The sequence below is a fragment of the Schistocerca cancellata genome, chromosome 6, assembly GCF_023864275.1.
Source record: "Schistocerca cancellata isolate TAMUIC-IGC-003103 chromosome 6, iqSchCanc2.1, whole genome shotgun sequence".
Classification (NCBI taxonomy): domain Eukaryota; kingdom Metazoa; phylum Arthropoda; class Insecta; order Orthoptera; family Acrididae; genus Schistocerca; species Schistocerca cancellata.
The window spans coordinates 692,189,455-692,477,812 of NC_064631.1; the positions used below are offsets into that span (position 1 = coordinate 692,189,455).

At 40.4% G+C, this 288,358-nt stretch overlaps 1 protein-coding gene and 1 non-coding gene across 3 annotated transcripts; both read right to left on the reverse strand.

Moving 5' to 3' along the window:
• Positions 1 to 56,389: 56,389 nt before the first annotated feature.
• On the reverse strand, positions 56,390 to 223,879 carry LOC126190870 (solute carrier family 35 member F5). 2 transcript variants are annotated; one of them, XM_049931469.1, is made up of 11 exons: positions 223,219 to 223,879; positions 213,823 to 213,907; positions 164,819 to 164,956; positions 152,775 to 152,831; positions 145,504 to 145,614; positions 127,803 to 127,955; positions 102,496 to 102,678; positions 98,915 to 99,068; positions 95,310 to 95,469; positions 72,508 to 72,750; positions 56,390 to 60,004 (listed from the first exon to the last, which is right to left on the reverse strand). In XM_049931469.1, the coding sequence occupies exons 3-11, from the start codon at positions 164,894 to 164,896 to the stop codon at positions 59,935 to 59,937; spliced, it is 1,209 nt and encodes a 402-aa protein (XP_049787426.1). In that variant the 5' UTR covers positions 164,897 to 164,956; positions 213,823 to 213,907; positions 223,219 to 223,879; the 3' UTR covers positions 56,390 to 59,934. The 2 variants fall into 2 exon arrangements, with proteins under 2 accessions (XP_049787426.1, XP_049787425.1); XM_049931468.1 differs by lacking the exon at positions 213,823 to 213,907 and having other exon boundaries at positions 56,391 to 60,004.
• Trnar-gcg (transfer RNA arginine (anticodon GCG)) lies at positions 185,233 to 185,312 on the reverse strand. Its single transcript is given in 2 exon segments — positions 185,233 to 185,267; positions 185,275 to 185,312. It is a non-coding gene; the product is annotated as a tRNA-Arg (tRNA).
• Positions 223,880 to 288,358: the final 64,479 nt, after the last annotated feature.

The window sequence follows — 288,358 nt, forward strand, 5'->3', positions numbered from 1 at the left end:
AACTCGGCCTCCTACTTATTTGCATTTTGTAACGAGCTGAAAACACCCACGCGTTTTGTGCCTCTAAGCAGTGAGACACAATAACTTCAGTTTTCGAAAATTTCACTACGTCATCACCCGACTGAAGAGCATGTTCCGCCATGGCTGACTTGTCTGTTTTCCCTAGTCGACAAAGACTTTTATGTTCCTTCAACCGTGTACTCACACTTCTCTTTGTAGTTCCAATGTAGACCCTACCACATGTAGACGGAATCTTTATTCACCACTTGCAGACAGAGGGGGACGTTTATCCTTAACGGAACGAAGTCCTTGTCCTATTTTCTTAGTCGGTCTGAAATTCGCCCGAACGTTATGTTTCCTTAAAATCTTGCCGATCTGATCCGTTACTTTTTTTATGAAGCGTAAGAGAAACCGTGTTCTTCCATCGCTGTGTCCCATCGCTGACCTTAGGCCTCCTGTTATTCGGTCGGAAAACTCTATTTATTTCCTTACTGGAGTACCCATTCTTCTCAAAAGCCTGCTTTAGATGTCTTAACTCGGCGTCCAGGTATTCCGGTGCACAATCAGGAGCACCTCCGAAGATGTTCAACGTAGCTTCGGACGAAACGTCAGAGGTAGAAGAGTTCCATGTACCACGGCCATACAACTCGGAAGAATTTTCGGCAACTGACTCATGAACTGTTTTGTTTTGCTTGCATTGAAATTGTATATCCCGAAGGACATTGATTATTTGCATGTGACCATTTGCTTCCGTCTCACCTTTGTGAACACGCAAAGTTAAATATTCTCAGTTTAACTTACTGTAATAAACTCCATTAATACGATTTGCTTGAATTGTTGTATAGCGATCCGACCAAACAGCTTCCTGTTGTTGTTGTTGTGGTTTTCAGTCCTGAGACTGGTTTGATGCAGACCTCCATGCTACTCTATCCTGTGCAAGCTTCTTCGTCTCCCAGTACCTACTGCAACCTACATCCTTCTGAATCTGCTTAGTGTATTCATCTCTTGGTCTCCCTCTACGATATTTACCCTCCACGCTGTCCTCCAATACTAAATTGGTGATCCCTTGATGCCTCAGAACATGTCCTACCAACCGATCCCTTCTTCTGGTCAAGTTGTGCCACAAACTTCTCTTCTCCCCAATCCTATTCAATACTTCCTCATTAGTTATGTGGTCTACCCATCTAATCTTCAGCATTCTTCTGTAGCACCACATTTCGAAAGCTTCTACTCCCTTCTTGTCCAAACTATTTATTGTCCATGTTTCACTTCCATACATGGCTACACTCCATACAAATACTTTCAGAAATGACTTCCTGACACTTAAATCTATACTCGATGTTAACAAATTTCTCTTCTTCAGAAACGCTTTCCTTGCCATTGCCAGTCTACATTTTATATCCTCTCTACTTCGACCATCATCAGTTATTTTGCTCCCCAAATAGCAAAACTCCTTTACTACTTTAAGTGTCTCATTTCCTAATCTAATACCCTCAGCATCACCCGACTTAATTCGACTACATTCCATTATCCTCGTTTTGCTTTTGTTGATGTTCATCTTATATCCTCCCTTCAAGACACCATCCATTCCGTTGAACTGCTCTTCCAAGTCCTTTGCTGTCTCTGACAGAATTACAATGTCATCGGCGAACCTCAAAGTCTTTATTTCTTCTCCATGGATTTTAATACCTACTCCGAATTTTTCTTTTGTTTCCTTTACTGCTTGCTCAATATACAGATTGAATAACATCGGGGAGAGGCTACAACCCTGTCTCACTCCCTTCCCAACCGCTGCTTCCCTTTCATGTCCCTCGACGCTTATAACTGCCATCTGGTTTCTGTACAAACTGTAAATAGCCTTTCGCTCCCTGTATTTTACCCCTGCCACCTTTAGAATTTGAAAGAGAGTATTCCAGTCAACATTCTCAAAAGCTTTCTCTAAGTCTGCAAATGCTAGAAACGTAGGTTTGCCTTTCCTTAATCTTTCTTCTAAGATAAGTCGTAAGGTCAGTATTGCCTCACGTGTTCCAGTATTTCTACGGAATCCAAACTGATCTTCCCCGAGGTCGGCTTCTACTAGTTTTTCCATTCGTCTGTAAAGAATTCGTGTTAGTATTTTGCAGCTGTGGCTTATTAAACTGATTGTTCGGTAATTTTCACATCTTGTGGCGAAATAAATAAAAAAACATTTGAATTTTATTGTGTTTTTTAACTTTATAATTTTTGAAAGGCTTTTTGACGGATCGTATTGACTGGCTTGAATGCGGACAAATACAGTGCTGCGTGAAATATGCCTGTAAAATAATTTACCATTCCGCTTAATTACATTTTGAATTCTACATCATTGTTGATTTAATCAGAGTCTCACCTTAGACGTAGAATTAGTCCTTCTGCCACAATATTAATTCATCAGTCGCCATCGAAGTTCTTCTCTTTGTTGACCGTGCGTATCTTCCTAAGTCGGCATCGGTTCACTTCACGAAGACGGTGGAAACCAAGGAATACAATGCTACGTTGCTTTAAATAATTTTCGTAACACTTCGATACTTCTCACTATTTTTATTCACAAGACAATAAGACTTGCTCTGCTCGTCGCACAAACCATAATTACTAACTACATGGCTGCCTTTCTCACAGTCCAAAAATCACGTCCATCCTCCACGAGGCAACAATCGAAAGTGTCCCTTAGCTCCTTGGAGTATGAAACAAAAGAGAATCCAATGTGAACTTTACGAAGATTATAATCTACATGCCTCTTGATTTAATCTTTGGCGCAGCTTTTAAGGTATTGTATGTCTCTGCGTCGGAATGTGTCATTACAACTGCCCCCCTACTGTATACTGTCACTAGAAAATTTTATTTGGTTGACAGGATACAGTAGCCGACCTTGCAATTGCTAGGTTTGGGGTCTTTTATTTACAAACTTCATTTTTATTGTCTCATTTTCATGGCACTGTGAATTCTTTGGTATTACTGAGTGTGTGTCAGTTTTTGGTATACTTATGCTAATATTTACAAACCTTAATCCTAATATACAAAGTTTTGGTTAACATTGAGAAAACATCATGTGGTAAAGTTTGTACAATAAAATATACAATGAATACAACGTTATTTACAAATGTTTCCTTCCTCATCAGAGGTGAAAATTAAGTCCTTGTATTGCTTTCTGTATTTATTCTGGGGCTACGAGCTTTGTTCGCTAGACCCAGTGTTGAATATGGGCGGGTGATACGCGCGCCTGATTGTTTGGTCGTCCGTTAGCGGGCGACGTTGGTTGAATGCGCGCGCCAGTGCACTGAATATACACCGACGTGAGGGTACCGTCAAGACTTCCGAACCTCAGTATGCGTGTGCTTTTTGTAGTTCCTTCCAGTACTTAGACTGGATACGACGAGGTACATTGGAATATGTGCCCCGAAGAACACACCACACTATGTGCGAGGTGGAGGACGATCCCGTCGATGCCGCTCCAGGTAAGAAGCGTACCATGTCAAACTTGTTTGGCATTGTCCTTTCCTATTGTGACGCCATGGGTCGTTTGACGATACTAGCTTCAATTTTTCTATGTCACTTGTTTAGGCTCGCTGACACTTGCAACGTAGCACTACTTTGCACAATTTTAATTTCTACACACGCCACTTTAACCGCGAGTATTGCGATCGAAACTTCCTTTTTCACTACACTTTTTTCTTCGCATTAACCCCTTTTACCTATTGTACCGAGATTCATTCCCCTCAATATTTCTGGTCAATGTACATAAATATTCACAAATTTGTAAGTCACGGGACTTGGCATGAAATACAAAATACATCACATACAATGGAATAACATAAAACACATACAATACATTAGTTACATTAATTACAGGAAAAAACTATCGACTAAAATTGAAAAAAGTTTTGACCACTCATAGTGGCTTCTTCGTCTTGGATTTTACTGACACACACCTTTTTCCATTAATCAGTTAGAAGGAACAAGTCCTTTGTTTTCTTTCTTGAACTCGAGTGTAAGTTAAGGTTTACCTTCGTTACGTATTCTTCATACGCAACGACATGCCTCAGCATGCAGAGAACACACCTGTAGCCGCTCCACTGCAGCTTGGGAAGGGAATTTTCTACCTTCTACTTAGGGTAATGGCAACGACTACGTGTATGCTACGGTTTTTACCTATAAAATCTGAAAATGCACGAAATAATAATTTATATGTAGCATAACCCTAATATGTACAGTGTTTTGTGCTTAAGCACGTTCTGGTGTGCTTGAAAATCATTACCTCTAATAAAATTTCCTACATTAACATGGACATATAAACATAAAATTTTGAAGTTCAGGGTGTAACTACTATTAATATGTACAGTGTTTCATAATAGCGGCACGCCCTTGTGTGCGTGTATCATCTTCAATTAAAGTGCGCTTATAGGCGTCTTGTGTTATCATGGGAGAAAAAATACAGACATTTTAATGCATCGGTTGTCATGAAAATCTATGTACACGAATAATCCGACTTTCATAGCTTCAGTGCAGCATGAAATTCTGTATGACGTTTTTTTTTTTTTTTTTTCATAGTTTATTTTATAGACGATTCCTTTGCTTACAGGTCGTCGATCACACTACTTATCTGTTTCTCGTACAGCGGCGATATCATTTTCATTCTTTGTGACTGTAAATCGTGATATGTATGTAAGATATAATTTTAACGTGATTTATCATTTCATGTTTCAACTGTGTAAAGTAATCCATACCTTCCTTCTGCATACATGAGTGAAGAATCGCTAATGTTGCACTTTGTATCAGGTTTTTCGCATTTTCTCGTAAACTCGTATAGTCTTACGGTTTTAATTGTTTCTTGACGTTAGGTATACCTGTTTATACGAGGTTGTCTTAAGAGTTTAATTTTCCTTATACACTTCTACGTTGGTTAAGTTCCGTACATGTACAGAGCTTCTTTCGCCTTTCACACATTCATACATACGTCTATACACACAAAAAATATCTACCACTATATTATACACTTTGCTGGTGGGGCCCTTTTTCGGTACCCTGCACCATTCCTTCAATATTCCAAAATAATTCAGGGTGTGCTGAGCATCGTCCCTTATACTAATAATACTTACAACTAAATATTTCTTCTTACATACATAACTGCCTTACGGTCCATTAATGCGCAATCATTCCATATTTTCCTCCTTTACACTTTAGCCTTCGTACACGTAACCTCGTGTATAGCTTATATATTCTACAAAGTTGTTTGCTGAGTGCTTTAGGTGTTTCCTAACGTTAATGTGTGTGTCTCTCTCTATAAACCCTAGGTATTTGTTTTGAGGGCAATTCAGTTCGTTACTCACGTTGCATAGATCTGTTTATTATTTTCCTATTTTAAAGCTTGTGTCATTCTCTTCCTTAGCCACAAAGAATAACGCGTTTGCCTTGTTGTTCATTCTGAAAATCGCTCGCTACTGTGTAATGTAAATGTATGCGTTATCTCCTTTCTTTCCTCTTTGCTGCTTTCTCCCTATATGTAATGGTGTGTTGTTCTCGTGTACATAGCCTTTCTTCCGGTTATCTGTCTGCATTATTTATTTTTTTTTATTTTTTTTTCTCCTTCTGTACAAGCTAAGATTTTTTTACTCAGTATAATATAATATTACAATACCGTCCATGACCAGTATGTACTTGTATGTTCACTTTTATTACGTAGTACCAGCTTATAATTAAATTTTCTAAACTACTATTTACAAGACTTGTGTACCAGTTTCTTTCTTGTTTTTGAATGGCTTTCATCACTGTGTCTCATAGTAAGAGTGGTCTCAAAACCTTTAAACGTTCCGCGCAAGCGCGCTTATGTACCACGACTGGACTGTAGGCGCGGGAAAAACTCTGCATTGTTGGTGAACATTATTCGTGATAGCCACCATCGTGTAATAGAGTCACGTGACGCCTGGACTCGACCGCGCATGCGCCTTCGCTCTTTGTATACACTCAGCTGATCGGACAGGGAAGGGGGAAGATTTCTCCCCGGCTCGCTGCCTACAGCGCGGCCAATGACCTCGTCTTGACATGCAGCTATCGCGTGCTTATCACCTGAGCGTTGGATTGCAACTTCGACGCGTGGCTTGTTGCTCGTCTCAAGCGAACAAACCCTGGCCTTCGCGTTAATTTGGCTTCGTTCCTCTCTCTTAAATAATTGAGTTAGACTACAAAAGTACCGTATGGTTTATTTTATAGTGTTAAAGACTCACAGTAACACATGTTTCATTAGGTGTGGTTAACTATGCGTTTTTTAGCTGGCATATGCCCCCAGTTGATTACTAGTTTCGCTGTTTAATTGAAACTTCAGTTATGTTTTCTAGTTTAATGCATGTTTTTCACAAACTGACAGTCCTTTGTTTTCGTGTTCGTAAGTTTCTTAGGTTAATGACAGCAATTTTACTATATGATCCAAGGTTGTATAATTTCAATTTTGCTAAAATAATATATAACCTTTAATGAAAAAATTCCTTGATATCCTTGTGGGGGTATAACCCTTTCACCTTGCCCGTTCGTGTGTTACCTAACAGATAACATCCTGGGTGGGGTTTGTCTATTATAATGAAAGGGCCATCATACAACAACTGCCACTTTTTGTTTAATGCCTTAATTTTAGAGGATTTTGGGTGGGTACGTAATAGTACCTCCTGTCCAATGTTAAATTCTGTAACCTTTCTTATCTTTTTGTTGAATTGTTTTTTCCTTATTTCTGCTTGTTCTTCCATCTGTAGTAATGCTTGACGTACCTTTTCGTCTAGTGTTATTTCCTTTGTGGCTAATTTAGGTAAAGGTTTAGCCCATTCGTCAAGTTCTGTGCCTTGAAACATTAACTCTGTAGGTGTAAAGCCTGTTGAAGTATGAATTAAATTATTTACAATATGCTGAAAGGGGGCTATGTATTCCACCCACTTTGTCTGTTTATTTGGTATATAAGTTCTTATAAAGCGATTAAATTCTTTAAAATTTCTCTCAACCGGGCTCGATCCTGGGTGAAATTTGGATACCAATATATGTTTTATGTTTTGAGATTCGAGAAATGTTTTCTATTTATTACTAGTGAAGTTTGTTGCATTATCAGTTAATATAATTTTCGGTTTTCCCACTAGTGGTATGTAGTCTTCTGTCATGCGTTTGATTATTGATCCCGACAGTACTGCTTTTATAGCATACATTTTTAAATACTTTGTGAAGACATCATAAAATGCGATCACATATCTAACTCCTCCCCTAGCTCGTGGATATGGTCCTGCTGCGTCCACGGAAACTAGTTCTCTTGGTCTAGTTGGAATGATAGGGTGTAATACGTCCAAACAAGATCTATTAAGATGTTTAACCTTCTGACATATTGTACACTTTTTTTATTATTTGTTCAATCCTGCGTCTGAGGTTCGGGAAGTAACAATACGTTGATATTTTCGCTGTACATTTTGATACCCCATAGTGTCCCCATACTCTATGTGTGTGTCTTATTAAATTGTCAATGTATTCTTCCGGGATGCAGACACACCAGGTGTTGGATTGTGGATTGCGCCTGTAGAAAAGAACATCGTTTGACATTGTGTAATATTGTTTCAGTGTACTATTGTCATCTGCCTGCAGTTTTTGTATAACTTGTCTCCATCTATTGTCTTCCTTTTGTAGTTTGCTCATGTCCTTACACATCTTTCTGTAATATGGTTGAAATGTGCCATCATGCATCAGAAAAACTCTAAAATCAGAAGTCTGTTCGATCAATTCATTGAACTCGCTCAAACCTTGTGGCAAGCGCGATAATGCGTCGGCTATTACATTCTGTTCACTCTTGATATAAACTATCTCGAAATCAAATTCCTGGAGGAATAAACACCAACGTGCAATCCGTTTGTGCAACAATTTGCATGTGAGTAAAAACGATAATGCTTGATGGTCACAAAACACTCGTGTATGCCTTCCCCAGAGATAGTACTGGAACTTGCGGAAAGCCCACACTACAGCTAACGCTTCAAGTTCAGTTGCCGAATAGGCTCTTTCACATTCAGTTAACGTTCTACTGGCAAAACTAATTATGTTTACTTTTTGTTTTCCATTATCATCTACTAATTGGAACAGACAAGAGCCTAATCCCTGACATGAGGCGTCCGTGCTCAAACAAAAGTTGTAGTTCATGTTAGGATGCTTCAGAATGGGTGCGTTTATGAGTGCCTGTTTGATTTTTTCGAAATCTTCCTCACATTTTTCTGTCCACAACCATGTGTGGTTTTTCCTTAAAAGGTTGAGTAGGGAATCACTATTCAGTAACTGTTTGGGCACGAATTTTCGAAAAAATGACGTGAGCCCCAGAAAAGCTTTCAATTGTTTACGTGTTTGTGGTGAGGGGAAATATTTTATGGCATCAAGCTTTTTTGGATCTGGTAAAATTCCGCCTAGTGAAATAATGTGGCCTAAAAATTTTATTCGATCCCTTCCGAATTCGGACTTCTTAAAATTTGCTGTGACGTCATATTCTCGGAACTTTTGGAACACTTTGTGTACCAATTCTACATGCTCTTGCCAGGTCTCCGTGGCTATCAAGAGATCGTCTACATACAACGTCACTTTGCTAATCAGTTCTGGACCCAATACTCTGTCTAAAGCCTCTATAAACACCCCAGCACTCACGTTGAGTCCAAATGGCAGTACTTGGAATTGATAGCTTCTGCCAGCATGAATGAACGCAGTATATTTTCTGCTATCACTATGTAGGGCTATTTGCCAATACGAAGCCTTCATGTCAATGGATGTTAAATACTTCACTCCATGAAATTTAAGCAATTGCTCATCTAAGTTCTCCGGCCTAGTGCGTATTGGTACAATGATCTTATTAATTTCCCGCGCATCAAGTACTAATCTGACTGACCCGTCAGGTTTGCTGACAGCTAGGATGGGACTGCAGTACGGTGAATGCGAAGGTTCTATCACCTTCCATAGAACCATTCTATCTATTTCTTTGCGAACCGCTTCCTTCTTTGCCCATGGTATCGCATATGATTTATGGCAGTAAGTTTTATGTGGGTAGACTTCCATTTTGTATTCATACTTTTTGATTATTGTCGGCTGTTTTCTAAAAATGTCTCGGTATTCATAAATAAGATCTGCTAGTTCATTTTGTTGAGTTTCTGAAAGACAAGTGGATTTTCCTACCTTCTCGTGGGCGGCCTGTTCGTTAATTATTTCCGTGTCTAATTGTTCGGGGAAAGGAATATCTATCAATAAAACTTGTGAGTAAACTAATTTTACTTCAGCTTGTTTCTGTAATTGGCCATTACGATCTATTGTTGACTTTACAAGATTAACCTTCACACTACGACTACCCACTCGGAAATAGCAAACTCCACTGCCTATGTCGATGTTTACTTTATGCTGCCGGAAAACTTCCATACCTAAAATACAATTGACGATTAACTTGTCAACGATTAAGAATGTACAGTTTATCGTGACATCGCTAATGGTAACAGGTATTTGCGTCTGCCACTTAATACTTTTTGACTTGTTACCTACAGCTGTCAAGATTTTACAATTTTCCGTTGGCAACACTGGTACTTGTAATGCTGTCGAAACCTCTTTAAATAAACTGTTAGAAATAATATTCGTAGATGCGCCTGTATCTAAAATTACGTTGGTAATTATAGTTCCTATCTTTGCTGTTATTACAGCCTGCACGAGGTCACTTACCTTGTCTGGTGCTTTCATCTCTTCTTCACATAGATCATCTTCTACGGTCGCATCCTGATCATATCTTAAAAATAATTGTCTAAGATGTAATGTGTGCTTGTTTGTGCCCCCTGTTGTCAAATCGGTCGGCCGGTGGGGGCTCATTACGACCGATTGTTGTTTACTGGGGGAGACAACGGCGTTGCTTCAGTACTGTCCGTTACATCTACAAAGTGTACTGAGTGGTTATTCTGTCGCCAATTAGTTTCCGGACCGCTGCGTGCAACATTTTCTTGCGACCGGCCGTCGCTATTCCTCCTTGGTCTGTCATTCCTATTACTGTAACTATTGTAATTTTCATTTGTGTGCCGCCTTTCATCACGCGGGCCTGACCAATCATTCACGTGATTTCTATCATTTCCATACCGCCGTGGACCGTAATCTGTACTATACCTTCGGTCTTCACGTCTCTGTGGCGCCGAATTCCTCCGATTTCCGTAATTCCAGGTTCCATTATTTGGCCTTGTCGCATACGGATGCCAGCTGTGTTGGTTTTGTCCATTGCCATTAAAATGATTCCCGTTACCGTTGTTTTGATTGGTTACGGAGTGTTCATTCCGATTACTTGTGCTCGGCTCTTCTTCGTATATTAGATCAATTGAGTCAAGCACGGAAAGAAAGTATTCAAGGTCGTTCTCCGGTATGGTTACCAATTTTTCGCGTAAGTTCGCGGGTAGTCTGTTTTTCAGAATTTTGAGAACGTCTACGTGCGGTATTGGATTATTCCAATAGCGCGTCTTATTCAAGTACTTTTCGAAATACTTTCTCAACCCGCCGTTTTTGAGGTTGAACGGTTGTGGGTTGAATACCTCACGGCGCAGTCTTTCTTGGATCCCAGCAAACCAATATTTCTCCAAGAAAGCCCGTTCAAATTGTTCGTAGGTGACGCACTGTTCAGCTATGTCTGTGGCCCACAAAAGTGCGTCGCCTTGTGTGAAGCCTACTACAAATCTAATCTTCTGTGCCTCAGTCCAGTTTCTTGGTAAGACATTTTTAAATGCTCTTACAAATACGACTGGATGAGTTTTTCTGGACTCTGTGGAGAAAACTGGAAACTGTCTATGTTTCAACAGGCTCTCATCGACTAGAATCGTCGAGATGCAAGGCGACACGCCTACTGCCTGTTGCAGCACCGCGTTTGGCGAATAGCCATTGTTTGCCTGCGCCGGTGCGTGCACATACGCCGAACTGGGCGCGTGATGTTCTGCGTTATTGACATCGTAATCTGGCACGGGTGAATAAGTGTCAGGCTGCCTGTTGCTTGACGTAGGCAAATCATTTGAAACATTTAGTCTACCAGCAATTTCCTTACGTATTCTGTCCTCGGCTACTTTGATTTCATTACCTAATTTTTCAAAAAGTTTTGTTTCCCGGTCAGTTATTGATTCATTTACATTACCGTTTTCTAAAGTTTCATTTATTTTGATAATGTCCGCGTTGATACGTCGAGTCTCCTGTTTCAGAAAACCGACTTCTTCGTTAACTTTATTAACTTGGTCAGGTATTTCTTCACATGCGGACTGTACTCTTGTTAAATTTAATTGAATAGCCTGTACGTTTTCATGTATTTCTTTTTGTACGGTTTGTGTTTGATTGTGTGTTTCTACTATTTCTGACAGTTCCTGTTCCTGTTTGTTTGTAAGATCTGACAATTTCTTTTCTAAGTCATTTGCTAATACATTGTATACACTATTGACGGTTTTGATGACTTTGTCTTCGATCTTTTGATCGATTTCATTGGTGAGTTTATTTAAGCGTTGATCGAAATGTCTGTGCATGTTTTCAAATTGCGTGTTTACACTTGAAAACTGCTGTTGGAACCCAATTTCCATGTTTGACAATTTTGTGTTTGTCATGTTGTGGCTGATTTCTAGATTCGCCAGTTTTGTGTTCGTTGTGTTGTGGCTGATCTTTAAATCAGATAATTGCTCGCTCACGTTTGACATCAGACTATATAATGCCTCAAGCGTAACTGACGAAGCTTGTGTGTTTGTATTTATGCCATTATTTGTAGCCATTGTTTCTCTACCACGATCTGATTGAATCGAAACCGGGCTAGGTTCACTGATTTCACGCGAAATATTTTCATCTGATCTGGTAATCGATGCTTCATCGACTGTGCACAAGGTTTCATTTGCAAGTGGTTCATTATTGTTAATCCCTGTGGAGTGCAATTGAATCGTATTTACTTCTACATTATGTTGTGCTGAAAAACTAATTGCGTCATCATTTACGTCACTATTGTCAGAATCGGTGACGTGTCCATGAACATTTGTCAAATTAAAGTTCTCCGATTCCATTGTGGAGATATTATTTTTATCTGTACTTTACTGTTAATCTGAATCTTTAAATTCTCTCGCAGTTGAATTAATAGAAATATCTCGCGATTGTTATTTGTTGCGCGTCGGAAATTTACAAGATGTCGCACTACGTCTTCTAATTCTGCGATTGTTGAACATAAAAAAGTAATTATCAAAGTGTAATTGTGTTTTGCCACAAACACTACCAGGATTTTAATATGGAAAGGAAAAGGTTCTGCTTTAAGTGGAGCTAAGCCAAGGTGCAGCCACTGCATGCGTTTGCGCTTTCCTACCTTAATTCCGGCTGAGCTGCGTCACTCACGATTACGTTAGTTTTGTAAATCCTTGTCCTTGTTCCTTCTGGTTATTGTGCCATCTGTTTATACAGTTAACATTGTTTCACCTTATTCGTCATTTTCCATGTGCGTCATGTAACAGAGAAACAGTAATTAGTACAAGTACATTTGTAGCACAACAATGAAGTACTTACTCTTTATTCCACCAGCACTGTCCCTGTCAGCGGTCGCCAGTGTGGCGAAATAAATAAAAAAACATTTGAATTTTATTGTGTTTTTTAACTTTATAATTTTTGAAAGGCTTTTTGACGGATCGTATTGACTGGCTTGAATGCGGACAAATGTAGTGCTGCGTGATATATTCCTGTAAAATAATTTACCATTCCGCTTAATTACATTTTGAATTCTACGTCATTGTTGATTTAATCAGAGTCTCACCTTAGACGTAGAATTAGTCCTTCTGCCACAATATTAATTCATCAGTCACCATCGAAGTTCTTCTCTTTGTTGACCGTGCGTATCTTCCTAAGTCGGCATCGGTTCACTTCACGAAGACGGTGGAAACCAAGGAATACAATGCTACGTTGCTTTAAATAATTTTCGTAACACTTCGATACTTCTCACTATTTTTATTCACAAGACAATAAGACTTGCTCTGCTCGTCGCACAAACCATAATTACTAACTACATGGCTGCCTTTCTCACAGTCCAAAAATCACGTCCATCCTCCACGAGGCAACAATCGAAAGTGTCCCTTAGCTCCTTGGAGTATGAAACAAAAGAGAATCCAATGTGAACTTTACGAAGATTATAATCTACATGCCTCTTGATTTAATCTTTGGCGCAGCTTTTAAGGTATTGTATGTCTCTGCGTCGGAATGTGTCATTACAATCTGTCAACACCTGCTTTCTTTGGGATTGGAATTATTATATTCTTCTTGAAGTCTGAGGGTATTTCGCCTGTTTCATACGTCTTGCTCACCAGATGGTAGAGTTTTGTCAGGACTGGCTCTCCCAAGGCTGTCAGTAGTTCCAATGGAATGTTGTCTACTCCCGGGGCCTTGTTTCGACTCAGGTCTTTCAGTGCTCTGTCAAACTCTTCACGCAGTATCGTATCTCCCATTTCATCTTCATCTACATCCTCTTTTATTTCCATAATATTGTCCTCAAGTACATCGCCCTTGTATAGACCCTCTATATACTCCTTCCACCTTTCTGCTTTCCCTTCCTTGCTTAGAACTGGGTTTCCATCTGAGCTCTTGATGTTCAAACAGCTTCCTAGGCACCCTATATTAGACGAGTGGGCACACAAATTCTGTCCCGGGCGGTAGTGGGGTGGCGGCAGGAAGGACATCCGGCTGTCTCTCAAAATTAACCGTGCCAAATCGATTAATCACCATGTCGCACCTGCGCCTATGCAGGACAAAGGCACAAGAAATACAAGATGAAGATTGAGTCAACATAGATACCCCTAGAGGTCGTCGTCTGTGGAACCCCATTTTCAACAATGTGCGCTGAACAGAGTACTCCGAAACATTTCTAGTAATAGACGGCAAATCATCGAGTAAAACTCAAGTGATATCAAGTGTTCCCCAGGGAAACGTCCTGGGACCTCTGCTGTTCCTGATCTATATAAATGACCTGGGTGACAATCTGAGCAGTTCTCTTAGGTTGTTCGCAGATGATGCTGTAATTTACCGTCTAGTAAGGTCATCCGAAGACCAGTATCAGTTGCAAAGCGATTTAGAAAAAGATTGCTGTACGGTGTGGCAGGTGGCAGTTGACGCTAAATAACGAAAAGTGTGAGGTGATCCACATGAGTTCCAAAAGAAATCCGTTGGAATTCGATTACTCGATAAATAGTAGAATTCTCAAGGCTGTCAATTCAACTAAATACCTGGGTGTTAAAATTACGAACAACTTCAGTTGGAAAGACCACATAGATAATATTGTGGGGAAGGCTAGCCAAAGGTTGCGTTTCATTGGCAGGATACTTAGAAGATGCAACAAGTCCACTAAAGAGACAGCTTACACTACGCTCGTACGTCCTCTGTTAGAATATTGCTGCGCGGTGTGGGATCCTTACCAGGTGGGATTGACGGAACATCGAAAGGGTGCAAAAAAGGGCAGCTCGTTTTGTATTATCACGTAATAGGGGAGACAGTTTGGCAGATATGATACGCGAGTTGGGATGGAAGTCATTAAAGCAAAGTCGTTTTTCGTCGCGGCGAGATCTATTTACGAAATTTCAGTCACCAACTTTCTCTTCCGAATGCGAAAATATTTTGTTGAGCCCAACCTACATAGGTAGGAATGATCATCAAAATAAAATAAGAGAAATCAGAGCTCGAACAGAAAGGTTTAGGTGTTCGTTTTTCCTGCGCGCTGTTCGGGAGTGGAATGGCAGAGAGATAGCATGATTGTGGTTCGATGAACCCTCTGCCAAGCACTTAAATGTGAATTGCAGAGTAATCATGTAGATGCAGATGTAGATGTAGATGTAGATGCGCCAGCATTGTACTCCCTCGTCATATCTGCCACATATACACTCCTGGAAATGGAAAAAAGAACACATTGACACCGGTGTGTCAGACCCACCATACTTGCTCCGGACACTGCGAGAGGGCTGTACAAAAATGATCACACGCACGGCACAGCGGACACACCAGGAACCACGGTGTTGGCCGTCGAATGGCGCTAGCTGCGCAGCATTTGTGCACCGCCGCCGTCAGTGTCAGCCAGTTTGCCGTGGCATACGGAGCTCCATCGCAGTCTTTAACACTGGTAGCATGCCGCGACAGCGTGGACGTGAACCGTATTTGCAGTTGACGGACTTTGAGCGAGGGCGTATAGTGGGCATGCGGGAGGCCGGGTGGACGTACCGCCGAATTGCTCAACACGTGGGGCGTGAGGTCTCCACAGTACATCGATGTTGTCGCCAGTGGTCGGCGGAAGGTGCACGTGCCCGTCGACCTGGGACCGGACCGCAGCGACGCACGGATGCACGCCAAGACCGTAGGATCCTACGCAGTGCCGTAGGGGACCGCACCGCCACTTCACAGCAAATTAGGGACACTGTTGCTCCTGGGGTATCGGCGAGGACCATTCGCAACCGTCTCCATGAAGCTGGGCTACGGTCCCGCACACCGTTAGGCCGTCTTCCGCTCACGCCCCAACATCGTGCAGCCCGCCTCCAGCGGTGTAGCGACAGGCGTGAATGGAGGGACGAATGGAGACGTGTCGTCTTCAGCGATGAGAGTCGCTTCTGCCTCGGTGCCAATGATGGTCGTATGCGTGTTTGGCGCCGTGCAGGTGAGCGCCACAATCAGGACTGCATACGACCGAGGCACACAGGGCCAACACCCGGCATCATGGTGTGGGGAGCGATCTCCTACACTGGCCGTACACCACTGGTGATCGTCGAGGGGACACTGAATAGTGCACGGTACATCCAAACCGTCATCGAACCCATCGTTCTACCATTCTTAGACCGGCAAGGGAACTTGCTGTTCCAACAGGACAATGCACGTCCGCATGTATCCCGTGCCACCCAACGTGCTCTAGAAGGTGTAAGTCAACTACCCTGGCCAGCAAGATCTCCGGATCTGTCCCCCATTGAGCATGTTTGGGACTGGATGAAGCGTCGTCTCACGCGGTCTGCACGTCCAGCACGAACGCTGGTCCAACTGAGGCGCCAGGTGGAAATGGCATGGCAAGCCGTTCCACAGGACTACATCCAGCATCTCTACGATCGTCTCCATGGGAGAATAGCATCCTGCATTGCTGCGAAAGGTGGATATACACTGTACTAGTGCCGACATTGTGCATGCTCTGTTGCCTGTGTCTATGTGCCTGTGGTTCTGTCAGTGTGATCATGTGATGTATCTGACCCCAGGAATGTGTCAATAAAGTTTCCCCTTCCTGGGACAATGAATTCACGGTGTTCTTATTTCAATTTCCAGGAGTGTAGTTACCTATACTGCTTTCACAGCAGGGAAGGCTAATCACATTCTGTGATGAGCCGTTGACGTCCAGCACCTTGACGCCTACTCGTGGTTTCGCCGTTCTTCATTAATGCTCACGACAGTTAGATGTCAACCGCCGATCTACTTCGCTGTTTTCTAAAAGTTGGCTCCCCGGCGCCAGGCCAGAACAATCTGGTCTTTGTCAAAGTCGCGTACGTCAGTGTATTCCCTATTTGTCTCCCGTAGCGCCGCTAGGCTGACTCCCATTCGTTTCTGCTACACTTTTGGACAATCAGCGTCAGAGTAATTTGTAAGGTGGCAGTTCTTGTTCCAGCAGCACTGCAGGAGGGTACAGAGTTCGTTTGAGAATTATTTTTACGAGCTTCAAACTGAAACGACTTATTTTCATTTATCTATGTGCTTCGTAGCTTAATTCGTAATTCTCTTGAGTGTTTGTCTGCTTACTAGGCATGGTCCGATGTTTTAATAACTCTGTAGGGTATAGTTCCATAGTTTTTAGGATGAATAGGGACTGTGTTCGTATGCAGGCTGAGTTTGTGGCTCTCCACCCACAGCTCCAAGTGGTGCTGGCTCTGGCCATACAGCTTGAGGCTGTTGCCAATAGGCATCAATGTGGGACGCCGGAAGTGAGGATCCAAGGGACGTCCAGTGCATCCCTCATGTCCTCCGACGGGTGTGCTACTGTGGTGCGCTCTTTACTGCCCACGTTGATGTTGATCTGTTACCAGTGGTCAAGCGGGAGGTGGTTCCACGGTGTGGCAGGCAGCCACACACTTTTTCAGCCGGCCGATCGTAAGGCCTCTCCTATTTGTCTGACAAACGGGTTTCAGGCGTTATCTGTGGCTGACAGAGATCCTGAGCCAGATGCAGTCGCTTGTCCTTTTTCAGAGAACGGGATTACTGATTGTTAGGAGCTCGGATCTCTAATGTTAGACGCACAATGCGGTTCCTTAGAAATATGACTGCCGAGGAGGGGAAGAAGTTCAGTGTGCACTCTATTCGTAAACTGGAGGAGAGTCATTCCAGAGGTCGAACAGGTCCTTCCGTGTGGCACGAAGAGCACATGACGCAACCAACCACAGGTGGAGGCTGATATTGGTACTAATGATGTTCGTCGCTTTGGATCGGAAGAGATTCTCTCTGCCGGCCGGAGTGACCGAGCGGTTCTAGGCGCTACAGTCTGGAACCGTGCGACCGCTACGGTCGCAGATTCGAATCCTGCCTCGGGCATGGATGTGTGTGTTGTCCTTAGGTTAGTTAGGTTTAAGTAGTTCTAAGTTCTAGCGGACTGATGACCTCAGAGGTTTAGTCCCATAGTGCTCAGAGCCATTTGAACCATTTTTGAGATTCTCTCTGGTTTTGGGTGGCTACCTGGGCGAGCCGTGTTGGGAACGAACAACAGCTCTAAGAACGACACCGCAAATAGAAAGTACTGAAGGTCAAATCGTTACAGGTACAGAAAGCTCGCTAAAGTCGGAGACAAGTTGAGCCAAAATTTTTACAAAGAACCTAAAGGTGCTCAGAAACAAGAGACTGAACTCTGTTGGTGAGGGCGTTTTTATTGCTGCTAAGCACAGGCGTCATCGGCGCCGAGTTATTGGGGTTAGCGAGTGGAGGTGGGAGACGGCTCAATAGGTCGGGTATAGGTCACAAAGGTCTAAACGGGATATCCCCTCGAAAGAAGTTGAAAAAATTAGGTCCTAACACCACTTTTTGGAGCATTCTGGGTGCATCAGACCATGTATTTCAATGGCACTCAAAACCCGTAAATCGTGCCACATTTAGCCTGAACTAAAAGGTATTTTGCAATTACTGAGTATAAAAAGTTGCATAATGTTAACATTTAAATTTATGACAGTGTGTGTATGATTATTATGTAGTATATCTTAAGCTCCTGTGGAAACTATTTCAAGCTGAATAGTTTTTTAATCTAAATTTGTAAGTAGGCTGTTTAGGTTTTTATGTTGGTAACGCCATGTACCGCTCTATATGAAAATCACTGACTGTGCTGTGTGCAATCTGTGGCTGGTTTGCATTGTTGGAATTTGCTATTGTAGTGTTAGGCAGTTGGCTGTTAACAGCGTGTAGCGTTGCGCAGTTGGAGGTGAGCCGCCAGCAGTGGTGGATGTGGGGAGAGAAATGGCGGAGTTTTGAGAGCGGATGATCTGGACGTGTGTCCATCAGAGACAGTAAATTTGTAAGACTGTATGTCATGAACTGCTATATATATTATGACTTTTGAACACTATTAAGGTAAATACATTGTTTATTCTTTATCAAAATCTTTCATTTGCTAACTATGCCTATCAGTAGTTAGTGCCTTCAGTAGTTTGAATCTTTTATTTAGCTGGCAGTAGTGGCGCTTGCTGTATTGCAGTAGTTCGAGTAACGAAGATTTTTGTGAGGTAAGTGATTCATGAAAGGTATAGGTTATTGTTAGTCAGGGCCATTCTTTTCTAGGGACTTTCGAAAGTCAGATTGCGTTGCGCTAAAAATATTGTGTGTCAGTTTAATGTTGATCAGAATAGGTAAAGAGCGAAATGTCTGAGTACGTTCAGTTTTGCTCAGCTGTTTGAAAATCAAATAGCGTAAGAGTTTTATCAGCACAGTAATTCACATATTTTTCTAAGGGGACGTTTTAAATTCTGCTTGATTTTTATTGTAAATGTAAATAAATAGCATATTACATACACGATTTTATCTAATTTATTTTTCCAAACATTAAAGATGCATTTAAAAGCACAAACGGAAAACTATGAAAATTTGGAGCAAAAATGAAGGTAGTGCAAAAGTCAGAAACTATAATTAAATACGGTGTCAAGAGCATAAGATGAAATAGTGTCACGAAGTTCGTCCTATAATAATGCAAATATGTTTCGCCTGCTCTCAGAAATGGGTAAAATATTATAGAAACAAACTGCCTATTTGCTTCTGTCTCGGGTTCTTCGGCCGACGTTCGTCTGATGGTTTTCCTGACGTTTCGCCAGCACGAGTGGCTGGCATTGTCAAAGCTTCACCCTCCATTGCCGGTGGTGAACTGGAGCCGAGCTAGCGGCCGCAGACTATATGTACCTGGCGCGCCAACGTCCGAGGGCTTCTCCGCAGTCATTTCCGGTGCCGTTCTCCTCTTGCTACCTGCGACGGTCGTTCGCTGCAGTACGGGAAGCCAGGATCCGTTTACCTTAAGGCTTTCCTCTTTCTTGTTGAAGCTATTCCCGTGTTTGTGTATTTCTACAGCTTCTCTAAACAAGCGGGTGAGATAGTGCTTCTCTATAGCCAGAACTTCCATGTCGGCGAATTTTATTACATGGTCGGTCTCACTCAGTGCGTGCTCTGCCACGGCCGATTTCTCCACCTCCCCCAGCCTGCAATGTCGCTTATGTTCTTTGATCCTGGTGTTAATCGTCCAGTCACTCCGACATAAACTTTTCCTCATGTGCATGGTAAGCGTATATTCCCGACATTGCAAGTGGCTCCCTTTTATCCTTTGCCGATCTAAGACATTCTTTGATCTTCCTTGTCGGTTTGAAAATTGTCTTTACGCCATGTTTGTGCAGTATACGGCCGAATCTGTCCGTCACTCTGGGAATGTATGGCAGAAAGACCGTACCCGACATTTCTTTCCCTGATTTCTTACGTCGTCGAGTGTTTGGCTGTGTTACACTTCTAATATAATTAGAGGAATACCCATTGCTCCTCAGAACACTTTCCAGATGTTGCATTTCGCGTTTGAGGTGCTGTGGCTCACATATTCGTCCTGCTCTCGTTACGAGTGTATGAATCATGCCTCTTTTCTGGCTCGGGTGGTGGTTTTACAGTTTGTGCAGGTATCGGTCCGTGTGTGTCGGTTTTCGGTACACGCTATGCCCCAGGTTTTCGCCGTCCCTTGTGACCATCACATCTAGAAACTGTAGTTTTTTGTCCTTTTCTACTTCCATAGCAAATTTTATGATGGTGTGGAGGCTGTTCAAGTGTCTTAGGAAGTCACCGAGCTGTTCTTCACCATGGCTCCTCACAACGAAAGTATCATCGACGTATCTGTACCACACCTTAGGTTTACAAGTCACCGAGTCCCGATATACAGGGCTATTACAAATGATTGAAGCGATTTCATAAATTCACTGTAGCTCCATTCATTGACATATGGTCACGACACACTACAGATACGTAGAAAAACTCATAAAGTTTTGTTCGGCTGAAGCCGCATTTCAGGTTTCTGCCGTCAGAGCGCTCGAGAGCGCAGTGAGACAAAATGGCGACAGGAGTCGAGAAAGCGTATGTCGTGCTTGAAATGCACTCACATCAGTCAGTCATAACAGTGCAACGACACTTCAGCACGAAGTTCAACAAAGGTCCACCAACTGCTAACTCCATTCGGCGATGGTATGCGCAGTTTAAAGCTTCTGGATGCCTCTGTAAGGGGAAATCAACGGGTCGGCCTGCAGTGAGCGAAGAAACGGTTGAACGCATGCGGGCAAGTTTCACGCGTAGCCCGCGGAAAATTGGCTCATGCCACATCTGGAGACCGACAGCGCCGACTTCATCTTTCAACAGGATGGTGTTCCATCGCACTTCCATCATGATGTTCGGCATTTCTTAAATAGGAGATTGGAAAACCGATGGATCGGTCGTGGTGGAGATCATGATCAGCAATTCGTGTCATGGCCTCCACACTCTCCCGACTTAACCCCATGCGATTTCTTTCTGTGGGGTTATGTGAAAGATTCAGTGTTTAAACCTCCTCTACCAAGGAACGTGCCAGAACTGCGAGCTCGTATCAACGATGCTTTCGAACTCATTGATGAGGACATGCTGCGCCGAGTGTGGGAGGAATTGATTATCAGCTTGATGTCTGCCGAATCACTAAAGGGGCACATATCGAACATTTGTGAATGCCTAAAAAAACTTTTTGAGTTTTTGTATGTGTGTGCAAAGCATTGTGAAAATATCTCAAATAATAAAGTTATTGTAGAGCTGTGAAATCGCTTCAATCATTTGTAATAACTCTGTATTGGGGTGGATGGCAACCCTATGTAGAGCACACCAGAGAACTACGTTGAATTAAGTTTATTCATGAAAGTATATCTCAACTAAATGGAATGTGGTCCTACAATATCCAATTAAAATACAGACAGGAAATAACCTTATCAACTGCAGTACAGTTGCGTTGAGAATGTTACGAGAATTGTAGCAGAATCCCGGAGCTAAATAGTCATCCAAGATGCGCGAAAACTAAGTCAGTTTCGTGAGCACAATACGTGAAATATTCATCAGCTCAAAATAGTTCAGAGTTCAACGTCGTAATTTATAAACTGACACAACCGAAGTAACGAATAGAGTCTCACAGTCTGTCTGTTCTCAGTTTCGTAACACAATCGGGAAAAGAGCGTTGTAGCGAAAGTTCACTGCCTAGAATCAATCACCCATACGACCGAATCATGCACATTGCCACAGCCAGGTCTGCCGTGTTCCATATCATTCCCTTGAGCACACCACTCAAAAAGCATCTCACTCGACTTGATTCCAGTAATGTTCCGTCACTTCCGTTGTCCCCACGAAAATTACATCGTTCTTATGTTCTACAGACATGATGTGACTCAACTTCACCATTTTGTGCACTGATCTATTAGAACAATGTTAAATAAAGAGTGTTATAAACATTTGCTCACACTCGGATAGTTTACAATAATTATAAATAATAGTTTACGCATAAGTAAATAAGCTAACACTCTTTGCACAAGTGCATTCACGTTAAATGACAACAGATTGTCGTTAAATACTGTTCAAACAATAATTAATCCCTACTTGACAGAATTGTCTTTTGGTTCTCTTTCCAATAGTTGTGTCAACTAACACATGAAACAGACCACTTCTTAAATTACCAAGATTTTGTATTAGCAGTTATAATCAATAATTAAATAAACATCTGGAAAAAATAGTAGCATATTCATTACATAAATATACTAGTGCGACAAGATACAAGATATTCATGCTGCATTCATTCGCTGTGTAATTGTGGAGACTATGATGTTCTGCCAAACATTTAATTCTTGATTTGCGTGGCCATAATGTACGTAGTTGCTTTATAATTCTTGAGGGTATTATTGTTCTACCGTTGCAACTACAAAAATGCGTGATTTTTTCCACCAGACGTGTTTCGCTTTATTGAGGCAAAGCATCGTCAGTGGTGGTGATTTTCGGTTGATTTCTCGCTTACATCGGGAAATGCCGTCTGCTAGCACATCGTTGTGTTTCTGCGTTGGGCACTGATAATTTTGCTCTAATTTTTAGTTTTTCTGGAATACTATGCATTTCTTATGTTTTTTCACAAGACACTTGTATGTACACCACACAGGTGCACCGTTCTCCTCTAACTCACACTCCATAAGTGGATAGCAGTGTGATGTGTTGTCATCCAGCAGAACATGCGAAGTGGTAATTAAAAGTAACACCAGAACTACAGAGCACAGGAAAAGCGCATCTGTGAGCGACAATTGCATCACACGTGTGGAAGTATTAATAGACCCTTATAAAACTTTCATGCAAGACGCACTTAAAAATTTGCCATCATTGGGGTATGAACCCAGGAGCTAACGTTCTCCCAACTTTCCCACGGAAGATATGTATTAGTTACTCACAGTTATGCTTTTCCATAGCTCTGGCGTTACTTTTAATTAAAGTTTACGATCAATCTGCTGAACGACAGCACGCAGTACGAACTAAATCGAAGCTTCGGGTGGTACACTATCGACACACTAACACATCAAAAAAAGGTTTTGCATCACCTCGGTTCCGAGAGTTCCGGAACCTATACAGAAAATTGAAACAGAGATCAACATAAACATCATTTCTTCCTTTTTTATTGATCATGAAAACCACACACTGCATTTGTACCACCATACAGCGAGACCTTCAGAGGTGATGGTCCAGATTGCTGTGCACACCAGTACCTCTAATACCCAGTAGCACGTCCTCTTGCATTGATGCATGCCTGTATTCGTTGTGGCATACTAACCACAACTTCATCAAGGCACTGTTGGTCCAGATTGTCCCAGTCCTCGACGGCGATTCGGCGTAGATCCCTGAGAGTGGTTGGTGGGTCCATAAACAGCCCTTTTTAATCTATCCCAGGCATGTTCGATAGGTTTCATGTCTGGAGAACGTGCTGGCCACTCTAGTCGAGCGATGTCGATATCCTGAAGGAAGTCATTCGTAAGATGTGCACGATGGGGGCACGAATTGTCGTCCATGAAGATGAATGCCTCGCCAATATGCTGCCGACATGGTTGCACTATTGGTCGGAGGACGGCATTCACGTATCGTACAGCCGTTACGGCGCCTTCCATGACCACCAGCGACGTACGTCGGCCCCACATAATGCCATCCTATAACAGCAGGGAACCTCCACTTTGCTGCACGCGCTGGACAGTGTGTCTAAGGCGTTCAGCCTGACCGTGTTGCTTGCAAACACATTGAAAGACATGCACTTCATTCACCATTCAGTGCTCGTATTTCGTATTTCTTATCCCAGCATTCTGGTATTCAGTAATGTAATAATTCAGGCCCTGTTAATAATTTCTGTGGGTTGCCTAATTTATTTGACGATGTTTACAGTTTGTCTCACACTGATCTGTGAGAGAAGCTTGGCGCTAGGAATTTTCTTTATTTATGGGCGAGGGCAGCAGTCTTCCTAGCAGCCATGATGGCTTCCCGTTTCCCATCCTTTTTCCGATCGCCAGGGCAGCACGTGGTGTCGTTTGAACATTCAGTAGTGGCCAAAGTTTCTCCTGTTCTCAGTTCCCCAACCTGCCTTACCAACCTTGTAACTGCTATTTCTGCTCGATTTTAACGTCGTGAGGTCGCCTCCCTGTGACATTCCGACCCTCTGGTTGGCCAGTTCAGGTGCGCGTCCGTTTTTCGCGGGTGGGCGCCAACCGCCCTCTGCGGGTGGATAGTGGACAAAGGGGCAGTGGGCAGTTCTAGTGTGACCGTGCCTGAGGATGGAGGTTCTGCTTCCAGAAGGGGAAGTTTCGGTAAGCATGAGTGCCGACGTGCATGTTGTTGGGAGCATCTGTACCGCACCGCATGGCGTTGTGATTGCAAAGATGGTCCTCGCCATGGACGTCGGGAGTGAAGTTGCGCATCATGCACCCTATTGCGCACAGTTTAAGTCGTAACACGACGTCCTGTGTTTGTAGTGTAGTTGTTGTTACCATTGTCCAATGATTCTTTTGCAGCAGCTGTCCATGCTAGTTATCTTGTGCGAGTCTTTGTATGTTGTCGTAACTACTGCTCCCTAGCTCGACTCGAACCAGCTTGGTGTATTGGCGCCTTCGCCATCGCCCTCAATTTTTATCCTTCGCACGCATCCCTCCATTACCAAATTAACTATTCTGCGATGCCTCAGGGTGTATTCTATCAAATGATACCTTCATGCAGTCAAGTTGCCCCATGAACTTCTTTTTCACCCATTTCGATTCACTGCCACTTAATTAGTTACCTGATACACTCGTATAATATCCTGAACCGTTCACGAAAAACAGGCATGTTAAATTTTAAGTTGCGTATCCACTGAGCAGGGCAGAGGCCCGCGGCAACGTTCGCAGCTGTAATACCATGTTGTAGCCTAAGGCAGCCGTGATCCGAAATTTAGCGGTGTATTCGTCCGGCGGCAAGGAGATAGACTTCTCTGCTTGTGCAGTCGAAATGGAACTTCTGCTGTACGTCTGTGGCAGAAATTAACAGCGAGAAGTGCTGAGAGGTCCACAAAACAAAAGAGGGGTAGCGGAACCCAAAGAAAGGAGACTGCCACAACAAAAGTAGGAGTGAGGACTCATGGACGGACTAAGCAGAGAAATGAAAATGCCAGTTCAGGGTCTGAAACAGAAAGTGGCATCTTTATTGTCTTGCTACAGAAGAGAGAAGAATCTTTCCATCCCCGTAATCGCTTCTCGAAATTTGGTGTCAATTTTTCTTGTTTTCGACTCGTTCATCGCGTTTAATTGTACGAAACTGTGCAAAGGCAATCGAGTAAAATTTTTAATTGCATCTTCCACCACTTCGAAATTCGTGTATTGCAAATGGTTCATATGGCTCTGAGCACTATGCGACTTAACTTCTGAGGTCATCAGTCGCCTAGAACTTAGAACTAATTAAACCTAACTAAGCTAAGGACATCACACACATCCATGCCCGAGGCTGGATTCGAACCTGCGACCGGAGCGGTCGCTCGGCTCCAGACTGTAGCGCCTGGACCCGCACGGCCACCGTATATTGCATTAAGCATGTTTAGATACTGCATTCTTTGGCGATACAGTTCTCTCACCCACGAACGCACTTTTCATTCCAGTTTCCTTTTGCTACCGATGTTGTACATCAATGTGGAGACAGCTGCTGTATTTGTCATATTCATGGTGTTCTCGCCCGCACTGAGTAACCAGTGATTAGTGAAGATGCACAGGTTTGGCACGCACGAACAGTTACATGTGGCAACCATGCCCAGTCGATTCGCAGCATTGTGCTACTCATTGTACGAGGGCTAACCATAAGGCTTCTCTTTTCACCTCAGAGAGATCAAGTTGTGACAATGAAACCTGGTACAGGTGACTGTCCTTTCTCTAGCTTTTCACCCTTCAATGCGACACATTTTTCGTAACGATGGATGACCTGATGCAGAACTTTCTTGTAGATTTTCGCAGTCTGGTTGTTCAGAAAACGTTTCACCCCAAAAATCACCTTGTCGTGATTCTGAAAATGCCTGCCATGTAATGATTTCTTCGTCCCAGGAAAGAAGAAGAAGCCACTGGGCAGAGTCCACGCAGAATACCTGGCCGGTAGGTGCACAGACGGCAGGGAATGCGTGGGTAGGGCGGTAGAGGTGGGGGCTGCCAGAAGACGCTATAGGGAAATTGCCGAGAGCTAGAAGGGAAGTGCCATTCTAAACTGAAGCCTACTCTCACAATTTTTGTAAATAGTAAGCAGGGTTTAACATTTTTTTAATTGTTAAGGATAATAAGTAGCCGTCTCTTCATGTAAGAATAGATGATGAATGCAGCTAGCCGCTAACTTTGTGTAATGTCTTGTCTGTATAGACGTGTATCTGTTGCCTTTAAGATCCCTTCACCTTCACACATAAATCTATACAGTAAAGTAAGGGCCTCCCATTTGTCGGCTGATCCGTGATAAGACAGGCGAAAAGTTAGACTAATGGAGGATTATTAGTATTTTCTCTATTTTCATTCGCTCTCTCTCTTTCTCTCCTTTATCTATGTACAGTTTTTAATATAATATTTCATTACGTGAAACCAGCCAAATAGAATCTTTGGTGGAGTCCTTCGTCTTGGTAATCAGCGGCTGGCTTGCTGTAAGAGATCTTTACATTTATTATTACTGTTAAGCACTGCATTCAGTCGGGAGAATCAATCGTGTGGACAATTTGTTCCTTTTACGAAAGATTGCGAATTCCAGATGTGTACGAAGCCTTTTTGGACGATTTAACACAGACTCAGTGATTGCAGGCTCTCTTCGACACAGCTGAAACTTCCCCACTAATTACAGGGCCAACGTGATCATCAAATGATTCAGAAAAAAACTCATTCGTTCATTCACTCCAGAACAAAAAAGTCACAAACCTTATTTATGAAGGGAATTGTGTATTCAATCCATCTCCATTACATGTCCAGATCTCCGGTGATTCCACGTCTTAATTATTTTCCATTTACAATCTCTTTCTCTTCAAACAAACCGCTAGCGGCACAAATGTTAATTGGCTCGCTTTAGCGAGAAGAAAAGCAAAATATGTATCTCTCAGAAACACGTCAATCCCTCAACAGATACTACAGAAGCTGTCCTAGTTACCACTCTAACAACCATGGAGAATCCATATATGCATCTCTGTTATTCCAAAGAATAAACGTACTAGAAAATAGTTTGGCGTCGACGAGCTGTCGCCGCATATATTACGAGAAAATCAGATCAGATACTTTTCCAAAGTGAATGAATGTGGATGGTTTGATTGACAATGATTAATTGGTGCGTGGTAGAGGGTATTTTCTGTGGGGACATTACAAGGGCCTCACCGTGCCCACACTTACATGGTGACCATTTAAAAAGATCTGTCACCTCTGCTTTAGTTAGTTTCTAAAAAGTATTCCGACGAAAATGCAGCGATTTATTTTCACCTTGCTTGTTAACCATTTGTAACTTTCAGAGAAGCGTTGTGATTGGGGAACTGAGAGTAAAACCTACACATTTCTCTTGTTGCCATGTTAAAATTTGCTTCTTTTGCCAAAACACAACGGAGTTTAGACAGCCTCATCTCACTAACGTGTTGTGCAGACGCAATTGCGAGAGAATTCTGAGCAAATGATTTATTAAGTGAGGAACTGGGGAAAAGTTACGTCAGTATCTCATGAAAAAACACATCTTCGGTACAAAACAATCGTGTAACATCTTCACTTATGTTGTTCCAAAACCCATAGCATTTCTTGTTTCACCAGCTGTCAATGGCCCTTAAAAATTACATTCTTTCATCGAAAAAGTCTATAGTTAGTGAATAACAGGGTAGATAATGAAGTTTTTCATAGTAACCATATGGCAGTATACTCTCCTCTTAGCGTGCTGTCATTCACCAAACTCTCATTTCCACTGACGCAGCGCAATCGCAAATGAGTGTGCTACGTCAGATCAGTTTTCTTGAGATTGGTGACAAACTGAGATCACCTAAGGAAAACTCAGTATGTTAGCTAAATTTCATACGCAGCAACATATTATGAAATGAGCATCAAATGCAAAATCATAGCGACCCCTATTTTTCATTGCAAACTTTGCAGTGTGTTGCTTTCATGTAAATATCACAGCAAATCAAGTGTGGTCTTAGAAAGATCAGCCAATAAAATATTTGTGGACATTAATCACTGGTTCCTAGCCAATTCTTTGTCACCAAACTATGAAAAAACACACTACATGCAGTTCAGAACTTGTAAGGGGTGTCCCAAGAGTATATGTCTAACATACGATGACAAGAAGATAGAAGAAGTGGACAGTGTTAAATTCTTGGGATTACAGCTTGATAATAAATTCAACTGGGAGGAGCACACCACAGAACTGCTGAAGCGTCTTAACAAATCTCTGTTTGCAATGCGAATTTTGTCAGACACAGGGGATATAAAAATGAAAAATCTGGCATACTATGCTTACTTTCATTCCATAATGTCATATGGGATTATTTTTTGGGGTAATTCATCAAGCCAAGCTAAAGTTTTCCGGGCACAAAAACGTGCAGTAAGAATTATATGTGGTGTGAACTCAAGAACATCCTGTAGAAGCCTGTTTAGGGAACTAGGGATACTAACTACAGCTTCGCAATATGTTTATTCCTTAATGAAATTTGTCATTAAAAATATATCACTTTTTGAAACCAACAGCTCAATTCATGGAATCAATACTAGAAATAAGAATAATCTTCACAAGGATTTAAAGTCACTTAGTCTTGTACAAAAAGGTGTGCATTATTCAGGAACACACATTTTCAATAACTTGCCAGCAGCCATCAAAAGCTTAACAACCAATGAAATTCAGTTTAAGAGAAGCCTAAAAGATTTATTGGTGGCCAACTCCTTCTACTCCATTGATGAATTTCTTAGTAAAACCAACTGATTTGTATATAAGTACAACATAACTTCTGCACAATTTCAGTGCAGTAATGTGTTCATTGAAAATTTGTGTGTGTGTGTGTGTGTGTGTGTGTGTGTGTGTGTGTGTGTAAGTATAATCTAACTTCTGCACCATTTCAGTGCAGTAATGTGTTCATTGTAAATAAGTATTACAGTAGTTGTTTACATGTTTATTACCTTATAAATAAATAAAAAACTTTTTTATTTTAAATTCAGTGCATTAGTATTTGTAAAATGACTCTTAGTGTTCATTAAAAAATGACGATCATTCCACTTGGGACCTGTGGAATGGTACATTGGCTTATTTGTTTTAGTTGTAAATATTTGTCATGTATTCTTGTTTTTCTGACATGTTCCACATCCTGGAGGACCTCCTCACTACGGATCAATTGGAATGAAAGTAAATCTAATCTAATCTAAAAGCAACAATGACCATTAATGAATGATGATGGGCACATCAAAATGAACCCGACATATAAAGCTGCAAGTAAAGCAAACATATTTTTTTACGAAATAGTTTCTGTAAAATCGTTTGAGAAAGACTGCAGGGCGTGCGCCTCGATTCTGTCAATGGCGACCGACCGAAATGTGGCACACAGTGTCGGCCTCCCTTTCGGAACAAATGAAGCTCAGCGCACTGGACGAAAATTGGTCGCTGCACATCAGCCACCATATCGTGCACAGACTCTACCATATCGGGAGGATACGTGAGGCAAGTCAAAATTTTGTAGTCCATAGAAGCAGCTCGTGTGACTGTGCTGTATGCAAAAGGAACTGTGAAGCAAATGCAGTCTTCGACAGCTCCCCTCGATAGTCTGTCTCGGTAGCCTCCCTTAAACCCGTCGGGATATTTCGGTAATTTGCTCATGTGACAATTCGTTCCCAAGGAACATGATCTGTTCACTCCACAGCAGTCCCAAAAAAACATTCACCATCCACTTGCCCGAAATGGTTGGATCTTCATCTTTTTCGTAGGTAGTGCATCAACATGTTTCCCCTGGTTGTTTTGCTCCTTTGCCTCGGAGTCACGATACTCACCCAGCACTGATCGATGGCGGTTATATGGCTAAAGAAGTCAGGTGGATAGTCCTGACACAACTGCAACATTTGTGCTGCTGCCTGGTTCGCCTGTGAGACTGTGGGGAAGCAGCATACTCAGGCCTTATAAACTTCTCATCAGTCTTTCCATTGTGTGCCAGCCTAGTCCGTTGTAACTAGCTCTGGCATCATAAATATTGCGCAATACTTTAAAATGAAGTAAATAACCTGAAACGTTTCTAGCATGTCAGGAGTAATACAAAATCAATATGTGTTGGATATCAGTTCAATAACTTTAACCATTTTCGAAATTTGGATGTTTTTCTGTAAAAATCATTGACGCAACAGAAAAGAGCTAGAAACTTAAAAATTTATATTTAGATTCCTTTCGCATAATAATTTAGTAGAAAAAGTATTCTGGATCTCACAAATTAAAATTTTAGTTGAAATTCATGATTTTCTGGTTTTTGTCTTAGAAATTAAGGAAGCAAGATAGATTAAGTAGGCGAATAAATAAAGCTAGGGTGTGTAAATTTTAGTAGAAGGGAGATCCGCTACAATCATAAAAATGTGAGAAGTTTCAACAGAATTACTATAAAACTATAGCTATAGCGTATCTCCAAAGGGCAAGTTCAGAGCTCGTCTACTGCGTGTAGTGTAATTAAATTAATTATCTCGCCCAAAATATTTGACTTAGCCACGTCAGACTTTTATTATGATTACTTACCTGTGTGCTGATTGCACATTTAAATTGAGAGCTTCATCGGCCATCAGCAAAGGAAGCAATGATTTATTCGATAACTTAAAGTGTTGCATTACTAGTCCAGCGGCTAGTCGGGAGAGCAGATTTGATCAGGCGTTCCCTTAGCCGTCCGCATTGTGGCTTTATATGTAAGAACGCTGCGCGAGAAAAGGAAGGCCCCAGTTCTCTCCAGAGGCTGATTAGCGCACCATCTGTGTCGGGAGTCGCGTCGCGTCGGTATCGTTGATATAAACAGCCTTGGATGCAGTAATAAGTTACTCGGGATATGCGTAACCATGAAATCGTTTTCTAGTGAAGTGTTAATTTTGGGATGACGTTAATGATCTATCTTTAGTTTGCGTATGTCGTATTTTCACGTGCCGCCGCAGGACAGACATTCTACTATTATTAGCGTGGCGTTTGATGAACATTATCATCAAATTATGGCGAGCATTCACTTAAACATTTAATTTGAACAGTTATAGTGGCATCAGCGCATTAGACTCTGAACTGTTCTGGTAGTTGTATTGTGTGGATTCTTTTTGGTCTGTGACTTTCAGAATATAGTGAACATTTTAGAGAGAATGGTTTTTGATTATGAATCCCAGACAGTCTCATAATTCCTCAGAGCTATAAGCTGTAGCAATAAACGTATTTCTCAGATGAAGTGGGCACTAGGAATTCTAATTACAGGCTTCACGTTTTGCTAATCGCTTTCTGGTTGCCAATATTGTAGTTAGAGAGCCAGTGTTGAGAACGGCAAACAACAGCATTAAATAAATAATAGGAACATTAACAATTATTCCACTCGCCGCCCCACAAGACGTCGAAAACTGATGCATGACTGATATTCACTTTTTCCACTATCGCCTCGAATGTGACACGCCAGTCTCTGAGCACAATGACCAGTACCTCTCTTGCAATCCAACGTTCTTCACACAGAGATGACTTGCCATCTCATTCATCATAATTCAGACATATCTGAGCACTCTGGAACCGTATGCGCCGTCTGACCACTGTGTCATGATGGTGCATTGTCATCACTCATTTCGGTCAACTCAAAGTTTATCAGTGTGCTGCGCCATTTTATTTTGTTCGTATAGTGGCGTGCTCCAATACTATAGTACGGGAATTTCAATGAGTACTAGGGCTGCAGGCAGATAGCAGCACTGAAACAAAAAATTAATAGTTTGTTCGCACGGCCAGCTTGCGCTGCAGCTATTAAACTCAATTATTGTTGGTTTGTCCGCCTTGCGCTTACTGCAATTAATTAAAGGCAATTTTACATCAGACGCGCTTCCCCTCTACTTGCAAGGCATTTTCAGTGACTGTTCTGGAAATATGGGTAAATATGTTTGTATATTTTGGTTGTCATAGATTTAAAGCAGTGTTTCTTTACGAAGTTGCTTACAGTGTAAGTACGTTTTCTCTGAGTTTTGCTCACATATTCTGCAAACTACTGGGTCTTCCTGTATTGTTAGCAGAGCTTGAGGTCGAAGGAAACTTTGTTGTAGACGCACCTGACAGCTTTTTCGTCTTCTTTTGAAAGCGCTTGCTCTTACGCTGCACTGGCGTTATTTGCACTTTGCCTCACTTTAGAAATACAACTGCAGTTACATGTGTTCACACTCAGCACAGCATTACAGTGTTTATGGTTGTTCATTTAGTTCTCGTCTAAGTTGTGAGCGTTGCCAACCTGTGAATCAACTTTAACTAATAAATAATTCTAGTTCTTGTACAGACACAATTTTTTAACCACGAAATAATTCGTGTTCGTGTTCACACACACAAACATGAATTACGTATTAGCTTCATAAAGTCGAAAGTTGGCGCAGCTGACAACCTGCACGAAAAACAAATGAACAAACATAAACATCGGCGAAGACATGAAGACATGTAACTGCAGTTCTATTTTTAAAGTGAGGTGAAGTGCAAATGTCGCCATTCCAATGTAAGAGGAAGTTTTTTTTTTTTTTTTTTTTTTTTAAAAAGGCCAAAAGCTGCCAAGTATATATGTACAATGAAGTTTATTTCGACCTCAACCTGCGCTAACAACGAAGGAAGAAGCAGTGGTGTGCAGAATATGTGAGCATGAGGCAGAAATGTCGTAAATAAATTGTATGCCATCTTTACAAAGGAACACTGTTCTTAATCTGTAACAACCAGAACGTACAAACTTTTCCAGAATGACCACTGAAGATGCTTTGTAAATAAAAGCGAGACGCATCTGATGTAAAATTGTCTTTAATTAATTTTAGTGATCTCAAGACGGAGAAATCGATAATACTTGAGACACATAATTGATTAAGTCAGTCTGTTTTTTTCCGAAATGATGGTGCAGACTTCGTGACTATTCCTCGTGTGAACTATCATATAGAAACAACGATTTTGTTTGGGAATGTCACTTTTAGACGGGGGTAAAGTCGCGAACGACTTGAAGTAGAGATTACTTTCTGTCCGAGGAGAAGTGCGTACTAGCGCTGTGAGTCGACTTCGTTGCGTGAGCGGGGCAGTCAAACTGCGGTGCCTCGTGCGAAGCGACAGCGACGGTTGTACCGGCGATCAATACCCAATAAGCGGCGCGCTGCTGACGCAAACGTATTTACCGCGGCGGCCGGAACACGCCCGTCCGGCGTGGCGTTCTCCTCCCCCCCGACTAGAGTCGCAGCAGACAACCGTCTGCACTACCACCAGAGTCACGGCTCACCCGTGGCTCGTAGAGGGAGTCCGGGAAGAAGGAAGAAATGAGCTCCAGAAATCTGAAAACAAAATCCTTTTTTGTCTTCAGACCGGCTGTTTAGTCCAACAGGTCACGGTGGTAAACTGCTGACCAAAATAATGAACGGAATGAAAAAGAGAAAAATTAAATACTGATGTACGTGCTGAACTTGATCAGGATGGGAAAATGACTGGGAAGCAGGGCGTCGGTGGTGTTAGGAGAAAATGTTCAAAAGCAGAGACTGTTTCCAGTCACCAGGGGAGGTTTTATTGGTCCAAAAGCATACGTCTAAGGGATACACTACTCAAACTCGCTACGGCAACAGGAGGCTGCCGCAGTTATATTGAGACAGCCCTCGAAGGAAGGAACTAGTGAACACATCTTGTGGCCGATCGAGCTGGCAGGTGAGTGAGTGTCCTCAATACTGATTCATTCTCACCAACCCATCTGGCGCTTCGCCAATTGACCGACCCTCCTCCTGTCCCCCCCCCCCCCCCCCCCAGTCCTCCTATAGGTGGGCAGAGGGTGCTCAGTGGGCGTCCCTCCGTCAGCGGTACTACTGTGGGACTATGTTAGCGTGGACTGAAAGTGGATGTTAGGCAAAACATCCCTACTGTGCCGACCCTAGCTCAGCCACTGTCTTACCAAAGAGGCAGTACCCTGTATCATATGAAAGATAATTAAAATGGAAAATTCGAAAATAATTGAAAACCTGTTTTTCTTATCAATAAAACAGTTCGTCATGCACACTGGACGAAGATCGGTTTGCTTTCAGCGTGGGAAAAGATAGCCGATATACAATTCTGACATAGCACTTGCTAATGGAAGGTACAATATCAGCTGTCAGCTAGGTTATAGGGGCTGTTTGTTTGAAGGCTATACTGTGCATTGCATGCAAACGTCACTGTCATCTGATAATTTTTGTTAACCTTTTGTATTATAATTTGTTGGTAATTCAGTGTTGAATGAATGTATCTAGTTTAGGTATGTTTCTCTGGGTTTGTGTCCACAGTCTGTCCATGACAGAACTTTGCGTATATAAGTTTTTGTCCAATAGTATTACCACGACTGCTTAATTTAAACCTTTCTAAAGCTGCACAAGTCAACTGTTGGCTATATGTTTGTGAAGTGAAAATGCAAAAGAGCAACCACAACTAAACCAAGACTGTGCAGACCTCATGTACTGACGGACAGGGACTGCCGAGCATTGAAGATGGTTGTTGTAAAAAAAATCACATAAAATCAGTGAAAACGTCATGAGTTCCGAAGTGCTACCAGCAGTCCAGCTAACACAATGACTGTATGTACAGAGTTAAAATTAATGAGGTACAATGACCCAACAGCTCCTCCTAAGCCACACATTTCTGTAGTCAGTGCTAAGTGACACTAGAGGTGGTGTAAAGAGTGAAGGCACTGGACAGTAACTGACTGGAAACTAGTGATTTGGAGTGACGAATCTCTCTATACCCTCTGGCAGTCTGATGGAAGGGTTCTGGTTTGGTGATTGCCGGGAGAACATTACCTGTCATCATGTGTAGTGCCAACAGTAAGGTGCAGAGGAGGTGGGGTTATGGTATGGTGGAGTTTTTTATGGTTAGGGGGTTGTCTCCTGACTGCACTTAAGAAAGCATTAAATGCAGAAGGATATGAAGACATTTTACAGTATTGTGTACAATAGAGGAACAGTTCAGAGATGGCGTTTGTTTGTATCAGCATGACTGTGTGCCCTGTCAAAGCAGAATCTGTGAATCAGTGGTTTGTTGATAGTAACATTCCTGAAATGAACTGGCCTACCCAGAGTGCCAGCCTGAGTCTAATGGAACACCTTTGGGATTAGTTAGAATGTCAATTTCACTCCAGACCGCTCTTGAATAAAAATGGGCTGCCATTCCTCCACAGACATTCAAACATTTCACTGAAAGTGTCTCTAGCAGTGTTCAAGCTGCCATAAAGGTGTTAGGTTGACACATCCCACCTAATGTCCACTAACACGTGTCCAGAGTGTTTTCATCAGGTGGTGTATAACAAGGAAAAATTGGATTGGTTGTGTAAGCTTTTATGGTTCTAGAGAAAACTTTTGACGTGTAAGTTGTAATTAAATGTAAATGTGCCTCAGAACCTTGGGCCCAAAGTACTGTGACAGATTAACAATCCACAACATCTACAAAACACAAATGGGAATAATAAAAATGCCCTGTCACAAAAGAAAAGTTCCAGGTTATGATTATTGTAAAGCACAGTTGAGGCTGATCACTGCTGTTCAGCTCTTACATTGAAGAACCAATGAGGGAAGCAAAAGAAACTTTTGGAATAGGAATTAAAGTGCAAGGGGAACTGATGGCAATGTTGACTAGCTACACCCGGTACCAAATTTGAGGTGCCTGAAAATACCAACCGACTGAAAATGAGCCTGTAACATTCCTCTCGTCTGTTTCTCGCAGCTTCCATAGTGACGCAGCAAGTCCTACTTTTGGCCACAGCCAGGAGTTCGCACACTCAATAACATGAATGTGAGACAAATCACGCAACATACTGCACCGCGTATCTGGAAATGTTGTTGGCAGACCGAGATTAATTCCCTCTAGTATGTAAAATCAGTATAATTAAGGAAGGTCAGCCTGACTTTTGCCCACAAGACTCCAAAGTCAATAATTAAAACTCATTTAGCAATGCAGCTACTTTCATAAAGATTCAGAGATCCAACCACAGGACTTGAATATGTTCACTTCTGACAGCTCATGCCCAACTGGCCCATAATAACTGTTGTCAATAGTCTCCACATGACAAAACAGCAATACAGTTAAATGACAAGGTCTCACAAAAACATCACACCCAAAGTTATGTGCCATAGCTTCAGTTACATGTGTTGAGGTCCCCACAGCAATCACCCATTTGGTCCCCCTCTCCCTTCCATCTACAATTTGCTACAACCATCCAGCACTGCTAGCTTCTTATAGACAGGCACATCATCAGTGACTTTGAGCAGTTAAGTGATACATACTGCAATGCTTTCAGTGACTGTGATCTCACACACAAGAATTATTGGGTGACTGGCGAAGTCTTCCAGTGCCTTCTCAGAGAAATACACTCCTACATAATCCATGCTTACACTTCCTTATGTGTTGTCATCTCCCACCCACATTGTTATGTAATTTTATTCGACAGCTTGTGCTTACATAGTTTATTTGACTTGTGTGCTATGTAATTTAATGTATAACTTACACTACTCAATCATGTGGTGTCTCTCGCTCTTATATGTAGCACTTGAACATGTCTCAGTATAGAATGTTGATGCATCACTTGAACAGGCACACAGTTACATCCTTTGAACATATATAATTATACAATAAAACATATGAAAATGAGTGTCTTCTCACACTGATTACTATCCTCCATCTAAAGCATTCTAACATCAATATTATAACATTTATCAATAAAAACATGAGTGGTGCCATCATGCACTACTTGACAATGAATAAAATGTATGTATGTATGTATGTATGTATGTGTGTGTGTGTGTGTGTGTGTGTGTGTGTGTGATCAAAAAGGTATACAAATTTGTATTTTTTGTATTTTTCCTTGTAATACACTCAGTTCATAGTTAAGACACACCAAATTTAAATCTTGGCTAATTTACATAATGGCCTGCTTTAGTCAACAACATAATTCATAATATGGCATATGAATATTATTTAGAACTAATATTAAACATAGTTGGGGAACCACTGGAAGGTATAAGGGCACATATGCTAAAGTCATGCCATGAGAGTCTGTGGATTATGCTGAGTTTAGGTTCATCTGATTGAAACATAATAATTAAAATTGTCTCTAATCTAGTGTTGTTTGACATGCCAAAGAAGAGTGTAGCTGCAATAGTTTGCTAGTAGTTTAAAATGTTTGTTAAATCATAGTTTTTTAAAAATTCTTTGTTACTCATGAACTAGAGGTCATACAGTAAAGTGCAGGACTTCATTGTACTCATGAAATTAAGATGCACAATTTGATATCATCATTTACTTTTAGGCTCCATTAGATACAATCTTTGTATTTTTCATGTATTTTGAAGCTATATTCAGTAATCGGAAAGCAACACTCACTTGACCACCAGCATGCATGTCTCCCTAACTCTTGGGTTTTACTTATTATTTCCTGTTGCCTAATTAATTTGAGCAGGTGCTAAGTGCAAAGAGCTGGGCTGTCATGCCCCATTGTGGCTTGGCCACATTTTAGCCAAGACCAAATCAAGCCCACAAATTCACAATGCATGAATCAAAATTGTAATGATCTCCCTTTGTACCAAAAGATGGGGAATCCCAACCTCTGGCACTAATTTGTGCAAGCACAGAAGTGGTGCCTGATTAAGATGGATGAGGATGCAGGCATCTGAAGGGAGTTTAGAATGAAAAAAATTAAATAAAGTGAATTAGGTTATATTTTAAAAGTTCCAGGTACATAAGGGATTATGTGGGCTGCACTCTAAGGCTGTCTGCCAGTCTATGTGGTAATAGTGTGTGTAGACACAGGATGAGAGAGGAAACAGTTCACACTTGAATTAGCTGGTGCCCAGTCAAGGAAAACAGTGCCAGAGAGAGGCGGCCTAAGCCACACACTTGATAAGAAGGCTAAATGACAAGAGAACAGAGGCAGATTGCATAAAGCTATCTGCTCTGTAGCAGAACTGAAGTGCAACTGAGTGACCAAACTGGCTCTTCTCCCCAAGAAGTGGCCTGTAAACAACACATGACTGCTTTTTCATGTTTCCCATTGTTTTCCTACAGACATTGCTCACAAAAGTGTGGCCGTGTGGCTTGTCAGCAACCCTAATTAGAATTGATTGTTTCTGTCTCTACTTCCAATTACTCATATTGTCATAAATTGGTTCAACTGTCTGAAAACACAATCAGTGTGATTTGCTTCTATGTTAAATTTGGAAATGAATATCTGCAGATGATATGTGATAGAATTCCATTTATTACAAGTGAATTGTTTTCCATTATCTGACTGTGTGGCATCAAGGTTTGCCCACAGTGATCGCAAATGTACCTGATAATTGTTGTGCTGACAGTTTTCTTCAATGCATACAGTTTTGTGTGTTTTGTGAAATATCACAGACCACAAGCACACACTTCACGCCTTCTCTTGCTTTAGGTAAAGGTCTATGTAAGTCAACTACTATAATTTCCAACAGTTTTCTCTGTATAATCAGATATAATTCACCTTTTCCACATTTACTGAGTTCTTTAGTTTTCTGGCAAATGACACATTCTTTGCATGTAGCTGAAATAACAATACTCAGCTAACTTTTTTGTATATTTAACCACACCAAAGTGCCCCCAGCTATAATGACAGCTCTGAGTCACATGGAATGTCTAACAACCAATTATCATTATTATAAAGTCATGTAGCAGTCGATGACTCAGTTTGTCCTCACTCCTCAGTAGAAATTTATCTTTTACTTCTTGTCACTGCAGATCCTGTTCTTGCAACTCAGCCATGTTATACCACATGTCCAAAAAAATATTTATGATTTCACTACTTCTTGATCAGCTGAATCTTGATGTTTGGGTTGGGTTCAGAATTTACAGGCACATGGTTCCAACCTTCAGGTAACTGTGATAAGGAGTCTGCAATTACGTTTTGTTCTCCCTTGGTGTAAACTATTTCTACACCTTCTTCTTGAAGAGAAAGTGTTCATCTAGCAAGTTGGAGGTGGACCAGCTTACAACTCAAAAGAAACTTTAAAGCTTTATGATCCATGAAGACATTAGTGTGACATCCATATAGATAGTAATGAAAGTGGTGCACTGACCGTACAATTATAAGTGCTTCTAATTCAGCCACACAATAGGCCCATTCAAATACACTCCTGGAAATTGAAATAAGAACACCGTGAATTCATTGTCCCAGGAAGGGGAAACTTTATTGACACATTCCTGGGGTCAGATACATCACATGATCACACTGACAGAACCACAGGCACATAGACACAGGCGACAGAGCATGCACAATGTCGGCACTAGTACAGTGTATATCCACCTTTCGCAGCAATGCAGGCTGCTATTCTCCCATGGAGACGATCGTAGAGATGCTGGATGTAGTCCTGTGGAACGGCTTGCCATGCCATTTCCACCTGGGGCCTCAGTTGGACCAGCGTTTGTGCTGGACATGCAGACCGCGTGAGACGACGCTTCATCCAGTCCCAAACATGCTCAATGGGGGACAGATCCGGAGATCTTGCTGGCCAGGGTAGTTGGCTTACACCTTCTAGAGCACGTTGGGTGGCACGGGATACATGCGGATGTGCATTGTCCTGTTGGAACAGCAAGTTCCCTTGCCGGTCTAGGAATGGTAGAACGATGGGTTCAATGACGGTTTGGATGTACCGTGCACTGTCCCCTCGACGATCACCAGTGGTGTACGGCCAGTGTAGGAGATCGCTCCCCACACCATGGTGCCGGGTGTTGGCCCTGTGTGCCTCGGTCATATGCAGTCCTGATTGTGGCGCTCACCTGCACGGCGCCAAACACGCATACGACCATCATTGGCACCAAGGCAGAAGCGACTCTCATCGCTGAAGATGACACGTCTCCATTCGTCCCTCCATTCACGCCTGTCGCGACACCACTGGAGGTGGGCTGCACGATGTTGGGGCGTGAGCGGAAGACGGCCAACGGTGTGCGGGACCGTAGCCCAGCTTCATGAAGACGGTTGTGAATGGTCCTCGCCGATACCCCAGGAGCAACAGTGTCCCTAATTTGCTGGGAAGTGGCGGTGCGGTCCCCTACGGCACTGCGTAGGATCCTACGGTCTTGGCGTGCATCCGTGCGTTGCTGCGGTCCGGTCCCAGGTCGACGGGCACGTGCACCTTCCGCCGACCACTGGCGACAACATCGATGTACTGTGGAGACCTCACGCCCCACGTGTTGAGCAATTCGGCGGTACGTCCACCCGGCCTCCCGCATGCCCACTATATGCCCTCGCTCAAAGTCCGTCAACTGCACATACGGTTCACGTCCACACTGTCGCGGCATGCTACCAGTGTTAAAGACTGCGATGGAGCTCCGTATGCCACGGCAAACTGGCTGACACTGACGGCGGCGGTGCACAAATGCTGCGCAGCTAGCGCCATTCGACGGCCAACACCGCGGTTCCTGGTGTGTCCACTGTGCCGTGCGTGTGATCATTGCTTGTACAGCCCTCTCGCAGTGTCCGGAGCAAGTAATGGTGGGTCTGACACACCGGTGTCAATGTGTCCTTTTTTCCATTTCCAGGAGTGTATGTTTGCAACTTGGCTAATAAATCATATCATACAAAGAATAAGCTTTCCATTAAGTTCTTGGATTTAAAATAGCTAACATCCCAAGCCAATTCTTGAAGAATCTGTCATGGTTCCAAGTGCTGTATGCACATTGGGATCGTACAATGTTCTGTAATTACTCAATTCCCTCTTGATATCTTCAAAAGTTTGTTGACATCTCTTGATCTATTTCCATGCAGTGTACTTCTTGGTTAACTTTCTAAGCACTTCACTGTTTAATGAGTAGGTGTTCACATACTGCTGATAAAAATTATTGAACCCAAGGAATGATTTCCATTGCTTCTTGTTGTACAGTCTTTGAAAATTTCTAATGGCACACCTTTTCTGGCTCAAATACAGTTCCACCCATGGTTACTAAATATTGCACATCATTTGTACCAAATTTGGATTTGGTGAGGCTTACTGTTACTTTAGTATTGTGAAATACTTGCAGTACTCTCTTGATTAGTTCTAAGTGTTCTTCTCTAGTTTGTGCTGTGATTAACAAATCAAGCAAGTAAACATTAACTTTCTCCAGTATGTCATCTCCTAAAACATGTGCTAATGGAGCAATGAAAATTTCTCCAGACAAATTCAAACCAAATGGTAGAACTTGAAATTCATAGCTGTGAGCCAGAAATCTGAATGCAGTATATGTCCTTGAATCCTTCCTTGAAGCTATCTGCCACTAAAACGAATGTAAATCAATATTTATAAAATACTTCATTCCATAAAATTTTTGTATTCAGTCGTCTAAGTTTTTTGGTCTAGTCCATATTGTGATCAAAACTTTCTTGAGTGCTGTACCCAATGGCATTTGAAGATTTATTCTTCTCTGGCTTCTACATTATTTAGTAACAGTCTGTTCTAACATCTGGCATATTGCCTTAGTTATGTCATTTCGTCTGTTGTAGGAACTGGCTAAGTTGGAATGTTAAAAGATTCATGGGATTTAATTCAAATTAACATTCATACCCTCGGATGACATCTGGTCGTCCTGAAAAACATCTGATTATTCAACATGTGCATACTTAAAGAGAATGGTTTTAAGATCTTCCCGGCTTACTAAGAATTCAGATTCATGCACATAGTCAGCAGTTGCCTTCATGGCATCTGACCTCAATTCACACTTCCCTGCAAATTGATGTGGTGGCCTGTCATTAGTACCTAGCACTCGTACAGTCAGTGATTCATTCTTCTTCATTGATCACCCATCCTACTGACCAAATCAACATCCACTACTGCTCTCTTAATTTTCATTTGCAAATTTTCTCCAGCAAACCCGATTATTCTTCTAACAGTCTGCAAAAAATTGACCACTAGTAAACAAACACTAGATTCTCCATTACAGTTGAACCTCGATTATCTGATCTTTGATTAACTGAATCATTGGATTATCGGAACATGTGTCCGGCCATCTATCTGCACTCTGCACCAGACAGTTTGCTGATGTAGACTGACTTTACTCCTGCCACAACAGGTACCCATCTGCCATGCTCCTCATGGATGTTCATTGCTCAGTGGACAGGCAACTGTATTGCCAAACTGTTCGCTTTACTATGAATTGTAATCTACTGTTTTATTATAATCTTTCTAAGTTTATTGCAGTATTTCTTTCAATTTGAAAGTTGCAGTGTAGTTGTATACAGTTTATTGAGTTGTGATTAAGATAATAAGGGATTCTGAAAGGCTAAAAATCGCTACAAATTAGAAAAGGAAACATGTGCATAATCGCATAGAAACTAAGCGTTATGTAAAGACTTGTATGAGTCAGTTACTATATAAGCCTCTGGAATGACTTTTGGAGTGACAACCATTAAATTGTGGAACAAGAACTGAAAAGATCTTGAAGGCTTTTGTTAAATGTATATGGTGAAAATTCTTTAAAAACTAGAAAAGCATTAAAAAACCAAAACTTGACCTTTTGGAGACCACTGTGTGAGTTTGATTTTGTCAGGACAGACATAAGGGGGTCCCCACTTTCAGGCGCTATCATAAATGAAAAATGGGAAAAAAAGAACTTCTCCATTTCACCAAAAACTGGAGGTGAAGACAACGAATTCCAAACAAATGAAGGCTGGCTTCACAAGTGGAAAAATTCATCACAACAACAGGCAAGTTGCTGTTTCAGTTGGAAAACTTCCTGCTGATTTAGTCACATTTATCTTGTTTTGCAGCAGCATAATTCCAATCCCAAAGAAAGCAGGTGTTGACAGATGTGAAAATTACCGAACTATCAGTTTAATAACTCACGGCTGCAAAATACTAACGCCAATTCTTTACAGGCGAATGGAAAAACTGGTAGAAGCCGACATCGGAGAAGATCAGTTTGGATTCCGTAGAAATATTGGAACACATGAGGCAATACTGACCTTACGACTTATCTTAGAAGAAAGATTAAGGAAAGGCAAACCTACATTTCTAGCATTTGTAGACTTAGAGAAAGCTTTTGACAATGTTGACTGGAATTACTGTCTTCCAAATTCTAAAGGTGGCAGGGGTAAAATACAGGGAGCGAAAGGCTATTTACAATTTGTACAGAAACCAGATGGCAGTTATAAGAGTCGAGGGGCATGAAAGGGAAGCAGTGGTTGGGAAGGGAGTGAGACAGGGTTGTAGCCTCACCCTGATGCTATGCAATCTGTATATTGAGCAAGCAGTAAAGGAAACAAACGAAATATTCGGAGTAGGTATTAAAATCCATGGAAAAGAAATAAAAACTTTGAGGTTCGCCGATGACATTGTAATTCTGTCAGCGACAGTAAAGGACTTGGAAGAGCAGTTGAACGGAATGGACAGTGTCTTGAAAGGAGGATCTATGATGAACATCAACAAAAGCAAAACAAGGATAATGGAATGTAGTCGAATTGCGTCAGGTGATGCTGAGGAAATTAGATTAGGAAATGAGACACTTAAAGTAGTAAGGGAGTTTTGCTATTTGGGGAGCAAAATAACTGATGATGGTCGAAGTGGAGAGGATATAAAATGTAGACTGGCAATGGCAAGGAAAGCGTTTCTGAAGAAGAGAAATTTTTAACATCGAGTATAGATTTAAGTGTCAGGAAGTCGTTTCTGAAAGTATTTGTATGGAGTGTAGCCATGTATGGAAGTGAAACATGGACGATAAATAGTTCGGACAGGAGGAGAATAGAAGCTTTCGGAATGTGGTGCTACAGAAGAACGCTAAAGATTAGATGGGTAGATCACATAACTAATGGAGAGGTACTGAATAGAATTGGGGAGAAGAGGAGTTTGTGGCACAACTTTACGAGAAGAAGGGACCAGTTGGTAGGACATGTTCTGAGGCATCAAGGGATCACAAATTTAGCATTAGAGGGCAGTGTGGAGGGTAAAAATTGTAGAGGGAGACTAAGAGATGAATACACTAAGCAGATTCAGAAGGATGTAGGTTGCAGTAGGCACTGGGAGATGAAGAAACTTGCACAGGATAGGGTAGCATAGAGAGCTGCATCAAACCAGTCTCAGGACTGAAGACCACAAAAACAACAATGTTGAGCAAGAGGAGTCAGATGATGACGAAGAGCTCTGCAGCAAGGGATATGTTCAAGATAGCCCTCAGACATTTGGAACAACAGCCAACCGCTACAGTCAAGGACATATTGTGAGCAAAGAAGTGATGTGTGAAACCACATAGTCAAGGTTTAAGAACTTGAAACAGAAAAACATTTTGCCCTTATCTACATAGATTTTCAGTGTATAATATGTTTGTTTTCCTTTCTCTTTATTAGACATGTATTTTTTTTTTTTTACTTAATTTTGATTTATAGCATCATTTTGAGCTCAGCCAATGACTAAATGCTTGTTTTGTTCTCCTCTGGTTCCCCAACTTCTTTAGTGTTCTGACCATCCCCTGGTCCCAAAAGTGGCACTTAATCAAGTTTTTTGTTGGCATAAAATGTTAAGTAAAGGCAGAACGAATGTTGAAGATGAAGACCGCTGTGGACAACCATCAACCTCACGGACATATGTCAACTTGGCAAGGGTATGTGAACTCGTACGATCTGATCAAAGATTATCTGTGAAAGTGATTGCAGAAGAACTGAACATCAATTGAGAAATGGTTTGTCTAATAATGACTGAAGATCTTGGTATGAGAAAGATTTGTGCAAAAATGGTCCCCAAAAATCTCACATCACAACAGCGAAAAACACGGAAAAATGTGGCAGCCATTCTGTTAGAGCAAACAGAAATCAATCCAGAATTGTTGAGTTGTGTTATCACCAAAGTTTGCAGTGGTCCTCGAAGGGATCACCCTGACCAAAAAAAAGCTGCATGTCAGGGTCAAAAGTGAAATGCATGTTTGTGTGCTTCTTGGATTCCAAGGGAATTGTTCATAAAGAGTGGGTGCCTCCTGGACAAACAGTTAGTCAATATTACTACAAAGAAATTTTAGAAAGACTTCATAAAAGAGTTCTTCGTGTCCGTGCCAACATTGCTGATAATTGGATTCTGCATCACGATAACGCGCCATTCCATACTGCTCTGTCAGTACAGCAATTTTTAACCTCAAAACAAATTTCAGTACCACCTTATTCACCAGATATAGCTCCATGTGACTTTTTTCTATTTCCAAGAGTCAAAACAGTGGTCAAGGGACACCATTTTCAAATAACACAAGATGTCCAAAAAACTGTGACGAGGATATTACAGAAGATGAATTCCAGAAATGTTACCATCAATGGCAGAAGCGCTGGAAAAAGTGTGTGCAACCAGAAGGGAACTACTTTGAAGGAGACAAAACTAAACTTGAGTAAAACGGTAAGCAACATTTTTTTCTTTTTCACATCGGTCAGATAACTTTATTGTCGCACCTTGTGGCACCACATGTAGCTGAGCATAAGAAGCTTGATTTCAATGGCTGCTTCACCACCCAAGCCACCTTGATCCTCCCCTCCACCACCAAATTTTCTGAACTGCACAGATAGGAGTTATCCGTACAACATATTCTCTGCTCCCGTAATTATCCCAGCCTCAACCTATGGTAATGTACTGTCCTCACATCCTCCACCTAGCAGTTTCCATCCCCTCTGTCCTTTCATCTCCTCCCCATTCTCATCTCCCAGTCTCCATGTTCTCCACCCTCTGCCAACACACCCACCCATCTTTCCCCACTCCTCCCCATTTCACTCCCCTCCCCCCCCCCCCCCCTCCTCCCTGCTCACTGCCTCCTGACACTGCATATGTTGGCATTCTAGTCCCTGCACACTCCGCCAGACAGCATTCCTCTGTCCCCCCACCTGTTGTTCTACTTTTCTACTTTATAATCTAGCACCATATCAGCCACACTATACTTTCCAAACACCTTTCCAGCCCTTATGAATTGTGAATAACATTACTGCTTCCCTGCTAGTCTTCCTCTTGCACTTGGAAGTAATGGTTTGATGTTTGTTAGTCACACATCACATTTAGTTAAAAATCCCAGCAAAGTCTTGTCTGATTCAGTGGTTCAGGCACTTGATCCATTAGAACTTGCATTTTAACATCAGCCAACATCACTTTGTATCTGATACAGTTACGAGTTTTTTTTATATTTCCTCAAAATAGTTTCCAGCACTTCCCTGCTAAATTTTTTCCAATATTGTTATTTTTGATGCAGAATTACCCATGTGTAGTGGAATATGGTAGTTTTGTCTTGCTATCATGTCCCATCTTCCAATACTAAAAGCTCATATATGTGGTTTCATCCCTCTCCTTTAACTATCTAGTGCTTAAATTAAATGTCCTATTGCAAATTCCGATTACTACCTCTGTACAATATAGACATCCTGTATTCCCATTTCATATCCAGATTTTTACATTTTTTCCATATTCTGTGCATAAATGGACAAGAATATTTGTGCTCTTTTGCTTATTCTACTAATTACTCCATGACTACCTACATTCATTAGTACTTTTTTGTATGTTAATAATGCAAATACAGTCCAGCTACAGCTGTCAATGCTTTGTTTACACAATATAAATATTTTTGGATTAAAGGAGGCCACTCACTGAAAAGCACAAGCTATGAGTCATTGATAGGCACACAGAAAATAAATAACTAAATAAACACACACACACACACACACACACACACACACACACACAAAAACACACACGCATGTGCACCTATACCCCTACATGTTGCCAGCTGGCCAAATAGTGTCACCCACCGTTGCATTCTGTGGGCTACGTTGTGATGTGGGTTGTGTCGAGTGGGGTGGGTAGAGAGAAAGAGAGGCAGGAGGCAGGGAGAGGGATTCGAGATGGGTGACTAGCAGCTCGGAGGGAGGCAGCCAGTTTGCTGACTAGAAATGCGTGAGGGAGGGGTGGCAGGTTCACGGGCAATACATTTGATGCACAGTTGTCAGAGTGGTCAGGAGAGGTGCATGCTGAAGGTGACACCAGGATGTGAATTCGAAATGGGTGACAGAACTGAAAAGTTGAAACTACTGCTTGGAGAGAGTGGGGACTGTAGGTTACAGGAGATTGACGATTACGGAAGTGAACAATGCGTTGCAAGGAAACTTCCATCTCCTTAGCTCAGAGAAGGGGGAGGAACCAGATGACTTGGATTGTGAAGCAACCACTGAAATTGAGCATATTGTGCTCAGCTGTATGTTCTGCCACCAAGTTGTCAACTTTGTTCTTGACCCCAGGAGCGGCAAGGAGGAAGGGCCACTGGCAAAGAGAACATGACACCAAGCAGTAGCTGCACTAATTATGGCTGACTGATGGCAGACAGGACACGGAGAAGGATAAGACGAAAGGAACCTACACAAACAACAAAGTGTAAAATGGAAATCTTTGCCACAATGACGTCAACAGCCAAGAGCAAAAAGAGAGACAATCCAAATCGTGACCAGAGAGAAAGACTTAAGTGCTAAGTGAGGTTGTTATTCAACAGTCCTTAGTGCAGTGATGATAGCAACTGACAGTATCAGATGCAAGTACAGACCTGACTGCTGACTGTTTGTTGGGCGGCCATGAGGAACACTATTGGCCAGTGTATTCACATAGCGAGATGAGTGGTGGGCTCTTGCCATGAGTACAGTGCTGTGGCGAGACTGTGCCCTCTAATGGCCAACTAGGTCTGTTATAAGGGCCATCTAGGTCCATTACCTCACAGACCAATATCCCTAACATCAGATTGCTTCAGAATTCTTGAACATACTCTCAGTTCAAATATAACAAATTTTCTTGACATCAAGAAGCCTATGTCCATGAATCAACATGGTTTTAGAAAGCACTGCTTGTGCAAAACTCAGCTTGTCCTTTTCTCACATGATATACCGCGAACTGTGGATGAAGGGCAACAGGCAGATTCCGTATTTCTAGATTTCCAGAAAGCATTTGACCCGGTGCCCCATTGCAGGCTGTTAAAGAGGTTAGAGCATATGAAATAGGTTCACAAAAATGTCAGTGGCTCAAAGACTTCTTAAGTTACAGAACCCAGTATTTTGCCCTCGATGGTAAATGTTTATCAGAGACAAGGGCATCATCATGAATGCCCTGGGGAAGTGTGATAGGACTGCTATTATCCTTTATATACATAAATGATTTGGCTGACTGGGTGGGCATCCATCTGCAGTTGTTTGCTGATGATGCTGTGCTGTATGGAAGGTGTCAAAATTGGGTGATATTAGAAGGATACAAGATCACATGGCCAAAATTTCTAGTTGGAGTGATAACGGCAGCTAAATAAATGTAGTAAAAATGTAAGTTAATGCAGATATGTAGGAAAATCAAATCTGTAATGTTCGGATACAGCATTACTAGTGACCTGCTTGACACAGTCACAGCATTTAAATATCTGGGCATAATGTTGCAAATTGATATGAAATGGAACGAGTATGTGAGGATTGTAATAGGAAAGGAAAGCGGTTGATTTCAGTTTATTCGGAGGATTCTAGGTCAGATTAAAGGAAGACATCGAAGCATTTCAGAAATGGGCTACTAGGTTTGTTACTGGTAGGTTCGAGCAACACGCAAGTGTTATGGAGATGCTTCGGGAACTCAAATGGGAATCCCTGGAGGAAAGGCGATGTTCCTTTGACGAACACTCTTGAGAAAATTTAGAGAACCTGCACTTGAAGCTGACTACAGAACGATTCTGTTGATTCCAAGATACTTTACACCTAAGGATCAATAAAGATAAGGTATTGAGAAACTGGGCATATAGACAGTCATTTCTCCCTCATCCTATTTACATGTGGAACAGGAAAGGAAATGACTAGTAGTGGTTCAGGGTGCCCTCCGTTAAGGTGGATTGCAGAGTATCAATGTAGATGTAACTGTAGACTGCCTCCAGCATTCAACTTCCGGAGCCAGATATCAGATCATTCCCCCTCCCCTCCCACCCAAAAGGGCAGCGGCAAGGAGAGTGGAATGGAGGCAAGTGCAAAGACTCTGTACTCCCAACCATTGGCTACAGGAAGAGAGGATGTTGGGTGGCGTCCATTGCGACATGGGTGTGGAAGGGATCACCAGTGCAACAGTATTTAGACCAACATAACCTTTTGCCCATGGGTCTCAACCACTGTGGCTGGCGGTCAAGCCTCAGTTTTGGGCCCACACAGCTATGATGGGGCATAACAGTCGGAGGGACACGAGTGGGGCTCTGAACAGGGTGGAATCAGAAGATGAAGGAGAGGCCACGGCTGTCGCTCGCTGAGGAGCTCGGCAGGGCTACAATTGTCAATCAGTGTGGTTTGATAAATACTCAAAAACAGGGTGAGGGCTGATGTAGAGCCAAAGAATTCGAGAGGTTTTTCTCATTTGCTGCTTAAAGGTCTGATCGAGACTTCCACTTCATCATTTAAGGACAAATCGAATGCAGAGCTGCAAGTATTTTTTGTGCCATTGGCCTCGCAGGTATCTTGGAAGGTGGACGCTGTGCATTGTGGCTCATTATTGGAGACCAATGTGCAAAGCAACACTTTACTGGCCAAACCCTGCACCAAGGCATGATGATGGTGTCAGTTGTGGTGGACACAATGCATACAACATATGAGTACTTTGAGTAAGCATCCACAAAATTAGCAACCACATTGATCCCAAAAATGGACCGAGCGAGGTGGCGCAGTGGTTAGCACACTGGACTCGCATTCGGGAGGACGACGGTTCAATCCCGTCTCCGGCCATCCTGATTTAGGTTTTCCGTGATTTCCCTAAATCATTTCAGGCAAATGCCGGGATGGTTCCTTTGAAAGGGCACGGCCGATTTCCTTCCCAATCCTTCCCTAACCCGAGCTTGCGCTCCGTCTCTAATGACCTCGTTGTCGACGGGACGTTAAACACTAGCCACCACCACCACCACCACCACCACCACCCAAAAATGGGCTCACAAAATTAAGATGGATGCAATCAATACATAACACTGATTCTATCATAAATTCACAGGTCACCAATGTGGCGTGTTTGGGCTTCACTGTAGAGCTTCTGCTGTAGTATTGTTGTTTGTGTTTATTATACACTCCTGGAAATGGAAAAAAGAACACATTGACACCAGTGTGTCAGACCCACCATACTTGCTCCGGACACTGCGGGAGAGCTGTACAAGCAATGATCACACGCACGGCACAGCAGACACACCAGGAACCGCGGTGTTGGCCGTCGAATGGCGCTAGCTGCGCAGCATTTGTGTACCGCCGCCGTCAGTGTCAGCCAGTTTGCCGTGGCATACGGAGCTCCATCGCAGTCTTTAACACTGGTAGCATGCCGCGACAGCGTGGACGTGAACCGTATGTGCAGTTGACGGACTTTGAGCGAGGGCGTATAGTGGGCATCCGGGAGGCCGGGTGGACGTACCGCCGAATTGCTCAACACGTGGGGCGTGAGGTCTCCACAGTACATCGATGTTGTCGCCAGTGGTCGGCGGAAGGTGCACGTGCCCGTCGACCTGGGACCGGACCGCAGCGACGCACGGATGCACGCCAAGACCGTAGGATCCTACGCAGTGCTGTAGGGGACCGCACCGCCACTTCCCAGCAAATTAGGGACACTGTTGCTCCTGGGGTATCGGCGAGGACCATTCGCAACCGTCTCCATGAAGCTGGGCTACGGTCCCGCACACCGTTAGGCCGTCTTCTGCTCACGCCCCAACATCGTGCAGCCCGCCTCCAGTGGTGTCGCGACAGGCGTGAATGGAGGGACGAATGGAGACGTGTCGTCTTCAGCGATGAGAGTCGCTTCTGCCTTGGTGCCAATGATGGTCGTATGCGTGTTTGGCGCCGTGCAGGTGAGCGCCACAATCAGGACTGCATACGACCGAGGCACACAGGGCCAACACCCGGCATCATGGTGTGGGGAGCGATCTCCTACACTGGCCGTACACCACTGGTGATCGTCGAGGGGACACTGAATAGTGCACGGTACATCCAAACCGTCATCGAACCCATCGTTCTACCATTCCTAGACCGGCAAGGGAACTTGCTGTTCCAACAGGACAATGCACGTCCGCATGTATCCCGTGCCACCCAACGTGCTCTAGAAGGTGTAAGTCAACTACCCTGGCCAGCAAGATCTCCGGATCTGTCCCCCATTGAGCATGTTTGGGACTGGATGAAGCGTCGTCTCACGCGGTCTGCACGTCCAGCACGAACGCTGGTCCAACTGAGGCGCCAGGTGGAAATGGCATGGCAAGCCGTTCCACAGGACTACATCCAGCATCTCTACGATCGTCTCCATGGGAGAATAGCAGCCTGCATTGCTGCGAAAGGTGGATATACACTGTACTAGTGCCGACATTGTGCATGCTCTGTTGCCTGTGTCTATGTGCCTGTGGTTCTGTCAGTGTGATCATGTGATGTATCTGACCCCAGGAATGTGTCAATAAAGTTTCCCCTTCCTGGGACAATGAATTCACGGTGTTCTTATTTCAATTTCCAGGAGTGTATCTTATGTTACATTGCAGTTGTCTGATCTAGCACCTGCAGCTATGGTTTTGGGAGGAAAAAAAAAAAATATATCCAGCACAGAAAATATGAACTTATTTCATCATAGATTAAACAGTGAAGTGGGCTAGAGATCACAGTATTTCATGTTCTCAAAGTTTTGCTACTTTCTTGGAACACTTCCTACAAGTTTTAATTAAACTTTCCCCCTTATTGAACATCATAAAAAAGTAGGAAATAAAGTAAAGTGGATTTCTGAAGGAAGAAAAATCTCTAGTGCAAGAAAAAGACAGCTGCATAGGCAACTAAAACATAACAAAAGTCCTAGTTTTGTTACTTATGTAAAAATTACCAAAGTTGTTGTCACTATCACAACAGAGTATTTCAGATATCAGTCTCCGAAAGCCATTTTCCAAGAGAGTTATATGATTCCCTGCAGAAACTGTTAAATACTGTACATATATATGACTTATCAGTAACAGAAACATTTTTACTACATACTGACTTCATATTCTCGACCTTGTGCTGCTGACCAGACATTTCCTTCACGACTGACCATACGGTTTTCATTTTATCTGTGAAGTAGCTATACTATTTGTTTACCACATACTCTTTGCGTTCCTAATAGCATTTTTAAATACCTTACAGTACTGTTTGTAATGAGCTACTGTAGCTTGATTGTGACTTAACATTTTCATGTTATTCCCACTATCCCACTAGTCAGCCACACAGGCTGTCCTTTACTGCCGGTACTCTGTTTCTAATGGAAAGCAAGTTTCAAAGAGCATGAGAAAGGTGTCAAGGAACGTAATATATTAGTCATCTATGTCATCAGCACAACAAACATCCTGCCACTCTCTGTTCCCTAATGAGGTTTAAAAACCTCTCTATTGCCTTTCGGTTAACTTTTCTACATAGTTTTTCACTATATAAAACTTTGTTTAAGTACACAACTCTTTTAGTGTTTAAAGTGTGTGGAACATGGTCTGAAAAGCCTTTCACCCTTTTACTAACAGAATGCCCATCTAGTAACAAAGAATGAAATCAAATATTGTCTATGGTTGTTGCTGTAGGCCCTGCAACCTTGTTGGAAAAAATCAAATATATATCAACAGATCATATGAATGTAGGAGACCTCCGAACATCCTTTTTCTTGCACACTCATAAACAAAATTAATATTGAAGTCACCCCATACAACTAATTTTTTGTACTTCCTATAAAGTGAACAAGTCAGAGTTTGGAGACCTATAAATAACTATAATTAAAAGTTTAGTTTCACTAAATTCAAGTGCCCCTGCACAACATTCAGGTACCTACTGTCCAGTGCAGTGCTTTGATACATCTACGGACTCAGGTGGAATACTGTTTTTATTTTTATTTATTTTTATTTTTTTGATTATGTACATGGCCACTCCCCCATTCCACAAAGAAATCCTTGAAAAGCAAACAGCTAATCTGTATTCTGGTAAAGGAAGCCTCTGAACTGCCATTTATTTAGGTGGTGCTCTGATATACCAATATAATCAGAGTCAACATCTGTAAGTGGTTCACTAATTTTACCTCCAATATATCTTAAATTAAAAACAATAATGTTGGACTTGTGAGTCCACCTTGATACAAAACATTTTTTGTTATTTATTTACTTACTTATTCCCCAAACTAGTTTCAGCAGCAAATACTGACATCTTCATTGGGTTTTTTAAATCTTAAACATGCAGAAAATAGCATAGTTATAAAACACTGTTCACACATTATTACATTTGTCTGTCTGTTTTGTAAATATCGTTTTCTGTGGATACTTGTATACTACCTTGTTTATTGAACATTACAGCCTGGTTTTAAAAATTGTTGACACTTTTTGCATCATATTTTCTGTGCATTTTCTGTTGCCATTTATATTTTGATGAAATATGCTAATTCCCTCTTTACTTAGATATCTGAACTCCTTTGAGGGTGGTTCTCATGTTAGAGAGACTTCCTTTAAGCAGGGATATCTATCAGCCGAATTCAGTCTAAAAATGTTTCAGCTCTAATGCCCACTACTACAGGAATTTTCCCAAGAGTGATCCCACCACCACCCACAGTACTGTCACCTATAAGCTTTGCCAACCTCCCATTCCCATACCTACTGAGGTGCAGACCATGTCTAATGAAACCTGATCTGTTTAAAGACTCAACTGACACCCACTGCCATGCCCTCCACCACCAGCGTCTTCTCAATCCCCATGTTAACATGCCTAACAGCAGCATTAAGACGAGGCCAATCATGACGCTGAAATAATTGCATGAGGTGCACATTTGCGCCACCAGTCTGAGCAGCTATCTCTTCCAAGTCACCACCTACATCATACTCCCCGTCCCTATCAAGACTATTCCCAGTTCCATCCACAATCACTACCTGATCCTCTTTCAAAAAGTCTGTACATAACTCCCCTATGTTAAAGTCACCTGAGCCAATCCTACACTAGCCTTCACAATGCTGGTGACCTGGTACTCACTCCCCAACATTTCCTGCAGCTGCTGGCTTACACCTTTGCCATGTGGACTGCCTAATAGCAGAACCTCCTTCTACCTATTTGAAACTTCAACTGTCTTAAAGTCCTTAACTATTGAAGTCTACTGCATGTTTTCCACACCTATAGCTACAAGAGGCTCCTCTCCACTGAAGTCTGACAGTTGGTCAAACTGTTACGCAAAGTACAACTGTCTGAGTATCTCCTCCTCCTAGTAGCCTTCTTACAAACTACCAGTTCCATTTCCCAGAACCCTTCTCACTCTTCATCCTATCTAGTTCTTCCTTTGCATTTTGTAACTGCACTTGAAGGGCACAGATCTCATACTCCTGCTCCTCTATGAACTTATTTCTGCTACAAATTCTGCATTTACAGGAGAGGACCTCGCTAGAATGCCCACTGGCTTCCCCATTTCATTCCTCCTGGCTCCCCCATTTCATTCCTCCAACGAAAATACTTTGAACAAATTTCACACTGTAACCTGCTACTAACAAACCTATGACAAAGCCCACACTTCTCACTCAAGGTAAAATGTTAATAATTGCTGAAAAAACTAAATGTCTGTATTATCTAAGTTCAGTTACTACAGTAGAACGATTTAAAGAACTAACAACAGTGACCTCAAATTTCACTCTAGCATCTTCTTCTATCAATACTACTAAACCACAACTAGCATCTTCTTCTATCAATACTACTAAACCACAACTGATATCAATACTACAAAAACTTCACAAAACCATAAAATCAGGTATCCACTGGAACACTCAATAAACCCAAACACAGTGAGTGAAAGTTTTAACTAAAATATTTCACTAGAAACAGCAAGCAACAACAGCTGAAAACTGCCATACTAAATTTAATAAATGACTACAATGCACCAACAACTTTATAAAACACAGTGAGCAAAAGGTTCTGTCATTTCACCAGAAACAGAATAAGACACCATTGAAAACTACTAAATTAATAACTGAATACAGTGTATTAAAAACTTTGTCAGTACTTAACTTTAGAACTGCTGTAGCTGCAACTGCATGCTGTGAAATGTAGACACGCTGCGGAGATATCAATGAACAACTGAAAACTACTAAATTTAATAACTGAATACAGTGCACAGACAACTTTATCTTTGTTCTTACAATTTAAATGGATAGACAAAAAAATCTACCCACCAAGCGGCAGCAGAATGTACACATAAAAGATGGTTGCAACTGGCAAGCTTTCGGAACCAGTGGCTCCTTCTTTAGGCAGATGAGATGAAGGGGAAGGAAGAGGGGTGAAGGAGAAGGACTGGAAAGGTCTAGGAAAATGGGTAGATTTCGGGAAAGTCACCCAGAGCCGCATGTCGGGGGAGACTTATCGTGTGGGGTGAGAAGGAAAGACTCTCCTCCTCATTCCGTGCCTGAAGAAGGAGCCACTGTATGCCCAATTACATTATTGCTCTCCTAATTTTTTTTCTAAATAAATTAGAAGTCCATATGACTGAAAATTCAGATACTTACTTGTGCAAGATGATTTTTTTATACATTTGAAAATTGTCCTGATTTTGTTTAAAAATAGTAAGAGAACCTTGGCATGATTGATTGGTCAAGTTGCTTACTCTCATGACAGAATTTACTGGTTGCAGAGGTGCATGTAATTAAATGTCGTGCTATATGGCAGAGTGAGACACTATGTTGACAACAGAGTGAGACACTGTGTTGACAATCAACAGTCATATTCAATTAAAAATGAACCTGTAAATTGTGGTTATGGTTCCACATCAGCTGTAGAATATTTCAGAACAAATGCAATTTGCAAATTCATTCCTAATTAAACATCCTTGCAACATTTTTATTACAATGTGTGTTCACAAACATTCCATGCTATACAACTACACTTTTTATATAAATTAACTGGTTCAAAAATGTATTAGACATCGAGGTGCCTAGTGACCAGTTGCCAATGTGGAAGTGGACAGCCTTGCAAAGTAAAAAACACAATTCAGCCCTTAGCTTTCAGAATTTTTCATTTAGTTTTTGCTACAGGAGAATAAGAAACACAAGAAACAGGAAAAATGGATGACATACCGATGTTGGAGGGAGGAAAAATACTTTTCCAATACTGGTTTAAGGGAACAAAAATTAAAGGGAAGGAAAAAGTAAACTTCTGGACTTCAAAAGAAATATACCACAGACACAAATATTGTCAACAGCAGTTTATGATCATGAACATAAAGAAACAAAAAATGCAACATAGTTTAAGAAATGGAATGTATGTTCATCACAAGTGATATTTCCCACAAGCAAATATATAATTATAAGTTGCATTATTGTAGCTCATAACATTAAAGAAAAAGAAAAAAAAAATACCGTTTTGGATGATTTAAGTACAAAGAGCATTCTGATATTCAAAACAAAGGGCTCTCTTGTGGATTTACTCAAAAGTATGAGTAAAATGAATTTTCCTCAACTTGCAAGTTATTAACTGTCGTTTTTCATTCAGTTTAGCTTATACAAAATTCAGAACTGATCAGCAGTGCAAATAAGAAAAAAAAATTACAACATATTTGAAGTTTTTCACAGCTGAATCCATCATTAATAGATATATTTGGCTACCAAAAACAAGAAAGCTTCAACAGTATCTGTGAAAGGAACCAGTTTGTGTATGAATAATATGACATAAAAACTTTAAAAAGTTCCTACAACATGCTCTTTCTTAAATTCTAAAAAATGCACTGCTCGAAAATGTTTATTCATCTGACCTCCACATTTTTCATCTCATCTGAGAAACAAAACCCATATACTCACACATTTAAAAGATTTCATCTTTAAGTGTATCCACATTAAGCCCTTGCAGTCTATAATACATTCATCCAAAAACATACACTCAGACTCTATATAAAAAATAACCACTTATAAGAGAAAACTTAACAAGTTGTGACTAGAACAAGCTGCAGTGCAAGCAAAAAATATCAAAGCATGACAATTCAAAAGTGTGCAAAAATAAAAATGTACTGGCATTAAAAGCTAGTTATAGTGCATTTAAATGCAACATCCACTGATTACAACAAAATGCTGACTTTCATGAGCATTCACAAATACATCACTTGATCTACCAATAGAAATTAACTTAGCTTCCTATTAATGAATTTATTAAAATACTATTAAAAAGAACACTATGAGCAAACACAATTCTTGTGCCCATGAGATAACTGTCACTGAGAATAAGTTACAGATTCCTATACTCTACTGTACACTTGAGTGACAGCTGCAACCTCTTCTGGAGTAAAATTGCTATAGCACTCCAACATTCTGATTATCACATCAAAAAATGTATTTTAGAAACTGTCTATGGAAGAGAATCTTCTAGTTCTTTATTAGTCTGCATCTGACAAACAGGAGTACAGTTGCACAGGAAAAATGTCTGCATGCACCCAATCACATTTATAACATTTCCAATTGCAGATGTCTAAAGTATTCCTTTCAAAATATACACACACCATTTTCTAAATCTTTTACACACACTACTTCAATTGACATGTGGCTCCTATTTGTTGTCAACAAATAATATGTTAAATGAGAAGGTTTTAAATAATTACTGTGCCATTTTTAAGAAGAGTGAAGTAGTATAGACATCTGCTATGCATTTGTATTTCCCTGTGTGCCTTGTCTTGAGGGCTTCAATAACAACAAAATGAATAAAATCAGATGGCAACCAATTCACATCTGGAATTTGTCACTGTCATATATGAAATACAATTTCAGGCTTTGCCAATGAAACATAAAACAAAGTATTCTAAGGACTGCATAAAACTAATTCAGCAACAATGAAAAAAAATAAAACTAAACCAAAATGGTATCAAACATTACTGCATAATCCCATGCACCAGTCAAAAGAATAAAATGAGATTTCCAGAAAAATGTCACTGAGTAACTGAAACCCACTGCATGCCAAGAACAGACAGGTCATTTAGTATTACCAGAATTTTTTGAAAGTTTTTTTTTCCACATAGTTTTGTCAGTCACATATACAATTTATATCACTTGAACAGAGAAATTTTGTATCGCGACAGTAGGAATAATTGTGCTTGCTGAACATAAAATGTCTTTGCTAAACAAAATGTTTTTGTGCAGTAAAAAACTCATGCAATTGACAGATAAAAATGTTACTTGATTGTAATACAAAAGTATGGAAAAATGAATCCATCAAATATGTTTGTAAGAACAAAAAATGTTCACATGGGAATAAAGATAATGACATGATAAATATCTGCCACAAGAAACATCTTTTGAACTATAATTACACCAAAGACTATACAGAAAAAAATATGTATTTTACAATACTTAAAAAGACATTATACCAGACACAACAGCATTAAGAGATAATAGGAAACAATGAAAGAAATAAGCAAGGGATGAGTCACAAGTTTGTCTGTCACAGTTCACTTTCTGTTCATGTAGTATTTGCTCGTTTTTAAGGTAAAATAAAAACTGGCTGAATTATTTAGTTCCCTGATGTTCATTAAACTTAAATTTCTATCAGTTTCTATTCATGTCTACCATAATGTAATAACATGCAGGTAAAAAGTAACAGAAGTCATTACTGATATTCTTTTGAAGGGTGTTAGAGAACTGGACAAGAACAACAGATTTTGTACCTCAAGTAAATTTAAATAACAGTTATAAAAGATAGATTAAATGTGTAGCACTGAAAGAGCTCAGAACAGTGCTCTAGGATCAAACAAATTATGACTTGTGAAGTATGATCTAAAACATATGAAAATGTGGTTACGTAGAAATCGGATTAAACTGGCAAATGCAGTGTAATGACATCACCTTATTTTATGTTCAAAATGCCATAAAATTTAAAGAAAAGAAATCCGATAGATACTGAGACAATAACTGTGTGTTTTATCTTCTGTATACTTTTATTCACACCAATTTTAACATTTTAAGTGAAAGAAAAACTTATTCACAGTATGTTCACAATGGTAAGTATTTATTGTGACATGTCTATAACATTTATATAAATAGCTTTCTAAATAAGATGCCATCTCTCCTTTTTTGAGAATCATAGCCTTAAAATCTTTAATATGGGTTTCAGCAGTGTAAGGTTTCCTTTCTGAGCTCCACTTTCTTGACAAAATGCAGGTTAATGCCTTTTCCAGATCTGCATTGGATTCATTCCCATAACAGAACAACATGATGTATGAAGAAAATTACAGACTGAGGACAATGACAGCATCAACTCTATGGCCAGTTACATGCTCCCACTTAAGAATTCATTCTAAAAGTCAAAAATCACACACAAAAATTACAAATTCTTCACTCAAATTATGCAACTTGGAATCATATGTACCGAAACATGTACATGCTGTCTGAAGTAAACATTTAGTTACTCTAAACAATTAACATTAAGGTACTAAAATATCACTTTCAATAGTTGTTTGTATTTGTGCGAAGAATAAATGCCACATGTGGAGCTTGAAATATCCACACCTAAAACTATTTAATACCACTTCAATGATAAAACAGATATTACACTTCTGTAAAGTTAAACAGGTTTCAAGGGAATGGTTTGCCTACACTGAAAATATGTGTTTTTTTTTTTTTAATATTTGCAGTCTTTAATGTTGACCTGTATCTCAGAATTTTCGAATGTGAAGCAGGAACTATAGTATTTGTAGCATATAAGAATACTTCTGTACAGAAAATGTGACCCGCATCTACGTTTGACTGTCATCACGCTTCGTGGTCAGCTGAGTTAATTCCAATCAAAGACTCGGTTTGCTCATCTTCACAGTCAGTAGTCCTGAAAATAATGAAATCATTAGGGTAAAATGAAAATATACCAAGCAGTCAACAAGGCTGTGAAGCAAAATAAAAGAATAGGTTCTTTTATGTAGTGATGTGTTAGTACCAAACAACAAAATTGAGAGAACATTTCAAAATGTTAAAAGTTTGAGACCCAAAGAGGCTCAATTCACACACTATTTTTTTAGTTCTCATCAATGGGGAGAACCCTCAAAAATATAAAACTATATGTATAGAAATACTGCTCTAATGAACAGTGTTTGTAGACTACACTAGCTGTACACAACTTAACATTATTCATTGGTGACCCTTTAGGCTTTTAATAATGAGAAATATCTTTGACTGAGTGGCTACACACCAAGCAGTGGCAGAACATACACATAAAAGACAGTTGTAACTAGAAAGCTTTCAGAGCCAGTGGCTCTTCCTTCAGGCACAGGATGAGAAGGAAAGAGTCTTTCCTTCTCACCCCACAAGGTAAGTCTCCCCCGACCCATGGCTCTGGATGAGTTTCCCAAAATCTACCCCTTTCTCTAGGCCTCTACAGTCCTTTTCCTTCACCCCTCTTCCTTCCCCTTCAACCCTTCTCCCTGAAGAAGGAGCCACTGTGTGATGAAGCAAGCTGGGATATTTTTTCTTCCCCTCTTGTTCTGCCATCTGCTGCCTTAAATTTTTTATTAAACTAATTACCATTGGAAATGCCGTGTGGCTAGGGCCTCCCGTCAGGTAGACCGTTCGCCTGGTGCAAGTCTTTCGAGGTGATGCCACTTCGGCAACTTGCGTGTCGATGGCGATGATATGAGAATGATAAGGACAACACAACACACAGTCCCTGAACGGAGAAAATCGCCTACCCAACCGGGAATCGAACCCGGGCCATTAAGTATGACATTCTGTCGCGCTGAGCACTCAGCTACCAGGGGCGGACACTAATTACCATTAACAAACATGTATATAATCTACTTTTTCATAAAGAGAAAGGTTGGCCCTCAGTTTTAAAGAATATAACAGCAGATCTAATTTTGTGCTTAGTTTTATGTATGCAATTGATTTGCTAATTTACTTTGTCTATGCCTAGTTAGTATCGTTTTTTATAGGGCAAAATCAGTTTTCATAACTTAAATTCTATTGCTGACATATAGCCAAACATAAATTCTGAAATGATTGTAAACAATTGGAAGACGAAATGCTAGTATTCTTAAAGTATCTATTTAACTCTAGTCGGAAACATGTTAGCAAAACCAGCCCTTAATCCATTCCAAAGTAATTTCCAATTTTGTCAAAAGTATTGTTTGCGTAACTATATATGTTAATTTCAACATTTTAACAATTAGTTCGGCCTAAACCTTGTATTAGAAGAAACTGTTAAAAGGAATGACTTTTTTGATGTATTCAGTTAATTTTGTGAGTTAAGTTTTACTTGTAATTTCAGTAAATTTAACTTCGAACAATGTGTAGTTTCAGCACCTATTATTGCGAGGATGTATAAGGGTCCGGTTTTTGGTCACGAACCAGTCAGTCCAAGGTCGAGTTTCAGACGAGGAACCTGTGTTGGTTAGAATGACAACAATGCATCAACTTAACAGTGAAATAAGTGTTACACCAATAGGCTGTGTGTTAAAGCAATGACAGTGACTGTTCAATTTATTTGAAACACAGGTAACTGTGTGGTTAGGATTTTACAGCTCGCAGATTTACAACAGTAAACTATTGTAGCAGTATGTGGATGTTTGCCTGCAAACTATTAATGAGGCTTATGGAAAGTTAAACAATAGTGCACTGGCCCTATGAAATGTGTATATGGGGGATTGTGAAAAACGAAAGTAAACATCTGCAAAACGCAACTGTGCAGCTGTCGGCTACATTCTTTACCGTAGTCAGTGTCCAAATTAGAAACCCCATTTTTCAGCCAGAGTAGCAATGCAGTTCATTGACACCAAGGACAACAAACGAAGAAAATAAAGCAGGCAAACCGCTACAACTGGCTCTGAAAGCTTGCTGGTTATAACCATCTTTTGTGTGTATATTCTGTAGCCGCTTGGTGAATAGATTTTTTTATCTATCCAATTAAATTGTTTTAACATACCATTTCAGTTTCATGCTGTGTATACGTGTCTCTAGACTCACATTTTAGTATCCAGAGATTGATAAATTTGATTGTGACTGCATTATATTTGTGCTCAATAGCATGAATGTTGACTGTAGTGTATAATAATTTACTCTTATTAGTTGCCCATGCTTTAATACTGTTACTAAACAAACTTCAGTCCTGTAACTGCTCGTGTGTGAGATGGTGGTCTCTCTTTACTGATGAAGGCTGTGCCCGAAAGCTCTATGTAAGTGTCTTAAGTGTCCCTGTCTGCAGTTTCACATGCCTTCTTTACAGTAAGAAGCAATCTGTCTTTTCCTACATTGTTAATAGTCTTACCTGGAGCCTCCACTAGTTGATTTATCTTGGTAACATATTTGAATGATTAACATTGCAAGATCACAGGTTAATGTAAATGTGAGATAAGTTATTGCAAATGTGGAATGATGGTACATTAATAACTGGTGTGCAACTGTCAGAATGTTCAATGCAAGCACGCAAACACGCATCGTATTCTACAGGTGCCAGATGTCAGTTTGTGGGATGAAGCTCCATGCCTGCTGCACTTGGTCAGTCAATACAGAGACGGTTAATGCTGTTTGTGGATGATGCTGGAGTTGTCGCACAATGATATCTGATATATGCTCAATTGGAGACTGATCTGGTGATCGAGCAGACCAGGGCAACATGTCAACACTCGGTAGTGTGTGTTGAGTTACAACAGCGGTATGTGCATTAGTATTATCCTATTAGAACATGCCCCCTGGAAAGCTGTTCTTGAATGGCAGCATAATAGGTCAAATCAACAGACTGATGTACAAATCTGCAGTCCGAGTGCATGGGATAATCACGAGACTGCTTCTGCTATCATACGAAATTGCACCCCAGACCATAACTGCCGGTATAGATCCAATGTGTCTAGCACACAAATATGTTGGCTACAGGCCTTCAACTGGTCTCCTCCTAACCAATATATGGCCATCACTGGCTCCTATGCTGAAACAGCTTTCATCAGAAAACACAACAGACCTCCATCCCTCCCTGCAATGAGCTCTCGCCTGACACCATTGAAGTCGCAAATGGTGCCGATTTCGGGTCAGTGGCAGACACACTACATGCTGTCTGGCTTAGGGTTGTCCATGAAATAACCAATTGTAACTGCTGCTGCAGATGTAGTAAGATGCATCGAAGTCATATGCTGAACACAATGGTCTTCCCTTTAGGTAGTGCCACGTGCTGTCTGGAACCATGTCCTCTTGTGACTGTATTCTCCAATGAGTACCAGTGCCAGCAACCATTTACTGATTTACTGTGGTTACATTCTTCCATGTCTTTTTTCTGGGGTATCACAGAAGGAACATCCACCTTTCCATAGCCATATTACACAACCTCGTTCAAACTCAATGAGGAGGAGTGGGTGCAGATCACCTCCTGTTCCGCCTCCACCCGTGTCGCACAACCCACAATTCCAGCTCATGCAAGTTACCCGGCTGCAGCTGCAGAGTGCACTTTCTGGTACGTGTGCACCATCTTCTATCATTTGGAGCCACTCAGTTGCTGCATCTGTGACCAGCATCTGTGACTGCTCTGTATTGGTGACATCATCAAAGAATCCGTAGAAATACGACTGGCGGAAAATCTGTTAAACCGTGACAGCGGCTACCAGCTGGACAGTGCATGGAATCCCATCAACTCCACGATTTGCTCAAATCGAAGACGACAGAGTGCGTCGACGGCCGTGGCAAACAGCAACGCAGAGGGCGACCGAGTTCCGCTATTCCACCAGCGAGGGCGCTGCCGGCGGGCAGTGTTGGTTCAACTATCAAGTTTTCGACGCATGCGCAGAATAGTTACAGTACGCTATATATTGCGGAGCGGAGAACGTTATTGCCAGTCTGCGACTGCTCACCTGAAGATGACTGGCAGGTGCCCAGTTGAAATATCGTGCGAAGTATTGAACAACAACCGGCTGCAAGCCCGAAATTTGTTTGAACAATCATCAATCCTGTTTGCACTCTATGGCGCAGCTAGAAGTGGATGCCGGGCAGAGTGGTGCTCCACATTACTAACATCTCAGCCCTGGCTTGGCTGCAGATGGCAATTGAAGTGGGCTGCCTTCTGCTTCTGTGTACCTAATAGAGTAATACTCATTGGCAAGTGAACACAGCTTTGAACTGCTTGTAGTTGTGATAACGCCCTACATTACATTTTTCTCGCCATGTGTTCTCCAACATAGTTTGGACATGTTGTTTCCTTCTCCCGCAGCAGTGAATAACACTGGTTCACATGGCCGCCAGCACACTTCACACAGATGTTAAGCGTCAAGAAGTGACATGCCCAGTGCCCTGACACCTCAAGCATTAAGGTGACCCTCGCCTTGACTTGAAGGTATCCACAGTGACCACCATCTTAGCCACCAGTGAGAGGTGAAACAACTTCAAACTTTCAGAGTTGTTCTTGGTGACAGCTAGCAGGAGGAGTCCATTTTCACTTGTGTTCAGGAATTTCATGGGCACCCTGAACCAAGGTCTTCCAATTCTTGTTTACAATTATCAGATGCTGCAAAACACAACCTCAATCATTGTGTCTGGGTGCGTGGTGTGCGTGTAAAACAGCCACTTGTGCGCACCCACTTCACTCATCACATGCCTCTAGTTGTCGCATTGCGGAACTTGAATCACACCAGGTTTTTCCAGTAGATTTCAAATTGGAGTCTTCCTTGACCTACTGTGAGATGGTCTGCAGAAAACTGCAGTAGTAATTTAGTACCTGAACAACGACATGTGGCAGTCTCGGCTCCTTCCATACCAAAGGTTGTTGGCTGAGGGAGTTAGCTCAATTTTCAGACTGTTAGTATTACAAGAAGTGAATAAAACTGAAAATTTTGAGTCTAAAATGTATGAAAATGAGGAGGTGGTTCAAGTAAATTTATTCTATCAAAAACACTAGAGGGTTATGAAATAAAAGCAATTAACTTCTGATCTGTTTAACTGAATTGCAGCCTGCAAATTATTTAGAAGTAATGTGTGTTTCTAAACATCATCTGACCACTGATACAGGAATGCTGACTATGGATGGATACAACTTGTCATCCAGTTATTGCAGTTTGAGTATGGAGAAAGTAGGTGTTGCTACTCTCATTCTGAAGGGATAAAAATATAAAAGTGCTGATACTATTAGATTTTTTGATCAGCATTTTGAAGCTTTTGCTGCGCAAGTAGATTTTCATGGAAAGTTAAGTAATGTGTGACTTGAGAAAAATGTTTCTCAATGTAGCCCTTCAGTCTCATGCAAAGGGGAGAAAGAAACAGTAGCTACTAGTATTTGGTGTTTGATGCAAAGGATAAAGGAACGTTCGTTTCAGCAACTTTGTAACAACTAATTAAAATAAATTACCTCTCCAAAGATCATGGTTCGCATTACAAGACTTCTCACACAGCCAACACTGTCAAATCTTAATTGAAATAGGGACAAATATCCCACTCATTTCATCCTTCCCAGGACCTAGATGGAACTTCAGGAAAGCAAAGTGGGATGTATTTCCTAAAAATCTGGACAAATGGCTTGGTTGGATTCCCCCAAAAGCAAAAAACTATGAGAGGCTTGTTGGAGCTATGATAAGTGCAGCAAAGAAAGCAATCCCTAGGGGCTACCGGAAGCAATATATTCCAGACTGGGATGAAACTACTGAGAAACAGTATGACGGATTTCTAAAAAGCAGGGAGCCAGAAACAGCAGATAACCCACTTCATAACCTCAACCCAGCCAGACGAATTAGGTGGAGTGAGACTGTTGAGTCACTCAATTTTCAAACATTAATCAGAAAAGCATGGTCATTAATAAGGAAGTTGTATGGAAACAAAGTTAAAAGTAAGGAACAACACTCAAATATCAGCTAACAGTGTTGCTTCATATCTACTGTCTACATCAAGAGCACCGAGGGATAAACTCATACAAGACATATCAGACGCAAACTTACATTGCTCAAAAAGGACACGAAGGAACAATTTGACTTCTCAAGAACTTTCTCCATACCTGAAATATGTGCTGCTCTTAGAACTCCAAAACCCAGAAAGCTACCAGGAAGTGACAGAATCCACTCAGAATTTCTTCTGCATAGTGGGAACTATGCAAAAAGATGCCTGGTAGATTTCTTCTCTGATATTATGATGTCTGGTTCAGTCCCAAAAAAATGAAGCAATCAAAGATCATAGCAATACTCAAGCCCGGCAACCCACCAGCGCAGACTAATAACTACTGCCCAGTCGCACTGTTGAGCATTAGTTATAAGTTCCTTGAGATAATTCTACAAAATCCAATTAGTCCAGTAATCTTACAGAGCCTTCCTCTTGAGCAAGCTGTATTCCATCCAGGATGGAGCTGCATTGATCAAGTCTTATCTTTAACAACATTTATTGAAGCAGGATACCAAATAAAGCAGAAAACATCAGTTGCTTTTGTCACTCTAAGTGGAGCATATGATACAGGTTGGAGGCATGGACTGCTTTATAAATTATTGCAACTCATCCCATGCAAATGGACAACAAAAATAATTGACAACATGTTAACTGGAAAGTCATTTACTGTAACTACAGAAAAAGACACTAGCTGCCCAAAAGAATTGAATAATGGTTTGCCACAGGGCTCCACCCTTGTTCCTCTCTTGTTTAATTTATATATATCTGATATCCCTCCAACATAGTCCAGAAAGTTTGGCTGGGCAGATGAGTGAGCAGTAGCTACCTAACACCAAACTTTTGAAAGAACTGAAGTAATCCTAACTTCGGATCTACTTATCATAAGCCACTCTTTCCACAAATGGAGGTTACAACCAAACTCAAAACAGAAGTTTCATGTTTTCATCCGTCCAATAGATTGACAAACAGAGCCCTCAATATCTACTTTGAAGAAGATAAACTTCATCATAATATGCACTCAAAATAACTTGGGATCACGTTAGATAGGACACTTTCTTTTAAGAGCACTTGACACAAACATCTACTAAGCTCAAAACCAGAAACAACATTCTCCATAAACTCTGCGGCTCTTGTTGGGGATCATCAGCACACACTCTCCTGGGTATCAGCACTCTGTTTGGTATACTCAGCAGCAGAGTACTGTGCGCCTGTCTGGCTTAATAGTCCACACGCAGACAGAAGAGCACACTACTGCATGAATACCAGATTTCTAATAACACTGACCTTCCAATAGTGGACGGCGTATTCCCTTCAGAGTGAAAAAGACTAAGGTCAAGACATCTTACTTTCATCATAGCCAGGACTCTTATGGAAACTGAATTCAGTCCCATCAATGAATGGAACCGCTGATGACAACAAACTGTTCCCCATAATGCCTGAAGCTGCCCTGTATCCAGAAGAAACCCAGCCTCCGGAAATTTGGACTATCTTGAACCACATCCGAACGGACCATGGACGATGTGCAGACACTCTCTGCAAGTGAGGGAAATTTTCATCACCATCCCGTGACTGCGGTGCAGAACAACAGACAGTTTCTCATGTCCCACATGTGCCTACAGGGGTCCTTTTCAAGATTTCCTCACAGGGACGAGTGAGGTTATAAATACACAAAAGATCTTGATATCCATCTATAGCTGCTGCTATTTGTGGTATTTTATGCTGGAGAGCTGTGCTTAAATGTTGATGTTGTAATCTTTATATATGTATTTCCATACAATAAATAAATAAACTAGTGCTTGTAACTGTCAAATGTTATTCTTTTGTCATTTTTGTAAGTAAAGCAAAGTAGGGATTTGATCTTTAAAAATGATGTAATTAAGATATGTTTAGTGATACGAGGGGCATTTAAAAAGTCCATGCAAAAATAAAAACTACTTACGTGTTTGGGGTAAACCTTTTTTTTTATTTTTTGACAGTCTCATTTTAGACTTACACACTTCATCCTACACTGTTCTAATTTGTTGATCCCTTTCAAATAATAAGAATTGTCCAAGTTAGCAAAATAGCTATTAGTTGCTGCAATCACCACCTCATTTGAATAAAATCTTTTTCATGCCAGCCATTTCTTCAAATTGGGGAACAAATAGTAGTCCGAGGGAGCCAATTCTGGAGAATAGGGTGGGTGATGTGAAACAAGTTGGAATCCTATTTCCAGTAATTTTGTGACCACAACTGCTGAGGTGTGTGCTGGAGCATTGTCGTGATGGAAAAGGACTTTTTGCGGTCCAATCGCCAGCGTTTTTCTTGCAGCTCGGTTTTGAAACGGTCCAGTAACGATGAATAATATGGACCTGTAACAATTTTACCATTTTCCAGATAGCCAATGAGGATTATCCCTTGCAAATCCGAGAAGACAGTCGCCATAACCTTTCTGGCCGAAGGAATGGTCTTCGCCTTTTTTGGTGCCGATTCTCTCTTGGTAACCCATTGTTTTGATTGTTGTTTGGTCTCAGGAGTATAGTAATGTAGCCATGTTTCATACACAGTGACAAAACAACGCTTAAAGTCCTGCGGATTCTTCCTGAACAGCTGCACACCAACCCTGTACCACTTCACACGATTCCGTTTTTGGTCAAGTGTGAGCAATCGCGGAACCCATCTTGCGGATAGCTTTCTCATGTCCAAATGTTTATGCAAAATATTATGTACCCATTCATTTGAGATGCTCACAGCACTAGCAATCTCACACACCTTAACTCTTCTGTCATCCATCACCATATTATGGATTTTATCAATGATTTCTGGAGTCATAACCTCCACAGGGTGTCCAGAATGTTCAGCATCACTTGTGCCCATACAGCCACTCAGAAAATTTTGAAACCACTTATAAACTGTTCTAATTGAAGGTGCAGAATCACCTTAATGTTTATCAAGATTCCCTTTAGTCTCCTGAGGCAGTTTACCTTTCATAAAATAATATTTAATCACCACAGGAAATTCTTTTTCGTCCCTTTTTTGACGATCACTCGACTTCCTTGATTCACACGAATGCCAAACACAAAGAAATACACCAATATGGCTGAAACTTGGTGTGCGTTCTTTCCAAAGATGCTACTAACTGAAAATGACCTTGATACACGCCGGTGGTGCCATCACTCGGACTTTGCACGGACTTTTCAAACGATGCTCGTATAATGAGATATTTTAAGTAATAGTAAGACAATATTGAAGTTAGTAATGAGTATGAGACATATTAAAGTAATGTAGTGATGTTTAGACTACTTGTCAGGGACCCTGTCTTGGTAGTATTTAATTTTTGTGAATACATTTGTTAGTTAGCACTGGTAAATTGTAAGATACAACTGAGTAACAAAGAGAATGTTCGCTAAACTTTTGTAGGTTTATGTAAAAGTATGGCACTGAAGATAAATATATTTGGTATTTTCAGAAATATAGTAGTGATGCTGAATAGTGGATGAAGGTTCTTTAGGAGCGCAAAATGAAAAAAAAAAACCGAATATTTAACAATTAATAAGGCTATTCTACTATGAATTTGTTTTCTGAACACTGAAGTGCTTACCTTCCGTATAATGTGAACTTCTCAGAAGATAAGTGGTTACGAAAATGTTTGTGTGTTCTGTGAGTAATTAGTCTAATTAAATAGAAAAATGAAAATGAAACCTAATAGAAATTAAGAATTGCTTTCAGTGAAGATGGTGTAACCTTGAAAATTAATTAACTTCCTTTGATTTAGTAATTATCTATTTTGAATATAGCTTCCATAGATTTCGTTTAAATGTCAATCCAAGAGCTTCTCAACACACTGTGTCATTTTGAGAAACAGACTGCGGAAAAGAAACTACACAAAGTGTTGTGACTAAATGGAACATCTATAGAGTACGTATGGAGTTAATAAACTGAGCCACACATTAGTCTAAAAAAAACTGTGTCAACTACTCTAAAGACCAGTGCAAAATTTTTCTTAATTTTTTTTGTGAAAAATATAATTAAATTTAGAAAATTTTCAAGACTTCTTAAAATTAACTAAGCAAACTGTATATCTATGTATAAATTTGTAACTGATGTTTTCAGACTTTGTAACTTTTATTTTGTATGAGAATCATAAGCTTTGCCCTATTTGATTCATAAATTCACTTCATTATTCTAAATTCGAGTATATTTAGTGATATGTGATAACTTGTGATTTTATATGTTTTGACTGTACTGTGTATTTTTTGTGAGTAATTTTTCCTTTACATTGCCTTACCCAGTTCTATTTCAATATCTGTTTGTACAATTCAATGGGTGGTGATGTAACAGAGCAATCCCAATGTCAATACTTTTTTTCTCTTTCTTTTCTGATTTCTTTTCATTTATGGTGCATATATGATAGTTAGGTGAAATAACTAATTTCTTTTTCAAGCAGTATTTCAACAAACTTCATTATTCACTGTATAATTTACTAAATGCTGATGACAATAGTATAAGTGCTTCTTAGGGAAACATTTTATTTGAAGAAATGTTAAAAAATTTCTATACTGCAAGCCATGTGAACATCAAAATTCTATTATGCTATTTTTTTCTCTACTGTAACATATTTGAAAGCCCATACTCTTCTTCTTGTTAATATTTCAAAAGTTATTTGTACTCAAAATTTTCTTGTTCCAGAATGTTCCGATCTTAAAAGTAATTCTTTCCTAAATTGAGTTCCATAATTATGCAGCCATGATTTTTCTGTTTTTGAAAATGTGTACTTTTACTACAATAACCTCTCAGTTTGCTAACTGTTCAAATCAGAAAACTTCACTTACTCATAATTTCTTAAGAAACTTTGGGAACCCCCATTCACAGTACGACTTCACTGCCATAAAGCAGTTCCTGTTATCTTCACATTTTCTTAATGTACAACAGTTCATTAAACAAACTTACTTCACTGTTTATTGTATTTTTGTCACTTTTAATTTTCCTTTCCTTTATATTAATTTAAAAAAAGGAATAGCTTAGTACTTTACCAATTTGTATTTTCCGTAATACACACATCTACAAGGGTATACTGAAAAATAATGCCACAGAATTTCTTACGTGAAAACTCTCTACGCTTTTTAAATAAAACAAACTTTATTAACAAGCTATAACTTTATTCTTCATGTCTACATTTTTATTTCTTAACATTGTCACTATGACAACAAACATATATCTCTCAATGAGAGACCAGTTTGCTGAAACCGTCATCATAAAATCTTTGACTAGGTTGACAGAGCCGCAACCTCACACCTGCTTCTGCCGCTTCATCACTATCAAACTGAAGTCTTCAAAGGTGTTCTTTAAGTTTCGGAAGCAAATGAAAATTGGATGTAACAAGTTGGGACTGTGTGGAGGATGATTAATGACAATGAACCCAAGGCATCAGATTGTTGCAGTACTCGTGTGTGGTCTGGCATTATGATGCTATAGGAGAGAGTACTCCACATGTGGACAGTTAGAAACTCAATTACAGCAAGCTGCTTCTCATGCAATGACATAGTTGCATTACACACTGCAATGTTACATGCTACAATTCGGAAGCCTCTAGTGGCAGAGGGTTGCAACTTGTGTCAACAAAGTTAGAAAGTCGACCAAGTAATATGCATGACATTTAATACCTCAACTGATATTGAGAACAGAATAAAAAAATTCAGAGACATTACTTTTCAGTACGCTCGCATATAAAGAGGCTTCGCTTATAAGGCCAGAGTCGGTGGTGGGCTAGCGTTTGACTAGTTCAGACAGTATGTTATTTGTTTTATTCTACAATGGAAAATCCAGGATGGAATATAACAGTACTATGAAAAGAATAGTTGCTACTCACCACATAGCAGCCCAATAGTCAAAATGTATAATCACTAAGTCAGTTGCAAATGGAATGTCACAGTGTATTGCTAGTATGTGACAATCTGCTTGTGAGTCTCCAAGATGTACAGTCATTTTTTCAATTATTGCCACTTGAGAAATTTTTGAAACATCTTTGAGTAGATGTACTGACCTGTGTTGAAGTATTTATTATCCTATATTTTACAAAGTTGATCATTGAAATTCCTGTGTTACAACAAATGTGGTACAAAATGAAAACTTCTGCAGTGTTGTGTGTGTATCATTTAATAACATTTCAAATTACCGTAAGCAACCACAGGAAAAAGATGACAGCAGAAATTCCACAAGATTTATGAAGCAGATGCAAATGGAGCATGTTGGTAAGTTCATAGGATGTGCTGTTATGAAACTTCTGGACAGATTAAAACTGTGTGCAGGACTAGAACTTGAAACCAGAACCTCACCTTTTCCTGACAACATTCTTACCAACTGAGATATCTAGGCAAAACGCATGATTTGCCCTCGCAGACCCTCCAGTAGTAACCCCGTAAGTGGTCAACAGATATTAACTCAAGATCGCAATATAAATTTCAGCTGCAATGTACTTCATAGCTTTAAATTACTGATTGAGTTTATTCTACTCACCTCGATCTCGTACGTTTACAAACAATAGCGTGACACCGTTTGGCACCATCGAGGACGGGATCCCAATTGTCGTAGTGAGCGAGCAGAGCAACGGCACAGAATGCTACGAACATGGGCACAGTGCCAAGATAAAATGTATATGGGTAGTGCACACGTTTCATTACTACATCGGCAAGCATTGTCATCGGGATGGTCAAACTGATGGCCACTGTAGCAATTAATGACGATGTCAGGAAACAGCCCCTGTAAAAAATGGTACAAGTGTGTGTAAAATCACTGCATTGTTTGCATATGTGATGCTTAAATTACAATTGTGATCGCTGTGGAACACATGGTATAACAACTATATGAGCCCCAATAATAACTTATTATTATGAGGAATTCATAGGACACTATTTGGTAACTTTCTAAGGCACTGACAACCACTTACAAATGCAATATCTGTTTCATAATTTCATACTTTTTTAAGAGATTTGAACAGATATAAAGTGGATGACATTTCCTTTGTTTTAACACATCTGGTGAAATTGGACAACATTACAAATGCAGTTTATTATTGTTCCATGTAGTTTCCTTTATAAGCAATGTAAGCTCGTTCGTTGAGTTATTCTCTTTTTAACATTACTTCAACAGGTCAAACATGTTCAAGTGATGGGGAGGGAGGACAGGAGGGACAGATGTTTGTAGTGTCACAAATTAGTCAATTGGTGCTGGTAACACAGCTCTCTTTTCTGAATGTGTGTTAGGACATAAACATTAATGTTTTAATGTATTTTAAATACTTACATTTCAACAGAGTCATGTAACTGTTTTTTTCTTTGTTTATGTGGAAATGACTTGAATCATGATAATGCAGTATCATCTTTTTTTCTTTGAGATTGACGTTTACTACAGCAGACAACACACTATTGTAGGTGATAGCCAGTGACAATGAGAAGATTCAATTTCCAATTGAATTTATTGCTCGTAACATGTAATTTTACACGCATGTACATTTTCTACTAAGTATAAAGTTTTTATGTTTACAGTTTTTTAGTTTACATTATTTCTTATTACATTGTAATTCGTGATAAATTCAAGTTGTAAGAGCATTTTTCAATAAGCCACTGCTTGACAAACTTTTCAAAAGTATCCCCTATCAATATCTTAACTTCATTTGGTAACAAGTTATTAAAAACAGGTCCTCTGACAGAGGCTTTTCGCTGTTAGAGTTAATCTTCTGTTAACCATATGAAAATATTTTCTAAGCCTTGTTCCGTAGTTGTGAATATCCGTGTTTCTTTTGTGATCTTCTCTCACTAGCATTATAGTTTCTAGTATATACATGGCATAAACTGTAAAAATATTGTGTCTAATGAACAGGGGTTTGCAAGAAATTCCTGGTTTTAATTTTGCTATGATCCTTAAGGATCGCTTCTGCAGTATGTAAACTCTTTTCATATTAGTTTGGCATGTCCCACCCCACAATAATATTCCATAAGACAAGAAAGGATATACTAATCCATAATATACAGTCCTTAGGGTTTCATAATTAAGGTGTGGTGATAATCTTCTTAATACACATAGACTGTGTGTTATTTTTTTTACAGACATAATCAGCTTGCTGCTTCCATGAAAGTCGATCATCTATGCACAAACCCAAGAATTTACAATCTGTACAAGTTTTTGTTAGAATTTCATCAATCACAGTATTTTGTCTGTTTGGACCACTTGATTTAAGATGAATAATATTAGTTTTTCTATGTTTACTTCTAGGTTCTCCCTTTCAAAGTGAGCTCTTGCCTTTTCAATAAAGTAACGTATCTCTTCAACTACGCTGGGCTCATTGTCTACACAGCAGACACCGGATGTATCGTCTGCATACATAGTGATCAATTGCTTATTGTCAAGAAACACTGGAAAATCATGTACTGTGCATATCAATAAGACTGGATCTAAAAGAGAGCCCTGAGGAACACCAAAATGTACATTTCTTATACTTGACCTTCTCCTCTCCAGTATATCTCCATTAGAGTACATAATCTCCATGCACTGTTGTCTACCCTTTAAATATGTTTCTAGCAACTGCACAAGTTTTCCAGTGACACCACTCTTCGAAGTTTTTGATAAGAGCACGTCATGATATACTCTTTCAAAAGCCCTTGAGAGGTTCAGGAATACTTCTGCTGCTTGGGATTTTTCATTTATTTTTTCTAGTAAATTATGGACAAATTGTACTGCTGCTAATGTGGTACTTTGACCTCTTCTGAAACCATGCTGGAAATCACTTAATTTGTCAGCATTGTTATAATGTTCCAAGATTTTTTAAAAATATTATTTTTTCTATCAGTCTGCTGAAAGTTGAGATTAGGACAACAGGTCTGTAGTTCTGTACTGTCAAGACATCATATTTTCTTTATTGTAAAAATAAAATGAAAATAATATCTGTTAAAAAGACACAGACTGATGTATTAAAGCTGGTGTGAGCAATTCCCTGTAATGGAGATTACTAAACTACAATACACTACAAGTCACATGAAGGAAAATATTTAGACACAGAGTTCTTATTTATGAAGATGAAAAATGAATATGGTGCTTCACATAACTAATTTGGATCAAATACACATTTACCATTTGGATACACAATCTAAGTACATCAGTATATCCACTCTTGTCACTCTGCTACTTTCAATACTTAAGTCCCCAAAGCCAACGTAACATAATTTCCCTTTTATGTTAAACAGTCAACTGGAGATGGGCATAGGCTTGAAATCAGTTTATATATGTTGTTGTTGTGGTCTTCAGTCCTGAGACTGGTTTGATGCAGCTCTCCATGCTACTCTATCCTGCACAAACTTCTTTATCTCCCAGTACCTACTGCAACCTACATCCTTCTGAATCTGCTTAGTGTACTCATTTCTTGGTCTCCCTCTACGATTTTTACCCTCCATACTGCCCTCCAGTACTAAATTGGTGATCCCTTGATGCCTCAGAACATGTCCTACCAACCGATCCCTTCTCCTGGTCAAGTTGTGCCACAAACTCCTCTTCTCCCCAATTCTATTCAATACCTCCTCATTAGTTATGTGATCTACCCATCTAATATTCAGCATTCTTCTGTAGCACCACATTTTGAAAGCTTCTATTCTCTTCTTGTCTAAACTATTTATCATCCATGTTTCACTTCCATACATGGCTACACTCCATACAAATACTTTCAGAAACAACTTCCTGACACGTAAATCTATAATCGATGTTAACAAATTTCTCTTCTTCACAAACGCTTTCCTTGCCATTGCCAGTCTACATTTTATATCCTCTCTACTTCGACCATCATAGTTATTTTGCTCCCCAAATAGCAAAACTCCTTTACTGCTCTAAGTGTCTCATTTCCTAATATAATTCCCTCAGCATCACCCGACGCAATTCGACTACATTCCATTACCCTTGTTTTGCTTTCATTAATGTTCATCTTATTCCCTCCTTTCAAGACACTGTCCATTCCATTCAACTGCTCTTCCAAGTCCTTTGCTGTCTCTGACAGAATTACAATGTCATCGGCGAACCTCAAAGTTTTTATTTCTTCTCCGTGGATTTTAATACCTACTCCGAATTTTTGTTTCCTTTACTGCTTGCTCAATATACAGATTGAGTAGCGTCAGGGAGAGGCTACAACCCTGTCTCACTCCCTTCCCAACCACTGCTTCCCTTTCATGCCCCTCGACTCATATAACTGCCATCTGGTATCTGTACAAATTGTAAATAGCCTTTCGCTCCCTGTATTTTACCCCTGTCACCTTCAGAATTTGAAAGAGAGTATTCCAGTCAACAATGTCAAATGCTTTCTCTAAGTCTACAAATGCTAGAAACGTAGGTTTGCCTTTCCTTAATCTTTCTTCTAAGATAAGTCATATGGTCAGTATTGCCTCACGTGTTCCAACATTTCTAAGGAATCCAAACTGATCTTCCCCGACATCAGCTTCTACCAGTTTTTCCATTCATCTGTAAAGAATTCGTGTTAGTATTTTGCAACTGTGACTTATTAAACTGATAGTTTGATAATTTTCACATCTGTCAACACCTGCGTTTTTTTGGGATTGGAATTATGATATTCTTCTTGAAGTCTGAGGGAATTTCGCCTGTCTCATGCATCTTGCTCACCAGATGGTAGAGTTTTGTCAGGACTGGCTCTCCCAAGGCTGTCAGTAGTTCTAATGGAATGTTGTCTACTCCCGATGCCTTGTTTGACTTAGGTCTTTCAGTCAGTGTTCTGTCAAACTCTTCACGCAGTATTGTATCTCCCATGTCATCTTCATCTACCTCCTCTTCCATTTCCATAATATAGTCCTCAAGAACATCGCCCGTTTTATATATATAAAACAAGCCACCATTGATTGTGACTGGTAGTGGATTTCCTTCAAAATTGCCCTCTAAAGGAACAGTCACAGAGTTTAAGAACAACCATTATGGACAAAGTTGACTAAAATGGATGTCATAAAATTTGAAACAAAGAAATGAAATATATATAAAATGACTGAATTGAAACTGAAGACATCATTATCCACAAAGAATGTATTTTATGCACTTTGTTACAGAAATTAGCGACAATTATTTGATTTTAAACAGTTATAATTTTTTTTACTGTGATGGAAATTTATTCATTCTGGCAAGTTTTCTTTCTTCCATATTAAATAACATGAAACAAATTTACAAATTCAATCTTTTTTTTTAAAAAAAAAGTGTACTGAGATAATTCATTTCAAAGGTGGATAATCGCATTTTGATGTGAATTCCTACAACTTGTATCATTTTACGTGCATTATGGATACACCCACTTAAACTTCAAAAAGCAGTATTAATTCATTATAAATACAGAGAGAGAGAGAGAGAGAGAGAGAGAGAGAGAGAACATTAAGGCAATCAGTGTAAACACAACAGGACATAAAAGGTGTCCAGTAAATTTCATTGCATTTATTTTAGTCTACTGGAATCAAATGCTACAATATGTGGTTTTCACACTGTCCAAAAGACTGCAATGCTATGTTACTGTCAGAGTAATCTGGAGTTTTGACAACCAAATTTGCCTCTTGGACTGGAGGGCTTATATCTTTTTTCTATAATGGCCTGCTGTTCTTTGTGGATCCAAATCTTGTTGCACATTACAGTTTGATTAAGAAGTGCTACTTCTTCCTCAAAGTGATTTATACATCACTGTCAGATATCTTTCTGAAAATCATTCTGTCCTCTTGTATGAAGAAATGCAATCCACCAACAGTAAATTTGTAGTATTTCAATGCCTCAACAGTTTTTTCCACCTCAGGTGGGATCTTGACACAGTTTTAAAATTTGCCATCCTCCTGAATGTCATAAACAACTAGAATGTGTCATCAATTTGATCTTCTGCAGCATGACACCTAATGCAAATATTTTGGCCCAACCAAACAAATGGCTTTTGACAAGGTAACAGTGATAAACCGTGCTCAGAGATTTTTGGTTGGTTGAGACTGAAACTTCCTGGCAGATTAAGACTGTGTGCCGGACCGAGACTCGAACTCGGGACCTTTGCCTTTCGCGGGCAAGTGCTCTACCAGCTGAGCTACCCAAGCATGATTCACGCCCCATCCTCAAAGCTTTACTTCTGCCAGCACCTCGTCTCTACTGGCAGAAGTAAAGCTGTGAGGACGAGGTGTGAGTCGTGCTTGGGTAGCTCAGATGGTAGAGCACTTGCCCGCGAAAGGCAAAGGTCCCGAGTTTGAGTCTCGTTCAGGCACACAGTTTTAATCTGCCACGAAGTTTCATATCAGCGCACACTCCGCTGCGGAGTGAAAATCTCATTCTGGTTGAGGTTGTTGATAAGAAACTTTATGGTTATTCTTTTCATATCATCATCAATATGCATGTTATAACAACATCACTGATTGGAAACAAAAGTACATATACGTAATTATTGAAATTATATAGGCATTAAGCGGACTAGACTACATACAAATGTTGGAAGACTCAATCCAATTAAGTGCCTCATTGGATGCTTCATGCAACATACAATCACCAGTAATCTTTATTTTAGTTTCCATTGCCAACTTTAGCCCATATAAACAGATACTTGTCAGAATTTAATTTCTTCTTTCTTCTGGTACTCAACACAAATGGCATAGATGGAACAAGCGTACCATATGGAACTTTAGCCAAGAGTCCTGTTGTCTCTGCTATACTCCATGTCTTCCAACATAAAATGTTGGCATCTGGAAAGGCTTCAAGGCCACCATAATCACAATGGTTGCCCCACACTACAGCAAGTGTCAGCCATGTACTACCTCCAAAAAGAGCCTGTACATCACATGTGAAGTTCAGACGGAGGCCTCTAAAGACATTAGGGCCTCCAATTAACTGTTGCTTATTGAACTGTCCAGCCAGATCAATGTCTATTGCCTTCAAAGCACGATAAACAGGAACACTGTGCCGCAAGCGCCATGCACGTCGCCGAGGCATTGCTGTGGCATGTTAATACAGCAATGCCTCGGCGACGTGCTTGGCGACGTCGCTTGCGGCGCAGCGTTCCTGTTTATCGTGCTTTGAAGGCAATAGACATTGATCTGGCTGGACAGTTCAATAAACAACAGTTAATTGGAGGCCCTAATGTGTTTAGAGGCCTCCGTCTGAACTTTACATGTGATGTACAGGCTCTTTTTGGAGGTAGTACATGGCTCACACTTACTGTAGTGTGGGGCAATCACTGTGACTACAGTGTTCTTGAAGCATTTCCAGATGCAAATATTCTCTGTTGGAGAACGTGGAGTATAGCAGAGACAACAGGACTCTTGGCTAAGGTACCGTATGGTACGCTTGTTCCCAGTATGCCATTTGTATTGACTACCAGAAGAAAGAAGAAATTGAATGCTGACGAGTACCTCTTCATATGGGCTAAAGCTGGCAATGGAAATTGTAAAATAAAAATAATTGGTGACTGTATGTTGTATTATAGACAATCAAGATTGATCCACTTACCCGAGTTTTGTTTTGTTTTAGGACGCAAAAACAAATAAGGCCATTCACACCCACATCAGAAATGTAAAACACAAATATGAAAAAGGAGTTAAAAGTGACTACACATTAAGCCAAATTCATGGAAGGAAAGACAACTAAAAACAGGAATTTTCTCTTGGAGAAATGTCCATAAAATAGATTATAGAGACAACCGAGGTCCTAAACTAAAGATTAAATGTCCTTTGCTTGATTGCTATGACAGATTAAAAGTAAAACGTGGTCAACAGGATGCGCATTATTTGCTAAAACTGCCAAAAACTCAGATGGCAAACATAAATTAGAACATAAGTGATTAAGTGGGGTATACAAAATCACCTGTTCTGATTGTGAAAAATTTTACATTGGTCAGTCAGGCAGAGACATATCAACTAGGCTGGCTGAACATGAACGCAGCTGGAGGTTGCAGAATTCAGACTCTGCATTTGCTGAGCATGTACTGAGTGAGGGTCACAACTACCAGCCAGTGTCCCATGTACTTCACTTAGCAAACAAAGGCCATAAACTAACCTGCTGGAAGCCCTGGAAATTAACAAACATCTTGCTCACAGTCCAGATCTCATCCTAAATAACGGATGGCTAACTCAACACTTCCCCTCTCCTAAACTTCATATAATCATCTTTGTTGTTCATTACTTCCCACACTCTCTCTTCCTACATATTCCCATTTTCCTGTAGTCATTAAGTTGTTTTATTTGTTGCAGTTGTCTTTGTATTCCACATATGCTGTAGTTTCAATAGTTAAGGGTTTGCTTTTAACTTGTACTTGTATTACTGTCCATGTTTAACTCCCCTTGTAGTTGTCTCATCAAATACTGTTCATATTTTACTTTGCTCATTTATTTAATGTAAACTGGTATACAGCCACTGCTTTGATTATAATGTTAATGTTAAAATGCAGTACCACCACACTCTCAAACTGTAGGTTCCCTCAAACACCTCAATTTTCCTGCATTTATTAATTTCTGTTTATCGTATTGATATGGCAGTTCCTCGTGTAATCTGTATTTACATTGACAACTGTCTCTTCTTTTTTAATTGGTTGTGTACCACTCTCCATGTTTCATACCTCTTGATGCAGCCTTGCCTAGTACTAATTTTATCTTATTTCAATAGTTTTGTTTATCAATAGAAACTGTTATGTAGGCATGCTATTCTTATTTTGTGCTAAAGGTTTTCCTGTCAACTCCATTGTTATTTATGTACTGTTCAGTTTTTACTATTTCATTGCAAAGATGTTTCTACTTCACACTAGATGTGTTACTTCTCTTCCAATGTTGTCTGCTAACATTTAACTTCTTTGGTGATAATACTCAGTAAATGCCTGAAGATGGCCTTGTAAGCCGAAAACTGGTTAGCAATAAAAATAATATTGTAGAACAAAAGCAAACTGGTGCTTTTCATTTATTATGATAAAAAAAAGGGCATTATGTCAGAAAATGGCAAACCATCAAAGGTTGATGACAATGAGCACAAAGTGGTGGGGGATCACCACTTAACAAAATGCTGATGACTAAAATTGCAGTGCCCAATACAGAACCTAGCTAAAATGATCTCCTCGTGGTGAGAGGGCTGAGAGAAGATCATCCAGGCTGCTGGGAGACGTTTAATTCCCTGGAGTGTGTTCCCATGAAGGGAAGACCACAGTGGTGATGCCAAAGTGACACCATGTGGTGACAGGTGGCGACACAGAGATCATCAGAGGGAATGGAAGAACTAGTAGGCCAAGATATGAGGACTACAGACTTGACAGCAGTATCAGTTGCCTCATTTCCCATCAGACCGATGTGACCGGGACCCACATAACATCACAAGGCTCCATCAAGATTGAGTAAGTGAAAGCTTTCCTGGACCCCTTTCACTAAGGGATGGACAGTGTACAGAACACAGACACTGCTTTGAGGGGCAATGAGGGAATCAGAGCAAGTGACAATCAAAACTCCTATGTTGCCAGATGTACTGCATGGTCTGATACAGGGCGAATAGCTCTGTTGTAAATATTGAGCAGTGTTCTGGAAGCTGATACCGAAAATATACGGGGCGTTTAAAAAGAAATGAGCCGGAGGCATAATTATAGAAACCGGTACCTGTATGTTAGAAGTATTGACCCTGGCTGTTGAGACACTTGTCCCACTGTGACAAAAGGAAGTGAATGTCTGTCTCATAAAATTCCCGGGGCTGCGATGTGAACCAGTTCCACACGTACAGCTGGACGTCGTCATCCACACGAGTGCAGGAAAGGTTACGCTGACATTGTCCTTTCACCAAGATGGCCCCCTTCTGATTCACTTCCTGCAGCACGAGACAACAGTGAATGCCCAGAGTTACTCACAAACCTTGACCACCATTTGCCAAGCGATCAAATCAGAACGACCAGGCAATCTCACCTGTGGGGTCATTCTGCAAGTTTGCAAAACTTACAGTGATAGAACGAGTCTGGAGTAGTGTCCTTAGGAGGCAAATGAAGTCTAAGATCAATACGGGCTGCTGCACGAGGTCAAGGTGGAGAAGTGTTCACACCCATTGGGAAATTGGCAGACAGCATGAAGTTAAGGTGCTGGAGCAATAGCCAAAAGCAAACTCCAGGAGGTAACAGAGAAGAGGGACGTGCCTCATACTGGTGGTCAAAGGAATCATCAAAGAAGCTGGCACAGGATGGGTGGCTGGGCATGGCAGACAAACAGCACACATGTACGCTGAGAAGAACAGCCAATTGGTATGTGAGTGGTAGTTTGGCAGCTTCTGCATACAGCCTCTCAACAGAGCTACAGTAGAACCCCTTTAATCCATCACCTTCGGGACCGGGACCATGGTCGGAACGAAAAAAAGGTCGGATTATCCAAAAAAATGTAATATTTATTGCAAAAAATATAAAAAGACATTTAGGACAAAAAATTAAACGATATAAGAACTAAAATACGTCTCCAGTAATATAAAAATATGTTTTTTTTACACAGTGTTAAACAATATATTAACTAAAAAACGTCTACACACTATAGTATGTATTGGTTTTAAAAGGAAAACGACAAACAAATTACAGTCTGTACTGTACCTAATAACGTATAAACGTTATATACTGTAAACTAAAAAATGTTTATAACACTGTATATAAAAAAAGACATTTTTTACAAGGAAATAAACTACTGTGTGTATAAACTAAGAAATGATTTTACTGTATGCATTGTTTTTACAGTAAAAACGAAAACAAATTACTTGGAAAAAAAGTCAGTGATACATTTTTGTTTAGCAGATGTTATTCTAGATTTAGCTGCAGTGTCCCTCCATTTTTTTATCCACAAAACGTCCATTGAAATTGAAGTTGGATTCTGCTCGATGTATTGAAGGGCGACGTCAAAAGGGTTTTTTGCATCGTTGTGTGAAATCCGGGTGGGGGGTTGTCTTCGCCATCCAAGCCCTCATTCACAGTTTCCTAGCTAACAGCGGCAACAATATGGTCGTCATTGAGCTCTTCAAAAGTATCACAGTCGTCGTCACATTCATTGATCCACTCTTCAACTTCATTGGCAGGGACGTTCGGCTCCAGAGTTTGTAGATCTTTAATGATTTCCAGTGTGTCGTAGTTTTGCTCATCTTCGGTATGCTCATTTTCAGTCATAACTTGTGGCCAAAGCTTACGCCACGATTTCCGCAGTGTGTCAGGTTTCAGTTCATCCCATGCTGCAGCGATTGTGTAGATACCATCTTTGATGTTCAGGGATTTTATTGCCTCGAATAAGTTATGACCTCCTTCAGATTTTTCCAAGGTTCAGCTGATATACTTTCTGCGATATCGCGTTTTTAACCATTCGATAACGCCCTGATACATTGGTTGGATGAGTGAGGTCACATTAGGAGGCAGGAAGAGAGCTTTTATGTCCCCTTTCATCAAATCTTCCACAGATGGATGTGATGGTGTGTTATCCAACAGCAGTAGAGCATGAACAGGCAGATTTTTGTTTCAAATCTTTTTCGACCGATGGCACAAACTCGTCGAAAAACCAGGATTTAAAAAATTTGCAGTCCATTCAAGCAGATTTATGATTGCGGTAATAAACCGGCAAGGAAGATAAGTTTATATTTTTGAATGCCTTTGGCTTCTTAGATTTGCCAATGACAAACAAGGAGAGCTTGTGGGTACTATCTGTGTTGCTACAAGGAATGACTGTTATTCTATTTTATAAGTTTTGTTCCTACCACGGATTCATTTGAAGCTGCGAGCGTTTTTGTTTGCAACATTTTAAAGTTCAGCCCTGTCTCGTCGATGTTATACACTTGGCAGGGTAACAGTTCATTTTCTCCTATAATTTCTTGAAACTTAACAGAAAACTCCGTAGCAGTTGCAGCATCGGCAGATAGTTTTTCACAGGAAATAAAAACAAATCGGACACCATGACGAGTTTTACAACCATCAATCCAGCCTTCACTAGCAGCAAATTTACTTTCAGCTTCCAGTTTTTGTGCAAAACTATCGCTTTTTCTTTGAGTATTGGCCCGGATATTGGATTTCCTTACCTTCTTTCGGAACAAAACCACATCCACAATACATTATCAAGCAGTTCAAGTTCAGGCTTTTTTAATGTTTTACGATTCTTCAGAGTGTTTTCACCATCAGTCAAAACTGTATAGTATTCAATGTCTTTCCGATTCTTCCTCCAATCCTTAATTGTCGTAACACCTACATTCAGTTCCTTTGCAATTTTTTGGAGCGATTCTCCTTTGTGCAGTCTTTGAAGCCCTGCTAATTTTTCATTTAGTGAAAGAGTTACATGTTTACGTTTGAATCCAGACATGTTGAAAAACAGACAACTGTACACACAATGATTACTGTATTACTGTACAGTAATAATTACTGTAGAGAACACGGAATAAAGCAAACAACGAAGTTTTTTAATCCCAACAAAGGATAAAAATGCACAATAACGTACAGTATAACAATATGCACAGTGGTAGACACCGCAACAAAGGCCCGACAGGCGTCCAGCCAGTGACAAGTCGGCACAGGCTCGCAAGCCTGAGCATGGTCGGACTAACCGGGGTGACGGACCATCCAAGGTCGAATTAGAGGGGTTCTACTGTAGAGTAAAAGGCACCAGTAGGCAAACGGGTGCCTCAATGTTGGATAGTACTGAGAAGGTGTAAGATGGGCAGATGTGCAGATGCATAAATGAAACACCCAGAGTCTAGTTTCGTATGGACAAGGGAATGGTACACACAGAGGAGGGTGGTCTGATCTACTACCCAGGAAATACCACTCAGGACACGTAGGACACTGAGGGACGGGTTCAGCGGGCAGCCAGTTAAGACAAGTGAGAGGACCAAGAAAGTTTCCTATTGAGCATGAGCCCTAGGAATATCATAGTTTCAGCAAATGGAAGAGTAACAGGCCCAAGGTGTAAAGACGGTGGAAGAAACCCATTGCACTGCAAGAAATTTGTACAAAAAGTTTTCCAGTAGAAAAGTGAAAGCCATTGTCGATGCTCCATGAGTAAAGATGATCAAGACAGCACTGAAGTCTTTGGAGAACTGCAATAGATCGCAAAATCATCAATGAAAAGGGAGCCAGACATGCCCAGTGGGAGACAGGCCATAACAGGGTTAATGGCAACAGCAAAGAAGACAACACTCAGGACAGAACCCTGAGGCACAACGGTTTCCTGGATAAGGTGTCCGACAAGGCAGAACCCACATGTACTTCGAAAACTCTGTCTTTTACAAATTCCTGAAGGAAACACGCAGGTGGTCTCAGAGGCCCCACGTGTAGAGAGTACGAAGGATACCAATCCTCCAGCATGTGTCATAGGCTTTCTCCAAGTCAGAAAACATGGCCACAGTCTGGTATCTCTGCAGAAAAAATTAATGACATGGGCTGATTAATTGACTTGATGGTCAACTGCAGAACGGCACACTGAAAATCCACATCATGCACTGGTTAGTAAATTGTAAGACTCGAGCCACCGTACCAGCAAGGCAGGAATCATACATTCCATCAACTTGCAAACACAGCTGTTGAGAGAAATGGGGCAGCAGCTAGAAGAAAGGTGTTTGTCCTTACCGGGCTTTGGTATGGGTATGACATGGCTTCACACCAGTGTCTGAAAAACGTGCTCTCTGCCATATGCGATTGTACATACGAAGGAGAAAGTGCTTGCCCACAAGAGAAAGGTGCTGCAGCTTCTGAATGTGAACATTGTTGGCCCTGGGGTGGAGGATCAGAATGAACTGAGATCATGATCTAGTTCCCTCACAGTAAAAGCAGCATTGTAGCACTCACAATTCTGAGAACAGAAGGGTATCGCCTGAGTCTCCTCCACTCATTTCCAATGGAGGAAGGCAGTGTGATAGTGAGTGGAGCTCAAAATCTCCGCAAAATAGCAGCCCAAGGTGTTGGAGATTTCAACAGGGTCCACTGTGACATCACTTGCTATGGTCAGGCCAGAAACTGGGGAATCGACCTTAGTCCCAGAGAGCTGTCGGACATTGGCTCGCACGACGGAAGAGGGAGTGCAACTGTTAAAAGAACTAGTAAATGAAACCCAACTAGATTTTTTGCTATCCTGAAGAGTGCAGTGACAATACACTCACAACTATTTATAACGAATTCAGTTCATCATTGTAGGATGACGGTTAAAAATACAGAGTAAGTGTCCATGCGCAAATTGCATAGTGGCATGCCTCAGTTCACAAAGGCACTGGGACACAGTGCAGTAAAGATGAAGTGTGAGGAATGGAACATTTTGCAGCAGTAAGGATAATGTTAGTAAGGTATTCTACCTGGTCATCACAACTGGGGAAAAGTTATTTGTCAAAGGTCGCCAGGGAGGAGTAAAGTCTCCAGTTGGCCTTAAAATGCAGCCATTTGGGTTTGCACATAGGTGGGGTAGGAGTCAGCAAACGGTTAGCATACAGGAAATGGTCGCTCCTGTATATGTCAGAGAGAACAGACCACTTGAAATGATGGGCAAGCTGGGCATTGCAGAACAAGAGGTCCAGGTGGGAATAGGTGTGCATGGAGTCTGAAAGACATGTGGGTGCTCCAGTTTTAAGGCAGATGAGGTTGAGTTGATTGAGAAGGGCAGCCAAGAGGGTACCTTTCTGACAGGTTCTGGGAGAGCCCTGAAGGGGATGGTGCAGATTCAAGTCACTGAGCTCAAAAAGGGATGAGGGAATTGTCGAATATTAATAAGCCATGGATGTCTACCCTGGTGACGCAAAATGACGGAGGTATGTAAATATTAAGGCAAAAGGTGAAGCGAGGAAGGAATATGGGAGTTGTCGGCATTCTCCCTAGGTTGGTCTGCTGTGTCCATGGCACAAAAACGGTTGGGGGTGTGCACTGGTGACATGGAGGTCAGCCGTGTGTGGGTGTCAAGCGGTGACACCATTGAAAAGGATCTCCGAGTCAGGGAAGGAGAAGATCGTTTTGCCTTTGTTTGATTTCTTGAAGCCTTTGTGGACGGCAGATGACGAATCAGATGTTCGTTGGCTGGAGGGACGTAAAATGTCTTCGCAGGAGCTGATTGTGTACCAGGTGATTTCACCACATGAGGTAAAAATTTGGTGGGTTGTTGGACAGCTGGAGGAGGAGGAGATGGGAATGCTACCATGACACTGTGTGAATTGACAACCGCAGTGCTGAATTTGAAATCACATGTCTGCATGGCTATGTCCTTTGTGGAGCAAGTTGTTGTAAGAACAATATTATAAAAAACTTACTGGCAGATTAAAACTGTGTGCCGGACCGAGACTCGAACTCAGGACCTTTGCCTTTTGCGGGCAAGTGCTCTACCAACTGAGCTACCCAAGCACGACTCCCGCCCCGTCCTCACAGCTTTACTTCTGCCAGTACCTTGTCTCCTACCTTCCAAACTTTACAGAAGCTCTCCTGCGAACCTTGCAGAACTAGCACTCCTGAAAGAAAGAAAGAAAGAATACTGCGGAGACATGGCTTAGCCACAGCCTGGGGGATGTTTCCAGAATGAGATTTTCACTCTGCAGCAGAGTGTGCACTGATATGAAACTGAGTTTCATGCGTTTTACTATCTGGTACTTACAATACTGTTTCCAGAATGAGATTTTCACTCTGCAGTGGACTGTGCACTGATACGAAACTGAGTTTCGTATCAGCGCACACTCTGCTGCAGAGTGAAAATCTCATTCTGGAAACAGTATTGTAAGTACCAGATAGTAAGACGCATTGACACAGCAGGAAGGAGGAGGTGGACAATTAGGTCACAAATTTGGTCGGGTGTCCACAGGACAATCGAGTGAAGTTGTAACAATGACACTGGTAGCAGTGCAGGGTTCAGACTGTACAGTTGAACTACGATAACTTCACAGCCTGCTTTGATCTTTGATGGAAGCACTACTCTATCGAATGTGAGAAGAAGAGTGCATGTGGGCACTAAGGATGCATCTACCTTTTTCAGCATCTGATGGACTGCAGTAATGCCCTGATCAGAGATGTAAGTTGGGTTTCTGCCTCAGTCACACCACCGAGCAGCCTAGTGTAAATAAAACCATGCAAAAAATTCAGCATTTTATGGGCCTTGACATGAACAGGATAGCCATGGAGGAGCGAAGCTGCAAGCAGTTGTGCTGTGAATCACAAGTAGTCCCCAAAACCAAAAATCCATTGTGTAGACAAGAGCAGGATTCCTCAGGGGTGGCAGCTGCATCAACACCTTTCTGAATAATAAACAGATTATTGTTGCAAAGGACTGACCCTCTCCAGTACGTCAAATGACGTGGAACCGAAATGCAGCTGGGACAATCTTTGAATTGTTAGCTTCATTCTGATTCACATCTAGAAGATGTAGACTGAGAAGATCTTTGGCTCATTGCGAGAAAATACTCCATGACTGCCAGTGTTTCCGATTGCATGCTCCTTCCAACTGGGGGTTCCCCTCAGAGGGCAGCTCACCTGCCTTAGGTGGTTGTTCACACCTCAGGTCACACCTCCCGAACACCTGACAGAGGGACCAATTGGCAATTTGGTGGGAAGGTAACAGCTCAGGCAGTCACCCCTCCCTGGGCCTGGCCTGTACCAAGGGGTACGTACGAACCCTACCTGTTGATCTGGGGGCTGGGAATTATGCATTACCCAGTCACCTGTTCTGATGTCAGCCTACTAAAAATGCAGAACACATTCCCAAAAGTATCCCAGACATGTTCCCCAAGGGAGGGGAAAAAGAAAAGCAAGAGGATAGACATGCAGCACAAAAGGGAAAAGATGCTGCAAATGCTGGGGTCCCATGGTAGCCAAGCATGAACTTGTGAAGGAGTGGTGAGCCCCATATGGGAATCTAGACTCTTGATACCAACAAAAAAACATCTGTTAGTTAACTGATTTGCAACATGGCTCACTGTCTGAGTATCGTCCACCTCCGTAGCATAGCGGTAGCGTTACCGCCTACCACGCTAGGGGCCTGGATTCGATTCCCGGCAGGGGACTGGGTGTTGTGTGTCCATCATCATTGACTTGCAAGTCGCCGATGTGGCGTCACCTAAAAAGGACTTGCAATACGGCGGTTGAAGTCCCCCTAAATGGGCCTCCCGGCCAACAATGCCATACGATCATTTCATTTTGTCCGAGTATCACTGCAGACACACAGGCTGTCAATGCAAAAGCACCACTTACGCATGTTGTATTCTCGAATATGGAATCTACTGAGTTGCACACAAACCTTCCTAAGATTATGAAAGCCTGTAACTTCACCAATAGGTTCGCCAATAAGTTCGTGATTCCAGGTTTCTGTAGCTTGCCACTCATGTTTCCATTCAGCATCACAGTTGAATCCAGTGGAGAAAATTTGGACTACTCCATCTTCCAGTGATTCTGAAATTGAGGCATTTCCTAGGCAGTGAGAGTAAATCTTCGTGAAGAGGGATTGAGTCATTTTTAGAAACTAGATGACAAAGGTTGTAGAGAGCAGCATTTTGACAAAGGAGAGCTGGACAGATGTTTGAGAGTATTGGTAGCCAGCATGTGGGTGTGGATGTGACTGTGCCATTAATAGTTGTTGAAGCAACATTCAAATGAACATCAGCTTTCTTCATATGGGCACTGTGCAGCCGAACTGATGCAAAATAATATGCTGCAGAATACACCAAAACAAGTGATGCTCCATGGACAACAAAACTGATTTATTTGCTCCCCGTGTACTGCCTGCCATTTGCTTCACCAGGTCCATTCATGTTTGTAACTTCTTAGCTGTGCTGGAAAGCTGTTTATGGTTTGTCAGAATTCTGTCTAATGTGATGTCAAGGTATTTTGGCCTTTTGTTGTACCTAACTAGGCCAAGGGGAGTGAACCATCGGATAATCTTTGCCGATGCAAGATAACTGAGGAATGGAAAAGATTTAGAAACATTAGTTTTAAGCAGTCATGGCTTAAAATATGAACTGTCATGGCTTAAAATGTTCAGAAAGGTGTGATGAGGCTGTTTTTTAGACGTTCTTCATATTCAGAAAGATCTTCACTCTGATATGAGAGGTCATGGTCACCTGCATACTGGAATTTCCAGCAGGTCAAGTTCAAGAGGTCTGCTGCGTGGAGATTAAGTAACAACTGAGCAAAAACAGAGCCTTGAAGAAAACCATCATTGAGTACATGCTATCTCATCTGCTCTTCTTTTCACCTTGATGTGCCTGAAACTGCCAATGCTCAACTTTCTGCTTAAGAAGTTACCTATAGAGTTTCATGGTATTGTTTTCAGACATTTTAGTATTAGACTCTTGTGCCACACCATGTCATAAGTTGCTGGAAGATCAATGAACCCTATCCTGGTCTTGACTTTCTTCTGGTAGCCAGTTTCTATGTGACAAGAGAAGGAGACCACTTGCTGACAAGCAGCTTCTACGAGGTCTTACTCCAACTTGTTCAGGTGGTACCACAAAATTAACTTGGTCGTGTATTCCAGCTAAGAACTTTCTTTCCAAGAGTTCACAAGCACAGCTAAATTAAGATACTGGACAAAATGTTCTGTAGCTTTTCCTTCATTCTCTGTTTTGTTTTTAATAGCAGTAACTTCAGCTGTCTTAAATTTTATTGGTAATGTTCCCGTGAGAAGAATTTCATTAAGAAGGCACACTAGTCATTCTCACATTGTATCAGCACTGTGCACCAAAAATTTAGGATAGAGCATATTCAAATAACAGTAATGCACCAGCATATCTGTTACCCTCCACAAGTCCAAACTGAAAATAAGTGACTAAAACTGAGTGAGCTCATAAACACACTGATGTGTGCATTACTGTGATTCTTCAGTTTCTCCCAGCGTACTTTATGTTGAAATAGTTCAGAGGTGGACTGCCGGATGTCAGTGTCCAATGGACACAATATTTTGGCCAAACAAATGTGTTGTCACCTAGAGGTGCACTGATGAACTGATTGATTGGGAGCCAGCACAGCAATTTTATCTCTCTCCCTCCCTCCCCCCCTCTCCCCTTTCTGATCAGTCACTCCATCGGCTATCCACGAAAAGCTTTTATCTCCTCCCATTCCCCCTCTCTCTCTCTCTCTGATCGACCACTCCATCAGCCATTGACAACCATCCCCATTGCTCCTGCCAGCCCAGTGTCCCGTCCTATGTATGTGCCCAGGTGAGCGTGCTGGCGGCACCTCTGCTGTCCCTCTGTCTGCCCCCCCCCCCCCCCAAACCCCCTCCCGCCCGAGTCAGTTCGTTGTCTAGTATCTCATTCCTCTTCTTCACCATTCTAATAGCAGGGTCCCACGCATTGCTAAGTACATACCCAATATCATGATTTATCAGTGGTTCCCTCACTTGAATCTCAATAGATTCCTTTATGACACAGTCATAATTTGGATGTCTGTGTCAGAACCTTAGTGTGGTTATAGTCCATTCCATGCAGTTCTATCAAGCAATGTTCTGCAACTGCTGACTTGTTAGGCTGCTGTAATCTGGTATGGCTTTGGTGTTCTCAGCAACAATCTTTGACAGTATGCACCATCTGACTTATGTAAGCCTTTCCACATTGACTGGGTATCTGAGAGACCCAGGATTTCCTGTAGTCCAAGGTCATGTTTCACACCACCAAGTAGTGCCTGTGTTTTGGCTGGTGGGTGGAAGACCATCTTCTCCTGGTGTTTCCAAAGAATTTGTCTTATCTTGATGGATAATGCACCACAGAAAGGACACACTACATATGAACTATATAAAAATTCTGGATGTACATTGTAGTCAAAATAATATCATGTGTTGTTAACAAAGTAAAATCTGTGTGGCAGAAGTGAAACCTATTTTCTTAGCTCATAAATGAGTAATGCTGGCATGCCATAGCATGCATTATGCACAGTGGTCATTCATCCACAAAGTAAAAATATAAATTAATACTATTAGTAGAAAAGAGAAAATACTGCAACAAGCAGTTATTAAATATGTTATATTAAAGTTTGCCTTTGGAGTATTATAACCTCGTTTTCAATGCAAACAATTCATTTGGATTTGTACAAGTTGTGTATAAACACCTAGTCAGAGTGATATCCCACTGACAATCATACAAAAGAGTATAATAAGGCGAAAAACTGATGGCCATTTAAAAAATTCTTAAAATTCATTATGTTGGCACATACACTATCCGATCAGAAGTGAGTGGACATCTCCTAGTGAAAATTAATATGGGATGTGCCCACCCTTTGCCTTTGTGACAGCTTGAATTCTGCTGCGAAAACTTTCAGTGAGTTGTCTGAATGTCTGAGGAAGAATCGAGCCCTTTCTCCCTCGAGTGCCGATACCAGAGAAGGTAGTTGTTTGATGCAGGGGTCTGGAGCGAAAGTGGTTTCTAACTCATCACATAGGTGTTCCACTGGGTTCAGGTTGAGGCTTTGGCAGGCCATTCCATTTCAGGAATGTTATTGTGCACAAATGACTGCCTCACAGATGCTGCTTGATTGTATCACCATTGAAATGCTGATACAATCAATCATTGTGTCCAAAGTGTTCCTCTGTGTACACAGTACACAATGCAGTAAAATGTGTTCATATCTTTCCATATGCAGAGTTTTCTTAAGACCAATATGGGGACCACACCCCAACCACAAAAAACACCCCCATACCATAAAATAACCCCCTCTGTACATAACTGTTGGCACTACATGTGACGGCAGCTAATATTCTCCAGGCATATGCCTAACCAATAGCCTTCCATCAGATTGTCACAGCTTGTAGTGTGTTTCATCACTCCAAGTAATTTATTTCCATCCACCCACTGTACAGTAATATTGCTTCTTTATTCCACCACAAGTATCACTTAGCACTGACTACAGAAATATGAGGCTTATGGGGGAGAGGCATGAGCATTGCACCCCCTTCTTTTTAACTACCTACGGACAGTCACTGTGCTAGCTGAACCACTGGTAGCACTTTCAAACTCACATGGGTTCCCTTCTGCTGATTTTCTGTGATGTTTTGCAGTGCCCTCCACAATACACAATAGTTGCTGACTATCAGGAGATGAGGTCTGCCTGACCTTGGTTTAGCTGTGGATGGTCCTTCACATTTCCACTTCACAGTTACAACTCTGTCAACTTGGGCAGCTTTAGAAGGACAGCAATGCCCTTGACGGATTTGTTGCTCAGGTGATATCCAATGGCTAGGCCACATTCAAAGTCACTGAGCTCTCCCGGCTGACCCAGTCTACAGTTACTGCTTCTCTACTGATAACACAATACTCTCCACCTCCTTTTATAGTGCTAGGTCCACCTCTCGTGACATTTAGAGGTTAATTTTGCATTAGATAGGTGTGTCCAGATGCTTTTGAACAGATAATTTACAAATAATAGGTAATGTTTAAGTCTCCCATTTACTGTCACAAAAAACCCAAGATGTTACTATTGGATTCTAATGCACGTACACCTTTTTAAGCAATCCAGTGTTGACTAGCCACTAGTTATAACCAATAGTGAGAATAAACAAAATTTTATCATCCTGACAATCTTGAACTGCTCTCTAATGTTCAGCTGGCTGGATTGTCAGTTTGGGGTGATCCTTTGGCAGACTGACTCATTGAAATCCTGAGTCAAACCTGATGATTGAATGTTTCCCTTTTGGTGCCACGTTATACATCACCACCTTGTATATGGCAACATCTGTATGGCACCACCCAGCTGAATATCCAAGAGCACTTAAAGAATAAATTGAATTTCAACTGGACTTGCAACGTGATTACAATATTTATTCATTGAAGACATGAAGTCTGTAAATGAGTCCACAATCATTTTTTGGCACTTTATTTTTACAAGTCCATCTTGATCACACAGATTTCTTACATTTTATTACTGGTTTCGGCTACTGCCATCTTCATATGATTAAAATATTCTGATGTAAATCATCGTCAAGTTAAACAATGACAATGATTTACATCAGAAAATTTTACATCAGAAGATGGCAGTAGCCATATGTACCATGTACTCGCATATTTAACTTGACAATGATTTACATCAGAATATTTTAATCATCTGAAGATGGCAGTAGCCGAAACGAGTAATAAAATGTAAGAAATCTGTGTGATCAAGATGGACTTGCAAAAATAAAGTGATTACAATATACTCCTTCAGTTGTGGAATGCCCTTAAGCCTCACCACAATAATAATCAATAATCAAAAATCAAACTGAAGTTAAAATTTCTTACTTGTTTGAACGCAGGTGTTTGAAAATATACAGTACCTGAACTATAACATCATGCTGTTGGGGCATTTGGACACAAGTAAAAACACCTGTTATGTTCACTGTATGTTCATCGAAGTTGGAGGTTTCATTTTGGAAGGTGTCTGATCAGTTTGGTTTCAGTTTCCACAACTTTTTAGTGGCAGTTTATTGTACTACTATGACAGCATTAAGTTGACCATTTGGCAAGGACAACTGCTGTAACCATGTTGTATACCTCATTGTTGATGTGTGTCCCACCCAACTAAAGGCACACCATTCTGTACTGCTCCTTGTCCTTCTCCCTCTTCCATGCAGCCCCCACCCTTTCCATATTCCTCTTCTACTTCCCTCTCCTCAGTCTCAGCAACTGTACACACATAGCAGACACTACTGAAACTGTGTGCAAGAGCACAAGCCTGCAACTTTGTATTTTTTGGGCAGTTCTCTTACTGACTGAGCTAGCAAGACAAAACTCATAACATGATGTCACTGCTTCAGTTTTGCTGGTACCTATTGCTTCATTGTTTGTGGCTTCATCATTTATCTATCGTATCTTTACTTTCTGGAGTGATAGTCTAGCAGAGTAAACAGAAGAGCTTCTGTGAATTTAGGAACTGGGAGAGAGAGATCAGCAGGATTGAAGCTGTGAGGGCAGGTCATGTATTGTGCCCTGATAACTCAGTAGAAGCATTGCCTGTGAAAGACAGGTACTGGGTTCAAGTCTTGGTCTGTAAATCAATTTTAATTTATCAGCAAGGCACCTCCCCCCCCCCCCCCCTCCCACACACACACACACACACACACACACACACAGTGCATTTTAATGCCATCCCAGTACATCAGACGATTTAACATACAGCATATTATAACTATTGTTACAGTTTTAAATGTTAATTTCATTCTACCACTTCATAATCCCATATTTCATTATTCTGCTTTGTTTCTTTTTCAATAAGTGCTTTGTATACCATGGGGTATTTTTTGACAAGTCACTAGCACCTGCCTATCAAAATTTAAAGAGAGAATTTATGTACTATTTATACCTAAGAGACTTAGATATACTGCACTATTTTCAATTGTGCAATAAAGAATGCAAATGCATTAGGTTTCACTTACCACAGCCATAAGACTTCAGACAGAACAGTCCCAATGAGACCATTTATCAAAAGAAATGTCCACTGTGGTTTAGATGGCCACTCAAACAATTCCCAATGGCAGTAGTGGAACAGGAAGAAAAGTGGCCACAAGAAGAGGAGATTGAACAGCCCCACGAAACCTAGAGAGTGACAGCATTATGTCAAGAATCAATATGAATTTATGAAAATGAAGTAATTCGATTGGTAGCATGAGATACATATAACAGTGAATCTCTCTTAAGGTGCACTGGATATATGAACTCTTGGAAATAAAATCACATACTCATATACGAACCTATGCTTTTCATAATTTTACACATTATCGTTCATTTCTTGAATTGCTATTAGCGAATGCACATCCTTTATAACAACTTATACGTTAGTGGACATCTTATCTGACACAGCTACTTTTACAAGTCTCCAAAGAGCAGTCAGCACATTATGATTAAAATAGAATTTCCCCATCAGTATGTTTACAGTCAAATGCAACATACTACTTGAATGATACTGAACTAGCATGTAACAATAATCTACAGTCTGATTACACCACAACAAGCACAATACATGCAATTTATAGTGCCAAGAACACACAAAATAGATAGTACCAGTATGATTAATGAATACAAATAGTACAGTTTAATGTCTGACCTAATAATACTGTCCAGTTTATTATTATTTTCAATTAATAAATCACAAAACATTTCTGTTTTTCTTTGAAATGTGCTTTATAGCTACTACTGGACACCATCCCTATTCGTGGTTACAAAGTAGTGCAATAAAGGATACAATGTTTAATTCAACTATCAAAATGATGTTGCACAGATTGTCCGAAAATATGAACAAACACCACATCAATGATTTAACTTCAGCCTGAGTTATGAGAGCAGAAAACAGAATACGTATTTGTCAAAATTATGATTTGCCAAATAATTAATTAGGGCTGCACGAACAACTATAGGGTCAACTGTGAAACTAAATTTAAAAAAAATTAATACCTGCAGCTTTTGAATGCTGGCTTCTAGCACCTGCCCCATGAATATACTTTTTAAAACCACCGTGCAGGTGAACACTAACCGAGACCCCTGGTCACGATACAAAAGGAGACGGCATGGAGTAACAATGGAAAGGAACAGTTCAGGTTCAACATGCTAACAAGGAGGTCCTCAACGATTGAATCGACTTTTTGAAACTATCTATAAGTGAAAAAAAAAATATTTTTTTTCGAATTTCACATATGCTCTACAGCTTTAAAAAGAGCTCTTGTACAGACTGGTTGCATAGAGTAATGGTTGTAGTATAAGCTTCATATGTGGATTCAAGTCTCGCCAGGTGCTTTGAAATTTTTTATTTTGAAATCTTTATCGAAATGACTTTGATCAATGTTTTTAGACACTTTAATTACTGTACAAATTTTCTCAACTGCTCTAATTTTTTTCTTTGCATCTTTATTCTTCCAGGACAAATATCCGTGCATGTGAATTTATTATATAATTATTTTTATTTATCTACCATAATTTTTAAACATTTGAAAATGCCAATCTACTGGTTAAAAAACAAAAGACAAAATAATGTTATCTATATGTTCAATTGTGTCAAAAATGTAATTTTCATTACAAAATGTACATTGTGTTGTATGGTAATCGTCATACAAACATTTACAACATATACTTATATTCCATGGACAAAATAACACAGATGAAAATTTAAACAAAAGAAAGGAATACAAGTAAAACATAAAACAATATTCATCAAAATTAGCAACAGAAATACTGAATAATGAATGCAGTAACATGGACGAAACTATAGGGTGATGACACAGAAGAAATTAAACTAATGTTAATGCATGGAAAAAATTCAAATCCCAAGTGGAAAAATAATTATAAACAAAAAATGAGAGCAATTGAAAAAGTTCATAGTGTTTAAAATCACGTGACAAAGGAACAGAAATAAAAAATGTTACATTTAAACAAATTAATTGAATAAAAATATGAGGGTCCACAAGGGCAAATGGTCACAGGGTGTGATATCTGGGACCTTAACCTAGAAAACCATGTACATGGTTTCAAGCAGTCAATCCCACCACTCTGGCTCTCTCCTTATAAGTAATGAAAAGATGAACCTAATCATTAGATAAATGATAAGGGTTTCACCTGGAAAGAAATCACAAACTGGAGAATGCACCAACCTCAATGAAATTAGGCCTACGGAAATGAATTTAACGAATTTTGCTGTAGGAATGGACAGAAATGAGCTAAAGTGGGGGGGGGGGGGGGGGGGGGGGAGGGGGAGGAATTAGGCATGACAGTGTATCAGTAGGGAGTATGCTTCTTTGTGTGTGTGTGTGTGTGTGTGTGTGTGTGTGTGCACGTGTGCATATGTAGCAGAGCTACCATGTTTGTATGTGCCCACAATTACATGGTAAAAGCAGTCCCCCAATTTCTTGGTGTAGCAACATGGACAGCCTGACATGTTCACAATGAATTGCGTATCACTCGCACCCATATAACATGCGGTAACAACAGTGGTTATAAAAATGATCATAATTAATTCTGACACATTTACTCATGTTGAGGGAGAAAATGTAGAGTATACCTCTATTAACAGGGTTAGAGATCAAAATGGCTCAACCAATTATCCAACTGAATTTTTAAGCTCTTTTAGTGAGCTTGGCCTTCCATCACGCAAATTGAAAAATGGCATCCCAATTGATCTGTGCAAAATTTAAGCCCACCAAAATTGTGTAATGGTACTTCACTCCAACATAACACTAAGAAACCAGAAACCATGACAGGAAGTCGTGCAGGCAATCAAGCTTTTATATCCCAAATATCACTTATTTCTAACAGTTTGCTATTTCAGTTCAAACTTGTACAATTCCTGGGGAGCTTATGTTATTCCTTGCCCATACAGAAAGCACAAGGTCAGATGCTGCTTGTTGTGGGTGAGGACTTTAGTGTCAGTCACTTTTCATATGGACAGCTCTACATGGGTCTCTTTTGTGTTAGTGAAGCAAACAAACTCTTTGTTCATGTTCCCAATCATACTACTTCAAAAACTGTGTACAAAGGAGCTTTATACATCAAAAATAAATGACATGTATGAAGTCTTGGGCATAACTATAAATAAATACCCAGGCAATGTTGGGCTTCATAGCTAAAAACAATGCACTCTATGTGCAACAAACTTTGCTTTTTACACGCATTTATTCTTAATCGTAAGCCCATCAGTGAATGACCATCTAAATCTTAGCATACTGCAGTTCATATATAAATCTTAGTTTGCTGTCATATTGTTTTCATAAGGAATTCTAATTCATAAAATCACAAAGACTTTTATCATGCCTTAACAAATCATAGTTCATCATGCAGAAAGTGCTGTTAACTGTCCAAAAGGCCTGTATCTCTACTACTCCACCTAACAACAGCCTTAATTCATTGTTCAACAACTACCAATTATTTAAAATGGTGGAAATTAAGTCCTTGCACAAGTTCCACTGTTTGAATAGCACATCCAATTACTATTCAGCTCACCACCCTGCATCAAAACCGCTTAAAATAGTAACACATTGCCACAAACAAAACACACCAAAAAATATAGGTATATCCATCTTATCTTCATGATCAACTTTTCGCCTGAGGAAGACGAGGTACATGGCATAGAAGAATGCGCTGACCAATGCCAGTATGGCCCCCGTGGGTAGCTTTGGTTCTAGACTCAGGTCAGACAGGCTAACCACCACCTGAAACAAGAAAAATATTTTATGCTACAACATGATGAAGCAAGTATTATCTTCCATAGTGCACAACTAATTACAAATAACAAAAACTATTCAGTTGTTCCATCTGACAGATAGATCAGACCAGAACACATACCAACATCTTTTCCATGTAGCAGCCTGCTAAAAGTTTTAAATAAATAAGCAATTTACATCATGGTTTAGTGGAAGAGATGCCCATCTACACTGGTGCTTTACACTGTTAGTTGGCTGCCTAGTACTGATCATAAAAAGTAACAAAATCATTCCATATCAAACTCCTCTTTTCCCACTGATGTTCACCATGTGTTTGGGTGTTTATTGCACTTACTTCCTCTTTTGGTCATCCCTCACAACTACATCCATTCCATCTTTTGTGACCTCCTCCTGCCTATGAAGTACAGTCAAACTTTTTTCAGTTCATACCTTCCTTTGTCCCTATACTTTGTTTCTGCCATCCACAAATCATCCAGTTCTTATCTTTCTGTCATGTTGCTGGGCCTATTAGAGCTTCACCAGAGCCTTGGTTTGCCAGCAGATTTCAGCATTACTGTAGGGCATTCGCAGCTACTTTAGTGACCATGGCCCTACAACAGACAACATGCCTTTGCCTGTCTCCCACAGCTTGGATGAGAAGTTGGACTCTGGGAGGAACTTAAAATGTTCTGTGAAACTGAAATCTCAAAGCAGTGAAGCTGCACTCCATACCTGTCCTGAATCAAACATTGCTCATGAAGAGCAAACCATTACCAACTTCGTCTTATGCTGGCTCCATATATTCACAAGTGACAGAAAATGTTTAATGTAACAAAAAATACCACACAACCTCCACAATGTTGCTGATGTTGTTCAGTGCAACCACATACAAATGTTGCCCATTTTCTTTCTATACATAATTAATGTTGTCATCAGCATGCACTGCAATACATAGCTTGACACTGAGAAGCACAAGAGCCATGTTAACAGTGTTGAAGTGTTTATTGCCCATAATATATATGCCAATTATGTTATCTCTAAACGAAAACTGAAATGACAGAAACAGAAAATTATGATCTTTGTCTCCCCTCGTTCTTGCAACAGGTGAATCCTTCTTAATTTGGGTTCTGAATAACCTGCCCCTTCTTTACAACTTCCTCCAACCTATCACTCTTTCCTCCCTGAGGAAGAAGTTAACAGTTGTTAAAGCTAGATATTCTTTTTCTACCTTTAACTCTATCTATTGGCAATAACTAAATAAAAAAGTCTCCTCACCAAGCAGTGGCAGGAGAACACACAAACAGAAAGGTTTAACTTTTACAAGCTTTCAGATCCAATGGCTCCTTCTTCTGACATAAAAGTTGAAGAGGACGGAAGAGAGGTGAAGGAAAAGGACTGGAGAGGTTTAGGGAAAGGGGTGCAGTCCAGAAAAGTCACCCAAAATCCTGGGTCAGGGGAGACTTGTCACTTCTGCCAGGAGGAGGAGCCACTGCCTACAAGCTTGAAAAGTTAAACTTTTCTGTGTATCGCTGCTTGGTGAGTAGATTTTTAATTTTTCCATTTACATTATATTGTCAATGATTGATTATTTTCATTGTTATATTGGCAAAAACTGGAATTTTGTCTCCTGAAGAAATGTGTTGGCCAGCCATTCTGTCTCCTTGTCACTTACAATTTATGATGTTGAACAAATCTATACGAATGAAGAAGTTCTATGTCACTTAGATAATTTCACACACTTTGTTATATTACATTATAGAAACGAAGTGCACTTACAGTAGGACGGAATTGTGGCATGAAGCACAGAAAATAATCTTGTGTAGCAGACATCTTGTATAAAATATCTATTCTTTTTTGTATGTGTCACCCAGATCTCTAAATATCAACACAACTATTATGCCAACATACTCTCAATAATCCTACTTGTTTTGATGGAAACTGTATGCCAATCGCCATTTGTTGTGCTTTTTTGTTATTCCAAAATGTAATATTTCTTGTTTATGAATCACAATTCCATTCCTGTGGACAGAGAGACTGTTCTCTTGCTAGATGACTCTTACTACACTTTGTTTGGAATTTTGGAATTATTAGCTGATGACCACCATCCATGTAGAAGTGTCATTTTTTATTTTTCTGAGGCAGCATTATATGCAAGTGAGAGAGAGAGAGAGAGAGAGAGAGAGAGAGAGAGAGAGAGAGACTGTAGGAAAAACTGCAGAGGATCAATTCCTACTGCACAGACCTAGTTTGACCACAACAATATCACTATCAAGTGTTCTGCATAAATAAGTGGAATGATTCACAATTGTGTCATTATATGACTAGTGACAACAAGAAGGATGCATCTGTGAATTCCACCTGAGGTTTGTTAAGATGGACGACAACATTACGGAGAGGTTCGACCAACTCTTTGGACAGATGCTACAATTAAGGAAAGGCTCAACCAAATCTACGGACAGATGCTACAAGAGAAGTGTTCTGCACCGTGTAGGCATTTACTTTTAAAAATCCTGAGAGTGTACTTTCAAATAAAAGCTAAACGACACATTACCCCACATACCTTGCGAAATGGCCATGTAGATAAAATCAGAGAAATTTGAGATGAAAAAGGTCCTTGACATTTGTGCTTTCCTTCTGCATTTAGTAAAGCGAACAGAAAAGAAATGAAATGATGGTGGTACATAAAGTGAACTCTGGCACATACTATGAGATAGGATGTTGTCTGTTGGAACTATGTTTACGGACTTTGGGTGACATACATTTAGTGGTTTTTCTCATGTTTTGATAGGACGAGTGACTAGCATTGTCTGAGATTCATCCTTTACTGCTGGTGGAATACTGGTCACTACCAAATATGATCAGTGAATCTTTGACAATGCCAGCCCCTCGTGCTGACAAAATATCACATAAGCCACTTAGTGTCTGTCAGCCAATGATACTAATCTGAGAGCCAACAGGTACCATGTCAAGAAGTGGCCGTGAAGGTCTCAACAACTTTAGTATTTAAAATGATATCTAACATGTGTCCACAATGCTGTTCGAGTTTATTCAAAGAATGTATGCTTCTGTTCTTGTGGAGACATCTTCAAATTCACGAGCATGTTGACCTTTTCACAGTGCCTCTAATGTAATACATATAACTTCTAATTTCTATAAATAAATATTAAATCTAGTTTACAGTCTGTATGTTAATGACAGTGTACTATGCACCTTATTTCCAAAACGTTTTGCATTGTAATGTTCTTCACTGACTATGAGCAGTTACTCATAAACAGGAGTTGTGAATCTAACGACACACAATCATAACTTAAGGGTGTGCAACTGCTGCCCAACATAAATCTGTCAACTTCATGTTATTACACAATAGTTAGTTGTGCTGGAGTAACATAGTGTTAGATATAAAAAGACAGGTGCATTATTTCATTAGGGTACTCACAAGACCAGTAATGCTGATGGTAACAGCAACCAGCTTGGAAAGTGTGAAACGGTCACCAAGATTGGAAGGAAATAGAGCTGCCAATATCAGAGTGAAGAGACTCGATGTTGATGATAGGACTGCCACCATTCCAGCTTCTGTTTCAGCCAGTGACACTTGGTATGTGTAATTGGCCAAGAACCACTAAAAAAATTTATTTAACATATACACCAGTTTATTTAACATATACATCAGTTTATTTAACGTATGCATCACTTTAGAAATTAAGGTTTCCAGTTCTAGATAAACTATACTAATATTATACTGTATTTTGTATTGGTTAAAAAAATAGTATTTTTAGATGTATGTATGGTAAGTTCTGGCAGAATGTAAATAATTTAGGAGTGATGTTAACAAATCACCCACTAGCTGTCAGGTAAATCCTATTTTGAGTTGGAGTGCACACACACACACACACACACACACACACACACACTATCTCTCTGTACATGTATTCACAAAGTCGGGATTGTGTATTCGTCCAGAATGATGTAGTTGTTTTGTGTGTGTGTGTGTGTGTGTGTGTGTGTGTGTGTGTGTGTGTGGGTGGGTGTTTATGTGCGAGTGCAGACACATCTACTCCATCTCAAAAATGGTTGTCTGAAAGCTAGTGTTTCTGTCTTCTTTATGTGACTGTTGACAACTCCACATCTCTACTACCTGGTAATTTGCGACCTTTGCACCTAAATTATTTATAAAATAGTATTTTCTAAGGACAAAAGGAAAAGAAAATTATTACTGAAATAGAAGAGATGAAAGCAAGAAAGTTTCCCCTTGAATGGAAACTTGAGGATGCAATGTTTTGTAACATACCTGTTTTTGACTTTGTTAAATCGGAAGACAGGCAATCTTTTACATTAAAATGTGTGGATAAAACTCCTACATCAAGATCACTAAAACAGCGTTACTGATTACTAATATCAGCTCATTGCTGAGTCATCTTCACATTAATAAAAATGATTAATTAATTAAGGGTGTATCAGCTTCGGTCATTACACATCATCAATATCTGTTGAGCTGAATCACACTTGTTGTCATGTACACACTAAGAATCACTCTTGTTGTCATGTACACACTAAAGTAGGTCACCATGGTTACATAATTTACTACTTTAGAGACTCATCTCAACAGATTATGCTGATGTGTAATGTCTGGTAGCTGAAACAAACTGAATTTAGTAATAATTTTTGTTGATCTGAAGACAGCTGGCCAATGAGCTGAAACTAGTAATCAATAAAGAAATTTTAGCAATCTTGACACAAGATTTTTATCCATACATTTACAAAAGCTAACGTTATGTTTCATAAGTTTCTATTATTTCATGCCTTGTAAAATAATATTTTGGGATATATGATGCAGAAACAGAAATATTTTATACAAGAATAACTACTGTTACAATTCTGTATTTGTCTAATAACTGAATACCTTCAGGGACACTATCAAGATATATGGAAAACCTAGAAACTTATGTCAGTTTCTATGTTTGGTTTGGTTACAGGGAAAGTGAATCGAGAAATCAGAAGAATGGATTGCCACAATGTAGCTATTTTCTATATGCCAATGATTTTATCCTCCCCAAACAGGATCAAACATTTAAACAGATTTAAGATAAATAAGCTTACAGAAGCCTGGGCTGTTATGTTAACACAGTTCACTGGCATATATGTACTGCAATGGGACCAAACCCTTCAAAGACTTTAGTATGTGTCTTCAATATGGGTTCAAGATCAACATAACAAAATGTTAATGTCTTTTGATACATTGTTGTTCCATTGTAGCATCTGGTCAAATATTTACCAACGAAAATCGCCAAACAGCTGTACATTTTGGAAGTTATTTTGTTTAAAAAAACCTGTTTCAGTGTCTTAATAATGCCATCTTCAGGTCCCAATGCACTCAGATTACAGACAATCAGATGTGTCAGTACTTTCATGCTGGAGCCACAACAACAAATGTTTGTGTGTCACTGGTGGGCCAGCTGCTATAACAAACTTATACACTCAGGTATCTTTAAATAGGAGTTATCTACAAGAACCACTGTGAGTGTACAGCCAAAAAGGCTGCAGCACAAAGCAATATCCTGAGAAAACTGTTGTGTAGCACACAGGGTACAAACTTTCTTGTTCTCAATGTGACAGCCAACAGTTTGTGTTTGTCTGTAGCCAATCTGCCCATGTGGAGAAAGTGGGTGACATCCTTAATTACACGTAACACACAACAACTGGTGGAACGAATATCACACCTTTTGACAAGGTGTACAAAGCAGCAGGCACTTCTGCTCTGATAGCGCAGTATGTAGCTTGTGAATAACAGTGATAAATTGAAGCAGACCCTTGATGAAAGACGTGATTTATGGAGCAAAGGAGATGATGAGCTCAATTCAATTCAATTTTTATTATCTTATAACATGCCTTATACAATCAAAGATTGTGACATAGGTGACTTGTCAGTTTTACACTATATATAACAGTGCTAAAAATAGACAATAAACTAATAATATATAATGGTGTAACATCTTCAAAGAGGTATTTTAATTACAATTATAATGCATTGTTGCCATTCATGAAATCTTCTGCACTATAGTAACATTTACCTTTCAGATATTTTTTCCAGGTCTCTTTTGGTACCTTTTACATTTGGGTCATCCATATCTTTCCATATTTTATTTACAAATTTCATGCCCATATAGTATGGTGTTTTTTCATATGATTTTAAATGGTGGGTAGGTAACATGTAGCTAATTCTATATCTATGAATATAATAGAGGGAAACATTCCACGTGGGAAAAATATATTTAAAAAGAAAGATGATGAGACTTACCCAACAAAAGCGCTGGCAGGTCGATAGACACACAAATAAACACAAACATACACACAAAACTCTAGCTTTCGCAACCAAAGGTTGCCTCGTCAGGAAAGAGGGAAGGAGAAGGAAAGACAAAAGGATATGGGTTTTAAGGGAGAGGGTAAGGAGTCATTCCAATCCCGGGAGCGGAAAGACTTACCTTAGGGGGAAAAAAGGACAGGTATACACTCGTGTATGGATGTATGTATGGATGGATATGTGTGTGTGTGCGAGTGTATACCTGTCCTTTTTTCCCCCTAAGGTAAGTCTTTCCGCTCCCGGGATTGGAATGACTCCTTACCCTCTCCCTTAAAACCCATATCCTTTTGTCTTTCCTTCTCCTTCCCTCTTTCCTGACGAGGCAACCTTTGGTTGCGAAAGCTAGAGTTTTGTGTGTATGTTTGTGTTTATTTGTGTGTCTATCGACCTGCCAGTGCTTTTGTTGGGTAAGTCTCATCATCTTTCTTTTTAAATATAATTCTATATCTAGTATCATATTGATGCAAGAAGAAGTTGCCCTCAAAAAGTTGTGGGTTTCTTTTCGTGAAAGTGAGAGTTTCATAGATGTATATGCTTGGAATGCTCATTAGATCTAGTTTTACAAATAAAGGTTTGCAATGTTTCTTTGGTTTTGCTCCCACCATTGCTCGGATGATTCTTTTTTGTAGTCTAAAAGCTCTAAGTAAATTTGTTTTTTCAGACCCCCAGAAAATTATACTGTACCTAGTGACTGTAACAAAATATGCATTATATACAGTTTTTCTTACAGCTAAATCAGTAATACTATACAAGATATTCATAATATATACAAGGCTATTCAGTCAACCCAGTATGTTGTCCACATGGTGACTCCATAACAGGTTTTTATTGACTAACACGCCAAGGAATTTGACACAGTCTGCAGTCTCTAATTTTTTGTCCATATACTTTATTTCACTTATAGACTGTGCAGATTGTTTTGTGGTAAAATGAACAATTTCTGTTTTTGTAAAATTTAATGTCAAGTTATTGATTTTGACCCATGCCTCCACTTCCCCAAGTGTTTGTTCAATATGACGAATTTGGTCTACCTCATTTTTACAACAGACTACAGCTGTTGAGTCATCTGCATAGAGGATAGTATCAGACTGGACCTGACATGGCATATCATTAATATAATATAGAAAAAGCAGTGTCCCTAATACTGAACCTTGTGGAACACCTAATTGAGTGTTTTTCCAGCCAGAGAGAAATTTATTGCCGTTGACGTTAATAAGTACTCTTTGTTTTCTGTTTGCCAAGTATGATGACATCCAGCTAAGAGATTTGCCTTGAAAACCATAGCGTGCCAAGTTTTGGAGAAGCAGGTCATGATTTACTGTGTCGAAGGCTTTGGACAGGTACAAAAGATGCCTGACACATACATTCTATCATCAAGACATCTGCTGACTTTTGTGACTAATTCATTTATTGCATGGATTGTGCTGTGGCCTTTTCTGAAACCATATTGATTGCCTAAGATAATGCTGTTAGATGAATTGTGATTTTCAATCTGATCACATGCAGCTCTTTCAAATATTTTTGAGAAAATTGGTAACAGTGAGATTGGCCTATAGTTTCCCCAATTCATCTTGTTTGCCTTTTTTTATGTATGGGCCAAACTTCTGCATATTTTAATTGATCTGGGAAACATCCCTTATCAAAAGATTGGTTGATTATGAAAGAGAGTGGATATGCAATACTGTGACGGACTATTTTTATTATTTCAGTGGGGACCTCATCCCACCCCGCAGATTTTGAATTTTTTAGGGACATTATGCAGTTGATGACATCTGAGATGGAAACATGAGAAAACTTAAAACATGGGCAATTGCTATCTGTCATATTGGGCTTTTGTTTTTGGTGGTGAACGGTCACCAAATTTGTTACAGTTCATGAAAAAGTCATTGAATGATTCACAAATGGCACTGGGTTCTGTAACAGCTCTACCATATATCACTATTTTAGAAGGGCATTTTCTCTCTGCCTCACTGCCAACTTCGCTTCTTATAACAGACCAAATAGCTTTTGATTTGTTTTTTGCATTTGAAATGAAGTTGTTATTTGTAGTACGTTTTGCTAGTTTAACTATTTTGTCAATTTTTTTTTTTTTTTTTATATGTGCTTACATACTTAAGAAATTGAGAGCTAACAAGAATTAAACTTCCATGGAAAACTTTGAGAATGCTCAATCAGCTAACAGTCAGTGTGGCAGTAGTGAAGACCAGCCAAACAAGATGAGTACTCAGGCATGAGGATGACAGCCTCAGTGGCTGCTGTCATACTTCAGAGAGCCCTGCTTGCTCATTCCAGTGTACTCTTTAAGCTCTGTGGGAAGCATGTACTAGAGGTATAGCTCAATATTAGGTCAAAAAAACAGTAAAAGTTGATTTCTGGGCACAAAGCAGCAAGGAAAAAAGGAAGCAATCCATCCCGTATATTTGCTGTGGTGTTCACAGAAAGCAACAGAAATGTCCAACAGAAGTGCAAAGCAGCCTTGTGCAATCCTCCCTGTCAAAACAGGGCAGTATTGTACTACAATTTACTATGTAGTGAATCACGTGTTGTACATTTGTTTTATATGATGAAACTTTTACAGGTAGGGCTTTCCAAAAGTGAATAAAAATGTTGTCCTGTACACTACTGTATTGCACTTTACTCAAACAAATTGAAGACTTCATCTGCAGAGTGATGTTCTACGGATGAACATATATAAATTACAGAGTGTACTACAATCACTGTCAATTACTGTGGACCAGAAAGGTGTTCATTATTCAGGAATACATATTTTCAATAACTTGTCAGCAGTTACAAATGGTTTAGCTACTAATAAAATTAGTTTAAGAGGATCCTAAACTATTTATTTGTGGTCAATACCTTCTACTCTACTGGCAAATTTCTTAGAAGAGCCAGTTAATGTATACAATAATATCAAATATGAATGTTACATAAAATCTAACTTTTTCACATCTTCACTGCAATAATCTGATCAACATAAATAAATATCTTAACTGATTTTCTGTTTGGTGATGCTTGGCCACAATAGCCTACAAATTACTGTCTGCAGTCCAGTGTATTGTAAACGGTGGATCAAAAAATAAAGCTTCCTATGTCATACAAAATTTAATAATGAGCATATAACAGCAGAATTAGTACAGATCATAACCTGAACAGTCCTCTACTCGATAATACTGTTCAAGATATCCACTATACTCTTGTACACATTTGCGCCATCATTTAACCCAGTTTGGAAAAATTCATAGTTTTGCTTCTTGACCCACAATTTTAAAGCTGTTTTAGTGTCATCCATGGAGAAAGTGTATGAGGCCACTGTAAAGGACATCAACACTCAAGGACATACTCATGAAGCAATTCAAGGAGACTGATGAGATCACAATCAACATCTTTAAAATCATTCTGAGAAAAATCAGTCAAGAAGCAAAATCCTGAATTTTTTCAAACTGGTTTTGATGCCTGGGTTTAACAATTGCACAAATGTGTATAAATGCAAGGTGATTATGTTGAACAGTAGTACTGTGTGGAAGACCGTTCGCTCTATGATCTGCACAAATTCCACTGTTATATGTTTATTATTAAATTTTTTATGGCACAAGAGGCATTACCTTTTGATCCATCACTGTACATTTACAAGTTCTGAGAAAAGTTTGTTATTCCCTATTAAATAAAAATGTGCTTAAGATTTTTTGACTTGTTCCACATCAACTAAGACCGACTTAAGATCTGTGGAAGATACATTAGCATATTTCTCTTCTTGTAACAATGAATATGTTTTCTTGTTTTATGACACATCCTACATTGTTGAGAACCTTCTCCTCACTATGGATCTATGGAACAAAAACCACATCCAGTTGAATCTTAAGTAACGAGTCCTATTTTAAATGGAATAAAACATTCGTAAATCATGTGCATAACCCTTCTTTTGGTCACTGGAGGGCAGCACTGGAAGATGAGAAAAAATTATTGACTGGTTACTACTGAAAGATTGGTATTGTGACTAGGAGATTCAAGAGAGATGAAAAAGCAGGTTCTTGGTTCAAAGTTAAAAGACATGCACGTGAGGTATCTAGGGCATGATTTGAAGTGTTTTTGAATCATTATTTGGTTTTGCGTGTGTTTATGTTTTTGAAGGAAGTAGTTTAATTTTTGAATGTTAAATACTGCCATCATATTCATAGACATTAATTACTAACAAAATCAAAGAAATGAAAATCACTGCTGGCAATCAGACAGATTTTTCTTGTGTGTGATAAAATTTCCTTCACATTACTGATGACATAGAACTAATAATTACCAATTTTGAAAGCTCATGACCAGTCATTTATTATGCATACTATTTCCATTACTTTTTCAAAAGAACCAGTAACTGAAGAAAATAGAAACATACACAGGCAGGAGAGGTTTTTGAGTAGTTTGTGATGTGTGTTGGTTATTGGTTATATTTGTATGAAGAGTAATTTTCAGCAAATTTTTAACAAAAGTTTCACTGAATGAAGTGTATTTTGTCATATTTTCCTGTGTCTACATTAAAATTTGAAAGTGAGAATATTTGTCACTTCTGGACAACAAAAGTTGGTTTCTGAGTTGGAGTATCATATAAATCAATTGAATTCTTTTTACCACCATTGACAGTGCACCATGTATTCCATTACAAGTTGAACAGCGTAAAATGGAGATAGAACATAGATTTAAGACAGAGCATATACAATGATCACCATGTGTACACTTAGAGGTATCTCTTATTCTATTTATTTTAAAATGAGGAAGCTATTTTTTTTAATACTTTTGTTGGCTGTTTTCTCTTGAATTTTATCAGATAAAGCATCTAAACATAATAAAGTACTCATTGAGCAAAATCAGCAATATTAATATTATTTACAATTACATATAGTCCTGCATCTTACTGAGATGCCTTAAAATTGTTTTGACTTCTTAAACTCTCATCCCAGCACACATATGCCTTAACATTACTTGCCTTAATGTTATATGTGGGGTTTTGGAGAGGGTCTATGTATTTTGAAGCAAAAGGCAAGAAATTAGAAATCCCTGTAAATTCAGAACAGAATTAATATGTGTTTTCTTAGCCATTCCTTCGAAAAATACAAGATTATCTAACTGGAATGATTAGCCCATATATTATTACGACACAAATCAGTGATGGTGACACCACTGTTTTTACTGTGTGGGCAACAAGGGATAAATGTTCATACTGATGGTGACGCATTCTATTCATAAGGCAGGTCCATCAATGGAATTTCATATTTTAATGTTTTTATGATAGTTATGTTTCACAGGGTGTATATGTGGACAAGGAAAAAAAAAACCTGGATTTTTCCCAGATCTCACGGTTAAAAATACACTTTTTTGTGGGTGAAAATACTCTTTTTCCGTGTTAAGTGACAGTATACCTTCTCTTGGAACCGCAAAACTTATCAATCCTTTGAATAGTTAAGGGTTTATACAATGGCTCACAACTTCCTGGCACTTTAGGAAACGAACAACAGGAAAAAAAAAATGCTTTTTGGAAAGATTTTTGATGTGTAGCAACATGTATGCTGCATATTTTTGTATTATGAAAGTATATAGTTGAATTCCACCAAACACAGAATGTTAGTTTCCAAAGTATCAAAATCGAGATTGTGATGTGCTTTCGAAAGCCAGTCGTAGCTCATGTCACATGACTCGCCAGCTGATGATAGCAGATATTCGCCACATTTACATGGGGCTTTCATAACTGGATTTTGTAAACCAATTTCCCAATACCGCTTCTGGGTGGTCATGTAAACACTTCAAAATCAATTCTGGAAATCAGCTTCTGGTTGCCAGTTTTCCAGTTCCGCAATCAATTTTTGCTCTCTTGTAAATGCAGCCAGTATTGAAGTGTGCTTGGGCTGTCAGGTTTCATCTTGTTTTTAATATTTTTGGCTAATACTGATGAAGTGGCTTTATTACAGCAATTTCTGAAATTTGATTTTCGTCTTTTGGAAGATGTGTCGCAAGTAAACATAGAGATTCAGAGTACATGATACGTGATGTAGTCAGCCAATACCAACATCACTGTTAAGTAGTGTGAACACACAAACAGGAAAAGTTAATGGTTTAAATTAATGTACATAGTGTAGCTACAAGAAAATCTAAGCTCTCACATATAATATCTGTCATTTTTGGGTGTGTTACACTTCGATACATCACACAAATGTTCCAGTACAATTTTAAGCAATGACATAAATGTCTGGTCTTCTGGGCTCGAAATTCTTCTAGGTGGCTGGCCCTCCAAGTGTTAAGCTTTAAATGAGAGTCAAACATTGTGTGATTTAAGAAATTCAAAGCAAGTTCACATGCATAATGTAATTCATGTTGTGTAAAATGAAATGTACTTTGAAAGTAACACTTTTCAAACCACCAATCGCAATATTTTCCCACGACCTGTTAGAATTCATTTCAGCAGTTGTCATAGGGGGCCAGAAAATGGTGTAACTGTGTGTGTGTGTGTGTGTGTGTGTGTGTGTGTGTGTGTGTGTGTGTGTGCAGCTACAATGATGTAGGTAGCCCATTATGATCGTACGTTAAGAGATCTTACATTACATCATAAATGAAACAGGACATCAGAGGATACTACAAGAGCATCGGAATTTTGTAAACCATATTAAAATGCATGATTCAGCTTAAAAGGCACATTTGTATGTCCAGATTCACAAAGAAATAGGGGTTTTTGGGATGAAAATTTTCTTGGAGTATCAGTTCTGTTAGTATCTCATGTTTAGTTTTTTATTATGGCATAATGCCATACATCCCAGAAGATAAAAATGTGCACTCGAAATTCTGCAAACAGTTGGCACCATCCAATACTGTTTCAAATAAATTGACTGCCTCTGCAGAAAATATTAATGAAAGCCATTTTTTTAAGCAAACCAACAAAAATAACTTAATTGTTCTGCAAGGCAATTAATGTCTGACTACCAAAATCCTGGAAATAAAATGAAATCAGAAAACTGAAACTAATAACATATTTTAGCCTTCCGCAATTGTGTGAATGTATTTTAAATCGCTTTATAGCTCCTGGCTAAAGAAATATATTTTGATTTCATTTGGCTTGATAGCTGTAAACAAAGAGGAAACAGCAAAATCACCAAACTTAAACATGGATCAAGTGGAGACTACTCCTCATCCCATTTCAGCTCAGACTGCTCTGCACATGCGCGAATCTGACAGCTTGGGCGTGCCAGAAAAATTTTTCCAGTTAGCATCTGGCTGCTTCTTGCTATTGCTGATACAACTAAGAACCCCACTGTAAGCAGCCAAAAGCAGGAGAAGGTACTGCTCAAATGCAACAATACTGCACATGCGCATAAGCCCGCTGGTAACTGCTCAGACAAACGTAATGTAAACCGTTGTGATGTAACGCTCATCAGAAGCAGTTTGTTGTTATGAAGTATTTCATAGTCTTTGCCCTAAAGCCTTTGACACATTTTGCTGTTGGCAGACGCCTGTGTGTGCACTATGTTTTGTTGTTCTGAATGGTGCATGTCCTTTGCAACTTAAGTTTTATTTTGTCCCCCCCCCATTTATGTTTTATTGCTGCAGTATTATTTTGCAGTAGTGGGTCAAAGTAAAATTCTTTGTTAGAGTATCAGTTCTACCAGTCAAAAATCACAAAAATTTAACTGAAAACTAAATCAATGAAAATCCCCAGAATTCTAAAAAATTCCCAGGGTTTCCCGGTTTTCTCCTGAATGAAAAAATTCCCGGGTTTTTCCAATATTTCCCAATTGTCCCTAGGTCTACACACCCTGGGTTCACTATAAACTTCTCAAAAATAAAGCTTTGCACCCACCTATCTCCCTCCCTTAAAACTCTTTCCCAATACACTTTTGATCACAGTAAATCACTACATATCAACAAGTGTATAACAGAGGTACAAAAAAAAAACTCCATTTTCAGTTCAGTTCAATAGAATATGGTGGTGTCCAATTAGGAATTAACCAATTTGGCTATTGACACTCTTCAGTTTGTCAGCATGCCTTAAAGGGTTATTTCAAGTTTAGACCATCTTTACTGAAAGTAGGGAAGGTGCCTGCCAAATTGGCCTACACCACTGTGATGTCTTTGAATATTCAACAATTATCATGAGACACAAAACATTAAAGACCAGCTCCATAGTTGTCACTAGGTGAGGACAGCTTTCTATGAACTACAACTCATAGTAGTCCCAAGGAGACTGCAACAGAACTGCGTGCTGCCTTTTTCAAGGCAGATGGGAGGATTGTGACCAATCAAATGTATGCAGCTATCAAATTGATCAATTTGCCCTCTGGGTATCCATTACTAATACAACACCAGAAATCCTCCAAATCCCTAATCACCTTGGTGAGTGAATAATGTGCACAAGAGTCAACTGTATCTGGCTGTCTTCCCCAATAACTGCAGTATTTGTCCAATGTCTGATGATCATAGACAAAGAGAGGGAGATGAAGGTTACCAGCTACCAGTGCACATTATAGGCATGCAGGTCCAAACACTTAGCAGACAGGTCAGTGTCATATTTTGGACCAGTATCATGTCTGTATATCAGAAGCCTCACACATCATTGCCACAGGTTTTCTTAAAAACTGACATATTGCCAATTGGCAGCATGCAACTCTTGTAAATGTATAATAATTTTTTACATCACAACTGCTTTTTTAAAAACAATAAAATGTAAAGACATTTTTATACCTGATTTTACAGTCAAAGCAAATTTTCTAAAAATGTGTTGTACTAACACAAATGCTTATATTAAGCTACACCAAAGCACCAAAGAAACCAGTATAGGCATGCTTATTGAAATACAGAGTACAGAGATATCTAAACCGGCAGCATATGGCACTGCGATCACCAACACCTATATAAGACAACAAATGTCTGGCTCAGTTGTTAGACTGGTTACTGCTGCTACAATGGCAGGTTATCAAGATTTAAGAAAAGTTGAACGTCGTGTTGTAGTCGGCACGTGAGCAATGAGACACAGCATCTCCGAGGTAGCAATCAAGTGGGGATTTTCCCATATGACAATTTCACAAGTGTACCATGAATATCAGGAATCCAATAAAATATCAAATCTCTCACATCACTATGGCCATAAAAAGATCCTCCAAGAATGGGACCAATGACAACTGAAGGGAATCATTTGACTTTACAGAGGTACAGCCTTTCCGCAAATTGCTGCAGGTTTCAATGCTGGGCCATCAATAAGGTTCAGTGTACAGACCATTCAACAAAACATCATTGATATGAACTTTTGGAGCTGAAGGCCCACTTGTGTACCCTTGATGACTACATGCCACATGCCACATGACACAAAGTTTTATGCCTTGCCTGGGGCCATCAACACCGACATTGGACTGTTGATGACTGGAAATGTGTTGCCTGGTCAGATGAGTCTCGTTTGAAATTGTATCAAGTGGATGGATGTATGGGTATGGGTATGGGTATGGAGACAACCTCATGAAGCCAGGGACCCTGCATGTCAGCAGGGGATTGTTCAAGCTGGTGGAGGCTCTGTAATGGTGTGGGGTACATATAGTTGGAGTGATATGAAACCCCTAATACATCTGAAAGAGGTGAAACATTCGTAAGCATCCTGTCGGATCACCTGCATCCATTCATGTCCATTGTGCATTCCAATGGACTTGGTCTTTTACAGCAGGAGAATGTGACACCCCACACGACCAGAATTGCTACAGACTGGCTCCAGGAACACTCTTCTGTGTTTAAACACTTCTGCTGGCCTACCAAACTCCCCAGACATGGACATTATTGAGAATATCTGAGACACCTCATAATGTACCCCCTCGTACTCTTACAGATTTATGGATAGCCCTGCAACATTCATGATGTCAATTCCCTACAGCACTACTTCAGACATTAGGCAAGTCCATACCACACTGTGTTGCGGCACTTCTGCGGGCTCGCGGGGGCCCTACAGGATATTAGGCAGGTGTACCAGTTTCTTTGGCTCTTCAGTGTATTTTCATGTGTCTAACTAAATGATGACATCCTCATTATAATGTACATTTTATAAAAATGTGTCATTAACACTCTCTCGGTGCCAAACCCATAGATTCTATGGGCTGCTCTCCCTTTAAAAAGCATCAAGCCCATAGGTTCTGCTAGTCAGCATATTTTGTTGATTAAAAAGCACTGTGCATTGTTTTCGCACATCTGGCTATTGATATACGATGTTTATACCACATTAGCTGCAAGGATAGATCATGTAAATGTGTCACTTGTTTTTGTGGTGTTTCGTTTGTTATGAGTCACTGTGGTGTCTGTGTACGAGAAATGGTGCGCCATGGTTTATCTGACGAGAAAATTGCAGATTTGCTGAATTTTGGAAACATTGTCGATGCTCTAGATAGTGAAGATGATTTGGACAACATAGGTGCCTTTGAAGGTGATTGCAGTTACAATGTGTTCAGGCACAGAACTTCAAAATTGTGATAAAACTGTATTTTTATTTGCTCATACTAGAAGTACTGAATGCATTTTTGTTACACAGTTCATTTCAGCCTAAGAATATGACAATAACCGATTTCATTGCCAATCTTTCCAACAGCTCCAAATAATAAAACAGACTGGTAAGCTGACTGACACAGAAACATTTCCTACAATATTTATCACCCACAAGCAAAAAAAATATGCCTCCTGTGTATGTTTGTACTTCAAAATCAAATGAAAAAAGTGGGAAAGCATCTCACAGGGAGACATATATCAGTGCGAACAATGCTGTGTGGCATTGTGTAAGGAAACCTGTTTTAAACTATTTCATACGAACATGTAGTATCAATCCATGAAGAAAGTGCCAATGCGTTTAAATACGATATTCAGCACTGATTGTATTTATGAGGGTGAGTCAAATGAAAACCTTAAATTTGTAATAACAAATCAAAATTTCACACTGTTATCCAGTAAGTTGGTAAGTATGCTACAAGCAGCGTGCAGAATGGCCTGTAGGTGGCAGCATAGTGCAGGTGCACACATACCGTCGCAGTATCAGTATAAAGATGGCCACCCCACTTGCGACTTCCACCAGGGAAGAACAGTGTTCTGTTATTCGGTTTTTGCATAGTGAAGGTGTGAAACCTATTGAAATTCATCGACAAATGAAGGTTCAGTATGGTGATGCACGCTTGTCACAGCAGTAAATCTACGAATGGAGCAGGAAGTTCGCAAATGGTGTGACTTCAGTGGAAGATGCTCCTCGTCCAGGTAAGGCACAACGAGTTGTGACTCCACAGAACATTGCAGAAGTTGAAGCCATAGTCAAGGAAAACCGCCAAGTGACAATGAATGACACTGCAGCATGTTTACGGATTAGTCATGCGTCAGCACACCACATTGTGCATGATGTGCTCCAGTTTCTCAAAGTGTGTGCAAGATGGGTGCCACGGCAGCTGACTCCTGAAATGAGAGAACGACGTGTTGATGCTTGTGAAGAACTTCTTCGGTGCTTTGAACGAGAAGGTGATGGCTTCTTTGCAAGAATCATTACTGGGGACGAAATGGGGGTTCACTTCCACCAACCGGAAACAAAGAGAGCGAGCAAGGAATGGTGCCATTCCTCATCACCAAAACCAAAGTAGTTTCGAACAGAACCATCAGCAGGGAAGGTTATGCTGACTCTCTTTTGGGACAAGAAAGGTGTCATTTTGGAGCATTCTATGCCTAGAGGGACCACCGTCACCAGTGCATCATACACAGATCTCCTAAAAAAATCATCTGTGGCCTGTAATCAAATCAAAGCAACGTGGATTGCTGTCAGCAGGTGTCCTTTTGTAACATGACAATGCAAGGCCCCACACTGCCCGTACAACAGATGCAACAATCACAGACCAGCATTTTGAGTGTCTTTCTCATCCACTATACTCACCAGACCTTGCCCCAAGTGATTTCCGTATGTTTGGACTACTCAAAGACGCAATGGGAGGAAAGAAGTTCCGTTCTGATGAAGATGTACGCCAGATGGTGCATGAGTGGTTGCGTGGACTACCAAAAGAATTTTTTTCTAAAGGAATTTATGCACTTTGTAAGCGCTGGAGGACTTGAATTGAGCGTGGGGGAGATTATGTTGAAAAGTAATACAGCTTTGTACCACTTCCACACAATAAATAATATTTAAAAAAATATTTAAGGTTTTCATTTGACTCACCCTCGTATGAACTCATTTACTTTACCTAAATGAATGTGTGACTCTTTTAATTTTACAAAAACAATGCCATGTAGTAATATAATTTGTCCGTTATACTAGACAGAATTTTGTTCATAGCTGCACATTAAAGAAGACAAAATCACTTAAAATTACTGTTAATTGTGTATTTATATGTTTGATATTTTCCACGACATAAATTTTTGAACACAGCTAAAATTGCCTGGATTCTGTGGACATAGACAAGTATTGGGCCAGTACTGAGAGTGTTAATGAAAAAAATAAGCTTGAAAAGATCACTGTAAAAAAAAATTGAAACACCATATCCACCATCAAATGAGTCCAAACAACTGTTATTAAAACTATTAAAATGAAATTACAGTAAAATAACATGACATTAGGATAGCAATGCCCTCTAGTGGGACATTCAGTAGTGTTGTATTGCTGGCAGCTGTCTGTCGATATGTGTCGTCCTGCGTTTTTGGTAGCTTGTGGTAGGTTGCCATGGTCACCTCGTCTCGTGCTTGCTGCAAACATCCATTGCCCCTTCCCACCACGTATGTCCTTATGTGTTTCACTGGTGGCTGAACGACCTCAGATGGGAACTCCTGACCAATAATGTCATGCAATCATTTCATTTTCACTGGAGGATCAGATCACTGAACTCCAGGATGAACCATTCTGATTGTTCAGCACATTTTTTTGGATACAGCATACTGTGTGTGTGAATTTCTGGTTCTTAGAATACATTTAGTGTCCACCTCTTATTTGCTCTACATAAAATTTTAAGATTTTTTGTGCACATTCAACAGAGCATTTACATTTAGCTAAGTGTGCTACAGAAATTGTCTTATTGCTGTGGAGATGTGAGTGTTCTTCAAATCTTGTTGCAAAGTCTCATCCCGTCTGCCCTACGTATGCATTTTTTTTTTTTTTTCCAGAATTACTACACTTGATCCACTGCACTCTCACACTTGCAATGGGTTCTTGTTATTATCAATGTTGTGGAATAGTTCTAGGAAATTTTATTTGAATGAAAAAGTCTATACATTTTTTATGTTTTTAAAACTGACTGGGATGTGCATATGCTTTTTTGTTTTAAAATTTTCGATTCCTTTAAAAAAAATTTCAAGTGTTATAACTTTAATAATTTCCATTCTTGGCAATTATTTTTAAAATACTCGCTATTCATGATCAACCACAGTAAACATACAAGTACACTGTTATACTCATGCTTCACCTATGTTTTTCTCCCTTCCCCTCTTATCCCCTGCCTGCCTACCCTCACCCCAACCTCCCCCTCCAATATCCCCATATAATAATACAGGGTAATACTCTAATTTCATGCTTCTATGATGTGACAATGTGATCCATGTTCAGTGAAATATTACATGCCTTACTCTTATCTGTTTATACGAGGTGTGACTGGAAAGTTTTAAGAATGGATCCGCTATTGCTTACTAGTTCGGCGGACAGGTACACGGAGGGTGGGGAGTGAGTCATTGCCTTGTCCTTGAATGCCCTCTGACAGGAAACAGTGTCTCCTTTATTCAGTTCATTCTGGCAGCTGGTTGATTGTGGGTCTGTTAAGGCTTGATGCCAGATCCTGTCTGCGTGAAAATGGACGTAAAAACAGAGCAATGAGTTTGTGTGAAATTTTGTTTTAAAACCGGGAAATCAGCTTCTGAGACTTACGAACTATTAAAAACAGTTTTTGGACATAATTGTATGAGCCAGTCAAATGTTTTTGTCTGGTTCAACAGATTTAAAAATGGCCTCATATCATTTGAAGATTAACCACAGTCTGGCTGTCCTTCCACCTCAAAAACGAATTAAAATGTTGTGAAAGTTCGCGACTTAGTGTGCTCTGATCATAGACTTACAATTAGAGAGGTGGCTGATGAACTTAATTTAAGTTTCTGTGTTGTTCAGTCTATTTTAACTGAAGATCTGAACATGCATCAAGTGTCCGCAAAATTCATTCCAAAAGTGTTGTCAAGTGACCAGAGACAATACCGACTTGAAGTGTGCCAAGAACTGATTAATCAGACTAAAAATGACCCAGATTTGTCGAACAGGGTAATTACAGGTGACAAATCATGGGTATATGGATATGATCCTGAAACAAAAGTGCAGTCTTCGCAGTGGAAGACTCCAGGTTCACCATGATCAAAAAAAGCACGGCAAAGTTGGTCGAAGGTGAAGAGAATGTTGGTGATTTTTTTTCTATTCTAACGGTATTGTGCATCATGATTTTACCCGTGGAGGACAGTAAATTAACCAGGAATAGTACAATTGTGTCCTTGAGACAGGAGTTGGGTGCTACACCATGACAATTCTCTGGCTCATCATGCCTTCTCCAGTGTTGAATTTTTGACCAAATTCAAAATTCCTGTGCTTCCATATTCCCCTGATTTGGCCCCTGCAGACTTCTACCTAAACTGGAATTTTCACTGAAAGGGAAGTGATCTGACTCGATTGACGACGTCCAGGCAAATATGGAGAGTGTCCATAACACACTTCAGAAAAAACATTTCGAGGAATGTTAGCAAAAGTGGAAACACCATTGGAGTCAGTGTGTTCAGTCAGAAGGGGACTATTTTGATGGAAATGCATCACAGTAGCATGTAAGTACCTCCATTGTACAATTACAGGCTCATTCTTAAAACTTTCCAAACACACCTTGTATATCTGTACAAAGCTCTTTAGTGGATTCAGTAGTCTGAAGATGGCAACTGCTTGCTGAAACAGGTTATGTGAATATTTTTTATATATCTAAGCAATCGTGATATAATAAATTATTATACAAGCTGCCAAAGGTAATTCGAGGGCTGTGCAATACTTGGTCAGGATGCTCAAACCTATCACCCAATCCCACAGTCAAAATTTTGCCACTCAGTTCATCTTTGGGAACAATAATGTAGGAGTGTGGTGCACAAACCTTTTGAACACCTTCCTGAAGAAGGATGAAATCAACCAAATTGAATGGCTCATGGTATCTGTTAACATGAGCCAGACCGAGCATGCTTAGGACCAGTTGAACCTTGCAATGTGTCATTGCAGAAATCCTTCTTTCACATACTGAATGACATCAGGACGGCTGCCGTTGACAAAGTGAGGCAGGCATGAGCAGCAACATCTCAACCTCTTTGCCACATCAAGGAACACTCAAGCATGTTGCAACACATGGGGTGGAACAACATGGCACTGAATGTTCCAGCAGAAGATTTTGATTTCACACATGTGCCCTTTTGCATAGACCACCTTCATTTTTCAAATATTATTTGTTTTTTATGCCTTCAATGTACTGCCATTTAAGGGAGTTTTAAACAGGGATACTTTGCTTCTATTTACAAAACATTATTGGTGTTTATTGCTTCCTTCTAGGCACTCTGAAGCTGACAAGTTGTACCCTGATTGTTAGCAGCGGTCGGAGTCAGAAAAATTTAGTTGCACTACGCCATTTTGCAGCTTTTTGGAATCGGCTTTTCCTTTTATTACATTTGTGCTCTTTCCATTTAATTCTACTTTTGCAAAACTTCACACAAGTTGCCTCTATAGAAATTTTACCGTGGTTTCATTTATTTTGCATTCGGTAATCTGAAAATGTAGCAAAACAGTAATAACACCAACCACCATTGTTGATGCTTTGTATGAGGGTAATCTCAAAAGTAAGGTCTTCTATTTTTTTATAAGTACACAGACCTGTTTATTTCTACAGTGGTTTACACCAGTTTACAGCTTGAACATTTAGCTATTTTTTGACATAATCATCATTTCTGTCGATGCATTTTTGTAGATGCTGTGGTAGTTTTGTATACCCATGTCATACCAGCTCGCCGCCAAGCTGTTCAGAAAGTTATGAACCTCTTGTTTCACCTCGTCATAGGACCTGAATTGCTTTCTGGGCAAATGTTCTTTTAACCTAGGGAACAGGTGATAGTCACTGGGCGCCAAGTCAGGACTATAGGGTGGGTGGGTGATAATGTTCCACTGAAACTGTTGCAGGAGAGCAACGGTTTGCCGAGCGATGTGCGGGAGAGCGTTGTCATGGAGAATGTGTACGCCCTTGCTCAACATTCCTCTTCTCCGGTTCTGAAATGCCCGTTTGAGTTTTTTCAGAGTCTCACAGTACCTGTCAGTGTTAATTGTGGTCCCAGCGATTCAGCTCTGACAACAAGGTGAAAGAAGATGTTCGTAACTTTCTGAACAGCATGGCGGCGAGCTGGTATGACATGGGCACACAAAAACTGCCACAGCGTCTACAAAAATGCACCAACCGAAATGGTGATTATGTCAAAAAATAGCTAAATGTTCAAGCTGTAAACTGATGTAAACCATTGTAGAAATAAACAGGTCTAGGTACTTTAAAAAAAAGGAGACTTTACTTTTGGGATTACCCTCGTAAATGAAAACAATATGCACTTGGTGTAAAACTTTCTTAAATTGCAGGGTGCTTAACATAGAAAAAGCTAATGATTACTGATTCATAACAGCTACACTATGTGATCTAAAGTATCCGGACATTCCCAAAAAACATACATTTTTCATATTAGGTGCATTGTGCTGCCACCTACTGCCAGGTACTCCATATCAGCGACCTCAGTAGTCATTAGACATCATGAGAGAGTAGCATGGGGCACTCTGCAGAACTCACGGACTTCAAATGTGGTCACATGATTGGATGTCACTTGTGTGATACATCTGTATGAGAGATTTCCACACTACCAAACGTCCCTAGGTCCACCGATGATAGTGAAGTGGAAACATGAAGGGACACATACAGCACGGAAGAGTACAGGCCAACCTCGTCTATTGACTGACAGAGACTGCTGACAGTTGAAGAGGGTCGTAATGTGTAATAGGCAGATATCGATCCAGACCATCACACTGGAATTCTGAACTGCATCAGGATCCACTGCAAGTACTATAACAGTTAGGCAGGAGGTGAGAAAACTTGGATTTCATGGTTGAGCAGCTGCTCATAAGCCACACACCGTGCTGGCAAATACCAAACAACGCATCACTTGATGTAAGGAGCGTAAACATTAGATGATTGAACAGTGGAAAAATGTTGTGTGGAGTGATGAATCAGGGTACACATTATGGCGATTCGATGGCAGCGTGTGGGTATGGCGAATGCCCAGTCAACTTCATCTGCCAGCGTGTGTACTAACGACAGTAAAATTTGGAGGTGGTGGTGTTATGGTGCGGTCGTGTTTTTCATGGAGGGGGCTTGCACCCTTTGTTTTTTTGTGTGACACTACCACAGCAGAGGCTTACACTGATGTCTTAACACATTCTTGCTTCCCACTGATAAAGAGCAATTTGGGGATGGCGATTGCATCTTTCAACACAATCGAGCACCTGTTCATAATGCACGGCCTGTGGCGGACTGGTTACACGACAATAACATCCCTGTAATGGACTGGCCTGCACAGAGTCCTGACCTGCATCCTATAGAACATCTTTGGGATGTTTTGGAACGCTGACTTTGTGCCAGGCCTCACCAACAAGCATTGATATCTCTCCTCAGTGCAGCACTCCGTGAGAATGGGCTGCCATTCCCCAAGAAACCTTTCAGCACCTGATTGAACATATGCTTGCGAGAGTGGAAGCTGTCATCAAGGCTAAGGGTGGGCCAACCCCATATTGAATTCCAGCATCCATGAACTTGTAAGCCATTCTCAGTCAGATGTCCGGATACTTTTCATCACATGGTGTCCTTTTATGATTCGTTTTTCCTCTTCAGTCTAATTGCACACATTTGCAGATATACAGGTAGAACTTATTTTAACAGTTTATTTAAGTAAATGGTTTTTTCTTGTTTCATGATATGTTGAAGCATATCGTAATAGCGCATATTGCCTTTTACAACTGTGGTCGATTCACCATGTCAGATGACACAATCTTTTAGACAATGGCCAACGACAGAGGAGATGCAGCCACTCTTTCAATAAATCTTATTTTTATCTTTATTTTTGATCTTTACTTTATCTACAAACTAAAAGAAACTGTTATTCTTTAATACAAACTTTATAATGTTATGTAAAGAAAGTAGTAAGTACGCAGTTTTCTGTTGAAAGGCCTTGCATTCTATTATAGTGTAATGATCGTTGTGTTGTTGTTGTTGTGGTCTTCAGTCCTGAGACTGGTTTGATGCAGCTCTCCATGCTACTCTACCCTGTGCAAGCTTCTTCATCTCCCAGTACCTACTGCAACCTACATCCTTCTGAATCTGCTTGGTGTATTCATCTCTTGGTCTCCCTCTACAATTTTTACCCTCCATGCTATCCTCCAATACTAAATTGGTGATCCCTCAATGTCTCAGAACATGTCCTACCAACCAATCCCTTCTTCTAGTCAAGTTGTGCCACAAGCTCCTCTTCTCCCCAGTTCTATTCAATACCTCCTCATTAGTTGTGTGATCTACCCATCTAATCTTCAGCATTCTTCTGTAGCACCACATTTCGAAAGCTTCTATTCTCTTCTTGTCTAAACTATTTATCATCCATGTTTCACTTCCATACATGGCTACACTCCATACAAATACTTTCAGAAACGACTTCCTGACACTTAAATCTATACTCGATGTCAACATGAGGTCCTCTTCTTGAGAAACGCTTTCCTTGCCATTGCCAGTCTACATTTTATATCCTCTCTACTTCTACCATCATCGGTTATTTTACTCCCTAAATAGCAAAACTCCTTTACTACTTTAAGTGTCTCATTTCCTAATCTAATTCCCTCAGCATTGCCCGACTTAATTCGACTACATTCCATTATCCTCGTTTTGCTTTTGTTGATGTTCATCTTATATCCTCCTTTCAAGACACTGTCCATTCCGTTCAACTGCTCTTCCAAGTCCTTTTCTGTCTCTGACAGAATTACAATGTCATCGGCGGACCTCAAAGTTTTTATTTCTTCTCCATGGAATTTAATACCTACTCCGAATTTTTCGTTCATTTCCTTTACTGCTTGCTCAATATACAGATTGAATAACATCGGGGAGAGGCTACAACCCTGTCTCACTCCCTTCCCAACCACTGCTTCCCTTTCATGCCCCTCAACTCTTATAATTGCCATTTGGTTTCTATACAAATTGTAAATAACCTTTCGCTCCCTGTATTTTACCCCTGCCACCTTCAGAATTTGAAAGAGATTATTCCAGTCAACATTGTCAAAAGCTTTCTCTAAGTCTACAAATGCTAGAAACGTAGGTTTGCCTTTCCTTACTCTAGCTTCTAAGATAAGTCGTAGGGTCAGTATTGCCTCACGTGTTCCAATATTTCTATGGAATCCAAACTGATCTTCCCCAAGGTCAGCTTCTACTAGTTTTTCCATTCGTCTGTAAAGAACTCGCGTTAGTATTTTGCAGCCGTGAGTTATTAAACTGATAGTTCAGTAATTTTCACATCTGTCAACACCTGCTTTCTTTGGGATTGGAATTATTATGTTCTTCTTGAAGTCTGAGAGTATTTCGTCTGTCTCATACATCTTGCTCACCAGATGGTAGAGTTTTGTCAGGACTGGCTCTCCCAAGGCCGTCAGTAGTTCCAATGGAATGTTGTCTACTCCTGGGGCCTTGTTTCGACTCAGGTCTTTCAGTGCTCTGTCAAACTCTTCACACAGTATCGTATCTCCCATTTCATCTTCATCTACATCCTCTTCCATTTGCATAATATTGTCTTCAAGTACATCGCCCTTGTATAGACCCTCTATATCTCCTTCCATCTTTCTGCTTTCCCTTCTTTGCTTAGAACTGGGTTTCCATCTGAGCTCTTGATATTCACACAAATGGTTCTCTTTTCTCCAAAGATGTCTTTAATTTTCCTGTAGGCAGTATCTATCTTACCCCTAGTGAGATAAGCCTCTACATCTTTACATTTATCCTCTAGCCATCCCTGCTTAGCCATTTTGCACTTCCTGTCAATCTCATTTTTGAGACGTTTGTATTCCTTTTTGCCTGCTTCATTTACTGCATTTTTATATTTTCTCCTTTCATCAATTAAATTCAATATTTCTTCTGTTATCCACGGATTTCTACTAGCCCTCGTCTTTTTAACTACTTGATCGTCTGCTGCCTTCACTACTTCTTCCCTCAAAGCTACCCATTCTTCTTCTACTGTATTTCTTTCCCCCATTCCTGCCATTTGTTCCCTTATGCTCTCCCTGAAACTCTGTACAACCTCTGGTTTAGGCAGTTTATCCAGGTCCCATCTCCTTAAATTCCCACCTTTTTTCAGTTTCTTCAGTATTGATCGTCTGCACTGGAAATTACAACAGAAGTAAACTGAAGAAGAAAATTTTACAATATGGTATGCTTCTGTTCTGATAAATACTATTTATTTTGAAAAACAGGAAACTGATGTGTATGACTGTAAGATGGACCAAAATGGAATATGAACGAAATTAGGATTTGAATTTCTGAGGTAGTGTTATCAAGAGAGTACGACAGATGCAAATTTACTGTAGTAATGAGTGACAGTTTTTGACTATAAATAGTTATGAATAATTTTTAATGATAGTAGTTCACTCAGTCTGGGACTTTTCTTCCTTCTCTATCATAAAATACTAAAGAAACCTACATTTTTAGGAAAACAAAAGGGGAAAAAAGTCAACAGTGTGAGCAACTGGTATTTATCCCAGAGGTGAATATTCCCACATTATCATGATTTTCTGTGGTGTGTACTCATTAAGTTTATTATTTTATTTTATTCACCCAGCAGAGGCCAGGTCAACTGTGAAAACAGACATGTCATATACCAGCTCTTCTGCAATCACTGCACAGCTTTATATATTGGTATAACTGCCAATCAATTGTTCATCAGGATGAATGGCCACTGAAAAGCTGTGGCCAAGAGCAAAGTAGGCCACTATGTAGCACAATATGCAGCTGAACATAACATGCTTGATTTCAGTGGCTGCTTCACAATCTGGGCCATCTGAATCCTCCACTGCATCGCCATCCTTTCTGAACTGTGCAGATGTGAGTTAACCTTATAACACATTCTTCATTCCCAAAATCACCCCAGCCTCAACCTACGGTAACCTACTGTCCCCACACCCTCCACCCGACAGTCTGGGTCCCCTCGGTCTTATCACTTCCTCCCTATTCACATCCTCTCACTCTCTTTGTGTGCCACCCTCTGCAAATGCACACAGCCATCTTTCCCCTTCCCTGCTCCTCTCCTTTTCCACGCCCCATTCCCCTTTTCCCACCACCCTGCTCCACAGCCACCGAATGCTGTGCCTGGTGGCAGTCTTATCATGCCTCCTTCTAGCCCCTGCATGCTCTGCCAGATAATGCTCTTCTCTCCCCCACATGTGCCCCACTATCCCTTCCCCTTTCCCACCCCCTCCAGATCACTGCTTCCGTTCAATGTGACTACAGCATTAGATCAAAGGTGTCACAGATTGGGGTCATGTGTGCATGATGTGTGCTTGCTTGTGTGAATGAATGTGAGTGTGTTTCCTTTTCTGACTAAGGCTGTGGCCAAAGCTAAACATGTACTAATCTTTTCTTTGTACTTGTCTGTAACTCAATGTTTCATCTTTGCAGTATCAATCTACCTTTTCCTTATATAGTTGTTGTTATTGTTATTTACATTGTCACTTAATTCTGTCAACTGGTATTAAATCATTATCATCATACATTAAGATAAAAAATCCATTCAACCAACAGAACTTGACAGTATGTACAAATATAAAATAATACTAGTGATGATAAACTGTTAATACGGTATAGAGAATCGAATGTATTGTTTACCTGTGAGAATTATTTTATTAATCGATAAACCTGGAAGTAAATATTATGTAACTCGATTTTGTAAAGGTACAGTAGGAACACTAACAGTGACTTAAACACTAATAACTGCTGAGGGCACAGTTTACACAGATATTGTATGTGCAAGAAAGCAATTAACCAGGAGTGATCTAAAAGAGGAACTGGTTTCATCTACAGCACCGTATCCTTGCAACGTTTGATTCATTTCATTTGCTTTGAGGCTCTTCTTCATGACAAGAGTTACACAACATACTAATTACTTCATCACTAATCAGATTTAGTTAATTACATTTGTGTCAAGAAGTGATGGAATTCTACATAGTGCACAATAATATTACACGTACCACCTCTTACATTTTACGATTTGACAGAGTGATCTTCCAGAGAAACACTGAAGTGACACAAATCACTGCTTACCAGGAGGCAAAACATCAGAGCAACTTTGGCGACGCGCTGCAACGGCAACTTACTGGCAGCTCGCCGAGCAGCTTCTCCAGCACGTACACTTGCCTGGTATGACAGCCTTGCCAACAGTGCTTCGGTGGCATCTGTCTCTGACATATGGCGCACCTAAAAGTGGTGAGAATTATTTAGACTTTGACTGAGAGTTTCAATAAATCCTGTGAATATTTTGGATGGCAGAAGAGTGTGTACTCACTAAGCACTAGAAAATGAACCGTTGGAACATGGCTGACATGTACAGATAAAAACAATGTAATTTGTAACCTCTTATAAACACAGTACCTAATGTATTGGAGGTATTGAAAGGATTGTTCACTGGTGAAAAATGTAAAATTAGATGCAGATAGAATGGATGACAGTACTTACACTCCAAGCAATGCTGATACACATTTAAAAAGGAGAACAAAATGTTTGACTCCCTTTATCCTCACTCTTAACCTGAGGTCTGAGTGATATCCCACTTTTCTCCCTGACAGAGGAAGATAACAGTTCTGAAACCTATAGTGGTTTTTAAGGGGAAAGAACAAACATAACTGGTCTTCAATTTTCAGCTGGGAAAAAAAAACTAATTCATGGCAAATGTGAGAGATGTCCAAAATATGTAGAAACACCAGTACATGAAACAGAAAGGGTTAATAAATTTAAATGTTTTGGATAAAACATACAGCAGAATGGATTTTAAAAATCTCCAAGGAATAGAAGGGTTAATAAAATGGAAAGAGTGTACAGTTTAACTACAAACATTTGTGACAAGAGATGCATCCTTATAGGTATAAAGCTAAAATATTACATTACAGTCACAAGCCCAGAAATTTTATATGCATGTCAATTCTGTATTCCCGTTTTCCTGCAAAAAGAAATAACGAACAGTCTCTAACACAGAAATAAGAAAAGAACAGGATAGAAACAACATCAAAGAATCAGAAACAACAGACAAACTGTTTCATAACTAATGTACTCAATTTAGAAGGCTACTAAGGCAGGAAAAATAAAATCAGAAACAACTTCCAGGAAAGAAAGGAAAAGCAACATGAAAAGAAGATGAAGTAATGGAAAAAAGGGAATCAACAAGAAATGTAGAAGAACTGAAGCTGTCAAGTTAACCTAGTTGGCCAATACAATGAAAATAATTACAAACATGGACAAATACCTAGCTTTCAAGATTTGAAGTGTCTTTATCAGGAAAAAGGGAAATAGGGAGAAAGTTGTGAAATATGTACTGGTTATGCATGTACGGAGAGCAGTAATTGCTCCAAAACCTGGTACTGGAGAAACCAAAGGTGCAGAAATTGTTATGAAAGGTATAAAAGTTATGCACGGATTCTTTATAGAACAAACATGATTCCAGTCACCTAAACTACTATCTCATTAACAAAACATAATGAAAAAATTTCATATTTGAAATGATTTCATTTGTATTACACATTTCTTGCTCAGTTATTGTGGCAGGATTAAAATATTCTAATAACATTAAATAATTTAAGGATTAATAGAAGAGACGCTAAGTCACTGAAAGGCAGGCGCGCGAGCGCGCGCACGCACGCACGCGCACACACACCACACACACACACACACACACACACACACACACACACCTGTGCAATGACATTGTCCTACTGATTACATCGCGCTGGCACTGTACATCGACTGGAATGAACTTTTGTATTGATTGGAGTGAGTGAGGGCAGAAATGAGACAGGGAGTGCCAGGGAGCACTAAGGAAAGACAGCTGATGGCTGGGAAGGAGAGCAGCTTGGTACAGGGGACAGGAGTGAGGCACTGGTGAGCTGTCCGTCCCGGACATAGGCAGAGAGAGGAGAATGCAGCACAGTTCGGAGGGGAAGATAAAACGGAAGAAGGGGAAACTGTGAGGAAGAGAGGGTGGATGCAGGATGTCTGAAGTTATGATCCTGGGCCATGATGAAAGTGAGTGTGAGGCGCAAACTAATGGAAACTGAGGACAGAAGAAGAATGGGATCAAAGAATGTGTCACAAGGACAACTCAATTCTGTTATTCAGGGGATTGGGAGAAAGGATCGAGATGGCATGGGTTGTGAAGCAGACATTGAAATAGAGCATGCTGTGGTCTATGGTTGGTTGGTTTTGGGGAAAGAGACCAAACAGCGAGGTCATTGGTCTCATTGGATAAGGGAAGGAAGTCAGCCATGCCCTTTCAGAGGAACCATCCCGGCATTTGCCTGGAGCGATTTTGGGAAATCACAGAAAACCTAAATCAGGATGGCCGGATGCGGGATTGAACCGTCGTCCTCCCGAATGCGAGTCCAGTGTGCTGTGGTCTATGGCTTCTTCTGCCACTGGGTGGTCAGTTCCGCTCTTGGTCACAGTTCAGTGATAGGCCATTAATTTGAGTGGCCAGCAGGTTAATGGCCATACCAACATAAATTGCTGTGCAGAAGTTATAGCAGAGCTGGCATATGGCATGGCCAAGACCAGAGTTGGTCACCCAGATGCAGAACATGCTGCCGAGAACAACATACTCAACTTCCATGGCTGCTTCAAAGTCTGTGCTAGCTCGAGCTTCCTCCACAACATCAACTTTTCTGAATTACCTACATGGGAGCTGTCCTTGAAACACATCCTTCAATCCTGTAATCCTCCAGGCCTCAATCTCCACTGCCTCCGGACCCTAATCCACCCCGGATCATAACTTCACTCGTGCTACACCCACAACCTCTTCCCCACAGGACCCCCTTCATCTGTTTTATCTTCCCCTCCCAATCCACTCCACTGCATCATTGTACACCTTGCACAGTTACCCCTGACTGTGGCCAGAACAAGCTAACTTCTGCCATTTTTCTATCCTATGCACCTGTTGGGTTACTGTCTTGCCCATAAATTATAGCATCATATTAAACTAATTGTTTCCAAGCCAGTAAGTCAATTGTATGCTACAAAAGGAGACATAAGTGACGGTTTTTCATGAGAATAACTTCTTCTTCAATTTTAAAATATAAAGGACGGAACAAGCAAACATTTACATAAAAGGATACAGCAAAACTTAAGCAAGAGTTTATATTACCAATTGCAATGGACTTCACCGCCTACATTCTACATGAATCAGTTAACAGTAGCAATTTGCTTGTGCACAAAGTCAGGAGAATAGCACCTGTACTGATCCCGGTGAAGCTCAAATACTTGCTTCTGTGGCACTCAAAAATAATGTTTGCCAAAAGTTACCCTATGGTGGAGCAAGACATGAATAGCACCACAAAAAGAGGCAACATACGATCTTAACAATTTACAGAAATATTATGTGTATAACATTTATTTTGAAACACTGCGATGCTCAGATGCAAGTCTGAAGACACATTAAAACAACAGCAGTACATGCCTGCAAGGCAGCATTTCTCTGAAATAATTAAAACATACTCATACAATATCCCACTGTCATAGCATGAAATTTACACATCATGCCCCGTTAACCTTTCAGTAAGATGTTTATGAAACAGCTAGCACTATTAAAAAATGGATATCAGTTTCACCATCACCACCACCACCAACAACAACAACATCATACAGTTTCTCACAGTGTTAACCATCACCATCACCATCATCTCTACTTCTTCTTCTTCCCCATTCCTTTTACCAACTACCTTTCCTTGAGGAATATTCTGCAGCAGTTTATATCAGAGTGTCTTTCCACGTAGAATGGCAGAGATATTGCTGTTTTCTGCATTTTATTATGGTTAGAACTTCTTTTCCTTTCTTCATTTGGCCGAGAACACCATTGTTAGTAATTTTATTATCCATTGCACTTTAGCATTCTCCTGTACTGCCGCACCTCAACTGTCTCAAGTTGTTTGCCCATCGTCTTGGTCTTAGTCAACATCTCGGCTGCTCAGGAAAAATGGGAAGTATGTAGCAATGTACAAAACTTATTTTTTTTTTTTCTACTAATAGGTGATGGCACTTCAACACATTAGTCATTTTACAAAATGCAGCTCTGGCTTTCTCAATAGCGACCAATTTTTTGCTATTTATCCTGTTAGTTATAAATATTAGTTCCCAGTCACTTATATTTGTCTAATTGTTCAACAAATTTACCCTTAATGTTTAGAGGACGGTTTGGTACATCTTTCTTGCTGATGACCATTAATTTGTTTTATTTATGTTGATTCCTTGGCCATAATGCTTACTACCTTCATCAAGTCATGATACAATTTGTTTAAGACTATTTAAACTGTCAGCAAACATTACAGTACTAGCTGAGAAACCCGGTGTTGTCCAGGTATTTATTGATAGCTGTGCCTGAGACTTGGAACATGTGGCATTTATTTTATACTTATGAATAGAATAGAATAGAATAGAATATTTTTATTAGCCTTTCAGTATTTTTCATACAATTGGCTTCGTCAAAGTTTACAGAGGGTTTTAGTTTCAGTACGATATTCAAATAGTTGCAGAAAGGGGAGAAAAGGAACTAAAGACCTTTTCTTCAGCATTATGTAAAACAATGTTTTATACAGTAATTAAATACACACATACGAAAAGAATCACAGTAAATAACTAGCTTATATAATATCACAACATTTTCTTCATAACTTAGGTAAAACATATATTTTGATGATTAGTTTCTAAGAATTCTTCAGTTGTATAGAATTCGTTGTTTTTTAGGCAGGTTTGCAATGTATTCTTATATTTATTTAGTGGTACTGTAAGAGCTGAGCATGGTAACTTATTGAAAAATTTTATGCTTAAATACTTATAGTTATTATGGACTACAGCAAGTCTTGTGGAATGCAAGTCCAGCAGGTGACTGTTTCTTGTACTGTGTGCATGCACATCACATCTCATGTTCAATTTTTTCAGATTTTCTCTGGCATATATTAGACAGTTATATATGTACATGCTTGGCACTGTCATTACGCCAAGAGATTTAAAATAATTTCTGCAGGACTCTCTGGGTGCTAACCCCTCCATGCACCTGATTGCTTTCTCCTGCCATCTGAAAATACATTCAGCCCCTGGGGAGTTACCCCAAAGCAATATTCCATATTGCAGTTGGGAATGAAAAAAAGCATAGTATGAGTGGAGTAGCAATTGCTTGCTCACACTGTTTCTTAATTTGTACAATAAGAAAAGTACTCGTGCTAGTTTACTACATAGATAATTGGTGTGTCCTTCCCATGAGAGCTTTTGGTCTATGATTAGTCCAAGTAATTTCACTGTTTTGTTTTCATTTTTAGTTAATTTGAGATTAAATATTATTTCTTCTGTTTTTGTTTGATTTATGCACAGCTGGTTAGCCTGACACCAGTAATTAGCCATTTGCATCATTTCTCTATTTTTGTCCAGTACACTCTGTAAGTTCTCTCCTGTACTTATTAATGTCATATCGTCAGCATATAGTATGTTCTTACACGACATGTAATTCGAGAAGTCATTAACATAGACAATGAACAGAAAAGGTCCAAGAACAGAGCCTTGGGGTATTCCTCTTTCCATAGGGAGTATTTCTGACCTCTGCTTATTTGCATATACAAGTTGTAACCTATTGCTTAGATAAGATCTGAATAGTTGGAGTGTGTCATCTTAAATGCCATAGTATTTTAACTTTTTGATGAGTATGTCATGTGACACCGAGTCAAAAGCTTTACTTAGGTCAATAAGTGTTCCAGACATTGATACCCTTTTTTCATACCCTTCATAAACATAGCTTACCAAAGCTTCTACTGCTTTTACAGTTGATAGGTGTGACCTGAAGCCAAATTGTTGTTCATTTAAAATTTTGTTGGTTTCAAAATACCTGTATATCTGCTTATGCACACAATTTTCTACTAACTTGGATATGATTGGTACTATTGAAATGGGTCTGTAGTTATTTGGGAGGTTTGTTTCACCTTTTTTATACATAGGCAATGTAACTGTGAGCTTAAGACAGTCGGGGAATATTCCTTCATCAAGTACTCTGTTTGATAGTGAGAGAAGTGGCATTTCAATTTCTTTTGCTACACACTTAATGATGAGATTACTGAGTCCATAATAATCTTCTGTTTTGGAATTACTTAATTTGTTTATTGACTTATGAATATCATTTAATGTGATTCGGGTCCAAGTGAACTTCTCACTTCTTGTCTGTTTTGCACAAGTGAGCAATGCTTCTGCATCAGAGGCAGAATTGATGGGTGGGGTGGTGACCCTATTTACAAAATATCCATTGAGAATATTGCAGTCAATAGGGATACTCCTTTCTTTATTGGTATTATTTATTTCCCTTTTAATGACAGTCCAGGCAGCTTTACATTTATTTTTAGAATTTAAAATATATTCATCATTTGCACAGCACTTAGCATTTTTTATTTCTAATCTGTAAAGGTTTCTCATTTTAGTGTAATTTTCCTTGTCCCTATCACTGTTACGAGATTTGTCTTTCATAATCATCAGTAGTATTCTGAGTTTGTTAAGTTGTGGGGTGCACCACTTGTTAATATTTTGTTGCTTATGAGTAATATTACTCTGGTACCTTTTGGTTACCAAGGGGCATGTCATTTCTACTATATGCTTGATCTCTGTCAGGAAAATGGAAAAACATTTATCAATCATTTTCTTGTTATCCATTACATGAGTCCAATCCATTTCTTTTAACTGGTTTATCATTTTGTTTACATTGGATTCACCAAGAATTCTATATGTCACTTCTCTCTCTGTAGAACTGAAGGCTGACTTTTCTATTTGAAGCCATAGCTCTGCATGATCTGATATTGCTAATTCTATCACAGCACATTGTATGGAGTCTCTTTGTACATTGCTAATTATGTTATCAAGGCATGTGTTCAGTCTAGTGGGTTTTTCATTGAGACAGTAATAGTTTAATGACTTCAGAGTGTTAATCATATGAATTACATTTTTTTCTCTTTGCCCTTATATCTATGTTAATATCACCTACAATTACAATTCCATGCTGTTTATATTTTGACAACAACAATATTAAAGTATTAATTTTTTCTATAAATACTATCTCATCAGAGCCTGGGATTCGATAGATTGAGACAATTACAGTTTTCTGTTCATGCATTACCACACCGGCTACTTCTATTGTAGCTTCAAGGCATATTCTACTAAGGTCTATAACTGAGTAATGCAATTCAAGGTCACTTTTGACATATATTGAGGCCCCACCACGTGTAATACTTTTTCTGCAGTAGCTTGTAACTAACGAATATCCAAGAGGAACACACAAGTCTATTTCAGTGTCTTTTATCCAGTGTTCACTGATGCATAGAACACTGCAGTTGATTTTATCGAGCCAGTATTGTAATTCATTGATTTTACACCTAAGAGATTGTACATTTATATGAACGAGGAGGAAACTGTCACTGCTGCATAATGGTATTCTACTTTCACAGAACCTTCTGTATTCATTTGTTTTCGCTACATGATCTAAGGTTTCACAATTATCTGAATGAATTAGACTGCTGCAGTTTCCACTTAATGTGGTTTCTAACTTTCCTTAGTCTGTAATGTCGTTATCTCTCAAAAAGGAGGTATACAGTCATGCTCTGTGGGACTGTCTTTTAAGACAAGGCTGCTGCGTGCTCGTATTTCATTTACAACTTGGTTTATCTCCTGACACAAAAATGTTTTCCTATGGTAATTTAGATGCTCACCATGTTCAGTGTGCAAATTTCTTTCAAGTCTGCTAATATCCATTACATTGCATTTAGCATAAATGGAACATCGTCGTTTGATTTTAATATTTGTTTTACGAATCTCTTTGTTAACACATGATTTATAGATCAAGTCATGTCTATGAGGTATCATCACAACAATAGTGTTTTCCACCTTACTTACATCTAAAAAAAATTTCAAACCTGTTATACAATTTTTGGCTTCATTATGTGCTACATCATTTGCACCAGTCACACAAACAACAAAGTCACTGTCCCTTGTTGTATTCTTGTGTTCTGATATGCCTTCAACAATATTTTCTGTCCTCGCACCAGGTTTTACGATGCCAGTTGCACGAAGATCCGTATTCACATCCTGTAGAATATTTGCTAGCTTTCTTCCGTGGCTGTCCGCTAGAAAAAGCACACTGTGTTTCTTTGTTCGCTGTTTCTGGCTGTTGGCAATGTTTTTGCAGCTCCTTACAATGTTTTTATCTTCACGTTGGATGGCTTGTTCACTTTCAATGTTTATGGAGTTGCCGCTGCTTTCTGATAACACACTGAACTTGTTTGTGCACACGAGATTAGGTTTATTCCATGTATTTTGTTGTGAGCAAAGCACTTTTTTAGTCACTTTGTTTGGCATTATACGAGAAATAGTTTTTGAATTGTTTACACACTTTAGGCCACTGTTTTCACTTTGAAAGGCATTTGAGTTAGGCCTATTTACGCAGTTATGACCGTTACTTTCACTGGCATTTGAGTTCAGCCTATTTACGCAATTTTGACCATTACTTTGACTGGAATGCGTGTTTAAGTTGTTTATGCTCTTTTGGCGTTTACTGCTCGCAACTAATGTTTTTAACTCACGGTTTTCATTCTCAAGTTTAGTGATATCTTGTCTTAGTATATCAGAAACTAGATGAAGACTTTTTAATCGTTCCTTTAACTTTTCGATTTCTCCTTTACCGTTATTTCAAACACTATTTTTTACAATGTGGGTGTAGCTTTTTGTCTCGTTAATATTACTCACTTCTGCACTTGACGCACTTTCCCTTAAACATTGTACAGCTTCCCAATCCATTGTAGTTCCTACCTCTTTCGTCAGTTGAACATGTAAGGAAGACTCGCATGCTTCACAACAAAACTTAATTCGCTCTTTCGAATTTCTAACAAGACGTATTTCACTGTTGCTTAGACCAACACAATCACTGTGAAACTGTTTTCTACACCATAATCCACAGATCACGAATATTTCCATGGTTTTTATTAATTTATTGCACTTAAGACATGATTTACTCTTATCACTAGCGGCCATCTTATGAAGCTTCTTTGTATACAATATTTGAAGTAGTATGATTGGGGACATGAATGAAGAGCTTGTCTGCTTCGCTAAAATGCAAGAGAGCAAAAAGCATCTGACACTAAGGTCCACACACACAACAAGCAGCATCTGGCCTTGTGCTTTGTTTCTGATCATGGCATAACATAAATTCACTGGGAACTGTACACTTTTAAAGTGAAATGGTAAACTGATAGGAATATGTGAAATTCGAGGCATATAAAAAAGCACTCGCATGGGGTACTTCCTACCAAAAGTTCTGATTCTATGATGTTCCATTGTAGAGCAGTAACTTTAAACCTCTGTGAGTGAAGGTTTTCAGGAGCAACATAATGGATGACACACTCGATTGGAGTTACATCACGCCCTATGTTTGGAAGGAGTTTCCAAAGAGCAAGTTAAACCCTGATGTTCCTGAGCCAAAGCAAGTCTCACTCAACGAACTTCATTGAATTCTTGAGGCTCCATAGTCCCTTGTCTTTTAACAGTTCTGATGTATTCAGAAAGAGCTGCCAATTTTTTAGGAATTCTTATATGTAAACAAAATAAAATCAAAATGTGATGAGTAGGCATCCAACTCACAAACCAAACTTACAAATTCATTTTTCTAAGCAAATATTATAAATAAAACCTATCGAAAGAAGTAAAGCAAAGTCATTAAGTTTTTAATACACAGAGTTAAATCAGTAAATCTGTACATTTTAGCCAAGTAAATTCGCTATTAGTTTGTATCTGTAAAGGGAAGATTGCAGTGCTTAACTCTATCACTGACAAACTTAGAAAAATACATCTTCCACTGAGTTAAAAACAGGCTTTCCTACATTCTCCCAATACATTCCTTACTATAGTCCTCACATGTGCATTCCATTTCATATTGTTCTGCAACATTACGCCTAGATAGCTAATCGACGTGACATAAGCAGCACACCGTTGATATTGAATTTGAACATTTTTGGTTCGTTTTTCCTATTCATCTGGATTAACATACATTTTTCTAGGTTTTGTGCTAGCTGCCATTCATTAAACCAACTAGAAATTTTGACTAAGTCATCTTGTATTCTCCTACAATCACTGAACGATGACACCTTCCCATAAACCACAGAAAATAACAGCAGACTGCTGATTACTATGTTTGCCAGATCATTTCTGTATATAGAAAACAACAGGGGCCCAATAATAACTTTTCTAGGGCACTCCTGACAGTACCCTTGTCTCTGATGAACACTCACCATTGAGCACATCATACTGGGTTCTGCTACTTAAGAAGTCTTCAAGCCACTCACATACCTGTAAACCTATTCTGTATGCTTGTACCTTTGTTAACAGTCAGCAGTGTGGCACCATGTCAAATGCTTTCCGGAAATCTACAAATATGGAATCCGCCTGTTGCCCTTCAGCCACAGTTTGCAGGATCTCATGTGAGAAAAGGGTAAGCTGAGTTTCGCATGAACAATGCTTTCTAAAACCATGCTGGTTTGTGGACAGAATCTTTTCCCTCTCACAGAAATTTATTGTGTTCAAACTGAGAATATGTTCAATTATTCTGCAGCAAACTGATGTTAAGATATTGATTTGTAATTTTGTTCAAATGGTTCAAATGGCTCTGAGCACTATGCGACTTAACTTCTGAAGTCATCAGTCGCCTAGAACTTAGAACTAATTAAACCTAACTAACCTAAGGACATCACACACATCCATGCCCGAGGCAGGATTCGAACCTGCGACCGTAGTGGTCGTTCGGCTCCAGACTGTAGCGCCTAGAACCACACGGCCACTCCAGCCAGCTGTAATTTTGTGGATATGTTCTTTTACCCTTCTTATATACAGGAGGCAACTGCACTTTTGTCCAGTCACTTGGGACTGTGCACTGGGCGAGAGATTTGCGATAAATGCAAGCTAAGTATGGAGCCAATGCCTTAGACTACTCTTTCTAAAACCAACTGGGATTCCATCTGGACCTGGTGACTTATTTGCTTTCAATTCTTTCAGTTCTTTCTCTACACCAGCAAAGTGTATCACTATGTCCTCCATACAGGAGTCTGTGTGACGGTCAAATGATGGTATGTTTGTACAATCCTCCTGTGTGAACAATTTCTTAAATTAGAAATTCAAAACTTTGGCTTTACTTTTGCTATCTTCTACAGCTACATTGGACTGGTTAACAAGTGACTTACAGAAGTCTTAGACCCACTCAGCAATTTAAAGCATGACCAGAATTTTCTCAGGTTTTTAGCAAGATCTATTGCTAGGCTATGACAGTCTTAGTAATTGTAAATTTCACACATTGATCTTTTTACAGATGCAAGAATTTCTATTAACTTTTGTCAGTCATCAATTGAGCTTTCTCTTTTGAAGTGACAGTGCAACAGTCTTTGCTTCCTCAGCATTTTTTGAATTTCACTGTTAAATTCCTCTACATCCATCATACTGAAACTAAATGATGCATTTCATTGTCAAAGTGGGATGCCAACAACTGCCTGTCTGCTCTTCCCAACAAAAATACTCTCCTAGTCTTCTTGACTGATTTATTAACTTTAGTAACCAAAGTCACTATGATGACATCTTGGTCACTAATCCCTCTCTCTCTCTATACTGATACCATTGATTAATTCGGGCCTGTATGGAGCTAGAAGGTCTAAAATATTTCTGCTGTGCATAGGCTGTCAAGCTAGCTGCAACAGTTTTCAGAAACAATGTTCTAAAGAACTTTGCAACGCCGTCTGTACTCCTTGCAATGAATCCATAGACATTCCAGTCTATACTTGGTAAAAAGTCATCTCCAACTAATGTTGCACTATCTGGGTATTTCTGCACTACTGATCGTAGATTTTCCGTCAATGACTCTAAAACAGCCCCAGTGGAATCGAGTGGTCGGTTAAAACATCCAACAATTAACTTGATTTCACCTAGACCTGTTATATGCAACCAGATAATTTCATTGACACACATTGTCAAAATCAACCTCAGTAGAGACAATATTTTTGTCATCTGCAATGAACACACAATCTCCTCTGTCTTTTTGAAATACTTTCCATGAATAACTTAATACATAGCTTCCTACTTTGGGTTTCAGCCAGCTCTCAGTCCCGAGAATAATTTTAATGTGGGAAGTTTTCTAGAGGGCAGTACATTCAGGACTTTATTACAAATACTTTGACAATTCACTGATAAAATTTTAACAGACTCTGAATATGGTATGATTTTGCTATCTGTGAGTCATCTTGTGAGTATTCATGCCTAGCCTAAAAAACACGATCAACGATGCTGCGAGTTGTGAGCTTCACTTGCATCCCATGTGTGAGGGCAGCAGCCTTCACCACCTCCGCCAACTGCCTATACAAACTGAGAGTGGCCTCAGAATCCAAGTGTCAGGCATCGTTGGTGCTGACATGTGCCCCAAATTGTAAATGACTGCACCCTGCATCCTCAATAGTCACTGGCAAGGCCTCCTCCACCTCAGATGAAGCCCCCCCCCCTCCCCCCCGCAGACTTACCAAGTGCACGTTAGATTTTTTTTCCAGCTCTGAACGCCATCTGCCTAAGAGGCTCCATAATGAGTCTAATGTTGAATCTCCTGATAACTAGTGAACCCCTGCCGCCATGTGCCTGCCCTTATCTTGCTGAAGGAGCAGCAACCTATTCACTCACAGGGTAAATAGGCACAGTCAGATGGCCAGCCTCACACTGGCCCTCTGCCTGGGGCAACGCAAATGCATTGCCAGCTGCCACTCATTCTCCTGTGAAGGCCGATCCACTGCTTTGAGTACACTGCTAGGTGGCTCGACAGTAGATCCCGTGGACAAAACAAACAACGCCCGAGGTGTCTCATGCAATGTGTCAGGTTTTCCACCTCCGCTACAACCCGAGGCAGCAGCCTGAAGACGACTGACCCAGGCGAAAAGCAAACTGTGATCAGCTCTTACTGTGTCCGCAAACAGTATGCACGCATCATACCTGTTCCAGTATTTTTAACTTAAGAACTGACAATAAAAGCACAGACAGAAACCTAGATAAGCAACTTGCTAATCTCCTGACATGTCACCAACGGATGCTGGTGCCTTATAAGCTGCAAAGCTGGCTGTTCCACAGAAATGAAAACTGTACTACAGACACAACACTTTACAATTGCAAAAATGTGAGAATAAATCTCTTAAACAGAGAAAAGCCACATACAAAGTTTAAGAACTATCCCACTAAGAAAACAAAGAGGAATATGTAATTAGATGCTGTATGTGTGAAGCCCTCGTCTGATACAAGAGAGGATCTGATGGCCCTAATCAGATCAGGTTAAACAAATTAAATAAATACAATTTATGAGTGTTCAGGCAGACACAACAGTTTTGCATATTTATTACCAGTATAGAATATTACTGATGCAGCACATATTGCTCACTTTCTCTCCATTTAAGATGATCCCTTCTTTAACATTTACGAGGGTTTCTTTGTAGGTATTTTCAGAATTAAGATTGAATATCAGTGGTAAAAAATGCAGCCCTGTCTCACTCCTTGGCATAACTTTAATGTGTCAGATCCCTCTTGTTTTACTTTCTCAGCAGCATATTGATTTCAGTATAAGTTAATTATCACCCAGAGGTATCTGTCATTTGGCACACTGTTTTTTTTTTTTTTGCACCTCGCCATGTTGTACCCTATCAAAAACCTTTTGATAATCACTACAACAGGCATGGCTATCACACTTCATGTCGCTACAGCTCAAGAATATGATTTGAATGCAGAAAAAAGCCTCTAAAGTACTGACAGCTTCTCTTGGTGTTAGTGTCAATGCCTGTTGGCATTGACCCTCTAACATTAAGAGAAGCTGTTGGACTAATAAAGGCACAACAGTTCAGAAAAATACAATTTAGGTCCAGAATGAGGTTTTTACTCTGCAGCGAAGTGTGCGCTGATATGAAACTTCCTGGCAGATTAAAACTATGTGCTGGACCGAGAAACGAACTCGGGACCTTTGCCTTTCGCAGGCAAGTGCTCTACCATCTGAGCTACCCAAGCACAACTCATGCCCCGTCCTCACAGCTTTACTTCTGCCAGTAGAGACGAGGTACTGGCAGAAGTAAAGCTGTGAGGACAGAGCGTGAGTCGTGCTTGGGTAGCTCTGTTGGTAGAGCACTTGCCCGCAAAAGGCAAAGGTCCCGAGTTTGAGTCTCGGTCCGGCACACAGTTTTAATCTGCCAGGAAGTTTCATATCAGCGCACACTCTGCTGCAGAGTGAAAATCTCATTCTGGAAACATCCCCCAGGCTGTGGCTAAGCCATGTCTCCGGAATATCCTTTCTTTCAGGAGTGCTAGTTCTGCAGTTTCGCAGGAGAGCTTCTGTAAAGTTTGGAAGGTAGGAGACGAGGTATTGGCAGAAGTAAAGCTGTGAGGACGGGGCGGGAGTCGTGCTTGGGTAGCTCTGTTGGTAGAGCACTTGCCCGCGAAAGGCAAAGGTCCCGAGTTCGAGTCTCGGTCTGGAATACAGTTTTAATCTGCCAGGAAGTTTCACAATTTATGTCAATTATTTTTAACAGTCAATGATATTCAATAGTTATGCAGTGATAAAGAGGCTCACACAGGAGAGCTGCCAAAGCAGTCTTCAGACTGTAGATCTGACTGAAACCTGTTTCAGTTTTCTGAGTCTGCAGTCGTGTGTGTGAGTTGCTTATGTGTGAGTGTGTTTGTGTGTACCTGTTGTAAATGTTGATGAAGGCCTTAATGGCCAAAAGCTTTATTTGAGGCAGTCTTTTTGTTGTGCCTATCTGTGACTCAGCATCTCTGCCATACAGTGAATAACAACTTTCCTTTTCATAATATTGTAACATTCTATTCTGGATTTTCCACTTATATTTTCAAATTTTCCTTTACAAAGAAAAAGCCAGCACAACTGCCCCAATTTAATCCTAGTACTACTGAAAACATGAGTGAAATAAGAATCTGTGTCAGTGACATTGAGAACCAGCTGAAATCACTAAAACTGAAGACAGCTCCACAGTCTGATTCAATCCCTATCAGATTCTATACTGAATTTGTGGTTGAGTTAGCCCCTCTTCTAACTATAATCTATCATAGATCCCTCAAACAAAAAACTGTGCCCAGTAGTTGCAAGAAAGCACAGGTCACACCAACCTACAAGTAGGTCAGTGAAGTGATCCACATAACTACTGTCCAATATCCTTGACACTGATTTTTTGTAGAATCTTAGGACATATTCTGAGTTCAAACACAATGAGATACCTGTATCAGAATGACCACCTGAATGCCAACCAGCATGGATTTCAAAAACATCAATATGTGAAACCTAATTCACACTTAATTATCAATGAAATTCACCAACAGAGATGTCATTTTATTTTATTTTGACTACCAGTTTCAGCATTCCACTATGCCATCTTCAGGCCCCATATGCATCTCTACAAAAATAAACGATATAGTCATACAGTGCCGTATATATTCCTGGATGTTGGGATTTCAAACCCATGTCCCAAGTCATTCATCTGAAGACTTGATTGCAATCAAGTCTTCATTTTGAATTCATGACATACAGGAATGACTATATTGTTTATTTTTGAGAGACGCAAATGGGGCCTGAAGATGGCATAGTGGAATGCCGAAAATGGTAGATAAAATAAAATAAAATAAAATAAAATAACATGTCAATTACACAGCTACTGGTGAATTTCACTGATAATTGCTTGACCAGCCAAGGTGCCATGTCCATGATGGATCAACAGATACTAACTCACAATTTTCTCACATGACATACTGAAAGCTTTGGATTAAAACAGTCAGGTGAGGCACTGATTTCCAAAAATCATTTGACTCAGTACCACTCCTATTATCAAAAGTACAATCATATGGGGGTATCAGATGAAGTTTGTGACTGGATTGAGGACTTTTTGGTAGGGAAAATGCAGCATGTTATCTTGGATGGAGAGTTGTCGTCAAATGTAGAAGTAACTTCTGGTGTGCCCTGGTGAATTGTATTGGAACCCTTGCTGTTTATTTTTTATCTTGACAAGATTTCAAAAAAGTGTAAAAATTGACAACTTTTTAAATGTTCAGAAATGTAAAATTGTGCACTTCAAGAAAGGAAAATGTCTAGTATCCTGGCCATTATATCAATGAGTCACATTTGGAATTGGACGCTCATACAAATACCTGGGTGTAACACTTTGCAGGAATATGAAATGGAATGATCACATGGACTCAGTCATGAGAAAAGCAGGTGGTAGACTTTGGTTTATTGGTAAAATACTTGGGAAGTACAATCTGTCTACAAAGGACATTGCTTACAAATCACTCGTGTGACCCATCTAGAATATTGCTCAAGCGAGCAGGATCTGTACCAAATATGACCAACAGGGGATATTAAATATATATATATATAGAAACAGGCAGCATAAACAGTCACATGTTAGTTTCACCCATGGGAGAGTGTCACAGAGATGCTGAAGAAACTGAACTGGCAGACTCTTGAAGACAGGCATAAACTATCCTGGAAAAGTTAAGTGGCTTTAAATGGCGACTCTATGAATCTACTTCAACCCCCTATGTGTTGCACAAAGGGACTGTGAACAACATAATTAGAATAATTACAGCAGGCACAGAGGCATTCTTCCTAAGCTCCACACGTGAATGGAATGGGAAGAAACCATAATATCTGATACAATGGGACATACCCTCTCCCATGCACTTCATGGTGGTTTGCATAGTGTAGATGTACATAGGAAGCAATGGTTCCACATTAATGAAGTTTTAGTAACATAGTGTGCAGGTTCTACACTATATTGAAATAAAAATTAATTGATTAGTATTGATTCAATCGGTTCAAAATTTCCCATGCAAATTGCACGTGACAGTTCACTGAGTGAGTGTATACAGTGTGTTCTGTAGGAAATATTGCAAGATGAGGACATTTGATGACTGCACTTTGCACAAGTATGTTTGCTACGAGATTTTACATTAATGACAAGGGTGTAGCCACATGTTACTAGAGGCACACTGAGAATGGGCAATGAACGAAACTGGTAGTGTAGGGAAAAAAAAAAATTATTTGCAGTCTGGTGGAAAAATGTCGTCCTCCAAATTGGTTAATATTTTAGACATTCCTTTCATGTTTCCATTCTATAAAATTGACTATATTTCCTTTTTTTGATCAACCTATATTTTGCTGACCAGATATTTCCCACATTATCTTGTTACTCCTGAAACATCTTTAAGTAATGCATCATAATGGCAATCCATGAAGCCTACTCTTCACAGCCGATGGGTGGATTTATTCCATCATATATTTTAACAATATATGCTAGGACACAGTGGAGATTTTTTGAGATAGTATCTATTAGAGTAATTACAAGCAAAATAATGTAAATGAAAATGAGTGAAAATAGCATCAGAATGGGACTGACAAAAATAGTAGAAACCAACACATAAATATTAAGAGAACTGTGTGTTGGTTTCTTCAAGCCACGTGTATGAAAACTGATGAAATGGCAGAAGCACAAGAGATCTCTCTTTCTTTACTTGTAAGCAGATGGCAAAAGAAAGTAAATATTTTAACAAATATCTTATCATAAACTTTATAATCACAGTGTCCTTCTACAAAAAATATGTCTGTTTCATTTATCAAATGTTCTAACAGTTACCAGTGCAGAATATGGGATGTAAAACAAAATTCTGCAGAACTCACCTCTGCAAGTTTACTAAAACGCACTGACTTCACAGATGAATCATCACTTTCCGTTCCTGAACTTCTGTCACTTGGGTCTGGTAATTTGATGGGGACATAAGTTGGATCACTCTGTAAAAGAAAACAAAATACACATGTAATAAATGCTTACTGTTTCTAACTAGTGAATAATAACTTAAAAATCTTACACAATGCAGAGGACATTCCTGTATCAGGTGTATGCTCATTGGTAAAAAACTGAGGGAGCTACACAACAAGGAGAAACCAACACTCTGCAAACCTACAGACACAAACTACACATCCCAGTAATAAGGGAGTGGGGGGACTGTTAGAGTAATGGAATAACAACAGTCATAAAAGATCATAGCATTTTGAGCCACACACATGTTTATTTATTTAGCACTCATATTTGTAGTTAAATTGTAAATATATTGTATTTCAAACAAATTACTAAAATGTCATGCCTACTGTAAATTTTATGTGGTATTGCAGAAATTTAGGGAACCAGTATTTGAGGCAGCCTGCAGAACAGTTCTATTACCGCCAACGAACATTTCATTTAAGAGCCACAAAGATAAGATGCAAGAATTTAGGGTTTGTGTGGAGGCTTTTAGACAATTTTTTAACCCCCATTCTATATGTGAATGGACTGGGAAACAAAATGATTGGGGTGCTCCATATGTTGTCTTGCACAATATATATGGAGATGAAGATTGTGTAAGGAACTAACACTGGATACCTCTGTAATCCGTGAAACTGATCTTTTATGTTTGAAAGGTAGTGGGAGAACTATGCTGTATGCTTGTGCTGTAAGTAGTTATTCCTTTTTAATGGACAATAATATTTATCAGTTGATGAATAATATGTCACAATGTGACTGTAAAACTTGAATGCCACAATAATCACATTGTGTGAACTACAGTGCACCTGGAAACATCTTTGATTTTCTGGGGAACATTGGAGACCCATTAACAGGACACACAACAAAAGTCAGGTATTCAGATCTTATCAGTAATAGTAACTGCCAAATAATTTAATTTACGATTCCTTTGCAAAATACAGTTTGTGACCATTATGTGATATCAAGTGACGAATCAACAACATAAACCAAAATTCTGATAAAAATTACAGTGACTCTCAGAAAACGAATGCATGGGTGACAAATTCATTATATGGACAACATTCTAATGAATTTTAGCAAAGAAAGTCAATCAGAACAGCTATTTCCAAAGCATGGAGATTTAAAGCTCAGTGTACAAGACCAAACTAATTGAATTTGATTCCAAAATGTCTTGCAGTTACAAATAACAACTGTACTCATAGCTCTACTAGCCAAATGATGTTACAGTGCCTAGTAGTCAGTGGCAAAAGGACATCAGAGATATACAGCAAGATCAGATATGAATTAGTTGCAAAATTAACATTGGAACTTCCACATAAACAACATACAATTTCTTGCAATACAGTGCCAATTTTTTTCAATGCATACCTACTAGCATTTTGCAAAATGAAGAGAGTAAGTTGCAATGGAACTGAATTATACCAACGGACTTCTAAGTTGACAAAATCAGCAGACAGACAATGGCATGTTACACAAGACTGTACAGGACCTGTAATAATCTTGAGCACGATTTATATCACACACACACACACACACACACACACACACACACACACACACACACACACAAATGAAAATGTAAGAGAACTGGAAATACAAATAGTGCTCTGGATGGTTTTGTAAAAATGTGTACTCACATAAACAAGAACCACAAAATTCAGCCCATAAATCAAAAATAAGGTGCCGCAGTGCCTAAATAAAACAATGGAAAGACCATAAAGGAATAACAACCACAGAAAGGGTAAATTGCTACTCAACACATAGAAGATGTTGAGACTGCTAAAACAAGTAAGTCCTTTCAAAATATGAAACACGCATTCGCACAACCACAACTCTCACACACTCAAGGTACTGTATGTGGGTGCTGGGGCACAACTGTGACTGCATCTGATATGAGCAGCAATCTGACAGGGTGGGTGATGAGGGTAAGGAGGAAGCATGGCGGGGAGGGGGAGGGATAGCAGGATAGAGGTAGGGGAAGATGCTGTGCTGCCTGTGGGAGTGTGCAGGGACATGTGACAGGATAGGGCTTCTATGTGCAGTATTGGAAGGCTGTGCTGGTGAGGAGAGAGAGAGGGGAGGGGAGGGGAGGGGAGGGGGAGGGGAGAGGGGAGGGGGATGGGAGAGAGGAGAGGAGAGGGGAGGGTGAAGGGGGAGGGAGGGGGAAAAGGAGGGGGGGAAGGGAGGGGGGAAGGGAGGGGGAGGGGATAAGAGTAGAGAAGGGGAAAAGACTAGTGCGTACATCGGTGGAACAGAAGTCGTGTGGCACTGGAGTAGGAGCAGGAAAGAGGGTAGGTAAGTAGACATCAGAGGCCAGCAAAGGTTGAGGCCACAGGGGGATACGGGAACAAAGAGTATGTTGTAGGGAGACTTCCCACTGGCACAATTCAGAAAAAGTGGTGTTGGTAGGAAGAATCCAGATGGTGCAGGCTGTGGAGCAGTCATTAAAGTAGATCATGTTGAGCATCATTTTCAGCATCTGGGTGGTCCAGCTCTCTCTTGACCACAAATTGACAGCAGCTATTCATGCAGACAGACAGCTAGCTGGTTCGCATGCCCACATAAAAAAGTAGCATTGTGGTTACAGCTTCATTTTAGATCACACAACTGCTTTCACAGGCAGCCCTGCCTTTCACAGGGTAGGAGATGCCTGTGACAGGGCTGGAGTAGTTGTAAGACCTGTCCCACTCCCTGCAAGCACCCACAGGCAGCCCATAATCTCCCCCCCCCCCCCCACCCTGCTATCTCTCCTCCTTTCCATCCTATGCCCCTCCTTACTCCCAACACCCACTTCAGCAGAATGCCGGTCAGGTCAGATGTAGTTGCAGTCTGGTCCCAGTGCCTGGAGACAGTTTCCATGTGTATGTGAGCTGTGCTTTGTGTGTGTGTGTGTGTGTGTGTGTGTGTGCGCGCGTGTTTTATATTTTGGAAGAAGGACTCTGTGCAATAGCTTATATTTTTCAGCAATCTTCTTCATTGTGCCTCTCTGCGAGTCAACATCTTCTTTATGTGCCATATACCACCTTGTATATCATGTATTTATTATTTATTTTTGTTTTATGGCCTTCGTTGAACCACTTCAGTCAGTTATACAAAGGTTTATACAGGTTGTTGTTATTTAATAATATGACACAGTTCAATAACAACTCAATAAGACAATTCAATAGTGCAGTGGTTATACAGAGATGATTATAATTTATTATTATATTGTGAGAGTTTTGTCTTTCTGTCTGCCCAATAGTTCTTCATTCTTTCAGATATTTTCTTTCTTTTTTCATCTGTGATCACTCTTCCTGTAGCCCTTTTATTGATCTTCATTTTCAGCCTGGTTTGTGTGTCTTGCAGAATTCTGGTTTTCTGTGTTTTGTTTTTGTTACATCATATACTGTAATTTTGGAGTTCCTTCATATCTTCCTTGTTCCCTGTGATCCATTTAATGTTGCTCTTACTATTCCACAATTTTTCTATTATTCCTTTACTAATTCTATTTTCTGGTGTTATCATATGTCCTAAGAAAGACAAACGTTTCTTCCCCCATAGTGTTGATTACTGGTTCTATTTTCTTGCACACTGTTTCATTTGAAGCTATTCTCCAACGTCCATTTACCTGATATGGTTTATTTATGTATGACGTAATTTTTCTTCTACCTATCTTTAGTATTTTGTCAATTTCTGCTGTATTAGTTGTTATGAAGATGGTTTCAGATGCATAAGTTATTTCTGGTCCTGCGTGTTTTATAATGTTTCAATTTTGCGTCTATGGAAAGGCTTTTTTGTTATCTGTGTTTTTGGTAATGTAATTTGCTTTCTTCAGCTTTTTAATTCTATTTTACCATTATGGTTTCTTATTTAGATTTTAAGTTATGATTTCACCTCAATATTTAAATTTATCAACAATTTTGAAACCTTGTTCTCCTGCTGTACATTTATTTATTTATTGCTAGTGGGTGGAAGTGAACAACAGGTGTTGAGCATGGATGCAATAGAAGGTACATCCATAACCACGAAAGTGCTCTGAACAAAATATTGCGTGAAAGTGCAATTTTTAACATATCAAATCAGAGTTCTTTGTCCTAAGTTTTAGAAGCAAAGAAAGGGTAAAAGACTAGCAAATGTGGTGGTGGAATAGAAGGCATGTGTCTTGCTGAAGCGGGAGGGAGCAAGGGGATAAGTAGGTGGAAGGCATGGATAGTGAAGTTTGAGGACGGTGGTTCCAGGAATGACATATGTTTTAGTGAGAGTTCCCACATGTGCAATTCAGAAAAGCTGGCATTAGCAGGAAGAATCCAGATGGCACAGGCTGCAAAAGTCATTAAAGCAAAGCACATCATGTTAGGCAGCATGTTCAGGCACTGAGTGGTCCAGCTGTCTCTTGACCACAGTTTGGCAGTTCACCATTCATGTGGACAAACAGCTTATTAGTTGTCGCAGTGGTACAGTAGTTTGCAGCTTACATCCTCTAGTCCTGTCACAGGCAGCTCCTACCCCATCAAAGGCAGGACTACCTGAGAAAGCAGCCATGCGATCTACAAACTAAGCTGCAATCATTGTTCCACTTTCTACATGGTCGTGACAACTAACAAACTGTCAGTGACCACAAATTGCTACCAGCAACCACCACCACACATACACATATCCCACAGACAGCACAGCATCTTTCCTCACCCTTCACACTGCTATTTTGCCCCTCTCCTCCATAGGTCACCTCCTTACCCCCACCACCCATCCCCAGAAGACTGCAGCTCATGTCAGATGCATCACAGTTGGGCCCCAGTGCTTGGAAACATAGGACAAGGGTTAAATGGTTATGCACAAATAGCACTAAATACTCTGCAAACACTTACTCTAACAGTGAAAAGTTCACTCCGCCTTTAGAAAGGATTAAAGTTTCACACACTCCACCTGATTTGTATAATTTCCACACATTAAAAAGCCTGCTTGTGACAGTCACAGGAAAGAACAGGAAAATGTGGCATTATTAACCAGTTTCAATTCCCAGGTCTACCCGAAGGAGGGCCCTAGCCACACGGCATTTCCATTTCCATTCCAAGTATATAAACACAAATTGTTACCGCTTCCTTTCCTGAATGAATCATTCACTCTACAGTGGATTAAAACTCTGCACTTGACTGGGACTCAAACCAGAGACACGCAATTGTCTTGCTGCTGTTCCATCTTGAGTGTCTGTCTGCAAGCAGAGGTGGGCAGGGGTGGGCACAGTGCACAGACAGAGAGCCAGGCCTAAGGATACACGACGGTAAGCCTCGACCAAGTATCTGTGGGCAGGGGTGGGCAAATGGCACACATACACAACAGAATGAGACATGAACACAGTGCAGTAGGGCCATCTGGTGTGTAGCCTTTACTGCCTATGCCTGCCCACAGTGCCCATGCTCCAGATGATAGTATTGGAACAGCCTGTCTTATGCTGTAGGTAAGCCGTTCTCCATGGTGTCTTCTTTTCCAGGAGTGCTAGTCCCGCAATGTAAGAGAGACGTTCTGGAAGAACTGAAGCTGTGAGGCTGGTCTGTGACTCTTACCTAAATAGCTTAATATGCAAGAATATTGCACACAAAATGAAATGTTCTGTCTGAGTCTTGGTCTGGCACATAGTTTTAAGCTGTCAGGAAGTTTCAACATTTCCATTGTTATTCATCATCTTCATGATTTAACAAGACCAATAGCACTAAAATATTTCTGTAATTATTAGTGGCCCGTTCCAAGAGAAGCAAAATCAGTACTATGTAAAAGTACCTCACTCACAGTAACCTCCAAAAAGCAGCAGCAGTGTGCTTTGCCATTAGAGAAATAGTCACCCCTGCAGAAAAGGAGTCATTTGACCAAACTGCACAACTTTCACTCTGCATAACTACTCCAAATTTGAAATGAAAACTAATCACTTACACACTAACTCTTACATGCTTCAAACCGGATACACCATTTACATCTTCCACTGATTCTTCTCTCCAGACTTCCACATGAAATATTGCTCCTCACTGAACTCCTTGGGCATGCTATGGCATCATGCCAAAATTGTGCATATTCCAAAAACCTGTTTACAATCACAGATCACTTAACAAACTAACTGAATTTAAACTGGAAAGAACAACATTCTGTCCAGGGACAAAAGTGACAACACACACTGTATAATTTTTATTTCTTCTAGACAGAATCACAGTAACATGTTTTTTATCATGAGTGGTTTTGGCTGTATACTGCCACCTTCACAAACTACAAAAGAAAAAAAAGAAGAGAAAAAAATAAAAATCATTAAAATTTTGCAAGTTCTATTCACAAGTGAGGTAAAATAACATTTTATGCTTCAGTGCTGAAGGAATTAAAATGCAATGGGCAATGTATTTGCTAATATGATTCTTGCATACCAGCCCTTTTCACACAGTGGTATTTCTTTGCTTTTTGTGTTAATTTTGTGTGGACTGGATTATGATTTGCTACAATATTCTGACCAGCAAGACTACTCTAGCACATACATAGTAATCACTGTAAAAACAGTATTTTAATACAATTTAGCATGACTAAGTCCAGCCCCGCAAATGACTCTCACAGCTCTTTTCTGTAATGCCAGTACCCTATGTAAGTCACCTTGGGCTGTTGCACCCCATGTCTCTAGTCATTAATTAATGCTTCAGGAAAATAATAAATGATTCTGATTCCCCCTTTCTCCACAATTTCTCAGTTCATTTTGCTTTAATGCATGATGAAATCGACAAAAAACAATTTATTGAGGCACTAAACTGCAAATGGCTCTCCCCCAGTTTTCTTTCTACAGTGTACAGAATTAACTACCTTAGGCACAAGTGTTAGGTAAAAGGCAATCTCCAAATCATTCAACTGAAGTTAGTTTGTAACAAAGTTTCCTCTTCACCCAGTTAAGCATGGTTACATAATCCAGGCAACAGGGTATATACACTTATTGTATGTTTCAGTATCTACAAAGAAATGCTCTTACTAGTCATTAATGCCAGTCAGTACTGAACTTCAAAAGCCCCTGCTTATAAATAAATTAAATATCTGATAAACTACCAATTAATAGCACTTACTGTAATGATACATTATAGCAATTTTATCATAAAAATATTTTTGTATTAATAATACATAAATTTAAACAAAGGAACATGTTGAATCTTACCAAACTTGTATTTGCTTCCGAGTAGAAATTTTCATCTTCCACATTGGGATCAATATACTGAAAGGAAGAAAAAACATACAGAATTTCACAAAAACACAAAAATATATGTAATTCATTACACTCAGTGCACTGTAACACAAATACATCACTGGTTGGGCAACTTAGAAATAATTGTACAAGTTGATGTGTGTACTATCGCGTATTTCTTATAAAGCACAAGATTTCTAACAGGCCAGAATCATTCACAGCAGCAACACAATTTTCATGAGTAATACAACTAAAATGTGATTTTATGTAATCATTTATAATTTAAGCTAATTAGTCTTCTAATAATACACTACTACCTTTAAATAAAAAGTATAATCACTGGTTGTGTGAAGATCCTGATTTCAATTAACACAAAGTACAGGTAAATATTGGTTGAAATTTCACAAAGGAAATAGATAAAAATTCCTAATGATATCTGAATGTCACAGCTGAACAAATCCTTTATGCAACACAGTCTCCATCCTATTACTTCTGAAAGCAAAATGCAGAAGTCACATAAAACTTGGACAAAGTGGAGCTCATCTCATACTCTGATCCATACTGCAAGTATCTAAACACCTCATCATTCACTATGTGTCCTATAACATCTCCAGAATAATACTGGAATACTGTATACAGGTACATTTGAAAGGGAAATAACTATCCTCAGCTTTCGGGACTGTTATTCCTTGTGGAAGAAAGATGGATAGATTCGGGAAAACTGACTTGGAAAGAGACTCTACCTCCTTCCCAAATCTATCTCATTCCTCTTTCCTTGCTGAGGAAGACGTTAACAGTTCCAAGTTTTAGAAATAGTTTTTGCTTCCTTTCTCCACCTCCACTGTCAATCAGCAGTGTTCTAATTTCATCTCCTCAACGCAAACACTGACCAACTACTCTATCTCCTTGTAATTATACAATTCTTTAAAGGAAATTCCCCCTTCTGTAAGAATAATATTATGTACTCATGATAACTGCCGTCACAGTGGTCAAGGAAGCAGCTCATTTTACACAGCTGCCTTGAGAGATATCAAGAAAGGAAACATTGTAGTACAAAGCAACGTGGCATACAGGAAGATTAAATGTAAATTACAATAACTAAAATTTACAAGTGTTAACTTTACAAACCAGGTGGATAAGGACAGTTGGACACTAATTGATAATGTTTTCTTTGTGAAGCTCAAAGTAAGGAAATAACTTTTTAACCACTGCCAAATGACCTCTCTGATCATGATGCACAGTTAGTTCGGATAAATAACATATCACCGTACAGTATGGATACTCCTCAGTGGAAATCAGTTGGAAAAATTAATGACTCCAGGACAAATGTTTTTAAGAATAGCTTACAGGAGATGACACGGGATGTAATTTATAATGAACCATATGCTAATATAAATTTTAATCTATTTCATTATTCACTATTTGAAAATACCTTTCCACATAAGGTAGTCCGAAAAAACACTAAAGCAATGGATCACTGGATGGATTAAAGCATCTTGTGAAAGGAAAAGGGAAATGCATTTTTGGCAAGAACAAGTAGCAATCTTGCAGAAGTTGCACATTACAAAAAGTACTCAAAATTACTAAGAAAGGTTATTAAAAACTCACACACACACACACACACACACACACACACAACTGCAGTCTCAGGCAACTGAAACTGCACTGCGAGCAGCAGCATCAGTGCATGATGGGAGTGGCGGACTGGATAGGGGTAAGGAGGAGGAGAGACAGGATAGTGGGGGTGGCGGACAGTGAAGTGCTGCAGGTTAGACGGAGGGCAGGGAAGAGGTGGGGAAGGGTGGGGGGTTGAGAAAAAGGAGAGAAATAAAAAGATTGGATGTGATTGTGGAATGATGGCTGTGTAATGCTGGAATGGGAACACGGAAAGGGCTGGAAATGCAACGACAGTGACTAGTGAAGGTTGAGGCCAGGAGGGTCACAGGAACGTAGGATGTATTGCAGGAACATTCCATAACCCTCCTTGCCTCAACCTTTGTTAGTCCCTGTGTTCACTCATCCAGCCTCTTCCCTGTTCCCATTCTAGCACTACACAGCCATCATTTCATCATCACATCCAGTCTTTTTATTTCTCTCATTTTCCGCTACTCTCCCCCCCCCCCCCCCCTTCCTACCTCTCCTCTGCTCTCCATCTAACCTTCAGCACTTCACTGTCTGCCATCCCCACCATACGATCCCTCCCACTCCCTGCCCCAGCCTCCTCCTTACCCCCACCCAGTCGCCACTCCCATCGTGCACTGGCGCTGCTGCTCGCAGTACGATCTCAGTTGCCTAAGACTGCAGGTGTGTGTGTGTGTGTGTGTGTGTGTGTGTGGTTTACTATTGACGAAGGCCTTAATGGCTGAAAGTTTTAATTGTGAGAGTCTTGTCTTTTTGTTGTGCCTATCTGCGAAACACAAGAAATGGTAAACAAAGTTCTTAAAAGTATTATTATTGGTTTTCTGCGAATGGTCTCACCCTCAATTTTAAAAAGACACAATGTACTTAGTTTTGCACATCTAGAGGTACTACACAAACCACAGGTGTAACACATTGTGAGGAAATAATAAATATGGTAGAAACTTCAAAATTCTTAGTGGTCCTTATTGATGAGAATTTAAATTGGAAAAACAACTTTTGGAACTCCTAAAACAACTAATTCAGCCACATTTGTGCTTAGAACGACTGCAGATCTTGAGGAGAGAGAAATCAGAAAGCTGACATATTTTCCATATTTTCATTCAATAATGTTGTATGGAATAATGTTCTGTGGTAACTCATCTTTAAGAAAGGAAGTCTTCATTATGCAAAAACATACTGTGAGAATAATTTGTGGTGCTCCCCCCACCCCCCAACCCCAAAATCATCTTATAGGCACCTGTTTAAGGAGTTGAGCATTCCAACTACTGCTTCACACTATATTTATTCCCTCACCAAGTCTGTTGTAAATAATCCACTACAGTTGAAGAGGAACAACCACATGCATAATTACAGTACCAGAAGGAAAAAGACATGCATTACTCCACATTAAGGTTGTCTTTAGCACAAAAAGGGGTGCACAATGCTGCAAAAAAAATTTTGATCATTCACCAAGTGATATAAAATGATTGACAGACTGCAAAGAAAAATTTGATAACAAACTGAGACAGTTTCTCCTTGACACTCCTCCTTTTCCATAGAAGAATTTCTGTTATTGTAATGTGTAAAAGGTGGTGGGTAGGAGCTACTAACTCACATCTGAATATATTTTCTTTGTTACATATACACTGAAGTGCCAAAGAAACTGGTATAGGCATGCTTATTGAAATACAGAGACATGTAAACAGGCAGAATGCAGCACTGCGATCACCAACACCTATATACAACAACAAGTGTCTGGTGCAGTTGTTAGATTGGTTACTGCTGCTACACAGGCAGGTTATCAAGATTTAATTGAGTTTGAACATGGTGTTACAGTTGACACACGAGTGATGGGACACAACATCTCTGAGGTAGCAATGAAGTGAGGGTTTTCCTGTATGACCATTTCATTTCATGAGTGTATTGTGAATATCAGAATCCAGCAAAACATCAAATCTCTGACATCCTTGTGGCCAGAAAAAGATCCTGCAAGAACAGGACCAATGAAGACTGAAGAGAATCGTTCAATGTGACAGAAGTACAACCCTTCCACAAATTGCTGCGTATTTCAATGCTGGGCCATCAACAAGTGTCAGCATGCAAACCAATATACAGACTTTTGGAGCTGAAGGCCCACTCGTGTACCCTTGATGACTGCACAACATAAAGCTTTATGCCTTGCCTGGGTCTGTCAACACCGACACTGGACTGCTGATGACTGGAAACATGTTACCTGGTCAGACGAGTCTCGTTTCAAATTGTATCGAGCAGATGGACATGTACGAGTATGCAGACAATCTCATGAACCCATGGACCCTGCATGTCAGCAGCGGACTGTTCAAGATGGTGGCTCTGTAATAGTGTGGGGCATTTACAGTTGAAATTATATCGGACCCCTGATAGGTCTAGACGCATCTCTGACAGATGAAAAGTATGTAAGCATAACACTTGCACTGACCACCAAACTCCCCAGACATGAACATTACTGAGCATATCTGGGATGCCTTGCAATGTACTGTTCAGAAGAGATCTCCATCCCCTCATACTCTCATGGATGTATGGTCAGCCCGGCAGGATTCATGGTGTCAATTCCCTTCAGCCAGTCAAGTCCAAGCCATGTCGTGTTCAGGTGTACCAGTTTCTTTGGCTTTTCAGTGCGTGTGCGTGTAAATGACTGCCGGCAGTGGTGGTCAAGATAATGTATGGTCGTAAGAAGACTGGGCCCCAGATGGACACATGGCACTTACAAAGCAGTTCCCTCAAAGACAGCTCTGAGCAAGATGCCCTGCAGCATGGATCCCTCTGACCCCAAACCATCGCCATTTGTGACTTCAGAGGTGTCAAGTGAGAGCTCATTGGAGGGCAGGGTGGAAGTCTGTTGTGTTTTCTGATGAAGTGGGTTTTGCCTTAATGCCAGTGATCGCTGCATGTTGGTTAGGAGGAGGCCAGTTGAGGACCTGCAAACAACCTGTCTGCATGCTAGACACACCAGATCTATACCTGCAGTTATGGTCTGGGTTTCGATTTCATATGACAGCAGGAGCATTCTCGTTGTCACCCCACGCATCCTGGTTGCAAATTTCTACGTTAATCTGGTGATTCAACCTGTTGTTCTGCCTTTCGTGAACAGCATTCCAGGGGATGTTTTCCAACAGGACAATGCTTGCCCTAAAACCCATTTTGTAACCCAACATGCTCTACGGAGTATCAACAAGTTGCCTTAGCCTGCTCGATCGTAAGATCTGTCTCCAATTGAGTAAATATGGGACACCATCAGACAACAACTCCAACATCACCCAGAAACGGCATTAGTTGTCCCTGTATTGACTGACCAAGTGCAACAGGCTTGGAACTTGATCCCTCAAACTGACATCTGCATGCACACTTACATGCTTGCATTCAACATTTTGTTGGTTACTACAGTAATTAATGTACCTGCATTTCATGTTTGCAATGGCTTATATCATGCTTACATTAACATGTGATGTTGCACTGTTAATCACTTAAATATGTTACCTTGACAAATGTATTCCTGAAATTTCATTACTCTTCATTAACGGTTTTTTGGTACTGTAATTTATTTCAGTCAGTGTATTCCAAAATATAATAGAAGATGAGGAGGAAGTCTATGGTAAAGAAATAGAATATCCATGGGTGTCCACAGAAATTTCTCCAGGGTAAAGAACATTAGGGGGAAAGGGGAAGGGGGGGGTGTGCAAGACTCTAAACTTGGCAATATTTATATAATTAAGTTGGGGCATTCTGAGGCATGTCATGCCACGAGAACTAAATTTTATACATAATGGTTATATGCTCACAGGAAATTACTGCTAGAAGTGTATTTGTATGTGTATGAGATTTCTGTAATATAAAAGCTCTATACATCAGATTGCAGGTTGGGGGTGGAGCAAGAGCCTCATCTTAACCCCTCCCCACTTTGCAGACATTTAAGAGATAATCCAACAATGCAGTCAAAATTTCGTAGAGCACTGAATGATATGAGCTGAAACAAGTGAACAGGAGCCAACAAAATACCCTTGGGGATATCATACTCTGAGAGACGTGTAGAAGCAGGAAGTTTAATTGAGTTGGTGTAAAAAATCCTTGAAACTAGTACCACACCATTAGATTTCCAGAGAAGCATTACTATCACATTGTCAAAGAAAGCACAGGTGAAAACTATCAGATAATTAGCCAGACAAGTCACGCTGTAATAGCATCGGTGAAAGAACATCCTTGCAGTGGGCACGGTGTGACTGCTTCATATACAGTATCTACCTCAACCAATCATGTAATGTTATTTTGTGTGTATGTCCATGGCAATGCCTAGAATTGTCACAGCTCCACAGATGACTACTGTTTTCACCTGCAGCCATTTGCAGTCGAGTTGAATGTTGGCAACAGTGCTGCCAGCTGTCAGGGATCTTCTATTGCCAACTCTACTATAATTAATTGCTGACCAGCATAATAAGAGAATAGGACAAAAAATTGAAGACATTTGCACAGAGATGAGTTTTGTTTCAGGAGGGGTAAGGTGTCTGATAAGCAATTATAAGACTGCACTTTGTAGTGGAAGGTAGATTGATGATAGATCAGAATGCCTTCGTAGTATTTGCAGACCTAGAGAAAGCCTCTGACAGTGTAAGGAGGAATAAGATCTTCACAATCCTTGGAAGACAATGGCTAAATTGCAGAGACAGAAAAAATATACATCTACAAAACATAAAGGGGAGTAATAAAAGGTTAAGGAGACAGTACAGCTGGTAAATACCTTCCAGTACTGCTGACAAACAATTCCTTGCTTCATCAGAGGAGAGAGGGGGATAGGTTTTGGAAGGTCAGAAAGGACAGCATGCCTCTAGACGAGGACAGGTGTGATGTGTGGACAAGGGAAGACAATGATGAAGGGAGACAGAAGTGTCAGAGACAGTAAAAGGTCAAAGATAATATACTGGTAAGCACTATGCCAGCTGTGGTTCAGAGGTAACAGGGGACATATTGACACATAAAGAAAGATTGAGAAGAAGATATATGATAAGTGCATTTAACATACAGAGGTGTACAAAAACCATAATAACTGGAGGGAATCTAAATTAGATTGAAAATCGATGGAGGGAGGGAGGGAAGTGGGTCGGACAAATGATGCAAGGGAATAAGGCAAAAGGGTCAACAACAAAATTCTTAGGTCTGTCTTAAACTGCGGATCAATAAGTGACTGTTTGCCAACCGTAAGGTGCATTAATGAAATGTACATATTCATTAACATCCATGCCGCAACAAATGATAAAAATTAGGACTTTGAAAATATAGACAAATTCTGGAATGCTGCAGATACCACAATGGGATACATTCTAGAACACCACCTGTAAATCTTACTGGGTGTACAAGTAGTACTTCACTTTAAGTATAAGAACAAGTTTCTTGTGGTGGCCTTCTTTGTAGCAGTGGTTTAAAAGAAAAACATCTTTTACACGCTGCAAATAAAGTTTTTTTTTTTTTTTTTTTTACTTCTGGACCCAGACAATACTGCTGTGCATTACCCACCATGTAAAAAGGCCAACAAAAAATGAAAAACTGTTATTTCAATTATGTGAGAAACATAATATTCAGCCAATGTTCATGCAATTCGGACATCTGCCCAGAAAATAAACGACAATAATGATCAGCAGTGTCAAACAAGGGATACGTACTGAGTGAGATCCAAACCTCTTAACAGAAAGAGCAACAGAACAGCTGCTATTGATTCACCTCTGTGTCTTGATTCACCACCAAAAACTACAGGAAAAAGAAAATTATTTCATGGAGCTAGCACAACCAGTAGAGAAGGACTTTGAAAATACAAAAAGACAATTGGTACACACTGCAAAAGATATAAATAGATCAAAATGATAAGGAAACATGTTTGGTGGAATGAGAACTTGGAACAGACATTGAAAGATAGTTCAATTGGTTGGAGAAAATGTTATGCTTCCAAGAAAGAAGAAGACCAGCTGATCAAAAACAGGAAAGAAGATATGCTATGAGAAACTGAAATATCAAAATTAGCTACTGACAAAGATAGAGCAAAACTATCAATGAGATGCGTTCTGTGAATATTATAGAAATAATAAGGGTGGATATAAGGGCACAAACAATCTCCCTGTCTCCAAAGGAAAAATGGAACCTTACCAACATCATCAAATGGAGAAAGCCATGACATCCAACAATGAAAAATCCAGGATGGAATAATAACAATATTATGACAAGGATAGATTGCTACTCATCATATAATGAGGATGTTGAGTCACAGACAGGCACAACAAAAAGACTGCTAAACAAGTAAGTTTTAGGCCAAAAGACCTTCTTCTGAATTAGACAATGTGTACACACACACACACACACACACACACACACACACACACACACACACAAACTGTCTCTGGCTGTCGAGACCAGACTGAAAGTAACAGCGCATGATGGGAGAAACAGCACATGATGGGAGAAGCAATCTAGGTGGTTGGGGTAAGGAGGAGGCTGGGGCAAGAAGGGGGAGGGATAGCAGGGTAGGAGTGGAGAGCAGCAAAGTGCTGCTCATGGGAGCATACAGGGACAAGGTGGAGAGAGGGTATGGCAGCTAGGTGCAATCAGGTTAGACAAAGTGCATGGATGGGGGAATGGAAAAGGAGAGAAACAAAAATACTCAGAACATGGGTACATTGGTGGAATAGAAGGCTTTGTAGTACTGGAGTGGGAGCAAGGAAGAGGTTAGGTGATTGAAGGACAATGACTAATGAAGGCTGAGGTGAGGAGGGTTACAGGAACAGGGGACACATTTCTGGGAGAGTTCCCACCTATGAAATTCAGAAAAGCTGGTGTTGCTAGTAAGGACCCACATGACACAAGCTGTGAAGCAGTTACTGAAATGGAGAACATTGTGTTGGTCAACATGCTCAGCAACTAGGTGGTCCAACTTCTTCTTGGCCACAGTTTGTTGGATGCCATTCATGTGGACAGACAGCTTGCTGGTTGTGATGTCCATGTAGAATGCAGCACAGTGGATGCAGCTTAGCTTGTACATCACATGACTGATTTCACAGGTAGCCCTGTCTTTGATGGGGCAGACAATGCTTGTGAGCAGACTGGAGTATATTGTGGTGGGAGGTTATATGGTACAGGTTTTGCAACCACATCTCTTACAGGGATATGACCCATGAGGCAATAGTTTGGGAGTAGAGTTTGAGTGCGGATGGGCAAGGATATTGTGTAGGGTCAGTGGGTAGCAGAGTAGCACTGTGGGAAGAGTGGGGAAGATAATAAGTACAACATTTCTCATTCCAGGGCATGAAGTGAGTTAGTCAAAACCCTGGCAGAGAATGTGATTCAGTTGCTCCAGTTCTGGGTGGTACTGTTCCTCTGTGGTCAGGTGGTGGGACTTACGAGATGGTGGGTGACTGGAGAGATAAAGCACGCAAACTTGTTTCTGTACAAAGTTGTGAGGGTAATTAACAGTCTGTGAAAGCCTCAGTGGGACCTTGGTATATTTTGAGAGGGACTGCTCAACACTACTGATGTGACAGCTATGGGTGACTAGGCCGTATGGAAAGGACTTCTTGATATGGAATGGACAGCAGATGCCGAAGTGGAGGTATTGCTGGTGGGTTTGATATGGAGGGAGGTACTAATGTAGCCATCTTTGAGTTGGAGGTCACATCATGGCAGATGGCTCACTGGATTGAGGAGGACCATGTGAAGCAAAAGGGGGAGAAGGTGTTGAGGTTCTGGAGGAATGTAGATAGGGTATCCTCACCCTTGATCGAGAATACGAAGTTGTTATCAATGAATCTCAAGCATGTGAGGGGTTTGAGATTCTAGGTGATTAGGAAGGGTTTCTCTAAATGTCCCATGAATAGGTTGGTATTGGATGGTGCCAAGCAGGTGCCCATTGCCATACCCTGGATTTGTTTGTAGGTGATGCCTTCAAGGAAAGTAATTGTAGGTGAGAATATTGGTTGTAGTGACCAGGAAGGTCACCACAGTTCCCAATGCCTGACGGGTTCTAAACCTACTACTGCTGTGAGTAATTGCTCTGCAGCTGTTCACATACTGAGCAGAGTGCTGCCAAAGTACACGCACTGCTGGAGTGACCTCGAAGTAGCCAATCACGGCTCAAGATTCAGGACATACAGTAATGGCCGCAATGCGAAACACTAATCAGCTCAATATCACTGCCTGGCAAGGATTTTAGCGAGCAGTGGGGCAAGCAGCAATGGTGCAGGCTAAATGGACCAGTGAGATACAGGGCATTTGACTCATCACCGCTGTGCCATGCCAGTGAGCAGCAAGCCACGAGGTCGCAACATAAACGCATGCTTAGAAATCCATACTCCTGAACACTGTAAGATGTGCCAACCCAAACATGAAACAACAAGAGAGGAAGAAAAATCTGGAAAAAAAATTTGGGAAGCACTTTCTTAATACCGACTCATGCAGTTTGGTATGGTTTTAGTCAAGGGAGACCAAGAGATGAAGACACTAAACAGATCCAGAGGGATGTAGGTTGCAGTAGGTACAGGGAGATGAAGAAGCCTGCACAGGATAGAGTAGCACGGAGAGCTGCATCAAACCAGTCTCTGGACTGAAGACCACAACAACAATATAGGTCAATACACTACAAGGTATCACAGTCTTTTTTTAAATCAAAGAAGATATTGTGGAGTATAGACAACAGGTAGAAGCCATCCTTATAACAGACCCTATGCAGTTCAATCCTCAATTGTGGGTTGGCTCTACCAAAATCCACAGTAGAGATCAACAAAAGACTCCCCATCTCAACAGAGAAACACAACTGCCAGTTAACCATTCATAAAAGCAACTTACAAACATTTGTGATATAGACGGGTCTTAGCTGCCCACGAGTTTTGCTGAAACAATCACACTTAATCTCTACCCAGCTGGGAGCTTGCTTTTACACCAGATACAATTAAGACTGCAAGAATGTGATTCTTCCTCCCCATCAAACTGTCGACATTACTATAGTGGAATGGTTTGTGTGCCTAATCTATGGTGACATCCATACCATAAGTGCAACCGCATCTTAGTAGTATATATGAAGAGTTCCCTGAAGAAAGATGGGCAAGCAGCCTATTCAGTAGTTGCACGGGCAACAGCCTGAATGACTGACTGATCTAGCCTTGTAACATGTTATATTTTTACTGTAAATGCTGAAAGCAAGGAGAAATTAGTAATTTTATTTCCTGAGGACACACAGCCTACTGTATTGTGGAAAGCTACATCAAACCAGTATTCAGACTAAAGACTTAACAAGTTCACGAAGGTGGTGTCATAAATATACACCCAGAAATTATAGCATTTGGTTGCATACTCTGTAGGGTCCAAGTGGTGTGTTGTAGCCAAGGCCCAGAGCACTGTGAAGTTACCAATCACTGATAGGTGTGTTAAATGGTAGTAGTGTAAGACAGGTAGATTTCCTCACCCATTTTTTCTGTGGACAGAAGGCATATGGACAGTTGTCGGATGCAAACATTCGAGCAAAATGTGTGGCAAAGAGTTCTGCAATAACAGTAGGTTCAGTACACACATCAACATCTACACATTACAGAGAGTAAAATCCACAGCTGTATATACGTGAACAGTCAAACCTATAATGCTGTATTGTGTGGTGCTTACTAAAAATGTCTGCAAGTATGAATGTACAGACACCAACTGAAGCTCTTTCAAGGGAAAACTATTTTTAAAATTACCAAAGCTGTTACATAGGGTAAAGATAAGATTCAGGGAATCAAATTTCCAGAAGGGCAATACCTATTGCTGGATAATATGATAGCTGTCCAAGTTCTAATACGTGGTAAAAATAACCATTACAGTTCCACTGGATGACAATTGTAAATGCACCCAGGGGTGGTGGGAAGTAGGCAAAAAGATAGCTCCTGTTTTGGCCTCCGCTTGTACTTGTTGAGTAGTAACAATGTCTACATGTAGAATTTCAACACCTGTCACATCAAGAATGGGGGGAGGGGGGTGACAATGCTTAAGTACAACTGCACAGTGGGTGGAATACGTGTTACTTCCCCACAGCATATTACTGTAAAATTTTGAAATAATGGAGTACAAACTCCAAAATGGGAACAGAACACAACTGATCCACAATGAATGAGGGAAAAGAAAGTCTGGAGAAAGTAAAGTGAATAACTGTAATTAGTGTTCTAGGGATGGTAAAGCACCTAGTCATTAAATATCACTAGAGTGCAATAACTGGTACTGCTTTAAGACCATTGTCTATAAATAACAAAGCATTTTCTAAGCCTGTTAAAGAAAACATACACAAATACAACATTATAAGTATACTAAGGTGGGATACATTAACAACATAAAGAAGTGAAGCAGCAAGTAATACTCACCATGTATGTAGCTGGTTTACTGCACTGATTCCGCCAAGGAGGCCAAATGCACAATCCCAACAAGTAAAGTGTGAACATCGATGTCTTCACATAGGTGCTGAAGAATGGCTTCTCAAACTCTGCATTATGATAAATGTACTGCAAACACAGATGAAAATATTCCATCAACTGCAGTCATAATATTTCCAGGATACATAATTATAGTCTATTGTGCAGTGAAACACACGCAATAAAATGCATCCAACATACATATTTCACCATACTACTAATTTGGGACTTTTTAAAATATGTGGTACTTTACTTCCTCTGTTCTACAATGCTTTGAGTTCACTAAAAAGTGGTGGTGGTTAGACAGGTGTGGGAGACGGTCATGGTCGGATGGAATTCTTGTAATCGAACTGGTCAGTGGCTCATTTTAGCTATGTATTGTACTTCTCAATACAATCAGATAAATTGATTACTCCATATATGCGCATTCTTTAAAATCATAAAAAAAGATTTTGGTTTCTTTGATTATAATTAAATTAATTGTAGAGAGATGTCTCATTTATGTAAAAAAATTAAAAAGGAATGCATAATAAGGAATTATTTCAAAAAGTTGTGATCAACAGATTTGTCATAAGCGGTATAGAGCAAAGCATGTCACTGTTTATCTGCTGACGAAATTCATGCATTTGATTTTAATAATTAGCAAAACGAACAGAAGACGTCGGAACCTCCATCCATCTGTGACTTTTACACAGTCCCAACACTGGCTATCTGCCAAGATCCCTTACTTCCAACCTTGTCTCATCTTCCTAAGTCCATTTTCAATAACACTAGCCTCCCAACAGAGGAAAGAACACTCGTGTGCAGCCTCAAAACAGACCCTAACTTCTTCATCTTCCACGCAGATCAAGGTTCCATTACTGCCACAATAAACTGTAGTAACTACCTAACAGAAGGTATTCACCAACCGTCTAACTCTTCCATCCACAAGCACTGCCCAAGTGATCCTGTCTCAGAACACTAGCATGACCCAGTCCCTACTCATATTCCTAGCCCCACTCCAGAGAACATCTATCCTGAATCAACCTTCTTCCTATCCTTCCCTCTTTCCAAAAAAGGAATGCACGCACACCCACCTTCTATATGCTCCTCAAAATACATAAAACAAACCGTCTGGGCTGTTCCACTGCAGTTGGTTCCCCATAAAGAATCTTTACCTTAGGTGACCTACAGCACCAACTCGCAGCCACAGCCTTATGCCCTACTGGAAGTACAACACCACCACCTTCCATCACCTGTCTATCCTCCCTGTTCCATTACCATCCAGCTCTCTCTTTGTCACTTTCAATGTCACTTCCCCATACACTAACATCTTCGAAGTCAACAGCCTTGCCATTACAGAACAGAACCTCTCCTAACAGCCTACCACCTCATTTCTTAGATAGATGATCAACTATATCATTATCTGCAACCTTTTCTTCTCCAAGAAGAAGATATATAAATAAACCTATGGTATGTCCACCTGCAAAGGCCTAGTTGGCCAAAAGCTCACTTTCTGACAGTCTTTTTTTTGTGCCTATCTGCAACTGAGCATCTTCACTATACGGTGAGTAGCAACTATCCTTATCATAATACCGTAGGACATCCTTGTATGCTAACCTGTTTAAATGGACAACTAGAAGACCCTTCTAGCCATCCAAGATATTACACCCCTTGTCTGGCTGAGATTCATTAACAAAATCTTCAAGATCTGGAATCAGGACCAAGGCACTGTTCTCATTCTTCAAAAGCCATGAAACCTTTTCTCCTATGCATTTCTCTTAGTCATCTTAAACTTAGCTTATCACCTTTCTGGACACAGACCACCACTCTCAAACATGTCCATAAAAACCTATGTACACACAAATCCAACCAACCGTCAACAGAATCTCCACCTATACAGCTCCCACCCCCTCCACAGTAAAAAGATCTCTCCTTGTCATATTAAATCTCCCCCAATTACAACATTATGCAATTCATTTAGTTTGATGGTTTAAAGTAGCATTATACATTTTTTTCACATTTTCTGTCATCAGTTAGGCGTTCATTCGAGCAAAATTATTGCCAAATCACTTTCGCTTGTCACACAAGACACATGGAATAAATGAGAGCAGAACAATCACATTTTGAAACTTTGACAGTCTTGTTAAACAGATACAAGTCAAAAAGTGTGCTCTCCTTTGTAAAAGAGTGGCAAATACAACGTAAGTTGTCATCGTATTTGCACTGCCTACATTGCAGTGAATGCAATGATTAGAGCACGTACTTATTTAAAACATAGCAGGAGTAAGCAGCTAAGAGGCTAGTTCAACCTGGAGGATGACGATTTGTATATCTAGCGACATTTAACAGGAATTCACAGCACTGCAACTATAATCACTGTAAATTTATACAAAACACAGGCTTTAAAATTTTTAGTTCAAGAAGCTACCCAGCAATAATATCTAAAAATAAACAGACTGAGAAAAAAGGACAGAAGTAACGATCAACAACACAGAACCAACCATCGCGGGAATAAAAATACACAACTTGCACCTTTCAGTTTAGAGTAGAAACAAGTTAATAGTAACCATAACTGTGGTATTGCACTTATTGTTAAAAATTTCAGTCCTTGGTGACTGAAAAGGTGTAGTTAATGATGTACATCGGGTAATGGTGAAAGCCGAACTGAAGACTACATTGTAGTGAGCAAGTGCACTATAGCATAGTAGACATTTTGAGTTACAGCTACAGTAATATTAATAGCTAACAATATGGAAAACTAGCTTGTGTGGTTGTAATAATATAGCAAACAGCATTGAAATTTATTTCTTGTGTGATAAGTAGAGAAGTTTTGAGAAACACGGATTTGGCACAACAAATCAGTAACCTGACAAAATCATCTTGGGATTCCATCTAGGTGGCTGCGTTAAAATTCCACAATGTTTCAAGGAGTTTCACTATCATCTTCTGCTGAAGTTTTGAGTTTATAAAGTTTTGAGATTATGTGAAAATCCCATATGCAGGGTCTCTCTCATAAGAGTCATGAGATGCAATTTCTCTGGTCTTTCAAAAGATATTTGCAGGGACAGTAAAACAGAAAGCATAACAAGTACTCTAGCCACAACTGAAAAACAGAAAGCATAACCAGTACTCTGGCCACAACTGATTAGCACTACACGGTTACATGCTAGAAGCAAAAAGCGCAGGCATAGCAACACATGAGTCACTGCAGGAGTACTGGTTATTATTTGTGTTTTACTTCCACTGTTGACACATACTGATAAAACGAATATCGCACTAGACTAATTTGGGACTGCCCTATCAAATGGACACACAAAATTCCGCTTTACAAATCCTTTGTTTATAACAGAGAACAAATTGACACTTTCCATCAACACTAGGCACTGCATGAAAGACATGATGAACAGTATGTGTTTGGTATGACTCCAGCTACACAATGTAAAAATCAACTTGTAAATGTCTGCTGAAACATCAGACAAAATGCACCTAACGAATATTAGGAGAGACACCCAGTATATACCCAAGCGGCTGCCGCCTCTCCCCATCCTTTCCCCCATGGCATGGGGGTCAGCCTTCTGTGGCGAAGGGTGGATCGACATTTGACACTCGACAGTTGATGAATATGAGATGCGATCAAAAAGTAACAGGAATTTTTGTTTTTCTTAAGGCATCTTTATTTATTCATCAGCATCAACTTTATGGCCTTCAGAGTAACCTCTCTTAGATACAATACACTTCTTCCAGAACTTTTTCCTATCTTAGAAGCCATTCTGGAACTCGCTTTCCGTTATGGTGTTCAGCTTCTTGAGCAATCCTGTTTTTATTTCATCAATTGTGGAAAAAAATGTCTTTTCATGTTTTTTTTTGCCGCAAAAATACAAACAGGCATTGAGATGTCAGCAGGAACACTATCATGATGCTATTTCCACAAGTGGTTTTGTCACAGTTCTGATTGTTTCCTTCAGACTGCTTCACACAAACTTCTGGGTAGTATTTAGTCCTTATTGATTATACAACCATAAGGCAGGAACTCATGATGCACTGTCCCGTCATAATCAAAGAAAACAGTGAGAATTTGTTAAATTTTTTCCGGTCTTGGCTCTTCAGGCAGTTTCCACTGGGACGATTGGGCCTTGGTTTCGGCATCATACCCTGTGTACCCACGTTTTGTCAGCTGTTATAACCTTCTCTAGAAGTTCTGAATTGTTGTCGACTTCATTCAAAATCATGGAGCAATGTCTATGCAACATCGTTTTTGGTCGAAATTCAGTAACAGCAGAACAAACTTCTGCTACATGTCTTGTGCCCAAAACATTAAATAAATAAATAAAATAAACCGGCATGAGCTAAAGCATATGTCAACATCATCAGCAACCTCTCTGATGGTGATTCGACAATTTTACAGAATTGTTTTCTTTACTTCTTCCACACTGTCGTCAGTAGTTGATCCAGGGTGGTCATCATCTTCAGCATCTTCTTGACCCTCTTGAGAATGTTTATACTGCTCATAAGCTCTTGTCTTACTCAAAGAAGATTTGCCTGAAGCCACAGTGAACATTTTGAATGTGGTGCTACACTTTATTACATTTTTCAACTAAAATCTAATGCAAATTCTATGATTCATCTTTTCTGAAAGTATAAATTCACCAAGCACTCAAAAACACACATAATCTTTTCAACTGTCAACAATAAACTGAATAGTGAAAACAGCTGAAATTCAAAAATATATCAGGAAAATACCAACAAGATAAAAAAATTGAAAATAAGATGTATAAGGCCTGTGAAATTAAAAAATTCCCGTTAACGTTCGATCACACCTCACATAAGCAGACTGAAGTGACAAATGAAAATTTATACCAAGGCTGGGATTCAAACACAGATTGCCTATTAACTAGGCAGATGCACTAATCACTATGCCACCCTGGTGCAGTGGCTTTGCACAACTGAACAGGCTATTCTAGCACACCTCCCACCTCAAGCCACATTCCCATTCAAGCTTCAGCCTGCATGGGACTGAGGGTGGAGGTGTGCTGCAGTATTCTGTGCAGTTGTACAAAGCTACAGTGTCAGTGTGGCATAGTGGTTAGCTCACCTGCCTAGTGAGCAGGACATCCGGGTTCTTTTTCTTTTGTCACTTCAGTCTGCATGTGTACATCATAGATGCCGGAGACTTAAAAAGGTCTCTAGGATCATATGGTTTCATTTGCATTCAGTCTTACCAAGACTCATGAAGCATTAACTGCTGGATGCAGTCTTGGCATGTAGCTGCCAGTGTAAGGTTCCACACCACACTTAGCTGGTAACCCTCATCCCTTTTGACGAGACTGTCATGAAGTCTTATCTCAGTTTATTCTTTAATAATATCTTTAAGCCTTAGGAGTATGCATCTAATGTGTTCCGTGCAATGTTGTGAGGTACAGTGCTGTGTTTGCTTGACGTACTTGAGGCGACACTTGCAAGGGATGCTATATATACCAGATATTTGCAGTGCAGTTTGTCCTTTACTGATCAAGCATATCTTTAGACGCACACGTCCGGGGCATAAAGTTAAAGCCAGCAGTAGCAGAACACAGCCTAAACAAAGGACGTATGTTCAAATTTGGGAAAACAAAAATGTTGTGCCATGCTAGTGGCTTTAGGGTGAGCATTATTAAGGAACCAACTGAGATAAGGTTCCATGACAATCTCTTCTATAGGGATGAGGGCTACCAGTTAAGTCTGGCATCGAACCTTGCACTAGCAGGTATATAGCTATATGCCCTGACCATGCCCAGCGGTTGATGCTTCATGAATCTGTAGAAGATCAAATGTGTTGCGAGCCGAATGGCAGGGATGCGGACCACTGCATCAGGGGGAAGAGTTGGGGAGAGGCTGCTGCCGCTTAGGTATACATATGGGATGCCTGAGTAATCTCAACAGTTCATCAGAAGATGAAGAGTGTGGCAGTCATTGAAATGTCTCAAAATTTCAATGCAGCCACCTGGAAGGGAGCCCACTAATATTTTGTCAGTAGTATATGCCAGGGAAGTCTAAATTCACATATAAATGACTACTCTGATGGAAAAATTAAATAATTTGACTGTGACACTGATGATGGTTTGTTTTGCTTTAGGGTGCAAAAACAACTCAGGCCATAAGTGCCTATATCAGAACCTTACAACACTAAGACGAAAAAGGAGTTAAAAGTGACTACACATTAATCCCAATCTATGAAAGAAAAAGAGCTAAGAACAGGGACTTCCTCAAGGAGAAACATTCACAAAATATGCTGCAGAGACAACAGAGGTCCAGAACTAAAGATTAAATTTCCTTCACTATATTGCTATGATGGATAAAAAGTAGAACGCGGTCAACAGCCCATGTGTCATTCACTAAAATGGCCAACAACTCAGATGGCAAACATACACTAGAACATAAGTGATTAAAAAAGGGCCATTTGGATAGGAAATGGCAAACTGCCAAGGCTGATGACAACAAGCACACAGTTGTTGGGGGATCACCAATTAACAAATGGCAACAGCTAAAACTACAGTGTCCAATACGCAACGTAGCTAAAATGATCTCAAGGTATGAATTAAAAAATGCCTTCAGTCACAATTTTTCATGTTTTATTCTGTACACGATGCATTTCGGACCCTGTGCGTCCATCTTCAGGATCCGAAATGCATCATGTACTGAATAAAACACAAAAAATTGTGACTGAAAGCGTGTTTTAGTTCTTACCTTGAGTATACTGAGTACAGTCACATTTGAAGCTGCAAAATATGGATAAAATTTTAAAAAATAAATAAATAAAATGATTTACTTGTAGTGAGATGGCTAAAAGGTAGTCAGCCAAGTTACTGAGAGAGGTTTAATTCCCCGGAGCTTGTTCCCATGAAGGGAAGGTGAATGCTGATGCCAAGGTGACACCACCTGCAGACAGATGGCAATAAGGAGACCATCGGAAGGGGTGGAAGAACTAGTGGGCCAAGGTATGATGATTGCACCTTTGGCAGCAGTGTCAGCAACCTAATTTCCCATCAGACCGATGTGACCAGGGACCCACATAAACATCAAAGTGGCCCCCTCAAAGGTGAGCAAGTGAAAGCTTTCTTGGACCCATTGCACTAAGGTATTGACTGTGTACGGCACACAGAGGCTCTGAATCAGTGCAGATGACACAAATAAAAAGACTGTGTCACTGGATTACTGCGAGGCCTGATACAGAGCTCTGCTGTAAATACTGAGCCCTGTTCCAGAAGTGCCAATGACAAAAGCACACCCAACACCACACTCATTTTGAGAGTCATCAGGATACACAAAGGTACTACCGCTAAGTTCAGTGCGAAGGTCGAGAAACTTACAGCAACAGATCAAATCTGGAGTAGTTTCCTTAGGAAGCAAATGAAGTCCAAGATCAACAAGGGCCACTGCACAAATTCAAGGTGGTGAGGGGCTCACACCCACTGGGAAAGTGGCAGGTAACCGGCGGGGGCGATAGCCAAAAGGGAACTCGAGGAGGTAACAGAGAAGAGGGACCTGCACGGCATTCGTGGTCAAAGGAGTCATTGAAGGAGGCATAGTTTGGGTGGCTGGGCATGGCAGACAAATGACATGCATATCTGTGAGGATAACATCACTTCAGTAAGACAGCTTAAGTTCGGCAGCTTCTGCATATAGACTCTCAACCTGGCTAGCGTAAAAAGCACCAGTGGCCAAACAGATTCCACAACAGTGGATTGAATTTGGATGGTATAAGATGGACAAACATGCAAATGAATAAACGAAACACCCAGTCTAATTTTGAATGGACAAGAGACTGGTACGAATGGAAGATGGAGGTCTGATCCACTCCACAGGAAGTACCGCTTAGGACACACAGGACGCTGATAGACCGGGTACAACAGGCTGCCACATAAGACATAAGACATGTGAGAGCACCAAGAAAGTTTCCTATCAAGCATGAGCCACAGGAATTCCATAGTTTCAGTGAACAGAATATCAATAGGCATGCCCACAATGAAAAGAGGGTGGAAGAAATCCATTTTGTCACCAGAGATTCATACAAACGGTTTTGTCAATGGAAAACTGAAAGCCCTTGTCGATGTTCCACAAGTAAAGATGATCAAGACTTTGTTGAGACGCAGCTCAAGAAGACAAGTCCTTGGAGAATTGCAATAGATTGCAAAATCGTCAATGAAAAGGCAGCCAGAGATGCCCGGTGGGAGACAGGCCACGATAGTGTTAATGGCTATAGCAAAGAGGATGATGCTCTGGATGGAGCCCTGGGGCTCCATGTTTTCCTGTTTAAAGATGCTCGACAAGGCAGAATCCACATGCACCTTGAAAACTCTGCCTTTTAAAACTTCCTGAAGAAAATGGGGGAGACGTCCTTGGAAGCCCCATGTGTAGTGAGTATAGAGCATACCAGTCCTCCAGTCCTCTTAGGCCTTCTGCAAATCAGAAAACATGGCCATAGTCTGGTATTTCTGCAGAAAGCCATTCATGACATGGATTGACAAAGTGATAAAATGATCAACTGCATGATGGCGTGGTTGAAATCCCTATTATGTAGTGGTTAGTAAACGGCGAGACTCAAGCCACCACACCAGCTGGGCACGAATCATCTGTTCCACCACCTTGCAAACACAGCTAGTGGGAGAAACAGGGCAATAGTTAGAAGGAAGGTGTTTGTTCTTTCGGAGCTTGGGTATAGGTATGACAGTGGCTTCACGCCAGTGTCTGGGAAACATGCCACCTGCCCAGATGCAATTGTACGTATGAAGGAAAAAGTGCTTGCCACAAGAGAAAGCTGCAACAACATCTGAATGTGAACTTCGGCCGGCCCTGGAGCAGAAGACTGGGATGAAGTGAGAGCATGACCTAGCTCCCCCATAGTAAAGGCAGCATTGTAGCATTCATGATTCTGAGAGAAGACGGTTATCACCTGACCCTCCACCACTCGTTTCCAATTTAGGAAGGCAGGGTGATATGGGGTGGAGCTCAAAATCTCCACAAAATAGTGGCCTAATGTGTTGGAGATGGCAATGGGATCCACAATGGCATCATCTGCAATGGCCAGGCCAAAAATTGGAGAATGGACCTTGGTCCCAGAGAGCTGTCAGACGTTGGCCCACACAATAGAAGAGGGAATGGAACTGTTAAAACAACTAGTACATGAAATCCAGCTACGCTTTTTGGTATCCCGACAACACTGCACACACAACTGTTTGTAATGAATGCAGTTCGCCATCATATGGTGACGATTAAAAATGCGGAGAGCACATCTGCGCCGCAGCACACCACAATCTGGTGAGAGATCTGGATTTGGTGCAGTACAGGTGAAGTGTGGCGAATGGAATATTCTGTGATGGTAAAGATAACTTTTGTACAATATTCTACCTGGTCATTACAATTGAGGAAGTGTTGTTCACTGAGGCCACCAGAGAGGAGTAAAGCCTCCAGTCAGTCTTAGAACACTGCCAACTGGGTTTATACGTAGGAGTGGTTGTTTGTTGTTGTTGTTGTTGTGCTCTTCAGTCCTGAGACTGGTTTGATGCAGCTCTCCATGCTACTCTATCCTGTGCAACCTTCTTCATCTCCCAGTATCTACTGCAACTTTCATCCTTCTGAATCTGCTTAGTGTATTCGTCTCTTGGCCTCCCTCTACGATTTTTACCCTCCACGCTGCCCTCCAATACTAAATTGGTGATCCCTTGATGCCTCAGAACATGTCCTACCAACCAATCCCTTCTTCTCGTCAAGTTGTGCCACAAACTTCTCTTCTCCCCAATCCTATTCAATACTTCCTCATTAGTTATGTGATCTACCCATCTAATCTTCAGCATTCTTCTGTAGCACCACATTTCGAAAGCTTCTATTCTCTTCTTCTCCAAACTATTTATCGTCCATGTTTCACTTCCACACATGGCTACACTCCATACAAATACTTTCAGAAATGACTTCCTGACACTTAAATCTATACTCGATGTTAACAAATTTCTCTTCTTCAGAAACGCTTTCCTTGCCATTGCGTAGGAGGGGTAGTAGTCAGCAAATGGATAGCACATGGGAAATGGTTGCTCAAGTTTGTCTCAGAGATAATGGACCACACAAGATGAGAGCCCTCCCCCCCATGAACCATGGACCTTGCCACTGGTGGGGAGGCTTGCGTGCCTCAGCGATACAGATGGCCGTACCGTAGGTGCAACCACAACGGAGGGGTATCTGTTGAGAGGCCAGACAAACGTGTGGTTCCTGAAGAGGGGCAGCAGCCTTTTCAGTAGTTGCAGGAGCAACAGTCTGGATGATTGACTGATATGGCCTTGTAACAGATCCCTTAATCGAGCAGGTAGGTTAGAAAATTTTAAAAGGGAAATGGATAGGTTAAAGTTAGATATAGTGGGAATTAGTGAACTTCGGTGGCAGGAGGAACAAGACTTTCGGTCAGGTGAATACAGGGATATAAATACAAAATCAAATAGGGGTAATGCAGGAGTAGGTTTAATAATGAATAAAAAATAGAAGTGCAGGTAAGCTACTACAAACAGCATAATGAACGCATTATTGTGGCCAAGATAGACACGAAGCCCTCGCCTACTACAGTAGTACAAGTTTATATGCCAACTAGCTCTGCAGATGATGAAGAAATTGATGAAATGTATGATGAGATAAAAGAAATTATTCAGATAGTGAAGGGAGACGAAAATTTAATAGTCATGGTTGACTGGAATTCGAGTTTAGGAAAAGGGAGAGAAGGAAACATAGTAGGTGAATATGGATTGGGGCTAAGAAATGAAAGAGGAAGCCATCTGTTAGAATTTTGCACAGAGCATAACTCAATCATAGCTAACACTTGGTTCAAGAATCATAAAAGAAGGTTCTATACATGGAAGAATCCCGGAGATACTAAAAGGTATCAGATAGATTATATAATGGTAAGACAGAGATTTAGGAACCAGGTTTTAAATTGTAAGACATTTCCAGGGGCAGATGTGGACTCTGACCACAATCTTTTGGTTGTGAATTGTAGATTAAAACTGAAGAAACTGCGAAAAGGTGGGAATTTAAGGAGATGGGACCTGGATAAACTGACTAAACCAGAGGTTGTGCAGAGTTTCAGGGAGAGCATAAGGGAACAATCGACAGCAGTGGGGGAAAGAAGCACAGTAAAAGAAGAATGGGTAGCCCTGAGGGATGAGGTAGTAAAGGCAGCAGAGGATCAAGTAGGTAAAAAGATGAGGGCTAGTAGAAATCCTTGGGTAACAAAAGAAATATTGAATTTAATTGATGAAAGGAGGAAACATAAAAACGCAGTAAATGAAGTAGGCAAAAAGGAATACAAACGTCTCAAAAATAAGATTGACATGAAGCGCAAAATGGCTAAGCAGGGATGGCTAGAGGACAAATGTAAGGATGTAGAGGCTTATCTCACTAGGGGTAAGATAGATACTGCCTACAGGAAAATTAAAGAGACCTTTGGAGAAAAGAGAGCCACTTGTATGAATATCAAGAGCTCAGATGGAAACCCAGTCCTAACCAAAGAAGGGAAAGCAGAAAGGTGGAAGGAGTATATAGAGGGTCTATACATGGGTGATGTACTTGAGAACAATATTATAGAAATGGAAGAGAATGTAGATGAAGATGAAATGGGAGATACGATACTGTGTGAAGAGTTGGACAGAGCACTGAAAGACCTGAGCCGAAACAAGGCCTCAGGAGTAGACAACATTCCATTAGAACTACTGACGGCCTTGGGAGAGCCAGTCCTGACAAAACTCTACCATCTGGTGAGCAAGATGTATGAAACAGGCGAAATACCCTCAGACTTCAAGAAGAATATAATAATTCCAAGCCCAAAGAAAGCAGGTGTTGACAGATGTGAAAATTACCGAACTATCAGTTTAATAAGTCACAGTTGCAAAATACTACCGCGAATTCTTTACAGACGAATGGAAAAACTGGTAGAAGCCAACCTCAGGGAAGATCAGTTTGGATTCCGTAGAAATATTGGAACACGTGAGGCAATACTGACCTTATGACTTATCTTAGAAGAAAGATTAAGGAAAGGCAAACCTATGTTTCTAGCATTTGTAGACTTAGAGAAAGCTTTTGACAATGTTGACTGGAATACTCTCTTTCAAATTCTGAAGGTGGCAGGGGTAAAATACAGGGAGCGAAAGGCTATTTACAATTTGTATAGAAACCAAATGGCAGTTATAAGAGTTGAGGGGCATGAAAGGGAAGCAGTGGTTGGGAAGGGAGTGAGAAAGGGTTGTAGCCTTTCCCCGATGTTATTCAATCTGTATATTGAGCAAGCAGTAAAGGAAACAAAAGAAAAATTCGGAGTAGGTATTAAAATCCATGGAGAAGAAATAAAAACTTTGATGTCCGCCGATGACATTGTAATTCTGTCAGAGACAGCAAAGGACTTGAAAGAGCAGTTGAACGGAATGGACAGTGTCTTGAAAGGAGGATATAAGATGAACATCAACAAAAGCAAAACGAGGATAATATAATGTAGTCGAATTAAGTCGGGTGATGCTGAGGGAATTAGATTAGGAAATGAGACACTTAAAGTAGTAAAGGAGTTGTGCTGTTTGGGGAGCAAAATAACTGATGATGGTTTAGGTAGAGAGGATATAAAATGTAGGCAGGCAGTGGCAAGGAAAGCGTTTCTGAAGAAGAGAAATTTGTTAACATCGAGTATAGATTTAAGTGTCAGGAAGTCGTTTCTGAAAGTATTTGTATGGAGTGTAGCCATGTATGGAAGTGAAACATGGACAATAAATAGTTTGGACAGGAAGAGAATAGAAGCTTCTGAAATGTGGTGCTACAGAAGAATGCTGAAGATTAGATGGGTAGATCACATAACTAATGAGGAGGTATTGAATAGAATTGGGGAGAAGAGGAGTTTGTGGCACAACTTGACGAGAAGAAGGGACCGGTTGGTAGGACATGTTCTGAGGCATCAAGGGATCACAAATTTAGCATTGGTGGCAGCGTGGAGGGTAAAAATCGTCGAGGGAGACCAAGAGATGAGTACACTAAGCAGATTCACAAGGATGTAGGTTGCAGTAGGTACTGGGAGATGAAGAAACTTGCACACGATAGGGTAGCATGGAGAGCTGCATCAAACCAGTCTCAAGACTGAAGACCACAACAACAACAACAACAACAACAACAACAAGATGAGAGGCAAACAGAATGTGAAAACAGGAGGAAATATTAACACTATGATAAGTAAAACAATAAACGGGTAGCCGAGATAACAGGAATTCCATGATTACCGGTTTCGTCAAAACTAAAGCCACCATCATCTGTCCTCCCTAGATCCGATGATGGCAGCTTTAGTTTCACTGAAACCGGTAATCATGGAATAAAAAGAATTCCTGCAGTCTTTGCTACCAGTTTATTGTTTTACAAGCATCTAGATCGCTCCCACATGAGCACAATGTGCTCCCTACAAAACTGTGATAAGTGGTGTAAAATTAATCTAAGCCATTGTACAAAGGATGAAAGTAGTTAAGTTGCAAGTCCAGATAGAATTAGAGTAAAACATTTCTTCTTGATTGTTGGAGATTTGTTACTTGAATACATTTTGGAGATTGATTTTTGCATGACAGTAATGCATATATTTACTTCTCAGGCAGAAAATTTTACTTTTACACGAGAATGATGCATATATTAACTTCTCAGGCAAAAATTTTTTGATATATGTTGAGGAAGGTGTAACTAAGCTGAATTTGTTACAATCCAATGGCACACATGGAAGGTTCTGCGATCAAGAAAAAATGCAAGTAATAGATATAAAAAGTATGCCTTTAAAAGATGAATATAATATGGAATGAACAGAACTAAAAGTATTGGAATCAACTGCAGATAAAGGAAACATAAAAGATTATTTGAAAGTCGTGCACAAACAAGAACTGACCAAAGATGCTCTGCATAACTATTCACATGTTTTCGGGGCCAATAAGATATTATTAAAGAATATCAGTGCTATCTTGAATCAAAGCTCAACATATCTTTTTAACTTACCACTTATCCAACAGACAAAAAAAGGTCAGAAGCAAAGAGAGAAATAAGACAGATGCCAGACTGGCATATAATAGAAAATTCAGAGGCCATATTGTTCTCTTCCTGTAGTTGTATCAAAACCAGGAGGAAAATTTCCTCTAGTTTTGCATGCAGGAGCCAGTAATGAAGTTTTAGTAGTAAATCACAACATGTCTGGAAAATTTGGAAGAATGCAGCATTATCTGTCAAGTTTGGCTGATGTTTTCATAGTGAGAAATTCCCTTGACATAATCACCACAAAGATATACCACATTTACAATCGCTGGAAGATGCTATCAACTTAAGAGTCCTATCATTTGGGTCAAATTTAGATGCAAGTGTGTTTACTGCAGCCCTGGACCTCTACTGGAATTGTAATTTTTTGTTTGCATGCATGTTTATATGGATCACTGGGAAGGAGGGGCTGTGGGGCTAGAAATTCAGTAAACATCAAAAATCAAAATCTGGTACAAAGGGTAATTAAATTTCTTGGTCGCATCATTTCATTAGAACTAATAGTACCAGGACAAAACAAGAAAGCTGCAGTAAGAAATTTTCCTACACCGAGTAATAAAAAACAGTTGAGACCATTCATGGGCTTGCATAGCTTTCATTGAAGGTTTTTTTTTTCCAAAACAAGGCCTGAATAGTGTTAGGGTATGATACAATTTTGTAATGGATAAGCAGATAGCCAATCAGCCTTCAATGCAATTAACTAAGAACAACTAATGATAAGATGTTATATCACCTGCATTTAAGTCTTTATTTTGGTCTGGTGGCAGATGCATCTTACATCCGTTTGGGAGTTTATTTGTTTCAAATACAAATTATTAGCAGAGACCTGAAATTTTGTATCACAGGTTTTGCAAGCAAAGCTGTAATAGCTTGTAAGAAGCAATAATCCACCAACAAACTTAAAGCTTTGGCCACAGTTTGGGCATTCAAGAGATTTTATTTTTATTTAGCAGGTAACCTTACAAAAATACAGTAATCACAAGGCTTTCAGTCTTCTACTTACAATTAGTTGTAAAATATTGCATGCACATTCAGCATGATGGTCACTATATCTTAAGAGTATAGTTTAGAGACAGTTTACATCAAATGAGAATTGAATATAGTTGTGGATGTACTATCACAATTAGCAGGAGAATTAGAAGAATCAATTCCACATAATGGAGTGAATACAAACTTGTAAGTTTTGTTGATGAAAGACAGAACATACTGTAATTATTTCACTTTCTGGACAGATCTAAAAACTTTAGTCAGATGAAAGAGGAATACCCTGCTTTCTCTAAATAAAAGAATAACTCATAAATGAGCCACACAACAAGCTTTCGCAGAGACTTGTTATTTTACAGAAGGCTGCCTGACACAGAAATAGTATGCATTCCCAAGGAGACTGAAAACAAGATGATTTGGCACATACACTATGTATGAGGACACTTTGGTGTCATTAAGTGCGCTAAAAACTTAAGTAAATAGAGCTACTTCCACAACATAAGGAGAGAAGTAGAAAATGATTTGAAATCTTGTTTGTGTCATAAGAAAAAGGCAAGTAATAAATGAAGGAAAGGAAAGCTACCTCAAATCATTCCCACTAAAACACTTGAAGTAGTTGCTTTAGATATTGTGGTACCTTGTTTACAGCACGAGAAGGACTTAAATATGTTTCTGCATTATAAGATGTGTTCCCTAAGAATTTGAAATTATATGTTGGAAAGAATGCCATCATCACTGAGATAACTAAAACATTTTATGATGTTTACTGTTACTGTCTGGTATTCCGGCCTGGTAAGTTTGAAAGCCCGCTGAATGGCACAGACCTAAATGGTGGATGCTACTGTACCTGGCACTACTTTGATCTGCAAGCACTGCTGCCAATGCTGTAGTACTAGTTACACAGACATGCCCATCCTGCCGGCCTATCAACAATCACCCTTTAAAACCAGCAGTACCACTCAGTCAGTCAATCTTGAACCCTGTGCCATTGTATTGGTCTCACTACACACCTTTGTTTGGTTCTGGATTTGCTATGTCTTAGGTTTTTGATCTTGGTTTAATTGTTGTACTTGTTATACCGCCATGCCATCTCTGTTGATTGTCTTTCTCTTGTTGTTGTCCACCTGTTTGTTTACTCTCTGGCGGCTCGCCGTTGACGCCCTCCGCAAGTCTCGCAGCTTCTTGACTCGTTCCCGGTCTTGTGTGATTTCGGTCACAATAACTGGCGATGAGGTAAAATGTTAGCAGTGTCCCATGAACGAAAACAGTAACTGCAACAGCTGCTCCTGCTGCAACAATTGCAACAGCAGTTTCAACAAAAGACTGAACTGCTCAGTCAGGAAAACCATCTTATGTCAGATTCCTTGTAGGTTCAGGGTTCCCAATCCATCCAGGAAGTGGTAACTTTCCAGGTGGAGAGCCCACCACCTGCGTTTCCACCAATTTAACAATGCCAAAGAGGACTGGGACATGTATTTGGAGCAGCTGAAATGACACTTCACTGCTTTTCAGGTTTCAGATGACACTCTCCAACAGTTGCTCTTCTTTTCTTGGGCTTCCCTGGAAACGTTTTTCTTACTAAAGATGTTGGCTCTACTCTCAAATCTGGTTGCTCTCACATTCAAGGAGATGTGTTTGTTGCTGTCAGATTATTACTTGCAATGGTTTCATGGGGTCACATTGCACCTCAAGTTCCATCAGTACCACAAACAATCTGTGGCACAACCCAGGCCAAGTCTGAGTAGAGGCACAAAGTTGGCACAGATACTGTCAAGCTCCCAGTATGGAATTGTGTCCAAGATAACCTGAACTTCAACAGTGACCAAGAAACCAAACAGCAAGAGGACACCCAGACTGAAAATATTGGCAGCTGAGTGACTACTGGCTACAGAGTGATCAGCTCTACAACATTTAGATATGTAGATTTTGCTTCTGTGGGGATTCACAGTATCTAATTGTTTGATAAAAGAATACATTTTAGGTATGTAGGATTGACTGTGAATTGATGCCGGAGAAGAATCACTGTCACCATATGTGACCTATGTATGGGAGAACAGGGCCAAGTCAAGGGAACCAAGACAAGCATATGTTTGGAGGTTACTCAAGGAAACAGTATCCCCTGTGTCCACCTCGAAATGGACATCCTGATTAGCTCACTGCTTGTGAGTGATGTTTTTGTAGGGATTGATTCACTGTTGCAATTTCACTCGTACAAACCAAGCTTGCACAACTTCCCATGGAGATTCTTTAATCTGAGGTGTAATGGTCCAATTGGCTCCAGATCCGGAGGAACACACTGCAGCCCTCAAACTAGACAACTTGGATAATATTCCGAAAATTGTTTACTCTTTCAAGGTCATGCAGGCAGCAAATGAATGCCTCACAACTCAAACAGTGGCTGTCCAGCTGCTGCCTTGGGGTTGGAATTCTTATAAATTTTTTTCCTGAGTGTCGTCATGAATTGTCAATTTCAGGCATGTCAATGACATCTGAACAGCCTGTCACGTCCCATCGGTGTAAGCATCAGGGTCCCATCTTGCCCTGACTGCTTCATGGAGCACCCATGTGTGGACTGTCAGATTGCTGGATGCACTGCCCCTGTTGTGGGAAATATGGGCGTCACCAGACTGTCTGTTGCCAACTGCCACAACAGTCAGATGCCATTTCCTCCACACATCACCAGAAGGTGCATCATCTTCAGGCAGTTGTTTCTCAGGGCAATTCATCCACTACCAAGTTGTTTATCAGCCTCATGATTGCTAACCAGGATATCCATTTCCAGGTGGACACAGGAGCTATCATTTCTTTCATTAATCTCCAAACGTAAGCCTATCTTGGTTCCCCTGACTTGGCCTTGGTCTTTGATACAATGTGCGCATATGGTGACAGTTCAGTTCCTGTTTGCAGTCAATTCACAATCAATATTACTTACCTAAAGGTTCTAAAGCTGATCACTCTGTTTTTGATAGTCACCCAGTTGGCAATATTTTCAATCTGCATGTTCTCTCACTGTTTGGATTCTCCATCACTGATGAGTTTCAAGTCATCTTGGACACAGTTCCCTTTCAGGAGTTTGACAACATCTGTGCTACTGTCCTGACTCTATTCAAACCTGGCATGAGGTGTGCCACAGATTTTGGTGCTCATATCTCCTTACGTCCAGATGCAGTGCACCGTTTCTGCTGAATGCACCCTATTCCTGTCTCCTTATGCTTGCCTGTAAAGCAGTAACTCCTTCTACTCCTGAAGCTGGGTTAATTGAACCTGTTAAAACCAGTGCTTGGCCCACACCCCTGGTGGTGGTCAAGAAACCCAATGACTCCTTCCTACTATGTGGATATTTTAAATCATCAATCAATGCCGAGGTGCAAGTGGAAACTCTCTTCGTATCATGACAGAGAACTTCCTCATGAAGCTTGTCTGAAGTAAATATTTTTCTAAGATAGACCTTACCGACACATATTTGCAGATCCCAGCGGACAAGGAACCTTAACGCTTTATGGTCATTAACACTGCCTTTGGCTTATACAAACACAAGTGCTTGCCTTTTGGAATCTCTTCCACTCTGGTGATCTTTTAGAGGTACCAGTAACAGTTAAACATGTCCATCCCTGCTTGTGCTAATTATCTTGATGACGTAATTGTCATGGACACTACGCATCAGGACCACCTGTGCAGCCTCTGTATGCTCTTTACTGCATTGCACGATGCAAGGCTCAAGTGTCATTTACATGAATGCCATTTTTTTCAGGAGCAAGAGGAATACCTTGGACACTTGCTCAACAAAGGTGGGATGCAGCTCACTGACTGCAACATTCCCATTATTGACTTTACCTTATCCACAAAACTTACAAGTGCTACGGTTTTTTTTTGGGAAAGGTGAATTATTATTATTATTATTATTATTATTATTATTATTATTGCAATTTTCCTCCACAGACTTTATGCATCTGCTCAACCAGTTGCAACGGAAGGGTATTTGGTTCAGGTGGGCAAAGGACTGTGAGCATGCTTTCACACAGCTGAAGTGTCTGCTGCACTCGGGGCCTGTCTTATGCCTTTTCCTCCGTCATGAACACTGATGTTTTGCTGAAGATGCTTCTCCCTATTGCACTGGTGCAGTGTTAATTCATAGGAATGATGATGGTACTGAGCAGCCGACTGACTGTGCATTAAAGACGCTGACATGCATGCAAAAGAACTACTCTAAAATCAAAATAGAAGCTTTAGTGATCATCTTCGCCAGTAAGAAGCTCCATGTTTACCTGTTCAGGACCAAGTTTACCCTCCTTACAGACCACAAACCATTGCTAGCACTCTTTGAGTCCAAGTCTCGGCTCCCATAGTGGACGGCACAATGGCTCCAAATTCTAACATCTGGTACCATGCTAATTACCCTCTGCCATGCACCTCAGAGTGGTTCGCAGAGTATGTACGTCGATATACAGGGTGTTTCTCCTAAGAATCATCAGTTACATTTTCTCTGGTGGTTCAGTAGATATCTGCAATTTAGTGTTTGCAATGTGTCAGGCAAGACAAACATCACTTATCACGTTTTTCACGCAACTCTCAGTTTCGACAGAAAGTGTCTGTCTGTTTCCCATTACAAACAGAATGATTTTTAAAGTGGGATTTCATATGCCTACTTGATAGAGCAATCCTAAATTAGTCTAGAGTGATATTTGTTTCATCAATATGTATTAACAGGGACAATAAAATATGAAGAATAACAGTACTTCAGCAACAACTGCACTGTCCTGGGTTGCAGTGACTGCTACCGCCAAGCAAGCAAGGCTAATGAATTGCTGCTCGACTGTTGATAACTCTTCATGTTTTACTGTCCCTGGTAATACACACTAATAAAACAAATATTTGACTAGACTGATTTTGGACTGCTCTATTGTATGGGCGCATAAATTTCTGTTTTAAAATTCACTTTGCTTATAACAGGAAAGAAACCAATCCTTTTTGTAAACACTGGGTGTCGCCTGAAGGATGTGATGGGCAATGTCTGGGCTGAAACTTCCTGGCAGATTAAAATTGTGTACCGGACCGAGACTCGAACTCGGGACCTTTGCCTTTCGCGGGCAAGTGCTCTACCGACTGAGCTACCCAAGCACGGCTCACGCCCCGTCCTCACAGCTTTACTTCTGCCAGTATCTCGTCTCCTACCTCCCAAACTTAACAGAAGCTCTCCCGTGAACCTTGCAGAACTAGCACTCCTGAAAGAAAGGATACTGCAGAGACATGGCTTAGCTACAGCCTGGGGGATGTTTCCAGAATGAGATTTTCACTCTGCAGCAGAGTGTGCACTGATATGAAACTTCCTGGCAGATTAAAACTGTGTGCTGGACCGAGACTCGAACTCGGGACCTTTGCTGCCTTTTTCGCGGGCAAATGCTCTACCAACTGAGCTACCCAAGCACGACTCACGCCCCATCCTCACAGCTTTACTTCTGCCAGAATCTCATCTCCTACCTTCCAAACTTAACAGAAGCTCTCCTGTGAACCTTGCAGAACTAGCACTCCTGAAAGAAAGGATATTGCGGATACATGGCTTAGCCACAGCCTGGGGGATGTTTCCAGAATGAGATTTTCACTCTGCAGTGGAGTGTGCGCTGATATGAAACTTCCTGGCAGATTAAAACTGTGTGCCGGACCGAGACTCGAACTCAGGACCTTTGCCTTTCGCGGGCAAGTGCTCTAATGACTTCCTTCTTTCTTTCAGGAGTGCTAGTTCTGCAAGGTTCGCAGGAGAGCTTCTGTTAAGTTTGGAAGGTAGGAGATGAGATACAGGCAGAAGTAATGCTGTGAGGACGGGGCGTGAGTCGTGCTTGGGTAGCTCAGTCGGTAGAGCACTTGCCCGTGAAAGGCAAAGGTCCCGAGTTCGAGTCTCGGTCCGGCACACAGTTTTAATCTGCCAGGAAGTTTCATATCAGGGCACGCTCCGCTGCAGAGTGAAAATCTCATTCTAGAATGTCTGGGCTAATTACAGTTTTACACTGTGAAAGCAAAATTACCAATTTCCTCATAACAGTAGAAAAAAAAGTGCCTGATGACTCTTAGGAGAGACACTTGGTAGATGTCGACTAGTGCAGGCTGAGTGTACAATGAAATACTGCTTTGGTGATAAAGGTATGATTTTATGTAGGATGTACCTCTTCCAATGGCACAATGAAAGAAAGCCAAAATTCTTGGCAAGAAATGTAGTTGAGCTTCAAGACCTGAGTGATATTGGTTGACAAGACAAGCACTGGATCACAGTGATAAAAGGTCTGTTTCTGGACGAGCTGGGCAGAATATTTTCTCTAAAGACTCGGGCAACATTATTGGCATATTTGGCTAATGCCTGTTTCCCACTGTAGACCTGACGAACACAGGTGTTACAGCTGTAAGGAAGGAACATTTTTATGATTAATTGAAGATAGTTGGTAAAATAGAGGTAAAGTTGGTAGTCGGCACATTTGTTAGGGGCAGAGGGTTAGTGGAATTGTCTGAGGGGGTAAGTAGCACACTGAACTGGGGAGGATCAAGTACACTGGACTACAAGACTAGATGTGGAGGTTTAGGAATAAAGAACAAAAGAACAAAGATTGCCCTTGTCATGGATTCAGATTGTGGAGATATCTTTGAATCTAAGTCAAGAGTTAAGTGAACAAGAGTGATTCCTCTAGTTGCAGTTTGTAGCTGGAGAGTCCTGAGAAGAAGTGCCTGAATCCATGTCTGCTGACAAATTCATTTGAGCTAGGAGATCTTTGAGATTATCTGGAGGCCTCTGCTTCTTGGCTTTAGGTATCTGGCTTGAAGTGACTGTTCTTTAACACCACCAGGGACATGTGAGATTTGAGGAATGTCACAGGCACGAACAGTTGAAATTACTGCTGTTCTTGATGAGTAGTGGATTTCTTCTCTAACATTATTATACCAGGCTCAATCCCACAAAAAATGATGCAGTCAAAACTCATAGCAATACTCAAGGTCATCAAGGCATGAGACCAGCCACAGACCTATTGCCAAACCCCATTACTGAGCACCATTTATAAGTTCCTTGAAATAATTTTATACAGTCAGATTAGTCCACTGATCTTTCAGAACCTTCCTATTGAGCAAGTTGGATTCTGTTCAGGACAGACCTGTGCCAATCAAGTCTTACCTTTAACAACATTTATTGAAGCAAGATACCAAATGAAAGGCAAAAAACATCAGTTGCTTCTTGAAGATCTTGGTGCAGCATATGACAAGGTTTGGAGGCATGGACTGCTTTATAAATTATTACAACTTGTCCCAAGCAGATAGATAACAAAACTAACAAAACACAGTCCACAAAGTTTGTCTATTCGGACAACTAGGCAATAGCTATCCCATATATAACCTTTGAAATAACTGAATAAAGCCTACCTCTTGATCTAGACGTCCTAAGCCAATATTTCCATAAATGGCTACAAAAAATTTGCATGTTTTCATCCGTCCAATAGTCCTTGATGTCTGTTTTGAGGAAGACAAACTTCTTCATAAAATGCTTCCAAAATGCCTTGGGATCACATTAAATAGGACACTTTTCTTTAAGGAGCACTCAACACAAACATCCAATAAGCAGAAACAATATTCTCAATAAAAGCTGTGGCACTAGTTGGGGATTGTCGGCAGATACTCTTCGAGTAACGGCACTTGGGTTGGAATACTCAACAGCAGAGTACTGTGCATCTGTCTGGTTTACCAGTTCATACGTCAAAAATTAAAAAAAAAATAAAAAAAAAATAATAGATGTATAACTTAACGAAGCCATGTGCATTGTTAGTGGTTCAATATTATCTCGTCCCACATACTAGTTACCTATCTTGAGCCATATTCAAACCTCCTGATATCAAATGGAAGAGCATATTACTATGTGAATACCAGAAGACTGCTGATAAATCTGACATTCCAATATTGAACAATGTCTTCCCCTGCAGAGTGAAAAAGACTAATACTTACACTTTCCCTCTTACCACAACCACAACCCTCACTGAAATTGAATTCATTGCCATCGGTAAATGGAAACACCACTGGCAACAAAATTGTCATCTGCAATGCCTGAAACTGCCCTGTGTCCAGAAGAAACCTGTGGCTTTGACTAGCCTTGGACAATATGGACCACCCTGAGCCACATCTCAATGGGCCATAGGAGATGTGCAGACACTCTACACATGTGTGGCAAATTTTCATCACCGTTTTGTAACCATGGTGAGGAATGACAGTTGCTCCATCGTATCAACATGTCCCAGTCATGCCTACAAGGGTCCTTTCGGAGATTTCCTAACAGTAACAACTGCTGTGATAAAATACATAAACCAACCTCCAAAGAGCTGTTATTTATGTTGTTTTATGCTTGACAGCTATGTTTAAATGTTGATACATAGTAGTTTTGTAATCTTTGTGTATGTATTGCCACATGATAGTTAAATAAATAAATAAATAAATAATCCTCTAGGCAGCTCAGAAACATGTTAGCAGACAACATGGCAACACAAGTATCCATGATAGTACCATGGATTTGGTCTTTGGAGGACAAATAACCATTGATCACAGTGTGGTGGTCGTTCTGAGGTAGGAGGACTCTGGAAAATATAGTGTTCATGACAGCAAGGCTGTGGTCATAGGAGATGCCAGTGTACAGGTGATATTGGTAAACAGTGGGATAAGTGAGATGTAGAAAGAGAGACTGCAGATAACTGAATGGAGATGCTGGTCAATGAAGGCAGAGGAACTTTCTGCAGGAGAATTATAACTGGTCACAGTGAGCCAGTCAGCAGAGAGAACAGTGGAGTGTACACAACTCTTTCACAGATCATGTGCTTCTTTCCAGTATTACCCATAAATCTAAATCTGCCATTTACTTCACTGACTGTATGATGACACCACTACATTAACCTACAAATTGTTATTCACTAGTAATCTTATGTGGTGTGACTACTTCTTGTGTATTAATTCCGCAGTAAGCACTACTGCAAATTTGCATTTTGTAAAGTGCAAATCTTTAAATTACTGCACATTAAGCAGTTATTGTGAATCTTTGCATCAGGGCCTATGGTGATATTTTTTGCAAGAATTTACTACTAGAATGAATTTTCACTCTACAGCAGAACGTGAGCTGTTTTTAAATTTCCTTGCAAATTAAAACTGAGTAACAGGCTTGGACTCAAACCTGGGATCTTTGCCTTTCACAGCAAGTACTCTACTGATTCACCTATCAATGCACAGCTTATTACCTGCTCTCACAATTTTAGTTCTGCCAGTACTTCATCTCCTACCTTTGCCCGCAAACGGCAAAGGTCCCAGGTTCGAGTCCGGGGCAGCACACAGTTTTAATCTGTGAGGAAGTTTCAAATCTGCACACAGTCAACTGCAGGACTGAACATTCATCCACGAAATAACCCCCTGGGCTGTGGCTAAGCCATGTCTCCATAATATCCTTTCTTCCAAGGGTGCCAGGTCCCAGGTTTGAGTCCCAGTCCAGTACACAGTTTTAATCTGGTAGGATGTTTTAAGATCTGACAGGGTATTACTATCATTATTATTGAATGGTTCCACACAGGTACTTGGATCATTTGCAAAATGCCTGAGGTTGCAGCTCTTACTGTCACTGATACGTAGCATAAACACTAGTAACACCCTTGTATTATAGTATCCACTACTACAGATGTGAAGTAATAGTTGTTTTATTCAATTGTTGTAATTTTGTAGCATTAAATACACTTTAAACCAATGTTCAAATAATACATCAACACATTTTGAGATTCTAGGCTCTCATCACTAGACTGGTAATATTCCAGTCATCACCAAAAGTGCTGGCATGCTTTAGCAGTTTACGTGGGATGATCTGAACATTACTGTCCTAACAATGAGAGTCTTGAATATCAAAATGTGTTGTTGTGTCTCACGAATACGGTTGTCAAGTGTTTTGATTTTTTTATTGTCTTTAGTAGGTGTGAGTAGGAGTCTACGAAGAAACCTGTTTGAAAATATAGAAATACACAATTTAATCTAGCTATTGTCTGTCTATGGGACTTATAATGTCAAATGGGAGAACATGAGTCTGGTTTAATAGGATTAGTGATTTTGGAATAAATATTAATTATGGAGAATACATTTTGAATACAAAAAGAAAAAGATATATTAACAAACAAAAATGATTGAAAACAACCATTCACATACAGTTGATTGATAATTAATGCACATGTAACAGTCAGAAAATTCCACAGATTTGAACCCTCAGAAAGCACAAGGAGCAAATGAAATGACAAGTGATACAATACTGCTGTCCAGTACAAATACTGAGTTGACAGAGTAAGCATAAGCGAGAAGATGGTAAGGTTGGAAGAAAAGAAAGACAGGTGGAGAGAGAGAGGGAGGGAAAGATCAAATTAGTTCAGTTGCAACCATCCTCAGATAAATTACATATTAGTTACATGAGTATTTTGGTGCAGCTATGATTAAGACTGCTCGACGTTGTTACATGTGTATCTTCTAAGCATGCTAGAGAGTGTAACTTATCCACTCTCTGAATTACATGGAACAATAACTTTACCTATCAGAACAGTAACAATTTTCTTCAACTCACTTATGAACTGTTGGAAGATATTTTCCATGAGTGCAGAATAGTCTCTTAAGAGTAAGTAGTCAAGCTATGCATAACTATTCACAGTCTCTTCGACATCATCGATGGTGGTACGTGCAATTCCACTTGACAAACACAACAGCAACACAAAGCGAATAATGGCAGATGACAGTGGTGTGTCACTACATCAGCTCCTGAGGTGGAAGCAGAGTGTCATCTCTGAAATGTAAAAGGAAATAAAAACGCCATCCAGAGCAGGTTTTGTGCACATGTTGTGAAACTGAGTTTAGTTGTCATTGAACTTGCAGCTGGAGGTGAGTTAGAGGTTGTGGTTTTAATTGCAATGCTGGTATGGAAAGATGAAGCTGTTCTCTTGAAACACTGGCTGGTGATACGTCATGAAAAATGTATGCTGGTTTGACACAGTCATTAGAGACTGTTATGGTCTTGTTGTTGATGGGAATACATAATGTTCATGCACCTCTATATAGAGAAGATTTCACACGATCTGTGCATAGCATTACATGTGAACAAATGGTCAAGTTGTGATACATGTAATAGGGTGAAGTGCCATGTGTGGAACCTCAATGTTGACCAAAACAAACAATGCGTTCACACAAGTGACATTGAAAGTCTAGCTGATCTTGTATGGTGAGCTGCTAGCAGAGAATCTGTGTCAAAGAATTCAGACGGGATATGTATTGCTTCGCCGTAAACAAGTTCTGCTAATGAAGCATCAATGTCCAATACGTAAGCATTTTGCAGACCATACAACATGATCGGTACAGCAGTTGTCCAAGTCATGTCATGGTACGTGAGAGGAGCTTTCAGTGAATGGTGCCATCACTCTATCAACTTGCAAGCTTGGCAAATAACTCTGACTCAGATTGCCTCATGTGTTCTGTTGTTACACAAATGAGCAACCGAATCTTGATAACCATGTGGACACGAAGACGGAGGCTAATGTTTACACGGAGATGATGTCCAATGGTACTTCCTCCAGCCATCGAGTGAAATGATCTACGATAGTCAGCACATATCAATGAGCATTTGATGGAGGTAATGGACCCACAATATCAAGATGTACACGCGCAAAATGTGAGGTGATGTTGGGGAATTTGATTGACTGATTGATTGATTGAGAAAGTATGGGACCAAACGGCAAGGTCATCAGTCTACATCTACATCTACATCTACATCCATACTCCGCAAGCCACCTGACGGTGTGTGGCGGAGGGTACCTTCAGTACCTCTATCGGTTCTCCCTTCTATTCCAGTCTCGTATTGTTCGTGGAAAGAAGGATTGTCGGTATGCCTCTGTGTGGGCTCTAATCTCTCTGATTTTATCCTCATGGTCTCTTCGCGAGATATACGTAGGAGGGAGCAATATACTGCTTGACTCTTCGGTGAAGGTATGTTCTCGAAACTTTGACAAAAGCCCGTACCGAGCTACTGAGCGTCTCTCCTGCAGAGTCTTCCACTGGAGTTTATCTATCATCTCCGTAACGCTTTCGCGATTACTAAATGATCCTGTAACGAAGCGCGCTGCTCTCCGTTGGATCTTCTCTATGTCTTGTATCAACCCTATCTGGTACGGATCCCACACTGCTGAGCAGTATTCAAGCAGTGGGCGAACAAGCGTACTGTAACCTACTTCCTTTGTTTTCGGATTGCATTTCCTTAGGATTCTTCCAATGAATCTCAGTCTGGCATCTGCTTTACCGACAATCAACATTATATGATCATTCCATTTTAAATCACTCCTAATGCGAACTCCCAGATAATTTATGGTATTAACTGCTTCCAGTTGCTGACCTGCTATTTTGTAGCTAAATGATAAAGGATCTATCTTTCTGTGTATCCGCAGCACATTACACTTGTCTACATTGAGATTCAATTGCCATTCCCTGCACCATGCGTCAATTCGCTGCAGATCCTCCTGCATTTCAGTACAATTTTCCATTGCTACAACCTCTCGATACACCACAGCATCATCTGCAAAAAGCCTCACTGAACTTCCGATGTCATCCACCAGGTCATTTATGTATATTGTGAATAGCAACGGTCCTATGACACTCCCCTGCGGCACACCTGATATCACTCTTTCTTCGGAAGACTTCTCTCCATTGAGAATAACATGCTGCGTCCTGTTATCTAGGAACTCCTCAATCCAATCACACAATTGGTCTGATAGTCCATATGCTCTTACTTTGTTCAATAAACGACTGTGGGGAACTGTATCGAACGCCTTGCGGAAGTCAAGAAACACGGCATCTACCTGTGAACCCGTGTCTATGGCCCTCTGAGTCTCGTGGACGAATAGCGCGAGCTGGGTTTCACATGACCGTCTTTTTCGAAACCCATGCTGATTCCTACAGAGTAGATTTCTAGTCTCCAGAAAAGTCATTATACTCGAACACAATACGTGTTCCAAAATTCTACAACTGATCGACGTTAGAGATATAGGTCTATAGTTCTGCACATCTGTTCGACGTCCCTTCTTGAAAACGGGGATGACCTGTGCCCTTTTCCAATCCTTTGGAACGCTACGCTCTTCTAGAGACCTACGGTACACCGCTGCAAGAAGGGGGGCAAGTTCCTTCGCGTACTCTGTGTAAAATTGAACTGGTATCCCATCAGGTCCAGAGGCCTTTCCTCTTTTGAGCGATTTTAATTGTTTCTCTATCCCTCTGTCGTCTATTTCGATATCTACCATTTTGTCATCTGTGCGACAATCTAGAGAAGGAACTACAGTGCAATCTTCCTCTGTGAAACAACTTTGGAAAAAGACATTTAGTAACTCGGCCTTTAGTCTGTCATCGTCTGTTTCAGTATCATTTTGGTCACAGAGTGTCTGGACATTTTGTTTTGATCCACCTACCGCTTTGACATACGACCAAAATTTCTTAGGATTTTCTGCCAAGTCAGTACATAGAACTTTACTTTCGAATTCATTGAACGCCTCTCGCATAGCTCTCTTCACACTACATTTCGCTTCGCGTAATTTTTGTTTGTCTGCAAGGCTTTGGCTATGTTTATGTTTGCTGTGAAGTTCCCTTTGCTTCCGCAGCAGTTTTCTAACTCGGTTGTTGAACCACGGTGGCTCTTTTCCATCTCTTATGATCTTGCTTCCAAAGTGGGTTACATAAGAGAGTCTGTCAAAAGTAGATGGAGTCAGTCAGAGGAGTCAAATTATAAAAGAATGAACATTAAACACACATAGTGAAAGCATAAAAGGTGAGACCAAATCTAAAAACAGGAAAAATGGGAGGCGGTCATGGGGTCACAGACCAGAAGACTGCAAAAGGAGTCCCAACTACAACCAACCAGACCCTGTTCCAAGACTAAAGGAGAACCTTATATCTGAAAATAAAAACCACTTTCATGGAGGAAACTGAGGACCAGGACAGCCATTCGCGGATTGTCTGCTAATATTAAATGTAAGGTAGGCTATACTTAGTATGAAGGGTCAAAAGAAGGGGACATGCCACAAATATGTGAGATATCGTCAGTCTGGCACCACAACCACATTGTGGGGGTGGGTCGTTATGTAGAAGGAAACAATGGGTGAGCTGGGTATGGCCAATGCGTATACGGCATAAAACAGTGGACTACTCCTGAGAGGGGCAGAACGAAGTGCCCCAAACTGCAGTAGACTACGGAGTTTATCACTATGAGCAGTAGTGCTCCAATGCATTCCACTGATGGGCAAAGAGAGATTTGACGTAGATCTGCATATCCACAGCTGGAATCGTGAAAGGAAATGGGGGGTAAATACGAGGTGCATTCAAGTTCTAAGGCCTCCGATTTTTTTTCTAATTAACTACTCACCCGAAATCGATGAAACTGGCATTACTTTTCGACGTAATCGCCCTGCAGACGTACACATTTTTCACAACGCTGACGCCATGATTCCATGGCAGCAGTGAAGGCTTCTTTAGGAGTCTGTTTTGACCACTGGAAAATCACTGAGGCAATAGCAGCACGGCTGGTGAATGTGCGGCCACGGAGAGTGTCTTTCATTGTTGGAAAAAGCCGAAAGTCACTAGGAGCCAGGTCAGGTGAGTAGGGAGCATGAGGAATCACTTCAAAGTTGTTATCACGAAGAAACTGATGCGTAATGTTAGCTCGATGTGCGGGTGCGTTGTCTTGGTGAAACAGCACACGCGCAGCTCTTCCCGGACGTTTTTGTTGCAGTGCAGGAAGGAATTTGTTCTTCAAAACATTTTCGTAGGATGCACCTGTTACCGTAGTGCCCTTTGGAACGTAATGGGTAAGGATTATGCCCTCGCTGTCCCAGAACATGGACACCATCATTGTTTCAGCACTGGTGGGTACCCGAAATTTTTTTGGTGGCGGTGAATCTGTGTGCTTCCATTGAGCTGACTGGCGCTTTGTTTCTGGATTGGAAAATGGCATCCATGTCTCATCCATTGTCACAACCGACGAAAAGAAAGTGGCATTCATGCTGTCGTTCCACGTCAACATTGCTTGGCAACATGCCACACGGGCAGCCATGTGGTCGTCCGTCAGCATTCGTGGCACCCACCTGGATGACACTTTTCGCATTTTCAGGTCGTCATGCAGGATTGTGTGCACAGAACCCACAGAAATGCCAACTCTGGAGGCGATCTGTTCAACAGTCATTCGGCGATCCCCCAAAACAATTCTCTCCACTTTCTCGATCATGTCGTCAGACCGGCTTGTGCGAGCCCGAGGTTGTTTCGCTTTGTTGTCACACAATGTTGTGCCTTCATTAAACTGTCGCACCCATGAACGCACTTTTGACACATCCATAACTCCATCACCCTCGCTGTCCCAGAACATGGACACCATCATTATTTCAGCACTGGTGGTTACCCGAAATTTTTTTGGTGGTGGTGAATCTGTGTGCTTCCATTGAGCTGACTGGCGCTTTGTTTCTGGATTGGAAAATGGCATCCATGTCTCATCCATTGTCACAACCGACGAAAAGAAAGTGCCATTCATGCTGTCGTTCCGCGTCAACATTGCTTGGCAACATGCATCACGGGCAGCCATGTGGTCGTCCGTCAGCATTCGTGGCACCCACCTGGATGACACTTTTCGCATTTTCAGGTCGTCATGCAGGATTGTGTGCACAGAACCCACAGAAATGCCAACTCTGGAGGCGATCTGTTCAACAGTCATTCGGCGATCCCCCAAAACAATTCTCTCCACTTTCTCGATCATGTCGTCAGACCGGCTTGTGCGAGCCCGAGGTTGTTTCGGTTTGTCGTCGCACAATGTTGTGCCTTCATTAAACTGTCGCACCCACGAACGCACTTTCGACACATCCATAACTCCATCACCACATGTCTCCTTCAACTGTCGATGAATTTCAATTGGTTTCACACCACGCAAATTCAGAAAACGAATGATTGCACGCTGTTCAAGCAAGGAAAACGTCGCCATTTTAAGTATTTAAAACAGTTCTCATTCTCGCCGCTGGCGGTAAAATTCCATCTGCTGTACAGTGCTGCCATCTCTGGGACGTATTGACAATGAACGCGGCCTCATTTTAAAACAATGCGCATGTTTCTATCTCTTTCCAGTCCGGAGAAAAAAAATCGGAGGCCTTAGAACTTGAATGCACCTCGTATCTGCTTCTTTAGCCAAACGGTTAGCCAATTCATTCCTTGGGATTCCCAAATGACTTGGGACTCAGAGAAAGACGTCTGAACAGGCGCCATGCTCAAGGGCAGAGAGACGGTCATGGATGGCAGAGACCAAGGGGGCCAAGAGTAGCATCAATCGATAGCCTGCAGGCTGCTCATAGAGTCAGAACAAATTAAAACACTATGGAGGGAGGCCTGAGAAACAAAACGGAGGGCCCTGTTAATGGCTAGAAGCTCTGCTGTAAATACACTACATGATGCTGGCAACAAATGGTGCTCGAAGCCGGTATGAGACGTGAAATCGTATCCCAACTTATCGGTAGTCTTAGAACCACCAGTGTAAAAGATGGTGGCACCCTGGAACTCTGCAAGGATGGCATACACAAGATGCTGGTAAACCAATGGAGCAACATAGACCTAGGGCTCTGGAACAGATCGGTCCTTCTCCATGGTCTAGGCACCGTCCAAGTTGGGAGGGGGGGGGGGGGGGGGGTTTATGGGAGGAAAGGCACACGGTGCAGTCCAGTGAGTGCAGATGGAGATCCCACCAGAGGGTAGTGAGACGCATGCCAGCTGGCAATCCCACCCGTGGGTGGGTGTTAGGGTGTTAGGAGGGAGACATCCCTCATGGTGAAGAGCACAGGGTACACAGAATGGTCAGGGCAATGGTGAATGGCGACTGTGTAAGAAATAAGGAGTTGGCTCCATCGGATGTGTGGAGGAGGAATCCCTGCTTCTGTGAGGAGACTACTAACAAGATTAGTGCGAAAGGCACCAATAGCCTGGCACACCCCACAATGGTGGACAGGGTCAAGGAGTTTCAAAGTGGAAGGAGCTGCTGAGCCATAAACATGACTACCATAATTTAGTCTGGACAAGATCCGAACACAGTAAAGATAGAGAAGAGTGGAACAGTCTGCAACCCAAGATGCGTGAGCCAGGAGGCAAAGAGCATTAACCTTCTGCATGCATGTAGCCCTTAGGTGGCGGATGCAGAGCAGCGATGTCAGCTTGTTATCAAAAATAAGGCCCAAGAAACGAGACTGTGCTACAACATCGAGGAGCTGGATGCCTAAATAAAGTTCTGGATCAGGGCGTACTGTGGGTTGACGACAAAAATGCATAACCCATATTTTGGAGGGGGAAAACTGGAAGCCATGGGCTGTAGCCCACGCAAAGGCGTGGTGTGGCGCCTTGGAGCTGGTGCTCAGAAAAATAGTAATGAGGAAGAGTGTAACACTTAACACAGAACCCTGTGGGATACCACTCTCCTGAATCTGAGAAGTGCTGAGTGAAGTGCCAACTCAAACCCAGACGAGTCGATAAGATAGAAACTTGCAGATAAAAATCGGAAGGGGGCCAGGAAAGCCTCAGTCATGGAGGGTAACTAAGAAGTAATGGCGCCAAGCCATGTCATACGCAGCAGAGATGCCTTGTACGACTACATCAATGGAATTCGAGAGGGAGGTGTCAAAATGGACAGCGGACATGTATAAAGGCCAATTGGCCCTGTGGAATGCCCAATCTGGGAGCCTGTCTGCAGCAGGGGAATGGCAGTGTCACTGGAAAGTGGTCAATATCAAAAAGGTCATCATGTGATGACCAATGTAGGGAAGCCATGAGCACAAGGGAGGAAATCGTGAGATCGATAGCAGAGAAGGTGCCATGAGTGGCACTGAAGTGGGTAGGGGAACCACCATTGAGGAGACACAAATCAAAGTCTGTGAGAAGTTGGTCAATTAGGATACCCCGACCTACTGAAGTGGCACTCCCCCACAGTGGATGGTGGGCATTGAAATCCCCAAGGAGGAGAAATGGGGGTGGGAGTTGCTGGATTAAGGTAGATAGTGCAACATAAGTAAGTAGCCAACCTGGAGGGATTAGACACCATGAAGGGTGATTGCTGGAGTCATTTGCACCCTAACCGCTATCACTTCCAATGTGGTATGTAGGGGGATCCAGTCACTATGGACATCCGAGCAAACCAGAGTTCAGACCCTACCAGATGCTATCCCAGGACCAGCATGGTTCTGACAGAACGCCCAATAACCACAGAAAGTTGGAGAGTGGTCATCACGGAAAAGCGTTTCTTGGAGAACAAGACAGAATGCAGAATAAGAGGAGACAAGATGTTGCATTTCTGGTAGGTGACGATAGTATCCATTGCAGTTCCATTGGATGATCGTGTGGTGTAAGTCCAAGGTAGGCATGAAGGAGCTGAGGAGGTCAGGTCGCTTTGTCAGTAGTTGTAACCAACATGGATGGGTTGGCATCCATAAATAAGATGTCAGACTCAGGTTGCAAGAGGGGAGTTGGCCCCTCTGGGACCACTGAGGGTGCCTTGCCGTGGGATTTATGTTTCTTCTTCTTCTTCTTCTTCTTCTCTTTCTGAGGTGGAGGAGGGCAGGTCACGGGGGGAGTACAGGCGTCTGCAAGATCAGGGATTGAAAGAGAGCGGGCGACCTTCGGGCGCAAAGATGGTGTGCCCCGTGGCCGAGTGGTGGTGAGAGTCTTCTGGCCGGAGAGACACTGGGGAGAGGGGTCCTGGAAGGAGATGATGAAGAAGGGGGGCACTTCTTTGGTTGGGGAGGGGAACGACTCCCTGACGGGAGGTTGCGGGAACTGCAGGGGAGCTGGAGGGAAGAGAGGGACGGGGCTGGGAAAGGACAAGGGGGGAGGAGGAGGAGGAGGAGGAGGAGGAGGAGGAGGAAAGGAAGTAACAGAGGCAAAAGTCGAAGATAGCGACACTGGGTGGAGTCTCATACTTTTGGCGAGCCTCAGCGTAAGACGTGTGATCCAGGGACCAGCACAGTTGACACACACAGGCGGCAGAGCACAAGGGCTTCCCCTTGGGGGGGGGGGGGAGATTTAGGCTTCACATCACATCTGTATCACATAACCTTGACCTTCTCTGGGAGGGTATCCCCCTCGAAAGCCAGAATGAAGGCACCAGTATCAGTGTGGTTGTCTTTGCGACACCATAGATGCTAGGGAGGGAGTTCTTCCCCATATGGCTCACACTAAAAATAGGAAATTTAGGAGTGGAGGTCAAACCTCAAGTGGGGAATGAAATCCCAAAACGTTGAAAGAACAGGCAAAAGGAACAAAATTGCAACCAGGAAACCAGGGGAATTGCCAGGTCAACATAAATCAGAACACCGAGAGGAGGGAAGGAGATGGCAATGGGGAAGGAACAGGGATAGGGAGGGAGGAGACAGGGAGAAGGAAATGCAGCTAGGGAATGAAGAATGAGTTGCAATAGCTCAAGGCCCCATGTGCACCCAGTACAAACTCACGAAAGAATCATGAGCCCCGAGGGGGGGGGGGGGTCGGGGAATTTGCTCACTGGTGCATGTTCATGGTATGACACTTCGCTGCATTGGCTTGACATGGTATACGTGTGCATGTACACTCACAGCAGTCCTCCTCCACTCCTGCCCAGACAAACACTTCAACACCAGACGGAATGTCGGACAGACTCCAGGATGAGACAAGTTGTGTAAACTGTCGGAAGCTTGCTTGCAAAATTGAGCGGGCAAGAATGCCACAATTATTTTAACATCTACACATTAACAAGTTGCGACTGCAATACCATTCAGAAAGGTGTGAAGTTTTTGGTCTGTTATTGCACCTGGGCAAGAGCACTGAAGCCAATGGGACTGGAAATGAAAGACAGTCAGCTACCATGTTGTCCATACCAGAGATGTGACTAAAGGTGGTGGTAAACTGTGAAATAAATTCCAGATTATGCTGTTGTGATGAAAAGCAGTTGCTATTCTACTTGAATGCATATATCAACAGTTTATGGTCCATAAAGAGAGTGAAATCTCTTGCTTCTGTCTGTGGCTGGAAGCACTCGAGAGCTTTATACAAAGTGAGAAGTTCTCAGTCGTAAGTGCTCCACTTTTGCTGCAACGGCAACAGTTTATGAGGATAAAAGGCTAGTGGTTGCTACGAGGTTAACTGTTGTAACGAGGTTGTTGTAATATGGCACCTATAGCTGTTTGGTTTGCACCAGCACTATCACTAAGGGTGCATCAAGCTTGCAGCATTTGACATGCTTTGTTTAGTGGCATCAAAGATGCAGCTCACTGCCTCAGTCCACTGCACCAAAGAGGTTCCTTTAATTTTCGGGCCAGAAAGTGCTGCAGTTAATGGTTCTTGTAACTCTGCAACCTGCGGTAGATGCCAATGACAAAAATTTAATATCTCGAGGAACTGACGTAGCTCCCTGATGGTGCTTGGTTCCTGTATTCACAGAATACAGCTTCAGTCTTGTTGGCAGGGGGAAGGAGCCTGCAGAAGATACACAATGACCAAAAAAATTGACTTTAAGTTGGCCAAATACACATTTGGCTGTGTTCAAAGCGACACCATACTACTCAAACCCTTTGAACACATCTCTGTGATGTTGCTGATGTTCTTCAGTGGTCGAAAAGATCAAGATATCACCAAGGTAGGCAAAGAAGAAGGGTAGGTTTTGTTTGTTTGTTTTTTGTTTCGTTTTGCTTTGGGGCACAAAAAACAACTGGGGTCATACACGCCCAAATCAAAATTATAGAATACGAACACAGAGAGGAGTTAAATGACTGTACGTCAGTCCCAATGGACAGAATAGGAGACAGCTAAAAACTTGCACGTGGAAAAAGGGCTAAAGAAAACCACAATGCAGAAATGGAGGTCCAAAACTAAAAATTAAATGGCCTTTGCCATATTATTTCAGTAAATAAAACGTAAAATGTGGTTGACAGTCCGCGCGTCATTCACTAAAATGGCTGATATCAGATGGCAAAGCCAAGCTGGAACGTAAATTGTTTAAAAAAAATTGCATTCAAGCAGGAAGTGGCGGACAGTTAAAATTTGGACGCAGTATGTACAAAGTGGTGAGGTAGCACCAATTAGCAAATGATGATGGCTAAAAAGGCAGTGCCCAATACGCAGCCGAGTTTATTAATCTCCTCCTGGCAAGACGGCCGAGAGGAGGTCATCCAAGGTGCTGGGAGAGGCTTAATGAGCTGAGGCTTATTCCTGTGAAGGGAGGACACCACCTCCTGACAGATGGCAACGCAGAAATAATCGGAGGGAATAAAGGTACTCGCGGGCTGCGGTACAAGGACTGCAGCCTTGGCAGCTGTGTCAGCAGCCTCGTTTCCTGGCAGACCGACATGACCAGGGACCCACAGAAACATGACACTGGCTCCATGAAGAGTGAGCAAGTGTCAGTTTTCCTGGACCCATTGCACTAACAGATGAGCAGTGTTCAGCGCACATAGACTTTGGAAGGCACTGAGTGAGTCTGAGCAGAGGACACAATTGGAAAGACTGTGTTGCCGGATGTACTCGGTGACCTGATACAAGGCAAAGAGCTCGGCTGTAAATACTAAGTAGTGTGCCGGAAGCCAATATCGAAACACAGGTGCCAATGACGAAGGCACAACTGAACCCATGGTCAAACCAAGAGCCATCAGTGTACACAAAGGTACTATCGCGAAGTTCCATGTAAAGGTTGTGAAACTGGAAGCGATAGATCGAGGCTGGAGTAGTGTCCTTAGGAAGTGAATGAAGGCCAAGGTTAACATGGGCCACTTCACAAGGCCAAGGTGGTGAAGGGTTCACACCCACTGGGAAAGTTGCAGGTAGCTTGAAGTTACGTCGCCGTAGCAAGTGGCAAAAGCGGACTCCAGGAAGCAACAGAGAAAAGGGATGAGCCCCATACCGACAATCAAAGGAATCGTCGAAGGAGGCGGCATAGGAGGGGTGGCCACACATGGCAGACAAACGGTATGCATACCTGCTGAGGAGAAAGTCATGGCGGTAGGGCAGTGGGAGTTCAGCAGCTTCACCATACAGACTCTCAACCAGGCTGGTGTAAAAGGCGCCCGTGGCTGAATGGATGCCATGATGGTGGATAGTGTTGAGACGCATAAACAAAGCACCCATAGTTGAGTTTCGAATGGACAAGGGACCAGTACAAATGGAGGAGGGTGGTTCGATCGGCATGCCAGGAAGTACCATTGAGGACATGTAGGAGATTGAGAGACCGCGTACAGAAGGCTGTCAGGTAAGACACATGGGAGGACCAAGACAGTTTCTTATTAAGTTTGAGCCCCAGAAATTTCGTAGTTTCAATGAACAAAAGAGCAGCAGGCCCAAGATGTAGAGATGGTGAGAGAAAGCATTTGTGCCACCAGAAATTCATACAGATGGTTTTCTCAGGGGAAAAGCAAAAGCCATTGTCGATGCTTCAGGAGTAAAGATGATCAAGACAGTGCTGAAGATGCTGCTCAGTGAGACAGGTCTGTGGGGAACTGCAATACATGGCAAAATCGTCTACAAAAAGAGAGCCGGAGGTGCCCAGCGGGAGACAGGCCATTATAGGGTTAGTGGCGATAGCAAAGAGGAAGACGCTCAGGACAGAATCCCAAGGCGCACCATTTTCCTGGATAAAGGCGTCCGACAAGGCAGAACCCACATGCACCTTGAAACTCCATATTGTAAAAATGCCTGAAGAAAACAGGGCAGGCGCCCAAGGAAGCCCCACGTGTAAAGAGTACAGAGGATACCAGTTCTCCAGCAGGTGTCATAGACCTTCTCCAAATCAAAAAACACAGCCATAGTCTGGAATTTCCACAGAAAATCATTCATGACATGGGTGGACAAAGTAACAAGATGGTCAACTGCACAACGCCGTGCTCGAAATCCACACTGTGCATTCGTTAGTAAATGTTGAGACTCGAGCCATCACACCAGCCGGGCATGAATCGTATGTTCCATCACCTTGGAAACACAGCTGATAAGAGAGATGGGGCGGTAGCTAGAAGGAAGGTTTTTGTCCTTGCCAGGCTTAGGTATGGGTATGACAATGGCTTCACGCCAGCGTCTGGGAAATGTGATCTCTGCCCAGATGCGGTTGTATGTGTTAAGCAGAAAGTGCTTGCCAGCAAGAGAAAGATGCTGCATCATTTGAATGTGGATGGCATCCAGCCCTGGGGCGGAGGTTCGGGATGAATTGAGAGCATGATCAAGCTCCCTCATAGTGAAGGCGGCATTGTAGCACTCACAATTCGGAGAAGAGAAGGGTATCGCCCAAGTCGCCTCTGCTTGTTTCCAATGGAGGAAGGCAGGGTGATAGTGCGAAAAGCTTGAAAGTTCCATAAAATAATGACCCAAGATGTTGGAGATAGCAATAGGGTTCACAATAACATCATCTGCTACTGTCAGGCTGGAAATTGGGGAATGGATCTTGGTCCGAGAGAGCCATCGGAGGTTGGCCCACACGAAAGAGGAAGGGGTGGAACTGTTAAAAGAACTAGTGAATGAAAGCCTGCTAGCTCATTAGCTATCCCAAAGGACGCGATGACACTTTGCATGCATCTGTTTATAATAAATGCAGTTTGCCATTGTAGGATGACTGTTAAAAACACCGAGAGCATGTCTCCATGCGCAAATTGCATCATGGCAAGCCTCAGTTCACCAAGGGACTGGAACATGATGTGGTAAAGAGGAAGTGCAAGGAATGGAATGTTCTGCAGCAGTAAGGATAACATTTGTGAGATAGTCCGCCTGGTCATCACAAGTGGGGAAATCTTGTTCTTCGAAGGTCGCCAGGGAGGAGTAAAGCTGCTAGTCAGCCTTAGTAAGCTGTCATTTGGGGTGCATGTGGATGGTGTAGGAGTCAGCAAACGGAGAGCACTCGGGAAATGGCCGCTCGAGCAGATGTCATAAAGAACAGACTACTCGAGATGATAGGCAAGCTGGGCAGTGCAAAAGGATAGGTCCAAATGGGATCAGGTGTGAGGGAAGTCAGAAAGGAAAGTGGGTGCTCCAGTGTTAAGGCAGAAGAGGTTGAGTTGGTTAAGAAGGTCAGCCAACAGGGCACCCCTCCGACAGGTCCTGGGAGAACCCCAGAGGGGATGATGCACATTAAAGGCACTGAGTACCAAAATCGGGGGAGGTAGCTGCCCTATAGGCTGAACTAAGTCTGCCATGGCGACAACGAAGGATGGAGGTACATAAATGGTACAGAGGGAGAAAGTCAGGTGGGGAAGGAAAAGACGAATTGCAACAGCTTGAAGATGGGTAGTCAGGGAGATTGGTTGACTATGAAGGTCATCCCATATGAGCAGCAAGACTCCTCCATGAGATGGACTACTGGCCTCAGGGGGAAGGTCAAAATGAATTGTCAAGTAATGTAAAAGCTCAAAGCAGTCGTGAGGGCGCAATTTTGTTTCCTGAAGGCAGAGTACACGGGGATGCTGCAATGCTAAGAGCAGCTGTAAATCCTCTTTGTGGGACTGAAGGCCGCGAACGTTCCATTGAAGGACAGTCATGAGGAGGCAGAGATGGAGGGGTGTCAACTCGGCAGCCGCCAAGTGACAGCCGGTGTAGAGTCGTTACTGCAGGGCACAGGAGCAGGAGGATCCTCCTCCTTGGGGTCCACAGAAGCATTGGCTTGCTTGTGCGGTCTGTCTGTGGAGTCCAACACTGAAAAACAATTGGTGGTGCGCACCAGCGATACAGAGGCCGATCGGGCTAAGGTAGCACGTGGTGACACCGTTGAACAGGATCTTCGAATTGGCAAAGGAGAAGACCGTTTGCCTTTAGTGGACTTCTTCGAGCCTTTCCGGTTAGAGGAAGACTCGGAGGTTGTTTGGCTGGAGGGATGGAGGAAGTCTTCACGGGACTAATTGTTCTGCCCTTTCTTGCCTTCTGGTTGTGTAGTCGGAGTCTTCACCCCTTGAGGTGAGAGTTTGATGGTTTGCTGCTCAGCGGGACAGGGGGATGGCCATGCTACCTTCACACTGGGCGATTTCACAACCTCCGAGCCGAATCTGAGGTCACATGTCTGTGTGGCCATGTCCTTCATGAAGTGCGGAGTAATAAGAATAGAACTATAGGTGCCACATGAAAGAACACAGGGTTTACGACTAGCCAGTAACTTGCAAGCTACTGGGTAAGGCACTTTCTCCCTTACCCGAATCTCTTGGACAGTTTGCTCATCTAGATACATGGGACAATCCCAAGAGAAGGCAGCATGGCCGCCATTGCAGCTGATACAGTGGGGAGGAGGAGGTGGACAATTGCCCTCGTGTGCATCCCTCCCACAGGTTACACATTTGGTGGGCATCAACAAGATGCTCTAGTGTGGTCAAAACGATAACATTGGTAGCAGCGCATCAGATTCGAAATGTACGGCCAGATTGTGATAATTTCACAGCCTGCTTTGAGCTTGGATGGCTGCATCACCCTATCAAAGGTGAGGAAAATAGTGCGGGTGGGCACTAAGGAGGAATCTACCTTTTTCATTACATGATGAATGGCAATGACACCCCGATCAGAGAAGTAAGATTGTATTTCGACCTTGGTTAGACCATCAAGCATCCTGGTGTAAATTACACCACATGAAGAATTCAAAGCGCTGTGGGCCTCAACACGGACAGGGTAGCCATGGAGAAGTGAGGCAGCAAGCAGGTGTTGTGTTTGAGAATCAGAACCGTCTCCAAAAGCAAAGTGCCATTCCATAAATGAGATCAGGATTTCACAGGGCCAGCAATTGCATCAACACCTTTCTGAATAATAAGGGAACTGACTGTGGCAAAGGACTGACCGTCTTCAGCACATGAGACCACAAGGAACTGTGGTGCAGCGGAAAAGGTCTTCGAATCAACAGCCTCATTACGTTTACGTTTTGTAGACACTGATTGGGATAATGAGTGACACATTGCGAGAAAATCCATCATGATTGCCAGTGTCTCCGATAGCGCACTCCTTCCAACTGGGGGCTCTCTTCACAAGGGGGCACCCCCACCTTAGGTAATTGTTCACACCTCATGTCACACCTCCCGAACATCTGACAGAGAGACCAATCGGCAATTTGGGAAGGTTGCAGCTCAGGCAATCACACCTCCCCGGGCCTAGCCTGTACCAAGGGGTACATGCAAACCCTACTTGTCGACCCAGGGCTGGGAATTACGCATTACCCAGTCGTCTGTTACGCATCAGATGCGTGGGCCGGCCTTCAGGAGCACACAGGGAGGAAGAAGAAAAAAGAGGATCATCAAATGCAGAAGCAGAGGAATGAGAGGAGAAGGGAAACAAAGAAAGGAAAAGGGAGCTTAAAATAAAGATGAAATAAATAAACATGAGACTGTTCGTACATCAGCGACAGAATGCAGAACATTCTCAATAAATCCCCAGACATATTCCCCAAGGGAGGTGAAAAAGAACAGCAAGAGGATAGACATGCAGCACGGAAGGGAAAAATGTTGCAAAGGGTGGGGCCCCATGGTAGCCAAGTACAAACCTGCCAGAGAGAGATGAGACCTCTAGTGGGGGGGGGGGGAGTACATTTGGCAGCATTGTGTAAACAAAAGTCATAAATGCTTTCTAACAACCTGAATGGTGTAATAACTACTGTTTTCAGTATATATTCTTCTGCCACCTGTACTTGAGTAGAAGCCTTGGCACAATTCGTCACACTGAAGCTCATTGCACCACCTAAAGCATGATATTTTCACAACAATGACATGGGTTAACAGTTTGGTACACTTCTTGCATTAAGTGCTCTATAACCACTGCATAGACACCATGCTCCACTCTTCTTAGGAACAAGGTGCAGTGCAGATGACCACGGACCACATGACCATCAGATAATGCCTTCTTTTAATGTGCTCGCAAACTTGACTTTAGCTACTGCTAGGCAATCTGGGGCAAAAGTTTAGGCCTACATGATGCTGGAGGACCATCCATGGTATTAATAAGATGCACAGTATTATGCTGCACCTGTTTTGGAACTCCAGGGGGCGTATTCAGACCAGGAAGTCAGCATAATACAGAAGCATAAGTGCAGTCCTTTGGTTGCTCAGTTTGGTGCTGCATATGATCTTGCTGTGGCAGAACCCAGTGGTAGTCAGACCAGTCACAGTGTAAAGGAATCAAGAATTCACAATGTCAGGTGGCATCAGCTGGTAGTATGCCGGGAAATCCATACCGATGACTGGCTCTGAGACAATGGTGACGAAGTACTAGATCAACAACAGCATAGTCCCAAGTCCAATTCCACATGACAATGTGAAATTGTTAGCTGCAAAACAGATGTGGTCAGTGGTCGACAGGGTTGCACCAAGGTCAATCGCAGTACGCTCAAATTGGAACCTGTATCTATTAGATATTTTAGTCCAGACCTTCTGTCACTAATAAGCAGGTATTGTGATCCCGCCCAGCAGTCAGCTGTGGCTAAGATCAACTGCTGCTGGCATTTGGGAACTAGCATGGACTTGTGCACATGCGTGCCTGTTCACCAAACTTTTGATGATATCAGCATGACAACTATTCTGAGTTAGAAGACAAGTTGTTATTTGAGGACTGGCTCCTAGATCTGCCACGATGTTTTCTGTCTCTGCTGGTAACTTTTCATGACAGTAGTTCCCCGATCTGTCTGCAGAGAATGTCTACCTTTGCTGCCCACAAATCATAAACAATGTGCACAACTGCTGCTCATGATGATGCTACTGCTGCTGTACTGCTGAATGGCTCTGCCACAGGATTAACTCGGGCAGGAGTGATAGCCTCTTATATGCAATCCACAAGTTCCGCCATGGCTTCCAATGACATTCCATTTGGAGCACTATCATTGTTGTAACTTGTGGTGGCAGCCAGATGCTACATATTGTATATAAAGGTTGTTGGGTACTGGTACGGCTTATAACCCACCATGTCTTCTAGTGTGAGCACCTGTCGGACACAGCCTTCTTGTGAAGCGGCAAGTCTTCAGATGAGCTCAGCTTTTGGCTTTATTTTTGTAAGATTCTTCTGCCAGCAGTGTAATTAAATTATCCTTAACTTACACGACATATTGATGATCTAGTTGGCTCACTACCATGAAAAACATTGTTGAATCAGTGGTAACCCCTGTATAATGAAAACTTTCCTCCACTTGAGTGAACCATAGTATGGGATCGTGTGGTCAGAACAGACGCTAGCATATGGATAATCATGACACTCTGGATTCTTCTTGCATGTTGTAATTGTGTTTTTGTGTAGTTCTTTAGGCTTGGGTCACGTCAGTGCAGCTGTCAATGCAGCTACGATTAAAACTGCACAACATTGTTAGGTATGTATCTTCCACACCTGCCGGAGTGTGTAAATTATCCACTCTCTGAATTATGTAGAACAATAACTTTATTACCAGAACAGTAACAATTGCATTCAACTCGCATATGAAAAGTTGAGAGAAGTTTCACATGAATGGAGAATAGTCTCTTAATGATGAGTCAGCAGTCAAGTACACGTAACTAAGTGCAATCTCTCCAAGAATAAGAGAACAGCAAGGAATAATGAGCACTGTCACTGCAACATCATATGTGGTGGCATGTGTAATTCCACTTGACAAGCACGATGAAAACACACAGCAGACAACAATGATTTGTCACTACAAGTATTTGAGCTCTGAACCACAGTTAGACTCTGATCACCACCAATAATTGGTGTCCAATGTAAGACAAAAACCACCAGTTGGAAATGACATATCATGAGTTGGTCTCGATTTGAGCAATATCTTGCTGCAATGTTGGTTAAGTTATTCCAAGTACTGACTAAACAACCTAATTACAAAAAATGTGTATACTCAACATAACAAATACAGAAACTGCAGTTTAATTCATAGGTTTGCATGTATATACTGGATTTAAAAAGTTGCACTTAATTGAAGCAGTTACTTAAATTACTCTTTCCTACGAGCTAATTCAGTTTTCCAAATCACATTCATGAAAGAAATAAACTAGATATGTCATGATTTCTTTTTAAATTAGAGAGCAGATAAGATACATAGGAAACTGAAGAATATCTCTAGATTCTTCACTTAATACAGGCTTTTGCAGGATACTTTGTATTTATCTTCCAGTCTACCAATTCAAATTTTTCAACACTTTCATTGTGCACTACCTTGAGTCAGAGAAACCTGTGAATATTCACATTGTCCTTTATTATTTGGTGTAAGTCCCACACTCTTGAGAAACATTCTTGGATTAGATGCACAAATGTTTTACAAGCAGTCTTTTTTGAAGACTCACTCCACTTTCCCATTATCCTTCCAGTAACTTTAAAACTGCCACTTGTTTTACCTACAAGCAGCTATGTGATCTTTCATTCCAGATCCCTTCAAACTGTTATACCTGGGTATTTGTATGAGCTGACCAATTACTACTGTTTGTTATCAAAACTTTAATCATAAAATATCGCTTTTCTACATTTAGTGACAAGGATGATTTTATATGTTTGAAAATCTAAAGTAATTTGTCAATCTTTACACCACTTTGAAATGTTATCAAGATCTAACTGGATGTATGACCAGCTTTTTTCAGTTACTACTTAATTACAGCTTGAGGTTGCTATTAATAGTGTGTGCCAGGTCATTAATAAGCAACATGAAAAGCACAATTCTGAATGATAAAGCCATTTTAAATAACCACCATAGGGTGTCAAGTGACATATGACCATTATTGCATCAAGTACCTATACATTACACTATTTGCCAGTTTCAGCCTGTTACCACTTTCATATGCAGTTTTTTGTGTGTGTGTGTGTGTGTGTGTGTGTGTGTGTGTGTGTGTGTGTTTCATAACATTTTAAATTTTTCAGTTAAACTTAACGTAATAATTTAAGTCTTAGAGTAGATGAGACTTTTCACAATGACTGTCATATTCAGTATTTTCAGGTTCGGGACCCTACTTACACATCAGTACCTCTTCAAAAATTATGTTGTTAGTACAGGGGAGATTCAGAAAGAAAGAACATATTTCAGTTGTTTACTTCAGATATGAAAGACAGAAACACACTGTGCACGTCACAGGATACTGGAAGGTTCAAAGTTTCATGTTCGCACACAGACACTGTCTCATACACTCAAAATGAACATCATGCATTGCTCGAGAAACATTGAAACGTAGACCCCTTCATTCCACACATGAATCAACAGGTCCTTGTTTATTGCATCAATAGCTTCAACAATTTGATTTCTCAGCCCATGAAGAATAGCTATATTTTGTGTACCCACACATAAAAAAAAAATCAATATGTGAGCTCTGGGAGGCCAAAAGCAATGATCAAGATCTCTTCCAGTCCAACATTTGGGGGCAGTGGTGTTAAGATAATATTGCACTTCAAGGGTGCCATCATGTATAACAATGAAATAATTGGGATCTTTGCGAAGCTGAGGAAGCACCCAATTTTGCAGCATGTCCAGATATGACATTCTTGTCAAAGTTCCCTCTGCAAAAAAGGAAGGTCCATACACTATAAAACAAAAATGGCATAAAATACATTCAGTTTCAGTGAGTCTCCATCACATTTGACAAGGACCTCAAGATATTATCTCTTCTAAATTCTTAAATTACAGTGGTTTACTGTGCCTGACAGATGAAATGTCAATTCATCCGAAAAATTGAGACATTTGGAAAAATGTCCTCTGCCATGTCCTAGAGAATGAAACGCAAAATTTGTACCTTCTATTATGGTTGCAGACACAATTGCTGCAGTAACTGCAACTTGTAAGGCATCATATACAGATGTCGTTTCCGAACATGCCACATCGTCATTTGAGGAAGCTGAAGTTCCTGACCTACTCATCTTGCAGACTTCCAAGGTTCCACATGAACGCTTCTCGGATAAGCTCAATATTTTCATCAGATGTGTATAGCCGACCAGTGCTCCTCCCTTTGCATATGCAGCCAACTTCCAAGAATTTTGTATGCCAATCGGAAAGCTGCTTGTGCAGAGACAGTTTCTTGCTGAATTGATGGCAGAATGCACACTGCTCTTGATCAGTGGATCGACTTCACACAAATTCCAACACAGAAAATTATTTCTGTTCTGGTGTACACACCAAGTTGCTATAAACAAACAACAGTACAGCTATGTCAAAACTTTGAACCTTCCTCTATCCAGGGACATGTGCAATGCGTTTCTGTCTTCCATAGTTTGTCTGTAATAAACAATTTATCTCTCTTCTTTCTTTCTTTCTTTCTGAATCACCTGATGAAGGGCAACAACAATTGACAAAATTTGCTTTTTTTTTCAGTGGACACAATGTATTTCCCCTGGTAATGCATATTACTGAAAATGCATTGGTATTACTAGTTAAGTATGAAACACACCACGGACACAACCACATTTAAAAATAGCCACTGGCTAAAACTGAACAACGTAACATACACTTGATGCAATAAAGGTCATCTTATATAACAGAATTAGATAGCATATGGTGGTTATTTAAAAAGGTTTTATCAGTCAAAAATTGCATTGAGGCTGTTGACCCAAACAAAAAGAAGCTAATGGATGAACAGCAAGAGTCCCCAACATGCACATGTCTATGGAGCACACCGCAAATACTTCTACATCTGTAGATCTCACAACATTCAATACATCAATTTGGCAAACTGCGTCCTCCTTATAATAGACAAACTTTCATTCCAGTCACAAATGTAATTTCATACTCCACAATATATTCTTAGGAAAGCCAACACTGACAAAACTATTTCACCTGTTGTACAAGATACATGAGACACATGAAATACCCTCAGACTGCAAGAAGATTGTAATTATTTCAATTGCAAAGAAAGCAGGCAGTGACAACAGTAAATATTACCAGACCACTAGTTTATGTACTCATGGTTGCGAAATACTGATACAAATTATTTACAGAAGATTGCTAAAACTGATAGAAGCAACATCAGTGAAGATCTGTTTGTATTCCAGAGAAATGTAGGAACACACTAGTCAATACTGACATTATGACTTATCTTAGAAGATAGGTTAAGGAAAGTTCAACTGACATTCATAGCATTTGTAGACTCTGAGAAAGCTTTTGAATATTTTGAATGGAATACACTCTTTCAATGTAGCTGGGGTATAATAAAGGGACCAAAAGGTTAAATACAACTTGTACAGTTATAAGAGTTGAAGGGCATGAAAGTGAAGCAGGATATTTCCATTTTAAATTAACACAATTATGAACAAAAATTTACCTTGAGTCCTTAGATTTTGATGTAATTTGGTGTACCTAGTGTCTGTGCATAGTTATGAATGAAAAAAATTTTTAAGCATTGAATTTTCAAATGTTCATTAAAAATTGCTACACTCTGGTATAATTAATTGTCATTTTATCTGAAACCAGATGAAGTACAGACCTGGAAAACATGTCATTTTAAGGTTCTTTAGATGAGCTTTCATTTGGTAAACAACCTGACAGTGTTTAAAATTTAAAAGTTTTTTGAAATTTTAAATTTCTAAAACAGCCATATTTTGAAAAATCACAAAATTTCCTTGCACTGTAGTCTTACACTTCCCAGAGTTTCATTTTTGGATCATTGGACCAGGCCATACAAGGAGTAAATCTTAACATGCATATGGAGGAATAGGAGGAGGAGGAGGAAGAGGAGGAGGAGGAGGAGGAGGAGGAGATTAGTGTTTAACGTCCCGTCAACAATGAGGTCATTAGAGATGGAGTGCAAGCTCGGATGGGGGAAGGATGGGGAAGGAAATCGGCCGTGCCCTTTCAAAGGAACCATCCCGGCATTTGCCTGAAGCGATTTAGGGAAATCACGGAAAACCTAAATCAGGATGGCCGGAGATGGGATTGAACTGTTGTCCTCCCGAATGTGAGTCCAGTGTGCTAACCACTGTGCCACCTCGCTCGGTGGAGGGATAGGAAACAGCAGCTCTAGCATTACCACAAAATCCAGGTTAAGGAAAAAAACTCAGTTACTCCAGCATTTAAAAATATGGTAACGGCTAATATGAATTTTGCTGCATATATTCTAGACAGTGCTTTTATTTATTTACTTTCAAATTCCTGGTTTGCAGATTTAAGACATTGAGATAATAAGATGGAGAAAAGCAACAAGTGTGCAATCTCACATTGCTTCAGTCCTTTAGGAACAGTGAACCCTAATTGCCAAACAAAAGGAGTGAAAACTATTTTAGAATGGAAATGTACACTTTTTGTGAAATTCTGAAAATTGCAAAAAATTGTGACAGTGTAGAAACACACTTAGTACATTTTGAAAAGAGCAGGCTGCTCAAGCTTAAATGGATGCTGGCCACAATGCAGGATCAGACTCGAATCAAGAATCCACTTTTATTTCTCAGCTCAGGTTTTGTGGACCCTTAACACTTCTCTTCAACAGTTAGAAGAGTCTCCAGTAAATAGAAAAATGATGGCATCTAAGAGATATTCTGCAGGAAAGAGAAAGAATTAATTCTACTATGAAAAGGAATCTTTTTGTCAAGACGAAGTGCTCTGACAGTGACAACAAAGGTGTGACAGTGATGACATACACAGTGCCATGCGTGGAGTAAAGGATTGTGTTTCAATGAAGAACAGCAATGGTCAGAAAATTAAAGTTTCAAAGAGACTTGCGCTTTATAATTTAAAGGAGGCATACAGATTGTTTACATAAAATTTTCCTAACATTCCTCCTAGTTTTTCCAAATTTACAGAGTTCAGGCCTAAAAAATTACTCTAGTAGGCCCTAGTGGTAAACACATGGTGTGTGTATGTGTCATTCACTACAATTTGAAACTTATGACTGAAAATGCTAAGTTGAACTCAGTACAAAAAGAGAAATACATATAAACACTGCCTTGCAAAGGCTCTTTGGAATCCACTGTCAATAGAGCATCATTTGAAAGACTGTAATTCATACCTCGGAAATCAGGAAATCGACACCACACGTCAGAAGACATTTCTAAGAAATGCTGGTAGACAATGTCACCTTCAACAGTGGATTTCTGTGGACACGTGTAAATAGGAAACATTACAAAAATCAACAACAGATTCATCAATTTATTTTGCAATAAGCTGTCTACATTTGTCCATCATGACTTTACAGCCAAAAAAAGTTAATTTATGAAACACATTAGAAGCAGCCTAAAGGATTCACAGTTTGCTGTGTACTGTGATTTTTCAGAGAACTACTCATTTATGATGCAGGATGAGTGGTCCAGAGCTATCACTGGACTAGTGAGCAAGCCACTGTCAACTCATTTGTTGTGTAATACAAAGGAGAAACAGAAATAGAGCATCTCAGTTACGCTGTTATTTCAGACTGTCTTTAACATAACACTGTGACTATCTACTGCTTCCAGAAAAACCTCACCGACTTTTCAATAAAGCACTTTGAATCTAAAACAATATATTACTTTTCTGATGACACTGCTGCCCAGTATAAAATAAGAGAAACTTCTATAATCTAGATTTCCATCAAGCTGATTTCAGCAGAGAGGCTGAATGGCACTTTTCAGCAACAGCTCATGAGAAGAGCCTTGTGATGGATTTGACAGCACAGTCAAGAGGTTGACAGCCCAAGAAAGTTTGCAACATCCATATAACAATCAAATTCTTACACATCAGCAGCTTTTCAACTAAGCAGGGAAAACATCTCTGGAGTACTCTTTACATTTGTTACTTTGCTCAAAATAACATGACTAAAACCAACAGAGCCTTTACAGTTAATTCTAATAGAAGAAGATGTGACAGGCACAGATGTTCATAAATTTTTTGAATGATTTCTTGCAGTCTTCAGCTGCCATTTTCTTTATTTCCTGTATGATTGTACAATTTCAGCTTAAGGCCATTTTCAAGTATTTTATGGATGATGTTTTGGTAACAGATGATGTCATGTGTTATGAGCATAGCATGATGCATAGTAGCAACAACATATATGACATCATCTATTACCAAAAAATCATCCATAAAATACTTGAAAATGGCCTACGGCCAAATTGTACAGGAAACAAAGAAAATGGCAACTGAAGGCTTCATGAAATCATTCAAAAATTTCATCACAGCTGCGGACCCTATTGCACTGAAAATTACTGTTCATAAATGTCAAGTCGTATGTAGGTAAACAAATTTTTAAACAATGTAAACTCCAGGTTGGAATATCAACAATGCAAGTAAAAGATGGATTGCTACTTACTGTAAAGATGACATTTTAAGTTGCAGACAGGCACAACTAAAAGACACACATTAGCTTGTGGCCACAGCCTCCACCAGAAAAAGATAAGAACAACATAAAGAAGAAGAAAAAATGGTTCAAATGGCTCTGAGCACTATGGGACTTAACATCTATGGTCATCAGTCCCTAGAACTTAGAACTACTTAAACCTAACTAACCTAAGGACATCACACAACACCCAGTCATCACGAGGCAGAGAAAATCCCTGACCCCGCCGGGAATCGAACCCGGGAACCCGGGTGCGGGAAGCGAGAACGCTACCGCACGACCACGAGCTACGGACAAAAATAAGAAGAAAACACACTGACTGCAACATGTCAATCTTCATGGTAAGTAGCAAGCTATGTTTTCATTACATTATAAATAAAATTTAAAAAAAAATTATTCAGTGATTTCTTAATGTACAAACACTATTAAACTCGTTTTTCACACATCTGGAACATGAAAACTTTGCAGTATATGATCCCGTGATGATTCCAAATTGAAAATTGGGAGGTGTAAGAGTATAGTGGATGGACATTTTGTGATATTTTTCACAATTTTAAATATCTGGCTGTCTTAGAAATTTAAAATGTATTTAAAATTTTCACAAACCTTAAAATTTTAAACACCATCATATTGCATACCAAAGAAAAGTTCACCTCAAGAGCTTTAAAATGATATTTTACGGGTCTGTACCTCATCTGGTTCCAGGGAAAATGGCAATTTCTTAGCCTACATTGTAGCTAGTTTTAACAAAAATTTGAAAATTCAATGCTTAGGCCTAATAAATTTTAGTGAAATGACAATTTTTATGGTTTTCATTCATAACTATGCTGGGACACTAGGTGCATCAAGTTTCATCAAAATCTGAGAAAGTCAGTCTTAAGCAGTGTGTTGGTTGACAGAATGACCCACTAAAAGAAAAATTTGGAAAAGGACTTAAAGTTCAGGGAGAAGAAATACAAATTTTAAGTTTGCTGACAACAATATAATGCTGTCAGAGACAGCAACGGACTTGGCAGAGGAATTGAACAGAACAGACAGTGTCTTGAAAACAGTCTACAAGATGAATGTAACAAAAGGGTAAGGGAATGTAGTTGAATTAAATAAAGCAATGCTGGGGAAATTAGATTAGGGAATGGGACACTAAAAAGCGATAGATGAGTTTTGCTATTTGGGGAGCAACATAACTGATGATGGCCTAAGTAGAGAGGATATAAAATGCAGACTGGCAATGGCCAAAAATGTCTCGTGAACAAACATATGATTATGTTTGATAAAATGAAAATATTATCCCATCCACCAACCTACTGGGATTGTAGCATCAAAAAAGCTGCTGAACTCAGATAATGTAACAACTTTCACCAGAACCGTGGGTACATCCTTAATGATGCATGAAAACAGGTACTTGATATTCTTTGTTTATTTGTCCAAGAATATCCAATGGCAACAAAGAAATCAATTGAATCCTCCACCAAACCATGGAATCAGCATCACTACCAATGTTCTTCAGTTACCTACATCGATATACTCTCAGGCAACATACGGAAGTTCCATAATTTTGTGATGTCTCCATGATGTAATTCGGCAAACTGTAGTACTTAATGCCCTACTGATATGTAATCTCCTGATGATGATGACAGACAAAGCTGCAGAAAGCTTGAGATTGACAAGTAAAACACAGCAATAACTCCTTGAACTATGTTCTCAAGCAGAGAAATTTGTTAACATTGAATATAAATTTAAGTGTTAACAAGTCTTTTCTGGATGTATTTGTCTAGAGTGTAGCCTTGCACGGCAGTGAAATGTGAATGATAAGCAATTCAGGCAAGAAAAGAATAGAAGCTTTCGAAATATGCTGGTATAGATAAAATACTGAAAATTAGCCTTGTCTGTCAAATAATTAATGAGGAGATACTGAACAGGGACACATCAAGGATTAGCTGAGAGAGAGATACTGTGTGTGTGTGTGTGTGTGTGTGTAGAGTGCTGAAGATTATAACAAAATACTGTTGTTAATAATGACTGGTGCAGTATTGAGTGAAATGGTTTTTGGAAGACAACAATTACTGTGTCCATTTGATAGTTTGATCCATGGCTTTCAGGAAGTCGTGTGAGAAAAGCCGAAGATGGATTTCACGTAACAGGTATTACTGGGGTCCATGTTATTTGACATGGAGGAGGTCATTCTGTTCAAGATATGGAATTATGTTTGAGTATGTTGTAAGCTGCTACAACAAATATATGTCAATTACATTGGTCAGTAGTTTCGGAGAGCACTTCTCCTAGCTTCTCATAGACATTACCGTTGCTGTCTTTCAGCCATTAAGCACAATCCCCCCCCCCCCTCATAATGGATCTACATAACAGTGGTAAAGAGGGAGGAGCTAATTCAACAGTGTTCTATATACAATCTGAAGATCTTAATGTTTAGTGATTTCAGCCATTTCTCCATGTTACTGACATTAATATCTGTCACTTATCTTTGGAGTGGTGCAAGTATTACACTGGTGCAGTAGGCCTGGATCCTCCCTTGGACAGGAACATTTGGAAACAGAGTTCAGCATTTTTGCTTATTCTTTGCCACCCTCAGTTTCAGTTCCTGCACCATCTATGAGTGCCTAGACACTATCTTTCATGTCAATAGTTTTTAAATATCACCTGAAATTCCTTAAGTTTCATGAAAGATTTCAATAAGATTCTGTTAGAGTAGTCATTTGAAGGCTTCACACATTGCCCAGTTTATAATAATCCCGATAATTGTGTCAATCTATAGCAGGTGTTTTATTCTCTCTATTTATACAAGCTCATAAATTCATTATAACTGTACACATATGCATTCTTTCTCATGTTTAATAATAAGCAGAAATTACCTGTATTCTTAATATCTGTGTACTTGTTTGTAATCAGATTGTTTGGTACATGTCTCCAACATGTTAATTAACAGTACAATAGTATAATGCTCAAAGCAATCATAATTAATATTATGCTAACATACATTAATTAAAATGTTTTTGTTTCACATTTATGTTGGTCACATTGATTATTAATGGTGACTAGGATCTGAGTGTGACATCCTTGCTGTTAAGTTGCTCTTCCCATCATGAACGTAGTCTTTTAAAGTTATTTCAACTCCATTACCCCTGGAAGTCGTGTAGTGATGAACTCTTGTCAGCCACTTACTGCTAACCACTACCAATATGACAACAATGCCGTCCTGGGAGGTTAAATACCAGTGTAACTAATCTCTCATTTCCTGATTGCAGTCACATCTGAGCTACTTTTATTTTATCTATACCACTTGCACACTCAATCTTTTTCTTGAATCACCGTTCTATCTCCTCATACTTGCCTATTCTCCTAATGCTAGCCAGTATTTGTAATCAGTTATCAATCCATCTCCTGTGCGACATTTACATTCTTGTCCTACTCCATGTCCTAACTGGTTCATTCCATGTCAATTCAACCAATTTGAGAAAATGTTCCAGCTGATAGTCTCAGATTTGGCTGAAATTTAGCACACCAATGCTACCAAGTGTGGAACACTCATGTACAAAATTTTTAAGTTCCCCTGCCAATTAGTTCCAGAATTATGGCTTGTGAAAGAAGGTGACGTGATCCGGAAATTGCAATCCGCATCTGGCAATTTATCTTCAGACCCAACTTCAGTCTTAATAACTTTGGAACTATTCCGCACAGTCCAATGAAATTTTTACAACCTAGTAACATCCACTTAGAGAACACACACTATGAAGCAAAACACCAACAACATATTTCTGAGGGAAAATAAAAAATTCCAAAATGTGATTAAAAAAATGTAATTACTTTAAAAGGTGTCCTCTATGCCAAATATAACTCACTCAAAAATGGTACAAATTTTTTTGTGGTAAGCTTAATGTAGCCTACACAAACACACATAACTCACCTTGCCCATATCAGTCACACAAACAGAGTTACATACACATGAAAATACAAAAATTTGAAAAATTACCTGAAAAACATGGATTTTCGAAGTGTGGTAGCACAAAAGGGACAAGTGATATCCAAGCCAAATTTTAAACACTGCATAAGTAGACCATAATATAATATGTGGCACAATTTCAACTTGTTATTGCAAGGCATTTGTGTACAAAAAAGTTGACAGAGATGTATTTGGTTCTGTTTCTTTTAACACAATTTAGCAAGTAATAGTGATGACGCAGACAGCTTGTTTTGCAGTAATTGTTGGGAACCATTACGCGACAGAAAGTTAAGCAATGGTAGTTTTCAGGGACAGAATGAGTCATTGTTAGGCAGGAAGAGCAAAGGAAACAAGCAACAATTACAGGTTACTCATGTTTTTAAGATTCTAGTTCAGACTGGTCAGTACGGTTGTGGAAAGTCAGTATGGAGGCAGAAGAGTGTACTAGTGGTGCTTTTGTTCAAACAAGTTGCAGTATTGGTAGAGCACAAGCATCTGAATGTCATAAAGCAACATATGGAACAAAATGTGGCATTCGCTTTGTACTGTATGATCTGGATGAATCGGACCAAGATTTGTTGCTATGGAGATCCGGGATATACCCTATGGGCACAAGAAGTACAGTTCCAGGAAACTTTAGTGTTTGTTATCATCATATGAAAGTGTTTCTGGATAAGTATTCATTCCTACAAAGAAGTTGTTTTGACCCATTTAGGATTAATAAGAAGACAGTGAAGTGTAGCCTCAGAGAAATTGATATAAAATCAGTATTGAAAGTGAATCAGTGCGTGGGACTTACCATGAAACCAGGACAAAAGTTATTCCAGGTGTGTTACACTGCTAAAAAAATGAAGAATATTCTGATAATTTACATGACAGTGACGAAGAGTATCAGCCACCTATAACCACAGCGGATGAGCAATTAAATACTTCAGTGACTGCTCTTGGTTTGTCTCCTATGAAGACACACAAAGTTGGGAAAAGAGACAGACCCAGCTATGGTACAAGAAAACTACAAGAAGCTCAAATGGAATTAAAACACAAAATAGCTGACACACTAATGGTGAAAGAGGAAGAACTATCTGCTCCAAAGGAACAAAAATCATGCCAGAAATGCTCTGATTTGGACAAAATTGTGCATGATTTGAAAGAAAAATGTGCCATATCCACACACCAGAAAAAAGTAGCTATTCTTACCCTTCAACCTTCCAGCTGGTCTATTGACTACACTTCAAAGGAATTCAATGTATCTACATATACGGTAAAGCAAGCTAGGAAAATAAAAGCGATCCAAGGAGTGCTTCCACAACTTCAGCAGGCTCAGGGTAAGCAATTGAGTTCAGAAATAAAGGTGCTAGTGTCAGAGTTTTATGAAAATAATGACTACAGCCGAATAATGCCTAAAAAAAAAAAGACTAAGTAACGGTGAAAACGGGAAATGTACATGTACAGATGCAAAAAAGACTGTTGCTATGCAACATATCAGAACTAGATGTAGAATTCAAGGAAAAGTATCCCAATACCAAAGTAGGTTTATCGTCTTTTTTCAATCTTCGGCCAAAATGGGTTGTGCCTGTAAGTGCAAGCATGTTTGTGTGTGTGAGACCCATCAAAATGCTAAGCTGATGTTTGCTGCTATAAAGGATTCTGGTCTGGATTACAACGGTGTAACGAAGCTGCTAGTGTGTGACATCAGTTCCTACCAGTACATGATACACAGGTGTGAGAAGTGTCCTGGTAAGGCAAATCTTGCAGAACACATGAATAACAAACTGTATGGTGAACTCCTTATGGATGGCAATGAACTTGTTTCTTATAAACAATGGACACACATGGATCGCACAAGTCTTGAGACAAAGCAAAGTACAGTGGAAGATTTTGTTGAAATGTGTTGTCAAAAAACAGACAAATTGACCACACACAGCTTCACAGCAACAGCACAATCGGCTTGCCTCCAGTTTTGTATGGATAATTTGAAACAAGATGAAATTATAGTAATACTAGACTTTTCTGAAAATTATGCATTTATAGTTCAAGATGCCATCCAAGGATATCATTGGGACAACAGTCAAGCAACTCTCCAGCCATTTGCGATTTACTGTAGAGGTGAATCAGATGATGTGTCTGTCATGAACCTGTGCGTTTTTAGTGACTGTTCATGATGCCATTACAGTTCGTGCCCACATTCGCACTGTCATGGCATACGTGAAAAACAAGCTGTCTCACATACGTTTTGTGAAATACTTCAGTGATGGGGCAGCTAGTCAGTACAAAAACTGTAAAAATCTCAAAAATTTATGGGTGCATTACCATGATTTTTAGATTCACGCAGAATGGAATTTTTTTGCAACAAGTCATGGTCAAAATGTATGTGATGGTATTGGTGCCACCATTAAGCGCATGGCATCACGAGCTATTTCTTTCTGCAGCACCCTACAGAAGGTCACATTCTAACACCTCTTCAATTATTTACCTGAGTACAGAAAAATATCACTGGCATACAATCATTCTATGTTTTGAAAGATGAGGTGAAATCAGTCGAAGAGCTGCTAAAATGCAGACTAGAACGCGTTAAAACTGTTCCAGGCACAAGGAGCCATCATCACTTCTCTCCAGCGGACTCTGACAATGTGCAGATTGTCCGGTTATAACTATAGGTTCATGCACAACATGTGTCTTCACAGTGTGTCTGACTCAGGATTCAGAAGCAAAAGCAGCAACATACAACCATGTTGCTACGTTATTGCTGTTTATGATAGCAAATAGTACTTAGGATGTGTTTCAGAGTGCTGTGAAGCAGAAGGTGGTGTATTTGTGAACTTCATGGCACCAGCAAGATCATTTCATTGGCCACATTTGGCAGACAGGTGTTTGATTCCTTTTGAACATATTCTTATGATAGTTCCAGTTCCTACCACAGTGACAGGAAGACAGTACAATCTGCCACTCAATGTACAGAGTACAGTGGCTAAAGTGTGGGAGAACTTCTGTTCGAAGCACAATCGACTGGTTTTTAGCAGTTAAGGTGCAGTAAACATTAATGGTAGGTTGTGTTAATCTGTCTATATGTTGTTGCTTAGTGATTAAACAGTTGTGGGAGAGGATAAGAAGAGGCAGAACGGATTACGATATGTTTTTACAAAATTGTGATCTGGAACAATGGCCACATCACCAAATACATCTATCAACTTCCATTGCACACAAATAACTTGCAATAACGTGCTGACATTTTGAGATATATATAATTATGGTCTACCTATGCAGTGTGTGAAAGTTGGCTTGATACCACTTGTCCCTTTTGTGCTACCACACTTCGAAAATTCACGGTTTTCAAGTAATTTTTCAAATTTTTGTATTTTCGTGTTCATGTAACTCAGTTTTTGTGACTGATATGGGCATGATGAGTTCTGCGTGTGTTTAGGCCACATTAAGCTTACCAAAAAAAAAAAAAAAAAATTTATACCCTTTTTTGAGTGAATTATATTTGGCGTAGAGGGTACCTACAATATGTACCTTTTAACATATTACATTTTTTAATCACATTTTGGAATTTTTTATTTTCCCTCAGAAATATGTTGTTGGTGTTTTGATTCATGGAGTGTGTTCTCTAAATGGATGTTACTGGGTTGTAAAAGTTGCTGTGGACTGTGTGGAATAGTTCCAAAGTTATTAAGACCTGAAGTTGGGTCTGAAGATAGATTGCTAGATGCAGGTTGCAATTTCCAGGTCATGCCACCTTCTTTCATAAGTCATAATTCTGGAACTAATTGGCAGGGAAACTTTGTACACGAGTTAAGGTACTAAATTTCAGTCAAATCTGAGACTATGAGCTGGAGCCCCTGGTTGAACTGACCTGGAATGACCCAACTGTAAACAAATAGCCCTACTCATCATACTTATGTCTAGTTTCCTGACATAAATATCCCGACATAAATATCTGGTTGCGGCAACATATTTCATACAGAATGTCATCTTTCACTTAATTTTGCTGCGATTATTTCTAGACAGTTATAGGCCAAATCTTTTTTATCTTAGATGGATATTTTCGGTAGTCATATGTTAACTTCCGCTAAGTTTTCTAACAGTGTAAACAAGAACATGTATTTAACAAAGAAACCCAACATTACATATTTTATTACCTTGGTCAGCTCTGACGATGACACCCAAATAATATCAACTAGCAGGAGAACAAATAAGCCCAGAAGCAAACGCTGTGATTTATTCAACATTCCGCTGAATGATGCGCCAACATCTATAAGTCTCACAACAAGACTCATTCTGGTCCATAATGTTCTCAAGAGTTCACAATTTTCCTCTCTTTGACTACATAGCTGCATATACTACTTGTCATATGGGGGCGTTAACACGTAAGTCGAGATAACAGTTTTCACTTGGCGAAGTATACATCCCGGGTGCTATCTAATTTCCGCATAACAAACTACAAACTTGTCACTGCAAAGAAGCAGTCCATGTATTGTTTGGCGATTTATAACAATTACAAACTAAAGCAGTTCCAATAAAAACAAGACTCGGATACGCGGGTAATAATTTCATAACAGTTGAAACATCGCCATCAGACATTGACGTCATTTGCAGACGACGTTCTTAAACATCACATGAGAATGACAGCGCTGTTGCCACACGCGCCAACAAACTTCAAAAAAGTTGCCGTAGGAAGAGAAACGTGTAAATTGCAGTTGTCAAACGTTTGGTGGGGGATGACACCACTTATATAACTATCTTCCCTCGGTACCACAAAAACATTTTTGGTAATCGGTGCAATTGTTAAGATCTGTGGCGTACGCAGTGTACCAACCTCCTTGCACTGTACAATTGTTAAAAGGTCTTTGCTATACAGACCATATGACTTGTTTAGAGGACTTTGCGCGCAACGGACACGAATCTAAAGTCTTCGAAAGGGAAAAATCATAATTATCGTAGGCACGACGGTCGTCAGAGCGTAATCTAATTCGCGTAGCAGTGGCATTTCTAAACTAGGAAATAATTGGATCGCATCCCTGAAGTGCATTATAATTAAAATGCAGACAGTGTGAAAAAATTCTCTGTGTACAAGTGAAATAACAGCGTATAACTGATCCAATGTTGTTTTCGTTTTTAGAACAATTTTCTAGAGTATGTGGAAGTTCAGTAGCATATTCCCCATCTATGTGTGTAGATATTCATTCGTTTGAGAGAATAGATGGAGGCCATGGCCGTACCGAGAGGGTGGCGTGATAGATACACCAGGGCCATAGGCACAGAAGGAGCAAAAAATTCGTCGAAAAAAAAAGACAAAACGACGGATTAAGAATTAACCAGGAGAGGCGTGTGAGCTATCCTACGCCCCTTTTCCTATCCTCTGTGTGTGATAAGAAGCCTTTCCTCTGACCACCGATTGTAAGTAAATATGGTGTTGCCACAGTGTCATTTCATCAAGGAAGCATAATAAAAAAAAAGACCGCTACCGAACACACGTCTATCGCTGGCATAGTTTATGTAACAGCACTGCTGTTGGTACGCAGGGATGCCACTTGCAGCTTCCTAATGCTCAACAGTGGAGTTCTTGCCAATGCTTTCCAACATTATTGCAGGATCTCAAAGCTCGGGCAGTGCATGATGAAGCAAATATTCTATTCTACCGGTGGCTTCCGATTTTTGCCGATTTATTATGACTGGGGACTGGAATGAGAAATGATAATGGAAAAATCAAGGAACATAGACTGAGGGGATATGTAATTTACTTGTCCCTCCAGCCAGTACATTTGCTATTTCCAAGTTTTAGTTGATACGATCTGTCGTGTAAATAAAAACAAATTAATGAAAGAACCTTCTGTGGCTGATTAATAATATTATGGAGGTTGACAGTCACTGTGCCTACAGACAGTTATACTTTGTTCATCTGAGTTGAACGTTCATGCAAACAAATGTATGCTCTACCATTTGTCATTGGCTACATTGCTCAGGCATTTGTTATCATAATAATTATGTATTAAGCCGGTTTCACACATGCATCAAAGCTGTCGAAACAGCTAGTAGCATACTGCAGTTGCATGTGCGACCTCCCAGTTTTTAGTGAAACAACTTAATAGACGCCACTTTTGTCATGCCAAGCTCAACTTGGTTGTACTTCATTGCGCCAGTTTCCTACCAGCACTGCTCCCTGGTGTCAGTATTTAGAAACACAAGTATTCTGTCACAACAATGGTCGAGAGGTACACTTTCGCGCCTTCTGGAACTAACAGAACAGCAACCTATGATTGATTTTCTGCAGCAGTGGGTGTATATGTGCTTACGGGGAGAGGAGGGGGCAATATTTGCAAACCAATGATGTAGTCCACAATCTTAAAAGATTTTTGGGTGAATAAATAAATAAACTTAATACATGTAACCAAAAAAGCAAGTTGAATAAACTTCGTGACTTGTGCTATGGAGCATTTTATAAGATGTGAATTATTTGAGGGAAATACTTCCAGAGTGTGATGTCGCAGCTCTTAAACTAAAAACTGGTTATTCTAAATGCCTGTATAAAAGAATACAATACGATTCTAAAATCTTGGAAGAGTGGCATGTCTGCAAGCTATTCGTTCCTTTGCTATTGCAGACACCGTTTTCGTCCCCGAGTTTTATTTCTTTCAGAAATTTGTTAGTGACCCCTGATTTATCCCTGTGCGAATTTTGATACAAAACTTGGCTTTCGTCTTCCTTGTATTTCACTCTTGTCACAGCTCTAATGCCTCAACCTGCACTATAACATTCATACTTAAGCAAAGCATTTGACTCAGTATCACATGAGACAATTGTTACAAAGTTAGAATATTATGTCGTTGTATACAAACCACTTAATTTGATTAAGTCATAAATAAATAACAGGCAACAGTTAGCGTATGTGAACAATGAAAGGTCAGAACTAATGAAAATTAAGAGAGGAATTCCACAGGGCTTGGTTCTTGGACCCCTCCTCTTTATTATATATGTTACTGACTTCTCAAACTATATAGGCTGCAAAAATGTTTTATATGCTGTGATATGACCATGAACTCCACAGGTGAGAGTACACAAGACGTGGTAAACAAAAATAATGAAGTTTTTGAAAAATGTAGGATGTGGTGTATTGCTATCCAGTTATGTATAAACAACACAAAATATGAGGAAATTAATTTTAATCTGAAGGTATGGAAAGAAGAGAATCACAGTGTCAAACTACTGGGGCTAAAATTAGACCAAAGGCTCTTATGGGATGGCCATATAAGCTATCTGACAGGCAAATTTGCACACGTGGTATTCCTGCTGTATAAACTAAAATATTCTTTCAGTAAAAGATTATTGATACTGTGCTACTACACATTCTTTCAGTCACAGCTACAATGTGGGAATCTTTTATGAGGTAATTCAACAGGAACAAACTATGTATTCAAATGGCAAAAAAGGCATTTAGATGTATATAAGGATTGGGTCCAAGAGAAACCTGTAAGGAGAACTTCAGTCTATTAAACATAATGGCCCTCCCAAGTCTCTATATGTATAACTACTTAATATACGTAAAAGAAAATATACAACAATATACACAGAATGACAATACATTTGCACAGCACTAGAAACAACTGCATGCTTGATATACCATGTTCTAGGCTGTCACTGACACACAACAGTCACAAACACCAAGGTCTAAAGTCATATAATAAACTGCCACAATCGGTCAAAACCTCACCTTCTTTAAATTACGGAGGTATTAGACACATGGTTTAAAAATAAAGCATAATACTCAAATGAAGAATATCTTGGAAGTAATGTCGAAGGAATGTATAAACAAGGAAATAATGTAACTATCATTAACTTATAAAACTGTATAATTAATTCTTGAATGTAACCTGTATAATGATTATTACTGAAAACTTCTGATCAGTAAGAAGTTTATGTATTTATGTGTATTTATGTACATGTAACATGATGATGTAATGTATAATGTAAAAATTAGTAACAACTCTACGTTTATGAATATGTAAAATGTATTTTTATGTAGCCAATTACATGGTAACCATACTGAACATCTAATAAATAAACATATGGAACATATATATGAAACATACCCAGCAATATTATTTCAATTGAGGCCATATTAAAAGCTGTACAAGTACATAGAATTTGTGGCATCCTATGTGAATGTCGCTCACCATGCAACTACAGAAAGCCACAAGCTGTGGCACCACATTAGTTGTGTGAGTGAACTTACATTTAGGTATTGTGCAAATTAAACTCTGGTACATCCCACAGCATCGAAAATCGCAATTTTCTTTACTAATTCTTCTATGAAATTTGAGAGTCAGTTTCACTGTGCTTAATTGTCATTAAACCTAAATAAAAATTAAATTTTGTAAAATATGCATAGAAAGAATTTTTTTAGGCGAGAGTGGGCGCAGTTTTGATGGTACTACCAGGAGAACAGTATGTATTCGATACGATTCTGATGGAAGTGTGAAGACTTCAGAGCAGTTTCTAAAAACAAAGTGCTGAAAAGCAGAGAATGCTGTGTAACGGCCAATTCACACTGGCCATCAAAGCACTATCACGTCACGGCACCATCATACCAAGGTGTGGCCGCCGAGTGATCACAGGTATTTTCTTTGTCCACTAAAATAACTTATTTAAGAGGAAATAGTGCCAATTTTAAATTTTCTTCGTTTTGTATACTTGCTGTAGCGTCTGTTCTTGTCACACAACTGAATATTAACGTCCCAACAGCACTTGTTCTTGAAAAAACTTATTCCTTAGCTGAAGTCGCGATAATCGCGACATAACCCGGAATTTCATGTGACAAAAAATTCTATTCAAGTTTTCTTGATGGTGCAAAATTCGTTTAAAAAAGACTGCTACTTGTTTCATCAGTGCCTATTGTCGCAATAAAAGTGTAATTAAATGCTTATAAATCCTATTTAACTAACACATTCTGTATTGTTAACTAGTTAGATAGACGCGATCTAGGCCTAAATTTTCCGGGTTATAAACGTTTAAAAACCTGACCTAACACGGCTGATAACGTAAATTCTCTAAAATTAAATTAATTACAAATTCATTCTTCTGTCATTGTATTTATAAATCAGAACAAAAAAATATGGGAGTGTTATAGGATAGTGAGTAGAGGAATTTGTTGCCAATCTTGTAGGAAATATTTTGACTGGGGGTGGGGGGGGGGATGCAGTGGGGAGAATGTTGGGAGAACAGAAGACCCTCTCTCCTGGAACGGCAGAGTATGCAGTAGGAACATTTTGAATGGGAAATAGGAAAGGAAAATCTGTGCCCTTCAGGCACAGTTAGAGGAAGCAAGGAAGGAACTCATAAGGATCACGGGAGATAGGCGGAGGAGGGTGGTTGGGAACTGGCAGCTGGAAGGAGGATAGGAAGAAAGAGAACGCGATCTGACAGTTTTATCATCAACACCAAAAACAGTTATCTACCACTGTCAGCGTTAAGTGGAGAAAAGCCTCAGGTAGAACGAGGAGCAGGAAATGTGCAGCACATTTCAACTGAGGTCAAGAAGCCTAGGAATGTACAAAGCTGTAGGAAGAACAAAGTGCTGCTGCTAGGTCGTAGCCATTGGCGAGGTGTAGGCCCTCAGTTGCAGGAAAGTTTAGGGGCAGCGTACCAGGCCACAGTATCTTCAAGCCAAATGCAGCGCTAAGTCATGTGACAGAGGACCTGGGGTCTTCATGTAAGGCCTTTACAAAAGAGGACCATGTAGTGATAGTGGGTGGGGCAGGAAACAGTTTGGAGAGGGATGGGGCATATGACATAGGTGGTGACCTGGACAAGATATCTTCCCTGACTCATGGCACCAACATACACTTTGTTGAGCTGTTCCGGAGTCATGATCGACCACACCTTGATGGAGCTGTGAGGCGAATCAATCTGCGATTAGGGATGGCTCTGAGGACAGCCAACTTTGCTCATTGCCTGTTAGGACTATCAACAGATGGGGTTTCACTAGGCATGACCTACACCTAAACAGGACTGGGAAGGGAAGATTGGTACAGCTGATTCATGAAAGTATATTTGGTGGATCTTGGGCCACACATGGTCAAATACCTATTGTCATAGCAGGAAAAGTAGGTCTTTTTTAGGATAAATCCAGACAACAGGTTCCTCTGCCTAAAGGGTGTCTCCAGCACTCAAATGTATCAGATGTCACAAAGAAAAACAAACCATTGGCAAGAGTAACATGGGGCATTTCACAGACTCAACAATCCTCCATCAAAACATGCAATCAATAAAAAATAAAATACAACTATTAGAAGTTGAGCTCCAATCTTTGAACTTCACAATAGTTTGTATTACTGAGCACTGGTGTAGAGACACAGAAATCCAACATGTAGTATTAACATTGTATGAAAAGGCAAACTATTACTGCAGAGCTACTTCAAGGGGTGGAGGATCATGTATTTATATTAGAAAAGGAACACAGTTCAAATCAAGACATGATTTCAGTAACATAAGTGAAGACAAACACTTTGAAATATCAGCTATTGAATTAACAAGGCTTGATAGCACCAAGAAATTAATCATTTTGTGTGTGTATAGATCTCCCAGTGGTAGTGTGGACACTTTTTTCAATAAGTTAACAGAAGTTATAGATAAAGTCTCAAGTACAAAGGTCAACATAATTCTGTGTGGAGACATTAACATCAACACTAACATCATAAATGAATCCAGCAGCACCTTCATAAACATCCTTCAAAGTATTGCCAGTAGTGCAACAAGGTTTACCAAAACGACTTCATCTGTAATTGACCACGTGGCCACAAATATGGACAGGGAAAAATTTGATGTAGCTATAAAAGATCTTGGACTATCAGACCATCTCTGTCAAATAACAACAGTAAAGTCAGGCATCGAATCATTCCCTAAACTACAAGCCTACAAACGACATCTATCAGAAAACAAAATAAAAGATTTTTCAAAAGAACTGCAAAAACAAAGCTGGGATTAAGTATAAGGAAACCAATGTGAATATGAGATTCTCTAAATTTTCCACATTGTTTAAATTGAACTTTTAAAGGCATTTCCAAAAGTATGCATGTCTGTATCAACATCTAACAAACAGAGATGGATAACAGCAGGTATTAAGAAGTCTGCTCAAAACCTTAAGCACATCAGTTCCATGAAAAAGATTTGCATTGATTCAGAATTCTTAAATTTCTATCATAGATACAAAAAATATATAGGAAGGTGCTGATTGCTGCAAAAAAGTCATTTAATGACAAAATAATATATAATACAGAGAATAAAAAAAGCAGTCTGGGATGTTATAAAAAAGGAAATGGGGAGAGGTAAACAAACGCAGAATAACATACTGCTAAGGGAAGGCGATGAAGTCATAAATGATCAACAGCACTCAGCAAACCATGTAACCGATCCTTTTTCAAGTATTGCAGAGAAGTTACAGCAAAAAGTCCCCCCAAACAAATATAACACTTGTAAACTTGTAAATAATGTTGCACTAAATGCAATGCTGTTACTTCCAACCACAGAGAATGAATTCAGTAAAATAATTCAAAAACTAAAAAATAAGAAGTCAGTAGGCTTAGATAAGCTATCAGTGTGTGATCTGAAACAATGCATAGGGATTATACGAGGCCCCTTAACAAATATAATAAATGAATTCTTCACATCATGGACACTTCCAGAGCAGTTAAAACAGGCAAGAGTTGTACATTTGCTTAAGAAAAATAATGCAGAAGACATAGAAAATTACCAGCCCATCTCCCTGCTGTCACCATTCTCAAAAATAATAGAAGCAATTATGAAAGACAGATTAATGAATAAATACAATCTTTTAAGTGAATCACAGTTTGGTTTCTGAGGTGGCAAAAATACGGAGTCAGTCATAGTAGAATTCACAAAAGTTGTACTTGATGCTCTTGATAAAGACAAGTATGTCACAGGCATATTTTTGGCTCTTTCTAAGGTGTTTGATACAGTCGACCACATGATTCTATTAAATAAATTGGAAGCATTAGGAATAAGAGGGGTAGCTAATCATACCTAACAGATAAGGTACAAAGAGTAGAGATAACACATACTTAAAATAGATCTAAACATTTAGTAAAAGACTTATCACAACCAAAATATATTAATATAGGGGTTCTACAAGGTACCATATAAGGACCAATATTGTTCATGATATACATCAATGACTTTCCCAGTAGTGTTTGAAAAAATCCTCTTCGCTGATAACAGCAATAATATAGTCACTGAGAAAACATGAGAACTCCTTGCTGAGAAAGTAAATGAAACTCTCAAGGAAGTTTATGATTGGTCAATAAGTAATAAAGTGACATTGAACATAAAGAAAACTAATGCCATGAATTTCAGTTTGAAGAGGAAAAATGACAATGTTAAATTAAATGTAGCTGGCACCTCTATAGACTGTGTAACAAATACAAAATTTCTAAGAATGAATATTGATTCTCAGTTGAAGTGGTGTGAACACACAAAGGTACTTGCAAACAGAATAGCATCAGCATGTTATGCCCTTAGAATCCTATCAGCAGTGTGTAACATGCAGTGTCTTTTAGTTACACATTATTCATATGTACACTCAATTCTTAGCTATGGCATTCTTTTTTGGGGAACAAATGCATAAAATATGAACACAATTTTCAAACTCCAGAAAAGAGCCATAAGAATAATAACCAAAAATACTAGTTAAGCTCATTGTAAAGATCTGTTCAGAACATTTGGTATTTTAACTGCTCCATGTGAATACATTTACCAGTCAGTTGTACACATCAAAAATAACATTGGTAATTACTGCACAAACCGCTCTGTCCATGACCATCAACAAGAGATAGACTCAACTTAATTTACCAAGAAAAAATAAACACAAAACTCAGAACAGCATTTTCTACCAAGGAATAAAACTGTACAATAAATTACCAAAAGAGATTAAAGAAAATGCAAAAATACACTTATTTAAAAGGGCAGCTAAAAAGTACCTGTTATGCAAGACATTTTATGCATTGAAGGATTACTTAGCTAAAACAGAGTAGGGGTTTGATAAAAAAATGTTATACAAATAAATAATAATTATTATTATTATAAAATATCCAACATTCCACATAACACCTTCACTTTATGTTTTTCTTCTTCTTTTTTCATTTCTAGAAATACTTACACCCAAGCTATGCATAGCACAATACTAATATTTCTTCCTCTTTCTGAGCTCAACGTCTCACTCATTATGGAGGGATGCTGACTCAGTTTTTCAGGATAGCAAATGGGCTAGAGATCACCTGTGTGTGTGTGTGTGTGTGTGTGTGTGTGTGTGTGTGTGTGTGTGTAGTGAGTGAAGTGTCATGAAACCTTATGTGTATAGTGTGTGCGTGTGCAGTGACTGACAGTGAGATATGAGTGAACAATGTGGCATTACATTATTTAATAAGTTATTTGTAAAAACGTATCCCCCCCTTCCGTGAACCATGGATCTTGCTGTTGGTGGGGAGGCTTGCGGGTCTCAACAATATAGATGGCCGTACCGTAGGTGCAACCACAATGGAGGGGAATCTGTTGAGAGGCCAGACAAACGTGTGGTTCCTGAAGAGGGGCAGCAACCTTTTCAGTATTTGCAGGGGCAACAGTCTGGATAATTGACTGATCTGGCCTTGTAACACTACCTGAAATGGCCTTGCTGTGCTGGTACTGCGAACGTGTGAAAGCAAGGGGAAACCACAGCTGTAAATTTTCCCATGGGCATGCAGCTTTACTGTATGGTTAAATGATGATGGCGTCCTCTTGGGTAAAATATTCCGGAGGTAAAATAGTCCCCTATTCGGATCTCCGGGCGGGGATACTCAAGAGGACGTCGTTATCAGGAGAAAGAAAAATGGCGTTCTACGGATCGGAGCGTGGAATGTCAGATCCCTTAATCAGGCAGGTAGGTTAGAAAATTTAAAAAGGGAAATGGATAGGTTAAAGTCAGATATAGTGGGAATTAGTGAAGTTCGGCAGCAGGAGGAACAAGACTTTTGGTCAGGGGAATACAGGGTTATAAATATAAAATCAAATAGGGGTAATGCAGGAGTAGGTTTAATAATGAATAAAACAATAGGAGTGTGGGTAAACAACTACAAACAGCATAGTGAACGTATTATTGTGGCCAAGATAGGCTCAAAGCCCACACCTACTACAGTAGTACAAGTTTATATGCTAACTAGCTCTGCAGATGACGAATAAATTGAGGAATTATATGATGAGATAAATGAAATTATTCAGGTAGTGAAGGCAGACGAAAATTTAATAGTCATGGGTGACTGGAATGCGAGTCTAGGAAAAGGGAGGAAGGAAACATAGTGATTGAACATGGATTGGGGTTAAGAAATGAAAGAGGATGCCATCTGGTAGAATTCTGCATAAAGCATAACTTCATCTACATCTACATCTACATTTATACTCCGCAAGCCACCCAACGGTGTGTGGCGGAGGGCACTTTACGTGCCACTGTCATTATCTCCCTTTCCTGTTCCAGTCGCGTATGGTTCGCGGGAAGAACGACTGTCTGAAAGCCTCTGTGCGCGCTCTAATCTCTCTAATTTTACATTCGTGATCTCCTCGGGAGGTATAAGTAGGGGGAAGCAATATATTCGATACCTCATCCAGAAACGCACCCTCTCGAAACCTGGCGAGCAAGCTACACCGCGATGCAGAGCGCCTCTCTTGCAGAGTCTGCCACTTGAGTTTGTTAAACATCTCCGTAACGCTATCACGGTTACCAAATAACCCTGTGACGAAACGCGCCGCTCTTCTTTGGATCTTCTCTATCTCCTCCGTCAACCCGATCTGGTACGGATCCCACACTGATGAGCAATACTCAAGTATAGGTCGAACGAGTGTTTTGTAAGCCACCTCCTTTGTTGATGGACTACATTTTCTAAGGACTCTCCCAATGAATCTCAACCTGGTACCCGCCTTACCAACAATTAATTTTATATGATCATTCCACTTCAAATCGCTCCGCACGCATACTCCCAGATATTTTACAGAAGTAACTGCTACCAGTGTTTGTTCCGCTATCATATAATCATACAATAAAGGATCCTTCTTTCTATGTATTCGCAATACATTACATTTGTCTATGTTAAGGGTCAGTTGCCACTCCCTGCACCAAGTGCCTATCCGCTGCAGATCTTCCTGCATTTCGCTACAATTTTCTAATGCTGCAACTTCTCTGTATACTACAGCATCATCCGCGAAAAGCCGCATGGAACTTCCGACACTATCTACTAGGTCATTTATATATATTGTGAAAAGCAATGGTCCCATAACACTCCCCTGTGGCACGCCAGAGGTTACTTTAATGTCTGTAGATGTCTCTCCATTGAGAACAACATGCTGTGTTCTGTTTGCTAAAAACTCTTCAATCCAGCCACACAGCTGGTCTGATATTCCGTAGGCTCTTACTTTGTTTATCAGACGACAGTGCGGAACTGTATCGAACGCCTTCCGGAAGTCAAGGAAAATGGCATCTACCTGGGAGCCTGTATCTAATATTTTCTGGGTTTCATGAACAAATAATGCGAGTTGGGTTTCACACGATCGCTGTTTCCGGAATCCATGTTGATTCCTACATAGTAGATTCTGAGTTTCCAAAAACGACATGATACTCGAGCAAAAGACATGTTCTAAAATTCTACAACACATCGACGTCAGAGAGATAGGTCTATAGTTTTGCGCATCTGCTCGACGACCCTTCTTGAAGACTGGGACTACCTGTGCTCTTTTCCAATCATTTGGAACCTTCTGTTCCTCTAGAGACTTGCGGTACATGGCTGTTAGAAGGGGGGCAAGTTCTTTCGCGTACTCTGTGTAGAATCGAATTGGTATCCCGTCAGGTCCAGTGGACTTTCCTCTGTTGAGTGATTCCAGTTGCTTTTCTATTCCTTGGACACTTATTTCAATGTCAGCCATTTTTTCGTTGGTGCGAGGATTTAGAGAAGGAACTGCAGTGCGGTCTTCCTCTGTGAAACAGCTTTGGAAAAAGGTGTTTAGTATTTCAGCTTTACGCTTGTCATCCTCTGTTTCAATGCCATCATCATCCCAGAGTGTCTGGACATGATGTTTCGAGCCACTTGGTTCAAGAATCATAAAAGAAGGTTGTATACATGGAAGAAGCCTGGAGATACTAAAAGGTATCAGATAGACTATATAATGGTAAGACAGAGATTTAGGAACCAGGTTTTAAATTGTAAGACATTTCCAGGGGCAGATGTGGACTCTGACAGCAATCTGTTAGTTGTGAACTGTAGACTAAAATTGAAGAAATTGCAAAAAGGTTGGAATTTAAGGAGATGGGACCTGGATAAACTGACTAAACCAGAGGTTGTACAGAGTTTCAGAGAGAGCATAAGGGAACAATTGACAGGAATGGGGGAAAGAAATACAGTAGAAGAAGAATGGGTAGCTCTGAGGGATGAAGTAGTGAAGGCAGCAGAGCACAAAGTAGGTAAAAAGACGAGGGCTAGTAGAAATCCTTGGGTATCAGAAGAAATATTGAATTTAATTGATGAAAGGAGAAAATATAAAAATGCAGTAAATTAAGGAGGCAAAAAGGAATACAAACATCTCAAAAATGAGATCGACAGGAAGTGCTAAGATAGATATTGCCTATAGGAAAATTAAAGAGACCTTTGGGGAAAAGAGAGCCACTTGCATGAATATCAAGAGCTCAGATGGAAACCCAGTTCTAAGCAAAGAAGGGAAAGCAGAAAGGTGGAAGGAGTATATCGAGGGTCTATACCAGGGCGATGTGCTTGAGGACAATATTATGGATAGGGAAGAGGATGTAGATGAAGATGAAATGGGAGATACGATACTGCGTGAAGAGTTTGACAGAGCACTGAAAGACCTGAGTCAAAACAAAGCCTCAGGAGTAGACAACATTCCATTAGAACTACTGACGGTCTTGGGAGAGCCAGTCGTGACAAAACTCTACCATCTAGTGAGCAAGATGTATGAAACAGGCGAAAAACCCCCAGACTTCAAGAAGAATATAATAATTCCAATCCCCAAGAAAGCAGGTGTTGACAGATGTGAAAATTACCGAACTATCAGTTTAATAAGTCACAGCCGCAAAATACTAACGCGAATTCTTTACAGACAAATGGAAAAACTGATAGAACCCGACCAAGGGGAAGATCAGTTTGGATTCCGTAGAAATGTTGGAATACGTGAGGCAATACTGACCTTACGACTTATCTTAGAAGAAAGATTTAGGAAAGGCAAACCTACGTTTCTAGCATTTGTAGACTTAGAGAAAGCTTTTGACAATGTTGACTGGAATACTCTCTTTCAAATTCTGAATGTGGCAGGGGTAAAATACAGGGAGCGAAAGGCTATTTACAATTTGTACAGAAACCAGATGGCAGTTATAAGAGTCGAGGGGTATGAAAGGGAAGCAGTGGTTAGGAAGGGAGTGAGACAGGGTTGTAGGCTCTCCCCGGTGCTATTCAATCTGTATATTGAGCAAGCAGTAAAGGAAACGAAAGAAAAATTTGGTGTAGGTATTAAAATCCATGGAGAAGAAATAAAATCTTTGAGGTTCGCCGATGACATTGTAATTCTGTCAGAGACAGCAAAGGACCTGGAAGAGCAGTTGAACGGAATGGACAGTGTCTTGAAAGGATGATATAAGTTGAACATCAACAATAGCAAAACGAGGATAATGGAATGTAGTCGAATTAAGTCAGGTGATGTTGAGGGAATTAGATTCAGAAATGAGACACTTAAAGTAGTAAAGGAGTTTTGCTATTTGGGGAGCAAAATAACTGATGATGGTCGAAGTAAAGAGGATATAAAATGTAGACTGGCAATGGCAAGGAAAGCGTTTTTGAAGAAGAGAAATTTGTTAACATCGAGTATATATTTAAGTGTCAGGAAGTCGTTTCTGAAAGTATTTGTATGGAGTGTAGCCATGTATGGAAGTGAAACATGGACAATAAATAGTTTGGACAGGAAGAGAATAGAAGCTTTCGAAATGTGGTGCTACAGAAGAATGCTGAAGATTAGGTGGGTAGATCACGTAACTAATGAGGAGGTATTGAATAGGATTGGGGAGAAGAGAAGTTTGTGGCACAACTTGACTAGAAGAAGGGATCGGTTAGTAGGACATGTCCTGAGGCATCAAGGGATCACAAATTTAGCATTGGAGTGCAGCATGGAGGGTAAAAATCGTAGAGGGAGACCAAGAGATGAATACACTAAGCAGATTCAGAAGGATGTAGGTTGCAGTAGGTACTGGGAGATGAAGAACTTGCACCGGATAGAGTAGCATGGAGAGCTGCATCAAACCAGTCTCAGGACTGAAGACCACAACAAAAAAGTGTTGTATACCAGGAGTAAATCTAATGATTGTCTCTAACTAGAAGTCTGTAAATATATGTGTACACGAATTGGCTTATTTTAAATTGATCTAAATTTGTAAATATTTTGACATGTCCTATATCCTTGTTAAAAGTCATCTACAGATGAATCAAGCTACTACTACTACTATTCACATTACTCATCACATCAAGTCAACTCAAGTCAGATGATCTGATCTTGCATGACGATCCTCAATCAGTTTTGTCACTGATACTGCTTTCTTTGCAAAATAATTTTCAAAAGTTTTATGCATGAAGTGGACTTACATAATAGGGTAGACTATATACATGGGTGCTGGAGTCGACATTTGTATAAAAAAACATTTATTCGACTGAAATGGTTTGCAGCTTACAAGAATAGCTTGTACATTAGAGCAGGAAGACAGAAGTACAAAAACAACACAAATAAGTTTGGGTCCGAAAATCGTCATTACATGGTACAGATGGTAAATTTCACACATTATACAGGGGGCTAGAGGAAGAGAAATCTGTATTTTAGAATTTCGAAGCAATAGTTTTTTTTTTCATTTGTTACATTAAACTGCAACCAGAACTACTAAAAGCAACACAGTGCTATGAGCTGTCATCACATCCTGTGAAAAATTGGTTTGTATAAGTTTAGTTGCCAGTCCAGTGCCAATTTTTGTGTGATAGTCATATCTTCCTCAATACCTTTCTCTTCAAGATTTATAGGTTTTCTTTACATCTCGTATTTGGCTTTTAATAGTTAAAGGGCGTTATTTGTACTTGGGTTAGCTAGTGAAACCATGTAAATATTGATCACTGATAACTGCAAAACTGTTTCACACAAAATCCACAGAGCTGTTTAGTAATAAATAAACCTGCCACAAATACATATTTAAACAAACAATTAAAAGAAACAACTCTAACACATTACAAAAGATTTTTGACACTGTTGTAGTGTCTGAAGGTTTCAGTCCATTTCTTAATGAAACATTACAAAGTAAATTCCATTTACTAATCAATCTGATTCTAATCATAGTACTTTTTTCACTTCAGGTTGCAGTCGAATTTCACTCCATTTAACTGTAAAATATTAATATGGTGTCAGTATATGTATAAATCTACTTTAGAAATGTAGTAGAGGGCAAGTAATATTGTACACTTATATCACACAATTCTGACTACTGTCTAACTGCTTCAGATTTAATATAAAATCATAAAGTCAACAAAAGAAATAACAAAACTAAATAATTTCAACAAATAACAAAAGTAACAAACAACTAACAGTTGATATCAACCACAAAAACAACAATGAAGTAAAATTTGGAGATGTGAGCATGGCTGTGTATCAGGAGGAAAGGAGCTTGTGGATCACTTGATCAACAACAGACGGATGATGTAAGCCATCAAAACTTCCTTTCTGAGAAACATTGACAGTGCAATGATGTGACATGACATAACTGGATGGCTTTTGTGGGTGCCACCATTTGAAATGCGTTGAAGAACGTTTCGAAGAGATGTGATGTGACATGATATCATGACCAGTGTAAACATGTCATAATTCATCTATCAAAATTTCAGGAAAATTTGATAAAGTCAAGTCTCTATGTACAACGATAACATGTGGAAGTTAGCCTGTGAATGTTCGTAATTGACATGCAAATTAGGACCAGAGCGAAGCCATGATAAATATTGCGCTCATGGGGGTGTACATTAATTATGTAAAAGGAAACATGTTGGATTTATTAGGTCCCAATGCAGCCCATCTTGAACTGAATAAAGTTCACATAAAATTAATTAACAGACTTACTATTATTTCCTCTCCAAAACAATGATGGGTAGGAATGCAGGCGAATTGTGCAGTACAACAGAGAAAATTTTGACCTAGAGTATCACAGTGAGATTTTTTGACTCAAAGACAAACAGAAGCATGAAATTCTAATATAAGCAGTATGAGAATCATAAGCGCCATAAGTTATAGACAAATTTACGAACAAAAATAGCTAGAGGCACTGACAGAATCCTATATGGGACCTATCTGAGCAAATTGCTGTGAGACAACTATATGTGACTGGGGCTGCAATGAGACGCAAGTTAATGGTAATTACAGCTAATGTGTCAATGACTGAACACTTTGCTACACTATTGCTAATGAAAGAAAAGTGGTTCAAAGTGCATCCACTGTGAAGACAAGGCTACTGCATTGGGGTGTGAAATAGACTGACAGGTTCCCTGTTAACTGGAGCAACGTGTATTACCACAAATAGAAAATTTTGGCGCATAGACGATTGCTGCGATTCAAGGTAAGGTGCTCTGCAATGAGGCTAGTAGTGTCCGAGGTAGAGGGCTCCATACTCTATTTTGTCCAGGTGACCGTACGGGTAAGACTCTAACAAACTACTACCCAACAAAGTACAAAATAGTAAGCAGCCTCAGACACCTGCAACGATCAGGACGGCTCTCTTCTGTATTTTCTTTGCTGTGGTTCCACCAGAGCGTGTGCTGCACTGCGCTAGTGACGAGTCAGTCAGAGCCCAATAACTGTTTTTCCGTCAATAACGACTATTAAACAAAAATGGAAACTCTTCCACTACAAAATTACTTCAGCATAGCTGCCAATGGCAGCACTTCCCATCAATCTCCAAAGCAGCCAAAATCATGAGCTGACGTAAGAGTCAACCTTCCAAAAACAGGCTCTGCAAGATATCTGTGCAGCAAGTTCGCAGCTTGGGACATCAATGAACTAAGCTAATTACATGGTCTAAAAGAAATGCCACTGCGCCACATCCCCCATGGAGCTGGACGCCTGCTTCCATGAAGCCCCAGCAGACAAGGCCATATGCTGTAGCGTTTGTTCTCAGTCCTCTCTCTCAAAACACGCTACTTTGGACAACAGCGTTTGTTTCAGAAAATGGTGTCTGGGTCGTCCACTATCCGCCGATTTCAAACATCAGAAGGCGAGCCACTGGAAACTTCTTAGGGGCCAGTACTGTGACTGGTAACCTTGTCTGCCCCCAGTCTATTCATTGGTGTATTGGTATGGCTATTGTGTATGCCAGCCTCATTTCTGGGAATCCATCAGCTTTTTCCCCTCACTGGCCATACTCAAAGCTGGCAGCTGAAACCTCCACAGCAATTGCAAGGTAGAAGGAGAAATGATTGAAATAACTATACCCATTATCCATGCAAATTATTTCTCTTAGATGTCAGTACAGAGCATCTGATCACTGATTTATGTGACAAAATGTATCCATTGCATATTAAAGGCAATTTGCATATATGCAGAATGAAACATAATAATGGAAGATGTACTGGGATGATGGGTCTACTACCATGAGTGGTAGGGCAGAGGAGTGCCATCTTACATTTTCTGCCATCCGCCACATGCACATTAGATATTTATACTGTATGTACTTCACTTAGAAAAAGAATGGTACTGTGGCACAACTAAAAGAAACATCTGCATAACTTAACATGCCAAGGCAAACCTGATGAATCAGAAGGGCCAAAAATTAATTTTAATTTTGTCGGCTCTCTGTCATTATATCTAGCTTTACTGACAACAAAGATCCATCCCACAGACATCCACACACTCTCTCACACTTATACACAAACACTGGGCACCAGGCTGAGGGTCAGTTGTATGCTGCATGTGTGCATCATCGGATCTTGCAATCTTTACAATGTCTCACACAAAAGAATAAAACAATGAAGAAACTTCAATGTCTGCCCAGTGCAACCCCAGATGCTTACAATGCAAAGAATGGCGTCTCTCATCAAGATCGTACCACCAGTTGAATGAATTTACCACACTCATTCTATGACACAGTACAAAAATTAATCATCAAATTCTTTGTAGATGACCTAAGGTCCAAACATCATCATTTTTGCTTAGAACAAGTAGTAAGCAATTCTTATTCTGGACTCACATACACATTAAGGACAAAACAATAATTATCAAATACAGATATGTGGAAAACATGACAAGTCAATTTAAAAATTGTAATCAATAGTTAACATTTTAAATAACATCGACAGTACACAATTATTTTAATGGTAGTTAGTGTGAGGATCAAGAATTAAGATAACACATTTTCCAGTAGTGATGGAAGGTGACTGTCCTGATGGATGTGAACCTAAATGGAAATTGCAGTTCAGAAAACATCAATAAATACTAGAACAATTGAATGAAGGTAATAAATGAAGAATAAATACGATATTCGTCAAAAAATGTGAAAATAAATACAATAACGACTCTGTCAGGTTAATATTGTGATCTTACATTGGTGTTTACTTGAACGTATTTGAAACATTATAAGAATTATACTTATAAATAAACTTGGTGTCAAGGAAAATCGATATTTAGATACTAATGAGTTCCCAATAAATAATAACGGATCAGATATCTAAAATAAATAAAATACAGAAAAATGGGCACTGACATGACAAAACACAAATTTCACACAGCATATAATACTTTGCTGCAAATGTAACAAAGGAAATTACTAAAGCATTTTAAACATGTATGAAATCTGTTTGACAGATATGTACCTTTATGTTCCTAACCTTACGTTTGTTACAAAAAAATTAATCTGCACACACAGTCCTAACAGTAAACACGGTCATCACACCCAGTGACTTCCTTTTGTGATGCAAGTTCAAGAGATGTGATGATGGTGTGGTGAAAGATTAGATGGCGTGGAGGAAGGGTGGTCATACGGACCCTGCCCACAAGGGAGCAAGTGATTGTGTTGCAGCCATTGTGCGTGTGGACTATTACACAGCAGACCTTTGGAGGAGATTAGTGTGGGAGCCAGATGGCCCACTGTTTGAAGCTAATTGACACCTGCACAATAAGTGGAGAGGGCTGGGGCATGATGGCCCCCAGCAGCAATGTGCACATTGAGGTAGGTAAGGCATCCCATGGATCGGTGTAATTGTAGAAGCCCAGTTTTCCCTCTGGCCTCACTTGTAGGAAGTGACCTATATGAGTTGGACGCTAAGGCTGGCATGTTTGTGTGCAGCCCTGGAATCTCAACACGTTACAGGCATCTCTGCCCACAGTGTCTCTGGTTGGTTCCTCTTGGCTTCTTCCCTACAGAAGGCACATTGTCACTGGGAGCTCGCACTGCCCATTTGCCACAGCTCAATGCTGCCTGGTGGGGCCCGTGGTGGGCAACACACTGCTTGACACTCCCCACTGCCATGAAAAGATCAGTGCCCCGACATTCAGTGTAGCGTCACCCGAGTGCCACTCATGGCACTCATTTGCAAATGATTCTGCCTCTCCACATCAGTTGTCTCCTGCACAATACTAGGACTCAAATTCGTCTATGCACTGACCACAACCCTTACAAAATGTTTAACCAATGTGTTACCTGTAGCAACCATTTCTAGGTGAATCAGTTAAGAAAATGGTGTAAAAAAGATCTGAGGATGGTCGTTACAGACAGAAACCAGTCATCGTCTAAAGAATTGATATTGTGATCAAACACTGGAATAAAAAACATTTATTTAAGAAAATAATTTTAAGGATTGTAAAATTTATTAACGTTTTTCATTCTTGTGATATGATCCAAAATGGACATTTAAATATAATTATTTGACAAAGCTTATAATGGTAATGTGTTTGCACAACAATTATAAAGAAACATTCAAACGTAACATGAAAAGTAGAAAAGAAACTTCTTATCGTCTTTCTAAAGGGTACTTATGTTGCGCAACTAAAATGGACTGTTTGTGTACGATACCACCTTGCTGACTATTTTAAGACTGCTGATTGTTACTAATGTGAACTGATACATAAGACTATCTATCTTGAGCTAGTGTGCAAGACAAAGAAATCAATAAAACTAGCGCTCATTGTGGTAAAACTAGAAAGGAAAGTAGAATATGTATAACTATGGTATTTGAGATCAAAATACTGTTACATAGTTTGATCTTTTTTAGTTATTTTTTTATGTATTGGCACCCTGTTCGGGCATATCCAGCCTCTCCCCAATATATTTTGTCAGTGCATCGCCTGTCAACATATTGAGAACATAACCACACCTAAGAAAACAAATTTTCAGATAACATTGACGAGATTATTCCCCAGTAGTCACATCAGAAAAAAGATGTGGTATGAGTTCTACAGGATTATGAATTAATTTATTGTAAAACTTATTGAGAGCTAAAAGAATGGGATGGCAGAACACATTATACCACTCTAGCATCCACATTATCATGCTTGGTGACACCACAGAGCTAGTGCTGTGATGAGGCATTGTAGCTCGTGATGATGCACCACCAACAGAGTCCGTTGCTTTTTGTGCTGATCTTGTTGTCTGTTCGTCGTTAAACGGTAAGCTTTCTTCTGAAGCTTGCCAGTGCATGTATACAGTTGCTCCAGATTGACTGCGCCACTGCAGAAGTATTAAGGGGACCACACTGTTGTTCAGGTCGAAAAAGATCGGTTTTCAATATATTTCGATAGATTAAGGTTTTATTTAAGTAATCTGAAAAGGATTTCACTGAAAAAAAATTTTTTTTGAGCATTTAAAGAGCCCACTTTTCTGTCACCCACTTTTATGCATATATTTTAGATCTTTATATCCCCTACATTGCACGTTAGGGATTTCCTTTTTTACTCTCGAGTGTGTTGGCTATCCTTGGAATGCAATAGTCAGTATTATTTTGTTTCTGCTGTTCATAAACAACACGCTTTGAAACACGTAGTTAGTTTTGTTTGTGTGATTGTGAGTAGTTGTTATACTTACGTTTACAGTGCTTGTTGAAGTGTGTTTTCTTGCGTTTATTGAAGATGACGAAACGTAAAGGCATTTTCAAGAAACGACAATTTATAGGAAACAAGTTCAGAAAGCTTTCTGTACAAGAGGTTAAGTCACCTGGCAACGATGTTTCTAATTGTAATTCTGCAACAAGTGCATCAGCAAAGAAGCTCTCACAATTTCAAGAGAGTTAAAACCAATTCACTGTAAGTGACAAGAGCTACAGTAACATTATTATAAATTTGATAATATTATCAGATGTAATTTCTAAATTTTTACAATGTAGACAATGTGGTGAGTCACAGAGTGTGTACATTTGTGAGAGTGCCAGTGGGAGAAAAGGCCTAGTAATTGCTTTGGATTTAATTTGCACTAAATGCCCAGCTGTGATTTCATTTATGAGTTCTTGAAAACCAGATGCAATTGGCCCTTATGAAATTAATAATAGATTAGTATATGCCTTACGATCCATCGGAAAGGACATGGCTGCAGGGAGAACGTTTTGTTCAGTGATGTACTTACATAAACCAGCATATAAATTTGAAAAACTGACTGCAATATTAGAGAAAGCGGTAAGTGAGGTCACTGAGGAAAGCATGAAACTGGCTACTAGGGAAGCAGTGGAAGAAAATGATGCATGTTCGGATATTGCACTTGCACTTGATGGAAGTTGGCACAAAAGAGGACATACTTCTCTGAATGGAGAAGTGACTGCCACGAGTGTAGACACCAGTAAAGTGTTAGATGTGGAGATAATGTCTAAATATTGCAAATGCTGTAAAGTCAATGAACATAAAGAACACAACTGTGTGGTTAATTTTAGAGGAACAAGTAGTGGTATGGAAGTTCATGGAGTACAACAAATATTTCATCGCTCTATAGAAACAAGAGGTGTACGGAACGCCAAATATTTGGGCGATGGTGACAGTAAGGCATACAACAATGTGGTGAACTCTAAGCCATGTGAAGATGCCATTATTAGCGAAATAGAATCTGTAGGCCATGTTCAAAAACGTTTGGGAACAAGGCTGATAAAACTAACTGTTGATATGAGAGGAAAAAAATTAGAAGATGGGAAAATTATTGACTGGACAGGGTCGGTTAACTAAAACTGAAATAGAAAACTTGTAGGTATACTATGGGCAGGCAATTAGGCGAAATAAAGAAAATCTTGAGGCAATGAAGAGAGACGTTTGGGCCATATTCTTCTGTAAGTCATCTACTGATGATAAGCCATGTCATGGATTGTGTCCATCAGGAGAAAATTCGTGGTGCAAATATGATAGGGCTCAGGCAACTGGAGAATCTTATTCTCACCTGCATTCTCTTCCTGCTGCTGTTATTACAGCAATTAAACCTATTTGCAGAGACTTGGCTCATCCTGACCTTCTAAGGAAATGTCTGCATGGGCAGGCACAGAACCCAAATGAATGTTTCAACTGCCTTCCTAAAACTATATTTGTAGGCATGCATACAATGAAACTAGGAGTTCATGATGCGGTTATTACATTCAATTGTGGTACTGAAAAAGGTGGGAATTAATCCTGGCGAAAATATGATCACTGGGCTGTAACATTGCGATAAAATGAGGATAGCCGATGCAGACAGGTCTGCATCTAATATCGCCAAGAAAGCAAGACAAACATCCAGGAAGGTGAAAAAGAAGCTGGAAGAACTGCTAGAGGCCAAAAAAGGGCCATCATATGCAGCAGGACAGTTTCAATTAACTGTAAGTAACAAATTTCAAAAGTTTTTCTTTAAACTCAATTTCTCACAAAGTAAAATTTTCAGTACATGTGCCCCATTATATCAGAAACTATCATAGAGAAATGAATGAAATTTTCACAGACTCTGCATAACATAAAAAGCCACCTCTGGTACTACATTCATTAATATTCCCCCATGAGGTAGCTCACAAAAAATATTTTCTGCAGAAAAAAGATAATATTTTTTACTAATAAATTTAAAAAAGTATTTCTTAAGAACTATAAAGTGGATAAAGTAGATTTTAGTCAGTTGACTCCATTAGCATCATCCAACATACAGTAAAAACATTACGGTCCTGCATCAAATAATTTTTTTCGGAAATGGGTCGAATACTTGCTTAAATTAACATGGATTAGATAGGCAGGGTGTAGTCCCCTTAAGAGTGTAATTTCACTCGTAAACAATTACAGCCTGAAAGTAAGCCCTGCGAAATTATCAGATAGCCAACTTAACATCTACTGCACTTCGTCCATATTTCTGTTTCGCATATGGTGCTTACTATCCTGCAGTAATTCGCCTCTTCATATCTCGGTAGTCGGTCCACACACGTAGAGACGTGACCGTACCGTAACACGTGCCGAAGACCTTACACAGCATTGTCAAGAGCGGGCTAGGTGGCCAACGCAACACCTTGTGCACTTGATGATGAAACTCAGCTCACCCAACGATGGTGTGCTGTAAATGACAAAAGGGAATCCCAAGCGGCTGACACTACACAACAGTGGTGAGGGCAGGTGCGCTGGCCACCCTACCACCATATGCAAACGATTACGACACAAATGGTCCCGTGCACAAGTGCAAGTAAGTGTTTAATTGCAAAACGAACTGAGGCAGGTGAAGCACTATCAAGGCATTCTCCATGTATGATGAGGTATTCTTTCTCCCTAGCGCTCTATACCCCCCCCCCCCCCCAAAACACGAGACTAAAGTCAGCCCATCCATTGCTAAAGACCATTGCCGTGAGGAGCCTCAAAGGCGACCATAAACACAGCAACCAGTTGAGAAAAAATACAGATATGCTAAAGCACATCTGCTGTATATGACATCAAGGCCCTACAATGGCAGTAGTTGTTTTGTTATGAGTTGGTACTTGTCATTCAAACAGCATCACACGCACAAAAAATGGAAAAAAAGAAAAATACCCTGGAGAATTACACATATACCTATCCCTGTACACAATTACCATACAACAGAAAAAAACAATAAAAATGAAATCCTAAATCTAATAGAAAACAAGTGTATCATTGTTGTGTTGTTGAAGGTGTTTTGTACGACAGACGTGGTGGAACCGAATTGACTTTTTTTCTTTTTTTTCTCCGTCGTATTTCTAGCTCCTCCGCGTTTGCGGGCGCGACTAGCCGCACTCGGAATGGTCCTTGTATACGGGAAAGAATTTGTGACACTTCTGCTTCGCCCTGTTGGGACATCAGAAAGATGCCACGAGTGCCTTCTCGCCAAGGCGGAACTCGCGTGTCCCCGTTTTTCTGTCAACTCTCGTCTTTCTACTGCGGACCGCCGTCTGAATCCTATTGAGTGCACTTTCAAGCACTTCCTTGTGCGCCTCACCCGACATCGGCGGTAAGTCTTAAGTTTTTCCTGATCAGATCTTGTGGTTGGCATAGCTGAACGTCAGAGCTGCTTAGAACTTGATGCAATGTCTGATCATTCTGGTGTGAATTTTTCCTGTCTTGGCGTTGCACACGACAGTCCTCTTAGTTAACATTCACTGAAGCATTTAAATCAATATGCATGTGTGCTGCTGTAGATACTCGAAAGTTTCTACTGTTAGCAGACTTACTGCGAACATTGGTAAATGAGTTCTGAAAGCTATTTTGACTTGAGTTCGACAGACTTCCTTCAGCGCTATCACGTACAGAATGTTTCTGCTGTTTTCCCTCGTTATACCGGGTGATCAAAAAGTCAGTATAAGTTCGAAAACTGAATAAATCATGGAATAATGTAGATAGAGAGGTACAAATTGACACACATGCTTGGAATGACATGGGGTTTTATTAGAACCAAAAAAATACAAAAGTTCAAAAAATGTCCGACAGATGGCGATTCATGTCATCAGAATAGCAATAATTAGCGTAACAAAGTAAGACAAAGCAAAGATGATGTTCTTTACTGAAAATGCTCAATATGTCCACCATCATTGCTCAACAATAGCTGCAGTCGAGGAATAATGTTGTGAACAGCACTGTAAAGCATGTCCGGAGTAATAGCGAGGCATTGGCGTCGGATGTTGTCTTTCAGCATCCTTAGAGATCACGATTCACTTGCGACTTCAGGAACCCCAAAGCCAATAATCGCACGGACTGAGGTCTGGGGACCTGGGAGGCCAAACATGACGAAAGTGGCGGCTGAGCACACGATCATCACCAAACGACGCGCGCAGGAGATCTTTCACGCGTCTAGCAATATGGGGTGGAGCGCCATTCTGCATAAACATCGTACGTTCCAGCAGGTGTTTATCAGCCAGGCTGGGGATGATGCGATTCTGTAACATATCGGCGTACTTCTCACCCGTCATGTTAGCAGTTACAAAACCAGAATCACGCATTTCCTCGAGGAAAAAAGCCCGATAACGGTGGATGTGGTAAATCCAACCCATACCGAGACTTTCTCGTCGTGCAATGGAGTTTCCACGACAGTTCTAGGATTTTCGGTAGCTCAAATTCTACACTTGTGGACGTTGACAGACCCTCGGAGCGTGAAATGAGTTTCGTCGGTCCACAACACGTTACTCAACCAATCGTCATCTTCCGCCATCTTTTGAAACACCCACACCGCAAATGCCCTCCGCTTCACTAAATCGCCAGGTAACAGTTCATGATGCCGATGGATTTTGTACGGATAGCATCGGAGGGTACGCCTAAGTGCCAACCAAACAGTAGTGTACGGAATGCCGGTGCGACGTACGACTGCACGAGCGCTGAAGATGAACCCGCTACAGTCTCAATTTCTTCCTGAACTGTCTCAGCAGTATTACGCCTTCTGCTCGGTCGGCCACTACGGGGTCTATCATCCAAACAACCCGTTGCTTCGAACTTCGAAATCATTCTCGCCACAGCTGCATTTGTCAACGGACTTTTACCCGTTCGAATCGCCGTCCTATGGCGATAGGATCGTAACACTGAACTAGCACATTCCCCATTCTGATAATACAGCTTCACTAAAAGCGCCTTTTCAGGTAACGTCAACATGCTGCGACTCCTGGCGCATCCGATTCTCTCTCTCATTACAGCTCCTTTTATACACGATTGTCACGAGCAGTCACTGACGTTTTGCTGTCCAGCGCCATCTGTCGGACATTTTGTGAACTTTGTTTTTTTGGTTCTAATAAAACCCCATGTCATTCCAAGCATGTGTGTCAATTTTTACTTCTCTATCTACATTATTCCGTGGTTTATTAAGTTTTCAAATTTACACTGACTTTTTGATCAGCCGGTATTTACTGTTATAAAGGAATATTGTTTCTGAAGTAAATACTATGTACATTCATGCACTTTTTGGTGCTGGTGTCACTGTCAATAACCACTTCAATGTCCTTCTCTGAGTTTTGCAGATTGTCATTCTCTGAGGTTTCTAAACAACCGTGGCGATTCCTAGGTTTTGATCCTGACCTCTGCCCTTCGGGAGTCTGATGGTCTGTTGCAGAGGTGACATTAGAGATGTACTTCACGTTTGCTTCCTCAGGTTTTCTTCCTGTTACACTGTTTAGTTTTCCATTAAAATAATTTCTTCTGTGTTTCCAGTCTGATCTCCACTTTTCTTTATATACATTTCCTTTGGAGCAACCTGAGATTCATTAAATATTCCAATTGTTCTCTTGTTATTCACCGTGTGTGGTTGGAACCTGTCTGCAGAGTTCATCCTGTGCGAATCTGCCGACAGCACACACACTCACAATATAGCCCCTTCCTCTTTTCCAATATTCAAGCTCAACTCTACAGTCAACTTAATCACCGTCTGTTGCTTCTTATGACAATTATGACCATTACCGATCGATTGCTTGGTCCTTTTACATTGTCCCTGAGTGCAGCAAAGCGTGACAGATAACCAACAACTGTGCCTGTGTTGTTTGTTCATCAAACTTTATTACAATTTCGGTCCCGTTGTTTAATGCGACCACTCCTCTATTCAGGTCAAGTATCGCGTGATATTCCGTCAGGAAATTCGTGCCAACTCGATTCCTAAGTTCAGCACCAGCAGAAAATTTGTTTCTGGATGGTACCCTTGACACAAAAACTCGAGTTTCGTCTGCAGGTTGACCTTTGTGCCCTTTCTTGTAGTTTCACCTCTGATCTTCGTCTTTTTCGTAGTGAATGTTGGCCAGTTCCTATTTTCTGTACAACGACGGAATGCCCGTTCTAAAACGGCTGTTACGTGGCTACTGCTGTCCATAATGCCACGCAATGCAACATCCCCTACAGTAACCGAAATTAAAGGATGTAGGTCTTCACTGCCAACTTTTTCGTTTTCTTCTCTTAATGTCTCACGGATATCCTCATACCCAATTACAGGAATCTGGTCCTTTCGAAAATTGGTAGCAGAGTGACTGTGACCACCTCCGCTCGCCTCTGGCACCAAACGCTGCTAGGGCTTCGGTTTCACATTCCTTGAGACGGGCTGGGGCCTTGGATCTCAATTCTCTTGCCCTCTCTGTTGATTTTGATTAGGTTCACACCAATCGCTCGCTTCCTATTGATTGTCCCCCTGATCTCGCCAATTTAGGTCAAATCTCCGAGAGTTATCCTGTTCGTTCGGTTGGTTTCCATAGTTTCTATGGTCTCGTTGCCTCGTTCTTTCTCCTGGTGCTCCAGGATGTCCATTCTTTTCGCTTCTCCTATCGTTGTTCTGGCGAGGTTGCTGGTTGTCCGCTTCATTAACTCTTTTCTTGACCCTGGCGTTCTGTTTTTCGTTTACCAGCTAAAACCCACATAGTAGGGTCTTGAATGTTTCTACACTGTCTCTGCATTTTCCTGCTAATTGTAACGGTACATATTAAAGGCTTTACTGTACCGAAGTATGCGATACCCTCCAAATTCAACCAGTTTAACGAGTATTTATGGTTATAGAAAAGTTATTGTGTATGTTAACAATGATTGCATAACATGTCTCCATAAACAGTCACCCCATTAAATTATACTGAATAACTGACCCACACAAAAGTTTATATCACTTGATCACTGATACAGCAAATGTCATCATGTAAAAACACTAAGTTCATCTAAAATAATTAATATGAAGTACGAAAAATAGTGGCCGACTTAGGTATTTTGGATCTCCTTAAATAAAAATCACCCAGTGAAACCTATTTGTTCACTAGGAGCGGTTTCACTCAGTATTCACGAAATAAATCCTATTTTAGACGAAAACCAATGTAATTCTTAATAACTCATGTTATTTACTTATTTATGCAAATTAGAGAAGTCAATTGACGAACTTCTAAAAAACGGCCTTTTTGTAACAAAGAATTATTCTGTCAAGTCAACAAATCTGTCTGTCATTTTAATAACATGTTAAATTATGTCACTCGATGCAAATTAATAACTTTTCTGCACAAATTATGATAACAGATGTACATGTGGCTTATAAACTGTATCTCTTTTTAGTAGTTCTTTGACAATGTTATAAATACAAGCAGCAAGAAGGGTCGAGAGGCAGTCGGAATGTCACTTTCGTAAAGTGTGTTTGTGTGTTATTGTTTGATGTGGATAAACAATGCAAAGAACATGTAAAGGAAGTACTACTTTGTGTTGTGTCATGGTCTTTGGTGGACAGTGGAATTAAGATGGCCACCAGAGTAATAAATATTTGCAGTTTACATATTTGTTGGTTTCGCTCGTTCTTTATCATCAAAAGCACATAAAAAACACGGGACCTCATGTTTTTCACCCTAGACAACCAGATTTAGAGCCAGCATCAGCATCGAGACACGGCAGCGATCCTGCAAGTAGCAGCGATTACCACAACACAATGCATTTTAATGACGCCAACCTAACATCAAGTGCTAACAAGCTCCGTAAATGGGAGTGAAATAGTGCGATTATAGCAATTAGCAATATCTACGACTAGGCGACCATTACATAATGCTTGTTGATACTGTGTCGGAAGCTTTGAAAAACACAACCGAATTATTTCTGATGCGCTGCAGGGAGAGTTTAGGAATTAATTCTTCTGGAATAAAGCCTCAAACATCTCGACGGGACTCTTGCAGTTCGACGATTCGAAGTACGGCAACATCATTATCTCCTGTTTTATTCTGTCTTGCATTTCTCGCGGCCAACACGTGGCGAGAAATGCTTCCTTGAACACATCATAGGACTGATAGACTGCAGCAACACTGGGCATCTTTCCAGTGGCTGTTCCCTCCATGTTTGCACAAATAAACACTAATTTTGCTCTGAAGGGCCCTGACATTGGAAGCGACATACTAAACTTCCTGATCCAAATTTTGGAATGGAATATATTCCCTGTTTCCTTGAAATTTTGAAACTATAGTACTGACAAGAAGTGCTTATGGGCGAAAGTGTCTTCGTTTCCCGCATCTCATTGGATCAGATACTTTAATTTGTTCGATATGTTGTGTTTGTCCATACCGTCTGCTACTGTCATAACGGCCTGAACCATCACTAAATGTATCTGGAGTTACTTCTCTCATCCGTTCTAAGTTAACCCTCGAGTGAGCACTTGTAATGTCCCTGAACTTATTTTGCGTGGTGCTACTCGATGTGGAACCCATTGACGTCAGTCACACTGTCGGAAAACCACATTTTTGTGCCAGATCGAATACATTTATCCCTGAACCACCAGATCTGAGCGTTTGCTCAATCGTCCAATTTTGTTTCTTTCTTTCTTTTAGTTCCACTCGACCGATTTCTGTGCCTGTCCCAGAAGTGTGGTCAAGGTCTTAAAATTTTTGTATTTTGCGAGTTTTGCTCGGAGGTCTGCAACAAGAGCTATTTTCTTTGCTACAGCTGCTTCAATCCCAGCTAGGTGCGCGTCTCTTTTAGCGGTAACCGCCCTTTGTCTCGCTTCAGCACTCACATGTGCCACCTCCGTTACTCTGCTCCCGAACTCGTCAATGTGGTCGGTAATTTGTTTCTGCAGTTCTTTCGAAAGCTCCTCCCTTCTTTTCTCAGCGTCCAGAATTTAATTTCTGATTTTTCCATAGTCCCTTCCCTCTTTTTATCTGGAATCTACGGATCTTGTGGTAGTTCGTCACTCATACTAATAACCAGTGATGTGACTCGTGATTCCGGAGCGCCATTGAAGTGGCAACGACTGAACGACCTCCATTCCATATGTCGTCTACCGTCTGTCACGTCCAATACCTCATTAGTTTCAAGTATCCGCCGCAATTTCTGTCCATTATCTACCTCCGATGGGTGGTAATCACCTACATGTGATCCTGACTGCTCCATGACGCCGTAAGTCATTTCATTCCCCACTAAATTCTCATGCGTGCCGTACTCGATGACGATACAAGATTCTGCGCGATCTTCCCCTCTTAATAATAGTGCCCTGTCCACGTCAAAATTCGTGCATACAATGACATAACCCCAACGAAAACTCTTTAACGCGAAAACAGACTTAAACATCTACCCCTTTTTGCATGCAGAGTTTAAACAAAGAAAAACATCCCTCCAAAAAAATTACGACATGCAAAAATTACACAGATGGTTGATGCCGGTGACAACAACGATATTCAACACTCTGAGTACATATGAGACAGAATCCACAGAAACACGAATTCTCGCTGAAGATACTCCGCTAAATAAAAAAACAAAAACAAGTATTAGTTTATACGCACCAGCACTTAAAAGCTACTCCTGAACTAATGTTGAAAAGACAAAAAAAAATGGTGAGCGTTGAGGAAAAAAGTAATTCTAGATTTTAATCGGAAGATGCTGGGAGGAACGACCGTAGGGCATGGGTCCTCAGTTATTGAAGTTATCCTGTGGTTGGTGTGGCTGTTCATAACCGACATGCAAATTAGGACCAGAGTGAAGGTCTGATTCTTACCACGCTCATGAGAGTGCACATTAATTATACACAAGGAAAGATGCTGGATTAATTTGACGCCAGTGCCACCCATTTTGAGCCAGCTTAGCTTCACATAAATTTAATTAAGAGACTCATTATTATTTCCCCTCCAAAATAATGACAGGTAGGAATGCAGGGGATTTGTGTAATTCAACATAGAAAATTTTGATCTGGAGTATTACAGTGAGATTTATTGACTCAAAGACAAACATGAGCATTAAATTTTAATATGAGCAGTATGAGAATCATAAGCACCATGACTTACTGACAAATCTGCGAACAAAAATAGATACAGGCACTGCCAAAGCCCAATGGAGGACCTATCTGAGCAAATTGCTGTGAGGCATCTATGTGTGAGTGGGGCCGCGATGAAATGCAAATTAATTGTGTAAGAGGTCCGAGCAGATGTAATTTCGATGTATTGCTCACGCGCTGCCTGCGATATGTAAGGTATAAGAGAATCTCAGACCAGAGAGCAGTGTTGACTGCAGTAGGAACTGTGTAGCAGTAGGAGTAAGTTGTTGCTAGCGAGCGGTCTGGTCTGGTGTATCGTGTTGGCTGGGCCGGTCGTGGTGCAGCGATGCCGGAGCCTGAGCATTATTGTATAAGGTAAAAAGCAGCCTCACGCATATGTAGTATTGTTATCTCAAGTCCCATGTAAATTTTTAAAAAATCTCCTAATAATAATCTTTCTCATAAAAAGTAACTTTTAACAACCAGTCATTTCAATTTATAGAACTTACTAATTTCTCCAATCCATGATCATCCCGATTATTGCAAAAAGAAAAATCAGTTGTTTCCTTTCATAAATGACAAATCTATCGGCCAGCATTGCACAGGGCTGTGCCAGAAAAATTTATTGTAAGAGCAGATATATATGCGTTATCTGGCGACCTTCATTGAGGTAAGAATTTTTCTTTTTTTTTATTCAGAATGATCTTTCAGGGCCATGACGCAGCACTGCTGACGTCTAAAATTTACCAGGTTAAATTCACAGTCAGCTATTCAAAGGTTGTAACTGAGTCACATTTATTATTGAGAGATTAGTCACATTGTATTATTGCAAGATTACCAAATTTATCTGAGGGAGGTTACGCTGAATGTGAAAGAACGATATCATTATATTTTTTACTGTTGAGAGATTTAGGAATTTTTCTGTTTTGAGGTTACACTAAATGAGAATTTAATTTTTGTGGGGAGGTTACAATTGTAGCGGTAGCTAATGTGTCAGTGATTGTACACTTTGCTACATTATTGCTAATAAAAGAACAGCGGTGCAAAGTGCACCCACTGTGACGAACGGGCTGCTGCATCGGGGCGTGAAATCGACTGACAGATTCCCTGTTACCCATAGAAGCACAGCGTATATTACCGCAAACAGCAAATGTCAGCGTGTAGGCGACTGCAGCGATTCTTAGTCAGGTGCACTACAATGAGACTGATGGTGTTCGAGGTAGAGGGCTCCAAACTCGACCGCGAAGCTCTATTCTGTCTGGGTTGCTGGACAGTAAGACTATCACGAACTGCTCTCCGACAAAGTACAGAAGAGTGAATAACATCCGAGTCCAGCGACGATCACGATTGCTCTCCTCTGCATTATCGTCACTACGATTCCACCAGAGCTTCTGCACCGTTGCGCTTGAGACCAGCCTATCGTGGCCCAATCGTGGCTATTAAACAAAAATCTCAAATGTACCACTACAAAATTATGTCACTGTGGCTGCCAGTGACAGCTCTTCCCACCAATCTCCATGTCAGCCGTAACCACGAGCTGACATAAGCGTCAACCTTCCATCACAGTTTTCGCGAGTAGTCTGCGGGAGGAATTCTCAGGCGTGGGATACTTACGGACTATCCGAATTGCATGGTCTAAATGAGACGCCGCCGTGGCGCATCCCCCGTCGAGATGGATGCTCCCTTCCGCGAAGCCCCAGGATACAATGCCATAGGCCGTAGCATCCGTGTTCTGTCTTCTCTCTCAAAATACTCCGCTTTCCACTAGCTGCCGCTTGTAAACGTCAGTAGACGAGCTGCAGGGGACTTCTTAGGTGCCTGTCCTATGGGTGGTGACTTCACCCACTCCTAGTCTATCCAGCCACTAGGTTGGCGGGGTTATTGTATAGGCTTGCTGCATGTCTGTGAATTCGTCAGCTTTCTCCCCTCACCAGCCACGCTCAAAGCTGGCAGCTGAGACCTCCACAGCAGTTGCATGGTGGAAGGAGAAATGAATAACAAAAATTATATTCACCACCCATCCAAATTATTTCCCTTACAAATCAGTACAGAGCATCCAATCACTGATTTGCATAATGAAGTATGTCTACCGCATATTAACGGCAATTTGTATATATGTGAAGTGAAACTTTATAAGAGAAGATGGACTGGTCTGATGGATTGCTACAATGTGCTACACGTGCACATGCAGCCCTCTATCATCTCACTGACCAGTTAAGTGGTCTTTGGAAACATCCTACTCTCTTACTGTGATGCCAGCTGACATAACAATCAGAAAAGCTAAAATCTATATAACTTACTAGTCTTATGCATCTCCCCCCTCCCCCTCCATCCAAGAGTTTCAGCAACTGTCGTTATGTGGGTAGGCTCTTATTCTGCATTCGTCTGTTAACAGCTCACGTATTAAATCGTTTGTTCATTGTCTTATGGTCTTTATGGTCTTATGGCCAAAAAAAGAGTTTTGTCTTTAACTACATAAATAAATGTAATGTAAAGTGATAAAATGTTCTTAAACTTCGTGACAGGATTCTCATTCTAGCCCTAAGCAGTTCCCTTTGAACACTGAATGACCAACAATTGCTCTCAAATAAAATCCAAATCTAGGGCAATAGTGTTCTTATAAGACAGTCCAAAGTTTAGTTGTAAAATTGTGTAAAGTATCGTTTATTTTCTCCTTCTTAAGATAAGTCCTTCTAACTGCCTCGTTCAAATGTCAGTTTTTGATCCTCAGATGTTCTTTCCTTAGCTACCCATACTCCATCATTGTTTCATTAAGTTTCTTTTTTCTGATTACAGACTACTTTACACCATGTTTCTTTTCCCTTCTGTCTTGTAAGACTTGCTGTCTTAAAACGTTTTCCCTTAAAAACCTCTCTTTCAAATACTTCTTCTTCTCTCATGTTATTCATTTCAAAATCTTTCCTAATCTCTCGAATTCAAGTGATTTTTAATTTCTTTTCACTAAGATGTATGAAGTTCTTCTGGATGAATCTGTTGTCAACAATTTTGTAAATATGTCCATAAAATAATAATCTCATCTACCTTAGTGTTTCTCTGTTCTGATAAATTTCACTGTTACCGATTTCCTTCCCCATCCTTCCCTAATCCGAGCTTGTGGTCCGTCTCTAATGACCTCGTTGTCGACGGGACGTTAAACGCTAATCTCCTCCTCCTCAAGAGGTGACTTCTTAAATAGATATCCCTGGAGGAGCTCTAAAAAACTGGCACTACTCTATATGAGAGAAAATAAACTCTCTGCCCCACAACAGGCGTATGTGAAACTCATTCACTCACACATTCACATTTACAGATGCCATTAATAGACAAGGTGAAGATCGAAACAGGTTACTGGCTATCAAAACTACCTAATTAAACATATTCGCTTCATATGTATGCCCTCCCTAAGAACTTACACCATGAACCATGGACCATGCCGTTGGTGGGGAGGCTTGCGTGCCTCAGCGATACAGATAGCCGTACCATAGGTGCGCAACCACAATGGAGGGGTATCTGTTGAGAGGCCAGACAAAAGTGAGGTTCCTGAAGAGGGGCAGCAGACTTTTCAGTAGTTGCAGGGGCAACAGTCTGGATGATTGACTGACCTGGCCCTGTAACACTAATCAAAAGGGCCTTGTTGTTTTGGTACTGTGAATGGCTGAAAGCAAGGGGAAACTACAGCTGTAATTTTTCCTGGGGCATGCAGCTTTACTGTATGGTTAATGATGATGGCGTCCTCTTCGGTAAAATATTCCGGAGGTAAAATAGTCCCCCATTCGGATCTCCAGGCGGGGGCTACTCAAGAGGACATTGTTATCAGGAGAAAGAAAACTGGCATTCTACGAATCGGAGGGTGGAATGTCAGATCCCTTAATCGGGCAGCTAGGTTAGAAAATTTAAAAAGGGAAATGGATAGGTTAAAGTTAGATATAGTGGGAATTAGTGAAGTTCGTTGAAGAAACTGCGAAAAGGTGGGAATTTAAGGAGATGGGACCTGGATAAACTGAAAGAACCAGAGGTTGTACAGAGTTTCAGGGAGAGCATAAGGGAGCAACTGACAGGAATGGGGGAAATAAATACAGTAGAAGAAGAATGCGTAGCTCTGAGGGATGAAGTAGTGAAGACAGCAGAGGATCAAGTAGGTAAAAAGACGAGGGCTAGTAGAAATCCTTGGGTAACAGAAGAGTTACTGAATGTAGTTGATGAAAGGAGAAAATACAAAAATGCAGCAAGTGAAGCAGGCAAAATGGAATACAAACGTCTCAAAAATGAGATCGACATGAAGTGCAAAATGGCTAAGCAGGGATGGCCAGAGGATAAATGTAACGATGTAGAGGCCTAGCTAATGAGGGGTAAGATAGATACTGCCTACAGGAAAATTAAAGAGACCTTTGGAGAAAAGAGAACCACTTGCATTAATATCAAGAGCTCAGATGGAAACCCAGTTCTAAGCAAAGAAGGGAAAGCAGAAAGGTGGAAGGAGTATTTAGAGGGTCTATACAGGGGCGATGTTCTTGAGGACGATATTATGGAAATGGAGGAGGAGGTAGATGAAGATGAAATGGGAGATATGACACTGCGTGAAGAGTTTGACAGAGCACTGAAAGACCTAAGTCAAAAAAAGGCCCCGGGAGTAGACAACATTACATTAGAACTACTGACAGCCTTGGGAGAGCCAGTCCTGTCAAAACTCTACCATCTGGTGAGCAAGATGTATGAGACAGGCGAAATTCCCTCAGACTTCAAGAAGAATATAATAATTCCAATCCCAAAGAAAGCAGGTGTTGACAGATGTGAAAATTACCAAACAAGTCACAGCTAAAAATACTAACATGAATTCTTTACAGACGAATGGAAAAACTGGTAGAAGGCGACCTCGGGGAAGAACAGTTTGGATTCCATAGAAATGTTGGAACACGTGAGGCAACACTGACCTTACGACTTATCTTCGTTGAAAGATTAAGGAAAGGCAAACCTACGTTTCTAGCATTTGTAGACTTAGAGAAAGCTTTTGACAATGTTGACCGGAATGCTCTCTTTCAAATTCTGAAGGTGCCAGGGGTAAAATACAGGGAGCGAAAGGCTATTTACAATTTCTACAGAAACCAGATGGCAGTTATAAGAGTCGAGGGACATGAAAGGGAAGCACTGGTTGGGAAGGGAGTGAGACAGGGTTGTAGTCTCTCCCCAATGTTATTCAATCTGTATATTCAGCAAGCAGTAAAGGAAACAAAAGAAAAGTTCGGAGTAGGTATTAAAATCCATGGAGAAGAAATAAAAACTTTGAGGTCCGCCGATGACATTGTAATTCTGTCAGAGACAGCAAAAGAACTGGAAGAGCAGTTTAATGGAATGGACAGTGTCTTGAAAGTAGGGTATAAGATGAACATCAACAAAAGCAACTCAAGGATAATGGAATGTAGTCGAATTATGTCGGCCGATGCTGAGGGAATTAGATTAGGAAATGAGACAGTTAAAGTAGTAAAGGAGTTTTGCTGTTTGGGGAGCAAAATAACTGATGATGGTCGAAGTAGAGAGGGTATAAAATGTAGATTGGCAATGGCAAGGAAAGCGTTTCTGAAGAAGAGAAATTTGTTAACATTGAGTATTGATTTAAGTGTCTGGAAGTCGTTTCTGAAAGTATTTGTATGGAGTGTAGCCATGTATGGAAGTGAAACATGGACGATAAATAGTTTAGACAAGAAGAGAGTAGAAACTTTCGAAATTTGTTGCTACAGAAGAATGCTGAAGATTAGATGGGTAGATCACATAACTAATGAGGAGGTATTGTATAGAATTGGGGAGAAGAGGAGTTTTTGGCACAACTTGACTAGAAGAAGGGATCAGTTGGCAGGACATGTTCTGAGGCATCAAGGGGTCACCAATTTAGTACTGGACGGTAGCGTGGAGGGTAAAAATTGTAGAGGGAGACCAAGAGATGAATACACTTAGCAGAGTCAGAAGGATGTAGGTTGCAGTAAGTACTGGGAGATGCAGAGCTTGCACAGGATAGAGTAGCATGGAGAGCTGCATCATACCAGTCTCAGGACTGAAGACCACAACAACAAGAACTTTATCAAATAATGCATAAAATATCTGTGTAACTCAAAAATGGAGTACAATGAAAGAGGGTATATATATATATATATATATATATATATATATCCTCTCTCACTGTACTCCATTTATACACACACACACACACACATATATATATATATTTTCTTTTGACGTTTATTTCGTATTTGGCCGATATATAGCATATTTCATGACAGGTGGATTGGTCGTCTAAGCACCATACCATGGCCCTCCCATTCACTGGATCTGACGTCCCCGGATTTCTTTCTTTGGGGAAAGTTGAAGGATATTTGCTATCGTGTTCCACCGACAACGACTGGCAACATGCTCCAGCACATTGTCAATGCATGTGCTAACATTACGGAAGGCCTGTTACCAACTGTTCATCTAAAATTGTGAGCCATATGTTTGTGACCATTACAGCGCCATCTGTCACAAAGCAAACAAAAGTGGTCCAACTAAAACATTCATAATTTTTTTACGTAGTACATGAATATGTAATAAAAAATGAGGGTTCCTATTTTTAAAAACGCAGTTGATATCCGTTCGACCTATGGCAGCGCCATCTAGTGGGCCATCTGGTTTCCCCCTTCTAGCTAGACGAGTTTCGTTCTTTGTAGTTTTTTCGTTTGACGCTGATTTCGTGAGATATTTGGCCCCGACACGATCAATGTTCCACCCTGTACGGACCAAAGCAAGAAAATATTGTCCAGTAAACATATGCTTTAAAATGAACACCTTAAAAGTTAATTAGAAGAGTTGTATTTCAGACTAGTGAAGATGAAGTGCTCACAGCTCGTATGGTATGCATTTTAGAGCACATGTTTACCAGAAAGTTTTCTTGCTTTGGTCCATACTACCACTTCCCAAAAGTGGAAAGCAAAGAGCCTGCAGTAGAAGAGTTTTACTTCACAGCATCAAAGATCAAGAATTTTTCATAGCTCTTAAGGTATGTGCTTTAGAGGCCATGTTTACTTGACTTTTTTGTTTCGAATGACCATTCCTGTCGTGTCCCTCAATATTGACCATCACTTCTGAAACACCCTGTATATACATATGAAATTGTATTGAGTAGGCAATAACAGTGATAGAGCGTTTGTTAATTTTGATGTTGAGGCCCGCATCTCGTGGTCGTGCGGTAGCGTTCTCGCTTCCCACGCCCGGGTTCCCGGGTTCGATTCCCGGCAGGGTCAGGGATTTTCTCTGCCTCGTGATGGCTGGGTGTTGTGTGATGTGCTTAGGTTAGTTAGGTTTAAGTAGTTCTAAGTTCTAGGGGACTTATGACCTAAGATGTTGAGTCCCATAGTGCTCAGAGCCATTTTTTTGATGTTGAAACCAGTCGTATAAAAATCGAGAAATGTACTAGAATGTGAGAGCATGGTGGCCAGAAACGGCATTGTAGTGCAAACACTGCCAGGCAGTCGTCTTGGACCATGTTGCGTAATTGCTTACCGTAACATAGCCCTGCATTATGAGAATAAAGCTTAATTTCGCTTTGAACCAACTTACGGCCTAGATGCAGGTTCACCTACGAGTGTTTTATATAGAAATACGACAAAGGCTAGAATCTAGCGTGTCAGAAAGGGCTTAAGAAAACTATTCCACATTTTTGCAGTTCCCATTATTTACGTGAGCTGAAACAGAGAAATCAACTGTTCATTCTTCATAAAAGAGATCTCATAGGCTGCAAAAAGCAGCTACTGTATTATAAATCTAAATGTTAGATGGAAGATTTGACGTATGTTTCCCTGGTTTTGGTTTTTGGTTGTTTGGGGTGGGGGGGGGGGGGAGACCAAACTGCGAGGTCATCGGTCTCATCGGATTACGGAAGGACGGGGAAGGAAGTCGGCCATGCCCTTTCAAAGGAACCATTGGAGCGATTTAGGGAAATCACGGAAAACCTAAATCAGGATGGCCGGACGCGGGATTGAACCGTCGTCCTCCTGAATGCGAGTCCAGTGTGCTAACCGCTGCGCCACCTCGCTCGGCATATGTTTCCCTGTACGTGGCTGTGTGCTTCTTAGCGGTAAAAAACATGCTGCCAGTCAACTGTCTCTACCTATACCTACACTGCTCTAAATATATCGCATATTATATTTTATTAAAAATGCTTTGGTTGCCACCGGTACACCGAAAAATAAGTAATTCTTCTTAGCGAAACATCGTTTCAAGTTCAATGTAAGTGGGTAATGACAGTTTTACCAGCTACGTGCAGTACATGCTGTAGATGTATTTAACATTTCAGTGCAATTTTGCACACACGTAAATGAAATAAACAACTTGCTAACAATGATTTCGTAACCACGGAAACCACATAACATAAATTTTGTCTTTAAAAAAAGTAACTTTATCCTTTATTTAAGCATGTTCAAAAGAACGATGAACAGGTGTAATTACAGTGAATGATATCGTAGAGCATGCACAGGCCATTCGACGACACATATCGTCTGGCTTAGTTGGGGCTTCGTCATAGACTGCATCTTTGAGTGCTCAACAAAGGAAGAAGTCAAGAGGAGTCAAATTGGAGGACATCGCAAGCCATTTGATAAAAGAATTTAGTCCTATGCAACGTCCGGGAAAGATGTCGTTCAGTATTTGCGTTGCAACACGGGAAGAGTGAGCTGGAGAACTGTCGTGTTGCAGCGACATACACTGTCGACTAGGACCTGTTCTAGAACACCGAGCAGATTGTTCGTCAGAAAGTGTGCGTATGAATGTCCATTTAGAACGCCTGAGATGAAGTACAGTTCCTTAATGTAATTTCCTGTGATACACTATACGTTTACGCTCCACAGGCGTTGATGTTGTACCTGACAAAGCCAATATGGATTTTTGGCTGCAAATTCATATTAGTTTGGTTAGTAACCGTTCCTTCATAGGTAAAGAGGAAACGGAAATATGTAGGATCGTCTCTCAGTTCCTAAAGGACAATCAAGAAAATATAATGTTCGAGTGCCTGATGTAGTGACATGATATTGTTGTTGTGGTCTTCAGTCCAAAGACTGGTTTGATCCAACTCTCCATGCTACTCTGTCCTGTGCAAGTCTCTTCGTCTCTGAGTAACTACTGCAACCTACATCCCACTGAATCTACTTACTCTATTCGTCCTTTGGTCTCTCTCTACGCTTATTACCTCCCACACTTCCCTCCAGTACGAAATTGGTGATCAAGTTGTTCTACAAATTCCTCTAACCCCCAACTCTGTTCTGTTCTTCCTCATTAGTTACCTGATCTACCCATCTCATCTTCAGCATTTTTCTGTAGCACCATATTTCAAAACCTTCTTTTCTCTTCTTGTCTAAACTGTTTATCATCTTTTTTCTCTTCCATACATGGCTACACTCCACACAAATACTTTCAGATAAGACTTCCCAACACTTAAATCTATACTCGACATTAACAAATTTCTGTGCTTCAGAAACGCTTTCCTTGCAATAGCAAGTCTACGTTTTATATCCTCTATGCTTCAACCATCATCATTTATTTTGCTGCTCAAGTAGTAAAACTTGTCTACTACTTTAAGTGTCTCATTTCCTAATCTAATTCCCACACCATCACCTGATTTAATTTGACTACATTCCATTATCCTTCTTTTACTTTTTTTGAAGTTCATCTTATATCTTCCTTTCAAGACACTTTCTATTCTCTTTGGATGCTTTTCCAAGTCCTTTGCTGTCTCTGACAGAATTACAATGTAATTGGAGAACCTCCAGGTTTTTATTTCTTCTCCCCAGATTTTAATTGTTACTCCATTTTTTCCCTTTACTGCTTGCTCAACATACAGATTGAATAACATCAGGAATAGGCTACAACACTGTCTCACTCCCTTCTCAACCATTGATTCCCCTTCTCTCCCCTCGGCTCTTATAATTGCCTTCAGGTTTCTGTGAAAATTGCAAACAGCCTTTAGCTCCCTGTGTTTTACCCCTGCCACATTCAGAATTTGAAAGAGAGTATTCCAGTAAAAATTGTCAAAATCTTTCTCTAAGTCTACAAATGCTATAAACGTAGCATTGTTCTGAGATAAGTCATAGGATCAGTATTGCCTTCCATGTTCTTAAATTTCTACGAAATTCTAACCGATCTACCTTATGTCGGCTTCTACCAGTTTTTCCATCCATTTGTAAGGAATCTTGTTAGTATTTTGAACCATGGCTTATTAAATTGGTAGTTTGGTAATTTTCACAGCCGTCAGCAACCTCTTTCCATGAAATTGGAATTATTATATTCTTCTTGAAGTCTGAGGGTACTTCGCCTCTCTCGTACACCTTGCTCATCTGATGGAGGAGTTTTGTCACAGCTGACTCTCCCAAGGCTATCAGTAGTTTTAAAGGAATGTTGTCTACTCCCAGGGCCTTGTTTTGAATTAGGTCTTTCAGTGCTCTGTCAAATTCTTCACACAGTATCATATCTCCCATCTTATCTTCATCTTCAAAATTTTTCAAATGGCTCTGAGCACTATGGGACTTAACTTCTGAGGTCATCAGTCCCCTAGAACTTAGAACTACTTAAACCTAACTAACCTAAGAACATCACACACAGCCATGCCCGTGACAGTATTCGAACCTGCGACTGTAGTGGTCGCTCCATTCCAGACTGTAGCACCTAGAACCGCTCATCCACTCCAGCCAGCATCTTCATCTTCGTCCTCAAGTATATCAACCTTGTATGACCCTCTATATACTTCTTCCACCTTTCTGCTTTCCCTTCCACATTTCAGCTTGGGACTGGTTTTCTGTATGTGCTCTTGATTTTCATACAGGTGGTTCTCTTTTCTCCAAAGGTCTCTTTAATTTTCCCGTAGGTGGCATCTATCTTACCCCTAATGATGTATGCTTCTACACCTTACATTTGTACTCTAGCCATTCCTGCTTAGCCATTTTGCGCTTCCTGTCAATCTCATTTTTGAGACGTTTGTATTCCTTTTGACCTGCTTCATTTTCTGCATTTTTGAATTTTCTCCTACCATCAATTAAATTCAGGATCTTTAGTATTACCCAAGGATTTCTACTAGCCCTCGGCTTTTTGCCTGCTTGATCCTCTGCTGCCATCAGTTTTTCATCTCTCAAAGCTATCCACTCTTTTTCTATTGTATTCCTTTCTCCAATTCCTTTCAGTCGTTTCCTACTGCTTCCTCTGAAACTCTCTACAACTTCCGGTTCTTTCAGTTTATCCAGGGTCCATCTCCTTATATGAGAAAATTATTGCAGTGTCTTCAGTTTTAATATACAGTTCACAACCAATAAAGTATGATCACAGTCCACATCTGGTCCTGGAAATGTCTTACAATTTAAAATCTGGTTCCTAAATCTCTGTCTTACAATTATGTAACCGCTCTAAAACCTTCCAGTGTCTGCTGGTCTCATCCATGCAGACAACCTTCTTTCTTGATTCTTAAACCAAGTATTAGCTATGATTAAGATTTGCTCTGCGTAAAATTCTACTTACCTACTACTTTTCCTTCTCTTCCTTTCCCTACTCTCAAATTCCAGTCTCCTGCGACTATTAAATTTTCATCTCCCTTAATTATCTGAATATTTTCTTTTATCTTATCATACATTTCTTCAATCTCTTCATCATCTGTGGAGCTAGTTGGCATATAAACTTGTACTACTGTGGTCAGCGTGGGCTTTGTGTCTACCTTGGCTACAATAAAGTGTTCATTACGCCCTTCATAGTCACTTATCCATGTTTCTATTTTTTTATTCATCATTAAACCTACTCCTGGGTTACACCTATTTGATTTTGTATTAACAAACCTGTATTCACCTGACCAGAAGTATTCTTCCTCCTGCCACCGAATTTCACCAATTCCCACTATATCTAACTTCAACCTATGCATTTCCTTTTTTAAATTTTCTAATATACTTTCTGATACTCCACTTCTTTTCTCTTTTGTCAGACATCAGCAGAAACGCCTGTGACTGCGTAAGCATCTATAGAATGAATGACTGCGGTAAGGAGTGCATCCTTATTCGCTAACAGAGCACAAGGGCGTTTAAGCTGTCAACAAATTGGTTTTAATGCATAATTATTGACTATGAAATACACAAAGTTACATAGGTTGTAATGTGAAAATGTTAGGACAGTTGTTAAGATAACGCATTTCGGCCTGAGTAATCGAAATAACACTAAACATAAGAATATAAAATTTCTTACCTGAAGTTTCTTTACAAAGTTATTCTTACTATTATGTTGTGAAGTTGGACAATATTACGACAAATCATACAATTCCGGTTCTAAGCTCGGTACTATTTAGGATGACAGTCAAGTCTATGGAGGATGGTTAGTTTTTTGTGACAAGCTGAGCAAAAGATTACTCAAGGTTTCTCAAGTTCACATTGGACACAATCTGGTGAACCAACAAGTTTGCGCTTCTGCTCGCGGTATTTACCTTAACTGTGATGAGCTGTCAGCTGAATGTCTACTCTCGTACTCTGAAATTCCTATAATTGCTAATCAAAACCTTTGCTGATTTTATCAGCAGAAGCTCTCCTTTGTTTCTCGTTACGCGAGGAAACATGTACGCACATGACTGGAGCAGCGTGCGTATTACAATGCCTTCTCACTTCTCACAAAAACAATTAGTTAAGTGGCTGGTCCGTTTCTCCACTGTAGGAGCTCAATGATGCTACAGCTAATATTTAGCTGAATTTCAGCTGCAGTGAACGCACTGTTCACGCAAAACTCTTCCTCCACGTCTTACAGAGCATTATGTGCCCCGCTCTGCACTTGACGCCAGTTCAGAGGGGAGGCCATGAAATTTTCAGTCTTTTTCGCTCTCGTAGCAAAATTGTCCCCCACATGGGTCCTTTTGTGCTCCACATCACGGCTTTTTCTGACCAATAGGAGCATTCCTCTTATTTTGTGGAAACTCTCTATGCCAATCGCAAAGGTTGTAACCTCCCCCTCACTTACCGACCTTAATGACAGTGAATGTTTAAACCTCGTGTACCTAATGGAAATTTGGGAAAAGCAATCGTCACCGAAGTTAATTTGTCGGTAAAGAGGGAGGAAAGGGTTACATCTAAATGAAAGGAAAAATGCTAATGAAACTGGTGGAAATTAATTTTGAAAAAGGGTAAAGTTAATAAAGTAAGTAAATGTGCGGCCGTTACGTTAACAATTAACTAGCGGTAATTAGATATTGAGATTTGGGGGAAATTACAGTCGCCAGTCCTAAGGACAATTACTATAGTAACTGAAAAAGAAAGGTTATTACACACATAATTAGCACAAGAAGCGTGGCAACTGAAGGTTGACACGTGTTGTGTGAAAACTGAAAGTTTGTCAGAAGTAATAAATTTCCCTACACTCTGACTTAATTTAGCAAAAGAATTAATAAAACCGGAAAATCGAAAGTTAATTTAGTGACTGAAGTTAATAGTGAGCTTTCTTTCTGAAGCACATCGAAATTCAGTAAAATACGGTTAGTCTTGGACTACCTCAACAATCATTTCAAAGCTACTTGAATCTACGCAATTTAGAAATAAGAGATTTAACTTTGAACTTGAATTAAATGATTCTGAACAATTAACAATAGAACTATTTAGTATGTACCAAGCTGAGCTGCAGTCACAGGTAAGCTAAAATACGGTAACAAAACTCGCACTCTTAATATGTGATTGTGTAATCTGAATATTGTAGCCAGCTATGAATACCTTAACTGAACTTTGAAATTAAAGCAATGAAATCGAATAATGCTGGCGTTTGAATTTCAACGACACTCGGGTTCATTTCGGAAAAGGAAGGGACCCTGCTTGGTAATGCAATTGGGACAATGAGCAACAAAGGTTCATGCTAAGTTGCTGTAATTTTGTGATGCAACCATTTTAAAAGTTTGAAAAGCTGAGGTCTGCCATACAGTTCTAAAACTTTACGTGCTTCCAGTCTTCCTTGTTGGTTGATTGAAGGTTTGAAGCTGTCGATCGAGGAGGTGGCGACAGTCACTCATTGTCGGCCGTCGCTGTTGCAGAAGCTGGATGTTGGCGCGCCTTCTTCTCGACACGGTCACCAGACGAAACGGGCTCTTGATGTGCGCCAGTTAATGCTTCCCATCCGCGACACCACGTCAGAAACTATCATAGCAAGTCGAGCGCAATTACATGCCAAACCCCGAAAGCGCGGCAACTCGCGGGAGCTTCACACAACACACCTGCTCCACTCGCCACTCCAGCCAGACTCTCTCTGCTCTGCCCGCGCTCCACGCGGCAGAGTTAACACTACCAAAGATCCTACACACTTTGATTCTTCACACGACCTATCGATGTAATCGTTCGATAGCAGTTTTTCCTAGGCAAGACCCAGCGTAAAAATACAAATAATATTTACGAAACAAACCAATTATACATCGACATAAATGCATATATATACAAATAGTAAAACAATTACAATATTTAAAGACACAGAAATGTCATATATTCAGGTAACAAAAATAAGGAAAACAAATTTATAGTACAATAGATGGAAATTGGAGGATATGCATTTCCGGTGTTACACTGCCCCACATCGTCTGAGGATGTTGGTGTAACCTAAACAGACTCAGAAAATGTCCCAAAAAAGAAACGGCAGAAATGCATATGCTCAAAACATCAACAAAATATAGCATTCGTCTAATTAACCATAAATCAATTTTTAGACCATAATAATTGAGTGGAGACACTCCTAATCTTATTCCACTTTGTCATCTTGCACAAAATAAAACAGGTTGACAACATATTAAAATTCATAGAAAATATAGAAAATGTTTTAGCTATTCCAAAATCGTCAAAATTCGTAACACTATCAAGAAATGGAATACTATTTACAAAATTAATCAGGGTACATGGTCATAAAAACTGGTAGATCAAAATACGAAAATTAATTATTAATTACATATTATACACATTTTTATGTAACCTTTTCATAATCAATATTCTCGTCATGAGAGTCCAATTAGCGCTAAACAAGAAAATAATATTCAGCAGATCGAAAAAACCATAAATATTGCCAGCAGAATTATTTCACATCAGCTGTCCGGGAAGAAAAACAACTCCGCCATCCGTACTCGCAAGTACAAAGAATGCCGACAGCGGCACAAGAGCCGACAGCGACACAAGAGCCGACAGCGGCTCCGCCTCGCCAATATTGTTGCGCCCGCCTGTGCGGCACGCTTGATCTCACTCGCCTGTGTAACGGCATTTCCAGAACGTCCGTATCACTGAATACTTTAGGAAAAACTCACTCCCGAGTAATCTCAAGGAGTCCCTCAATACTATCACAGTGGATAACTCAACACTGTCCATCATCACACGCATGTACTAGCCTGAAACTTAAAACAGCATCTAAGTACATTGGCAATGACTAGTAAAACACACATTCATGAAATCTGACAGCTAGTTACAAAAGCATATTTACATTCCTTAATCTACTGTGACTCAGCTGAAAACTTGAACTAGCAGCTTGGATTTTTAAATTGATTAATATTCAGTAACTCTTAAATCATTTAATCAAAATTAATTACTTATTAATTACAACTTCTTTAATGACCTCTAGGTCAGGCAAAAGCATCGCAACATGGCACATCCTTAAATCTTACACTGTACATTTACATACTGTACAAATTACCCTTTCTGTGGTATTAATCAATCCTTGGTTGGTACAACTTCAGGTCTACAATGTTCCGTATACCTAATAGCTTTCCAGAGTTTGGATACCCTAGGCAATAAGCATTTGTGTGAGGTATACCAATGACTTTATATGGTCCATTATAAACAAACTTAAATTTAGAGATTTCATGGTCTATCTCGCTCGATTTCTCGTGAGCTTTTACAAGTACTAAGTCTCCGATTGCAAACTTAGCAAAACGCGCTTTAGCGTCATGACGACATATGCGAGCATCGGCTTTTAGCTTCATTACTTCTCGCAAACGATCTTTTTTCACACCAATACTAATGTTAATCCGTGGAGGGAATTTGATTATCTCTTCCAATTCACTTTCTACACTTTTGTCAATGCCGAAATTCCTCACTTTACGGCAGTTCAAATTCATTCCTATGTCAATGTCATCCGGCCAGTTAACAATGTGTATAGGCTGGAATTGCCTATGCACACCGTCTCCTGCCTCGTCAAAACCAACTACTATTGTTTTATCTAGTGACGTACATGCCAAAGTTTTGCTTTCGCAATTAATCACTGCATGGTACTTTAATAGCCAATCTAACCCGATAATTACTTCCATAGTCAAGTCTGGCACGACGACAAACTCTTGTTCAAATCGTGCCCCACATATCTCGAAGTGGACAAAAATCTGTTTTGTGACCGGTTTACTGGCCTTCCCAGTAGCACCGATAATTTTCACTCCTGTTACTGGCATAACTACGATGCCAGGTCTGTCTTTCAGTAACTGAAATATTTTTCCAGATACAGCACTCAATTCTGCACCGGTGTCAATCAACACGTTTAGTTGTAGGCCGTGCATATTAGCAGACACTACTATCTGTCTACACTTGTCCTCGACTGTTTCTTTATTTTCCCACAGTAAATCCTCGTCTATATCCAGGTCATTCCAGAAAATACCATCCGGCTTTGATCCTAAATCCGGCTTATCTGGCGGCTTTTTCAGCCTCTGTTCACATACAGTATTAATTTCAACACGTTTGTCCTGAGGCTTAGTCTGTAGCTTCGCCTCCAATAACAAAACCTTTTCCTGTAGCTCGTCAACTAGTGAGTGTTGCTTTGCTATCAATTCACTAATTGTCACCTTCGTTGATTCGACTTTGGTCAGATTGATCTCATCTGCCAATCTACCTGGAGGAATGTGCCCAGTAGTATCTGCTATTACTTCCTCTGGACCTGCGCAACCCACACTGCTAGCGTCTGACCGCACAATGTCAGCTCTAACCTCATACACGCTGTAATCTATGTGCTTTTCTACCAATCGTGTCCGGCTATCACTAAAATTTTCGTAATCTTTCTCCTTAATACTCTCGCAATGTTTAAACTGGAGGTTTTCGTCGGATGGGTCGTCTACTTCTACCACTATAACTTTCGGTAAAGTCTGCCGGTTAGGGCCAGAACTTTCCTTTACTACTTCAACATCCAACTCTTGCGGGACGAAACACGACGAATCTTGCTCGTGCTCCCCATTAACATCAACTATTTCTGGTAAAGTCTGCCGGTTAGGGCCAGAACTTTCTGTCACTTCACAAACACTATCTTCCTGCGGGACGAGACGCGGCAAATCCTGCACGCGCTCCCCATAAACACTTCTCCCATACAGACCCCTATAATCTCTTAGTTCGTCGTATAAGCGACCGAACTGCCTTAACCAGACCTCATCCCTCTCTGCATCCCCTCGCTCGATGACGGACGTTTTATCCGACATCTGATCTTCTCTCAACACTTGCGAATCATTCTTAAACTTAATCTCCAGTTCCGCTGTGGGTATTACAGCTGCCACTTTATAATCGATTTCCGGAACACTACTTAAATTGTTCTCACTGACAGTGAATGTACTTCCTACTGCCGTGTATACAGCTGATCTACTACTTGTGGGCGCACTCCTTTCTCCTAACACTGGCCCACTCTCCCGCCGTTGATTATTCCATACGGAATTTTCATAACGACGACACCTGGGTTTTCTCTTGTTATTGGGCCTCCAAAATTTCTCCACGCCCGGTCGGCCCCTCACCGGCGCGGCTAATGGTTTCCCTGTCTCGTCCCAGCAGATACGCTCCCCGGATGCTGCTGAGGCGGCTGATCACACCCTCTGGCGTTATTACTATTCTGAAGCCCGTATCACGCTAGTATGATACTGGTTTCCGTAATTCCTGCTATTATTTGCATTGTACCGATTGTTATAACGGCCCGAACCATTATTGTTATTGCTGCCATGGTTGCGGCATGCATTGTTTCCGTGGTTATCGTTGTTGTGGTTGCTGTGGTACCCGTTATTGTTACCACGGCCTCTACCACTGTCGCGATTATTGCGCCAATTGTCCTCGTCCTCCACTCTTTCCAGGAAGTCATTTATTGTCCTGTAATTGCTTCCTACGTAGCGTTTTATATCATCTGGAAGCTTTTTGTAGAGTTCCCAGACTATTTCGGATTCCGTGCGGCGATCACGCAAATATTCCAACTTGCGGATCCAGCCCTCACAAAACTCCTTCATCGAACCGCGAGAATTCGCATCGAAAGGCCTCGATACGTCAAATTCGCGCCAGACACTTTGCTGTTTTTGCTCTGACCAGTATTCAGCCAGAAACAAATTTATAAATACGTCAAAAGTCAGGTTCGTAATGTTGAGGTTTAAGCCCCAACGCTTGGCATCACCAGCCAACACATCAAAAATCGCATTAATTTTTCTCTCATTAGTCCATGATCTGGGTAAAACTCTTTCACAATTCTTAATGAAATCCGTCGCGTGTATACCGCCTTTTCTCAAGGGGTCGAACCGCTCCTCTTTCGTCAACAATTCCGAACTATGTGCATAGATTGGCACATAGCTCTGTTTTTCGTCAAGTTTCTTTTCGAATTCCGACACTTGCGTAATTACCTGGCAAGTGGGTGTCGCAAGCGTTTCTACTTCCCTTTTTTTCTCTTCGCAGGTATTAGCCTGCTTCGTCACTTTGGTATCTACTTCGGATACTAAAGCCTTTAAAGTTTCCACCTTCTTTTGATCCTCTTTTTTCACTAATTGAATTTGTTCCGTCACCTTATTCTCGATGATCGGAGCAACTGATTCTCCTACACTTTTCTCGATTCTGCTAATTTCGGAATAAAAACGAGTATTTATGCACGCAATTTCCGCCTGAACGCCTATCATTTCCTGTTTAAGATTACCGATTTCTGTATTCATCACAACAATATCTTCTTTGATTTTAGCAAATTTTGTGTTAACAACTCCAACATTGTTGTTGACAACATTAATAGCTTTGTTCTGACTGTCTAGCTTTCGTTCAATTTTTTCAGACTGAGCTTCTTGCTTGGCCGATTGACTCTTGATTTCGTTAATCAAAACATTCAATAAATCAGTAAAATTCCCGGAAACTACCGGTTTTACTTCCGTAGCGGCTTCCTCTTTTATTGTCCCCCCGTATTCGTCATCAAGGGATTCACATTTGATTTTCACTTCCGATTCCGAAACATTTTCTAAAGTGTGGAATTCCATTTCTACTCTTTGTTGCGTTTCGGCGGTCGCGTCTTTCATGCTAGCCGCCTGCCCCTGAACAATGGGTACCGCGGTGCGCGTTTCCCACTGTTCGACCGATTGTTCCGTATCCAAGTCTTCCAAATTTTGGTAATTGTTGCCTTCACTCATTTTAATAATTTTCAATATAAATGACAAATCTCAAATCTAATTAGGATTCCTCCCATTACTTAATCTCTCTGACGTAACGACCTGTTCGTAACCAATACTTTGTTACGAGATTTGCACCATACAAAATTCGTGTCCAGAACAACTTCAAATTGAACAACGTCCTGTCACATTCGCCACGTGTAACCTCCCCCTCACTTATCGACCTTAATGACAGTGAATGTTCAAACCTCGTGTACCTAATGGAAATTTGGGAAAAGCAATCGTCACCGAAGTTAATTTGTCGGTAAAGAGGGAGGAAAGGGTTACATCTAAATGAAAGGAAAAATGCTAATGAAACTGGTGGAAATTAATTTTGAAAAAGGGTAAAGTTAATAAAGAAAGTAAATGTGCGGCCGTTACGTTAACAATTAACTAGCGGTAATTAGATATTGAGATTTGGGGAAAATTACAGTCGCCAGTCCTAAGGACAATTACTATAGCAACTGAAAAGGAAAGGTTATTACACATATAATTAGCACTAGAAGCGTGGCAACTGAAGGTTGACACGTGTTGTGTGAAAACTGAAAGTTTGTCAGAAGTAATAAATTTCCCTACACTCTGACTTAATTTAGCAAAAGAATTAATAAAACCGGAAAATCGAAAGTTAATTTAGTGACTGAAGTTAATAGTGAGCTTTCTTTCTGAAGCACATCGAAATTCAGTAAAATACGGTTAGTCTTGGACTACCTCAACAATCATTTCAAAGCTACTTGAATCTACGCAATTTAGAAATAAGAGATTTAACTTTGAACTTGAATTAAATGATTCTGAACAATTAACAATAGAGCAATTTAGTATGTACCAAGCTGAGCTGCAGTCACAGGTAAGCTAAAATACGGTAACAAAACTCGCACTCTTAATTTGTGCTTGTGTAATCTGAATATTGTAGCCAGCTATGAATACCTTAACTGAACTTTGAAATTAAAGCAATGAAATCGAATGATGCTGGCGTTTGAATTTCAACGACACTCGGGTTCATTTCGGAAAAGGAAGGGACCCTGCTTGGTAATGCAATTGGGACAATGAGCAACAAAGGTTCATGCTAAGTTGCTGTAATTTTGTGATGCAACCATTTTAAAAGTTTGAAAAGCTGAGGTCTGCCATACAGTTCTAAAACTTTACGTGCTTCCAGTCTTCCGTGTTGGTTTTTGGAAGGTTTGAAGCCATCGGTCGAGGAGGTGGCGACAGTCACTCATTGTCGGCCGTCGCTGTTGCAGAAGCTGGATGTTGGCGCGCCTTCTTCTCGACACGGTCACCAGACGAAACGGGCTCTTGATGTGCGCCAGCTAATGCTTCCCGTCCGCGACACCATGTCAGAAACTATCATAGCAAGTCGAGCGCAATTACATGCTGCCAAATCCCGAAAGCGTGGCAACTCGCGGGAGCTTCACACAACACACCTGCTCCACTCGCCACTCCAGCCAGACTCTCTCTCCTCTGCCCGCGCTCCACGCGGCAGAGTTAACACTACCAAAGATCCTACACACTTTGGTTCTTCACACGACCTATCGATGTAATCGTTCCATAGCAGTTTTCCCTAGGCAAGACCCAGCGTAAAAATACAAATAATATTTACGAAACAAACCAATTATACATCGACATAAATGCATATACACTCCTGGAAATGGAAAAAAGAACACATTGACACCGGTGTGTCAGACCCACCATACTTCTTCCGCTCACGCCCCAACATCGTGCAGCCCGACTCCAGTGGTGTCGCGACAGGCGTGAATGGAGGGACGAATGGAGACGTGTCGTCTTCAACGATGAGAGTCGCTTCTGCCTTGGTGCCAATGATGGTCGTATGCGTGTTTGGCGCCGTGCAGGTGAGCGCCACAATCAGGACTGCATACGACCGAGGCACACAGGGCCAACACCCGGCATCATGGTGTGGGGAGCGATCTCCTACACTGGCCGTACACCACTGGTGATCGTCGAGGGGACACTGAATAGTGCACGGTACATCCAAACCGTCATCGAACCCATCGTTCTACCATTCCTAGACCGGCAAGGGAACGTGCTGTTCCAACAGGACAATGCATGTCCGCATGTATCCCGTGCCACCCAACGTGCTCTAGAAGGTGTAAGTCAACTACCCTGGCCAGCAAGATCTCCGGATCTGTCCCCCATTGAGCATGTTTGGGACTGGATGAAGCGTTGTCTCACGCGGTCTGCACGTCCAGCACAAACGCTGGTCCAACTGAGGCGCCAGGTGGAAATGGCATGGCAAGCCGTTCCACAGGACTACATCCAGCATCTCTACGATCGTCTCCATGGGAGAATAGCAGCCTGCATTGCTGCGAAAGGTGGATATACACTGTACTAGTGCCGACATTGTGCATGCTCTGTTGCCTGTTTCTATGTGCCTGTGGTTCTGTCAGTGTGATCATGTGATGTATCTGACCCCAGGAATGTGTCAATAAAGTTTCCCCTTCCTGGGACAATGAATTCACGGTGTTCGTATTTCAATTTCCAGGAGTGTATATATATATATATATATATATATATATATATATATATATATATATATATACAAATAGTAAAACAATTACAATATTTAAAGACACAGAAATGTCATATATTCAGGTAACAAAAATAAGGAAAACAAATTTATAGTACAATAGATGGAAATAGGAGGATATGCATTTCTGGTGTTACAAGGTCCTACCATTAAACTGCTCGAAATTTCGGCACTTTACTCCTTCCTAGTTCCTGTCAGCCAATCGGACGTGCCTGCTCCAGATGCCTGAAAGTTACATGCGTATATCATAAGCATACCACGTTCAGTTCACGCGATCGACTGCATCACTGGTTTGTTCATATGCATTTGGAAATTCCCCAACACAGTTTTCTAAAGCTTCTTTCCGTACCACTCGGGTGGCTCAGTAATTGCCCTCCTGAATGAGTCACCTGTCCTGTTCATTGTCTCTCACCATGGGTTGCTTTTATGAGCTGTCCATTGCACTCTACCTGGGACAAACCCAGGACGTCGCCCCTTGCATTTTCTTCCCAAACGAAACATTTCCTCCAGCAGCTTGTTTCACCTCTTGCACATTGACATGCAGAATGTAGGTTTGGTGTGTTAATACTGTCAATTGAGTATCATCCTTTTGCATCGCATACTGTACATTTTTGAAGGCAAATCTGCCCATTTTCGCCTAAGTATGTCAGGTGACATATTCACCTTCCTGATACAATGTATAAAAACTCTCATGTAAAGAGCGAAATTTACCTTAATTTAATCTGCCGCCTTACAACCCTACCTGATTAAGTGATCTGCTCTGATCCGTAGAACGCCAGTCTTGTTTCTCCTGATATCGACGTCCTCCTGAGTAGTTGCCGCCGGGAGTGAGGGATTGTTTTACCTCCGGACAATGTTACCCAAAAGGACGACATCATCGTTTAACCATACAGTAAAGCTGATGCCCTTGGGAAAAATTTCAGCTGTGGTTTCCCCTTGCATTTAGCCATTCATAGAACCAGCACTGCAATGCTTTTTTGGTTAATGTTGCAGGGTGAGTTCAGTCAGTCGGCCAAACTGTTAACCCTGTAAGTACTGAAAAGGCTGCTGATCCTCTTCAGGAACCATACCTTTGTCTGGCCTCTCAATAAATATTCCTCCATTAAAGTTATACCTACAGTATGGCTATATTTATCGCTGAGGCACGCAAGCCTCCCCTCCAATGACAAAGTCCATAGTTCATGGGGGGGGGGGGGGGACAACATATGATATTATTGATGGAAATTCTGTCGATGCAGGTTGCGAATGACACTTGTCTGGGTGATTCCATAACCCATGGCAATATGTCATACCACTGTGTGGATTTATTAGAGTTGTAGCCAGAACTGCTTCTTCGTGTTCTCTGTCATTTACAGTCTTCCTTCTTGTCCTGTTTTTAGCATTCAAGCTGCCTGTCTGCATTAGTACCCTCATTTAGTCTGCCACATTACATATCTTGCTCCTTCTGTGTTCAGTTGCGAGCTGGGCCAATCAATGGTAGAGAAACTGAAGTCAGTGCAAAATTGTTTTCTACTGCTGACTGTAGCAATTGACATATTTATTTGCCAACATCATATTTTAATATATGGCGTAATTAAACAGTGGTTCGTTCTAGTCTCCTTATCATTATTTTACAGTGGAATTGATTTAGTGTATATTAGTGATTTGAGCACTAAAGTAATGTTTTTCCGAAATTTAACATGTAATCTTTCCACATGATTGTCTACGTTTTAATTTTAATTTAAATTCAAACAAATCTGAGCTTCTCTATAAATTTGTACCATTCTTAAATTTTTAAATTTGAGACTAATTTAATTTTGACTTTAAGACTTATGTTAACCTGAAGTTGAGGAAACCTTCATTTAACATTATCCGCCCCTTTTTCAATACTTATTGTCTATTCTCAGCCCTTCCTGTCAATTATAATTTAAGAAAGTTTCATTTCTTACAATAATTTCTTGATTTATATTAAACTTAAGCATATCATTCTCATAACTTTACAAGCATAATCCTATTCACAAACATATTTGTATCCCCCAAAAATCTTAAATTTATGCATTATAAATTTAAAAAAATTAAATTAGACTTTTAGAAACATTAAATTTCTAATCCTACTAATTACTTTGCAAATATTACATTAACATCATGCAATTGCCAAACCCATTTATATATACATCCTATATTTTAACAAACATATTAGATGTTAGAAGCTTAACCTACCAAGAAAATGATAGCATTTGGTTTTCTTAACTTAGACATGTTGAAAAATATGAAAAACAAGGAAATATTATTAATCTGTCATGATTAAAATTTTAAAAGCATTGTTAATAAAAATCTGGTGCTGACATACAAGATTCTTCAAAAATTAAATATTTTTAAACAACAATAGACTTTGCATGTTTGTACATTTGTTATTTCTTTCAGTTTAATCGGATACTAGTCTGTCACAGACAGTTCTTTCTCTTATATCTTCAATGAGGTTCATTGAAGTCGTCACTCTTTTTTTCATGCATCTCGAAGTGTCTCTGCTGAGCATGGTGGTAAGACTGTTGGCCATGTGCCTCAATGTGTCTCCGCTGAGCGCTGAGCATGGAATGATGGTCGGCAGAGAGAAAAGTTGCTGAAGGTCCGAGCGTGTTGTGAAATTGTATTAGAGATCTATTCTTGACAGCATAAAACCCTATCTTCATCATTCTGCGAATTTTTTCACCAATTCACCATTGGTCCTGTTTTCTATAAAAGTAGTCATCTCCCATCTGTTGGTATGACCTCCGAAAGTGTTGTAATTTGCCATAAGGAATATCGGACATTTGTACTGCTAGAACAGTTAAAATTGGATTCTTTGTTGTTAGGTAAATGCGATAATGGTCTTGTATGGGAAGGGATTTGGAAAGGTTTCTTGATCTCTTCTGGTCCAGGCTCTTCTTTCTTCCAAATCTGCTGTGTTGCATCTTCTGTTCTTGTTCCATCTTACTGTCTTTTCACTTGTGTCTTTGTTCTTCTCTGGACCAGAAATTGGGATTGAAGACTTGTTTAACCTAGTTATTGTTTACTCCATTCTTATTGTGTCTTCTTTCAAATTGTTGTATCTCCTCTCTTGTATCTGCTTGTTCATCAAGATAGATTGGACAGCCTTCCATGAGTGTTCAGCGAATGTTTCACAGTTGTTGATTTCTGTATAGTATGATAACAGTTATGCTATTCTGAATCTCGAGTTACAGAAATGCGCCTCTTCTTTTTCCGGTGAATTTAAACACCTGCTTGTCTTGGTGTAATATGTCCGCCTCCATTCTGGTGTGGTTGACATACATCATCTCTCCTTATGCTGCCTTTAACAGTTCATGACAGAAGTGCTAATTATCTAACACTTTCACAAATCCGTTGTTATAACGATTGGATGTGGCTTTCACATGAATAAAGCTCGCATTATGGTACATGTTGATCGTATCCAGGATGCATTGTAGATCTACAAACTTTTCCACAGAGGTATTACCCTCTTGGACTGTTGCTTTCACCAAGGCCTCTCTTATAGCCTGATGTACCAAGCACTCACACTCAGTGTCCCTTCCTCTCATGCTTAACTTTTCTTCTCAGTTCTGCTGTCGAACAAGCTGCAATAAAGCTGCATCGTGCTTGATGATGTTATGGATCATACTATATTGTCCAACTTCTGTCTATCTTACTTTTCTAATATCCTCACACTTTCTCTAATTTACATGATATTATTATCTACACTACTGGCCATTAAAATTGCTACACCACGAAGAAATGCAGATGATAAACGGATATTCGTTGGACAAATATATTATACTAGAACTGAAATGTGATTACATTTTCACGCAATTTGGGTGCATAGATCTTGAGAAATCAGTACCCAGAACAACCACCTATGGCCCTAATAACGGCCTTGGTACGCCAGGGCATTGAGTCAAACAGAGCTTGGATAGCGTGTACAGGTACAGCTGCCCATGCAGCTTCAATGCGATACCACAGTTCATCAAGAGTAGTGACTGGCGTATTGTAACGAGCCAGTTGTTCGGCCACCATTGACCAGACATTTTCAATTGGTTAGAGATCTGGAGAATGTGCTGGCCAGGGCAGCAGTCGAAAATTTCCTGTATCCAGAAAGGCCTGTACATGCGGTCATGCATTATCCTGCTGAAATGTAGGGTTTCACAGGGATCGAATTAGGGGTAGAGCTACGGATCGTAACACATCTGAAATGTAACGTCCACTGTTCAAAGTCCCGTCAATGCGAACAAGAGGTGACCGAGATGTGTAACCAATGGCACCCCATGTCATGACGCCGGGTGATACACCAGAATGGCGATGACGAATACACGCTTCCAACGTGCTTTCACCGCGATGTAACATGGATGCTGTAAACAGAACCTGAATTCATCCGATAAAATGACGTTTTGCCATTCGTGCACCCAGGTTCGTCGTTGAGTACACCATCGCAGGTGCTCCTGTCTGTGATGCAGCGTTAAGGGTAACCGCAGCCATGGTCTCCGAGCTGATAGTCCATGCTGCTGCAGACGTCTTCGAACTGTTCGTGCAGATGGTTGATGTCTTGCAAACGTCCCCATCTGTTGACTCGGGGATCGAGACGTGGCTGCACGATCCGTTACAGCCATAAAGATTAGATGCCTGTCATCTCGACTGCTAGTCATATGAGGCCGTTGGGATCCAGCTTGGCGTTCCGCATTACCCTCCTGAACCCACGGATTCCATATTGTGCTAACAGTCATTAGATCTCGACCAACGTGACCAGCAATGTCGCGATACGATAAACCGCAATCGCGATAGGTTACAATCCGACCTTTATCAAAGTCGGAAACGTGATGTTACACATTTCTCCCCCTTACACGAGGCATCACAACAACGTTTCAGCACGCAACGCTGGTCAACTGCTGTTTGTGTATGATAAATCGGTTGGAAACTTTCCTCATGTCAGCACGTTGTAGGTGTCGCCACTGGCGCCAGCCTTTTGTGAATGCTCTGAAAAGCTAATCATTTGCATATCACAGCATCGTCTACCTGTCGGTTAAAGGTCGCGTCTGTAGCACGTCATCTTCGTGGTGTACCAATTTTAATGGCCAGTAGTGTATCTTATCATAATCGTTACTCCCTCGAAATATATTACAAGCTTTACAAACATTAAATTCTCAATAAACTTTACAAAAGTCCTTATTTAACCAAACAAGATTTTTTCTGATTACCATTTTTATTAGTTTACGTCTGTTATCCCCATTCTATGTAACATTTTATTAGTATAAAGATCATGGTTTCATCTTCATCATGATGGATAGTAACAGGGAAATTGATGGTGATGTAGCTTAGTGTGTTAGTATGTTCTTTCCCCCCCCCCTTTTTCTCTAACTACAGGTACATCATATTATCATGAAAACTTCGCACCTTGACTCCGACTTCTCTGCAATCTCTTCTTTTTGGCATTAGCTGTAACAGAACTTCAAAATACAATATGTATCGATCCTTTTTTTTCTTTTTCAAAACAATCATACTCTTCCTTATTGAAAGTCTCTCTCGGTTAAACTTTCATTCCTCTGTCTACCTCCTTCCACGGAATAACATGTTTCTCACTTAGCTTAATAATTCAATTCTCACTTTTAATTCTTACCTCATAATATCAGCTTGTGGTACCTTCCACAAATCATATATGCTTCTTCTTGTCTCCCAAAATATCTCCTCAGCTATATGTTCACTGTCCTTGATGGAACAAATTAGAAATGACCATCTCCTTATTACCTAATTCTTTACTTCCTTCCTACTTCTTGACTTCCTTTTGTGTAAAAAAATCAACTCCTATTTTACTTTAAACTATGTTTTTAAGAGAGAATCTGCTACTATTTCTTCAAACTGTGCACATGCTGGTCTCTATCTTCCTCCTTGCTTTCTACTCTTTCCCCATAACACATTTCGTTTGCAGAAGAGTTACTTCAGTTCTTACTTTACTGTTTTTCCTTCTCAATTATTATTTTAACTTACTACGAAAGTACACAAAATAGCTCAGAACACTGTTGCAGAAGCAATGAAACAAGCATGCCAAATTTAAAAGAATGCAAAACCCCAAAGTTTGGCGAATTTTTACAGAAGCTCGAAATCCAGTATCAACTTCAATGTGAGATGCTTTTAATAATTTCCATAATGAAACTCTGTGACTAAATATGGCAAAAATCCCGAAGAGATTCTGGTCACATGTAAAGTACACCAATGGCAAAACGCAATCAATACCTTCACTGCACGATAACTATGGTGATGTTATTGATGACAGTGCCACTAAAGCAGAATTACTAAACACAGTTTCTGAAACTTTTTCACAAAAGAAGACAAAGTAAATATTCCAGAATCGAATCAAGAACAACTGCAAACATGAATAACTTAGAACCAGACATCCTGGTGTAGCAAAGCAGCTTCAAACACTTAAGAGAGGCAAGCCTCCGGTCTAAATTGTACACCAGTGCAGTTCCTTTCAGAATATGCTGATACAATAGCTCCATACTTAGCAATCATTTAGAACCACTCTCTTGTACAAAGATCCATACCCAAATACCGGAAAGTTGCACAAGTCACACAAATAGCTAAGAAAGGAAATAGGAGTAATCCACCGAATTACAGGCCCATATCACTAATGTCGGTTTGCAGTAGGATTTTGGAACATGTACTATGCTCAAACATTAGGAATCGCCTCGAAGAAAAACGATTTATTGACAAACAGCCAACACGGATTCAGGTAATATTGTTCTTGTGAAACATAGGTAGTTCTTTATTCTCATGAAGTAGTGAGTGAAATCGACAGGAAAGTCGAACTAATTCACCATATTTAGATTTCCAGAAGGCTTTTGATCAATTAAATTACGTGCCTATGGAGCATCAGCTCAGTGTGTGACTGGATTTCTATTTCACTGTCAGGAAGCTCACTGTTTGTAATAAGTGACAGAAAGTCCTTGAGGAAGCCAGATGTAATATCTGACGTTGCCAAAGTAAGTTTTATAGGCCCTATATCGTTCCTGATCTACATAAACGATTTAGGACAATCTGAGCAGCCCTCTTAAGTTGTTTGGAGATGGTGCTGTCATTTACCATCTTGTTAAGTCATCGAGGGTGGAATGGTAGAGAAGTAGCTTAAAGACGGTTTGTTGTAAATTAAAGAGTAATCTTGTAGATATAGTTGTAGATGTAGTGGTTTGATCTAGTAGAGAGGCACATAATCATGTAGTACTGATAACAAAACTTTATGAACTGCCTTAATCGTTGATATCCCGGTTTGGAAAGCACAATGGGCCTTCTCAAGTAGGTTGTGATATGCCAAAAATAATTCAATTGGTATTTCATAAGAGATTCAATACCTTTCGACGTTATATGTTCGAATGGTGGGTCTGTAATTTTGGGGCGAATTTCTGTCTCTTTTTTGTTTATTTGCAAGACAGGACTCAGTTTCAGGCTGGTTGGCAATGTTCCACCTGTTAACTTCCTACTGGTAAGGTAAGACTGTGGAATACATATAATATTTATTATTTTTTAGGATTAAATTAGAGAAACCATGTACGTCTTAAGTTCTAAGGTTTCTTAGTGATCTGACTACTGCAAGTATATCCTTAGGAATGACAATTCACCATCACAATTTTGACAAGTACACCTTCAGCTCTGCTTCTAGTTGGTTTGGAAGTTTATCCACATTGTCATCTCAATTATTTTCATCGGACATGGCTAATTTCCGAGAATTTATAAATCTGTTATATTGCTGATCTCCACTTAGATGAACATATACGTTTTCTGCAGTGAGCCATGTTCCTGCTTTAACTATTTTCCAGGCTGCTTTACATTTGTTAGTAGACTGAGAAATATAGTTATCTAGGCTTTTTTCTTTACAGAAATGATATCTTTTTAAAAAAATTGGTTTATGAATGTCTATACTCGTTGTCAATGCAAGATTTGTCGTAGGAAACATATATGGAAATCTTAAATTATTCAAGTAAAGTCTATATCAGACAATTACATTTCTCTTCTGGGGATAATATTCACTAAAGGTAGCAGTAATAGGTATATAAGAAATAATCTAAACACCACTTAACGCCTCATTCTCCATTACAGTGGTACACCAGTCAATGCTCAAAAACCTTTGTGTTAAATTTGTTACATTTTCGTTTTTTTAACTGTCTCACTACCCTGGGACCCATTAGTTGATCTTGATTGTTTTTAGACTCCATTAACTTAAGGAATATTGCATTTTGGACACAGAAGATAGCTTTAACAACATTGAACATTACATTATCTTTCCAAATGTTTGATATATCATTATTTAGGGAGGCATTTTGCGTGATTGATTTATCGTGAAAGCAATGGAAATACTATGACTTGAGTGTATTGCAAGGTTCTGCTCGCTTTGGAATGTAATTTATTTTTTAATTTTAAGTTTACTAGAAATTTAAAAAATAAATTACATTCCAAAGCAGGCAAATTTTAAGTTTACTAGCCCCCCAATGAACCATGGACCTTGCCATTGGTGGGGAGGCTTGCTTGCCTCAGCGATACAGATAGACGCACAACTGAGGGGTATCTGTTGAGAGGCCAGACAAACGTGTGGTTCCTGAAGAGGGGCAGCAACTCTTTCAGTAGTTGCAGGGGCAACAGTCTGGATGATTGACTGATCTGGCCTTGTAACACTAACCAAAACGGCCTTGCTGTGCTGGTACTGCGAACGGTTGAAAGCAAGGGGAAACTACAGCTGTAATTTTTCCCGAGGGCATGCAGCTCTACTGTATGGTTAATGATGATGGCGTCCTCTTGGGTAAAATATTCCAGAGGTAAAATAGCCCCCCATTCGGATCTCTGGGTGGTGACTACACAGGAGGACGTTGTTATCAGGAGAAAGAAAACTGGCGTTCTGTGGATCAGAGCGTGGAATGTCAGATCCCCTAATCGGGCAGGTAGGTTAGAAAATTTAAAAAGGGAAATGGATAGGTTAAAGTTAGATATAGTGGGAATTAGTGAAGTTCGGTAGCAGAAGGAACAAGACTTCTGGTCAGGCAAATACAGGGTTATAAATACAAAATCAAGTAGGGGTAATGCAGGAGTAGGTTTAATAATGAGTAGAAAAATAGGAGTGTGGATAAGCTACTACAAACAGCATAGTGAACACATTATTGTGGCCAAGATTCATATGAAGCCCATGTCTACCAAGGTAGCACAAGTCTATTTGCCAATTAGTTCTGCAGATGACGAAGAAATTGACGAAATGTATGATGAGATAAAAGAAATTATTCAGATAGTGAAGGAGACGAAAATTTAATAGTCATGGTTGAATGGAACTCCATAGTAGGAAAAGGAAAAGAAGGAAAGGTTGTAGGTGAATATGGAATGGGAGTAAGGAATGAACGAGGAAGCTGCCTGGTAGAATCCTGCATACAGCATAACTTAATCATAGCTAACACTTGGTTCAAGAATCATGTATACATGGAAGAAGCCTGGAGATACTGGAAGGTATCAGATAGATTATATAATGGTAAGACAGAGATTTAGGAACCAGGTTTTAAATTGTAAGACATTCTCAGCGGCAGATGAGGACTCTGACCACAATCTATTGGTTATGAACTGTAGATTAAAACTGAAGAAACTGCAAAAAAGGTGGGAATTTAAGGATATGGGATCTGGATAAACTGACGAAACCAGATGTTGTACAGAGTTTCAGGGAGAGCACAAGGGAACAATTGACAAGAATGGGGGAAAGATATACAGTAGAAGAAGAATGGGTAGCTTTGAGGGCATGAAGTAGTGAAGGCAGCAGAGGATCAAGTAGGTAAAAAGACGAGGGCTAGTAGAAATCCTTGGGTAACAGAAGAAACATTGAATTTAACTGATGAAAGCAGAAAATATAAAAATGCAGTAAATGAAGCAGACAAAAAGGAATACAAATATCTCAAAAATGAGATCGACAAGAAGTGCAAAATGGCTAAGCAGTTATGACTATAGGACAAATGTAAGGATGTAGAGGCGCATATCACTAGGGACAAGATAGATACTGCCTACAGGAAAATTAAAGACACCTTTGAAGAAAAGAGAACCACTTGCATGACTATCAAGAGCTCAGATGGAAACCCAGTTCTAACCAAAGAAGGGAAAGCAGAAAGGTGGAAGGAGTATATAGAGGGTCTATAAAAAGGCGATGTTCTTGAGGACAATATTATGGAAATGGAAGAGAATGTAGATGAAGATGAAATAGGATATATGATACTGCGTGAAGACTTTGACAGAGCAATGAAAGACCTAAGTCGAAACAAGGCCCCAGGAATAGACAACATTTCATTAGAAATACTGACAGCCTTGGCAGAGCCAGGCCTAACAAAACTCTACCATCTAGTGAGCAAGATGTATAAGAAATACCCTCAGACTTCAGAAAAAATATAATAATTCCAATCCCACAGAAAGCAGGTGTTGACAGATGTGAAAATTACCGAACTATCAGTTTAATAAGCCATGTCTGCAAAATACTAACACGAATTCTTTACAGAGAAATGGAAAAACTGGTAGAAGCCGACCTCAGGGAAGATCAGTTTGGATTCCATAGAAATGTTGGAACACGTGAGGCAATACTGACCCTACGACTTATCTTAGAAAATAGATTAAAGAAAGGCAAACCTACATTTCTATCATTTGTAGACTTAGAGAAAACTTTTGACAATGTTGACTGGAATACTCTCTTCCAAATTCTGAAGGTGGTAGGGGTAAAATACAGGGAGTGATAGGCTATTTACAATTTGTACAGAAACCAGATGGCAGTTACAAGAGTCGAGGGGCATGAATGGGAAGCAGCGGTTGGGAAGGGAGTGAGACAGGTTTGTAGCCTATCTCCGATTTTATTCAATCTGTATACTGAGTAAGCAGTAAAGAAAACAGAAGAAAAATTCAGAGTAGGAATTAAAATCCATGTATAAGAAATAAAAACTTCTAGGTTTGCCGATGACATTGTAATTCTGTCACAGACAGCAAAGCACCTGGAAGAGTAGTTTAACGGAATGGACAGTGTCTTGAAATGACGATATAAGATGAACATCAACAAAAGCAAAACGAGGATAATGGAATGTAGTCGAATTAAATCGGGTGATGCTGAGGGAATTAGATTAGGAAATGAGACGCTTAAAGTAGTAAAGGAGTTTTGCTATTTGGGGAGCAAAATAACTGATGATGGTCGAAGTAGAGAGGATATAAAATGCAGACTGGCAATGGCTAGGAAAGCGTTTCTGAAGAAGAGTAATTTGTCAACATTGTGTATGGATTTAAGTGTCAGGAAGACGTTTCTGAAAGTATTTGTATGGAGTGTAGCCATGTAGGGAAGTGAAATGTGGGCGATAAATAGTGTAGACAAGAAGAGAATAGAAGCTTTCGAAATGTGGTGCTACAGAAGAATGCTGAAGATTAGATGGGTAGATCACATAACCAATGAGGAGGAACTGAATAGAATTGGAGAGAAGAGAAATTTGTGGCACAACTTGACGAGAAGGAGGGATTGGTTGGTAGGGCATATTCTGAGGCATCTAATTATCACCAATTTGGTATTTGAGGGCAGCATGGAGGGTAAAAATCGTAGAGGGAGACCAAGAGATGAATACACTAAACAGATTCAGAAGGATGTAGGTTGCAGTAGGTACTGGGAGATGAAGAAGCCAGCACAGGATAGAGTAGCGTGGAGAGCTGCATCAAACCAGTCTCTCAGCTGAAGACCACAACAACAACAACAAGTTTACTAGAACTCGGAGAGATAGCAGAAGTAATTCGCTCCAATACCAAAAGCTCGGAACAAGAACAGTGCTGTGGAATATGATGATAGCGAGTAGGCAGCTGTTTTCCACAGCAGTAGTGTTGATGATTGGACCATATGTCACAGTAGTGAGTCATGGGTATGGGGAGAAGAATGTGATCCTTGAGAGATAATTTTGCTTTGCAGTCAATACATATGGAGCTACAAGTGTTCTGGGATGAAATATCATAATGTCGCCATGCAGTAAACCAGATAAACCAGTATACAAATAAGTATTGTGAAACTACTGAAGATCTATGAAGAGTTTCGTTTTTGCATGGAAGAAAGAGAGTTTTTCCATGTATCAATTCCGCCAGTCGGCGATGGATGTACTTGGAGCCTCTTCTTATGTG

Coding starts and splice junctions, on each gene's coding strand:
- LOC126190870 (XM_049931468.1), bottom strand. CDS start 223,416: ATGCAGCTATGTAGTCAAAGAGAGGAAAATTGTGAACTCTTGAGAACA. Junction 164,957..223,218: donor CATCGTCAGAGCTGACCAAG/GTAATAAAATAT, acceptor CTGTGTTTGCAG/TACATTTATCATAATGCAGA. Junction 60,005..72,507: donor TGTAAACGTACGAGATCGAG/GTGAGTAGAATA, acceptor CATTATTTTCAG/GACTACTGACTGTGAAGATG.